The 221,072-nt window shown below is 30.8% G+C and overlaps 31 protein-coding genes, 3 long non-coding RNA genes and 2 other non-coding genes across 55 annotated transcripts; 17 read left to right on the top strand and 19 right to left on the bottom strand.

Moving 5' to 3' along the window:
* The first annotated feature begins 2,228 nt into the window (after positions 1-2,228).
* Positions 2,229-23,581, top strand: Hus1-like (Hus1-like checkpoint clamp component). Of its 2 annotated transcripts, XM_035084845.1 has the most exons (4): positions 2,229-2,365; positions 2,456-2,868; positions 3,028-3,211; positions 23,563-23,581. In XM_035084845.1, exons 1-4 carry the CDS (start codon positions 2,314-2,316, stop codon positions 23,565-23,567), a joined length of 654 nt encoding a protein of 217 aa, XP_034940736.1. In that variant the 5' UTR covers positions 2,229-2,313; the 3' UTR covers positions 23,568-23,581. The 2 variants fall into 2 exon arrangements, with proteins under 2 accessions (XP_034940736.1, XP_034940735.1); XM_035084844.1 differs by lacking the exon at positions 23,563-23,581 and having other exon boundaries at positions 3,028-3,436.
* Nup62 (Nucleoporin 62kD) lies at positions 3,435-5,188 on the bottom strand. Its single transcript, XM_035084842.1, has 3 exons — positions 5,000-5,188; positions 4,555-4,926; positions 3,435-4,485 (listed from the first exon to the last, which is right to left on the bottom strand). The coding sequence occupies exons 1-3, from the start codon at positions 5,064-5,066 to the stop codon at positions 3,518-3,520; spliced, it is 1,407 nt and encodes a 468-aa protein (XP_034940733.1). The 5' UTR covers positions 5,067-5,188; the 3' UTR covers positions 3,435-3,517.
* On the top strand, positions 5,228-7,290 carry LOC118067858 (2-hydroxyacylsphingosine 1-beta-galactosyltransferase-like). The gene is made up of 4 exons (XM_035084841.1): positions 5,228-5,847; positions 5,960-6,308; positions 6,373-6,622; positions 6,703-7,290. The coding sequence occupies exons 1-4, from the start codon at positions 5,477-5,479 to the stop codon at positions 7,218-7,220; spliced, it is 1,488 nt and encodes a 495-aa protein (XP_034940732.1). The 5' UTR covers positions 5,228-5,476; the 3' UTR covers positions 7,221-7,290.
* On the bottom strand, positions 7,302-31,899 carry LOC118067860 (protein Wnt-1-like). The gene is made up of 7 exons (XM_035084843.1): positions 31,256-31,899; positions 10,996-11,170; positions 10,425-10,548; positions 9,605-9,762; positions 8,805-8,982; positions 8,468-8,699; positions 7,302-8,397 (listed from the first exon to the last, which is right to left on the bottom strand). The coding sequence occupies exons 1-7, from the start codon at positions 31,342-31,344 to the stop codon at positions 8,196-8,198; spliced, it is 1,158 nt and encodes a 385-aa protein (XP_034940734.1). The 5' UTR covers positions 31,345-31,899; the 3' UTR covers positions 7,302-8,195.
* On the top strand, positions 29,016-29,907 carry LOC118067862 (uncharacterized). The gene is made up of 3 exons (XR_004690440.1): positions 29,016-29,112; positions 29,185-29,746; positions 29,830-29,907. It is a non-coding gene; the product is annotated as an uncharacterized lncRNA (long non-coding RNA).
* A 1,693-nt stretch (positions 31,900-33,592) lies between the features above and the next one.
* Mat1 (CDK-activating kinase assembly factor) lies at positions 33,593-35,243 on the bottom strand. Of its 3 annotated transcripts, none has more exons than XM_035084775.1 (3): positions 35,140-35,243; positions 34,750-34,943; positions 33,593-34,523 (listed from the first exon to the last, which is right to left on the bottom strand). In XM_035084775.1, exons 2-3 carry the CDS (start codon positions 34,871-34,873, stop codon positions 33,697-33,699), a joined length of 951 nt encoding a protein of 316 aa, XP_034940666.1. In that variant the 5' UTR covers positions 34,874-34,943; positions 35,140-35,243; the 3' UTR covers positions 33,593-33,696. The 3 variants fall into 3 exon arrangements, with proteins under 3 accessions (XP_034940666.1, XP_034940668.1, XP_034940669.1); XM_035084777.1 differs by having other exon boundaries at positions 35,034-35,145; XM_035084778.1 differs by lacking the exon at positions 35,140-35,243 and adding an exon at positions 35,018-35,035.
* Positions 35,244-35,394: 151 nt separating this feature from the next.
* Positions 35,395-37,235, top strand: LOC118067703 (craniofacial development protein 1). 4 transcript variants are annotated; one of them, XM_035084591.1, is made up of 4 exons: positions 35,395-35,653; positions 35,728-35,785; positions 35,875-36,227; positions 36,290-37,235. In XM_035084591.1, exons 3-4 carry the CDS (start codon positions 35,888-35,890, stop codon positions 36,799-36,801), a joined length of 852 nt encoding a protein of 283 aa, XP_034940482.1. In that variant the 5' UTR covers positions 35,395-35,653; positions 35,728-35,785; positions 35,875-35,887; the 3' UTR covers positions 36,802-37,235. The 4 variants fall into 4 exon arrangements, with proteins under 4 accessions (XP_034940482.1, XP_034940480.1, XP_034940483.1 ...); XM_035084589.1 differs by having other exon boundaries at positions 35,879-36,227; XM_035084592.1 differs by having other exon boundaries at positions 35,395-35,785.
* Positions 37,236-39,322: 2,087 nt separating this feature from the next.
* p130CAS (Serine_rich_CAS and FAT-like_CAS_C domain-containing protein p130CAS) lies at positions 39,323-54,608 on the top strand. The gene is made up of 7 exons (XM_035084588.1): positions 39,323-39,883; positions 45,355-45,504; positions 45,798-45,944; positions 50,874-50,994; positions 51,727-52,679; positions 52,775-53,125; positions 53,207-54,608. Exons 1-7 carry the CDS (start codon positions 39,824-39,826, stop codon positions 53,492-53,494), a joined length of 2,070 nt encoding a protein of 689 aa, XP_034940479.1. The 5' UTR covers positions 39,323-39,823; the 3' UTR covers positions 53,495-54,608.
* Positions 54,609-54,644: 36 nt separating this feature from the next.
* On the bottom strand, positions 54,645-56,308 carry vnc (GNAT family N-acetyltransferase vnc). Of its 3 annotated transcripts, none has more exons than XM_035084594.1 (2): positions 56,207-56,308; positions 54,645-55,634 (listed from the first exon to the last, which is right to left on the bottom strand). In XM_035084594.1, the coding sequence occupies exon 2, from the start codon at positions 55,421-55,423 to the stop codon at positions 54,860-54,862; it is 564 nt and encodes a 187-aa protein (XP_034940485.1). In that variant the 5' UTR covers positions 55,424-55,634; positions 56,207-56,308; the 3' UTR covers positions 54,645-54,859. The 3 variants fall into 3 exon arrangements, with proteins under 3 accessions (XP_034940485.1, XP_034940486.1, XP_034940484.1); XM_035084595.1 differs by lacking the exon at positions 56,207-56,308 and adding an exon at positions 55,924-56,069; XM_035084593.1 differs by lacking the exon at positions 56,207-56,308 and adding an exon at positions 55,797-56,067.
* A 66-nt stretch (positions 56,309-56,374) lies between these two features.
* SA (stromal antigen) lies at positions 56,375-62,191 on the top strand. Of its 2 annotated transcripts, XM_035084839.1 has the most exons (9): positions 56,375-56,501; positions 56,627-56,855; positions 57,021-60,143; positions 60,222-60,388; positions 60,476-60,527; positions 61,381-61,416; positions 61,495-61,659; positions 61,719-61,803; positions 61,968-62,191. In XM_035084839.1, the coding sequence occupies exons 2-9, from the start codon at positions 56,689-56,691 to the stop codon at positions 61,983-61,985; spliced, it is 3,813 nt and encodes a 1,270-aa protein (XP_034940730.1). In that variant the 5' UTR covers positions 56,375-56,501; positions 56,627-56,688; the 3' UTR covers positions 61,986-62,191. The 2 variants fall into 2 exon arrangements, with proteins under 2 accessions (XP_034940730.1, XP_034940731.1); XM_035084840.1 differs by lacking the exons at positions 61,381-61,416; positions 61,495-61,659; positions 61,719-61,803; positions 61,968-62,191 and adding an exon at positions 60,907-61,171.
* A 61-nt stretch (positions 62,192-62,252) lies between these two features.
* On the bottom strand, positions 62,253-69,027 carry mud (mushroom body defect). 2 transcript variants are annotated; one of them, XM_035084836.1, is made up of 7 exons: positions 68,847-69,027; positions 68,652-68,743; positions 63,237-68,574; positions 63,048-63,137; positions 62,886-62,948; positions 62,655-62,780; positions 62,253-62,431 (listed from the first exon to the last, which is right to left on the bottom strand). In XM_035084836.1, the coding sequence occupies exons 1-7, from the start codon at positions 68,877-68,879 to the stop codon at positions 62,360-62,362; spliced, it is 5,814 nt and encodes a 1,937-aa protein (XP_034940727.1). In that variant the 5' UTR covers positions 68,880-69,027; the 3' UTR covers positions 62,253-62,359. The 2 variants fall into 2 exon arrangements, with proteins under 2 accessions (XP_034940727.1, XP_034940728.1); XM_035084837.1 differs by lacking the exon at positions 62,886-62,948.
* Positions 69,028-71,031: 2,004 nt separating this feature from the next.
* On the top strand, positions 71,032-74,048 carry LOC118067796 (GTP-binding protein Rhes). Its single transcript, XM_035084749.1, has 6 exons — positions 71,032-71,135; positions 71,503-71,810; positions 71,897-72,054; positions 72,188-72,374; positions 72,457-72,670; positions 72,760-74,048. Exons 1-6 carry the CDS (start codon positions 71,052-71,054, stop codon positions 72,973-72,975), a joined length of 1,167 nt encoding a protein of 388 aa, XP_034940640.1. The 5' UTR covers positions 71,032-71,051; the 3' UTR covers positions 72,976-74,048.
* Positions 74,049-74,216: 168 nt separating this feature from the next.
* On the top strand, positions 74,217-76,340 carry PMP34 (Peroxisomal Membrane Protein 34). The gene is made up of 8 exons (XM_035084750.1): positions 74,217-74,734; positions 74,822-74,882; positions 74,957-75,023; positions 75,102-75,250; positions 75,327-75,464; positions 75,532-75,782; positions 75,869-75,936; positions 76,010-76,340. The coding sequence occupies exons 1-8, from the start codon at positions 74,663-74,665 to the stop codon at positions 76,152-76,154; spliced, it is 951 nt and encodes a 316-aa protein (XP_034940641.1). The 5' UTR covers positions 74,217-74,662; the 3' UTR covers positions 76,155-76,340.
* A 17-nt stretch (positions 76,341-76,357) lies between these two features.
* LOC118067795 (uncharacterized) lies at positions 76,358-79,277 on the bottom strand. Of its 2 annotated transcripts, none has more exons than XM_035084746.1 (7): positions 79,231-79,277; positions 78,828-79,155; positions 77,649-78,751; positions 77,394-77,586; positions 76,907-77,319; positions 76,624-76,833; positions 76,358-76,536 (listed from the first exon to the last, which is right to left on the bottom strand). In XM_035084746.1, the coding sequence occupies exons 1-7, from the start codon at positions 79,254-79,256 to the stop codon at positions 76,521-76,523; spliced, it is 2,289 nt and encodes a 762-aa protein (XP_034940637.1). In that variant the 5' UTR covers positions 79,257-79,277; the 3' UTR covers positions 76,358-76,520. The 2 variants fall into 2 exon arrangements, with proteins under 2 accessions (XP_034940637.1, XP_034940638.1); XM_035084747.1 differs by having other exon boundaries at positions 78,828-79,133; positions 79,231-79,271.
* A 1,615-nt stretch (positions 79,278-80,892) lies between these two features.
* LOC118067677 (putative mediator of RNA polymerase II transcription subunit 26) lies at positions 80,893-91,391 on the bottom strand. Of its 2 annotated transcripts, none has more exons than XM_035084544.1 (9): positions 91,149-91,391; positions 87,564-90,394; positions 87,384-87,488; positions 87,199-87,303; positions 86,913-87,102; positions 86,016-86,828; positions 82,614-85,933; positions 82,435-82,537; positions 80,893-82,333 (listed from the first exon to the last, which is right to left on the bottom strand). In XM_035084544.1, the coding sequence occupies exons 2-9, from the start codon at positions 89,637-89,639 to the stop codon at positions 81,297-81,299; spliced, it is 7,749 nt and encodes a 2,582-aa protein (XP_034940435.1). In that variant the 5' UTR covers positions 89,640-90,394; positions 91,149-91,391; the 3' UTR covers positions 80,893-81,296. The 2 variants fall into 2 exon arrangements, with proteins under 2 accessions (XP_034940435.1, XP_034940436.1); XM_035084545.1 differs by lacking the exon at positions 91,149-91,391 and adding an exon at positions 90,718-90,847.
* Positions 91,392-91,754: 363 nt separating this feature from the next.
* zda (peptidyl-prolyl cis-trans isomerase zonda) lies at positions 91,755-93,824 on the bottom strand. Its single transcript, XM_035084772.1, has 5 exons — positions 93,542-93,824; positions 93,087-93,450; positions 92,811-93,010; positions 92,414-92,730; positions 91,755-92,351 (listed from the first exon to the last, which is right to left on the bottom strand). Exons 2-5 carry the CDS (start codon positions 93,438-93,440, stop codon positions 91,993-91,995), a joined length of 1,230 nt encoding a protein of 409 aa, XP_034940663.1. The 5' UTR covers positions 93,441-93,450; positions 93,542-93,824; the 3' UTR covers positions 91,755-91,992.
* Positions 93,825-94,366: 542 nt separating this feature from the next.
* Positions 94,367-95,875, top strand: asf1 (histone chaperone asf1). Its single transcript, XM_035084745.1, has 3 exons — positions 94,367-94,815; positions 94,982-95,097; positions 95,185-95,875. Exons 1-3 carry the CDS (start codon positions 94,707-94,709, stop codon positions 95,560-95,562), a joined length of 603 nt encoding a protein of 200 aa, XP_034940636.1. The 5' UTR covers positions 94,367-94,706; the 3' UTR covers positions 95,563-95,875.
* Positions 95,876-96,080: 205 nt separating this feature from the next.
* On the bottom strand, positions 96,081-98,001 carry CDC50 (cell cycle control protein 50A). Its single transcript, XM_035084744.1, has 5 exons — positions 97,813-98,001; positions 97,392-97,646; positions 96,498-97,307; positions 96,251-96,416; positions 96,081-96,168 (listed from the first exon to the last, which is right to left on the bottom strand). The coding sequence occupies exons 2-5, from the start codon at positions 97,444-97,446 to the stop codon at positions 96,123-96,125; spliced, it is 1,077 nt and encodes a 358-aa protein (XP_034940635.1). The 5' UTR covers positions 97,447-97,646; positions 97,813-98,001; the 3' UTR covers positions 96,081-96,122.
* A 564-nt stretch (positions 98,002-98,565) lies between these two features.
* Positions 98,566-108,806, bottom strand: LOC118067817 (bromodomain-containing protein DDB_G0280777-like). The gene is made up of 3 exons (XM_035084779.1): positions 108,599-108,806; positions 108,365-108,490; positions 98,566-101,762 (listed from the first exon to the last, which is right to left on the bottom strand). The coding sequence occupies exons 2-3, from the start codon at positions 108,371-108,373 to the stop codon at positions 99,840-99,842; spliced, it is 1,932 nt and encodes a 643-aa protein (XP_034940670.1). The 5' UTR covers positions 108,374-108,490; positions 108,599-108,806; the 3' UTR covers positions 98,566-99,839.
* Positions 102,989-105,896, top strand: LOC118067818 (uncharacterized). The gene is made up of 3 exons (XR_004690437.1): positions 102,989-103,192; positions 103,416-103,523; positions 105,468-105,896. It is a non-coding gene; the product is annotated as an uncharacterized lncRNA (long non-coding RNA).
* Positions 108,807-110,678: 1,872 nt separating the features above from the next.
* Positions 110,679-113,116, bottom strand: LOC118067844 (solute carrier family 49 member 4 homolog). The gene is made up of 8 exons (XM_035084824.1): positions 113,005-113,116; positions 112,646-112,951; positions 112,466-112,556; positions 111,985-112,325; positions 111,798-111,924; positions 111,364-111,469; positions 110,905-111,274; positions 110,679-110,830 (listed from the first exon to the last, which is right to left on the bottom strand). Exons 1-8 carry the CDS (start codon positions 113,114-113,116, stop codon positions 110,679-110,681), a joined length of 1,605 nt encoding a protein of 534 aa, XP_034940715.1.
* TRNAR-UCU (transfer RNA arginine (anticodon UCU)) lies at positions 111,587-111,659 on the bottom strand. Its single transcript has one exon. It is a non-coding gene; the product is annotated as a tRNA-Arg (tRNA).
* Positions 113,117-114,660: 1,544 nt separating the features above from the next.
* LOC118067680 (transcription factor rough) lies at positions 114,661-120,848 on the top strand. 2 transcript variants are annotated; one of them, XM_035084550.1, is made up of 4 exons: positions 114,661-114,871; positions 114,962-115,657; positions 118,986-119,220; positions 120,482-120,848. In XM_035084550.1, exons 2-4 carry the CDS (start codon positions 115,168-115,170, stop codon positions 120,702-120,704), a joined length of 948 nt encoding a protein of 315 aa, XP_034940441.1. In that variant the 5' UTR covers positions 114,661-114,871; positions 114,962-115,167; the 3' UTR covers positions 120,705-120,848. The 2 variants fall into 2 exon arrangements, with proteins under 2 accessions (XP_034940441.1, XP_034940440.1); XM_035084549.1 differs by having other exon boundaries at positions 114,661-115,657.
* LOC118067681 (uncharacterized) lies at positions 116,741-119,125 on the bottom strand. 2 transcript variants are annotated; one of them, XR_004690411.1, is made up of 5 exons: positions 118,959-119,125; positions 118,592-118,791; positions 118,131-118,378; positions 117,388-118,046; positions 116,741-117,120 (listed from the first exon to the last, which is right to left on the bottom strand). It is a non-coding gene; the product is annotated as an uncharacterized lncRNA (long non-coding RNA). The 2 variants fall into 2 exon arrangements; XR_004690412.1 differs by having other exon boundaries at positions 118,476-118,791.
* A 1,424-nt stretch (positions 120,849-122,272) lies between the features above and the next one.
* On the bottom strand, positions 122,273-127,312 carry LOC118067679 (heterogeneous nuclear ribonucleoprotein A1, A2/B1 homolog). Of its 3 annotated transcripts, none has more exons than XM_035084547.1 (6): positions 127,151-127,312; positions 125,680-126,204; positions 125,378-125,600; positions 125,055-125,273; positions 124,298-124,458; positions 122,273-123,972 (listed from the first exon to the last, which is right to left on the bottom strand). In XM_035084547.1, exons 1-5 carry the CDS (start codon positions 127,169-127,171, stop codon positions 124,331-124,333), a joined length of 1,116 nt encoding a protein of 371 aa, XP_034940438.1. In that variant the 5' UTR covers positions 127,172-127,312; the 3' UTR covers positions 122,273-123,972; positions 124,298-124,330. The 3 variants fall into 3 exon arrangements, with proteins under 3 accessions (XP_034940438.1, XP_034940437.1, XP_034940439.1); XM_035084546.1 differs by having other exon boundaries at positions 125,348-125,600; positions 127,151-127,310; XM_035084548.1 differs by having other exon boundaries at positions 125,124-125,273; positions 125,348-125,600; positions 127,151-127,309.
* A 173-nt stretch (positions 127,313-127,485) lies between these two features.
* Positions 127,486-130,382, top strand: emei (transmembrane protein 161-like emei). The gene is made up of 11 exons (XM_035084773.1): positions 127,486-127,879; positions 128,037-128,140; positions 128,237-128,492; positions 128,556-128,635; positions 128,719-128,934; positions 129,018-129,134; positions 129,214-129,351; positions 129,427-129,601; positions 129,705-129,801; positions 129,870-130,042; positions 130,123-130,382. The coding sequence occupies exons 1-11, from the start codon at positions 127,877-127,879 to the stop codon at positions 130,240-130,242; spliced, it is 1,479 nt and encodes a 492-aa protein (XP_034940664.1). The 5' UTR covers positions 127,486-127,876; the 3' UTR covers positions 130,243-130,382.
* LOC118067845 (putative gustatory receptor 28b) lies at positions 130,369-131,795 on the bottom strand. Its single transcript, XM_035084825.1, has 4 exons — positions 131,465-131,795; positions 130,823-131,084; positions 130,575-130,755; positions 130,369-130,493 (listed from the first exon to the last, which is right to left on the bottom strand). The coding sequence occupies exons 1-4, from the start codon at positions 131,793-131,795 to the stop codon at positions 130,377-130,379; spliced, it is 891 nt and encodes a 296-aa protein (XP_034940716.1). The 3' UTR covers positions 130,369-130,376.
* A 1,076-nt stretch (positions 131,796-132,871) lies between these two features.
* LOC118067759 (uncharacterized) lies at positions 132,872-140,678 on the bottom strand. Of its 3 annotated transcripts, none has more exons than XM_035084683.1 (7): positions 139,761-140,678; positions 138,412-138,555; positions 138,120-138,281; positions 137,215-137,391; positions 136,420-136,671; positions 134,185-134,447; positions 132,872-133,912 (listed from the first exon to the last, which is right to left on the bottom strand). In XM_035084683.1, exons 1-7 carry the CDS (start codon positions 140,041-140,043, stop codon positions 133,676-133,678), a joined length of 1,518 nt encoding a protein of 505 aa, XP_034940574.1. In that variant the 5' UTR covers positions 140,044-140,678; the 3' UTR covers positions 132,872-133,675. The 3 variants fall into 3 exon arrangements, with proteins under 3 accessions (XP_034940574.1, XP_034940575.1, XP_034940576.1); XM_035084684.1 differs by having other exon boundaries at positions 132,873-133,912; positions 136,531-136,671; XM_035084685.1 differs by lacking the exon at positions 136,420-136,671 and having other exon boundaries at positions 132,873-133,912.
* Positions 140,679-140,793: 115 nt separating this feature from the next.
* Positions 140,794-143,199, bottom strand: LOC118067761 (von Willebrand factor D and EGF domain-containing protein-like). The gene is made up of 4 exons (XM_035084687.1): positions 142,683-143,199; positions 142,182-142,251; positions 141,640-142,097; positions 140,794-141,540 (listed from the first exon to the last, which is right to left on the bottom strand). Exons 1-4 carry the CDS (start codon positions 142,838-142,840, stop codon positions 141,123-141,125), a joined length of 1,104 nt encoding a protein of 367 aa, XP_034940578.1. The 5' UTR covers positions 142,841-143,199; the 3' UTR covers positions 140,794-141,122.
* A 169-nt stretch (positions 143,200-143,368) lies between these two features.
* On the bottom strand, positions 143,369-151,655 carry LOC118067760 (uncharacterized). Its single transcript, XM_035084686.1, has 9 exons — positions 150,477-151,655; positions 149,667-149,793; positions 148,500-148,647; positions 147,045-147,162; positions 146,563-146,819; positions 146,315-146,431; positions 145,356-145,637; positions 144,583-144,705; positions 143,369-143,666 (listed from the first exon to the last, which is right to left on the bottom strand). The coding sequence occupies exons 1-9, from the start codon at positions 150,608-150,610 to the stop codon at positions 143,509-143,511; spliced, it is 1,464 nt and encodes a 487-aa protein (XP_034940577.1). The 5' UTR covers positions 150,611-151,655; the 3' UTR covers positions 143,369-143,508.
* Positions 151,656-155,248: 3,593 nt separating this feature from the next.
* Positions 155,249-189,754, bottom strand: Ance-3 (angiotensin-converting enzyme Ance-3). 2 transcript variants are annotated; one of them, XM_035084540.1, is made up of 16 exons: positions 189,626-189,754; positions 186,505-186,810; positions 185,684-186,043; positions 181,755-181,901; positions 179,123-179,449; positions 177,928-178,086; positions 177,176-177,272; positions 176,306-176,449; positions 175,982-176,173; positions 175,815-175,912; positions 175,461-175,630; positions 175,234-175,358; positions 174,134-174,476; positions 160,357-160,497; positions 156,687-156,853; positions 155,249-155,921 (listed from the first exon to the last, which is right to left on the bottom strand). In XM_035084540.1, the coding sequence occupies exons 5-16, from the start codon at positions 179,447-179,449 to the stop codon at positions 155,776-155,778; spliced, it is 2,109 nt and encodes a 702-aa protein (XP_034940431.1). In that variant the 5' UTR covers positions 181,755-181,901; positions 185,684-186,043; positions 186,505-186,810; positions 189,626-189,754; the 3' UTR covers positions 155,249-155,775. The 2 variants fall into 2 exon arrangements, with proteins under 2 accessions (XP_034940431.1, XP_034940430.1); XM_035084539.1 differs by lacking the exons at positions 181,755-181,901; positions 185,684-186,043; positions 186,505-186,810; positions 189,626-189,754 and adding an exon at positions 179,781-180,050.
* On the top strand, positions 161,259-163,067 carry LOC118067675 (proline-rich protein 4-like). The gene is made up of 2 exons (XM_035084542.1): positions 161,259-161,376; positions 161,485-163,067. Exons 1-2 carry the CDS (start codon positions 161,365-161,367, stop codon positions 162,577-162,579), a joined length of 1,107 nt encoding a protein of 368 aa, XP_034940433.1. The 5' UTR covers positions 161,259-161,364; the 3' UTR covers positions 162,580-163,067.
* On the top strand, positions 172,407-174,011 carry LOC118067674 (proline-rich protein 4-like). The gene is made up of 2 exons (XM_035084541.1): positions 172,407-172,444; positions 172,508-174,011. The coding sequence occupies exons 1-2, from the start codon at positions 172,433-172,435 to the stop codon at positions 173,744-173,746; spliced, it is 1,251 nt and encodes a 416-aa protein (XP_034940432.1). The 5' UTR covers positions 172,407-172,432; the 3' UTR covers positions 173,747-174,011.
* Positions 178,113-178,183, top strand: TRNAG-GCC (transfer RNA glycine (anticodon GCC)). The gene has a single exon. It is a non-coding gene; the product is annotated as a tRNA-Gly (tRNA).
* LOC118067676 (uncharacterized) lies at positions 189,698-199,522 on the top strand. Its single transcript, XM_035084543.1, has 4 exons — positions 189,698-189,830; positions 196,556-196,682; positions 197,604-197,702; positions 198,883-199,522. Exons 1-4 carry the CDS (start codon positions 189,822-189,824, stop codon positions 198,906-198,908), a joined length of 261 nt encoding a protein of 86 aa, XP_034940434.1. The 5' UTR covers positions 189,698-189,821; the 3' UTR covers positions 198,909-199,522.
* A 3,579-nt stretch (positions 199,523-203,101) lies between these two features.
* Positions 203,102-204,670, top strand: LOC118067736 (trypsin-like). The gene is made up of 6 exons (XM_035084654.1): positions 203,102-203,265; positions 203,354-203,585; positions 203,665-203,821; positions 203,893-204,003; positions 204,081-204,227; positions 204,355-204,670. Exons 1-6 carry the CDS (start codon positions 203,199-203,201, stop codon positions 204,646-204,648), a joined length of 1,008 nt encoding a protein of 335 aa, XP_034940545.1. The 5' UTR covers positions 203,102-203,198; the 3' UTR covers positions 204,649-204,670.
* The last annotated feature ends 16,402 nt before the right edge of the window (positions 204,671-221,072 follow it).

The following is a 221,072-nucleotide window of genomic DNA, read 5'->3' on the forward strand; positions in this document are numbered from 1 at the left end:
CTTTATTTTCTGTGTAGAGACGTTATTATTTTTATATTCTTTTTTTAATCTCAGTTCTGTTATGATGGTGCAGTCGTTATGAGAGCTGAAACAAGTCATTAATTATTTAATCAAGCATATCACTTGTGGAGAATGCACTAAGATATTGTTTTAGAAAATAAACGAAATTTGATAGTACAATGATAAAATAATCACTGTTAATATGGATTTAATTTCTATTCTATGGTATACTATATTCGTGAGATTTTAGAGAGGGTTAGTCTTGTTTTTTTCTCCAGGACGAAAGTTGAACCACCTTTGGGTTATTCTATACATTTCTCGCTCGCTTTCGTGTTTTCGGCAGGACACCGGATACTTAGTCAAAAAATAAGCCAAGTTACGAAAAAATTGAAATATTTACACTTTTCTAACTAAAAATTGAAGGTCTTACCTCTTATGAATAATTATTTTTAACTCCTAAGCATTTCTATTGATTCAACATCGTTCTAAAAATTTTTTTCTCCACCTAAAACAAATAATTTCATTCGAGTAATTACTTAAAATGCTGTAACACACCAAATTTATTTACCCAGAAAATAAATCTATTAACCAAAAATTAAAAAATTTACCACACTCACTTTCAAACTAATGTTTTTTCTAGACTTCCTAACGAGTTTTTTCCATCAGATGATTTCACGGAAATCATCAAGAAAAACAAGCTCATAAACTCCGGAAAACTCTTAACACAACATCATGATATTTTCCGCTGCTCTGGATCTCTTAGTCATCATGAAGATTGTTTCTTATACCAAAACATGACTGAAACATTTCAAATTTCAATTCAATATTCAATGAATGTGAATTCCACAGGATGAAGGATGGGTGTAGTAATAGAGAAAAAAAATTATGTACGGATTTTTAGGGGCATAATCAAGCAGCTGCTCACACATGCACGCGTTACCATTGCACAATTTTCCAAGGATCTGTCCTTCTGTGTAAACCACTCCCTCCTCTTTATAGAATAAGTATTTTATAAAGCTATTCGTGATATCACCAGATGGAAACGAAGTGACGATCAGGATGATAGACCTAAACAATAAGATGAAAAAAAGCAAGATAAAGTATACATAAACGAAGAACAAAGTAACACCGGTGTGCATTTGCTCGCGTGCCACGTGTTTTACCACCTGTCTCATCTAAGCATTCGATATTGCAGTCCACAAAAAAAGGAAAATGATTAAGTAGTAAAAAGGGAGAATATTTTAAACTGACAGCCAACATACTGGTGTTATAATACAATTAAATGCTGTCATGATGCAATTAAATTATCTTCTATTATATACTGTTATTTTTCAGCCAGTTATGCTAACAATGATTAAAATATGCTTTAGAAAAAAATTTAATTAAGTCATAAGAATGGTTTAACCATAGCATAACCATCAATTGATGGCCAAACATTGGCAAGAAGCTGAAAACAAACAGATCCAATAGAATTAAATTACAGTAATTTTGAAGAATAGTGAAATTTTTATGAATACTCCAAAAGTCTCTAGAATTGAATTATGTCGTTGTTTCCATAACCAATTATTTACTCGAATTTTTTTATTTTCCATTCATGATTCCTACCAATTGTTGGTATTGTATATTTCATGATCACATAATACATCGATCAATGCATTTTTCATTTACATATTTGTTATAAGAAATAAAATATTCCTATTCGCACCCTGATCACGTTCCCAAGTATAACCTGTAATACACAAGTTTTATTATTATAATTATAATCACATATACAATTGACAGATGTTATGATTATTCGTGCACGCGATGAAATTTAATTGAGCGTACCATAATTAGATCATTTATTACCTCTAATGACTTTAAAGTATCAAGTATGATCGATTAAAAATTTTCTACTTGTTTCATAAATACTTCTTTCAATTATATTTTGTAAACAATTAGAACATAGAATTAAAAGAACCCTTGGCTTCCTTTGATGAATAAAAGAATTTCAATTCATATAATCTTTTCAACATATAAAATATTTCATTAAATTACTTTTTTATTAACAAATTGATGTACATTACAATGTTGTTTATAGTTGACAGTCACTTAGGTCTGTTTATTTGCAAAAATTCAAACCGGAACTTTTCCGTCGATAAGATTGATTTTTTTATATTGACGGTTGGTACAATAATTAAATCTAATCTTTATTTTACCATCGGCAGGAAAGCACTTCAAAGTGACGCCAAATTTGCCGCCGAATCACTGATTGTTTTCGTCAAGCATTGCTACATTCGTCTGCCAATAATTAATGATTAAAAACCCATAAAAATGAGGTTTCGTTGTAAAATGATAAATGCATTTGCTATGCGGGATTTCACAAGTAATTATAAATCATTGTCCATATCATTTTAAACATGTATTTTTCCTCAATGCTTATGTTTGTTTACTAACCTATGTTATGATTCTCTAGATACTGTTACAGCTATATCAAAAATGTCAAAATCCTGTGTATTACAAATTACACCTGATGAATTATATTTTATTGTTCTTGATGACGCGTGTCGATCGCCAGTCGTTTGGGCTGAATTAAATCGTGATCATTTTTTTGAGGAGTACTCGATGGTAGGAGCTAGTGAACAACAGAATAAAATATATTGTGAATTTGATACTCTTATGCTAACAAAGAGCTTGACATCTCTTAAAGCAACGGCCAGGAGTGTTAAAATAAAGCTCACTAATAAACAACAACCTTGTCTGACTCTGGAGATTGAACTACCTTCTCTCACAACTGATTCTTGGCAGTGCGTCCATGATGTACCAATCAAAGTAGTTCAGAGAAAGGATTGGCAAGCTTATCAAGTTCCAGATATACCTAATTTTAATGTAGGTTTTTTTTTTGATCTGTAAGACTATTCAAAAGTAAATTATTTTCTAAACTTCTAGAAACAAAGGAAGAAAAAAACCACTTCTCTGAGTAGAGTTATATTTTACTTTTTCAGTCTCATACTCTTGTTAATAAAAAAAAAACCTTATTTGTTACAGATATCAATAGAATTACCGTCTCTGAAGCACATTCGAAACGTTGTGGAAAAAATGAAAAATATGTCTCCTTACCTTACCATTATAGCAAATAATAATGGACTTCTCATTCTAAGAATAAATACAGATGTAGCAAGCGTTGCAACACATTTCCAAGACCTTAACGTTCCTCGACCAGATGAATCAGGTAAAGATGAAATATCAGTAACTGTCGATATCAGACGTTTTTTTATAATACATACATGGGATTCAGTTCATCCTGATACTGTAACATGCAGCTTACGTAACGAAAGGGTAGTTTATTTACACCTTAATTTAACAGATAGCATAAAATTTCATTACTTTATACCTGCCGTAGCTATATCTTAATAAGGATTAGAGTAAAATAAGAATAAATTATTTTTATTAGAAACATTAATTTTATTATTGAAAACATGACTTAGCGTAATATCTCAGTAAATTACGTTACAAAAAAAAAATAGAAAATTTTTAATTAATTGTAAGCTAAATTGAAACTTCGTTCATTTTCTTGTCTATAATTTTGATGCATTTGATCGATTTGCTGGATTTTTTGTGCGAGAATTGATGTCCTCTGGTCTATCCACTGAAGACTGTTCATGTGTGCATTTAGAATCTTCCCAATCTGTACAATTGGATCACTAGAGTCTTGTGCCCGATTAGCTTCGTTAAGATGTTCAATTATCTCTTTAAGATCTTCAGACATCTGTTTCAATTGCGTATCCAATTTTTCTGCTAGCCTATAAGTATATTCTCGTTCTGGATCTGATACAGAAACAGATGCCAGTTCCTTTTCTAATGGTACCAAACAATCTTGCAATTCTTTCTGCTGACTAACGACATAATCTAGCTCTTGCTCCAGCTGCTCTTGCTCTAACTTAACTTTTTCGACTTGTTGATTGAGAGTAACAATTTTTTCTCCATTAGTAATCAGCAATTTGTCCCATGCATTTATTTGTGCTGCTTGATTCATGAATGCTTTCTCCTGTTCTTCCAATTCCAGGGTCCATTTATTTATAGCCTCTTCCAATTGACAGAAGTTCATTGCACCGGTTTGTCCACTACTTGATGAAGAACTTACTGTGGTTGTTGATCCTAAAGTAGTTTGTGCTGCATTGGTGGTTGGTACTGCCGCCGTAGTAGCAATTGTACTATTAGTTGTCGTAGTAGTCGGAGCTGCGGTCGATTTATTTAAAGAAAACCCTAATGATGTTGAAGTATTACCGAGGCTGAATCCTGTACTTTGCGTTGTAGCTGCTGTTGTTGTTCCAGCAGGAAGTGAAAAGGCACTCAACATCGTTGAAGCTGGTTGATTAGTCGTTGAGCCAAGTGAAAAAGCTGATGTTATAGCGGGAGCGCTAGTTGTTACAGCTAAATTAAATCCTGTTGTAGCACTTGCAGTTGTAGTACTTTGAGTCAATCCTGCTAAAGTCGAAGTAGTAGCTGTCGAAAGTTATTTCTTGAGTTCAAATATCATTTCGATTATTTTTATCATCTGTATGAAATACTTACCACCAAGAGAGAAACCAGTAGCTGGAGTAGACATTACTGCAGTACCAAAAGTTGTTGATGTTGCACTTGTAGTCGTGCCAGTTGTGTTAGGTGTACCAAAACCAATAGATTGAGTGCCTGTTCCAAATGTCAAACCACTAGTTGGTGCGGCTGTTGTACCCGTACTAAGGGTTGTACCTGCTGATGGAGCCGATGTAGGCTGATTAGTTCCCATTCCCGTATTAGAACCAAATGATAGAGTTGATGATGAATTCAAAGGAAAATTAAACATTTGTCCAGGTTTTGCCTGGCTTTGCATAGCTGTCAGAGTTGGTAAGGTTTTCCCAGCATCTCCTGCACCAACATTGCTCAAAGAAAATTTTGGTGTTGATGCTATAAACAAATATTAATTATTCGTCTCATTCATAACCTTACTTTAACGAGAATTAATCAATATAATACATACTTGCTGGAAGAGCAGATGTTGCCGTTGTTGATTCTTGAGGTTTGCCAGGATTATTTGCAAAATTCATTGTGAAAATAAAATTTTTATAACGTGTTTATTCTTAAAATTTCGCAACAAATTTTTAAAAGATTATCACTTTTTACGTAGTTAAAAAAAACGATAGCACTGACACGTGATGAGCGAATTATGAACTAAATTTCTGCAACGCGGGCTTTTTAGTTGCTATATTAGTCGTTAAGTGTCGTTAGTGTTGCAATATTTTGCCAGCTGATCTTTTTGGAGTAGATTTCTATTTTTAAATCATCAAAATACACAACACAAAAGTAAAACCGGAGTCAGTGTGCCGGCAGTTCTTCGTCCTCAAGTATTAATACGCCTTGAATTAAGTACACCATGATAGTTTGCACATAAGAAAGTTCTAGAACAATTTATAGTTTAGAAAAAGACTTTACATACACATTTTTAATACGAAACATTATGGTAAAAATGATTGTTTACACATTACTTTTTACAAGTATCCTTTGTTTTGCACATGCATCAACACTCTTGAAACCCCCTCAAACTGCATTGGTAATAGGATTTGAGAAAGTTTATGATTTATCTTTACTTGCAAATACTCTTTCTGACCAAGGAATTGATGCAACTTTAATTGTGCCATCAATTTATTCCAACGATGTTTATGAAAATCTTATAAATGTTGAGGTTATAAAATTAAACTTTACAATAGAAAAAAATTTAAAAAACGAAGATAAAGCGTTGAAAGCTTGTGAAGTTTTTTTAAGTGATAAGAAAATTCATCAGACAGTAATAGAAATCGCACCTACTTTTACAATATTTCCAGCAGTTAGGTAAGTATTATTGATTATCTGTAATAATTAAGTGAAACTACGTGTTAACTTTATTTCTAAACAATACACTTGGACATATTGATTATTCTAATATCCTTTTATATTTATTCAGACACGATGCTTGCCTCATTCCTTGGACTCTAAACATTGATTCAATACCTGTCATATGGGCAGATGGATATGAAGAAGAGCTCTATGTAATCCACAACTCTAAGATGGCCATTCCAATTTACACTAGTGGTGTTATAGAAAGATTTTGGTCACACTTGAACATGAAAACCGAAATTGCAAATATTGAAGGCAATTACGTATTTCCTGCAATTAAAATAACTCAACGATATTTAAGCCATGCCAGTAGAAATTTATTAGATGAATGGTATTCTGATGTCAAGCTTTTCTTATGGGGAAGTGATCCAGTCGTAAGATTAAATTTTGCACCATTGACTCATCGATTAGTGGAGGTAAATAAATAATTAAAAAAAAATTTAATCAATCATTAATCGGTTTGTTTTTTTTTCTTTTTAGATTGGTTGTCATCATTGTAGAGGTGTTCAACCACTACCACCGGCTCTTCAAAAAGATCTGGTAGAATTTAGGCTTGGTACAATAGTAGTGACATTAGAAGATAATCATTTTGAGCTAATTACAAAGATTGCTGAACGACTCCCTCAAGGTAGACAAGGTCAAGCAGTTGCTTGGAAAACTAGAGCCTCTGCTAAGAAAAAGCCTGAAAATTTATTCCTTCATCAGAATGTTGATCGTCAAGATCTCATAGGTAATTTATTGACTATTCTTTGTTAATTTTTTTGTCAATAATTTGATCAAATCACAACCGAAAAAAAATTATTTTCCTAGGCTATGTTCGTGCAAGAGCTTTCCTAAGTCACTGCAGTGACATTGAACTCTTGGAAGCTGCATTTCATGGTACTCCTATTCTATGTTTCCCGAGAAATACTCAAGAGACGAAAAATGCTTTACGAGCAGTAGAACTAGGATTTAGTGTGCTTTTAAATGATGATTATTCTATCGATAATGTTTATAAAGCCATAGAAGAATTAAGTCAAGTATCAAGTTATCGTGAATTCGCTAAAAAAATATCTTTGGCGTTAAGAGATCGAATCGTTCCAGCATCTGATAAGATAAACTTTTGGTTAAGCTATACTGCTAGAAATAAAGAAACCGCTGTAAATTATTGGCCAGTAGGAAAAGGGATTACGATAAGAACTTTTGATGAAGATGTAAAATTCTTTTATGGTTTATTAATTGGAATAATATTTGGTGCTTTGTTTACAATAACAACTGTACTTACGTGGTATTATCAGAGAAAAGAGAGCAAAATGAATAAGATGAAAGGAAAAAAACATACTCGTTAATTTAAAAATAAAATAAAATTATTTTCAATTCAAATAAATAATATACCAATAAATTGATAAAATACATGGACAATTTTTAAATATATTTATAAATACTTTTAAGAATACAGGTCATACATATACATACAAATATTATAAGCTAAAAATAAGATAGTCTAGAGCTTTGTCGAAAAATTTCTTAAGAAATATAAGATATTCGAAAAGCTATACTATTTATATATTTATATTTCATATATATATATATTTATATATATATATATATATATATAAATACCAATTATTTTCAATACTGTGCTTTGTATATCGTCACTGCCGCGAGTTAATCCCCCATGGCCTATATTGTTTCCTCATCATCTGTCTTAGCATAAGTATTTAATAATTATTATTATTTAATATTATTTTTATAAAGATCTTGATCGTCTATGTAAAAAAAAGTACTAAAAAATCTATAAAATATGGACATGCGGTTTGTCTACTCAATTAGTAAACAAATCCATACTGTTCTCCTGGATAAAACAATACACCCAATAAACAGCATTGGAAATCCAAATAATTCAGTACAATATCCCTCACTTGCTATAAATATATATACAACAATAACCGATTAAATGTAAAAAAAGGATTATATGTACAATCATTGGCAGATTATTATTAATTATTAATTAATTAATTAGTTAATAGCTATTAATCGTTGATATCATAGTAGTATATTATAACTTATCTATTTTTTTCTCTTTATCTTGGACGAAGAGCCTGATACGGCCCATGTTTTTTGGTTGAATTAGGATACTATCTCGACATTATAGATGTAACATATTAAAAAGAGATGATTGACATACATACAAAAAAAAAACAGACAAATGATTGATGTTCAGTTATAAAGCTAGTGAAGTGAAAACTCTCTATTTCTCTGTCACTTTTATAGCTAGATCATCATTTGATATTGGATTAATAATCATTTAAATAGTGGAATGCTTAATTACAAACGTGTTCTTCACGCGTATGTCGACAAAGCTCACACTGCACTCGACAACACCATACAAATCTACATTTACATTTTTCTGTGACATCACGGACTCGAGTTTGATAGCCTCGTCCACAGCAGAGAAGTCGACAGCCGTCAAGGCCAAGAGACGTGCGATTGCATATTCGACCTCGGGTTCCAGGAATCCCCAAGCTACAAAAAGAAATGATGATTAAACATTTTAATTACTCATAGGGTTTTAAATTTTTTATGCTGCACTTACGTGAGATTGCGCTCACAATAATCAGGACTGTCTTCAAGATAGACCAAGTCTGTTTTATTTGGTCTCTTGAGGTCTGGTCTAGCGGGTTTAAGTCTCGCAGGTCGTCTATCACCCCTCTGCACTAGACGAACTAATGCAGCACCTTCATGAAGAGCTGCCAAAGCAGATCCTGCACCTCTGAAAGCAGGAAGTCTTCGCCAGCATACTCGAACGCTACAGGAACCCGACATACCTAAAAAAGGTGACGAAGGTGATGATAATAAAAATGAGGAAATGATAAATTTTATGAGAATAATACGTGGGATTTGACATTGTCTGTATTTAATGAGCATTTTACCGTGACATTTGCAAACACGTTGCATCCTTGAACGTACAGCACGCCTTCCAGCTTCACTGTCGTGTTTCCTCATTAGCTGGCCTGCCAATCCTTTGGGTCCATGTAAATCGCCTTCCTTTATCGGCATCTCGGCGCCATCAGACCACTCCCTTGATAATTTTTCACCGAAATGTATATCCTACAATAAATACAAGTAATTTGTAAGCAAATATCATCAGTGAAGAATGTTGAAGAAAAAGAAAAATGATGGCAAGGTATATCCTTACTAAAATATATGTGTATATAAAAGAAAACAAATCGAAAACGTGAGCTGTTAAGTCGCTTGCAAGTGATCATGGTGGACGCAAACATTGTTATCCTCACCCGGATTCTCAAGTGACGACAGTCTCATACAATGAGAGCTCACGTCAACAAATACTCCGTTAGCGGACAAACATAACCGAAGACAACTAATACGTTAGCACACTTCACCCCAAGAAAATATATACGCCGTTTGAATAAAGAAAAAACTATCATCGTGTGAGTTTGGACATATAAATATGTATACACATTTCTCTGTCGTGGTAACCCGTGGTTGCTCCAGGGGGTTGTTGCAACTTAACAAGCTTAGTCCTCTTAATCCCCTTGTAAGCTCACAATGTCTACAAGGGGTCACCTGCTCACGCGAAATGCATCCATTCACATGACGGCTTTATGTCTTGCAAGAAAAGAACAAATACGCGACAGAGAAGAATACAAATGTTAGAGAAAACAATGAGCATAATTAGCCAATGAAAATGGAAGGTTATAAATGGTTATACCTCACTGCATCCACCCCATTGCCAATGACTGGGATGACGGGCCCTTACTCGCATGTCACAAGAGCAGTCAGTGAGTTCACCTCTGGAACACGCTCTGGTTACGCTATAGGCAACAGCCGCTGCTGAGATTGCGTACACGAACGCTGCCTCACGACTGTCTGCAAGTAGATTAACTCGTTACTATTTCAGTTATATACTGCTGAGACGAGAATTGGCATATAGACAGCAAATATGTTAGTTGGAGATTTTCTTATTGATTTATAAATGAGTTTATAAATAACTTGGGGAATAGTACAATTGAAAAAATGCTAATGCTATTGCAGTGAATGGCTTGTATTACAATATATATTCAAATGATAGCAAATATCTGTTTGATTGCATAGATTGCTGATAATTCTAAATTATATTTCATTTAATACATTGAAAATAGCTTCTAATCATGATTGAAAATATTATTTATGACCTATCAACAATATTTTATAATTGCTAGAAAAATTTATGAAATAAATTAAAACTTTTTAGAATGTTTACTGAGTTGATTGCTTTGTTGAACATAGCTGAAATATTTGATAATTATTCTTGATAAATTAATAGTAATATTTAGTAACTGATAAAAAAGTTTGACAAGCATCATTTTTATGCTAAATGGAAGCTCTTTTTTAGAGTTAGGTGTTATTTAAAGAGATTGATCAAGCTATCAAATTGATAAATCGTAAAAAAAAAACAATATTGTATATTACGTAAAGTCTTTCTGTCAGTGCATTTGAAATAAATCACTTTTACTTGAGTCTATCAGCAACAGAAGCTCTCTTGTACTTACTGACTAGCATCACTCCACCGAATATGTTTTCAGGATTATCCGGGCTGACTGAACAATTCCATCGAGCTGAACGGAACTGGTACTGGCACTCCTCGATGGCTAGCCTAGCCCCAGCACTTATAGCCTGTAAACGACACACACCGGTTATAGACTAATGACGACAGCAGAAAAAAAAAATAGGTATGTCTCTAAGAACAATAATTTTCGTCTTGAATTCCTTTCATCTTCTAAATCAAAGGCACATTTATTATCGTGTGAACCTTTTATTTGCTGAGATATATCTCAATAGTTTTTAGCCTTATTATCTATTATAAAGTTAAAAACATTAACGTTAATGAATATTTATATTCACTACTATAAGTAGTAGCAACGTTCTCTTATACCTCTAAAGCTTCCTTTCGTAGATGCCGCAACCCAAGTCCCACACTCAGGAACACATATATATCGTCTTTGGTTCTTTTTATTTTTATCAAATATGTTAACTCAAGCAGTCGAAAGCCTTCAGGCTCCTCACGAGAAAGCAAGAGAAAAAGAAATAGACAGACAATAAAAATGAGTCTTCTATACTTGCCTGGAGAATTGGAGGCGAGCGTGAACATATTCCCTGCTGTTTGATCGTCAAGTGCGAGCTTTTGCAATTCCTTTCGGCACTCGCTGGTCCGATAACACCCGCTCCAATCTGCGGAGCTCCGTCGGCTCCTGTAGCACTCTCTGAACCACTCAGCCTTGATTCAAGGCCTAAGTACCTGTGACAGATACAACAACAAAAAAACCTCATTAAATGGGTGCACATTTTATCGGGTTTATTAAAGAAAACTAATTAAGGAGAAAATGAAAAAGAAGAAGATAAAATTTTCTAGTATACTGAAGAGTAACTATATATAATTAGAGCAGGCGCATTTTGGGGAGAAGATTACAGGTCGCAGGATCGAGAGGTCGGCTGGTAAGAAGTCGTTGGACCGGAGGCGTAACCACGCGCGCGGTACCTTTACAAAAATCAGTGGAAGGAGTGAGAAATGCTACAGTGGTAGAGATAAAGAAAAAAGAGTAAGAGCAGTTGAATGAAGAAAAAAAATAAAGAAGATAAAAGAGAAAGATTCCAAACTGCAGATATAATATGCAACGAAATTTTTTTCAAGTATTTTTATCGTCTTCTTATAACGAGTCTGGATAGATTTATTGGTCCAGCTGTTGTATGCAAAGTTGTGACCAGCTTATATGAGAATGCTGATGATCCACATTGGAATAAACTATTTGTTTATATTCATAAAAAAAATTTTATATAATTAACAAAAGAATTTCAAAAGACAACTATATTTTTATTTTATTTCTTGAACAGACATTCAAGCAATAAGAGATAGAGAAAGTATAAAACGTCGTTTCAAGCTTTCTCTTTGGTTTTTAATATTTATATGAATAAATTTTTAATATAGTTGTACTTGAATTTAAATCCTAGGCTAATCGGTAAGTAACTCTTGCATTTGAATTAATTGTTGAGTTGGACAAAGCATTATTGACATTCTGGCTTTGGACCCTTGGTCTGGGAGAGACTAAATGCTATATTACAATAAATACTGCCAAGATATCAGAAGGAGTGATTTATCAATAATTGCAGAGCTGGCAAATAATCGATCACAGATCCAAATAAAAAAAAAAAGTAAAAGTAGACATAAATGACAAGCTGTATATGATGGAGAAAGAAATAATGAATATAGCGAGTACCTAAATGGAGCTAGATAAAAAATGAATGAAAGAATGAGCAAGTACACGGCGTAAAAACAAAAAAGACGAGAGGTGAAAGAGAAGAAACGAGGGAGGACTTGCCGTCCCAGGAGTAATAAGGAGTAATATGACAGTGGGTGGAGACAGCTCGACAAAGAGCCAAGTGAAAGAAAAAATCCATATTCAGATTCGATGATGCATTCGAGCGAGAAACCAGGAGAGAGGATTTCTATTCAGTAGAAAAATCTCGGCCGCGGGTTTATATATGTATAAGGCATAAGCCCCCTTCCATTATCATCATTATTGCACATGAATGATGATTATTATTTCAAGAGCATTCCCTTCTGGCCCAGCGAGGTATCCTGTTGCCGTCATAACCACGTCAGTGGTGGGCTTTGTTAATGCGACAGTGATAGGGCCCATTTATGTATTTTACTAACCACCTAACAAATTCCCTAACCCTCATACATAATAGAATAAATTTCCTAGGCCCACAATGCTTCTTGATCATTGGTAAAAAAATCTGCTCAGATATTATTACCTGTTTCCACATCATTTAGGGTAAACTCAGTACACTCATGGACCATCCAAGCTGGTGGAATCACTGATCAACATCTTGAAATTCATTTCACCAAATTTTACTAATTTTTCATGAACACTCTGGACTTGGGATGGAATACAAATCATCTGCTGAGCTTAGTGATGTGTAATTATTGAGTTTGGTCTACAGACAAATCAGAAACTGGTCAGATTTTCTCGATGAACCTTGAAGCAAGCAAGCATCATTATTATTTAGTATAGATATAGGTACTTGGCCCTTTCCATACTCTTGTATACCCTACTTATACATCCCTTGTTGATTTAGCCATTCATGTAAACATCAGAGTTAAGTATCGTTTGCGCGTGAAAACGTTGGGGAATCGCTAGAGCTGGCGTAATATATACTTAGCCGTTATATCCTACTCGTCTTACCCTGTCGATACGAGTGACTCAAGCATTTGCATACATCACCATCAGCTGGATTATTTGCATTTCAAGTACTTGCTGTGATCGTCAAATATGAAATACACCACAATAATACACGTATACAAGGCATCAGAGAACATGTCAAATAAATTAATAAGCCATGATGATGATGGCTGAAGTCAACTGTCTAGTAACATGCCAGTAGATCGATCATCATTATCACCATGTACCATCACTCTACTTTGACGACTCACTGGTCCGGTGCGATTCTGGGAAATAATCCAAAGATCTACTGGGCGGACACGTTGGAGAAACCGGACGCTGAAGAATCCATGAAAAACTTGGGTTCTGAGTTAAGGCCAATTTAAGATAATTACCAATTTTGTGAGTCGCTGTTGCTCTCACTCTCTAGTGATTTTCAATGATTATCGTGAACTAGCCAAAGTGGCATCCTGTAATAGGTCTTAAAGTGAACCGCTACCATACTACATAGTTATAGATCTGGACTCTATTTCTGTCCACTTTATATCTTACCAAGATGCTACGAAATAACGATTCAAATTATTTATGTACTTTCTTTAATATACACTGGAACACCACCTGCACATCGTGGCTTCTGATGAATTCTACAAATTTCAAATTATTACTGGGTATATAGAAAGTACTCAGGTTGACACCCACATTTAGGAAAGAAATAATATTTAATGGAAAAAAAATTGCTTTCCTTTCAAACTCTTTCATAAAATATCTTTTATGAGTCATTTGGCTTTTTTTCAGTTTAGTAAACGGTTAATAAAAATAATTTTTTAAATATTTTATTACTACTCTGATAGTCTATTACCCAACAAAAATATCTATTATTTTTTACCTTTTTCATCAAGTCATTTCTTCTGATGGGTAAACGTTTTTTGTTTTAAACTTCTATATAAACAATAATGTTTCAAATTTAATTCAAACAGTCATAAAAAAATTTATATCATCAGCAAAGCTTTCCTGGCATTTATTAGTAATTATAGAAATAGCAGAGTAGATATAAAAACATAAAAAATCTTTATACCTCGTCGTTTATTTAACTTTTTTTGCAGGCAATTATTTTAAAATAACACTGGGAATAGGCGAAGTAGGACTCTGTTGCTTTAATAGAGAATATATTCTACACAGTTTATTTGATTTTGTTATTGTTATTATTATTATTCCAGTCATTGCATTGGACGTATTTACATTCGTCCACCCTCCGGCGTATTGCAAACGCATATGTCTGTTGCCAATATCGCTTTTTCATGGCTCTGTTTATATAATTAATTTGTTAATTAATTCAGGTTTTCTGGTATAATGAACCCGGGCGCAAGTTAACGGTCCGTACTCCGTGCCTTCAGGGTGGCCCGAGCAGAAATACAAATAGCTAGTGACTCGATCAACCAAAACACTCAATATCTATAATCTTTAACATGACCCATACTATATGGAGTGATCATTTGAAATATTTTACCATTCAGTTAAATAATTGGTGAATATCATTTTTACCATTTAACCGTATGGGAATCATTCCAATTCCACGGTTGAATAAAGTGCAAATGCGACGACTCATGTGCGGCAAAGTCGTTTCTTTTGGAATTTTATTAATAGCACAACTAATGTACAAGCACTCGGTGCGTGGCGTACTGGCAATTAATATACTTATACTTGTGCGATCAAAGTAATTAAGACGCCTGCGTATACAGATGCAATAAATTGCCAGGTTGAATCTAGTAAATGCAATTTATCTATTTTTATCAATTTATAGGGTGGTCTGATCACTGAATGAACATTCAGTTAATCATCATAGTTTTTTTTTTGTATTTTTCAAGTAATCCCATGGAGAAATATTTTAATAGAAAGTAATAAGCAATTATTCAACTTGAAGATAGAGATTAATTTCATTAATTAATGAGGATATTAAAAATATTTGCAATTAACCGAATAGATAAGTATGATAATTTACAATAATCTTTGATCATAATCATGATGATTTTTTAATCAATTTTAGCAAATGAGATTGAATTTTGTATGAATTTATTTAGCTGATAATAATGAAAATATTGAATGAATAAAGTGAATAATCTAAAGTAGCATCCTACATGTTTCTATTTCCGTGAAACGTCTAGTAAACACATATTTTCTAAATCCAATCATCATTCTGGAATATTATATCTCAGTACAGTTCTTGTACATAATAAGGAAAAATACCTTGGATATAAGAACAAGATAAGAAGGAGTCGTTGAATATATATACATAAGCGCAAAATGGGAGAATATTACTCGAGCTCGCAGGTAGACATAGCATGGATTATTGAGTATTTCCAACAAATTCTTGTATAGTCTCTGAAAAAGTCTGATTAGCTTTTTTTTTTATCTTCCCAGTTTCCCGGAGGAAAAGTTTGGTCATGACAAAGGCTAAAGCAGTAGCAGCAGCCACCAGGGTGATTTCATCTCGACGGAAACAGCTCAATTTAGCGGAAAAGATTCTCTACTTGGCTCCTTGGCAATTACTTGGTCGGTCTACGTTCACCCTTGGTCCTAATGTATACATTTAATGTATATAACGTGTATGTAACTCTCAACTCTTGCAGTTATTATGGTCCAACGTGATTTTAGCCATTCCTTTTTTCTCCGAGTGTTTATAGTTTCCGGTGATGGAGGCGCGGAAAGCTGGACGGTGAAGTAGTTGGGCCAAACGCTTGGTCTTTGATCTCGTCCATCATACGTACGACATCCGGTTTCATGCTGAAGGAGAGATGCTTGGCTAAGGAAATTCCGGTGCGGCAAACATCAAAGAGAACACTTTTTAAGAATTGCCATACGACTTATATGCCTCAGATCATGCCAACTTTCACGACGTGCAAACATTTGATACAACTCGCTGAATATGATACGTGCGTACGTAATACTTTGAAAGCCCATCAACCAAGATAACAGTCGTAACGAAAGAACGTCTGACAAATTCATATGAGAAGTATTTAAGCGTGGATAACTTACAAATGACAGCATATGGCCGTGCTGATGGACAAGCCAAAGGTGATGCTTTTAGCGTCAACCATCCTCCATGCGTACCAACGTCGTACATACGTCGTTTTACTGGTGACGCGTTGTGTTTTATGGTGAACAAGTTTTATTGGACGGTGATGGTGACCACGGCCTCGTCGTCGGCAATTCTCAAAGACTACGGTAAAAGCTATAGTTTAACCGTGCTAACAGCGACCGTAACACTAAATGTATTACTATTACTTCTTGTTATTCCTGTCAATACCATAATAATTTACATTGCCATATAACGTGGTCAGATGAATGAAATTTTATTCATTTCAATACCCAATGTGTAAAATTAACAGGTCGATGGGTGGATGTACAATTCTGTTGATGAGAGAATCATGTAAATTTTCAAAAGAAACTGAAGATAGGGTTTCAGATGAAGTGTCGATTTGAGTCAACCAAATAATAGGTAACATTTTTTTTTAATAATACATTCTCAACAACATTTTATATTCATTCTTCGAAGTTGGATTTAATCATTTCTTACTCTGCTAAAGAAGTAAAATGTATGAATTTATTTTTGAAAAAGGTTCAACTTGAAAGTTTGGATACTTTTTTTTGTTGTTTATTTTAAACAATCTGATCAATTTATGTCCCATTACTGTTTATCTCTATAACAGTTAAGGAAAACTGAACTTAGAATAACTTGAATGATTTTTTTCTCTTGATAATTCAAGCTTGAAAATAGTTTGACAGCCTTTAAGCTGTCAAATATATCCAATCCATTATGATAAAACGATGAAATGACTTTTAAGTTCTTGTGTTTTAAATAAAACACTAATTATTTTTATCACAAATGAATGAAAACCACCTTAAAAAATATCTCGTATAACTGGATCACATAACATTAGCCTTTTAAAGCATAAACAATTTTATTTTATCTGTCAATTCAATATAATTGTTATTGAAAAAACTGATAAAAGCTTTTTTATATTTATTATCCGAATTTAACTGTTCATTAATTATCCGTTTACGTTAACTTATAATATCCAGTTTTCTTGGAGGATCAAAAATTGCTTACGTTTATGTATAATATTTAAAACATATCATCTTAGGCATAATGGATATTACAAGTCTCATTATAATTATTCGTGGAATATCATCATCAACTGTCGCTTGTCATCATCACTCGCACGGCAAATCTTGTACCGTTGCTCTTCTCATGCTTCATTTATGCTTCTCATCTCATTTCTTTTGGCAGTAAGCAGGATAGACTATATACGTATATCTATCCTCCAAAAATACTGCTGATTTAGCGCTCGTACGTTTACATTAAGACGCGTACACCCGCTCAACTTTGTCGGCAAATGACATTAAAATCTTTACAAATTGCCTGGAATTTTATACAATCCAAAGCCGAATATCATCTTCCCATAACTTCCTTTCTTTTTTATTTATTATTTTTTTTTTTAAGTATCAACTTATTTGAAAGCTAAGCCTAATGTATTGTAAAATGTCTTAAGTCACTAACTGATATCTCTTTTACTCAGAAAATATTTACATTCTAATTTATAATAATCTTTTTCTTTTAAATATTCTATCAATAAAGCAGCATAAAGATTAATAATATTATTATTAACTATTTTTTTTTTAACAACTCATTTAATTATTTTTTATTTCAATTATTAATTATGAATCAATGAATTATTTGCTCTAATAAATTTAATGTGATTAGAAAAAAATATTATTCATGTAATTACAGTTAATGTTGGAAATTCATTTCAATTATTTGTTATCAATTGACAAGATTGACTTGACAGATTGAAATTTATAATTGATTTAAATTTTTTATCTAAACAGATTAATCTTGTATCATTATTATACCAATCTGACATCGATCTAATCATTTGGTAAACTATTTAATCCATAATTCAATTGATAAGTGTTCTAAAACCACAAAGTTCATTTTCAATGCATTCAAATTGACTGAATATATTAATAAATTAACTTCATCGACTTTGTATAAGCTTAATTACACTCATTAATATCTTTAGAAAGTCATTAAAATTTATTTTTTTTAAACAATTATTTTTTGCTAATCATTAGAGAATTATGACTTAACTTGCTTGTATCAGGTAACTTATTAGCAAAAATATCAGCTACCAATTTCTCTTCAAGTTTGTTTTTTTTTTCTGAGATGTCAGTAAATTTTTTAGCTCAAAAATAATTGATTGGGAAGTTAAGTATCGAATGTGCAGTGAAACATAAGCTTATTAATTATCAGCAGTAAGGTTGAATAGATTAGAGTTGATGGTGTATCGCTATTTGAGAAAAGAAAATGCAACAATCCATGCATGATTGACAGTGTTGTCCGATGGATGCTTGTCGAGATGTGAAACGGGGCAGAACGCAACTCTTGGAGCTTATGGGAATTTAAAATCCCTACGTGTGGAGTGGCGTCGACATGGGTGTCTGAAATAAATGTTTTCGGCAGGTAACACAAGAGCAAACTTATCGGAGACAAATTTAACATTTTAGGAAAAATTCTTTTGGGTTAAAAGGAAAGTGAAGATAAGCTATGGATTGGAGCTTTTTCGTTTGAATTTTTTGTGAATGAATCAATAAAATGCTCTCTATTATTTCGATTTATTAAAATCATCAATCAGAAGCATTGAAGATAAATGATTTTTAATTTAATTTTAATCATTCGAACTCTCTGGAATAAAATTTACTCCAATTTAATTTCACTGGGGAAGAATTAATTTTTTAATTTATTACTCAGTTATTTTTAAACTCACTGTTTTATCGAATTCTAACGACTCCAAGCGTTAAATTATTTTTCATGCATAAATAATTAACTGCATGATAATTTAACAAAAAATTAAATTCTGTTTTTCAACTGCTTTCGGTTGCTCCAATTCCGAGTAATCAATTATTAATTCTGAGGCCGTTCAACTTTTTTAAGTGTTGAAATATAAATGAATATTTGTATTTTAAATTATAACCCATTTTTAATTAACAAATGAATTTATTAATTTTTTTGCATTCATAAATTCATCTCCGTCTTCCAATTATTCTTATCCTTCTTAAAGCTTTTAATTACTATAAATTTTCTGGTCATTCATAATTAGAAAAAGGTCAATTAAAATTTTTTAATAAAGAAACTCAACGCATAAAAGCTCTCTAGAAATATTTAATGAATGATTAGAATCAATGCATTGAAAACCTCCGAGATATTTCAATAAAAAGGTAGACGTATCGTTGTCTTGTCCATATAATTCCCACCGCCAACAGCCTTAATCCACTCTCAGGGCAATGCAATTCCACGGAATCCACTCAGCGTAATCTGCGACACTACGAGTTTGAATCCAGCTCGTTTTCAAAAGCGAACCAAACGTCGTCGTACCAGAAATCTTCTTCTTATCTCTCTTGTCAGTTGTACACCAGTTGTATATACATGAATATATATTTTATACATATATAAATATATCTATATGTAACGCAAATGTATGCGAAAAATTATCAAGCTCTCGATTGGGGCATTTTTGTTCTTAATCTAACGAACCTGGTAATCGAACTGATTAATCATTTAAATAACCATTTCTGATTGGATATATGCGCTCCAATATGTATTGGATTATCAATTACAACGTATGTATGGAGACATTACGTTTAATTTTATTTTAAGGTAGTATAGACGAAATATAAAAATAAACTCAGAACAGTAAGTTTATTTTTATATTAAAGATGAACATCTATATTTATTAAAAAACTCAAAATTTAAAGAATTTATTAATTTGAAAAAAAAACAAAAATAATTACAAAACATTAATTATGATATTCATAATTTTCGGTGATAACATAAATTTTTTTCCTTCAATTTTTAGTAATATTTGGATAATCTTTTGTACGCTATTTAATGTTGAAAAAAAAATTGTTCTTCTCTTAAATGAATTTATGATAAATTAACAGTTTGTGTTAATATTGGAAAAATGATAGAATTGGGGAAATTGGATAAGAATAATGGAATTTGATGATGAATTTCGGGGTTTGTGATAAAAATATTTTTTGTTCAGTCTAATTTTAGCAATTAAATTTAATAATTATGTGAATAACTATTTCTGATTAGATATAATCATAGCAATGTGTGTAGGATAAATTTGAATATCAATAACGACATATTTATGTCGACATTACCAATCAAAGAGATTTTTCTTTGAATGAAAAATTTCATATTTTCTACATTTTACATACAAATGACTTTACGTATTACTTTGTAAGAAAAACTGAATGAAATTGGGCATCATTCGTATTTAAATGAAAATAAAATGCTAATTATTAAAATGTTTCAATAGAAAAAAAAATTATTTAATGTAAATTTCTATTCAAAAAATCTTTTATAGGAAGTTTTTATTTAATTTATTAGTATTTATGTAATCAATGAATTTTTATTGTTAATTAAATTTAATTGAATATTTTGTATTTAGATATCATTTCAGTTTATAAAGAAATGTAATCGAGCTTTTGATTAAAGTCCAGACAATCATATAAATAATTTTCTTTGATTAGATACACAATATTTATTGGCCACATATCTCTATATTAAATGCAACAAACAGTTGTTTATAATTTTATTTTGCAATGCAAAAATTTTTTATTTTCAAGATTAAAATAAATTACATCAAATCCGTGATGAAGAAATATCTCATTTAATGTATACCAACGTTAATTTTTAAAATAAATTACTTTTTACTGAGGAATTTTTTTAAAACTTATAATTCTCATCCAACTCCGTCTTAATTTGATCCAATTAGAATCCACAAGCATGTCTCTAATTTTTTCATTTATTATTTTTTTTTTCATCTTTCTGCCAATTTTATCTTGTACATGCATACAAATAGTTTTCAAACTGAGTGTGTAATTAAAGAAAAAAAATTCAGCATTATCAATATACCTTGAGATTAACACAGAATAAAATTAGCAATATTACTGAACAAGATATTAATAAGTATTTTATGAAAGAAAAATGATAATATTGGAAGCACAAGTAGAATGGACCTTAAGCCATCATAATAATGGTTAATGGATACAGATTGTGACGTGAATGAGTCCAATATAATAGGACATATCGTCGATAATTGGTTAATTAAAGCATGTACAATTAAATAGAGTAGGAAAGGTTGAGGAGAGTGTACGTGTGAGAGAAAGAGCAAAAGAGTCTACGCATTCCTGTTGTGGTTATCTCCCTCGGGCACATATAATATGGCCGGTAGCAAACAAGCTCCATCGCTCGACGTTACGTCCTGGATGATGGGAGCGAAATAATAATACAATGGAAGCCCTAGCCCACTCTATATAACCCTTGCGCGTGTACCTCTCGCTCTCTCCTTCCTGCTGTGTATACTTTATACGCCGCGTGCTTGCCGCGTAATGCCCAAGTACATATGCAGTAATTAGCAAAGAGGGTTAGTTAGCTAAGGGCGGAGCTTGCATGAACCAATGCGAATTGAGAGTTTTCGCAATTATGATGAATATTTCTTGATACTAAAATAGAAATGACTTTTGCTTGGGTTTTAAGATGTTATTAGGATGATGTTGAAGATGTTGATCATTTTTTTCAGGTGGAAAAAAATTTATTGGTCCAATTTATGAGCCATGATGAAGCATTGCTAAAAAGAGTTTTATGATGGAATTATTTTTTTTAATTTTATTCTGATAGTTGGGAAGATTTGCTAGATACATTGAATCACATAGCTCATTTTAGCTGAATAAATATTGACTCTTAAAGAAATATTTAAAATAAACCAATATCCAGGTTAATATGCTACTTTTATCAATTCACACTCTAGATCATCAAGAATAAACTTCTTAAAAAGAGTAAATTTTTTTTTAATATTAAAAAAAAAAATAGTATTTTTTAAAATATATTCTAACAATTTATTCAAAGATCTTTTCTACAGCTCTTCTCTAAGTGTAATAGATTGTTCAATAATTTACTTATATTAAACATATCTTCTTTTAATAAAATATCTAAACTGTTAGTACAACAGTAAAGAGCATTGTTGAAAGGAAGAATTGAAAAAAAAAATATACATATATATTCCTTATAAGAAACATCATTTTTACTTTGTCAAGATAATTTTACTATACTCACAATTGCAGTAATTGTAAGAATTTTATGTGGCAGCAGGATCATCGTAGTCTGGAAAATGTGTATACAGATATAAGCACGCATGCAAGAAAGAGAGTTGAAATATGAGGGAATGTATTCATACGAATGTGCACCACGAGATAGGCAATTTCAAAATGAATATCAAGTGTTGTAAAATTCACGACACAATTCGTGGGGTGGTGTGAAGGGTAGGTCTTGTTTACTTGCAGTTTGTTTCTTACTTGAATGTACATTTCATCTGTACACACATACACACATATGTACATACGTAAAGTTTTCAACTCAACTTGCAAAATATATGTAAATAAATGACAATCTTGTGTACTGTAAGGATAGTAAATACATATTTACAAGAGGTTCTATGACTTGGTGCCCTTAACTCATCACAAGATTTCGGTGATTACACATCCCCTTGTGGCCTCTCATCTAGATTTCATAAAACCCTCGGGTGAAAAAGCCAGGCAACTTCGTAGTTAATGAGCACCCACCCTATCCAACATTGTTACCACTGAAATTCGATCGCCATCCATTAAACTCACGGTAACTTGGTTAAAAAAAAATACACCCCCGGATATGCCACATATATATATACACCCCTTCATGGTTATATTATTTTGTATTAAATATATTGATCAAAATAAAATATTGGACTTTGAAAATATAGCCCTGGTCAAGCTTTTTAACTGTGAAAGCTACTCTAATTGGTAACAAACAAAACAATACCCCATTATATTTATTACAAAAGCATTCAAATGAATGGAAACAATATTTTTTATTCTATCAAAATAGAATGTTGATTAATTTTATTAAAAATAAGAATGGAAAATTTTATTACAGTAAAGTAGGTCCTGAATAAAATAAAATGATATCATGGAATCTAAAAAAATAGCATAAAACCAACCCAACAGAAAAATAGTCAAGTTTTTTGGAAGTGAAGTGTATTAAGTTGATATAACATAAGAAGCAATGGAGAAGAAAAATAGGGCGAGCATTGAGGGAAATTGAATTAGTCATACAGACTATATACTTTATTGATAACGATCTCTATCAATTAAATTATTCGTTTCTTATATGAGGATTTATGGCAGCTGAATAAAAAAAATTCTATCAGGGTACATATTGCTTCAAACAACTCCAGACAAATGAACTGTTATGTCATATTAAAATAGTATTATAAAAATGTAATTTTCTCTTCACCAAATTGATCATAAATAGCAACTTTATTTTGTAAGAAATGCTGATAATTAATATTATTTCTCTGTGTTTCAGGTTGATGAAGAACGCCCTAATCCATGGACTAAAAAGCAGAAATGAAAAAATTATATGACGATTATAAAAGTTTTTCTAGTCAAGTGGTAAGGGAAAAGAATGGAATAAAAAATATGGAGTTCACCTATCTAGAGAAGTAGAAAAGTCTTTTTGAAAAGAGAAGAGGGATATTGAGCAAGTGTAGGACGCAATGGAGGAGAGAAAAGAGAGAAGCAAGTAGTGCACTACATTGAGAAGAGAACATACGTGGTTTAATTGGGATACAGCACGCCAATTGGCCGGCCCTCCCACAAAGAGGGTTGGATTTTGAAGAGAGTATCGTTGGCAGTAGGGTGGAGCGGTCGAGAGGGTACTCAACAACGAGGTATACGAGTTGGAGTATTAAGAGATGGAGGCTGGCTTGCTCTGCTGTTGATATGGCAATCTTGGTGCTTCACTATATGTTGTCATGATCCGAAGAAACGTATAATCTATCCCAGTGGCGTTTCGTGGCGTGCGAGCCATCGTCAACGATTGCATTTGAGTAGCGCTTGGCTCCTGCTCGAGAGCTCTTCGACTTCATCAACCTTACTTATGCAGAGATGGCAAAAAAGGGGGAAGAAGAAACAAGTAGAAGGTGATCCCAAGTGAAAAGGACCTCAAAAGCTCGTTAGTGAGTTTTTCTATTTTTTTTTTAGACATACTTATTCTCCTATTTTTGAACTTGTCCACTACCTGTTCACAAAGTCGCGACAAAAACTCCAGAAGTACGACCAAGTCTTGAAAAATGTGCCCTACTTACTGAGAGTAGTACAGTAGGACTTGTAGCTTTTCAAGTGATTGGGTCTCAACGTTCATCATTTCTACTCTCTTTTTTGCCATTTCCCCATACTTCTTCAACAACTTCTTTGTTTTTTGCTCCATACAATGGTTTATCTTAATGGCTAATATACATATACATATGGCACACACTTGAGTCAGCATTGTAATTTGCAGGTTTTCTAAATAAGTTTTATGGATTTTTCATGATATTGTTGAAGTGTGATAAGGTAAGCGTACACTAATTAATGACCTTGTTCTGATTAAAAGAAAATGCAAGACAGGTTATTATGTATGTATACGTATGTGAAATTTCAATCAGGATTTTTCTTAAATAATGAACTAAATGATTTTTTGTGATAATACCATTTTTTCAACATTACCGTGCTGCTTATTAAGTGCTTAATTAAAACTTTATGAGAAAATCTTGAGTTTTATTGAGTTAAAATGGGGATTTAAATTTTAAATAATTATATGGCTTTCATTTCCTCAAGGAAACTATTCAAGAGTAGAAGAAATTTCTTGATAGTGATCATGATTTGATTAGAGATTATGGGATTGGGTTCAGAATTTATGCAATAGACTTAGATTACAATCTTTATTGCTTTTTTGATGCTAAAAAATTTATAATCTTGTAATTTAATTTTTTTTACAGTAGACAATGGTTGGCTGGACAGAAGTCATTTGATGAAAGTTGATGTTGATGCAATCATGATTTTAAGAAAGTTGAAATACTAGGAAAAAAAAATTCAATAATTGAATAAAATGTGAAGAATACAAAAAGCTAAAATACACATCAGAGTTACTCAACTACCAAAACATTGGTTTAAAAAGTTGATTTGAATAATAATAAATTGGAATGGAATATACCACAAATAATATAGACCTCAAATTTCAAGAATACAGGAAGAGGAAGCCCAAAAAAATAGGATATCAATTTAGAATAAGTCGGTCAAAATGCCTGATGATGTAGAATAGTTTGTGAAGAATAGTGTTTGGTATCCAACATTGATAGTTACAATACCACGTATTTCACCTTTAAATATTGAAAGAGTGTATAATAAAGTAGACGAAAAGCCATGAAACTCTACAATGAGTATCTCGTAGAGATGTCATTATTTATTACACATATATCATGAGGGGAAACAGTTTATGAGCTTGAGAGGAGCAAAGGGACGTAAATTGAACAAAAGGAAAGAAAATTTGTAAAAGTTTATAATAAAAATAGTGCAGTGGACGTGATGTACCATATATATCTACGTCGTGGTGAGCTACGAGTCACGCCTTTATTCTAAAGCGGCGTGAAAAATTCTGGCGATTCGTTTCAGAATCCCCGAGCTAAGTAAATTGGAAAGTTTATAAGAAGAAAAACCATCAAGTGAACACCCGCACCCTCTTCGTCACTTTTCACTCTGGCAAATGGATTGACCGGCTTATGTACCACCACCGCCACCACTGCTGCATACTATTTTTCACGAGGAAAAGAAATGCGCTGATCAAGTCTGCTGCATATAATGCTGTAATATACGGCAAATCATTTTGAAACAGAAGGAGATTGGTAGCAGTAAGGTAGCTGCAACCAGAAGGCATCATTTCGCATATTATTATCCCTACTCTCTGCTGCACATTATCGTGAATAAAATGGAACATCGGCATATAATAAGCCACCCGCACCGCCCGCAGCAGCTGCTCAGCGTTATTCGTATACCTACATTCTGTATAAAAATACTGCAGTTTTTATATTACAAAAAAAAATAAGTTTTCAGGAAGAATACATTTCTGCTGAAGATGGTTATTATTTTGTTGATTATGTCATGAATATTATTTTTATTCAGTTGAGGAAATATTTAACTTTTTAGTTAGAAGTTTAAATAAAATAAAAATGAATATTATACCAAGAAGAACAAGTAATGATACACTTTTATACCGTGAGAAATAATCCTATGGTAAAGATATTGTTTTACTGATTATAATGAAGTACATTTCTTATTTTATGAAATGAAATTTTAATCCTTTTAACTTGGAACAAAATTTGTTAGTGAAGATTTAATTTCACTTAATAGATGGAATAGTGTCTTTACTTTTATTTAATCATTTTTATTCATCATAAGTTTATTAAGAAAGGTCTGGTGATGATAAGAATTCATAAAATAATGGTGCATTGATAAAAAAAACAATTACGCCATAGGTAAAAAAATCTCCTTCAATTTATATCATTCCAGGGAGATAAAACATTTCCACAATTCTAGAAGAATGCATTCTGACTTTTAGCTGTTATTTATAAAAAGGATGACGTTGATGAAAAATGGAAATGCTCAGGTTCAAATCTCCATGCTTAAAAGGATTTGAGTCAGGTTGTTAGAGTCATGGTTGTTAAAAGGTATAGAAATGGACGTGAAATTAATGTGTAGACATTTTTCTAAGCATTTAGTAAAAAAAGAAAATTATACATTTCACCTTTTTACTTGCTGTATAATCTGAGAAACGTATAAAATCGACAACAAAAGAATATAACTCCTCTAAACTTTCTTTTCATGATGCACTAAAATAGTTCCAACAATCTTATAAGGATTTGCAGTCGAATGAAAATAAACATACATCATTCTAAAAATACTTTCATCATAAATTTGATTCTTCATGAGGATCGGAAATTTTTTAAATTTTTTTCAAAGAATCAAATAATTATTGATAATGTTCTCATGAAAAGTCAGTATTTTAAAGAAATGTCAACATAAGATTTTTTTTACTTCATTGGATCTACTTATGTTTATTTATTTTATCATGATAACAGAAAAAACAGGTACTAAAAAATTATCTTTATGTCAACGATTGCTCCAAAAACCTCACCAAGAACTCCAAAAAGATACGAGTCAAGATAAACAAAAAAAAAAGCTAATTGCTCTAATGCACCGTGAAAAATCCTTAAATCCAATGAAAACTAATTAAAAAAATTAAAATACCACCAGTATTCTGTCAACCATTAATTTTAAAAAATTCTAATCCAATTTATTACTCCAAAAATACCATTCTCATTAACTGATGTAATCACAGTAATATTTTACCATCAACATTCATTCTTAATTCATTAGATTATTTTTTTTTTCAGACTCATCTAATTTCCTTGATTCCAACAATACACACATGGAATAGGACAATTGCAGAATAGTTGTTGGTTAAACTAGACGTGTACACATATACGTAGAGACTGAAGGGGAGTGACGAGAGACATAATGTGTGGATACACGTTGCTGGGGGGCTGCGACCGCACTGAGAGTTACTACAATCGTTTCGAAATAATTTAGGGGAGCCAATATCCCGGGTATATATACTGCACGCATCTGCACCGCGAGTTATTTATGATGGATTAGGCCGTAGGAGATTTAACCGACGGTTAATTTATGCTCAACCATGGGCTTGACAACAACTCTTATTCTCTTCTATCATGTTCATACGTAAGTATGCACTATTTCAAATATGTGCTCAACAAATTATATCTCCACATGTTGAAAAATATCAAGAAAATTAAAATAAGTCATTCACCTTTCATTATTTATTCATTTTATATATTTATTTAGAGTCCACTAGCTAGAACTAATTTACCCTTGTTCATCAACCAGCAGTAAATGGAAGTGAATGTGCAATTGCCAGCTGGTTTTATCTGTAATCCTCAACCACTTCCAGGGATATTGTTCCAGTTGTATGTTATTAGACCTCTATTAAATTTATAACACGGAAAATGATGCACACTTGGCAAAAATATCATTGAAAAGAGATGAAATAAAAGTAAGTAAAATGAAGATAAAAATATTTCATTAAATAAATGACATTTTTTAATCTTCTTCATTAATTTTTCATCATTTCAGGTTATATTTGAATGGTGACGCGTGCTTCAAACAAAGTCTGACTAATGTATATAATACATACTGGGGTATACTCACACCCCGGATGATGATCTATGACGGAAGATAAACCACGCGCGTTCAACAAGTGTGTGCTTATTGTTGGAGATAGTCCATCAATGTAACAAATTTTTCTTGCAAAGGTAGCGAAAAAAAATTTAGTACCATTCAGAAATATTTTAAAATGTGAACAACTTAAAGTTGCTAATTTATTATCAAATGTTGAGTTTTTAATACATCTGCAGAAATTAAATTTTAATTCACTTTTAAATGACTTCAAACAGGTTTTCCTTATCTTGAATATATCAAAACAATTTTATCATCCTTTCATCTAGTTAAGAAGGTTTTTTTTTTCCTCATTTTAGAATGCAAGGCTGGTTGGAAAATATAACTACTACAATTCTCCATGTAGAATCAAGTAGTATACATTGCGAAAAGATCTTTTCTACTCTTATATACAAGAAGCTCAGTGGAAACCATTGGAGAGACACAGAACAAGGCGAGACAAGACAAAACGAGGCGCAAGGCTCGCACGGTAAACTCGGCCGGATTCTTCTTGTGGTCGTTTATATTTTGAGCCTAGTGGAAACACTGGCCGAGACAAGTCCCGTGGGCTCCCAAAGACTGCCGCCCCCTTTGTCGGAGATTTTTCAAGCGCACGAGCAACTGCAGAAGTAGAAGATGAAATGCCAGCCGAGATATAGAGAGAAGTTGAGGTGAAGAGAAGATGTAAAAGATGCGTGATGATGGTAAAGCATCGTTTTAAATAATACCAAAGTATCTAATGAAACCGAGAGACACCTGCTACATTACATATCTTCTGTGTTTCTTGGGCAACCTTTTCTCACTCCAGGTAATTACTTTAACACCAACATACATAATTAATAGGTTCCGTTTGAATGCATTCAAATAAATTATGTTTCAGAAAAGGAAGAGATTATTGGTAAGTAAGGAAAGACGGTAAAAAGGAGAGGAATGCTTATATTAGGATATGTACACTGAGCGAATATTTCACGTCAAGGAAACAGCGTTTAGGGTGAACGAAAACATAGTGTAAGGCAAAATCAAGTATCGAGGAGGACTCGGAGAATCCCCTTTGTCGATTTCCTTTTTTTTTCTTTTTTACGACACAGTACAAGGCGGCGTGACTACACATACATCCTTGGGTTACTTTTTATAGGCCTAATATATTATGTATATACATAGATATTATGTTATACACATAGATGACGACTATACAAATGTATACTTTGGATTCATATAACATATAACTACGTAACGGGGCGAGGAGAAGGTATCTCGTGACTGAGAAGAGTATTGGATATTATATTGGACGCAGGCAATGTCCCCATAAACGAGCCCATGCGGAAAGGGAGTCCAAATTTTTATTTGAGCCCTCCTTGTACACCCTAACTGCTCATCTTCAGGTCTATACTGTACCGCATAAAACTTATATTCCTCCTCATCGTACGGAGAGGAATTAAAAGGTATATATGGCTATATGTTTGTGACTCATCGTACAAACGTCAAAACGCTTACACTCCAGTTTCACTTAGAGTTTCTCTTTCAGGAGAAAAGCGGACAAGGGGAACAAAGAGAGCAGTGGAAGAGATAATACACTGGAACGACTTTGTCGCTACTATAAAGTACGGATCTACCAATGCAGAGGGGTTTTGTGAGCTTTACGAGCGAACGTTAAAAATGCCTCCCTTATAGCGACATAGACGATAGTAAAAGATTTGTCGAATAACAACCACGTGAGACATAATCGTATAAGGTAAACGCTGTAGGCTTACAATTTTCATCAACGCACGTTACTATTCTCTTCGAGGTATAAAAATCTCTATACATTTCAAATGACATCCTAAAATGTGTTCCTGTGAAGAATCCACGTTATATAGCGACCCTTCACCTTTATATATTCGTTTTCTCTGAATACATCGTACATTCACACACCAACACTCGTAAGCATTAATGCAATTTTTAATTGCCGTCATAAATGCAAGCTTAGTCAACGAGCAAATCTCATAATACACTACGTCCATTCTTTTACGCTTGTTTTACTCACACGTACTACACTTGATAAGGAAATATACCTTTATTAAAGCTGTACAGCGATTTATCTTTTTACGACATGTCTCGTTTCTATTTTCAAGCCAATCCTTCATACTATCGGCTCTTTGTCTTGGATAACTACACACTACTTAATGCAAAAAGATATATATTTCCCGGCGCTCATGCTTGATGTTATTATCACCTACTATCAGTTCTAAATTTCGTGCTTCAAATAATACAACATCTGTAATCTTAATTAATGTTTGTTCTAATACGATTATATTTCAATAGATGTAATACTTTATTGGTATACAATCACGATTATGTAGAAATGATAGGTGTATTGTATTTTGTACGTGAATGATTTTTTGATGATGGTGATGATGATGATGATGGTACTCTACCTCAATAGATAACTTTTGGGAATAGATAATCGTTTGTATTAATTATCAATTAACTATTATCCGGTACCATGAGGTGAATCAAAATAAGGTGAAAGAGAAGAATAATAAGCACACATAGACACACTAACGAGAGTGGTGAAAAAAGACAGAGCCAGACTGATCCCCTCCTGCTGTCTTCGATTTGCACAGTGTGTGTCTGTTAAGTGTATTACACACGTTTATCTTATATATTCAGTATCTATATGGATATACACACGTGCATTCGTTGATGTAACTGTGTAGAAGCGATTAATCGGTTGGGGAACCAGTTTGTCAGAAATAAAATCTTCTCAAACGATCGTTTGACCGTTCGCGTTGCATCAAAGTTCATATCTCGTTTCTTGTCTCTATCTTAATAAGTGTTTTGCACTCTTACAGCACATTACCAAGTGTTTTTTTTTTTACAATTAACAGGAAAAAAATTGAAATAACCAAGTGTATCTTTTTCTTTCTCGATAATTGTATAAATTAAATGCACAAATGGTTCGAATAACTTACCACCAGTTAGCTTCAGCACATTGGTAACGTGTAAACATCAACAAAATGATGGCCAAAAGATTAGAAGTCTGCGTTTTAAATCGTTGCATTTTTTTAAATTGATGAAACTACTGATGATGATCACTAGCGAATCCTTGGAAGCGCGCGTTCACACCTTAAGAATGTCACCTTGGTGATCAGTGTATTAATTGAAGCACCCTTCAACTTATCGTGAGCATTTTTTTATAGCTGATAATCACACGCGATATTTCCGGTTCTTTATCCTCAATTACTGTTATTATTATCTTTATACGTGAGTGAAATTTTCAAAAAAACAGACAAATAGCTCGTAAGAGTTTGCAGTTAGTTCACTTGTGTTTTACATTTTCAACATGTTATAAATTCAGCTTGATCCAATTACATAAGACCAATCAAGTATACCTTGACAAATTGATTGATTGATTTAGTTGTTGTTACTCGAAATTTAAATGAATTGTTAATTTAAAAATGGCAAATGATTATGATGAAAAAATAACAGTGATTCAGAAATAGTTTAACTATGATGTGAGTTTAAACAAATGGTTTTTAAAAATCATTTATGTGTAAAAAACTGATACAAGTAAGTTGGAGACGTTTAAAACATGCGAGATACCATCCGGTGGACGTTCGCATACGTACTGTGGTTTACTGTGGCTGGTTGACACGAGGAAAAGGGCAACGAGACCTCTCTTCTGGTGAAAAGGCGGAGCTTGTCCGTTGATCGTTGTACTCTGATTGGCTGTATGAGGGAGGTTGGTCTGGCATATGTACTGTATGCTCTTTCGCGCTCTTTCCTGCTCTCGTTGATCCTTTAGTTTTCACGGTCTCTACACCCGCGGTTATATATTCTACATATATATGTATGCACTCATCTGACTTTCAACCCCCGACTCATCATCATCTACCTTGTAAGTTACTGATAATCAGTATACTTGAGCGTATTACAGTAGAGTCTGCTCTAAGTTGAAACCACTAGAAAAATTTGAAACTTGATAAGAATTGGAGATACATTTTTATCACATTTCTGCATGTTAATTAAGTGTTTCTTGATTATTAAAACACATCACTGAAACTGATATGATAATTTCATCATCATCATCATCTTTTAGATATTAAACATTCCTCTTAATCATAATGACATTATTTTGAAATTTTAATAGAAATAAAATAGAGTAAAGACCCTTGCTTTATTTTATTTTGAGAAATAACTTTTTGAAAGTAATGATTTTTTTAATGCTAAATTTATACATGAGTAATATCCATAAGTGCACTTGTTGTTGGGTCAATTACCCTAGAAAAAGGAATGAAATGTCATCAACTCGAGATAATGAACCCTTATTATGAGATATAGTTATTTTACTCACCCCATTTTCTGTAATTCTACATATAAAAATTCTTCAAGTCACGTGGGGATCTTTATTTATCTCTTTTTGCAGGGTAAACTCGATCGGGTACTTTTAGAAGAGCAAGAGAGGATGTTGAGAGTATACCCCTACCACTCAACTGCAGGTACATCCAAGAATCATCACCCCATTCAAGTGTGCATAAGTTCCACGAAAGAAAGGAAAGAAATACCATGAGGAGAAACGATGAGAAACGAGTCTCTACAAATAGCAGAATATATACAAGAAGACTACTTGGTACCTCGGTATTGTTACATGCCCTCTGCTCTCGACTTATTGTCCACGGCTAATCAGGCATGCCAGTTCTTGTCAACGACTAACACGGTAAGTACACAGTAAAGAATTATATACATGAATATCCACGCTTTTAGCATCGTTATGAATGCTTTTTATAGCATTTAAAAATCAAAAGTTGTCTGATATACCATTCAAGCAATTAGATAAATAAATAGCCATATAATTTGGTGATACTAATTTTGAACGATTACGTATCTGTTCATAAATCTGATAAATATTCAAAAGTTTCAGCACTTGTACACTCTTATTCTTACTTAATTCTTATTTCTGCTAAAGCAAAAGATTGAGGGTCTTGTCAAACTTGTTGAAACTTTAGGGACTCTATTTGTCAAGCAAATATAAGCACATGATGGGGGCGAGGCAATGGTTGAAGAGCCATCTAACTTTATCTATATTACAAAAATGAGAATACAACGACAGACAGATATGTATTTGGAAGTAGATGGGCTCTGTTGATTTTGCCCTTTCGTTTGATGATTCCTAAATCAACTGTTTAATCTACCGGCTTTAAGCGTGTAAATGTCTACAATACTTTGATAAACAATCAGTGAGATAATTTTCTACTCTATATCAGTAATATATACTGTTTCTCCGTAATAAATCACCATAACAACACTTGTGATAGAAAAATCATATTCTTTTATTTTTGTTTCAAACATTATATGTTCCTTTTGACGATTTACTAAAATACTCATTTGATACAAGATGACAAGGTCAACAGTTTTAATTGAATTGTTGAGATGGAGTATGATAGAGACCGGCCATGGCCTCTTGTAAGGCTCGGAGACATGCAATCGTTGCTTTGAAACCACCGGCTTTTTCCACTTTGGTCTCAGCACGAACATGATTAATGTATCCATGTGAGATAATCTGCTGCCACGTCGGTGCAGGAGGTCCTTCTGTTTTTTGCTCAATGGGTACATAAGTGTACGTTGGTCCTTCATCTTTTGGAATCGGTAGGAATCCTTGGGATCCTTGTTTGCCGAATTTAATTCCTGTGCTAAACTGTGTCGCTCTTGGCGTTGGAGATACTTTTGAAGTATTATCTACAGATGATTGCATTGATGTGGCAAATGTCTGAACAATTAAATGTGCATTTCCTTCAGAAAACATTAGTTCATCAATGAGAGCTTCTTTTTCACGAATTTTTTTCTTTTTACATTCTATTTCTTCTCGAGCCAATTCCAATCTCCTTTCATCATCCCTTTGTTTTTCTAATTCTAACAACTCTTGTAATTCACGTTCACTTCTACCTAGTTTAGACTTATTTTTTAATATCTGTTCTTTATTGTCTCTTCTATATTGTTCTATCTTTTTATTCGTTTCAACTTCATCAATATTATTGGATAAATTATAAATAATTGTTTCTACCTCTTCAAGGTAATCATTGTATTCCCTGAGAGTAGCAAAATCTTCTTCTTTTTTATTATAATCACGAAGTACTCGTTTTCTTATGTCCACTTCTTTTTCTACCATTGAATCTTCGAACATCTGAAGACGAAAGTTTACTTTTCTCAAAGGTGTTTGACATTCTGGACATACTCCGGATCCTTCAAAAATAATAAAAATATTTAAAGTTGTTTCGTATTCATTTAATTCTGTATAAAAATAAGCACAAAGCATTTGCTAAAGATCAAAAGATTGTGGGAAAATCCAGCATGTTTCTTCAATTATTTTGTAATAATAAGCAATGATATTTAACATGACTGTGAATCCTGAGTTTTAATTATTTCCTTGACATGTTTACGATTCATGAAAATGAAATATTGCACATACCTTTCAAAAATAATAAATCCACACAGTTTTCACATAATGTGTGGCCACATATATTTACCATCAATTTAAGAGATGGATTTCTGTATTTTGTTGTTTTACAACGAGGACAAGCTTGGTCTTCCATTTTTATTGTTATAAAAAATTAAATATTCAAATTAATAACTTTTCATACTATTCTTATATACAAAATAGACCTGTAAACAATAAATACCATTATTCATCACATTTGTTATACAGTAATTAATTTGATTTAATTATGTTTACAAACGTTAATAAATGACAACCTTTACGATGATTCAGTCAGCATGCATTATTATAAAATTAGCTAATTAAAAATTGATTTTTGACACATGATTTTTTTCATATTATTAAATTATTTAATTCACTCACTTTTTTAATATTTGTGTAGTATATTTATTGTAATATCGAAATAATCTTTTTTCAAATAAAATTATTCACATTCTTGGTTAGGTTGTCTGAGGACACACTGAAATACAAACTAACGACTTTATCGATACAAGATAATTGAGATTAATATTTATTTGAATACGTAGTTCTGGAAATAGTTTAATACTGTGAGGGCGCTACTGTTAGTAATCTATAGTTTCAGATGATGCCAAAGAACAATAGTATGAATATTTTTTATTAGAGCTAAAGTGTTCATGCAAATTTTCAGAATTTGCAAGAATTTTACGACATCTACTTTTGTAAAGATTACTAGTTCATTGATACGAAATGACTTTTTGTGAATAATATTATTTATTTGTTTAATAAGTTGATAATATTCTACTCTGAGCTCAGTTCCGTTTGCCTTCCCGTCAAGTCATGACTCAATCGTTTGAATAACATTTTTTCAACGTTTTTCTATTGACATCAAAAAAGGAATAAAACTTTGAAAAACAGCGTAAGATAAGAAGTAGTATTGATATTTCTGTAAAGGATATTTAATAAGGCAATAATTAATTTGTAAAATTGTAGATAAAATCATCTATTTTTACTAAATTACAAACATTGAAGGAGGAAACCTTACAGAAAGGTATGTTTAAGATGTATTATTTTATAAAGTACGCTTTTATCTGAACCACTGACTAGTCTTATGTAATTAAAATGTTATTTTTTATTGAGACAGTTGAAGATAATGTCTGAAGAGCATCAATTACCATCAGATTCTGATCAAGATGATGAAGATTATATACCCGATGGAGTCGAGCAAGACGTATCAGAAGCCGAGTCTGACGAAGCCGTCGAAAGTGAATCTGGACAGGAAGATGAAAATAATGAGAACGAAAAAAAGTCGAAGAAGAAAAAAGGGAAACGTGGTAAACAAGGCAGAAAAAGGACTAGCAAGAAAGCAAAGGTAGACACTGAAACACATGACAGTGAAAAGGAAGAAGAAGAGGAAGAAAAAAAACTTTTAACAGAAGAGGAAGAAAAAAAGAGAGCAGACTCTCTTTGGGCAGATTTTATGAAGGATACAGGTAAGAATTTATTTTTGTTAATTTCATTCAAATTATTATATACTTTTTTTTATTTATTTTAGGCTCGACATTCAAACCGAAACCACAAAATTCTACCAACATATCATCCGGCCAACAAGAAAACAGCTCTCTGAAGAGGTCTAAGACTGAAGAAAAAGTAAAAATAACAAAGGTATTTGAATTTGCTGGAGAAGAAGTTAGGATTGAGAAGCAAGTGGCTGCTGATTCTGCTGAGGCTCGTTTAGTTCTTAATTCTTCAGGAGACAAATCGGCAGATCGATCAGCACCACTTGATGATAAGAAGAATAAACCAGCTCGACGAGGTGGAGGACTTGGTGGAATTTCATCAGTTCTTGGACAAATTGGCAAAAAAACCAAAATAAGTACTTTAGAAAAATCCAAACTTGATTGGGATAATTTTAAAAAAGAAGAAAACATCGATGAAGAAATAAATACATATAATAGAGGAAAAGATGGATATCTTGAACGTCAAGATTTTCTTCAACGAGCAGATCTCAGACAATTTGAAATTGAAAAGAACCTCAGGACAATTGCCAGGAGGAATAATCGATAAATAAATTATGATTTGTTTGACTTAACTATTTTCATCAATATTGTGTGACAGTATCGTGAATGAAAAACTAAAAGCTGCTTTTCCAGCTAGCAAAAGTATTAATCATTCCAATACGTTGATAGTACGTAGTTAATTATTTCAAACAATAATGTGATTTACCACTACTATACATATTTAACTGTTAAATCGATTAATTTTGTGCTAATTTAAATGATAATGTGGTTGAAGAAATCATTTAATGATTCTTGTCATACTTTTCTAAAACATCTGACTATTCAAGCTATCGTGCAGTCTATTATTAAATAGAAAGATGTTCAAGAAAATTTACAGTTAAGACTTTCAAGTCTTATGTTTTACCTTAATGATGCTCAGGTGATACTTTTCACATTTGTAATCTTGCTAAAACATACACAATAAATATGCGATGCTGCCGAGAAGATCCTCATTTTCTTTTCCCGAATAGTTATTTTATGTTGTCATCATTAACTTTACATGTAAGTAAGGTTTTAAGAATTTACTATAAAAAGTTTTAATGGAAGATTGGATTGAAAAGTAATTTATTTGCTAGACGATTAAAAAATTTGTCTATCAATAATTTTAATTAAGACTCTAGATCTTAAATTACTTCGATAAAATTTTTATCCAAGTTTTCGACATTAGCTAATATAAATTTCTTTTCAACCCATCAAGCAAAAAGTACTTTGAAAGAATATCCGATATATTCCGCATAACTTTACGGTTTTAAGTTAACTTTGGCATTTATGACATTTTATTTTATTTAATAAAAATGTACTTAACAGAATTTTAGGTATTGATAGTATGAAATATGTAATAGTATCTACAAAAATGTATTAATAAATTTATTTCATGTCATGCGAAAGTTGGTTTAATGGACAAAGTTACACGGAACGATGGTATATAAATAAAAACAGGAAGAAAAAAATTTTAATTGATTTTTATTCGATGGTTTCAGATTATTTTTATGTTGATGATGACTTGTAAGAAGTATGTAAGGAAAATTTATGTTGGATTATGGCAATTACATCGGGATTATAAAAAGACGTTAACCAAAATGGCATTAGTTATAGTAAAAGCTCAGATAGATAATTGATGCGTCGACCGAAATATCTTTAAGGCATTGACCTGCTACCGGTTTTATTCAAATCGTTCAATGGTTAACAAAAGAATGCAAAGAAGAGGGTAGAAGCAGAAGATTGGCGCCACCGAATGCTCATGGATTCATATTGAAGATGCAATACTGCAAGCGTGACTTGCATTCCAAATTGGGTCCAATTGACGTCATTCAACTCTAGTCGGTGAGTTCCGTTTTTACGTTGATATCAGTATGTTTCCAGAAAGCCTGGAATATTTGGGCGAACGATTTTAAGATTTCTCAAACGATTATTCAATCATGCGTCAACAACCGGCTCCGATAGTGCTTGGGATGACGAAAATGTCAAAAGATGATACATCACTTAAAAATGGAATGTCCGAATTCGTAATAGGGAGAGTCAACCAAAATGTTAGACGAGTTAATGAGTCGTAAAACACTTGGTTTCTTGGAATACTTATGTGTTGCTTCCTTTCACAATGTTCCGTGGAAGGTTCAATTCTTCATAGCGACATAACTTTACAAGCTCTTTGATCGTAAAACAATTACTCTTTAAACACGTGGATTGAATTAATGAGAGTGAAGAAAACGCGATGAGAATATCAGGGAAAGTGGCTACATATAAAGTAGATAGATACTCAGAAAACATGAATAATAAACACTTAATTAAAAAAAAAGACAAGTATAATGAGATTGACTTATATGCACAAATTCCTCCAAGTGCTTACTTGATTACTAACATTTATATGCTAAACAAGCTAATAATTATAATATTTCAGTTTACTATGAGTTATTAAAAATATTTAATGGCAAATTAAATTTATAGTTATTGTGTAGTATAAAAATAAATAAAAGCCGTAAAGAGCTGGTAAAATTTTTTGCTGTTTGGTGGTCAAATTCCAACACGAAAAATTCAGCGAATTATGATCTATGACGTTGAATGCAGACTTAGCATCATTTAGCCTTGAGTCATTCCCATGATGTAATCATTTTCTCTGTTTATTATCATCACTTCAAACAGGTGAGAAAATCTTTTAGATGATTTATGTAACGTAATCGTGATAATCACAGTTAGTATATGAGAATTATAAAAATTTCCTAGAAAAGTCAACAACATCATACTTATCCTTTAGAGAAATCGAAGCACTTTTTTATCTCTTATTTGCCTTGATATTTAATATAAGTTTCCATATCCTTTCTCACAGAGATGGTATTGGATGGAGCTTATCATATCTCTTGTGCTTTGACTCTTCATCTGCACTTGACTCTGTTGAATTAATGTCTAGAAGAAAAAGTAAGTGGATGAAGGTAATGAAGCTGACGAAGTTAATGGCGACACGGTGAATTGGAATTGGTAACGCCGGTAACGGCATTGATGATGGTGATACAGGACGAAAATACATTTCACAGGGAACACAAAGTTCGGTTATTTCCGTCATTACTCGTAGCTCTCCGGTAGAGGGATTCAACACCGCCCGGAGTCCAGCAGCAGAGCCAGCAGTACCGAGTGGTGCTGACTGTTGAGTGCCTGCCGAGCGGTGTGGAGTGTCGTTAAGTTGTTGTGCAGTAGTAAAGTTTATACAGATTCTTTCGTCTAATTTCAACTAAATTAAAATTATTCATTCACGCACTAACATTGAGTAATGACTTTCGGTGAAATTAATAATCCAGACTTACGTCTGATGATGTTCATACTACCGTGAAAATTCAGTGTATGAGTCAATGATCCTTTTGAATTAACTCCACCCACTCAAACACCATAAATAATATTTATCAGTGATAAAGCATTTTTAAATCCCAACACGTGAATTATTTATCTGGAGTTATTATTTGTTGGATATTTCTTTTAGTTTATTGTGATTCAGGCTATGTGTTATAGTAAAAACTATTAAATCCTGGATTCTGGAGAAAATGATGGGTGTTAAGATGCTGCCGCAAACGCCTGAGATTATAACTACTTCTCTTAATCAGGTATAATATTAATTGCCAGTTAGAGATAATTTCTAAAAGCATTGACTTTTTGAATAATATGGAATTTACAATATTGTGAAATTCGAAGAGTTGCTCGCCAGTGTTTTATGTCAATATTTGATTGTGCTTTCCTGCTATTATCAATATTTTAACTTCGAATGAATTTTACAACAATACCATCAGTGAATTTTCTCTATTGAAAGGATTCATACAATCCCACTTTTATTCATTTAAATTCTGTGATGGAACGATAGATCAATTACACATTTTATCTTGATTTTTTTTTATCACAGCTTTTAATCAATTACTCAACATAAAATGATCGAGTGAATGATGTAGGGTTTTTTTACAGCTTTGACGAAATTTTTTTCAAGGTTGGAGGTATTTTTATAAATCTATTACAAAAGCTATGTTTCTAATTTGAATTTTAGGGGAGTGAATAATATACTTGAGAAAAATATCAACTATAATCATTGCTGCATCAGACATTGATCCAGAAGAACTGAAGAGTCTCACGCCATCATCCCTGCTGGGTTTTCAATATAATCCTCATTCACTTTGAAATTCTAATCCATAAACCATACCAATCATCACGGAATGAATAATTGTAGGATGCAATAAATTTATTAATGATAAAAAAAGACAATAACTTTTTATAGAAATGATAAAAATAGCAAAACTACAAACCGATCAAAAGATCATGCATTGTATTGATGATCAAGAAGATTATTGCATTGACGTTAGATAGGAAAAACTTTGAATCATTTGCTAAGAATTTTAACGATGAACACATGATAAAATAAACGTAAAAGTTTACATTATCTGTCATAAAGTGAATCATGAAGACTTTTCAGAATCAAACGACAGAATAGTGAATGAATAAATGTGTGTTTATTACATTTGTCGAAATGCATCTGACAGCTATGAGATTATCCAGCAGTTTAATACATTTCAAATTTACCGTTAACTGCAGACCATCAGGTCACTCAGGATCCTGTAATATGGACTCGATTTCTTGTCTTATAATATATTCATTCATCTCAGTAAATTACAAATTACTACAAGATGGAATTTTCTACAAATAAAAATCTTGGAGATGGAAGATTGAAGATATCTGCATCTTGAATGAATATCTGATGATTAATTGTGATTTATTATATTATAATATTTTTATATATATAGAAATGTTTGATAACCACTGTTGAGAAAAGCAGCTCAGGCACATGAAGCTGGGCGATACATTGCCATTTTTGGAGATCCGATTTCGCCTGTGTCCTGCATGATGAAAAGGACCGACATGTCCGCATGTTTTCATGCCAACGTCTTTTATTATTTTAAAATTTTTTTCTCTTCTGACTAATTACAACGAAATTTTTGGTGATTATATTTTATGTCAGTCTTTGTGTGGCCTTGCTAGAAAGCTTGGAAGCGATCAATTTTGATGTAAATGAAAGGACGAAGTTGAAGCAAATAAGAAACACGAAGGGGAAAAAAAAGAAAGGCTGTAATCTGAAAAGTCTGACTACCACCTTTACTTATAACTTCAAACTTATACACAAGTATATATACTACTTATATTACTCTACTCGTCCTTTTAAAGTTTCTTTCCAAATCTTTTACAGATGAAAGATCTTTTATTTTAGCATAAAGTGATGGACTTGTGGAGTATAAAAAGACTTTGTTATTTCACTTGCATTTCAACTTCTGGGTAATGTTTTCTTGTGAAACTCAATAGACTTGGTGCTATATACTGCGGCATGTGACACGCATTGTTGTCACTCATCAGGGTTATTTCACTTGCGAAATCGTCGTAAAAGAGTCTCAGCTTAGTTAAATTGTCGTCATATTCAATAATAAGTTCTTTTAAAAACTCACATTATCAATACAATTCCATTGTTTTATTTCTATCTTCTTTTTTTTTTTAACAAACTTGAACTAATTTTTTTTTTAAAAAAACCTTCTTGTGGTTAGATTATTGTTTTTTCTTTGATAAAAATTCCTTTGACTAAAGCTTTTTTTTTCTTTTGCAGGCAAAAATCCATATAAAATCCTGCGGAGCATTTATTTCAATGTAATTCTATCCAGTTAAATTATATTTCAATTCAATTGAATTCCTTTTTTTAATATTTTCTCTGGGAATGACATTTTAACGATTTTGATAGAAACAACTCCACTCATATTAAATTGGAAAAGAAGGAAATACTTCATTTTACTCTTTTTGATTTCATTTAATTCAATAGTAATTCAATTACACATCAACGAAAAATATCAAAAAAATCATTTCTCATCGAGGATATTGATTTAATCTTAATTCATAAAGTTAAAATAACGTGATCAAGAGATATCCTCGATTTTATCCAACTAAAAGTATGTCATCTTCATAATACTTGACTGGATAGACATAAAATTAATTTGCTATTTTTTTAACCTCTATAAGTCACTTGAGTTCTTTCAAAGTAAAATAAAATACTTTATTGTTATGCAAATAATGATAATGAAGCTATTTATTAGGTTCATACATTTGCGACAGCTTATCATCAATGATAGGATCTCTGGATCTAAATTGTTTAGTTCCCACTACGACGTGGTTTAAATTTTTTCTTTGCGACAGCATAAAATGAGTTAATAGGCTGAAATTGATAATAACATTAATGACAAGAAACACGCACATTTCTCAGCATCAGGAACACAACCCCTTACATTAATTATTTTTTCCTTCTTCTAAAGCACCGATTATCTGAAACTTTAACTGTTTTCTCTCTTTCATCATCTTCCTCTTATTATAAATTATTATGGCAAAACTGCAGTTTAAATAGCCGGCTTGGAATTCTTAGCTACTTGTATAATAGCTTTCAGTATGATCTAAAGTTTAATATACCTTCAAGTTTATACATATGTGCCACATGTGTATTTACTTGGAGCTATTATCATGACAGACGTGATAAGATTAGATTAAAAATTCTTTATCATAAATCGATACATTGAAAACTGCAACGATTGTGTCTCTTATGTTCAATTTTTATATCATATTTCGTCTGCAAAAAGAAAACTTTGAAAAAGGAAGGATTTGGAAAGCTGAAACGTCAACTTTATCGTATAAATTCGCTATAAAAATGATATCATACTTGATTCTAGTAAACTTATTCTTGATATGTGACTAGAAGAATTTTATTTTAGATAGAAGAACTCGATTCCAAATATTTTACAGTTTAGGAAATATGATAAAAGTATTTGGTGCATAACAATTACTTGATATCTTACGGAAATCATTAAAACAATTCAAAGAAATGTGACACCGAATGCAAATGGAACTGGAAAAGAGAATTGTTCATCTTGATGATGATTTGGAAGAAGTAAAAACAGTATGCTGCTATCAAAAAACAAACTGGTTAATCAATATTAATAAAATAAATATGATAACTAAGTGATAAATGATAAGAAATGGTTTTAAATGATAAAATTTATTAGAATATTAGAAACAATTACTGAAAATCACATTTACTACAAAAATAAGTCTACATAAGATGTCAATTGCACTAATTATTTGAAACTATTAAAGATTGACGATTATTCAACAAGGCTCGTTAAACAAATAAATAAAAATGTAATCTACTTTCTCAAAAAAAGTTAATTATTGCAGTTAAAGTCATATTAAATATTTTTCAATGATAAGCAGTCAATAAATTAAGTTTATCATTAAAAAAGAAAGAGAAAATTAGTTTCACTTGTAACGTACTCAATACGTAATAGCTAATAGACGATTCTTCTAGCTCTTTTTGCTACATTCTTTCTTTGTAGTGAAACAATAAAAAAAATCAGTAGTTCTCTTGACGTAGATTTTTCAAGAGGAAAGTTTATCCGGTTAAATCGACGATTAAAGTATCATGTGACGAGTTAAGTGTCATTCATTCAACTAGAAAACGGTAGCAAAGAGCTTCATCAACTCTCGCATGTGTAGCATGACTACAAGAGATTTGCGTAGAATATCGTGCTAACAGCGGCGACACATTGCTAGCAGGCGAGGTTTGCAAAGAGAAAGAGAGAGCACTTGGCGAGAAACATGTTGCCTATGTTACTTATGTTTCAAGACCTCCTACCACTATCAAGTGCGGTCGAGCCTAACTCTGTCGTTTAGTTCTCCTGAAACGTAAATGTATGTACACTTGAGAAGATGCTGACAAGAGCTAGTTGATGGTGAATAAAGGCGAATTATACTGTGGAAATAAATTATTCAACTATCATCGTATCAAGTTTATGATTAATTTCGTAGTGAAATATATAAATCTTTGTAACTTTCTAAAGTTCAAGTCTATTATGATACGAATAGCTACAGTTTGTGATGTAGTACCTCAGCATCATGAAGTTCTCTGTGATGAAGAACTGAACAAAAAAAAATTCAATCCGTTTTTAAAAGGAAAGTGTGTGTGTCTGGCCACCACGTGGTTTAACAATAGTTTATTGAGGTCAGCATCTTGGTCATAATTCTTATAACAATTGAACAACACATGTTTAAAGCTATTAAATAGTCCTTAAGAATCAGATGTTAAGCTTATGACGAAGGTCGAAGAAAAAACCATTATGTATATTGCATGGATACAACATTATATGTTGAGGCGTTGAGATAATGTTGAAAACAAGGTGTTGAAGCCCTTAATGCAATATCACCATTAAAATCAGGGGGAATATACATTGTTGTTATGTTTAGCGGCGTAGGGTCACTGCGGTATCTATGGTGCACACAAGTATGTAATCCACGTTTATACATAATCCGATATCTGAGTAGATCAATCACGCGTGGATTACACTGCGTGAGAGGAATTAACTGGCAGAAGTAGTCATTTTAAGCATGACAAAAATTTCTAAAGACCTTTATTCCTTTATTTTCTGCAATGGATAATAAATAAATCATAAACTTCAGTAGTAAAAATAAAATAAAATAAAATAAAAAAAAAATTTTACTAAACCTTGGATGTTTAATACAATCAGTATGTATTTTATGTACCTCGAGATTCGAATTATAATTTTAAAACTCCTTTCGTCGTTGACTCATCAGAATTTACCTCAATTAAAAATGAACATTTGTATCTGTTTACTGTAAACTTTGGGTATCAAGATTTTAATTTTTTATATTTATCAAAGTTATTACAATTATTAAATACTCTCGTTTATTTTTATTATCTTTAACTGCTCCATTTATTCATTTAATTATTGCATGTCATTTAAAATGATTGATTCATGTAATTTAATATATCCAAGATAATCTCTACTATTAATTTTCCATTTTAAAACTAAACCTAATGAAATTTATTCATTTTTTATCCCTTAAATATTTATTTTATTAATTAATGCACACAGAGAAGAAAATGAGAGGTCTATTTTTAAATAGTAATTACCATCATTCATCAGAAGAATGAATTTTTGTTAGAAAAATTAGAACATAACTGTACGGTTTCAATTTGTTTTTGTTGCAGCAAAAGTGTGTTAAAGCTCGTGCTCTTTATGATAACATCGCTGAGGCCCCTGACGAATTGGCTTTTCGTAAAGGAGATGTTCTTACCGTTTTAGAACAGAATACTTCAGGTTTGGAAGGATGGTGGCTTTGTGCTCTTAGGGGAAGGCAGGTAATTAGTAAACAACAATCAAACTTGATTGAATTCTCTTTTATTATGACTTTCTTTGTTGTGTGTATCACTGTTTGCTTTCCTTTGCAATCTGCTTTTTCTACTTCGTCGTAGACAGCTGTAGATTTGAAGAGGCAATTTACACGTTGAATATCGAGCGTTTTCAAGTCTACAACAGCTGCTCAAAGAATAAATATAAACTTGTGATTATCATCATTCATTACTAGTTTTAATTAACTTTATTATCGTATGTTTGAAAATAAGCCTTGACAATATATATTTTATCACCGCAGGGAATATGTCCAGGAAACAGATTGAGGCTGCTAGTGGGTCAGTACGATACTGGATGCCTTGGGGGCAGCAGAGCAGACCTCACCCTCAATGAAGATGGATTACAACGCCATGGAAAACGACGTAGTTGGCACGTGCAGCCAAATAGAGTTAGTATTTTTTAATCGATAAACTTTCCTATGTACTATCATCACCACTGGTTGACAGTTTTTTTCTACATTTTATCTCTGGATTATCATTCAGAAGCTTTGTATCCATTGTTCTAAAAATTTTACGCTTTTCATGAGCACAGAGTAATCACCGTAGAGGTTGTTTTTTTTTGTCAGAAGTGTTATTCGCTTTTTTACTTCAAAGTTATATGACTTATGATACAAGTTAATTTTTGGAGTTACTAATTGCTGTTTTTTTCAATTATTTTCATTTCTTTGTGATGGAAAAAATAATTTTATTTGTGCAAGTAAAAACACTTCTGACATACCTCTGAAATATTATCAAGAAATGTTGGAAAAAGTTTAATATATTCCACAGCGATTTTCCAATCTCATGAATAGTACATAATTTTCTGAGAAAATTTGAAGTCTTTCAAGGAAATAACTCTGCAGAATTTTTCCTGACACTTGGAGAAAAATTTAATAATCTAAAATAGTTTATCTATGGAAAAAGTAGAGCTTATAAAAAGATTTTTAATTTAAAATATTTCAATTGAATTTCATCACGAACATTTAAATAGGCTATTAATTTTTCAATCATTTTTTTGACGTTTCATAATGTAACAAATTTATTCAACTTCAAACAAACATGATATAATCAACAACAAAGCTAAACAAACTTATAGGTCAATAAAAAGTTAATTTCTTTTATCAACTTCCTTACTTTACTTCATTCATGTTATTATAGAAAAGTCTGTCTAAATGATAATTTAATATTTATTATACTTAAGTATAACATTATATTATTTTTATAGAGTTTTATTAATCTTTAATAAAGTTTAAAATCAACATCCGTTGAGCCCGTATTTTTTCTCGGATGTTCAATTGAAGACAATTTTTCCTAACGGGAAATATTATAATACATATTATTCAAGCATCAGATTATGATAAATGAAATATTTAAATTTCTATTTCGAGATATTCCAACATTACATTACTAGATATTAAATTTTTCTCCATGACAAGAAAAAAATATTTTAATATTTGGCAAGGTTGACGAGCAAATTTAAGTTCATCGACCCAAACTGTTATGAATATTAAGTTCCTCTAAAACTATGCGTAACATAGAGAAATTAATTTCCAATTATCTTCCAGTGGTTGACTCTTTTAATAACTCCATTAACAAAGTAAACTAATTATACTTAAAGCCTTGTGAAAATATAATAATATTTTTTGAAATAATATTTTCTAGACAAAAAATAGTTGTGATAAAAAAAAAAGGTTGGCAAGAGTCCAAACGAGTGGCAATTATTCGTCTTTTCGCTTTTTACAAAGGTGACTTTTTTTCAAGGTGTGCATACATGAGTCATTGACACGTCAGGGGTAACATTTAATGTAATAAAAAACTCGTTGAACCTAAAGGACAATTATAATTGACAAATTAAAAGGAGTGTCAATGATATGCTGGAGAAAAAGCGGAAACAGCTGATTGGATATTTGATTTCATACAAACACTTTTTACCATTTTTTTCTCAAGGTATTCATCAGTGACTTGAGCCACGTGCTCGCATTGGGCATGCCACGCCCTGAATGAGGGATTGTCAAATCCTTTTATTACTTGATCTGGGCGTCTCGTCCGGTTTTGTGTGGTTGACAGAAAGACCTCACCATTGTCTGCTTTATATAAACGTTCTTCCATTTATTATGACTTTTACAAAACGATCAAATTTCTTATACGAAGGTTTTGGGTTTTAAATTTGAGGTAAAAATACTTATACAATAATAACTATGTTACACCATCGAAGAAATTGTGTTGTGTGTAGCAGCGAACAAAACATATCGGATGATTATCAAGTTTCTTTAGAGGAAAACTAACAGTTGGCTGGTATTTATTTAGCCATAATTTTTATTGGCTCCAATTCAATTGGGTTTAATCGAACCAGAAGTATACAGCTGATACTCATTTTATACTGGCTAGTTTGTATGCATATACATCAACTAATTCAACGTGCCAGCCCGCAGTACCCCATCGGTTTTATAGTCATTCTGCGTCCCATATGCCATCATACAACCAACAAATCGCCATGTATACATCACTAAATCGAGTCTTCATATTGACCCCTACTAGTCAAAGTCAGCTGATACTTTCTTTATTCTTTGCTCCCCTTTTGGGTTCGCTAAAACTCGATCTAAGGGTCGATAGAATGCGTCTCATCATGCTTTCATTTAGCAGCCGACGTCAACTCATTCTCCATCACTCCAAGATATTTTAGGCTGTTAATCTGTCAAGACTGTCTCGCGTATGTTGCTGTAATTTATTTTATTTGATCCTTTTTCAGTGCTTTTGCATTTTTGTTGGGCGAGATGTAGCAATCGTCTGGGTATATTTTAACAACTCATTGGACTTAACATATCAAGTGGTAGATGCTGTTAGTTAACTTGTATCTCTCTCCTTCATCGACTATCAACCATGCCAGAAGAAGAAGAAACTGTTACAGTTTCTCAAGATTGAAAACCGGATGACTGGAGCCGTTGGCATTTTACAAGTTTACCTGGGACGTATTTCCCTCACTCTGGCTTCTTCAAGACACTTCTTAAACATGTTTTGGTGTCCTTATATGTCCTCAACTTGCTGCAGAGCTACGGAATAATGTCGTGGTAGTATGGTCCAGGGACGTGCAAGAATCCTTTGGCTCCCCTTGGTTATATAAAACTGCAGTTTCATGCAAGCTGCTGCTGCTAAAGCACCCAAGATTTTGCTGCAAGAGACAACTACACGTTCATATTCCATGGAATCATCATGATGGAATGCAGAGACAGCTAATTTTAAAACAGAATTCATCTTTAAGGCCTTACAGCATTCGTCTTCCTTTCTCCTTTTTTTTTCTGCATTTTCTCTTAACTAAATCCCTCGCTAATTATTTCTCAATTTATGTCCCCATTTGCAAGGTGGATGGACTTCAACAATCCTATTCAACGTTTCTCGAGAGGAATAATTTCTTACAACTCTTCCGCATGTGATAAAATATCTTTTGTTGCTTATTATTAGCTTTCAGGTTTAGAAATTTATAAAGAGATTCTTTAATTGAAGAGAGAATTAACTTGAGTTATTGATGATTCAATTCAATGTTATTTTATAATTTTAAAATAGATTTCAGATAATTTGAAAATTGAAAGCAAATAGAAAGAAAAAAGTGCACTTGAAGCAAAAGAACAGCAAGTTTTACAGAAGCAGAATGTGAAACGTTTATTGAATTCGATCATGCGACCCAGAGAGATAGTCACCAGCACTTGATTGGACACTTAAGTGGGAGAAAGAAATACACGAGGTCATTCTGCGTAGGATAAAATCTTTTTGTGCAGCTCTATCAATCAACTAACAATTCGCTTGCGTGGGATTACTTGCTGGAAACTGGTCCTATTACTACTCGACGAACTATTTTATTAAGAAAGTGTGAAATCCAATTTATATCATTTAATTAATTCATATTTTAAGACACTAGAATTTTTCATGGTAAATTTATGCTTCCGCACAATTGAAAAAATATTTTATCATTTAAATAATTTGTTGATTTTCTTGATTCTCAATCGTGGAACAAATTAATTATCAACGAAAGTGTTTATTTATTGAAAAAAATTGGAGAAACCTCTTTTTCATGTTAGAATTAATAAATTAATCTTTTTTATCTAGGAATCCGGAAGTGGTTGAATAATATTTTGGTGCTAAAATCCTAGAAACAAAAACATAACATGAAGAGAAAAATAAACTCCAAAAGAGAATGAATGATATATATATTAGAAGGGACTTTGAAAATTATTTTTATTCAACTTTGTACTTTACTTCATAGCTATAATTATCAATAGCCTCATATTGAAGTACAGTTCCATTATATAAGGAAAGAAATATCGACTGAATTTTTTTTCTACATTTCAGTTTAAATGTCACTCCTAATGATTTTCATTGAAACATGGCTTATTGACTTATCTTGAATGCAAGCAGGAAAGAGAAGACAGAATATATATACCACATTTATGTATTTATACCCCGGTCATTCACATAAATATAACTTCACAAGAAAACTATGAAAAGACGTAAGCAAAAAAATGTATTTTTGCTGAGATAACAGAATTCCGAAGTCGACGATAGGAAAAAAAAATACGAGAGAATATTTTATTTGTGAAAATAATTTTCAGTCTCAACATACTTGATTGCATATTCATTTTTTATCGTCTTCCACGACTTGCATACGCATCTTTAAGGCTATCTATTCATGTCTATGTTCCTGCGTCTTTCCTACATGCATTCACAGGTCATACGCCTTTTACAAGGGCGCCGCGACGCCTGATATCGACCGACCGTCCTTTCCCATACCCTCTCTCTGCTTCTCATCACAGTACGCCGGCTCCTCTTGAAGCGGGATTCTCTTTCTCTTTTCCTATTCTGCTTTACTACCACCACTGGTACTCTACTATGTACCATGACGTCTAGTCGAGGGTTTTACTACATTACTACTACGGAAAGTAAAATATTAAAATAGCGCACGTTTAATTCACGGTCGCGTGCTCTTTTTACTTTTTTGTTGCTCCCTGTTTGTCTTTCTTTTCCAGCAGGTTATTGTACAGAGAATTAGTACATGGGCTCTTGAATAAGGACCGAATAGGCTCTTCAATGGTCTCAGGGCTAAGAAAAAGCAATAATTAATGGAATTACTCCACCTAAGAGTTTAATTAATGGATAAATCTTATTTCATGTTCATGCACTTCTTACCTTTTGTTCCCTTGAATATTAAGAGAACGTAATTGAGCTAATATTGTAATCAATATGTCAAGGCGTGGCAAGAAATAATTGTATAATTATATTACATTAATATCATTTTTATTCTTTGGTTTATGTATCTAATTTTAGAATTGGTTTATTCTATTTTGCAGGTGGTAACTCCTCAAAAATGTGGAGACGTATACCTATATGATTTACCAGTCAATCGAGCAAGTCCTGCACCACCCTCAAGACGAGATTCGCCACTTAACTCCACTGATCATCTTCATACAGGTGAGATTAGCATGAAAAAGATGTTATTTACGTTTGAATAAGTACACTCTATAGGTTGAGATATTCTCTATGTGCTGTACTTTATTTTCAAGAGTGTTTTGAAAGGTAGAATGATATTTTATTGATTTACGGTCACTTCAGTTTTATCGAGTTTTTATTGTTTATTTAAGTCGAAGGAGAAAAATTTACTGTCAACGAAATGACTCTGATTTAATTAAGTTTCACTTGAAGCGTACATCTTATATATACTAAAGTGAATAAAAGGATTTTTGTTGGAGTTTTATTTTAAAATGATTTATATGTAATAAATTCATAAATATTTTTTTTGTTTAAATTAGCAAGTTGAATTATTGGACACCAAAACAATTGATGAATCCTTAAGAATTATACTCGTTGATTTATTCAAATGCTCAAACGATTTGAATCTTCTTCATTTAAATATTTTTTCTGTTCTTAATTTACATTATTCGGTAGAGGCGTTACTCATTTGATTGATTATCTGTATCAATATCAAGTCTGTCAAACGATTGAATCACTCAAGTAATAAATATCTTTTCGGAGGAAATCAAACCAGTTTATTTGACAAAAAATCAATAATAAAATTATTCCTGGCTGATTAATGCTGGTAATATTTATTTTAGCCTTTATTTCAATATACATAGGTATATTTTTTATTTAAACGTTGAATTTTGTTTAATGCATTTATTTATGTGTATGTTAATTATTTTATAGCACGATTGTCATCTGGACAGCAGAGTTCAATAGACAGTGGTGGAGATGTGAGTGATTGCTATGATGTTCCACCAAGAGCAACTCCAGTTATACCATCACCAGCAAGCAGTCCGAGTCCGGCGCCGTCTTGTTACGACACTCCGCGACCACCGACATCATGCACACCAAATTCTAATTGCTCTGGTTCTGGTATTACACCTCTCGACTGCTACGATATTCCTCGACCACTTCAACCACTTACGCCAAGTAGTTCTGCATCGAGTCTCACCAATGATGGTTCTCTCAGCAGCTCTAATAGATCCAGTTTGACAGCACCAGACTACGACATTCCTCGACCACGTCTTTCATCAACCTCCAAGTATAACACAACGATTCAAAAAACCCCCACAACTCCACCACCATCATCTCAAATAGTTCAACAACATCAGCAACAGATTTATGATGTACCTGTTAATAAAGAGCTTCCTTTAGAGCTGGACTCTGCATTGGAAGGCCTTGAAAAATTACAGAGTGAAGCATCTGCTGCTGTAGCAAGATTGCTAGGCTTTGTTAGCCCAGGATGGAGGACTCCTCAACGTCTAGATGTAACACTGATGGATTTAAGACTTGCAGCTTTGAGGCTTAGAACATCACTTCATGATCTAGCAGAATTTGCCGAAGGTACTTTGGGTAATGCCAGTAAAGCTCCAGACAAAGGCTTGGTAGCTAAATTTAGACCACTGGTCAAAGCACTCCGAGACTCAGATAAGCTAGTTAAAGAAGCGGCTACTAAGTTGGACGTTATGGAATGGGACGCTAGTAAATTGTGCCGAGGTGACAGTGATACACAGATTTCTACAAATGGCCTATCACCTTCCCTCATTCCTACAATTCAACCTGACCCCCTTGATCAATTGATTGCGTGTGCAAAAGCTCTTACTGAAGACGTTCGACAAATCGCTAGTTTCATTCAGGTTTGTTATTTATCGATTTAATAAATGCATTCATGTGAAAAACCATTTAAAGAGTAAGTAGCTAATGAGTTGATCTTTTTCAATATTATTTTCAGGGTAACTCGACACTATTATTCAAAAGATCGTCCATCATATCGACCAGTACTACAGGGAATAACACTGAAGACGACGACTATGTAAATCTCGACTCTCGTGAGACTGTAGTAAAGCAAAGAGAAGAGTTACGAGCAACATTGCCTCCAGAACTTCGCAGTAGTTACGACCTATTGGTTTCCGAAGCTGATAACGCGGCTATTCAAACCCCATTATCTACACCTACACCTATGGACCCCAATGATAAACAACTGCTTGCATTCTATGTCGCACAAGTGATAACACACGGTGCTCATTTAACTCATGCCATTGACGCCTTTCTCCAGACTGTTGAACACAATCAACCGCCAAAAGTATTTATTTTATTCTACGATATCATTGTTTTACTTGCTTCATTTTTATTCCAATAATTTCATTGTGATTTTTTTAAACAGGTTTTTCTAGCCCACGGCAAATTCGTTGTACTCAGTGCACACAGACTAGTACACATTGGCGACACAGTACATAGAAATGTAACACGGAATGACGTCAAAACAAAGGTACTCGAATGTGCAAATGCTCTGAGTGAAGCGCTCGCACAAACTGTATTGAAGACAAAACAGGCAGCACAATTTTTTCCAAGCGTAACAGCGGTTCAAGAGATGGTCGATAGTGTTGTTGACGTATCTCATTTAGCTAAGGACCTTAAAGTGGCCATGATCCATGCTGCCCAACAACCTTAAAACACTTAATCAGATAAATATGACTTCAATCTAAGATTAAGTCATTTGGGCATACAAATTTATTATTAAAAAGCCACGCTGTACCTCATCCTGTTCTTATATTTATGATAGCTTTTCAGTGGCCTAAGGATTTGTGTATTAAATATATTACACAAGACCCATTACTGCCAAAGTATATGTAATAATGATGAACAATTATAAAAGCCTTGTTGATAGGTAGAATGTAGTTGACTCATGATAACTATTGGAAATGTACGATAAAATTTATGAAAAGTACCCTTCCTTGTGTCGCAATATTGAACATTGATGTATTGAAATAGTGACATGGCAAAGCTTTAAAAAAGTTTTTTTAAACAAAGTACTAAACAAAAAAAATGAGAGCCAAAAAATTCTACCATCGATATTTTTCATTAATAAATGTTAAAATTTTTTTATACAAGTTTTAAGCCGAACTTTTGTTGTTGAGTACGGCAGTTTTATGAAATATAAATTCTTATAGGTCTTTTTTAGCAGCAAATAACAACGATAAACACTTAAAAAAAAACATGCAGCTGCAAGACTTTTAAAAAATGCAGTTTTGACTGATTTTATAAAACTTTATATCAAAATCACATTATCCTTCCATGAAATCTAATTATCAGATTTTTTAACAAAGCTTGCAATAATAATGGTAATAATAATTGATTATTATTAATGAGTTATTTGCAGTCAATTTTGTAAGATATTCAATAAAACTGAATTTTTATAGGTATATATTTAGGAAGCTAAATGTATGGAAAGTGCTAAGCACTATAATTCATATCGAATAATTATATGCGTGTTATGTACACTTAATGTCTAGTACTTTTAGTGATTGTAGTATAAAAAAATTATTTATTTAGAAAATTATTAAAATGTTTTATTTAAAACATGTCTTTCTTATAGCAAATTACTTAATTTTACTTATATCATTTCTTTGTAAATAATCTTAGTTATTAATATTCTTGATAAAAATAGCAACATCAAGGTAACAAAGTTACAGTATATTGAAATAATGTGCAATCAAAAGACTATGCTTATAGTAAACAGGATAGATTTGGGAAATGAAAAATAAATAAAAACTTACTACGACGGACACCTTTCTTGTATATTTAATAATAAAATTTGTCTGATTTAATAAATATAATATGATGATGAGAATGTAATTGAAGAAAAAGAATTTTTTTTAATCATTTACAAAAATCAATATTTCCTTAAAAGTATTTTATTATCGATGAAATATATTTACCTATCCCATCAACAACATTGGCAATAATTTTATCGTCTTTCTCTTCTCATTCTCAATTAGTATTACAGAAGAATTCGTTGACATTTAACGAAGAATGATCACATATTTTTATACGAACATTTACATGGATTCGTAGCTGCAGCATTTGGTACTTTTATCATACTAGTTTCTTTAGCTGCATTCTTTTCTTGATGAAAGCTGCTAAGATCTCGTTTCATTGCATAAGCATCTTCACCATCGGCATAATATTTGGGCTCGACTTCTGACACTTCAAATTGTAAACTGCTCGTATATAAATTCAATGCAGCTCTATTGCTACGTCTAACATGTAACGATACATAATTAGCTTCAAAACATTCAACCATTGCACGTGATGCTTGATTCATCAATTTTTGAGCTATTCCAAGTCTTCGATGTGATCGTTTAACAGCTAAACTTGTGATATGACCATGAGGATTAACTTCTGAATCCTCTTCCATTTTAGCTAAAACATAACCGACTATTCGACCTTTCTCATCTTCAGCAACGTAGCTCAGCTGTGGCCAGGATAGTGCGTGATACAAATAATATTTCATTTGATAATTCTCTGGTAGACACTGAAGGTTACAGTGTTGTATATTAAGAAGATCGTTGGTATTTGCGCAGCGTATATTGATCGCCATGATAAGATAACTAAGTAGCTTAGACTATACCCTGAGTAAAAAATTAAATTATTTAAGCTTAATTTGTAGCCTATTTAGTCTCGTCGAAGCTTCTTGATGCGTGATCGACCGTTTTTTAAATCATGAACAGAAGATGATTCACTCATGCCACCGAGAAGCTCCCGGACAAATCGAAATCTTGACAGAAAAAATTTCCAAACAAGATACCATCCTGTAAAAATAAATAGAAAGAAAAATTAATCAAAAATGTAGAAGATTTAGGTTAAAATCCGACAGATATTTCATGTAAATACTATATGGTAAATCGATTGGATTTTCGAAGAGACAAATTGACCTAAAATTATTTAGAATAGATGCATCTACTGATTCTCACCCAACAATACGAGGACAAAAACAATTATTAAACTGGAGATTACAGAAAAAACAGCCAGCACAATTTCATGCATTATGACAGCAAACAGCACACGTTAATCTGCCAGTAATTCTAGATGACACACGACCTGCGGCATAATCCTGACTGCCAAATACGCAGTTTCAACTAAAAATCAAGCTCTGCAAAGTTTACTTAATTATAAACTAGTTTTTTGTCTCCGTGACTTGCCTATTGAGCTTATTATACGCCATTTTGAAATTTCACAATCTCATATTGATATCGATTGATATTCATCTAAGAGGTTATGTTTATATTCAATCAAAATCAGGTTGTTTTCATTCATTTAATGAGAGAATAATGAAAAAAATCATGTTTCTGAAAATAGGAAATAAATAAAATTTTGGACTCACCAAAATTTTTATTCAGTAAATTGTTCAATTCTTGATCAATTAAGAAAAAAAGTATTAGACAATTTAAATAACAAAAACTTCTAAGTACAATAGGAAGTGTGGGTGTTGACTAGCGTAGGAATGCGGAAGTTTAAAAACTCAAAAATTAGACTCTCATTTGGATCAAGTAGTAAATCCAAACATGTATAAAAAATGGCTGCTTGAGAGAAATTGGCGGTATTATTTTCTTACAACTTAGAGTATTTTATCACTGGAATTTTATTATATGACTCATAATTATTATTTATTAAGCCTAGTAAGTACTTCATATTTAATATATATTTATTTTCACTAAGTAATTATTTAGTTATAGGTTAGTCGATTAAGATTAAACTCCCGCTTGTTGTAACGATTAAATATTTATTGCAATAAATTGTTTAGATGTTTTAGAGATTTTTTTACACAAAAAAAAGTAACGAGAAGTATCAATCACAATTTAAAAGATGATGCCTCGACGTGGTGGTAAGCGGATCCGCATGGATGATCCACCTCCTGAGTATCAAGAGCCTATGACGCCAATGAATGAAAACAATGGTACAGACGGTCAGGAAACTTACGCTGGTTACACTCCTTACAATCAATCATCGCAAACACCTGCACATACACCTAGGTATGAAACTATATTATTTTTAATTATTTAATTCAGTTAATAAATAACGTTGGTACTTTATTGAAAAAATTTTTAGTTCAAATCTAGCTTTATGCAAGGTTAAGTATTCTAACCATTTTATAATTTTTTTTATTCAAGTTTCAATAATAGATATTTTAATTTCAGGTCAGAAAATTATTCTTCAGAGAGTTACAGTTCTCCGAGCACTTCTCAAGTCAATTATCAAGATCAATCGGCAAATGATTCATCTCAGTTTGAACAACCAATGACACCTGCTACATCGAACAGAAGAATTACGAGAAATACTCGTGCAAGGATGACTGGAGGACCTGTAAGTCAACCAAAGTATAGAGAAGTAGATACTGATTTTATTCCTGCGCAACCTCCAGCTACAAGAGGTCGAGGAGGTGGTACAAGAGGTCGTGGAAAACGCACTGTACACCCAAGCAATTCAGAAGATGAAACTAGTCTTTATTATGTGATTAAAAATAATCGATCTCCGCTTACTACTGTCGTTGATGAATGGATAGAAAAGTATAAAATGAATAGAGATAATGCTCTTCTGATGTTGATGCAATTTTTTATCAATGCTAGTGGATGTAAAGGACGGATCACCCCTGAAATGCAAGCTAGTATGGAACACGTAGCTATTATTCGAAAAATGACAGAAGAGTTCGATGAAGAAAGTGGGGAATATCCATTAATAATGACTGGTCAACCGTGGAAAAAGTTCAAAACAAACTTTTGTGAATTTGTGCAAATTCTAGTGCGTCAGTGTCAGTACTCAATAATTTATGATCAATTTCTTATGGATAACGTAATATCACTATTAACTGGATTATCTGATTCTCAAGTTCGTGCTTTTCGTCATACTGCCACGCTTGCAGCAATGAAATTAATGACTGCACTCGTAGATGTTGCTTTGACGGTTTCGGTTAATCTTGATAATACACAACGTCAATATGAAGCTGAAAGACAGAAAGCTAGAGAAAAAAGAGCTAATGATAGATTAGAATCTTTAATGTCCAAGAGAAAAGAACTTGAAGAAAATATGGATGAAATAAAAAATATGCTTACTTATATGTTCAAATCTGTTTTTGTGCATAGGTACAGAGATACGCTACCAGAAATACGCGCTATATGTATGGCAGAAATCGGTGTATGGATGAAAAAATTTCATCAGAACTTTCTTGATGATTCATATCTCAAATACATCGGTTGGACCCTTCACGATAAAGTTGGTGAAGTGCGATTGAAATGCTTGCAAGCTTTACAGCCGCTCTACGCATCAGAAGAATTAAAAGCTAAACTGGAACTTTTTACAAGTAAATTCAAAGATAGAATTGTTGCCATGACACTGGATAAAGAATACGATGTAGCTGTACAAGCTGTAAAGCTTGTTATATCAATTCTCAAACATCACAGAGAAATTCTCACTGACAAAGACTGCGAACATGTATATGAATTAGTGTATTCATCACATCGTGCAGTCGCTCAAGCTGCTGGTGAATTTCTCAATGAGCGTCTATTTACACCTGACGAAGAAGCGGTGGCAGGTGTAAAAACTAAAAGAGGGAAAAAGAGACTTCCAAATACACCATTAATTCGCGATTTAGTTCTGTTTTTCATTGAATCTGAATTACATGAACACGGAGCTTATTTAGTGGATTCATTGATAGAGACAAATCCAATGATGAAAGATTGGGAATGCATGACAGATTTATTGTTAGAAGATCCAGGTCCAGAAGAAGAGGCATTGGATAATCAAAAAGAAACTTCATTAATTGAGTTAATGGTTTGTTGCATAAGACAAGCAGCAACGGGTGAAGCTCCTGTTGGACGGGGGCCTACACGTAAAATGTTATCGACAAAGGAACAAAAACAAGTTCAAGATGATAAGCAAAGACTGACGGAACACTTTATTCAGAAGCTTCCAAGTTTACTGGAAAAATACAGTGCAGATCCTGATAAATTAACAAATTTATTATCAATTCCTCAGTATTTCGAATTAGACATTTACACTAAATCTAGACAAGAGAAATACCTCGAGGCGTTGTTGGAAAAAATACATAACATAGTCGAGAAATCTCATGATAATGATGTCTTAGAAACTGCAGCCAAGACTTTGGAACATATGTGTGCAGAGAGTATTTCTATTTTTACCAAATGTGATATATCACGTTCAACATTAATCGATTCTATTGTGAATAAATACAAAGAATCAATAGATGATTATAGAAATGTAGTCGAAGAAGGAGAACAACCCGATGAGGATGAGATTTTCAATGTAAATATTTCTCTTAAGAAAGTGTCAATATTTTATAGCTGCCACAATTTGAATAGTTGGAACATTTGGGATTCTCTCTATAGTGATATTGAAGATGCAAAAAATCCCAACAAGCAATTCCCAGAAGAAGCTGGAAAGTATGCTATAAGTGCATGCTTCTTTTCTTTACTCTGGGGTCAGAATCAACTGATAGAAGCTACAGATACGAGTTCACGAGCTGAAGAAGAGGCGCAACAATTACAGTACAGGCTGTATAATTTTATGGACTCTATGAGGTACTTTGTTGCTGGTGAAGGAAATAATATCACTATTTTAAGAGAAGAAGCTTACAATAGAATATGTGATGCACTTGTTATATTCTGTCATCAATTAGGAACGCAAACAAACGTTTTATTACATAAACTTATTTATGGAGCTGATTCCGTCATGCAGAGCATGTTAAATCAGTTTATTCAAGAATATGTCTTTGTTGAAGAAGAAGATGATGAACATGATGAGCATTCACGTATTGAGGAACTGCATAAGAGACGTAATTTCCTTGCTGGATATTGTAAGTTAATCGTTTATAATATAATTCCAACAAAAGCTGCGGCAGATGTCTTCAAACATTATGTTAAATACTACAATGATTATGGTGATATAATAAAAACAACGTTAGGTAAAGCAAGAGATATTAATAAAGTCAATTGTGCACTAACAATGCAATTGAGTTTGAATACTCTTTACAATGAAATTTTAAAAGAACATGGACAAGTCAATAGAACCAGTGAGGAATTTATGGCAATAAAAGAACTCGCTAAACGATTTGCTTTGTCATTTGGATTGGATGCTGTGAAAAATCGTGAAGCCATCACAGCTTTGCATAGAGAAGGTATTTTATTTGCTATTACTCCACCTCAAGGTGTTGAACCAGATCCAACGGGACCACCACCAAATCTACTGTACCTGGAAATTCTTTCTGAATTCACAAATAAATTGTTAAAGCAAGACAAACGACTTGTGTAAGTTTAGTTTATTCTGTTGCTTTCTATTAATTAAATATAAACTTTGTTGATTAAAATGTTATTTTCTTTTTACAGATTAAACTTCTTAGATAAGAGATTACCTGCTGGAATGCCATCATCACGAGGAGAAGACTGGCAGCCTCTTCTATTTTATAAAAATAGTTTATTACATGGAGAGACTGATCAAGTTCTTGTACCAAGTAAACGAGCTTACACTAGACGTAAAAAGGATCAGTTAGCAGGTTAATTTAATTATATATTAACAATTTACAAAAATATTATGTGAAATGTTACATCAAATAGTTTAATAATATTATTTCCAATTACAGAAGAAGAGGAAGCGGAAGAAGCAGATGAAGGTTCTGACCATGAGATCATGGGGTGAGTTAATCCTTTCAATTAGACGTTCATTGCTGTATCAACTACCTTATCCCATTCATTTGCTTTAAACTAAAAAAATTAGCTGCAATAATTATGATTTTATTTATTGATTTAATCAATTATTATCTGCTTTTGTAATGAATTCTACAATATTTTTATCTTTATGTTGCTTTTTTAAATAAATTTGATTGTAAAACATTGTTTACTTCGAAAGTGTTATCGAAGTAATCATTGTATTAAAAATTGTGTGAATAATAAATCGCCACTTGCTTCTTTATAACCTGAATCGATAGCTCAGTGCAAGAGGGATCAACGCTAAGCAATCACAATTTTTGCATTTTTTTTTTATTGTCAAAGAAACATGGATATAATTTTTCAGGAATTGATGTCTTAAATCCTGGCCCTCCTGCACCAGCTCATCGTTAACAATCTGATCTTTTAGTCAGTCCTGAGAAAAATACCTATAATTGAATAGTTATGGAGCATTAGGGATACTGTGGGAAAACATAGCAATTCTCATCAACTACAGACTTTAATTGTCCAGTACATGAGTATTTATATTTTCCCCCTTCGGTTGATTTCCAAAATTTTTATTTTTCTAATCATGTTTGAATACAAAGATCAATAAAAATGTATAATTTATATTTTAAAAAAAATTTATAGATAAATAAAAAATATTTTGCATACAAAGTAATTAAATTAAAAGAAATTGTATTTTGGTTTATCGATAATACAAATTTTTATTCATTGAGTAAACAAAGATGTTAAATTCATTAATGTAATACCCATTTAATTCCCTAAATGCTCCTTGATCCTTACAAACATTAATAGTTATTGTGAAAATTTCTTTTAGCAAACAAAAAAAGAAACGACCGCCGAAGAAAACGCCGTAAGTAGAAAATAATTTATTTCTTAGATAATTTTAAATCGAATAAAAAAAATTTCTTAAATCTTTATTTATTTTCAGACCTAGTGCGAGTAAAACACCAAATGCACGATCTAAAATTTCCGGATTTTTTGATACAAATGAGCCAAATACTCCATCGTCACCTCTACAATCAGAAGAACCTCCAAGTCCTTCTCAAGAAGTTGATGATAGACTTAAAACACTACAAATCCAAGGAAACAGAGGGTAGGTTCATTTTTTTCTAATGTAAAAAACTTTATCTTTATGAATTTTTTTTTAACAAGGCGTCGAAGCCAAGAACAGGCTGGGACTCGAGAGCTGCGAAGGACGTCAAGAAACTCTGGAAGATATGTTGAAGGACAGTACATGGTAAGTAGTTATTTTATTTTAATTGAATTAAAAACTTTTATTATAAGATACCAATGCGCTCAAGTATTAAATTATTTTTATCTATTAAAAAATACACATAATTAAATTCAAAAAATTCAAAAAAGTACTTAAAAATAATTAATAAGATTTCTAATTCTTTTCAGGAATCTGATTCGGATTAAATTTGGGAAGAAGTTAATTTCACAACAAAGTCATTACTTCAAGAACTATCACTTTATGCAAATACTTAAATTGTTATACTTCGTTTTTTTTTTAATATATATGTTCTTTTAAATTTATTGATTGTTACATGTGGTAAAGTCGTTACCACTAGAAACACTTCTACGAACTGACAAAATTGGAAGAGATATGAATATTAAGTAATAATTATATACATAAAGATATATATATATATATATAATAATTTTAATATTATTAACACTGTAATATTAAGTAGTTTTATTAGTTTTTTATTAAAAGTACTATTTTTTTTATAATAAACATAAAAAAAAGTTAAATACAATATAATATTTTATGCAATAACTTATAATATTATTTAACTCTTCTCTGTGGGTCTTGATTTACGAAACATGCTACTAAGCCTACGTTTTGGAGTTGCTGGAGTATTCTGAAAAATTATTGATAAACATATTTATTAGAAACAAAATTATGAACAAATGATTAAAAGCGGTGTAAAATTAATTACCTATAATAGTTAAGGATAAAGAGAAGGATAATTATAACAGATAGTTTGAAATTTCCAAAATAACTCAATATTTTTAATTATGATAGATTAAAAAAATGAAGAGGAGCAGAAACAATAGAATCGTATCCGTAATTGATCTTCTCACCTCATCTTGACGTCTTGATAAAGTATTTCCAAAGAAATTTTTTATACGCTTAGGCGTTGCTGTTGTCCGTCTTTCACTATTTCGATCTCGTAATATCCTTGAATTCGGACTTCTTAATTCATTTCCCTATAATAAATAAAAATAAATCAAATCAATTAAATAATAAAAAATATTAGAGTTTAGTGAGTGTTATTGAACTTGACAAATACACTCTTATTATCAACGACTTACTTGAAGTGATAATCTACCACCATTTTTACTAGGAGTAGGAGGTCCAGGTCTTTTATATGAGGTCTACCACAAATAAAAAAAAATACACATATACATCAACAATAAAACATTGAATATTTAGCTATTAATGACAATTACGCTGTTGCTGACTTAATATTTTACCTGTGTTCGGTCTTTTTTCTTGGCTTTTTGACCTGGGAGTAAACTTTGGCTAAGACTGTCATTGAATACGTCCTCACTTGTTGCACCACTCTACAATACAAATAATATTTTTCTATCTACTCAAACACCTACGCGATATTTAAACAACTTAATGATAATCAAATACAAATATTTAAATTTGAAATTTACCTTAATATCTTCTTCTGTCATTGCGACTGGATGTAAATGAGTTTCTACTGCATAAGCAGATCTCAGATGAGGAAGACACAGAGAATTACGCATACGTAATTCTGACAACCGATCGAAATCACTTGCTGGCTCAATAGCACGGAATTTACCTTCTTTTAGATCTGTCAAGTATATATTGTCAAACACTTCACCTTCTTCATCTTCAACGTTAAAAGCATTTCCCATAGCTTGAATACTCTTGACACTGTGACGTCTGGTCGTTGTAGTTTCTTCTTCTATTAACTGAACTGCTCGAAAGTTTGATCTTGTTGATGCATCCGATCGGTCGTGGCTAAAAGTGTTCTCGATAGCCTTAACATTAGCTTGATGACGATTAAGAGAAAATGAATGATTGATTTCATTAATAGTTGTATTATATCTATGTTGCAGATCACGTAAACGTTGTAATAGTGATTCTTTTTCTTGTTGCTCTGTTAAGAGTTTCTCACCAACATTCCACATTTGTGATGATAACTCACCAACATGAGCTTTATACCTCGCTAAGTCTTCAGCACATTTCTTACACTGTTGATCCATTTTGGCTTGCATTTCATTTACTTTCTCTTCCATTTTTTTTTCTTGTTCACTTTTTATTTTTTCGACCTGCTCATTATATGCTTTTTTCATTTTTTGTTTTATTTTCTCGAGTTTTTGTTCATATTCGTTGTGAACCTCTTTCATTCGAGTATCAAGATCATTCTCTTTTGCTTCTTTATCTTTATCTGATTCTTCACTTTTTTGTTGAAGTTGCTCTACTTGGCTCTGCAACTCTTCTTTTAAGGCCGTCAATCGTTCTATTTCATTTTTATGCTCTGAAGACATTGCAGACATCTCGGCTTTAATTTTTTTATTTTCATTTCTAAGATCATCAAAGGTTTTCTCCATCTTTGCATTCCTTACTCTTGCAGCATCTAATTTATCTTTCAAGTCTTTCTTTTCTTTTGATAGTTGATCTAATTGATTTTGTAATTTTTCTTCAGGTCTTGGTTCGCGTTTTATGGTGCCAGATTTTATATTTGTCTCGTAAGAATTAAAGGCATTAGAAAACTCATCAATTTTAGATCTTATAACTTCGAAGTCTTGATTCATTGATTTATTCTCTTCTAGTTCAGTGTTAAGAAGAGACAATTCATCTTCTAAATTGATATCAGTCTCATTCAATTCTAGTTTTTCTAATGGAATTACATAAACATGTTCGGTATTTTTTTGTAAGCATGAAAAAATTTTCTGAAGAACTTGGACTAAAGATTTGGAACTTTTCAATTGCTTATTATCAAATTCACTCATTAATGTTTCAATTTCCGTCTTTTTAGCTTCCAATTGTTGCAGTTCGTTACAAGAACTCTTCTCTACGAAAATACGCTTAAAACTATTTAAATGATTCTTCCAGGATTGACGAATATTTGCAAAGTTGTCCTTCAATTCATAATGATCCATGATTATTTCCTCAAATAAATCTTGCAATGATTTTTTTTCTCGAACCAGTCGAGACAAATATTCATTTCTTCTTTCCCATGTACTTTTCATTTCATCAATCTTCTCTAAAAGCTCTTCGTTGCATCGGTTTTTTTCATTCAAATTTTTCTTTTCTTCTTCCAAATTAGTAGATAAACTATCGCACTTTACTTGTAATTTACTTAAATTATCTGTCTTAGTCTTCAGGTCCATTTTAAGCTCTTCAATCATCTTCAAATAATTGTCATTAAATGTTTTAAGAGCATCAATATCACTGATTAATAAATCACATTTTTCTTTCACTATTTTTAATTCTTTCCTTTCTGTATTTAAATCCGTTTCAAGATCATTGATTTTTTTCAAATGATCCTCATTTGTTTGTTTTAATGATTCACATTCACAGTTTTTTTCTTCAATTTGTGTTTTATACTGTTGAATATTAGCTTCAAATATTTTCTTCATTTCCACGTGTTTTTTCTCAAGAGATTCGAACTCTAAATTTTTATCAGCAAAAGCCTTAGACTGTGCCTGCATTACACTTTCATGACTTGTTCTTACTTCTTGCAAATTCACAATTACTTCTTTCATCTTCAGCTCTGATTCAATTTTTTCTTTAGTCAACTGCTCTAGTTTCGTACTTATAACTCCAAGTGATTCTTCCTGCAATTTTTTCTCTAACTTTAATGTTTCACAAATGCTTTGTGCAGCTAACAATTTTTTTTCTAGAGAATTGATGATTTCATTGGAAGAATTCTCACGTTCTTGATAACTACTCATAGTTCGTTCTTGAATTCTTTTCAGTTCTTCAATTTGTAGTTCCATTTCTTTACATTCCATATTTTTGCCTTCCAATTCACGACATACATCATTCAATTTATTCTGTAGTAAATCGCGATCGCTCATTAATTCTTGAGCTTTAGAATTTCGTTTAGCAAGTTCGATTTTGGCAGTAGAAAGATCAGAATTTAATAGTTCACAAAGTGAATTTAATTCATCAATTTTTCTTTTATCAGCTATTTCTCTTTTCTCATTATTTTGTAACATTTCATTTATTTTCGACTCTAATTCACGTTTATTATCCATCAAAATCGCAGCTCTTTCACGTTCATTGGCAAGCTGACTTTGAAGCTCTTCACGGAGCTCCCTTAATTCACAAAGTTCCATTTCCAAAGTTGATAGAGACTTTTCACTGGAAGTTATTTTATCTTCCAACAGGGATATGTTTTGTTTTAATTTATCAATTTCATTATTTTTTGCACCAAACTCATTTAATAAACCTTCATATTCTTCCGTTTTTTGTTTAATAATACCTTCATAACGCTGTTCGTTTTCTAAGTGCCTTAAAATGGTATTTTCCAAATTATTTATTTTTTCATGATCATTTTTCGCTATCTCTTCCGACTTTAACAATTTAGATGACAATGAATTTACTTCAGAATTCATATAATTAAGCTCATCACATGATTTCTGGATAGCGTGATTTTTTTCTTCAATAATTTTTTCGAACTGTTCTTTTTCTTGCAAAAGTTCAGTAACATTTTTTTCTAAATTAAGGATTTTACTTTCAGTATTCTGTTTTAATTCTTCCAATCGAGAGATATTATCTTGCAATGAGTTATTTTCTAAACTTTTGTTGTCAAGCTCTTGAGTCAATTTATTGAAAGCTTCATTTTTTTGTTCGATAAATACTTCCAATCGTTCCTTGTCTTCTGATAATGCAACAACATTATTTTCTAAATTATGAATTTTATCATGTGCAATTTGCTTTTCTTTCTCTATTTCTGATATTTGATGTTTCAATGAAATATTCTCAGAATTTTTGTTCTCTATTTCATTGCTTAATTGTGTAAATTCTTGATCCTTTTGTTCAATAGTTCTTTCAAATTGTTTCTTTTCTTCCAGATATTCAGAAATATTATTTTCTAAATAGAGTATTTTTGTTTGTAAATCATTTATTATCTGCCCTAATTCCATTATTTTAGTATTTAATGAGTTAATTTCTGAATTTTTATCATCAAGGTCTGTAGATAATTTGTTCAAGTCTATACTTTGATGCTCGATGGTTTCTTGTAATTTTTTATTTTCTTGTAAATTCATAGAAATATCATTTTCTAAGTTAATAATTTTTTCTCTTGAAGTTTCGACTGTTTTTTCGAGCTCTACTATTTTATCATTCAATAAATGAATCTCTGAATTTCTAGATTCAAGATCTTTAGCAAAATTCTCTAATTCTTCGCTTTTCTGTTGAATAGTTTGTTCAAATCTTTGTTTTTCTTCTAAATGTATAGAGATATTTTGTTCCAAATAATTAATTTTTTCTTCTAGACTCTCTTTCATTAATTTATGCTGATCTGCTTGTGTATTTAATAGTTCTTCTAAAGAATTTATTTTAGTCTCTGCTACTGAAAGTTTCATTACCAATACTTCTTTGGTTGCAACAGTTTGAGCTAGAGTATCTTCCGTAGTATCGAATAAAATTTTCAAATTATTCAATTCTTCTTTGACAGATGACAATTGTAACTCTACTTTAGTTTTATTTTCCTCTGTTTCTTTTAAAACTGTTTGTTTAGCAGCAATAGCTTCTTTTAATTTTTCTAAATCATCTGTCAAAGATTTTTTTTCCATTTCTAAAATATTTATTTGACATTGTCTTTTTTCTAATTTATCCTCAGTTATTTCCAGTGCCATTTTGAATTCATCCAAAGTTGATACTTTTTCGTTAAGTAAATCATTCAAATTCTTAAATTCTTGACATTCCTGAATAGCTTCGTTCAACTTTTGATTAACATTATCAAGTTCATGTTTAAGTTTTTCTGATTCTTCATGAGCTTCTTTCAATTGTATATCAATAATAGAACTAGCAGCTTCACTAACATTTAGTCCGGGTGTTGATGGTCTACGCAAATGTACTTGCGGCGTGTTTTCGATTTCAAAACTTTGTTCTGTATCTGGTGGATGTTTTTGTATTTTTTTAATATGAGCTCTTAGTTCTTCATTTTGCATTCTTAAATCCAACAATTCATGCGTTTTTATTTCTAGTTGATTGATCAAAGACTCCATTTTATCTTCACACTCACTGACTCTTGCATTCAGCGTTGTACTGCATCGTTCTTTTGAGGCTAAACGACGTGTTAAGTTCTCTTGCTGTTCTTCAAACTGGTTAATTACTGATTGAAGTTTCGCATTATGTGTTTCTAGGTCTTTAATCTCTCTTTTTAAATATTCTTCTAAATTATCATCTTTGTCTTTGCGGCAAGACTTGGGCGTTTTTGTATTTGTGTTCTCTATTCTAAGTGCTCTCAATTCTTCATTTTTTTTATTTAACTGTTTCTGTAAATGTTGTACTCTGTCTTCTAACTTTTTTACATCTTCTTTTAAATCTATTGTTTCAAATTTCGCTGTCTCTAATTCTGCTTTGCACTGTCGTAGTTCGCGATTGCACTGATTTATTATTTTATATCTGTAAGCAGAATTAGCTGCTGGTGAAGTGAGAAAAGTTCTAAGTGGGCGTTCTTTTGGCGTCATCGGAGGTGTTTTAGGAGCACTATCAGCAAGTTCTATGATGCTTTCACGTAATATGTCAAATGTTAGGTCTTTGCCATAAGGTAAAACTAGTTCTAGAAACTGTTTGATAATAATTTGAGTATCATTCTTCAAAGAATACATCGGTTTGTGGAATTTGACTCTCTGTGAAGCACTTATGAGTAATACTGATACATAATAAACATGCTCTGATGTATTATCAACATCATTCTTGTCGATTTCTAAACCTGGATATTCTTCTTTGATGAATTTTGATATTTCCAAAGACTGATCAAGATTTTCTGCAGGAGCTGGACTTTTTCTTCAAATAAAAAAAAAATGAATATAAACAAAAACCTCTAATAAATACATACAAACGACATTAAATGAAATACTTACAGTTCTTCAATAAATTTCGAATAAATTTTGGAATCATTTTGTAATTCATCAATATTAGATATTGGCTTATCACAGACATCCAAACAATTTATCTGAAAAATAAATAATAACAGAAAAATATTTTTGTAGCTAAAAAATAAGAGGCGTCAGTAATAAAAACAATGTTAATATTAAAGATCTTGGAAAAATTCTTACCCATTCAACAATTACTTGACTCCAATATTCCATGATTTACTGTACACTTTTATTTCAAGTATTTTTAAGTCATAAATGTTATCTGGTTTTACGTAAATAAACAACAAACAAATTTTGTGAAAAATGCAGTTGAGCGTACCAAGCCAATGCTCCGTTTTTTCGGTTACACTACCTATTTCAAACCGTCAGATCCCAAAAGAGACTCTAACCTAAACTGATCTGACGCTTCATCAAGCTCCATCTACAACTCAAAGAGCGGGAAATTGGAATAGCGTTGTCTCGAATATGAATTCAGATATAACAACTAATATCTGAATTGATCAATAGCAATTAAATAATTAATTATTTCGTTAATATATTCTAACTTTAGATAATTGTATATTTCCACGTCTTTTCCAATTCATTTTTGCGGTCGGAAATTATTCAACCAATAACCAATAACCAATAACCGGGTGTATGAACCAGGCATTGATAAAGCAGAGTGTATTCTTTGCAATTATTGATAGAGAAAATGCTTGAAACATTTCATAAAAACTACAGAGGGCACATGTCTCTAATTTAAATCGTCGATTTTCATCATTTAAAAATTAATTAAGATAATTATAAAATAATTAAATTTTAATTAAAGTGGACAACTTTATTGTTTTAATGCAATTGTATTATTAATGCCCTCATTTCTTAATTAACTTGACATAATTTTTAATTCAAAGAGTACTTGGCATTTTAGCAAGCAAAAATCTTGAACTTTAATAATAAATAATAAGGATAATAATCACAGTTAATTTAACATAATAATTATATGACTATTTTTATAAAAAATAAAATGCTTTAATAAGCTAATTTCCTGGAGTAAACCAATTTATCCACCAAAAATGAATTATTCAAAAATATAATAAATTACCATGATAAAAAATTAAAAACCTGCTGACATCAATTATGGCATAATTGTTGAATGTTTTAAATAATTATTAGTGTTGTATATCGATTATATATTGTGAAGAATAAAATATCTATAAAAAATAAAGAGTACAGGTGAAGGGGCAAGCAAATGAAAAGTTGCGCAGAATCGTAGAACGTACACATTATCACTAGTTTACGGAGAGACATACTGCAAAAGAGTTTATACAGAAATGTGTACATGTAGACGTGTATATGCGTACGCATACATGTATTAGATATCTATACCTTGTGTCTTTAGCAGTGGTTCAGTCAACGGTTCGCACCGCCGGCTCGATCTTCTCTTTTGTATCTCTTCTTTGTTCATCAACCGTCTAAATCTTTCCAGGTTGATCAATGAAAATATAAAGGTAATCTAGTTTATATAAAATAATTGCATTTTTATTTGAAAATTAACCACATCTATCAATCGTATACATAAAAGTAATTTTTTTCCTTTAGGTTGAAATAGAAAAAGAAAATTTTCATCACATTATTTTGAAACCTCAATGCCATTTAATTTATTTTGCTAAGTCTCTACTATTACTGCCAATTTACTTGACAGCATAAAACCATTCTCTGAACAAAACAATCCTTTGAAGGACCCACCAGGTCCATCATATACATGTCGCAACCCTTAAACAACAGACTATCAACCTGTATTGCATCTCCAATATTCTTGAGGTAATTTACTACATATTTTTGGTGTTATTGTCATTGTACCAAGTTTATAGATCAACAATTAATCACTACTTTTTGATTTTTATTGTGTAAAATTATAATTATTACCTCAGGTTTGTTTATAACGTAGTCAACGTACAATTTTTTTAATTAATTAAAAATCTTATTGAGAAATAGTAAAAACCATAATCATGAATAAAATTTATTCACCGAATAATATGACAATTAAATAAAGATAAAAACATGATTTGTTTTTGGTTAAAATGATTGAGGCTATAGTAGAGTACAGTCTGATTGAGATTTTCGATTTGATAACATGATTTTTTGTTCATCAATGTATATATTTAACTATCTGTATAGTGGAAACAGCTGTTCTCCGACTTGTTGCATTATCAAACAAAAGAAATATCTATATGTATACATATATAATCGATCTCGTCATCTTGTTGCAGATTCGTGTATGAACGCGTATTTATGTATGTGTACGTAACTTAAACTGTTCTATTATATTTATTATCGCTAATATAATACAGTTTTAGCACTCAATACGCTACTATTTATACAATAATGCTTGTTGCATCAATCACAATGCAAACAACAAAGTTATCGCTTTATTATCCAGCGAAAATTCACACACTTAAAGAGGGATTTTATGTCAAAAAAAATTCTCAAGTATAATAATCAATAAGTACTTTAATAGAAATAGTGTTTTAGGTATTTTATATAATATATATTATATCTGGCTTATATCGCGTGGCATTCAATTACTTTGTGATTAAATACATCACAGTAATTGATTATTAGAGAATATTGTCAGTCAATATCCTTCCTTTCTGTTATTTAGTATGTCATTATGCATGGAAATAATAGTTTCAATACGTTATTTAATATTTACTTTTATGTTAAGATTAGTAATATTGCGCTGATTAATGCTAACAATTATTTGCGTCAATTTTTTCTAATCAATTTATCATTAATAAGAACAAATAAATATCAAACTTAGAAATTTAATATAAATCTTTGATGATTACATTTTTAGCTGGAGACGTGTAGACGATTGTTTTCTTGTGCACAACGACTTTGTGGAAATAGAAGTAGTATTGAAACAATTGGTTCTGAAATTCGACAACAAATACCCCGAGGGCGGAGGGGTGCTCAAGATCTTGAGGGACCAAACTCGTCTTCTGGAACAGAAGATGCTGGAAATTTATCAGCTATTCTTGCAGTTAGCCCCAGTCCTGCATCAACTTCCTCTCAAGAAGACTCATGTAAACCACCACCACGTAATTGTTATCGTCTTATTGTTCTTGGGAGTGCACGTGTTGGTAAAACTGCTATTGTTTCACGGTACGTCAATACTCTGAGATTAATACAGTTGATTAATCATACAGTTGACTTCATCATAATTCATTATTTATCATCAATTTTGACAGATTTCTATCGAATAAATTTGAAGAGAGTTATACACCAACAATCGAGGACTTCCATCGTAAACTTTACCGGATTCGTGGAGAAGTACACCAGCTTGATCTTTTAGACACTAGTGGCAATCATCCTTTTCCGGCCATGAGAAGACTTTCTTTTTTGACGGGTAAACTAATTGATAGTTTTATAAATTCTCTTTTGAGTTTGGTTATTTATAAAATAAGAATAAAATGTCACATTGCACATCACATTTATATGAAATATAGATGTACTTAGCATTTACTGTCTGTTATTTTTAGGAGATTTATTTGTCATTGTATTCAGTATGGATAGCCGAGAGTCTTTTGAAGAAGCCATCAGATTAAGAGAAGCAATAATTGAAACAAAGAAAACTGCCACTCAAAATATAAAAGGAAGAAATAAAAGTAGTCATAATTTGAAAATACCTATGGTGATTGTAGGAAATAAGTGTGACATTGATAATAAGTAAGTTATAAATAAATATTAAAAAAAATATTCATAATTATTGATATTCATTGTATATTTAAAAATTATTTGATAAATTTAGAGCAGTTTCAGTAGAAGAAGCAGAGCAATACTGTGTAAGCCAAGATGAATGTTGTGTATTCGTGGAAGTGTCAGCAAAACGTAATTATCACGTTGATGAGCTTTTTTATCAGCTCTTTGTAGTTGCAGGATTACCTTTGGAAATGGCGCCTAATCATCACAGAAAAGTACCTCTTAGTTTTGGCTCTCCTACTATGCTTCCACCCTCATCACAAGTAAATATTTCATTCATTTTTATTCAATCGTATTATCACAATTGATTGAAAGGTATAAATATATATGTATACATGGTTTATTTTTAAAGCAAAAATATAAAGCAACACTGAGCATCAAACGTCGATTGAGCGACGCTTGTGGTGTTGTTGCACCGAATGTACGGCGTCCTAGTATTAGAACAGACTTGATGATAATGAGGACCAAAACTTGTTCTCTGGCTGCTGGAAATGAAAATATTACCTCTGGATCAAGAATTAATACAATTCGTTCTTCAGAACCGAGGAAAACCTGCGTTATTCAGTGATATTTCTTATGTGTAAATATATTTGAACAAGTAATAATAATATTGAAATAACGATATGCACACATACAGTTCTAAAAATAATTGATGCGAAAACAATCTTACATTAATGTCTTTCCATTTTTCGATGATAATAAATAATCGATATTTTTTAGTTAGAGTGTACGCCACTATACAAATAATTCTGTTTATAGATACATATATACACATATTTTTCTCTTTTTTTCAATTTTCATAACTTGAGTAATGTAAGATACAAATACAAACAATAGCCAACTAGTCAAATGATGAATAAATACTATTATATAGATAAATCATGTAAAGGTAAGGGAAAATTGTAAATTATAATATTATTAGCATTTAAAATAACATTTGACTGCCTTAATTAAATAATACGTGTAGTAGTGAATACGTGAATTAATTGTTGATAATAATAATACAATAACAATACAATTATCGAATTATCATGGGAAACTTATTTATACGGACGAAAAAACATGCACAAAATTTTAAAAGAATATGGATAAATTTTATAATATAAGCAAATTATTTGTTCATGTATTTTGAAGTTGTAGTTACAAAAAAAAAAATCATTTTTGAAGTTATAATATTTTTAATATATTAATAGTATAGTGAGAATAATTGATTGATTACCAAATAATGAAATTGACTTGAATAATTAATAACAATCATTATTCACTTCTTATTAGAAGCATTTATCATAATAATTACTAATCAATAATCAATACTAATGATATGTAATCTTGCACAAATTTACTAGAAAAAATTGATAAGAAACTTACAATTTATATACAAATTTAATTCTCTTATTGTAAAAGTTTACTGTCTTTTGTGGTTTATGACCTTTAAATCATGTAGAGATAAATGTTATATTGATTTTTTGAGAGTTAATATATTAAGTAGGTGAATGCTAGACATTGTGAAAACTTCTAGTATGTATAAGACGCATAAGTTTGCAAATTTTCAAATCAATAATAAAATTATTTAGAAGTTGAATTTAAATAACATAAATTATTAGATATTTCTTTGAAGATTCTTAAAGTAAATATAATTCTAGTTGAACACAATTTTGTAAAACTCATTTACCTTCCTTATAAATGCAATAAAAATTCCTTTCATCATATTTAAAATTCCCGGTTGACATTTTAGCTGTATCATACATGTATTATACATCCATTACATGATAGGCTTTGAGACCTATTACATAATAGAAAGATATATGTATACTCTATTGACACGCGTGATCGTAGATAACCAATTGCAGTATCATCTTATTTTGCTAAAGTTCTTCTGTACGTAATGAGTTTTTAATTGAATTTCAGTTTATTGATATTTATTCAGCTATGTAGTGTACCAAAAAATTCATAAGTATTCCATTTTTAATGTACAAATATTAAATAATCATTTTAATTTAATTAATTATAATCGATAAATTTACATGCATAAATTTGCCAACTAGTTTTCCTTGATTATTAATAATTATAAATATAATTTTGCATAGTGATTTCACAATTACAACTCATGCGCAATGTGAAAATATAATTGTTAAATACTTTTTTTTTACCCCACCACTGATATTTTAGAAAGAATAAAATTGTAAGTTTTGAAGAGTGGTTTATCATTGTCACATTACTCTATCATTAGTTATTGTTCTTGATATTTGTCAAAAATGACAGAAAGTAAAAAGCAAAATAATATATTTACATATGAAACGCTCGTTCATGCAATATCTGGTGCTGCGGTAAGTAAATATGATTATAGATGAACGATACTCCGTTAATAACAATTATTTTGTTAAAATAATTAATTGTAATTTATATTTTTATAGGGCAGTGTGGTTGCTATGGCAACACTTTTTCCTCTTGACACTGTTCGTAGTAGATTACAGTGTAAGTATATAATTTAATATGAGCATCATTTAATAAAATGTAAGAGTTAATTAAATTAATTGTTTAATAAATAGTAGAAGAAGGTAGACAATCAAAAAATACATTGGCCATTATTTATGAATTAGTGTCGAAAGAAGGACCGTAAGTATAACTGTTTATTAATAATAAAATAATTGTAAAATCAATCATTTTAACTAATCAGAATATTTATATTTGTAGATGTACATTGTATAGAGGAATAATTCCAGTATTACAAAGTTTATGTGCCAGTAATTTCGTTTATTTTTATACTTTTCATGGATTAAAACGTTTAAGAAGCTCAAAAAATCAAACTGCTAAAAATGATTTACTGGTCGCTTCAGTTGCCGGTTGGTATAGAAACAATTATTTAATTCACGAACACCAGTTATTTGATCATTAATCTTATTATTTTTCCAATTCAAGGGATAATAAATGTTTTTGCAACAACCCCTTTATGGGTAGTAAATACAAGACTGAAAATGAAAGGCATACCAAATAAAGAGAAGCAAAATGGGGCAATTTCCGAGAGCAAAAGTACAGAAGCATACGATAATTTAATCGGTAGGATGATATTATATTTATTCATTCGAATACACACAATATTTATTATTAATGTTATATATTTTAGATGGATTAATTTACATTTGGAAAACTGAAGGTATTTCAAAATTATGGGCTGGTACAATAGCAAGCTTACTGCTTGTCATTAATCCTGCAATCCAATTTATGACATATGAAAGCATTAAAAGAAAAATGAATGCTTCATATAGTAGCCAAGCAGACGTACCGGCTTGGGTATTTTTTTCTATTGGGGCAATCGCTAAAACTGTGGCTGCTGTTCTAACTTATCCCATACAATTAGTTCAATCAAAACTTAGGGCAAGTAAACTCATAACAAATGTTTTAATAATAAATTTAATTTATCATGAAATGAATTCGAAATTTATTGTTACGTCTTATTTCAGCATGGACATAATTATACCAACCTTTCTTCGGATGCTGGAACTTTACAAATTTTGCTTTACATATTCAGGTACTATTTTATTTTCAGTCTTACAAATATTCCAAGTCAATAATTATATTTCATTAATTTTTTTTATTCGTAGGAAACAAGGTTTTCGTGGTCTTTACAAAGGAATGGAAGCCAAACTTTTACAGACTGTTTTAACAGCTGCTCTCATGTTTGTAGCTTATGAAAAAATTTCTAAATTTGTGTTCAAAATCCTTCTTCATCGTCCACACATTAGATAATATGTATGGTACAAATAATTTTGTAGGTCATCTCGATACCCTTACAATACATTATGTATAAGATAATCAGTATTGAATAATAGAACAATAGACAAGTTAAAATGTTCCTTAAAAATTATATTACAGACAGTTTTTTTTTTAAATTTTTCAGTAAATTCATTATTGTAGTAAAATAAGTACAACCATTATAGTTTGTGCTTAAACAATTTATTTATAAAAAATAATTCTGAGTAATCAAATATTGTATACGGTAATTATATAACTTTTTCTGTAAAAAACTTGAAAGCAATAAAAAAAGTTAAAGTAATTTGAAACATACCGTAGTTATGTAAATTTTCGATCACGTTTTGCGTGTTAATATTAATTTTATTGCACACCAAATCTTGATAAGAAAAAATTATTAATGTTATTAGGCAGAATTTTAACACAAAATTTTAATTATGAATAGCAAAATGTAATAAATACAAACCTTTTCATGTGTGTTTTAGAATTTAATTTAAAATTTTTCAGTAGATAAGCACGTTGAATATTTTCATGCATTTTTTTAATTTCATTGACTGTTCCTTTGACTATTTCATCAAGGCAAATTTCATTATTTATTACAGATTTATCTGCTAATATTGATAAATTTACACTACCGTTATAACTTAGAAAAGCACAGCCTATTCCTGTAGTCCCTCTAAAAATAAAATTATTTATTATCACAAAGAAATTTTTGTTCTCACTCTAATATAAATAATATCCCATGATACCTGTTAGGAATCCAAAACACAACTCTTTTTAAAGTATTTCCTAAAATTTTAATAGCTTGTGGGCCGGGTAAATTACTAAAAACCATGGTACTACGACTATGGAGCAGAGGTCTAAGGAAAAATTCTGGTAAAGCAGCAGATAGCCAGTCCATCACCCAATAATTAATAAGATAGTCGTAATTATTTCTTAATTTTGCAGAAGATTGAGAAATATCATAGAGACGATCGAATGATCGCCAGGGATCATTACTGTCAACAGTTGATGAAAAATCAAATATTTTTCCATTAATACTAGATACACACAATGGTAATAATCCAACTGAAAATCCATTATTAAGAGTTAATTTTTGATTTGGCACTGACATTCTCATTGGAACAACTACTGTTATTTTTTTTGGAGCTGATTTTCCAATCTGTAATCATTCTATAATTATTCAGTATTTATTACTTATTAGCATTTAGATGATTATTGATAAAAATAATTTACTTGATGAAAGTATTTGTGAATATTAGTGGAAAGGGCTGCAAGAATGACATCTCCAAATCTTACTCCAGTTATATTCTTGATATCTCGAATTTTTTCCAGAAGACTAGACTCATTGTTATCGTCTACTCTCTGGAGATCCTCCAACCAACATGAAATAATTTTATTACCCGTCAATAATGGACCATGAATAGCACTAAAATAGTAATATTTGAAAAAATTAAATGTTTATGGTAAATAGATATGAATATTTATTACCTATTATCCATACACCGTAAAGCTTGATGAAATAAAAAGCTTGGTAACAATATCAAGGCTGTAATGTATCTTAAAAATTCATTTACAGTTTTAATAATTTTTTTATAAATTTTTGAAGTCAATACTATTATCAGTTGATAGCAGCTCTTAATTCGAATATTAATTTTCCTCCATGTAAAATTTTTTAATGCTAACTCATTCGTAATAAAAGGCATTGAAGCACTAAGTAAATCAGCTGAGTAATAAATAATTTTTTGTGATTCTATTAATTTGCCACAGAATGATGATCGTTGACGTAGTAGTGGTATATGTCGTTGTTCGTCATCTATCGTATCATTAACATTTTTGTAACTAATGTTTTTTTCTTGATTCAATGGAAGAGAACAGTTAAAATTTTCATTATCAGCTATAACTTCAAGAAGTAATCTCAATAATGCTACACCATCTCCAAGAGAATGATGAATTCTAAAGAGCACTGGTATATTTTGTTTTAATGATGGAGATTGATTATTTCCGTCATTTATAACTTGACATTTTTTACAAAAATTTCCTATCAAAATTTCCCAACAAATGGAATGCTGCTGGGGAAGTGGCTGATTACAAACCTTCGTGATCAATCGTTTCAACAATCCTTTATGAATATCATTACAGTTTCCATCACATTCTTCTCTTTCATCACTATTCAGCCAACGTACACGTTGTTTTAGATTAATCTCATTTGTTTTTTGCCAATAATAATATCCATACTTCTTATTCCGAGTCCACCATAGTTTTTCAAAGTTCGGTGATATTAATCGATCTTTAACTAGATTTCTTAGATCACTCAAAACATCAATGTTGTCTTTTTTCATTTCCAATACTCCAAGAGCATTGATAATTGACAAACCTGATGTATCTTCCACAGCCCATATAGAGTCAGTACCTTCTAGTAATCCACCATAAATATCTCCCATTGACACTTTTAGCACTACATCAATAATTTTTCGATATATAAAAAAAAATATGAGTAATACAGCTATAAATGGAGCAATTAGTATGAAAAATAAAATATTTAAAACTGTAAATGCTATATTTTTTATTGTAGATTCTAGACAATTGTCGATCTGTAATGAAAATAGATAAATCAAATAAAATATTTTGAGAAAAAGTTTAGACACTGAAGAATAGATAAATATGTACCTTAGCTGGAATAATTTGAGATTCCGTAAACAAAATGAGGATGAAAAGTCCAGTGATGAATCCCCATTTAAGGGAATAATCAAATATATTTTCAGATTCGCTATTATTATTATTATTATGAAATTCAATACCATTCCACCACCAATAAAATGGAAACAAGAATGATGTTGAAAGAAATTGAGATGAAGATGATGATGAAGAAATTAAATCGTATGTCATTGATGCATTACCAAATGTTTCCCATAAAATGCACCAAACATCATCAGAATGATTGCAGATTTTCAATTCTCCTGGTGTTTCATTCATCTGTGTTAAAAAAATTCTAATGCTAATTTTTATCAATTAGATTAATTGAATTATTAATAAATAAACGATTTATGTAAAAATTATTGAAACTACTTACAATAAAATTTTGAAATAAATTAGCATAAAAGCTAAAAGCTATCATAGTGCAAAGCACTAACAAAAATTTGCATCTTTCGTTTTTCGATTTATATACTGAAGCTCTTCAATTTTCAAGATTCTTAAATCTAATTATGATAAATATAAATCCTATCAATGTATTTAAAATTTTACTTTGAGTATTAAATAATATTATTATGTGTTTCAGTCAACTAAAGTAACTTCAATGTTAATAAAAAAATTTTTTCATAATTATTTAATTTATCTTTATGAATTTATTATTTTATTTTTTTAATAAATTTATTACTTGATAGTAACATATGTTTATCCATCAATTACCGATAATTACTATTAAAATAGTGCACTCATACGTACCACATTCTTTAACAAATTAACGTATACTTATTATTTACATTATTTTAAAAATTTAATTAATGCATTGTCCACATCTTTATTGGTTTTTTTTTATTTTTGAATTTTAATTGATCGTTTTCTACACATTATATTTGTTAATTATAAATGAATTTAATAAATTTTGACTCTTGATCCAGTCTCAATGTAAATTTTGTAGCCATTGTAAAAATTTTAAGATTAAAATTATGGTGAACTTTATGATCAGTTAAGTATTGAAGATAAAATCAATTTATAAAATTTAATTCCACAACTGAAAATATTATGCATAGCTTGAGATCATAAAAAAGAACAAAATTATTATTTTGTAGATGTCAATAAAAAAATATTTTATATTTACATGTATGGATATGTATAAATAATTAGGCAGAAAATAGTGGGTATTGGAGAAGGCTGTAAGTGTTTTGAAGGCAATAAAGTGGTACATTAAATTCAAATATTTAATTATAATTTATCCACAACAAAATGTATTTGTTACTTTACTATTTTTTATCAAAGAGCAAAATTTAAACAAATTAATAATGAGTGGGTATTAAAAATTACATACACTGACACATGGGCATAGAAAAACAGCACACAATTTTTTTTAATGTCATTGTATTTTTGTACTAATATTAATTACCTTAAAAGATTGTAAAAAAGACTGTAATGTATCTGCATTTATTATTATTGAATTATAATTGGAAAAGTAGACAGTTTTTTTTCTGTTGTGTTCCTTGCACACCTTACCTTTCTCACTCTCTTTCGTTATCATTCTCACTTTAAATCTTCTCTTTTCACTCGACATCGGTAATTACTATCTACAAACACTTAATGTTAATTATATGATGTGCCAAAAGTATGTAAAATATTAAAAGCTACATAAAAAATTCATATACTTTGATTTTTAATTAAAATTCAGACTGCTATCCCTGTATTAAATAATGTACAAATTAAATTAAGTTTTTAAAAATATTTATAAGATTTTTAATATTTAGCTGCTTTGAGTTAAATTTTACCTCATATTGAGATTTTTTGAATTTTTTTTTTTCCTGACAAATGTGTTTATTTATTTCTACAATAGAATACTTTACATTCCAATCGAATATTTTTTTTTAATCATAAATTTGTAAATTACAAATAATAATAATAGAAAATAATAATAATGGTAATAATAATGAAACGCTTTTAAAATTATATATACAATTTCATAAATCTATATTATGGAATACTTGTACAATCCATTATTCCAATAAAAAGAGATTTTTAAATAGTTTCTTTTTACAAAATTACATTACAATCTGGTAGAATACATTTTGAATGTGAATACATTTTATATCTACCCTTCAATCACATGTACATCATTTCTTAGAAATTAACTTATACAATAGCGTTATTATTATTTTATTTTTAATAAATCTTCATTGTTTTCATGATCTGTGTTGTATTTAACAACAATCATACATTTACATAAAACTGCAAAAAAAATTTTTAAAATTGATTTATGTGATGATAAGTAATGATCGTGTTAAAGTTTTGTGAAAGACATTGGTGTTGTTATGGTATAGCAATTGCCATGATTGTATACGTTAGTCATTAACATAATACATTTATGAAAACAACGTGAATTTATTTGATTAACTTAACATTCAAATTGTATTTCTTTTGATAAGTTGGTCACGAGCCCAAAATGCTTTGGACTGCTTGATCAAGTACTGAGTCTTTGGAATCACCACTTTGTAAAGATTGACCATTATTATTATTACTATTATTATTACTGTTACTACTACTACTGCTACTACTATTACTATTAGTACTACTATTACTAATATTATTACTAGCAACTGAACTTGACGGTCGTTTTTTGAGATTCAAAATACTATCAATCGCTGATTGAACTTGTGCAGTGATATCATCGTGTTCACAAAAAGATTGTTGACTCTGTTGTTGTTGCTGTTGTTGATGTTGTTGTTGGATTTGAGCTGATTGAAGTGCAGTTAAACCTTCAAGGCTATCCGTATCTTCCAATAAATCTCGCTCAAGATCTGTAGCTTCACTGCACCAATAATTTTCAAACGTTGTCTCCGATTTTATAGAGTCCGATTCATAAACATTTTTTACAGAACTGGTCATATTGTGAGCACTCGTCATCGCACTGTTACTAATATTTTTATTACTGATACTATTACTATTATTACTACTACTATTACAGTTATTAATAGAATTGGCACCACTACGACATTCACCATTAATTCGAGTCCTTTCCGGTATTTTAGCTGCTTTAGGTATCGTACCAATAACACCTGTATTGTTATTACCACTATTATTTTTATCACCAACACTAACATCACTAGTAATATCAGTAGTATAATTAAAGCTTTTTGTTTTTGAGGAAGAATCTCGACACGTTGGATAAACACCAAGTTCTTTTTGGATTTCCAACCATTCATCATAATCACCACTTGTGCAATTAGAAGGTTTGATATTTAATTTTGAGTCAGCAGCATCGATACTTGTGAAGTCATCTTCAAGTTCTTTTTTCACAATAATATTTGATAATAATGATGATGACGATGATGATGAAGATGAAGATGATGACGATAGTAATAGAGATGGTGGAACTGCTGGATCTACTGGCGCTAAAATTTTCATATCATTCATCATTTCTGCTTCTACTTTTGGAAACAGTGGCTTTTCTTCCTTTTTTAATTCTTCTATACATAAAATTATTAATCAAAATTAAAAAAATTAGATCAATTTTTAATAATAATAAATCTTTAAATATATATATGGAAATTAGTGAGAAAATATTTACCGTTTGCTTTTGCTTCTTGTTCACGTAATCGATTTAACATGTTTTGTTCTTCTGCTACAAATGTTCGATCTATCATCATTAATTCAGACGTACGAACTTCTCGCTGAAAGTAATTAATAAAATGAAAAATAATGACGTTATTAATCAAACTACAATCAATTTTATAACACTAAACTTACCATGCTTTCCATTAAAAGTAGATATGTATATTTATTCATCATTGAATGGAATTTTCCTAAAAGATGCTTTGCAGTCTCTTCAAATATTTCATCAGCTTTAGCAAGATCTTTAATACTAAGTACTTGTTCATTGAAACAATGATATTTAAGTAACCGTTTACACGCATTTCGTTTATTAGTGAATGGAGTATTTACATCTGGTTTAGTTGCATCATTCTGATCTATTTTCAATTGTTTCTCAAACAAATCAATTTTATTAACTTGACGAAATATAGGACTAGTAGCTGGCCGTTTGACACCTTGTTTTGGACTTGTTGTTACTGCTATTGTCGCTGTTGTACTAGTACTCGTTGTTGCTGTACTCGTAATTATTGTTGATGTGGTTGTCGTTGTTGATGCGGTCGAACATACCGTACTGGTAATTAAATTTTCAAATTGTCTATTATTTTTAGAATTATTGGTATTACTGAGACTAATTGAACCTTCAGCTTCAATTGGAGATATAATTTGATGATTCATAGGACTAGTTGTTTGAAGTTGGATAGGTGATAATAATTCCTGCTTGACCGTACTGATTAATTCAATATTCGGTTTTACATCTACTATTTCATCAGTTTGGCATTGAATAGATTGCTGAGTACATGCAACACTTGTGCTATGTTGCTGTTGATCTGATTTTATAACATTCATTGAAGAATGCATTGAAGTCAAAGAATGAACATTTGGTGAAGAAAAATTATGTACATTCAATGCGGACAGACGGTTACTTAGAACTTGACTAAGTATCTGTTGTTTATTATGATTTATTGTATATGATAAGTTAGAATTAGAATTATTCTGACTGGTAGTAGTAATAATAGATGTTATACTATTATTATCCCCATCATTACCAATACTCTTCTCATTATTGACACATTCTCCAGCTGTATTATTCATTGATGTATTTATCATGTGCATCTGTGATACAGGTATTTGAGTTTTATTGGTAGTTAACATCAATGTATTGCATTGACTTGCTGTGATAGCTGTTGTCGTAGCTGCAACAGCTAGTGTTGCAGTGCTTATTGCTGTTTTGGTCGTCGTAGTTAATGCTGTTGTTGCTGGTGTTGATGTTAAAGTTGTTATTGTTGTTGTGGTAGATGAAAGTGGAGGTGCACTAATTACTTTACCACTCGCAACAATTTTATGATGCTCTTGACAAAGAACAGTCAAAGCTGATTGTTCGCTCTGATTATTTAGTGTTTTGCGTTCCAAAATGGCATGAATTCGTGATTGTATATTTTTCAACATTTGTTGTTTTTCTAGTGGTAGTTGGATATATTTACGTGGCTTCTGAACTGCTTGAGGGCTAGTAGATTTTAGTAATGGTAACGACGTTGATAAAGGTGGTGACAAAGATGATGAAGATGGTACTACTGATGTAGAAATAATGTGTGATTGTTGAGAAGTAATATTTTTCATGTTATTTTCAACTATTTGAATGCTATCATTTTTATCAGTAATATTTGGATTTGATGATGAATGATGATTATCTGATTTAAGACTGGTAGATGTTATCGGTGTCATTAAAGTCGTGGTAGTTGCTGTGGTTGTTATCGTTGCCGTTGTTACTGCAGTTGATTTTGATATTAATTCTGTTGACGGATGACTTACAACTATTTCATTAGATTTTGTACCATGCACAAATCCAATATTTTTGTCAACAGTTAAAACAACTTTAGTTCGTTTAACAACTTTTGTTTTCTTTGTGCTCGGCACTTGTTGTTGATTATTATTGTTATTATTATTTGTAGTATTGGTAGAAAGATTTTTTAGTTGCTGCTGATTAAAATTATCAATAAATTGACCAGGATATGAAGAATTATGAATTGGGAATGAATGATGCAATTGAGATGGTGGTGCTGCTTGTACAACAATATTTTGAATATTATTTTGTATTGTAGGAGCACCTCCAGAACTATTAACAATTATCTGACCAGTTGGTGCATTTATTTGTATACCATGAAGCCCTTGAGAATTAGCATGTGATGTTGTATCTCCACTATTATTATTGTAACTTCCATCACTACCACCAATTACAATTTTTTGAGTCTGATTTTGTCGAGGTGAAGAATTTATTTGACCTGTTAACAATTGTTGAAGAAATTGTTGACTGATAACTTGCATTTGTCCATTAGCATTCGCAATTAATAATTGATCATTTGGATTTAAATTACTCAGAGCACTAAGAATTTCCGGTGTTATTTTTGGAACATTATTTATCGTATTAGTATTAGCTGGTGTTGGTGCCGAATTTAAAATATCTGTACGTTGATGAACGTCTTGCTTATGTGGAGTCTCATTCGTCATTGTAGTTATATTTTTAATACATGGTTCATTTGAAAAAATAATATTTTGTGACTGTTGTTGTTGGGGTAATTGTAATTGTAACTGTTGAACATTAGGCTGAGAACTAATAACAACTGAAGTTTTTTGTGCATCATATTGAAGTGAATTTGTAGAGGAAGGAACATTACTGAGAGTAGCTTTTTGTAGCGAGTAAAACTGGTGTTGACTTGGTAAATTAATTGTTGCTACAGATTGCTGTTGTGTTTGCTGTTGTTGCATTACTTCTTTCTTTATAAAATCTTGTTGCTGTTGTTGTTGTTGTTGCTGCTGCTGCTGTTGTTGTTGCTGAGAAGCTTCAACAATTACACTTTGCTCAGGAGCTAAAATATTTATGGCTTGTTGTTGATGAATTTGATTATCATTTGATTGAACTATTTGAAGTTGAGAAGTGTTTGGTGTATTATGTTGCAATGTATTGAAAGAATTATGTTGCATATTTGGCAATGTAATCTTGTGAAAATGTTCTAATAATCGCTGATCATTTGATTGCGGCTGTACATTAAGAGATTGAATTGATTGTGGAATCTGTTGAATATTCTGTTGGTTGATTTGTTCATTAGTTTGTTGTAGTACGTTACTCTCTTGTTGATTTTTTTGTTGTTGAATAGATCGACTATTTTGAGTTTGACGATTAATTGCAGTGTTCGTTGTTGTTTGTCCTGATGTTTGTTGTTGGAAATTTTGCTGTCGTTGTTGCTGCGGTTGGGATTGTTGAGATTGTGGTGTAGTCGATTTAATTGGATTAGATCGAATATTCAAATTCGGCAAGGAATTCTGTAAAACAAATTGAGTTGGTTTTTTCACAGCCATATTTAGAGTCTGTTGTTGACTTATAACATTAGATTGATTCACAGTTTTTCCAACTTGATCATTTTGCACAGTAGTACTTTGTCCAGGTTTTGGTGAAGTGGATCCAACAGCAATTTGAATTCCTAAAACAAAATTCATATTTTCATTCAATCTTCAATATATAATATTAATAAAAGTATTTTTATTTTAATTATTTTAATTTACCTTGAGTGAGAGATCGGATTAATGCTTGAGTAGTAGCTTGATCCATTTCTGGTTGATTAGGTTCTGGTGTATGATGAAGAATAACTTTTCCATCTTCACTAACAGTTAAACGAAGATGACCGGAAATAGTATTTTGCACTGGCACTTGTAATTGTGCTACGAGCTGATTTCCAATATTATCCATTCCAACTGAATTTTGAGAAATATTAGGGGTACTCGGTGTCAACGAGGATAATGATGGAGATGATGTTGTTGATGAAGAAACAGCCGAAACAGATTGTTGTGGGATACCTATTAAATGAGTTGGTAATTGATTAATAGTTTGGGATTGTGGTTGGTCAGCAATCGTTTGAATTTGTCGAGATGATGTTGTTTCCGGTACTTCTTGAGGAACAATATCAGTATCATACATGTCATCGTCATCACCGATTCCAGAAATTTTCATGATACTTGCTAAATCAAGCTTTGGAGGATCCTCGTCTTTTTTCTTTACTTTTTTTCGTTTTTTCGCTTTTTTCTTTGGTGGAGGTAAAAGATTCTGATCAATAACGGTAAGTTGTTGTTTTTGTTGTTGTTGCTGTTGTTGAATTTGATGTTGAGGTGATGATGGTGGTAATGGCTGTGATGTTGATATTATATGATTCACTAAATTGTTAGACGATGGTAATGATGTCGTAGATACTGATATTGACGAACACGACGGCGAAGATGATGAAGGAGTTGAAGAATTTATCTGAGAGTTCATCTGTGACTGTGGATTTTGTATTACTGTATTTTGCATAAGAATTTGATTATTACTATTATTTGAATTAGCTGAAATAAAATAAAAATGTTGATTAATATGTATTTAAAGTAAGAGATATTAATTTGCTGAATAATAATAAATCTTCTTATTACCAGGTACACCAGGACTAATCGTTGTGGTTGTCGTTGTCGTTGTTGGAGTGTGGCGAGTGACAGTTATAGGTGATGGAACGGGTGAAGGAAAATTACTATTATTTGGTACTGCAAAAAATGTCGGAGTAATTCCCTGTAGTTGCATACCTTGTGCCGTTACAACTCTTATTAATTGTTGTTGTGTAGTTAACTAAAATAAAGTGAAAACAAAATTTAAATAATTAAACAGAATATTTTTATTTATTACATTCAGTGAAAAATCTAAATAATTGAATCATTATCACACCTGTGCAGTATGAGTTTGCTGTTGGGCGTTCGTTGGAGTCCGAAGTATTAATTGAAGGCCACCTGGTTGTGGCTGCACAATGACAGGTCCAGTTGATGGTAGAACCTAAATATTTAATATTTAATAGCAATCGAATATCGAACATTTTTTTTCTTCGATCTTGAAAAAATGTGAATCATATTTACTTGATTCAAGAAAAGTCCTTGTGCAGTTGGTATCACAGTTGCTGTAGCGGTGGGATGATTTTGTTGAGGACTAGCAGTGGCAAGTACAAATTGTGGTTGTGTAGGCTAGATCATTAAAGAATTATATATTAATATTTGAATTAAAAAAATTTATTCAGAGAAATAATGACAAATAAATACCTGATTAGTAGTAATAGTTGTGGTAACTCGTTGTTTTTGTGTTGGAGCAATACCTTGTTGGTTTGCGGGAGGTTTAGGTAATATTTGTGGTGGTTGTTTGGCCGGTGGTTTGGTAGTTGTTATTTGAATCGGCTGATTACCAAACAGATGATTATTATGATGAGTCCTTGTGGTTACTAATTGAGATGAAGTCTGTTGGTGATAAGCTTGAGGTGTGCCAATTATTTGAAGAACTTGCATCCCTTGTTGTATCGGTATTGTAGGAGTGTTAGGCCTAACCGTTACTGATGGTGGTGCTGGACTTCTATTGCTGTTATTATTACTATTATTTAAATTAATATTTGTAGTACTTGTACTGAAATGATGCGGACTTTTTGCTGGCGCATATGGACTTGTTACTGGACTATTTTGTATTTGTCCAATATTCATCGGAGAATTGCTTTGATAAATAGGACTTTGTTGAAGTTGCATGTTGAAATTAGTGTTGCTCAAAGATGTTATAGGACTTGGACTGTGCCTAGTATTATTATTATTATTATTATTACCACTATTATTACTATTATTATTACTGTTGTTATTACTAGTATTATGCGACTGGATGGAATTTGTAACCGGACTTTGTAACAAAAGCCTATTCGGACTTGGACTTGGAGTTGGTGGAGCCGTCATATTTGAAACTGGGCTTTTGAGTGGAATAGAGAATGGACTTGTTGGTGAACAAACATTTTGTGTTTGTAAGTTTGATTGTACGGTAGATACATTACAAACAGATGGTGAATTACTAACTTGTTGATGTGTTGTACTACTAACAATATTAGATGTAATATGGCTCAATGTATTTGCGATTGATCCTGAATCATTATTTGTAGAAAATTTTGTAACTGTGGTAGATATAGTTGGAGTAGTTGTTGAAATTGTGGGCATTCCTTCGTTATTGTCATTGCCATTATTTCCTGGATTATGGTGAAAATTAGTATTATGAGCACTAGTAACAACAGTAGTGGTAGAAGTGGTGTTATTTAAATTTGCAGTGCTCGCCATCACTGAAGAATTTGTTGGATTGCATGTAAATCCAGATGTCAATACACTGACTGCTGCAGGCCGATGTAAAGTTTGATTAACTTGTTGATGTTGATTTGACAAAGATGATTGTGAAGATGCTGATGTAATATGTTGATTTAAATTACTTACAGTATTACAACCAGACGTACTGGAATGATTATTTTCAGAAACACTAACATTAATAGTTGCAAAATTTTGATTTAAATTGGAGTTAAAATGGGTAAACGTTGGACTGCAAACATTTGAATCAATTGCAGATAAACAACCAGTAGCAGCAGAATTAATATTAGGTGTATGATTGAGACTATGATTCAGTCTATTAATTCCAGAATTAATAATATTAATATCTTGAACAACTCCTGTAACACAGGTAGTTGCAGAACCATTGTTGTTATTATTACTGCAACCACTAATACTGTTTGAAGATAAATTTGTATTCAATGTTGAATTGAGCGCATTTAATGTATTAAAGTCCGCTGGGGTTGTAAGATTATTTCCACTAATAACACTACCACCACCAGCAGTAGGAGCTGCTGGATTAGGTAATCCAATGTTGAGCAAAGGATTTGATGTCGTAATAACATTTGATGTAAAAGATGTTAACCGTGAAGTATTCAAAAGTGACAATGGCAATCCCATATTAATTCCCACCCCAAAGGTGGGTGCTGCTGGTGGTGGTAGACCCATTCCAGCACCTGATGAATTTATGGTGTTTTGATGATTTAAATAGACTATATGATTTCCAGCCGTTGAATTGTTACTTGGTTCATGTTTATTATTACTGGATGGTGGTTGTGGTGATGGTAATGCAAACGTTAGTGATTGATTACCACAGGTGTTGTTTTGAACAGCAGCTTGTTGAAGTTGTTGTTGTAAATGTTGCAACTGCACTTGGTGAGCAGTAAGAACAGTAACAGGATTATGAATATTACTATTTCGTCGTACGGTCGGGGAAGTCGTGGAGGATACCGCCGAGGAGTCCCCGAGGAGAGGGCGTGTCTGAGGTTGCTGCATACCCACGTTGCAGCACCTCGTAATCCTCGGCAGCCAAAAGCCACCTTTTTATACTTCCTACTTTATGTTATATACTTATTTCTTCAAAATGTATTACACTACTATGTTAACAATGTATTGATATTTCACATATTTAATAACTATAAAAATAATACTGCATTAATAAATATATTTTACACATTTCAAATGCTCTTGAAATTTTAAAATTATTTACTTTATTTTTAGTTAAAACAAAAACACTGGTTATTTTTTGTAGATTTGCGCTACGGCGCCACTCAACGCGTCTGCGGCCCACGTTGCCAATTCCTGACATTCATACAATTTCGTATTTATCCAATTAAAGTTCAATTGAAATAAATAAAATTTTATAAATAATATTATAATAAGATAGAAATTTAATAATTAAGTTGCCCGTAGTTACTGGCCATAAGTACGTATTGCTAATCATGGTATTTTCAGCATTAATAAATGTGTACGAATTGATGTAATGTTTACTGTGCAGTAGCTTTGTAATTCTATAAACTTTTTTTTATGTTATGAATATTTGAGATATTGTTTTATACAACTCTCAACCAATCACTTTCATAATCAAATTGAATTGGTTCATCCCAAATCCAAAACTGAAAAATAATTCGCTGACATTGTCTGAGTTCTTTAAACAGCAATGTTATTCTTAAACTATTCTTATTCGATTTAATAACGGAAAGATTTTTACTTATGCAAAATAAATCCTCCGTTTTCATTACACTCCATATCTGTAACAAAAAAAGTAAAATGAAATTTTTTAATTTTCAATAATAATCGAGACAAAATAAAAATAATGATACACAAATTTTTAGAAATAATAATTTTCACTTAAATTTGCAATTAGCATAAGCAAAGTACGAAATAATCTCATAAAGGTTTAAAAAATCTATGTTGAATGAAAAATTTGTAAAAAAAATTTGAGGTTAGAAAGAAATTCGAAATGATAGTATAGAAATATCATGTAAACATAGTAAAATCATGTAAATGTACTTATATTTATAAGCAATAATGTAATATTTATTCAATCACATGCATTGATACATTAACATACTTGTAAGTACACTCGTAGTACCAGTAAGAATAATATTATAGATACAATCAGTTAGATAAGTAATAACTAGTAGCATTTTTAAGCAGTAATTTGCTTCTGTAAACAAACAAAGTGTATACCAAAGTTTCTTATAAATTTGGCAATTAATGAATTTATTATTTAACAAACTAGCATCAGTGGAGTATTTACTGAAGCACAAAAAAGTGTATCTGAGAAAGAGAGAGAGAGAGAGAGAGCGGTCGCGCGCGATTATACACAACAAAAGCAGGACAAGTGACAAGGCGTAAACAAAAGAAAAACTCGCTTCACTCCAGTATTTCATGCGTATTATTAAAATGAGAATTGTTTAAGTACAATTAGAGATTGAATTATAACATAGAGTAAACTGTAAAAATACGCAAAGTGGCGTAATGAAAAAGCATCAATATTACCTTGACGAACGCGCGTTTAGTCACCCGTGTTTTTACCCCACTTATCTTCAATATATTTTATTGTAGATTAGATTCACGTAATAATTATATTGTGCTGTAATTCATTGACAGTTTATTTTATCAAGCACTATGTACACAATAACATATTGCAAATATTGCTTGACACACAGTATAATTTTTGTATCACGACAGTACACGACAATGTTGTACGCGTATCACTGTGAGGTGGTGCAAGGTGGTGGCAACGGCCATAATGGGTTTAGCAGTTTTACCAATTTTGCTGAAGTAAAATTTTTTTCTCATTTTTGAAACTCCCTAGAATAATCAGAGATCGTATCGAAAATCCCCAATGTGAGTATAATATGTTTATGTGCGAAATGCGCATTGTCAATATGTGTATAGGTACAGATATTATCTAATATAGTTTAAAAGGCTTTCATTGAGACGACATCGAGTTAAATCGAAAGGTTTGTTTTATGAAAACTGCTGAATGACCGAAAAAAAAAATACTAAACATTTTTTTTCTGAGAAAAATAATTCTTATTTTCTTAATTATATTTTTTGTATTGTCTACATAAAAATTATTATCAGAAAATAAATTATATATTTTTTTTTTGTATAATATTTTTATTTTTTGTTTAAATGTGACAAATATATACAGTTATCATTCATCAATTTACGAACACATCAATAGTAACATTCTGGATCAATAAATTTAATAAACACGACAATAAAAGGAATGTATCGAATTTTCAGTGAAATTAAAACACAAATTATAATAAAGTTGACCAATTAGCACAATACAATAATTTTTCAATCAACTGAAAGTTTTATGTTAAAATTGTCAATTTTCAATAAGTTTATATATCACCACGCCCATTACAGTAACAAATGTTCCCCCTATTAAACTCCAAATAAGGAGCTTATTGGTCTTTCTACTACTGATAACAAATGGAAGTTTAAGATATTTTTCTAAAAAGCTAGTAGAATTTTTATTTTTGTTGTTAGTTGAAGTTTTGGAGTTTGCTGTCGTTCCAAACATTTTCCTGTATAAGTCCCTTTGAGAAGCTGTGCTCTGAGCATTTTTGACCTTAAGAAGTTTTATTTGATGACTTATTGCTGTTGATTCTGGATCAATTCTAGCCGCTTCATTAAAATTGTTCATTGCTTCTGTATATTCGCCCTTTTTTTGAAGTATACATCCTAGAAAAATCGAAAATTTATTTAACTTATATGAAAATATTGTTTTTATTTCAAAGCTATACCTTTTCTATACAACGCTTTGACATTCTCTGGTTCAACTCTCAAAACGTTTTCAACACTTTCTAAAGCAGCTTCATATGCTTCAGTTTTTAATTGTGCAGCGGCTAAGTTATTGTATATTTTTGTTCTATTTTGTAAAAAATCTTCGAGAATGGAGTCCATTGTGTTTTCAGATAAATTATTTTGCTGTTCATTCTTTTCATCATGATTCATTTTTGTCAGTGGTTGGAAATATTCAAGTGCTCGTCGATAACATTGAATAGCTATGGTTGGCTCATTCCGTGAAAACCACCAATTTCCACGTTCACGCTTTTTAATTCTGTTTATTAAATAAGGAAAAAATATTAAGTATTAATAAATAAATCTTCATATCAGTTGAAGATAGAGAATTAAATTTACCCAATATTAAGTCTCTGTGTAACATCTATATTATCAATTTCTGGTTCTATTTCTACTTTTTTTAATTCTACCTCATAAATTACTTTCGCTCCCGGAGGAATATCAGGTTCTTTGCCAAGGTCTCCATATGCAAATCTTGCAGCTACTTCTATTTCTGCAGTTTCTCCTATATTCATTAATGCTATTGCTAAATCCAAACCCTTGAAATAAAAATTCATCAGTAAAAAATTTATCATAAAAAAAAAAGATGAGTAATTATTCGAACAATATTGATACCTGCACCACTTCATGATCTCCAAGTTGTATGATAGTATCGTCTAAATTTTCAACCAATTTTCCATCTTCAAGTCTACCAATAAGTCTTAATGTACAAATATCTCCTTGATTGGGCCGATTTTGTTTTTTATCAGAGCCTTTAACAAGTATTTTTTTCCGTAATTGCCCATTGCCCAAAATATCCATCCATTCTGGATCTTCGTCATTGCTTTGAGAAGCTTGTTCGTGAACGGTATCATCGATTACACTAGCGTCAACATCGAAATTTAATTCATTTTTTATAAAGTCTTCTTGTGAATTATAATGAATTTCGTTCTCATTAATATTCATGGAAGCTGCACTTTTGACTTCCATTCTAAAGTAGCTGGCATTAAAAATTAAAAATAAGTAAACTATTAAAAAAAAATTCGTACAGATTTATATAAATTCTATATTTAAAAAAAAAAAAAACTTACCACTTTTTGTATATATAAATTTAATTAGGATTGTAAAATAAACAATTTTTTAGAAATTTTGTACTTTATTTTATGTGTAGAAATATTATTTCTTAATGCGTTATCTATCTCAGATGTATGTTGAATAAAGATAATTGTATTTAAAAAGAATTAAAAAAAATTAATTAATCGAATTTTTATACATAAATAGGTTACTAACAGATATATTATTATTTTAGTCAAGTAATTTTTTTTTAATTCGAAATAGTATAATACATATATGTGTATATTATGCACTGTGGACTGTACTTCCACTACAACCTCATGAGATTAAATCCCTCTATATCATGGACAGAGAAGAGAGAACTAGTGATAAAAAACGGTAAAGTAACCTATTGATTGACCGGCTCGCGGTATAAAATGATTCAGAGCAGACCTTTTTACCGTTGAAATATGAGGGAAACAAATGTTCTATTTATTTAACAAACCGCCGTTTTTTCTTTAATTAATAACTTACTAATTTAATCATCACTTTTTTGTTTTTAATTAATATTTTTTTTCATTTAAGTATTTTATTATTTCACTTCCTGTTGTCGCTAAACTTGATTTTTAAATTTTCGCGCCTGCTGATTTAACGGTTAAGTAGCTAGTTAATTGACTGGTAAATTAACTGGTAAAATGGTGGTACAAACAATGTTGGTAATTTTCCATCGCTGCTCTTGTAAAGAGCTTACTAAAAAAAGTTATTTGTGGCTATGATCATTCATTGGCTACAATATTCATAGATAAGAAAGCCCCAAATATGATTGGATGATTTGGTATAAAATGTTTCAGTGGAAACGGAACCATCGTAGTCATGTCGAAAATTTTTGCCGCCAGCCTATTATCCCGCCAAACACAACTCATAATTAGTTGAGAGAGGTTAAAAGTTATTAATTTTCTAGATATAATCCAATCCGTTAAGCTATTTCACCGTGCCTCACAATAATAGCAATCATTTTGGTGCTACTGTGCTGTTGCATTAATCAATTAACTTCCTATCTTACAATTGAAATAGGTGTTATATTTTTATTATCGGTTTTATTGTATTTCTGAATTATCTAAATTTTTGTAATACTTTTGTGGTGTCATTATTTATTCAGTGCTTCCTTAACGATATCAAGTTTAAAAAAAAGACTTTAACAGTATGGCAAAAGTACAATTAGCAAATGTTGCTGTACTTGATAACCCTTCACCATTCTTAAATCCATTTCAATTTGAAGTTACTTTCGAATGTATTGAAGAATTGAAAGAAGGTAATTAAAAATATATAGCTTTATAAATGAAGTTCATGTAGACATATTTGTACAATATTTATATTTTAAATAATTATTATTTATAAAAGTATAAGTGCAATGTGTAATGAATGTTTCTGTACAAAGAATGAATAAAAATCTATTTCTATTGTTTGTATCTTCACAGATTTAGAATGGAAGATGATCTACGTTGGTAGTGCAGAATCAGAAGAATTTGATCAAGTATTAGATACCATTTACGTTGGTCCTATTCCAGAGGGACGACATATGTTTGTATTTCAGGTAGGTTGTGAATCATCAAAAAAATGATCATACAAAAGAACTTCCTACCCAAATATTTAAAAATGTTTAACTAAATTATTTTTTAAGGCTGATCCACCTGATGTTAGTAGAATTCCAGTCAATGATGCTTTAGGAGTCACAGTTGTCCTTCTTACCTGTTCATATAGAGGTCATGAATTTGTACGAGTTGGATATTTCATAAATAATGAGTACACAGATCCAGAATTACGTGAAAATCCACCAGCACAACCACAATTTGATAAGGTTCAACGTAATATTCTTAGTGACAAACCACGAGTAACGAGATTTAAAATAAATTGGGATGATGGAGTAGAATTAACAAATAACGATACCTCAGATAGTATGAATGCTCACACCATGGAGGATGATAATTCACAAGAACAACCTTCGACATCATCTTTAAGTTTTGCAGAAAATACGCAAAATAGTATGGAAGTTATGTGAAAGCTCTTAAGTGTAAAAATAACTCGATTTCAAAGACGTATCTTTACTATTTATTATTTGTGGTTACGAAAACATATTTTCTATTTTTCATAAATTTTTTCGCCAAACAAATGTTTACATTTTTCCATTTTTTTTCTTTATTTATCCGACAAATACAGTGCAAATGTAAAATCACTCTAAACTGAATGTTTATCATTAATCATTTATTAAATTTAATGTTCAAAAATTGTACAAGAAAATGCTGCTACTGTTGTTATGCCATCAAAAGTGTGTACATTATTAAATTTAAAAAAAATTATAGATAATTTTCTACAACAAAATTGCACATTTTTTTCTTCTTCTTTCATTAAATAATATTCTTTTAAAAATTATTTCAGATATTGATAATAGTACATAGTGATTTATTACTAACAACAATGGGGTGATATTGGTAATCAAAATAAATAAAATTATTTATAAATAAACTTTTTGCTAATAAAATTATTAACAATTCTATTATCAAATATTAAAACTTCTTGTAGTGAACTAGTGAAGAGCGAACTCTTTATTCATATAATACATTACTGGTAAGGAGTATTTTGATTAACATTAATAATTTCGTTTGTGCTAAAATAAAAATATTAATATTAGTCAAATTCAAGAAAATAATAAATTGAAAGAAAATAATTTTACCGTCTTGTTTGCTCACCTTTTAGAACATTTTATATGTATAATTAATAACGCTATGCCTAAAACTAAGCATACACAGCCAACTACAATATATGCAATTCCTAAAAATGGATTTTTACCACCTAAAAGTGATGTCGTACTGAGAATCATTTTTTTGCTTCCGTCAAATGCTGATACATAGTAGGCTGAAAAATTTTTTTATTTTTTAGTAATAAATTAATTTGCATTAATTTTAGATGCTTTCTTAGAGTTAAAAATTAACTTACAATAATCAACATCAAGTCTATACTTTCCACTTTTTAAACCACTAGCAAATAAGTGTGAAGAATGATCTATACGACGATAAAGCTTTCGGAAAGTTGGTAATGCCGCCGTTCTCATCCACACAATCAGATCTTCATTTTGAAAGCCATTATTATCTGGATGTTCAGGATCTAATTCCCATATATTTTTGGACCAATTACGTGGTTTTGCAAAATTTTCAAATGCTTTCGTTAGATTTCCAGGTGGATTTTGGAATTTAATATTCTTGTCTGATGGCCAAGCAATACCAGTTTTAAGAAGAGGTACTGTAGTATTTAAGTCTAAGAAAAATAAAGTTAAACGATCGCTAAATAGCGAGTTTGCAATAGCACCACATGGAGCTATTGGATGTTTGGATTCATTATAAGCAAAAGGTTCACAATCAGTCGATAACACATCACTCAATTTTCCTAGTAGTTGATTGTCGTCTCTTGATTTAACGTATCGACGATGATTCTGATAAAAATTGCTAAGGCCATAATACATATAAACATTACCAGCAAAGTCTTCAGGTAATGTAAAGGTTATTTGGCATTTACACACTGCTTTTGGATTGTTAGCTATGATTTCTGAACAGTGAGTACGATTTGTTGAATTTATTGATTCACAATGTGTATAATCAATAGTGTATTCTTTAACTTCATTAGAAAAATGTAAAAGACCAATGCCAACAGGAATAAATGCTATTCCTATCACAAAAAAAGTCGGGAGAACTGTTCCAGCAGTGAGAATAGGCTGCCAAGCTGGAAGACGTTGCTGTTTGAAGGCACTGTCTATAAAATGATTATTGATATTATTGAATTATCACTTATTTTATTATTGTAAACATTGATTGTTGTGTTATTGAATAAACTTACCTGACGGCTTTTTTGTTTTTGCGATTGGAGTACTGTCAGACGTAGTACTTGTCATTTTTTCGTCTAATTATATTTTTCAATTGTTTTTAGCATTACATCAATTTAATAAAATGTTATAATATATTAAAGATTAATGTGACAAACGTTTTTGATAAGAATAAGTGCTCAACTACTAATTATCAGTCAATTTTAGTCTGGTGCTGCCTCTTGTGACAGATTTTAACAATAAAATAAGGAAACACGTAATGTTTCTATCTGAAAATAAATAAAATATAAGTGGTTTGAATAAAATAATATCTTTAATAATTATAAATCACATTGAATAATACAATGATACATATACATATGTATAATTTAACAGATAAAAAAAACTGTTAATCTGTTGTTTTTTTTTTACTGTTACGTCATTATGATTTCTAACCTTGAAATGATGAAAAGTCTTAAATGTTTCAATCGTCAATAAATTCCTCTCTAATCTATCAATTATTATATTTATAAATAACGAATAAATTTTATAAATTGGCTGATTCAAATGCAATTATATTTCATAATAATAAACTCAATAGTGTACATCTATTTTTATCACTATCAGTAAACTACATGTATAGATGTCAATATGTTACTGAACTAAACAATAACAAATGCATTTACGAAAATATAAAAAGTTGTTGCAACTAAAATTAGGACTAAATATGCATTATATTTTTGAAAGGTATCGATAACAATTATTTTATTACTCTTATTAAAATTAATTTTATTTTTTAGTTTCTCATTTGAATTATTTAAAAAATTTTGGCGGTAAAAATAATAAATTCAAAAAATCTTTCAAGCGTTTCTCCCTTCAATTTATTTTTCATTTGTCACATTTACATAATTTAATTATTATATTTGTTATAAATAACTTCATTAAATTTTTAATATATTCTTTATAATATAGAGTTAATTAATGATATTCTAAATTATAATAATTAGCTTTTTCATTTATATATGGTACAATTAATTCAAAACAACTTGGTATATTTTTTACAGTTATATTTATTGTTATAAATTAATATATATATAATTAAATTTATTATTTGTTAGATTACAATACACAAGTCGATTAAAATAGAATAGTTATTCACATTTTTGTTAAATATCATCGTTGATTCGATTAAGTCTATTACATGATCTCATTAACTTCTTTCCCAAAGGAAAAAGATGTGAATTCTTTTACATATAACGATTGCGTAAGCTAAAAAGAATTTTTAATATTTTGGTATAAGAAAAAATAAAATAATCGGTATATAAAATGAAGAAAGAAAAGTAAAATAAAGTGATTACTTTATGTCACTGAATGAGAGAAATTTAAAATTTATGCCAAAGGTGTTTTCAAAATTGAGGACGTTTCACTTATTAGTATCCGTTTAGTTTACTATAGTTAGCGGTGAATCTTCTTGAAACAGCAGCTCAATTCTCGTGTAAGATCGTACACTCCCGCAATCCTAACGGCAAGTGCAGAGAAAGTTTTAGTTTCAATTTCAAATCGTCGCATGTTTCACATCAAATCACCTTTAACCTTGGCGTCTAAAGATCATTTAACAACTGTACAATAGACGACTATTAATAATCATAAATAAAGATACATTTTTGAATTAAAATTATATAAGATTTACAAAGATAGATTTTTTTTGAGCACGTTACCACGCATTGCGTATTCTTTTGTATTTAATCGCAAGTTAGTTGATTAAATCAGTTGACTAATTGTTTGTAGGAATCACCACCATCATCAACATTATTACAATCATTTCGCTACATCTTTCAGCCTACTTAAAAAGTAATTAATTTTATTCCAATTTCTCATTAACCGTTTCATCGTCCACAGTACAAAACATTATCATCTTGATAAAAGGAACAAATAATAAGAAAATAAGAATTGAAAAAGAATGAAAAAAAAAAAAAAATCATGGTGAGAAAAGTAATTACGTCGTTGTACAAAGCAACCTAATTGTTTATGTAACTGCTTTTATCCTAAAGTAGTCTATTAAAAGTACGGTAATCCTAGAGGTTTACATTATATATAAACAGAAGGATTCCCGTGTTTTGCTCTCAGAAAGAATGTACGCTTCCCGAGTGACTTTTTCTAATTAATATCATTAATGTTGACGATGGCAGCTTCCTTGTTATCATTATTACAATAACGACGATGTAAAAGGTATTATTTCTCTATCACACACAGACATACACATACACATACTTACATGTTATATTAATGAAATTTAAAAATATATTAAAAAAAAAATATAAATAAAAGACATTGTGACGAAAAAAAAAAAAAAATAAGAGAGAAACTATATGAGTTGGCAAACATGAGTTTTGCTTTCACGGATTCTTTTAACTTTTTCCTTGATAAAATAAATACGATGAATCAATTGCAATGTTACGGCGGTAGCAGTGGCAATGGCGTCTTCACGCTCTTCCAAAGAAATCTTTGTTAATACTTTTTGCAGGAACTGCGCCAACATTAAGTGCCAATACTTTAGAAACAATGTTTAAGTCTTCTGGATTACTATTTCCTTGGTATTTCCCAAAATCACCAGCTACTCCAGATTGATATAAAAGTTGCTGAATCTGATTAGCAGCTGATGGTGAAGGTCGATGTCTATACTGATTGAATGGTGTGACAAATTGTGCAGGTACTCGGCTTGGTAATTCTAAAAAGGCATTATTTCTTGATGGTAGTTGTCTGTTGTCATTTATTCCAAAATTTCCCACGGACTCATGTCCTTCTTGGCGATTAAATCTTGTAGCTACTGATGGTTGAAATTCAAAAGTTTGTTGAAACTTTTGCTCTTGCGGTATTGTTTGCAATCTTGGCAATGTCTGTTGATTTTGGAGTAAAAGTGATTGATGTGAAGCCGCCTGAGGTAATTTATACCTGTCTAAATGGATTTGTTGATTAAAATTTGGAGGTGTTATAGTATTTGGTAGTTGAAATGCTAAACTAGGTTGAAACTGAACATTCGATGTCTTTGCTGGAAGTTGAAACGACAAAGGATTGTGATGAGAAAAAGCGCCGAGGGGCTGTTGTACTGATAACTGTTGTTTTTGTTGTTGTTGTTGCAAAGGTAATATTTGCTGCGATAATGTCTGAGCCTGTAAAGCCAATGGCTGAGGTAACGATTGAGCTTGCAGAGGCAGCTGTTGTTGAGATAATGCTTGAGCTTGTAAGGATAATTGTTGTTGTTGGAGTTTTTGTTGTTGTTGTTGTTGTTGAAGGGGTGATACCTGTGATTGTAAGGATTGTTGTTTTAATTGATGATACTTTTGTTCTTCAAGTAACTTCAATCTTGCTTGCTCTTGATAATAGAGTTGTTGCTTTTGTCTTTGTTGCTCTTGATAAAGTTGTTGTTGTCTCAATAAAAATTGTGTTTGGTGATACTGTTGTTCTTGAAGTTCTGCTAATTGTTTTTCTAATAATTTCTGTTTGAATTCCAACTGTTCTTGAAGTGTTAGTGCATCAAGACCATTAGGTTTATAAATAGGAACAACACTCTTAGCAATACCTCGCTCATCTTGTTGAACTGTAAATGCTGCAACCAAAGGCACTGGGTAAATGTTCACTTCAGAACTATCTTTCTTCTCTGACTCCGTTGAAGAAAGCCGTTCTGTTGTTGATTGTAACACTTGGGTGCTAGTATTTTTCGCAACTAAACTTGCAGCTGTTGGGCTTGGTGATATTAAAACATTTACTGATGCTATTCCATTACTTGAACTTGTAGCTAATCCATCTTTTTCGTGACTTAAAGATTTATGTTTTGGTGTATCATCAATTATATTAGATAAAATACCATTTTTAAAACTTTTAGATTCAATTTTTTCTATTTCAACAGATTCAGACTCAGAAATTTTTTTTTGAATCGTTGATGATGGTTGATTATTATTTAATTGATTATTATCATACTTTTGAAATACAACTTTTTCGAGTTTTGGAGCTTGGTCTTTCGATATTGTAAAATCATTTACAATTACTCTTTCCGTCTCAAATGATGAATTTTGTAGTTTATCTTCTTCGTCTTTTGAATCATTTTCAGTACAATCTCCGGGATATTTTTCAAATGTTATAAAAGCATCATCAGCATGACGATCCTCTATGTTCGGAACAGTTGTAGAATCCTCAGGTTCAATTGGTTGCTCTTGCAATTTCTTTAACAAATCTTCTGGTGTTAGTGAATCTTTTTGCTCAGCTGATTCGGTTTCTAAATCTTCAAGAGCTTTTAATAAAGCTTGACGTAAATTTTTGTCAATTTTCAATGGTGGAAGGTCACTGTTTGAAGTTGCAGTAGCTTCCGTTAAGACAATCAAGGCATTTACCAAAATAATCGCAATTACCTGAAAGAAAAAAAAATTTATTAAGAATGAATGGTATACAATTATTTTCATTGATATTGGTGGTATTAATGAATTATTTGTAGAATGTTAGTGAAAATAAATTTGAAGGTCGGTGCCGCATAGTAATTAACAAAGTTTAATAATATTAATTATGAAGAACCAGTTAAGGTTTATGTAAGAGTGTCAGGTTTCATTTAAAGCTCCTATGATGTGATTAACTGTCACTTTTTCCCTGCTACGATTGAGCACACTTTAACAACCTGTATTCTTGTGTGTCTTTCACTTCATATTCTCACGCGAACTCATCAAAAAATAAAAACGCTTCTCTTTAACATTGATTGGATCTCTAACACATCTCGATTTGATAAGTTAACATTTAGAAGATGTAAAAAATTGAAAGATCATTGAAACCTTTTATGAGGTTACACGAAAGGAAATTTTTTGTAACACCAACATATCTCAATCGGTTGGTGTTACAGATTTTTTTCAGTAACCTTACGAGAAAAAATCTGTCGGTACAATCCTAGTCTGTAACTGTAAAAATAATTTAATTATTACACCTCAGGTTGAATACGTATAAATATATTTTTGATATCGACTTTTGAATATAACTCGCGTCTTGTTCAATATATAAAAGGAAACTTTCTTTTTTACCATTTTCCCATGGATGAAGATCGTAATTTAAAAATAAATCATTCGAGTATTAACATAAAATTTATGAATAAATGATAAATATTATTTTAAAAATATCGCAACTTTTTATTTGCAATACGACATACCGATTAATACCAAATAATTAAAATCTCATTACATGAATATAACCTAAACAAACTTTCAACGATTTCAAGTGTGTAAAGATTATCTCTATGATATTAAGTTTTCTTTTTCTGTATCAAGACAGATGTGCAAATAATAGTGTTATAAACAATTCATTTGAATAGTCATTTTATAAAGAAATAATCAGAGACTTGAGCATAAATTGGACAAACAACTTGTCGTCTCTGAATGTTATATGTCTATCTAACATTTACAATACAAATTATCTATATGTACGTCTTTAAATAATACTGTTTTACTGGCATCTTATTACAATCCTCATTTCTTATCTCATTTTCCTTCCGATGGACCTATCTATCTAGTACATGTGTTGAAGATGACTCTTAGCAGATTTCTATTTTCAGAGTCTTCGTCTTTCCTGTTATGTGGACAAAGAATACATAGCCGCCACCCATTTTATACTTCTTCATGAGAATACTCCACGGTGAAAATGAAACATCGTGACCTCACAGAGAGAAAAATAAACTTCAAGCCTCGGGGTGAAATCGTCAAGTAATAAGCAGCCGATTAATCCTACTACTTCGGAATGTCTATTTGTTTTTATCTAAATACATTTTTATGATTGTTAACGAATCAACAAATTACTCTTTAAGGTATGTTTCAAAAATTAAATAAAAAAATAATTCAAGTAAAAAATGTGACAAACTTTCTCATTAAATTATTACTTAGTATTTAATAGTGAGTAGTACTTGGCGAATAAAATTGCATATCAAGTAAATGATAATATCTACTTATGAATAATTAATTTAATTGTAAGATTTATTTTATTATAAATAATTGTTACGTGACTGAAATTCAGAAAATTTTTTTTTGTAGGAATATGCATAGGATTCATTTGTTGATAAGGAAAACTGCCAATTTTTATTCACTTGAGCTGTCCAAGTCTCTAATAATGCCGGCTATAGAATATAAATAACCACAAAGGTAATTTTCCATATAAGAGAAAATAAGCTTGACATTTACAACGAAAGCTAATCGTGAATAAGCCGCACCCGAATACTTTTGTTTCTTATTTAGCAATGATCAATACTTGATATGTTGAAGAATACAAAAAGATTCATCAGTAATGAAGTCATGATAAAAATTTAATTTCTTATTGATGAGGAATTTTTTCTGTCATAAAATGATTGACTCTTTACCTACATATCTGAGGACAGGAAAAAAAGAAAAGAATTAGATAAAAGGGTTCTTTTTAACGGATTATTGTTAGAATAGTCGAAAAAAAAGTTTCTATTTGATGAGAGTATTCTTCAAATTGTCACATGGAATCATCACTTGCGCATCTTTCTGTCCTTATTTTGTCTGTCTCCAGAAACACGCCTGAGGCAATAATGAGCCTCTTTCGAAACTTTCTAAACTACCAAATAACCCAATGACTCCATGGAGTCTTCCTCTTTTTCTCTTTTTATTTCTTCTCCAGCAACTGTTGCATGTCGTTTTATTAATTTTTCCGGGCACTCAAAAATTGTCAAGTCATTTTGTAAGTGAACAGAGCACCTGTTTATTTCACTTTTTTGCTCCATTATTATTATTTCTTAAATTTTATTTTTAATTTCTATAGATTTTGCAAAAATTTCAGCAGATATTACCTTAGTTGGTTTTCTAAAATCATAATTTTATCTATTTTTCGTCACTTCCTGTTAAACTTTAACATTCATAAAATATCATCGACCCATGACACATTACAAATTCATTGTCTTTCAGAACCTAGACACAATAATATTACCATGATATTTTCATTTGTTAGATTATAGTTACTTAATCTTTCATTCAATCCACTTTACAATTACACATATTCACCTACCTCAACATTATTTTTATTTGAGTGATTCTGTAGTGACCCTCAGGAAATGAGTTATTAAATATAATAAATATAAGAATTAAAACTTAACTTCTTTGATATTGCGATTAATTTAATGATAAAATTCTATGAACATCAAAACCACATTTCGTGTTCATCTATTATTTTTATGTACACGAAACATGAAAATTATTATATTACTTTATCCGGCTTTTTATCATTCAATTGACTTAAAATTTAATCGACTAGATTAGTATTTACAACTTCCTAGAATTTTATTTTTAATTGCATATTCATAACGGAAAATCGAATGATGTATTTTAAAAAAAACTAGAGAGCTGTTTTTTTTTGTCTTCCGATTAATTGAAATTTCTCCTATTTGTTAAAAAGTGTAACCAAGTTAATGTAGCTTATCTTTTTTTTAAGCAAGTATAACTGTTTAAAAATTCTTTAAACATCTTCAATTTATTCTGCTCTTTTATTTATTGAATGTATATTAGTTGTCAAATTACCTGGTAACTTTCTTTGATGAAAATAAATGTGTAATCTCATTTAATGATATCTTTTAATCAAATAATTTCACTATTTACAACTTTTTCTTAACGTACACGACAATCAATTTCTAGTTACTTTTACTGTATATTTTTTACGTTACATTTTACCATTGTACAACAAAATTATTGAAAAAAATTATTTTTTGGTGAAAGTACATACTTGCCATTTATTGTTATTAAAGATGCACATAAATTATGTTGGCTTCATATTTTATATTGTATAATACAAGTGACAGTAATGACGTGGTTCCAGTTATTACAGTAATTAAAAATTCCCATTTCTTTAAAAAAATATTGTTACAATCTAATAATCATAAGGGTCTACAAAAAAAATTATACTCATAATTAATTGCAGGTAATGACTCTAATTATCACATAATCATATTTAACTATAAATAAAATGAGCAAAAGTATAGAGGAAAAAAAATGTAGTTGATTTTAAAATTTATTTGAAGATTTTCAATGAGGAAATCACGCTGGGAATTTAATTTAATGTATCTTGATGTTTTTCAGATAAAAAAGTGATATTTGAAAGAAAAAAATGTACCGTAAGAGTGTATTAGTTGAAGCAGTAACGTGTAGATAAAATGTGTAGAAGCCAAACAGAAGAAGCATCAAGCTGTCGTTTAAAGAGGAAGAGCAAGAGAAAGATAAATAGAGAGATCAGGGATACTTTCACTCGATGAGTATGTCATCGACGATGTACACGCGCTCATGAACTTGCCGCCTTGTGCGATGTGGAGGTATAGCCCTACTACTTATCTACACGGATATGTACAATGAAACTTATCCCAATGCACAGTGCATTCCATTCAAGTGGTTTAATATTTAATACATACTTTAAACTAGCAAGACAATTGCTATTTATTATCAACAAACATTAGATCATTATCTGGTGACTAAATATCAATATTCACATCATCAATAAACTATTTAGTAGCACCAGTCAATAAGTCATTTTATAAATTGGTTAATTTCTTTCAAATGACCATCTTTATTTTTATTGAACTAAACAAAGAAACGATTGATGGTCTTGGCGAAAGTGTCAATTTGTGTCACTTTCAACATACTCATTGTAAAAAATAGAAATACTTGAAAGATATATCAGTACAACCTGAATGGTTGAAAATGATGAGGGGAGCAATCAGGTGAAAAGTAATCATCGACACACGTATGCAGCAAAAAGGAGGAGTCAAGATGATTATTTCTAGACAAATTATTCAGAGAGGGAGGTAGCAGCTATAACGAGAAATTTGCTTGCGGGTGAAAGCCCTGGTGTGGTTTATCAGGAAGAAAAGTCAACGTATCTTCGACTGTTGGATGGCGCAATTCATGCATATTACATATACTTGATATTTATGTTGACACGAGTTTTGATCCTAAAAAAATTTGCCACGATGATCACGATCAATGCTGTTTTCACAAATAATCTCTATCATGGTATCTATTTTTGTTTACAACTGAAATTGTTTCAACAAGAAACATAACCATCATCAAGTTTCCATAATTATTCAATCAAAGCTATCTATCCTAGTGAACTAAATTCCTGGGAGTTATTACAGCAACTTCCGGGTGAGTAAAGTATTTTGTTTTCCATCGAAAATGAATTAAAGATATTCAACGTGACTGCATTTAGATAAGAAGGCCAAGTAATCTACTATGTAATAGAGAAAGAGACAGTAATTAGTTTAATTTTATTCATTAATTAGATTGAATTTCTAATATTTTCACTGAAACTTGTGTTATGTACCATTTATCTACTGAAAAATTTCAAAAATTTATCTTGAATAATGAATATTAATTAACATTCGGTAATACGACACGTGTATCACTTTTTTTAATGTATTCAGTTATTACATTGTCATGAATCAGTGGTGTTAATTGTGAAAATAAAAATCTTAAATATATTTGAAATGGATACAGTTCGGAATCTGCACGATCGGTGTTGATATTTATCCATTTGACATACATTTAATGTTTTCTATTTTATAATCAACATTGTATACAAATTTTTATTTTAATTTGTATAATTATACATAATTTTCTCAAAAATAAAAAACAATATATTTCGAAAAATTAAAATTCATTATTAATTAACTAATTGTTTTTTAGATGCCAAGATGAATAGATTAGCTTTATAATTAGTTCATTACATAGACGATCAATAAAATTAAGGAAAAAAATTTTTTAATTATTTATGAATACTACCAAAATAAAAAAAAGTCATAAATTTCCTATAAAAAAAGGCAAAACTCAGGAATGCCTGTGCAGATAATAAAAGATTGTTAATTAAAACAGTTTCTTCTCAATAATGAAATTCATAAAATAGCATGAAATTAATAAAAGAAATCGCAAAAAGTTTTTATTTTTACTTCTAATTAAATCAACTAAGTTTCCATTATTTTCCCAACATTTTTACGATTTGTGTGGTTACTATCTAATTTTCGAATTATCATCGCAATTTGAATTACCACGCCCCTAATTGCTTTCACTCAACAGGTCAAAATCTTGAGGTCAGAAATTACCCTCAGGCTCATAAGAGGACTTGTGTGTCATACTCTTGCGAGTCACGCCCAATAAAAAACTTTCTTTGATGTATCGGCGAGTAACCACTTTTAATCTTAATTACGATAATGATTACAATAATAGCAATGACTCTTTAAAATTAATCAATATCATTTTTAATAATATTAGTAATATCCTTGGGCAACTTTCGATACAGCAATTCAAGTTAATTGTCTTGAAATCTTCGTGAAATTTTTAACTATAAAACGAAATGCACGCATGCACTACATCGTAATTAGGTCGAAAAAAAATTGGAGATTTATCGGCACTAATAAAATAAGTGAACAAATTGATCGAAAATTTTTAGTCTTAAATATATCAACATGAAGACATGATTTATTGAATATTTTCACTTATGAAGAGATGAACAGGTGATGATTAATGAATCGATTAATTGTTTTTCTTTCTTTTTTTTTTAAATAATAATAAAAATGCACATGAAGAATAGAGGGAAAGTAAAACTTTACACATTTGGAATACCATTAAAATAAAACGTCCCACGTGTGCGAATACAATGGCAAATGCTCAATCACTTTCTCCAGATTATTGTACGAATTCTTCTTCATCAAGATTAAGATATAAACAATTGATAATTTTTTAAAATCAATAAGTTAAACACTCGTATGACTTGAAATGCGCTTGCATTACCCGCGAAACTCTCTAGCATTTAAACTAGCCGGCTATCGATTCAATATTCATCATCATCGTTATCACTGTCACTATTAAATAAGAAGAAACACAATTTGATAATTAAATTTAAAATGAAACTTTTTAACCAGCACAATGATATTAAATGGTTAATATTATTGATGAATTAAATGATAATATTGGATAAATGTACTCACCAAACGCATTTTGACTGAATATAATTCGTTGATTCACGAACGGATCTCGCGCGGTTTTTACTCCTCAAAGATGATCAAACGATTGGTATGGCTCTCCTAATCTCGTTGCCGAACAACATCGTTGAGCTGGAATCGTCGTGGTAAGGTAAAAGTAGAGGTGGAAATATTCTCTCTCTCCGTTATACTCTGCTAACAAGATAAAGAGAAGGAGAAATAAGAAAAGGGTGGGCATACCTGTAGTTTATTTGCCTCGAGAAATGCCTTTGCACTCTCACCACTTTCGTCCAAGCTCCTGTCTGACAACAATATTCTTATGAACGATGAGAATGACCCACTTTTTCGTTAACCATTTAAAAATTGTGTGACAATTTATTTTTTTATGACCAATACAATCAATGCAAATCAATATTTATGACCAATATTCCTGGAGATCCATAGCTAATGAAAGGTTTTTAAATTATAATTAACAATCGATTTCGCTCACTAAAGAATAAAAGAATTTTATAAAAAGACTATTTATCATAAAAACAAATGAGTTAAATATATAAAATAAATGCTATGGAAAAGATGCTAATTATTTTTAATAATTATTCGAAGCTTGAGACATAAATGTTCAATGACGATTAGAAAACACGTATTTTATTATTAATTTCATGGTGGTGAAAACTTTAAATAATAGTGTAACATTTAATAAAAATATAATGCTAATAAACAAATATATATCTTCAATGGTTATGCATTAAAGAAGAGTACTTATGAAATGATACTTTTTTGTTTTAGTGCTAGACTTGATGTACTCATTCTAACTCATTCCGATGATGCAATAGCATTTGATACTCTGGAAAAAAAAAATTTTAGTAAGATCTAAGAAAATAAGATATCATAGAAAATTCATTATTTGATTAAATTTTACAGTTAACTAAAAAATTCGGGTCTCAAGTAAAAGAAAAACTGGTAAAAAATTGGAATTCAATGCTTCTGAATAATGTTATGTCATGGGATTTTAATTACAATTAGATTATGTTTTTATTTCTTAACTACAATCACGTAATATCAAATATATTCTTTTGTGTCGTTACGGTAACGGTTTACTGAACTGATGATATAGAAAACTGATGAGAAAAATGCTATCGAAGTTTGAAGAGAAAATATGTGAAAAAAATATTTGGATAAAGCTTATATGAATTGTAGAAACAAATCATGCTTTACAATTATGTGTTTTATTAATTGATGAATAAATTTATATGATTTATTCATTCTTTTTATTGAAAATTCAATTTTCATTCTAAAAAAATTTTTAAAATTACACTTGAATGGAATTATGGTAATTTAATACCATGATTCTTTTTTGGTAAGAAAATTATTGTCATTTGAAAATTCGTATGAAAGTTTCAAATAATTCTAGTCCTAATCATTTTTATTAATGATGTAGATTAACTAAATATGAAGATAATCGTACCATTTATTAAATTAGACAGATTATAATAGAAAATCTAATTGGTCAGCTTTTATAAAGAAATAAAAAATTAACCGTCATTACATGACTAAAAATTCTGTAAATAAGTATGAATAAACACTTGATTATCTTGACAAATGTATTATCAATTTTGCTGAAGATTCTTTTATTAATATTATGTACGATATTGATAAATTGATATCCAAAATGCAAAGATTAAAAGGTATTTCAGGAGTAATGCTTTTTTTTATTGAAAAAATATGAGATATAAAAGTGTTGGAGCCAAGGACCCTTTTTTTAGGTTAAGGAAGCTAAATATGCTAGTAGCGACATCTTCCAGAATTTTTGAGAACTTTTTAGTCAAAAAAAATTCCCACTAACGCCACCTTTGAAAGAAATATTGAACTATTAACTCAACAATTTTTTAATTTATTACCGATATAAATATTTTTAATAAAATATTAATTTTTGCAAATTTTTTCTGCTCAAAGTTACTAATATATTCACTAGAATATGCGTGCAAAATTTTATTTAAATCGAACGTCTGGAAGTATGTTTTTTGAGACGTCGGTAATTTTCCTGTAATTTTGTCCCTAGAATTGCGTTATTCTTAATTCACTAGGGACCCCAAAAAATTTTTTTTTACTAATAATAATCTTTTTCTCTATATAATTCGTTTATTGACTTCTCCAACACTACAAATCAATTATTATATATAAACATGAATACAAATAAACGGGAATTTTGTGAAAATATATATTTGTAATCTACTCAATGTTATACAGATACAATTTGACTTCGCAAACCAATAACTCATTTTCTAATTATTATCTTCATAATTTTTGATAAATATATGTATTATTCATTTATACTATTGGGCTGTCTTTCATTTATTAAAGGTATCATTTTATTTTCTTCTTGCGTACGATTGTATTGCTCTTCTACGTAGAATATAAAAATTGCTCCTACTACAATGTTACTGAAGACTAGACACGTAGACCAACGTCCTTCTGCAATAAACAAAAAAAGTACAAATTACTTCACGCAATTTATGATTTTAAACATCTATTATAACGTTACTTGCCCATTCCAGGTATGCAGTACGATAAATAAAAAATAGTTCCAACAATATTTGACAAAAAGATCATGTATCCACCGACAATTGCTTCTGATATAGGAAATGCAATTTCTGAAGCAAGTTCAAGGAATAAGGCAGGAGTAGACCAATTGGTAGCAATACCAAGGATAACAGCTGCGTACAGTTCATCTTTATGAAATACTAAAACCTTTGAATCGAGGAGAATTATCCAGAGAAACATCATTGCAGAAGTAATCAATAAGGAACCAATGGCAATTTTTAAATGACCCTGAAACATATCAGTAACTCGAGAAGCTAGTAAGCTCAGAATGCTACTGACAATGACAGTCCAAAAAGCTAATTTATCTGCTTCATCCTGTGATAATAAATTAAATGAAACCATTAGCTACATTTGTTCTGGTGTTTAAGACTAATATTGTGAAATAATTTTTGTTTATAAATTACCTGAGTTATAGCATTTCCAAAAGCCATTGTAATCATTCCAAGCCAAGGACCAGTCATTCCTTGAGTCAAAGCTGCAGAAAGACATAAGCACCACATAGATTTATGTCTGTTGAACAAAAAAATATGATACAGTTTAAATGAAGCAATCTTTAACTCTTAGTACCTAATCACAGTTCTACAACGATTTTTATAAATATTTATGATGTCTCCAGCAAAAATTAAACATCCCTTGTGGGGATCGAACCCACGACCTTTGGATTAGAAGTCCAACGCGCTATCCTCTGCGCCAAAGGGACTTCTGGTGCAGCCTCGAAAATTCTCAATATGAACTCAAGTACCCATATTTTACATAAAAAATATTTCTACCTTGATTCCCAATTATGTAACAAGCTAAGGAGCATTCATACTAAGAAGCTCAATAATTTTTTTCATACTTGATCAGTTTCGTTAGCGATTCCCAAAGTCCGAGCGTTGAGACTTGAATGTTTGAGCTAGATATCTGAGACTGTTTAGGGAAACAAAATAGAACTCCTATCAGAACCATAGCTTGAATAACAAATTCTGTAATTATATTATTTCTTAGAATAAAAAATTATAATGAATGAATATTTTTTGACTTACCAATTCTCATCAAAGACATAATTTGAATTCGTAATAAAGTTTGATAGATGGTGATATTCTGAAAACTCAGAGCTTTCTCTGAAGACAATAATGCTGGTTCATCAACTACTTCTACCAAATGAAAATTATATTTATTTCTTTTATGATGATGAGGAGGATCTCCTACTAAAGCTGGTCCTAGCACATATGATATTGCCATTCCAAGCTGACTAAAAGCTGAAGAAATCCCTGTAGCAGTGGTACGTTCACCAGCAGAAAACCAAACTGCAGAAACGAGTGCAGTTGCCGGTCCAATAATGACACCAGCAAGGCCATTAAAAATAGCAGCAAGGTGGGCCATTCTGTGGTGATTATAAAAATCAATAAGATTCGTACTTACTTCAGGAAAATAATTTTTTATTAACTGATTATAATTTTACTCTAGATGAATAATATTTTTTAAATTTTTTCTACTTTTAAATTATTATAATTTCGCACCTACGTCGTGAAGATTACATCTCGTGCAGAAATACATCTAATAAATGTAGCTATCGTTGATAAAATTGCTGCTAGTTTTAAAGGAATCGCTAGATCTAAAAAATGAAAATAATTATTTACTTCTGTGTAACTTTAAATATTATCGACATTTAAAAAATTTAGCTTTTATTTCACTCAGATTTACCTGTTTCATTGAGAAACCAACAACAAGGTAGACAACAAGTTAAATATGTGATACAACCCCAGTTGCATAACAATGCTACTGAGGTCTTGTTCCAAGTTGGAAAAGCTTCCATCACCGATTTTGCTATTGGTCCCCAAGTATTCCAAACACAACATTGGGTGCAGCTTAATGCACAAAAAAGGCCTAGAGCTGCCCATCGCTTTCTCCATGATTCACCCTCATCGTGAATTAAAAGGGTCTTCCCTTCTCCTAGATCACTTAGGATAATATCTGTATATTGTCGACTATGTCTTGCGCTAGATATTCCTAAAAAAATTAGAATCATTATAATATATTCAATGAATAACTAAAGTACTTACGAGGACGAAGTTTTCTCTCTTTTTTCTCTTTTCTTTGCTTCAATTTTTGCTTTAATTTTTTAAGTTTTCTGCTTGCTTGTGAATTTTTGAAAGATTGATTCGATTTAACCATTTTAAATTAAAAATGACGAGCAAATTAATTTTCTTCGGATTTAATCAAATTCATTTGATTAATAATTTCAAAAATCTGTTATTATTGCTCATAAATTCAGAGAAGATCGTCAACTGTTTTCTGTTCTTCTAGATATTATATAGTATTGTAAAAGTTTTCCTTATAATAAAAAATAATTTATGATCTAATTAACATTCATCTCCAAAACCACGACAATGACATAATTATTTAATTAAAAACTTAACACAAATTCCAAAAATCAAACTAAGCTGAATGCTTTTGTAAATAGTGGCTCTTTTTCTGGTACCGGTCTTGTTGTTAGTAATTATTACCGACATATGGTAGAATTTACTACTAAAAACACTAGTTTACACTGACTCCACAGATAAGAGTTGCTTTCAAATTCTACTGTTCTACCCTAACAATAATTTTACAAATAAGGTTTTAGCATCTTGTGATCTTAAAAAAGCAAATAAATTATTGAAAGCTTCATTGCTGCAAACAATTAAATTTAAATATCCATGAACAGTTAATAGAGCATAACAGGCGTAATCATTTGATCATAGTAATCTTTCTCGTTGTTTTATAAAAAATAAAATATTAGGATGATATTTATTTTATTAATAAAAGATTATTTCATTAAGTTTATATTTAAAATATGAAAATAATTGAAAACAAAAAGCATAAGTATTGTTAAATATAAAAAAAACCATATTGATTGTTACAGTTTTATAATCCCAATTTTTTGTATCTATTTTAAACAATAAAAGTTTAATTTTATTTTTATCAAAAAGAGTAGTTAAGGGTGGGAGTTTATCTAATAAGCCGGCCAATCAAAAGTCAGTGACAAATCAATATAATTAGGGGTAGCCAATCACAAATGCTAGGAAAACTAGACATGCGCTTCTAGAATGTTTCTTTGTCCTTTACTCTGTGTCCTCTTATACACCCCTTTGTCGTCGTATCAATGGCGCTATTTCTCTGTTTAATTTCCCTCATTTTTTTCTGCTTAATTTCCAGCTTAACTTTTTGCAAGATCATTTATGTACTCCTCTAATTTTCCTTCTCCCCGGAAAATACCTTCAAGATGAACTTCTCAATAATAACAAAAAAACTTATTTATCGAAATATCACTCTGATTTTCTAGAATACATTATTTCATTTGGATCTAAAAAAAAAGATATTTTGAAGGAGAAGAAGATTGCCTGGAGAGCAGTTGACCGTATCAAATTCCAGAGATATTAAAAAGACTGATGTTTCTTTTACTTTTCTTATTTCCATTACTGAGGAGTTCTCTTAAAATCTCTCTATTGTTCATTGAGATGATTGATAGGGAATAGTTTAATTTTTTTGCTGATTCTTCTTGTCTTGATAAACATACTGGATCAGACTTGTATTTATGTGGTAATAAGAGACATAATTGTTATGAAGAAACAAATAAAATAAGAATGAAATCCACAGGGTAAAAGTAAGCAACATTTCCCCCTCCTGCAGCCCTTGATTTTCGTAGCAGTTATGAGGTGAGCGAACGAGCTAGCCAACAGGCCGATTCATATACACGTTGAACTTCCCATCCGTACGGATCTCTGCTCATTTAATTTATCTGTAAAACATAATATTTATTTATATACTTTGATAAATAAAAAATAAACAACACAAGAAATTGGATACCAGTACATAAAATACCTTTGTTTTTTTTTTAATTTACTCCAATTTTGCTTGTGATGGATAAAATGGTCATTATCATTTTATATTGTGAGTGATATGGATATTTAAGAATACATTGTGTTACAAAAAATGATAGACAGTTAAAATTTTAATAAATGTTACTTGATATTACCATAGAATTAGATGAGTGCGAATCACGGAATTTGATGACAAGCTGAACGACGATACTTGAGAATGCAAGACGAGTGAGTAGAAAAGTAATTCAGTCGTGGAAAGAAAGTCTTCTGGAACGTTTGATATACTTATTCTCCATTCATTCATTCATTCATTCATTTCTTTAATTTATATTATTCGTTGGGGATAATTATTTTCAAAAAGTAAAAATGTCAGCTAAAAAGTCCAATCCACGACCCTCATCTCCCCGAAGATTTTTCGCACGTATTTATGGTCATTTGGAGTCATCTGAAAGTAGTGAAAAAATAAGTAAATCATCAGATCTCCAGTGTCCTGAGGATCTTTCAGTGTTGGAAGATAAATCGAAACAATCAGATGAAGAAAAAGTGCAAGAATCAAGATTGCGATTGTTAAGATTAATGGAGTTGAAAGATGATCGTGAAAAAGATGCTGAAGAACAAGTTGATAGTGTAAAAAGAGTGAAAGAAGATGATGAATCAGAGCCGAATCAAAGAAAAGAGAAAGGACAAGTAACTGAGAATGTTTCGCGACCTTTTTTACCTCATGGACTTTTTACCGGAAATCCAACACATCCTCTTCACCTGGCACACGTTGGACATCCGGTTCCAATGCCGTCGCATCTTCATAGTCTTGGGGGACATCCGGCTGAAGCTCACTTTAATGGTTTCTCGGCGTATTGTAAGTTCAACCCTTATTTCTACGTAACTGAAAATCAAATATTTCATTATAGGACATACAAAGTAAGATGATTGATTATTGATATTTGAAGCGCTGAGAATATTTAAATCATCATATCTACTGTAAAGTATATTTTTGTAAAAAAAATTTAATCCCAAGTTTTTGGCTATACAATAAGATATATCGTCACGACGAAAATCGTCTTATCGTATCAAGTATCATACTAGCATATACACGTTCCCTAAGATGGTCAGCATAGATTCATATATTCCGGATTTACTTTGAACATATTTCAAAGAATTTTTTTTAAAACTTATCCTGGACATTTTTTTCATGCATTTGTCTTTTGACAATGTTACAATTTATAATATAATTTCAATTGTATTTATAATTTATTGGTAATTTAATACCTTTAATAATAATTAAATATAAATAAATCATTAAACTGTTAAGTAGGATTTCAATTAATAATAAATTTTCAATAAAAGAAGCAATAAAATTAAAATTGCGAATAAAATCAGTATAATTTATAATATGTAGGATAATCCGATACGTGAAACAGAAACTTTCAAAATTTTTCTAGTATTTAATAAATTCTTCACTTAAAGATATCTAACTGAATGTATATTTGTAAATAAATATTAAGTGATTCACTTAATGAAAATAATTTATATCTCATTGATGATTAAATTCACTCATTATATATATCATATTACACTACATTAAATTACAATTAATAATAATCTTGAACAAATAAATAGATTCTTTTCAACAAGATTCTTCTATAACAGAATAAAATAAAATCTCCATCAGTACATAAAGAGAAATCGTTTATATTAAGAGAAATTATTTGTTTCTTTGATAATAAAAAAATTAAATTCATACCCAATTAAGAAATTTAGTTGCTAGAAGTGTTTGCTAGCTAATCTTTACTGTTATTTAATAAAAATTGTTCTTCAGATGAGAAATCTTCTTGCATTAAAAAATAAAAAATTGATAAAACTTCAACAATACTTCTGAATATACATTACATAACAGAGTAAATTTTTTTAAAACCCTAGAAAAAAATTTTGTTGTAAAAATTCCTGCAATAATAGTTAATTTCGACATAAAACCCATTTTTGTTATATTACCTTAATTTATGATCAATTAATTAAATAATTCAACGAGTTTTAGTTGGATGATTTCTGAGCTGGATTTTCTCAATTTTGATAGCTTAGTTTATTCTCTATTGGCATAGTAGCTCATTGTTATACAAAATAAACGTTACACACGCTCGCTTAGAGACGCGAGTCGCGGTAGTTGTGGGGTTTATCCCGCCTCGCCACCTCGCAGCGATATTGTGATGAGATTACTGAACGCAGTTGGCCGCATCTCAATGTTGAGTATAACACCACTTCCTCTTCTTCTTCCTCCTCTTTCTCTTCGGTTTCTGCTGTTATCACTCGACCATTCATCCCCTTCTGTAACACATTCAACAGTCATTCTCCATTAGTAGTTCTCTCTTGAAATCCGCGTAACGAAATTGGATGCTTCAAATGTCAAAATGAGATTTTAAGTACTTTCTCGAGGCGATTAAATGAAAAATTAACTACTTTGAGGTTTAAAAAAAAAAGTCTTTTTTTCACTAAAAACCGGATTTAATTCAAAATGATTTTTTAATTAAAAATAAATCTGTTCATAAAGGTGGGTAATATGAGACAAAGTAATCTTCATACATTACAGCGCACCTGATAATTAGGATGCGGGGCAAAACGATACCGGAAGTTAGTAAGCACGAGGCTTCGCGTAATCTCGTCAAGTGAAAATGGAAACCGGATCCTAATTGTCCCTCCTCGAACTAAGTAACCACAACAAAATGATATCAACTTGTGACACAGGATGTAATCAAAACGTTCTTCTTTATCACTTTCATCAAATTCATGTTACAATCCTTTTGTTTATAAAATAAAAATTATCACTTTTGTGTTCCATTCCTTCAGATTAGCTTCATTTAAAAATAACTAGAATTCTTATTGATAATTTCATCAAAAATATCATGAATGATGATCAACTTCTTGATTAATATTACCAAAAGCTTCTTCTGCAAAGTCATTTGATTTGTTTCAATCATCGAGTTGGTAAAACTCTTAGTAATTACTATTCGTAAATGGAGTAATTAAATTAAATAAATTAATGCTTTCAGCCTTGGTGAGCATATTTATATGCACATATGTATAAGGACGATACTTGAAGCAAATAGAGCCTTAGGTTAATAAGCTTTACTTTTGTCAAGTAGTTATTTAATACTTAACTGCAGATAATAAATTTGATTCCATGTTTAATTTATTCTAATTGAAACATTCATCCATCAATAATTTTTCAATACACTTTTGTATTTTAATTAAACCTGTAATAATAAAAATCAATTATTTATTACTATTTTAATAGACACAATTATGAAGAATTTATTATTAAATGATACGGTTGTCACCTTGTGAAACGATTTTCTGTTTAAATAGATAAATGCTTAAGAACATCTATCCCTAAATTAAACATCTCACTTATCCATCTTTATTTGGTTTAATTTTTCGTTTAAATATTTTTTTTAATAGACTCGTCAGATGTTTTCTTAATGATTATTTCCCATCCAATCCAATTATCCTCAGGCGATCACTTAATCATTGAAGTTTGTTTAGATCCACCCTCATACCCCTTGAAAACTCATCCAGGTGTTAGATGCTGGTGAGAACAAAAAGTAGATCATGCATGTGTTGTCTATAACTTCAATATTTTTCTGATACCAAAATATCAATTTTGTTCAATAGGAAATACTTACCAAAAAAGAGATTTTAAAAAAATGTAAATATTACAAAGTAAAAAATATTACAATAGAAGAAATAATGTTACAAGTTATTGAACAGCATAAAAATAAAAATAAAAATGAAAATTTACGGATGAAATAGTTGGATTTATTTTTTCCACTCTCTTTCTCTTTGAAATTCGCTGGACAGTCCTTCTGTTCGTTGGGTCGGTCGACTGTCCGTCGAATTTGATCGGATTACAGTTGGCGCAACAATAAACGTGATACACATATTCCAAACGCTTACTCGTTTTTACGCACCAATCAACAAAGTTTTCATAGAATTTGCAAACTAAACAATACAATAATACGGTGTAATATTTTAATATGAATTAATAATCTCATAATAAGCAATTTAAACTCTACAATTAATTTTGAATCATTTATCGTCATCATTATTATGTAGTCATGTAGCAATTATATCATAACAAAATATTATTCAATAATTATAATACTCACGTATTGACGTTGATTACATTGTTGTAGATGCCAGGAGAAGGAGAAAAGAAGGTAGACCAAGACGACAGCGAACAACTTTCAGTGGAGAACAGACTGCAAGACTTGAGTTTGAATACCACAGAGGAGAGTACATCTCCAGGAGTAGAAGATTTGAATTAGCATTATCATTAAAACTCACTGAAACTCAGATTAAAATTTGGTTCCAAAATCGTCGAGCCAAAGACAAGAGAATTGAGAAAGCACAATTGGATCAACAGTACCGGTATTTTTATTCTCCAATATAATAGTGCTTGCATTTATTTACTTTCTAAATCGCTTCTTTTAAATTACTTACACATGAACAATTCGACACGTAGAACATCAAATTTCGATACTTATGATTGTAATTAAACTGTTATTAATATCAAATCTCAACTTGGCAAACTGATTTTACTTTTAACATTGACATAACTTCATTTCTATCCATGTCTTACTCACACTCGTGAGAATATGCCTGCTGTAAATCAACTAGCAGGGTCTTCATATCAACTCAATCGAGTGCAACAATGTGGAATGTATTTATCGAAGGTTTATCCATCGTTTATTCGCATAACAAGTGTTTCTAAACTCTTGAAGTTAGTGAATCAGGTGCTTTGGGTGCTATTTGTCGAGCATTCTCAGGATTGTAATTTCTAAAGGCACGAATGACAAACAAAATGAATTGATTCTTGAGTGCGATACACCACTAAATAGCTTTAAGTGGGATTATACGCGTGAACAAAACTATTGTTACGATTTTTAGACCCCTCTTTTACGCATTTTTTTCATCAATGTTGCCAAGCTGAGATTACATTGAATTTCTTGTTAAATAAGTTAAAATATGTTCAGTCATTCATTTAAATTTTATTCACGCTTTTATTATCGAATTAATTTATGATGTCAAATAAATTCCTTTCATATTAGAATATATTTCTAATCCAATCTTGTTATTATAATTGTATGAAAGAAAAAAGAATCATTTTTTATATTAAAAAAAATTAATTAAATCATCGAGCAGTTGGAGACTTTGATCGATAATTCTAAATTAACAGAAATTATTAGTGAATATTACAAAAATAATTGAGTGTAAAAAGCATTAATAGATCAAATATGACAAGATAATAAGTAAAATACTTGTTAGGGGTCCGCGAGAATCAACATATGTTCTTGCATGAGTCTTTAATAGCTCTAATGTTTTCTATCTCTTTTCATTTTCATTCTTGCCGTGATAAACTGATTGAGGGTTCTAATAGACTCATCATTCTTTTATTTTCATGCTTGCATCGTATCTCTAATTTCCAACTAACAATTACAATAGAATAGATTATTCTTTAAAAAACGTCTAATGAGATCAGTTTCACGCAATTTAGTCATCCATTGAATACCCTCATTTTTTTGTAATCTATTAATAAATAAACATCATTTATAAAATTAAATTAGTAATTTTTTGTTCTGTTACAATAATTATTTATTATTTATTAATGATTAAAATTAAATTCTTACAGGAACTTTGCAGTTTCAAATGCTCTGACAAACTTTCGAATGTACACAAATAATTTTTGTGGTCTATGTCTATACAATGATGCCAATCGCGACTTACCCCACGCTTGTATTCCATATCGCCCTGATGTTATGACAACATCTTTGGAGCAAACACAACGAAGTAGTAGCAGTAGTTCTAGCAGTGAAACCTCAGAAAATCCACCAATTGCCGTGTCTCCAATGTAGTAGGACTAAGTTTATAGTCTTTTCTTAATTAATCTTACACTTAGCCAAAGATATTACATAATTTATTATTTGAAGAGTCAGGAGTTTATTTTTAATGTATTAATGTAATTAAGAATTGAATAAATGTGTTAAGGATAAGTTGATATGGTGTGGAATTGATTTGGTTAATCCAATAATAATAAGACAAGATTTTTATACTGAAAAAAAATCTTTATTAATTCTTTTTTACAAAATTAATTAATGACTTAAAGTTAATTTGTTAGTAACTTAACTAATAGTATAAAATTATTAATAGTTTAAAAATATTTTAGCAAGTATTATTATTAATTAGTATCCCTGTATAAATTCAGACTTTTTCAATCATATTTGAGTATTGTTGATTAATCGTAATTGTAACCAAAACACAAAGTTTTAGATAAAGGCATTAAATTTGAGTTCAATTTCACCAATGACTGTAATTTAATTTAATGTCAGGAACAAACTACACTTTCCAAAAGTCAATAAATAATTTAATATCAACAATAAATATATTAACTTCATACTGAATGTTTATTTCAATATTTATGATCTTTTGTTCATCATGAAAACATCAACCATTCAGTTAATTTGTTCCATACATTAATTTATGTACAAGTCATTGTTTATTGATAAAATATTTATAAGACTTTGTGAATTAGGTTATTAGAAAACTAATAAAATTATGCCTAAACCCTTGATAAACACTTACCTCTTTACATTAGGATGGCCAACCACCAAGAACAGCCATGTAGACTTTCTCTCTCGTGAGTACCAGGCCAAACGGTAAACCAGAAATTAATGAAAACGAAAGACAACAATTAATACAAGGAGAAAACGTAAAACTAAAAAAAAATAATTAAATAAATAATAAAAATTGTTTAAAAATAGCGTGTATGAGATATAAAATATTTGACTGACTTCTGCATATTCTATTCCCCCTCTTTGGCTCAATAATGTTTTGATTTGATAAATATTTATACATTTTTTACTGGAATTAATAAATAAAGGAATAAATAAATAAATTCTCTTGCTATCCTCAAATCCCTAATTAGTATAAACTCGATTGCATCTGCTCTTTGTCTAAAAAAAAATATCTATCAAGTCAATCAATTTCTCAACACTTGGAGTCATTGTCAAATCACGGTGAAGATAAAAAAATAAATACTAAAGCATTCATGCATTATTTCCATATAAATTCACGCAGTAAAGATTTGGTTTTTTTTTCGTATAACTAAAAATATTAGAATCAATCTAATTACTTCCTACCTGTATTTATTATGCTATAGAAGTTATCAAGAAGCCTAGCAAGACCTAGTCTTTGCTAGATTTCCTTTCTTTTCCTGCCTGCTTTCAGTTTCTTCCTTATGTCATATCCTAAAATCTCTTCCTATTTATTCTTCTACTGCATTGAAGAAAATAACTGTAGAATTTCGCGCTTTCTTTTTCTATTCTTCACTATTTTAATTAATAAATAACGAATTTAAAAACAATTCATATTCAAATAAAGAAAAAAAAAAATTGAAAAAAAAAATGACTAAAAGGATATCTTATTTCAAAGTAACAGATTCTTTTATTTATTTTATTGATGAGTCAATTCGACTGTAAATGAGAATTTATTCTCACAACCTCAAAATCCTGATGGACCTCACTTACATAAATTAATTGACAGTAATTATTCATATAAATTTCGAGTGATAAAATTCAATATAAAAATGAAAGAAGACACCCCTTGGTAGGAGGAATTTCTACACAAAATAGTGTAGATTCTAGATAAGCCTAAGCTCATTTTTTATTCTTCTCATCACAAAAACTGCACATCCCTTATCTACAAGACTGACAATGAAGGTACAAATAAAATCCAATGAAGAAATCAGGAATAAACTACAAAATAGTAATGATTGGTCGTTATACCAATGATTTAATACTGTGCTTACAAATAAATTACTGAGCTCTAGATTAATTGAGCGACACATTTTTTCCTTTTGATATACAAAAATCCGTATTTCATAATTTTGTCATTTATACATAATAAACAAATTTTTTTTTTTATTAATAAACTAAAGTTCACTTTAATCAGCTACGTTTTTCAACCATTTTTTGATTAAAACATGTATTCTACTCTGATGTTTGTCCTATAATAAACTACATGTTATTATCTCATTCAAAGAAAAAAACTTATAGCCTAATCTTTATGACAATAATTTTATTTTTGTTTTTTTTTTTTTTTTTAAATTAAAAATTGTCGTGGAAAAAGGTTCTGGTCATATTTATTATCTAGCTTAAGATATTACAACTTAAAAATTACGTGGTGTATCCTACATTAACACCTGAAAAATGCTGATACGTATTGTATTTTTTTCGCATTTTAAATTAACTCTTATCAATAATTTTTTTGGATTTTCTGTATTTGAAAAAGTTTCATTTTTATTTTCGCGCGCGTCTATTTCATATCTCTCCCTCGAATGGTCTTTATAATTTATTCTGTTTTTGATTTCTTTGGTCTACATAAGAATCATATGTATCTAATGATTAACTTCCACAATAATAAATAAATCTTTTTTTTTTTGTTAAAACCTAGATTCTTACATTGACCCGTTCGCTCATCACTCTCATACATATATATATATATTTAGTGCATTGACCATTAAAATCTGACATATAAACATTTTAATATCTCCCTTGTATTACTGAATTGTGATATTCACGCAGAAACACAGGATTATTTAGAGAAATAGGTAAAAATACGCGTAAGAATTAAGTTGTTCTATTTTTCTTTAAGTGACGCGATATTTTTTTGTTGTAAAATATGTATGTAAGAAGTTTTTTATGATACTGACAAAGGATATGATAGTGTAATAATAAGAAGAAATGAATGAAATAGAATAATAAATAGTTTCTGTCAAAATACGTCATGAATCGATAACTGTAAGACTGAATTGCAGACACGGCCTAACAAATTGCTCAGTTACAGAAATAATGAATTAACTGATCTATTTTTTCAAACTCGTATCTTTTCTGATGTGGCACTAGTGCTAATAAATAAAATACAGCGAAGAGGTTTACGCTAACAAATTAATTAGTATTCCCTCACTGCAAGCTATACAACTGGGTGTCGCTTCTTTCACACTGTTCTCCTGTATCTCCTGATTGTCCTGCCATGTCCTGTCTCTCTAGCCTTTTAGCCCTGCCTGCTCCACAACTAAACAGTACAGAAGTACTGGCGACTAGAAGACAAGTAGTAGGGGGTCACCTGAGGTTCAAAATTGACAAAATCTCGTTAGTTTTCGTTGGTACGCTACGATTACCTTTTGGTGGAGAATGATTAATCACTGTGTAAGACATATTTCTTTTAGTAACTAACTTAGTCTCTAAAACAAATGCAATCTACTTTTTTTAATGATAAATACAGTGGTCTACTCGCTTGTTTGCTTTCAACTTTAATTAAATAATGTTTAAAAGAAGTCAAAAATAAAACTTCTGCCCTGGTTTTACTATAAAGTAGTAGTCAGTGGCTGTTTAAATATATTAATAAAATAAAATAAAATTTATGTCCATATGGTTGATTAAGTACTCACCGATCGAGGGAGAGTTCTCTGGTTAACATCTTCTTAATATCTACGTCCGCCTCCACCACCCATATTTCCTCCTCCCATACCACCGCCACCACCTCCGTAACCTCCTTGGTTACCTCCGTAGCCGCCGCCACCACCACCGCCGGAGTTACCACCCATTGGTCCTAAAATAAAATATTTAGATTATCTTCTCTGAATGTTGAAAATAAGCTTACAATTAAGTTTAATTAATTACGATTTCTAGTTAGGTCATTCTTTTCAAATTCTGTTAGTAATTCATGGATTGAAAACGAAAATTTGCCAAAAGTATTTTAATAGTAATGATAACAAAAGAATTTCAATGAAAATGAAAGAATTTTGAATCAATCCATTGAAATGATCCATTGAAATAATAGAAGGTAGACAAAAGATCTCCTTCTGGTATTATTTCGAATGACAAATTAAGTTATTAATACTTGTTGAAATATTTAAAATAATTTCGTAGTTAGTAAAAAATTAAACGAAAAATTCTGATTAAAAAATCTACATTTTTCCAGCCTTTAAATAAAATTCTTCTGTTCAAAAATAACTTGTGCTGATAAAATTATACTACTTTTTAATAAGCTACTACTTTTGAGTATTACGCTTTTGTTAATAAAAAAAAAATGAAAAAAAATTGTGACTTAAAAAAATGGAGATGTTTTTTTTGTTAGAATGAAAAAAATGTAATAATTAATTTGTCAAACGCAATGTTTCATTTTTTTATGGTGAAAAGAGCAACCTTGCCCACCGAAGGGTGGCATCCATCTCGCGTCTCCAGATTGCCGGCCACTAGGACCCATACTAGTACCGTAGGGTGCTGGCCGTCCGCCTGAGTTGAAGTTATTTCTGACTGGACCACCGCCATAGCCTTGCTGGTAACCGCTTCCGAAGTTATCATTACTCCAATTACCGCCACTGTTATATCCTCCCTGACCACCTTGGCCTCCCCAACTTCCACCTGATTAAAAAACCGACAATGTAAGAAAAAAAAAAGCATATTAACATTTTTCCATGTTCCGTCATGAATTATACTTTGATTCTGATTTTCCCAAGGGCCATTACCACCCCATCCTCCTTGATTTCCGCCGTATCCTTGGTTGCCTCCGTTATTCCAATCACCACCGCCACCACCGCCGCCGCCACTACCACCACGGCCTCCCCAGTTTCCACCTCCTTGATTACCTCCTCTAGGACCACGTCCACCACCTTGGCTTCCACGGCCACCGCCGCCACCACCACCACTGGATCCTCCAGTTCCGGATGCCATTTCTGCTCTACTCAAAGCCTAAAATAAAATTTTAAATTAGTAAAATTCTCCATAATGATATTATTGACCTTGATAAATAGAGTAAAATAATTATTACTTTTTTGACATCAACATGTTTTCCACGGATTTGATGATTGCGTTGGAGGCAAATTTTGTCAACAGGGTCATAGTCATTAAATTCAACAAATCCAAATCCACGCTTTTTACCAGTCTCTTTATCAGTAACAATACTAATTGAATTGATACTGCCATAGCTCTGAAAGTATTGTCTTAAATCTTCTTCTTCATGATCATCTTTTAATCCTCCAACAAATAATTTTTTAACAGTAGCTCCAGCTTCAGGCCTTCCAATTTCTTGCCTTGGAACAGCTCTTTTAGGCTCAACAACTCGGCCATCAACGCGGTGAGGTCTAGCACTTTGTGCATCATCTACCATATGGGCTCGAGAATACGTAATAAATCCAAACCCTCGTGACCTTTTGGTTTTAGGGTCTTTCATTACTACGACATCTACGATTTCACCCCATTGCTCAAAATGTTTTTTCAATGAGTCGTCAGTTGTTCGGTAGTCTAAACCTCCAATGAAAAGCTTTCGAACATGTTCTGGCTCATTCTTGCCATCCTGAAAAAGAATGAATCATTGGTTATTGATTTTTGATGGCGACTATTCTACAAATAGTAATAGAAATATACAATTTTCTACATTATTTGAAAGAAAATTATATTAAAATGATATTAAATACAAATACATTAATTATTTAAATTATTTAAGGTATTTAGCTTATCAGAAAACTTATTTTGAATATGATTATGAGTATTATCATGGCTAAGTAAACAAGTATGCCGAAAAAAGAATTCTTATTCAAAATGGCCCGGCTCACAAATCGAGTGAATTGAAATGGAACAAAAAGAATTCCAAGTTAATTCGTATAGATTGGGAGTGTATAGCTTGATGCATATTGTAGTAATTGTAAAGTCAAATGTTCGTTCATAAACAGTTCAATAACAAATGAATGATTAAATAACACGTAAATATAGAATGGTATATTAACATGGCACTAAATACAATGACGCTATCGAAAGAGAATGAACGACGCCATTTTTGCCGCATCTCGAAATTACTTTTGTGACTTAAAATAGATCCATTGACTAGATTTTTCTTCTTAAAAGCGTTACATTATAAAATCTCTGTTAATATATTTCAAGATAATTTTAAACGTAATAAGCCAATAAAAATTGCCATTACTTAAATTTTTCAGTACAAAATATGTACATGCAGCAACCTTGAAAAAGTTTATTGCTCCAACTGGTAATAATCACACTTAATGCGAATATCTTTTAAGAATATTTGAAAAATTATTAATATTTCATCGATGAATGTATGGAAATATGCTTAAAAAAACTTTTTGAACAATAATTTAATTACTTTTAATACAAATGGAATATAGCTTGGTGCAGTTTGCCTGTATCGATGTGTTGAAAAATGTTGTATTAATATTATTGAAACATTTTAAAAAGTACAAATGAAAATATACTATAATAGATGTTTGAAATAAATGTTCACTCACCTCATGATCCATTTTAACCATTTTGGAGAAGTAAAAAAGCCGGCGTTTTCTAGATAACTAAACAAACACACGCTTCAAGACGCGACGCACTTCTAACAGAATGGCGATTGAGAGATGGCTGCTAATCGATTCACACGATTCACACTCCGTTGGTTTACTCAAGTGAACCCCGAAGACGAAGAGAAAGACAGAGAGTGACGCTGCGCATGCGCAGTTCACACAGACCATTGGAATGTTCGAATTGACATGCAGAGTCACCTAACAAAAAATATGAACTAAATTTGTGAATCTCTATCGATAAAGTCGGTACAACTTCACCAGCAGTCGTCGACCGATTGTCATCTATTGCATTTCGAGGTTTGGAATTTATTGAATGTGTATCAATAATGACATTCTTATTAAACCTTTTTATTTGTTTAAATAATTCATTTTATTTAAAATAACATGTTTTTATAAAATTCTAAGAATTTAAATGTAGAATTGTAAAAGGGCGTGCTGCATTGAAAATCATGTGTTATCTTTATCTTTGGTTGAATGGAGTTTGAGGTTAGAAGATATGACAAAACAGACGTGAATTTTCGTGAACTGTTTGTAGTCTATTCATATCCACGAGACGTTGTAATTTTAAAAATCATTATCCCCTCTTCGAATCCATTTAAAAGCCTACTTTCAAAATAAGCTCTTGTCCTATTTCAACAATTTTCTGTAAAACATTATTTTTTTACAATGGTAAGTGTTTCTCCATTTAATACAAAATTATTCAATCAATTTATAAATAAAAAATTCATCAGATATTTATTTAATATTTATTATTAAATAAAGCATTTTTTAGTAATATTAACCGTTTTTTTTTTACGGTTTATAAACTTTTCATCAATTTTTTCAGGCCCTCCTAGGGGCTCAGCTAGTCATTACGCTTGTAATGGTCAGCTTGATACAGAAACTGAGTCCATATTTTTCATTTGGTCGATGGATTTTATGCTCTACAGGGTAAGTTTCATAAAATAAAAATATAATATTATATTATCTTCGCTCAACCTATTTAATGATAGAAAAAAATTTCTGTTGAATTTCTATGTTCTTCAGTCTGACGAGGTATTTATATCCAACGGACCAGCAATTAAAATTATTAGCTGGGATACCAAAAGAAAAACCTAAAAAAGGAAAACATCAAGAAAATGGAAGAACTCCACAAACTTTTCATGTTCCTCGAAATTTAGATATTACATTAGAAAATGCTCAAGTTACTCATCTAGATGTGGTACATTTAAAATATTATTCAGAATTTCAGTGGTTGGTAGACTTTTCTGTCTACGCTGCATTAACATACGTTCTAACAGAGGTATGATAATTGATTGATATGTTAAAAAATTTCATTAAATATTTTTACATAAAATTATTTTAGGTTTACAACTATTTTTATCCTATCAAGGATGAAATCAACCTCAGTATGCTATGGTGCACTCTAGTCATAGGATTTGCATTGTATCCTTTTATACTAAATTTTAAAAATAATTTAAAAACAAAAAAAATAATAATCAATAGTTTATTCCTTAATATAATTCTAGTAAGATGTTAGTCGTGCTTTGGATTCAGTACTTTAAAGGTGAAGAAAGTGTTGGAGAAAGATCTACATGTATAGTAACAGGATTCATGTACTTGCTAATTGCAATGATGATTCTTATTGTCGATGAAAATACGTTAGAACTTGGGTTAGATAAAGCATACTCTAGTTTTAATGTCAGTGCAACTAAATTTCTTGGAGAACAAGGACTTTCATCTACGTGAGTGTTAATTTTATTTATAAATATAAATTAATGTTATTAATAAAATGTAATCACCAACATAAGAATTTATATTTTTTTAGTGGTCCAGCTTCAAAAATTGTTCTAAAATTTTTCTTAGCCGTTTGGTGTGGATGGCTAGGATCTCTATTCACATTTCCAGGGCTTAGAATGTCTAGAATGCACTGGGATGCATTAAGGTTGGTCATGATGATTAAAAATACAATAATGTTAATAAGAAAAAAAATACATTTACTAACATGTAATTTCTTATCACAGGTATTACAAAAGCAAAATATTTTTGGTTCTCGCAAATATAAGCTTTGTTTCTCCACTCTTTTTGGTATGTTTATGGATCAAACCAATCAGCAGAGATTATTTAACTGCAAGAGTATTCACAGGAATGACTGGACCAATGTATGTTGTTATTCATTATTTATTCGATTGAAAAAAAATTTCTTTCATTACACCAAGTTTATTTTCTGATTTCAGAATGTCAGTTGATGCATTTGAAAGTATGAGGCTGATTGCAGTTGTAGGAGTTGTAGTATTAAAGTTAGCTCTCATGCCTATGTATTTACAAGCTTATCTAAATCTTGCAGAACAAAGAATCGAAAATCAAAAGAAGGAAGCTGGCAGAATAACAAATCTTGATTTGCAAAAAAAAGTAAGCCATGAATACAATCAAGTAAAATGAATAATTGAACTATACAATTCTTTTAATTTAAACTAGTTTTAAATTATGGATTTATTTATTTTTTTCCTTTTAGATTGCTGCAGTTTTTTATTATCTTTGCGTCGTCACATTACAATTCGTGGCACCGTTATTAATGTGTTTATTTTTTACCTTCATGTACAAAAATTTAGGTAGGTATCATAGTTGGCTTTTACTAATTTCATAATTAATTAATAAATCATTCTTTTTTTTCATAAAGGAGGTTATTCATGGAATGGAGATGCTATGTTTCTACCATCAGATGAATGTTCTGTTAATGAAGAGTCTCAAATAAATTTGAATGTTAATACTGATGAAGTAATAGAAGCAACAGAAAAAACATTTACAGAGACTGCTGAAGACTTGCATCTAGCATTAGGCTCTTTGAAACAAGTAGGTTTTTCATCATGTTTCTTATAAATCGTTAAAATAATAATTTCCACTATTTTCTCTATTGTTTTATTTATTATTAGATTTTTACTACGGAAGTATTTAGAGGAGTATTCGGTCTAGCAACTTGGTGGAGTTGTTTCGCATTATTTGCAACAAATGCAATGGGAATGTTATGTCAATCCTACTTCTCGACTTCGTAGCCAACGATTGAAACTTCATAAGTGAAACAGACGCACATTAATTAATATATAGAATGATTTTAATTGTACATACTTTGAGTAAGCGACTGATAGAATGAATAATTTATCTGGAATAAATCTCTTTGAAAAATTGTTTATAAGATTGAAGCTTCCAAAGATTCAGTTGTTGTGTTCATTTTAAGTTCATTATTTCCTTCTGGTACATAAAATTGTACAAGAATTATCAAATAAGTGGTAATAACTCCAATGAACTGAAATAAAATTATATTTATCTGTATTTTGTAAATAAGTAAATACAAATGAAATACATAATTGTAAGAAAAGTCACTTACGCTTCGTAATAATTTATTGTTTATGACAAAAAATTCACAAGCACTAAAAGTGACATCGCAGTGATAAAGTTGTAATGAAAAATCAGAAATTTCACGTCTTAGAGAGATTTCAGTTGCATCAGCAGCTTGTGGGTTTCCAATGGAATAAAAATCATAAGAACGTGGACATCTTGAAATTCGTCTGTAAATTTAATTATAGTAAGAAATATTAAATAAATTTATAGTTAATATTTTATTGCAAAAATTACCTAGATACAATTCTACTCATTATTATTATTGTTTCGAATGATTCTTTACATGCTAAAGTACTTATAAAGCAAGTTACAGCAAGCTCAGCTGTATAAGTAAGCCATATAATATTATTTATCATTATAAACATATTTTTTCCTTCGACTACACCCATGTAGATTCTAAAAAGCGTGGCAACGACCATGGTGAATGCATTTAAAGAACTCAAAAGTAGGTGGACTCCATGAATATTATTAACAAACCTCACAACATCGCAAATATCTGCAATTATTATGACAAAAACCGTCAATTATTACTCTTTTTATTGAACAATCTAATCATCATATTATTTCTTTAAAACGAATATTTATAACTCCAAGCTTGAATTCTTTTATTCATGTACAAAGTTCAGTAAGGATATGTAAGTCTATTACATAAGAGACTTTATTAAAAAAAGAAAGTTTTTAATTAAAAAAAGCAATTTAATAAAAATGTTTAATAAATATTTTTTCAGCTCTAATTATTTTACTTTATTGTACATTTCATGACTTGTCGGCAATTAACGACATTAAATGATAAGAATAATAAGGATAATAATTTTAAGAATAATGATATTGAATTACAAATTAAATTAATGAATAATAATTATTCAATTAAAATACCATGATGAACTTCACGAACTCGGCGAATTTCTGTAACTATCAATGCAGCAGTATATTGATCATTGATTTGATTAATTCTCTTATTCACCGCCTTGAATTTGCAGTAGATTACCAAAACAATCAGATCGAAACTAAAGTTCATTGCAAGTGATTGAGCAATGGTATGATATAACAATAGATCCGATGCAAAGAGATCTTCTGGGCGGATGTAATAGTAATAAACTGCATGACAAACCAGAGAAAAAGGTCCTAAGACAATAGTAACAATAAGTGAGAATATTTGAAATTTTTTTACTAATCCATTGTCATTTTCCATTCCATACTGTTGCATCTTTCTGTCAATTATTCTAATTTTTTCAATGAATATAGACCATTTTGAATATTGCACAAGACCGTGGAATACATACCAATAAGATGATATGTAACAAACAACTTTGTTACAATAATACATTATTTTAAATGTATCACTTTTAAAAACACTTTCGAAAAAAAAGAAATCTATCGCACCGTAAACTACGATTGTTGTGCAAAGACAAAAATTTATAAACCGTAAAAAATATGTTATTATTTTAGAAAATCCTGGAGGCCGTGTAATACCAACCCCCAGTAGTGATGAAAGCACATTCCAAGGTTTTAAAATATTTTCAATAGACTTTGAGTAAGTATTTCTTGGGATTTTTATATTTAATAAGTCTTCACTCGAACCCATTTTTCACACTAACGTTTTTGGAGTTTGTGAATTTTTTGTCGCATTACATTCTTCAGAGTATGAATATTTCTAACTTATGACTCGTAGTTAGAGTGTGTGAAATGTGTTCACATTTCTTTTATTATTAACAGATAGCTTCATTCTTCCTAATGTAAATGATTATCATATGAGTTTCTTTAATAATATATAACCTCACGTGTAATAAAAAAAAGTACTCAAAAAAGTCAGAACTTTCTTTTTGATGTTATCTTCTTTAGATTAATATTTAAATAAATTTCTGTTTAAATGCAAAAAATTCATTAAACTGCTCTGTTTATATTTATTTTTAAATTTCTCAACATTATTCTTTCCACATTAGCAATGATTCATAATAAATTGACAAAAAGATTATTTAATATATATTTAAAATTAGTAAATAAATATTATGTACATATGTTGAAGGTAAAAATTATAATTACGACATTGCCAGGGAAATTTTTTTGAAATATTCTTATTTTTTCAATGTCATTTACAACAATAAAAATCAATAGCTTAACAATAATTTAAAAATTTCATGCAAATAAATTTTTCATTCTTATATGAATTCATTACATAGCTATCATATCTAACATAAGGCGGAAGCCTTTATTAAATATTTTTTATTTTAGAAACAATCATCATATGATTTTAGATGATGATGATAATCATACATATATAGCAATACATAAATTATTTCTTATTTTCAAACATGTAAACGTTAAAAAGGATTTTTCGAGTGATGTATGAACTATAGTGATTCTTTTTATTAATAAATTATCATTTATTATTCATATGTTATTTATTTAAATTGTTTCTTAACAGGCAATATCTTAACGTTCCCAATTCTTCTAGCCTATACTCCTCTTATATACTTTATTAATATTTTTTTTTTATGGAAACAGCTTCAAATCTGATAATATAAATAATCTTTGCTTAAAAATCAGTGTGTGCGGAGAAAAATGGATATAAGTTTTATTTATGAGACACGATTACGTAGTTGATATGTTATAAATGAATATCGAAAGTTTTGATGATTCCGTTAATGAAAGTTAATCATTCATTTCTGTTATTAATATTATTTAGTAATTATCATTTGAGTTGACATTGAATTCACGCAGTCAAGAACTATTTAATTTGTTTTTATAAACATTCTTTTTATATAAATCGGCTCGTATCGTGCCTCTATAAAATAGCTCTTATATAATTAATTTAAACATTAAAAGAAAGGCTAGATTCCATAATAATTTCACTAAAATTAACATCCACATCGCCTTGACATACTTACACATTTTGGTAACTTACATCAGTTTATTAACTTTTTTTTTTGCTCATGGAAGTTCCGACGACTCAATTAAAAGTTGATTAAACTCATTAGGTAATTCGAAGTGATGATTTTTTCATGAAGTTGAGCGAAGATGACAGACTTGAGTCTTAATTTATTGGAATTTAGCGAATTAATACGAACTGAAGATGATGGGCTAGGGCTATGATTCAAAAATGTCAACTACATTGGAACATTTCTCGGCGTCATCTTTTTTAAAGGCTGATGTATTCATGGTAGAAGCAGTAAAGGCCGTTTCACTTGAATTAGGCGTTTGTTTTACTGATACTCCAGGCATTAAAGCACTCGTTGACATCATCGTTAATGATGTTTTTTGAGGTAAAATTTTCAATTTTGATGTACTAGGCATTCCTGAGGTTGGAGATGTTGTTGAAGTTTGCTGTTGAATAACAAAAATAAATTATTATTAATCTTCACATTTATAATAATTTAGGAAAAAAATTTATTTTCAAATATAAAGCAAAGCTTTGAAGCTTTATATATTAAGAAAATGAATTGTAGTAAATGATTCCAAACAAAGCTAAAAAATGTGCAAATCAAAAAAAGCTTATCGTAATTAGAAGAATTTAGCCGCTTATACAAATTTGTACGTATGCTTTCGTGTTTAAAATATATTTCTTTTAACGGGGTGAAATAAGATTGTAAAAGTACCTCATTATAAAATGCCTCTTTGCCTTCTTCAACTGAAGGCAAAAGTTCATCCGTTGAATGTGGCGTTCGTGGACTCGGAGTTGGCGCACTTTGCTGCTGAGATTGCTGTTGCAATTCCTGTTCTCGCTGTTTAGCAAGCCTCAATTCCTGAAGAGCCTGCCTCTGCTCTTTTTCATTCCTCTCTCGCTCTAGTCTTCGTGCACTGTAACTCCTTGCTGATGAGACCGAGCTATGAATTGATGCCAGGCTTGGTCGTCGAGAACCTGTCGAGAGAAAGTGATCTAATATAATACCATAAAACTCCAATTGTACATCATAAATTATAATTAATCAATTCATGCACAGTAAAAAAATTTTGTGCATACATTTTTTTTTTTAATTATTTACATTTCATTATTTTATTTATTGAATAATATGCTAGTGTAAGCTGACTCTTGATAAACTATCTTCTTTTAGCTGTGATTTTTTAATGCGCCTTCACTCTAATATTGAATATTAAAAAAAAAATATTCTATAAATAGCTAGTAAAATATTATTCAGATTTACTAAATTTACACAATATCAATCACTTTGTAGTATCATCATTACCACTATCAAGATTGTTTCATTATCATAGTTATCAGCAAAATAGCCTGATGTATCTACTTGATCCATCTTTTGAAAAGATTTAATTATACTTTTTTAGCAGAATAAAGTCTATTATATAATACACAATTCATTGTCATCATAAATTTTTTTACTGTGTATCGTAAATATAATAATTATTTTTTAATTAAGAAGCTCAATAGTCTAGAAGCTTCTATAAAGCTTGAATTGATGAAATACAGTTGAAAACGAAAGGATTAGGTTCCATGCTAGGTATGTATACTTTCATTTGAGTAGTCTACATCTTTTATGTACTTTTTAATAGGTATTAATTTGAATGCAAACATGCAGTAGTCTTGAGTGCAGCGAGTTAGCTATAGTGCACGATTGATCGGTGTTTCTTACCAACATGTTATCACTTTAGCGATATTTATTGTATGAAGTAACCGGCCGCTGCCATCTTGCTGACTCGTAAACACATTTACTTGGTATAAATTCATGACAATGTGCGTATGAAATTTATTTATGATGTGATTCACTATGAAAATGACTCAGTAAACAGATCTGAGTAGATGAAAGTTTGCTCTCATTTTTCTTGAGAGTTAGCATTCAGGTCTCTTAAGAAGGAAATTGAAGTAGATAAGATGGATCGATTTCAAAGTGTCAATAACTTGTGTATGGAGCTTCATACATAAAAAAAGTTATTGAAGAAATAGAAATATTACAGTGTATTCTCTTACGATATGTTACATAAACGTGGCCAGAAGCCAAGATATCTTAGAAGTCAGATATTCTATCGTTGTTTCCGGCGAAATGTCGGAAGGAAGTTGAGTATTGTGTTTTCAAGTAATGTAGTCATGTGTTTATCGTTTGGAAAATTGAAAATAAAAATGAGAACAGAATGTTAATAAATTATTGTTATTATTTATATTCATTTATCGGTATAAATGATATCATCTAGTGAAGTCGATAGAAAATATCAGTTGTTTCATTTGTAAATGAGTTATATATTTTAATAAAAAAAATTAACAATCTCATCAATAGTTATTTCCCATTATCCAGATAACTTCATTTTCAAATTTTCAAAGCTCAAAGTTTTATTGATTATCCAATCTTTTGATATTCATACTGACGATTTTCTAAATCGAGCTTTGAACGATAAGTCTATAAAATTAACGACTTTAATGCTGATATGATGGATTTTTTATGTATTCTTAAATGATCTTCTACTCTAATATCGTCAAGGTCAAATTTAATATCAGATGATGTGTTTAGTTTTATGCAAAATCAATACATCTTAGTTACTTGGATAATAGAAAAGACTGATAATTTTTTTTTTTATTGAAAATATATAATCTCTTTTTCCAACCACAGTCATCAGTGAAAAATTTTGAATAAGATAATAAAACAAAAGGAAAACATCAAAAACACAACGGCACAGATAGCACGATCAGACGACGAGTAAACTTGTGCGAACACAGAAAAGGAGGATTGGCGAACACAAGCTTCAGTCGACGTAAAAAGCCCTCAAACGATTTATCAGATAAATCAATAGTGCAAAAGAAGGAAAGCGAGACTTTCCCGAAAGCGCGCACAAGGAGAGGACAGGATAAACGAACGTCTGGATGTGAGAGTAACTTTATCATCTACCAAGGCCATGAGAGGATCCCTCAGCAACGTCACTGAGAGTACGTCGATGCTTCTTTCCTGCTGCTTGAAGATGACACGAAATAAGCAAGATGGCGGCGGCACGAGCCGCACCTGCTCGAGATGCTGGAACAAGAGGTCCACGACTTCCACCACTGCTCGGTCTCCTACTGAAGGACCCACAGCTCAAAGGATTCCCATCACTTCTCTGGCTCGAACGTGATGAAGGTCTTCCCGAAAGTGTCAAAGGAATGCCTGAAACGCAGTTCCAGGTCTCAAAGGATAACAATAAGTCATATCTCTCCTTGAATGTTTCTGAATCTTAGTATTCCTTATATGGTTTAAATTTTCATGACGCAACCCAACAACGTGAACCTGAAGATCGTTCTGTTTTGAATGTATTCATGTATGGTAGCAAAATCAAGAGAACTTGTAGTTCAAGCTCACTCGGTCATAGAAAATGTATCAAGTCATGCAATAGAAACAGGTTTCTTTAAACAGTGTCAGAATGGTAGTCAAGAGCCTCATTGAACAATCCTGAGGCTGCATGTTTCATTAATAGGACTTGAAGTTCAAGTAATTGGGTTACAGAGATACTTTAATGTTTAAGAGATTCTTTCAGAAAAGGTATTATTGTGCAGAAATGTCTTGTCCATTCGAGCACGTCCTTCGCACTAAGCGAAGACTATTACTCGTGCAATAATGTTAATGTAGGATACAAAGACATTAACTATACATTTTATGCTAGTATTATTGTTATTAGGATTATCCGACAATTATTATTAGCAATACACTCACCTGTATCGCTGGAGAATAGCATTGGAGGTGCATGATTGGCGTTGGCGTAATGTCGAGGTCTTGTATATCTTGCTCGACTGAATAATTTCAACACAAAGCATAACAATCCTGATAATACCGCTATCCCAGATGCTATGCCCAAAAGCGTTGGTAAATCAGTGGATATCAGCACCAAATCTGCCATTTGCAAAATAAAATCATTTTATTGACTGCTAAATTAGTTTATATGCATTTTACGATCTTGATAAGTTAGAAAATTATCAGAATAAATACTTTCAAATCTGATATCAATTATTTTTTATATTGTACACTGATGAGGTTCATTTTAGAAATTTTAGTCAATGAAATATTTAATTTGGTAATTTGTAGTTAAATTGAGCATAAAATTGCTTTATCTGATGTTATTAATATTAAGAATAAATTTTTTCAAGCATTAATAATACGCTTGGGAATAATCTTAAGAAGGTTATTTCACGGATAAAAATATAAGAAAATTAAAAAAATATATTCAACTGCTGAAGTTTATATAATTATTATACAATTAGCCAAATTTTTGCTGACTTAATTAAATGTTTTTATTGTGTTCAAATAATGAGTTTAAATGTGAATGGTTGTGAGAGAAATAATTACAGACTACTTGAGAATTCATTGATTCATAGGTCTTAAAGTTTTTTACCACCAGATGAATAGTATCCTCTTATACTCATTATTTTGATAAATTTATTCTATTAGCTTGATTTATTATTGAATTACTCATCAATGTACAATTGTCATTGCTTCAATCATCTCAAGTATACTCGAAAGTTAAATCTTGTGTCAATGTGGTACCAAAGAAGTAAAAGGTTAGCTGAATAAATTAATGAAGTAACTAATGCAAACAAAAGTTGAGCTGAATTTTCAACAACCTTCTGCACAAAAGACTCTTTTGTTCGGTCTAGCAATTGCAACTTTGTGGTAACCCTCATCGCAATCACAGACGGCATTATGTTGGACTTGAGTACATGTCGCGTGCTGATCTGCGAATGTGCATGTTGCTCGGTAGAAACATTGTTCTCCAAGTTTTTTCGCTAAACAGATTAAATTTTTTTTATAAATAAAATAACCAGATATTTATAGTAGTTCTATAATTACTGTTATATCGTTTTTTTTTAGAATATTAAATATATAAAATGATAAAAATAATGATAAGATACATACGCTTTGCACAACCTTTCGTTGGTCCAAGTCTAACTGGATAGAATTTTTCACATTCACATAAACCGGTGACTGTGTCGCAAAACACATGTTGTAGATCCGGACTGCACGTGTTGTCGCATGGTGCACCGAGGTACCGTCCCTTCTCTGTAATTGAAATCGGTCGATAGAAGTTTATTTAGTTTTACGTGACTTACATCTAACAAAGCTCGTCAGAAAACATATCCGACGTTGTATGACTTTATAGGCTGCAACCTAATTTACCCTGGCATTTAAAATCAATAAAATCCAGTGTTTAATTCTTGAGTTCATTTACACGGTTTACAAAGCATCTCTATTTATTATTCCAACTACATTCGTCCCAATTATTATTCTTACCAAAGAACTTCTAAGATTCTTATTAATGGTATTCCAAATTCCAGTTTATGTTTATTGTGTAGGCTTGATAATTCATTGCACTACTACTAGAGCAACTTCAATATTTATCAAACAATTAAAAACAATTTTATCGATCTGATGTAATGTTGAATAAATGTTCAACGACAATAGTGAAATATTTTCAGAATAATTTTAGTGTAATGATATTTATTTAAACGACAGAGTGAATTACAAGGAATAATAATTTAATGAAAATCGTAATTTAAATTTGAATTTCTGCTTATAAAGCGAAAATGAGTTAAGTTTGTACTGAAAAATCAAGTACATTGTTTAAAATAGGATATGTTATTAAATGAGTTTCTTGTTTTAGTTGGATGCAAAATAAATTTGATAAATTTAATACATAAAAACAGTAAGAGAAAGCTTAGAATATTGATTGAATTTATATTGATGACTGGACTTTACAAGCAAACTGATGGTTAATAAGAACATTAATCTTACAGAAACTTTAGTGATAAATCCAGTTGGAAACTCTACTGTACACCAGTATCGTAGAGTTGATATTCGTCTTCCGTGAAATCAGAGAGAAATTCTTGATTATGTAACTCAAGTTGTTGATGGTCATGAAGGTCTGCTTGAACGCAGGTTATTGAATATACCTCCAATGCCATATTACGGTCATTCACATCCGGTATAAAACATTCAGAGTATCCCACGTGAGATAGATTACTCAAAGGTGACAAAAGATATAGAGTCACGCGAGAATTGATTTAGAATTTATCTATACTATATCACTTTTGCGCATTTCCTAGCTCTTTAAAGTTCTAATCAACTCGACCCAGTTTTTTCATGATTTATTATACACATTTCCTTTTCCTACATCATCACAATTATTTAGCACTTGTGCATTTATAATGAACAGAAATAAAGCAAAATCCAAATCAACACTTCACAGTGCAGCAATGAAATATTACCTGTCGTATTCGTCTCGAAGTAATCCTCATCGCCGTTCTCGTCATACGACATATCCGTGTCTTCGTCATAGACATTCTCTTCTTCAAGGGTGGTAACCAAATTTCGCTGGTGATCAACTCCAGGAGCTAACACTTCCCGGCGTTGTCTTGGCTCAAACTCAAAGTTCAGGTTGTCCAGGAGTTCCTGGGCAGCGTTACAACTTGGTCGAATTAACAGAATGATGCACGTAAACCAGCAACAACAACAGTAAATTAATTTCAGGGCGAACGGAAGTGCGCTCATCGCCCCCGCGGCGTGAGTCTATCCCCGAAACCAACCATCGGCGATGCATCCACATCTTTTACCCTCTCCGCCGTTTTGGCTTGCCATTGCTTACACCCTATATAAGATCAACTCACGGTGCGCACACGTTCGCCGTCAGTAAAATCCCAAGAGAGCATTCCCACAGCGCTTGCCCGGTTCTCAGGATTCTTCTCATCCAGCGCCACCGAGTGACTCGACCTACAACTCCATCGAGAAGGTACAACCACCTCTGTGTGCTCGAAACTGTAACCCTTCAGCTCGACCAAATCGATTTGGTCGCGCAAAAGAACGGGATCAGCCAGTCAGGGACATGATAGTTTATCAGTATTCATTTACTCTGGATCAATAACATAATGTTCCACCATCGATTTTTAATAAATTTTGTTTAGAAGCTTGTTATCTGACTTGACTTTAAATTTACAGCTAGCTTTAATGATTATTTACATCACATGCTGGAAGACAATTATGGTTAACAGAGATGCATTTTTGGGAATTACTTTCCTGGTTAGAAAATATTCAACCAAAGGTAATAAGGAAGACAATATTTTCCTTATTATTAAGGATGCTGTTTAGATAAAACAGTGTGGTTTAGATCACTATAATTACTTTTATGAGTCGTATTCTTACCTATCTATGGCGGGTAGTATATTATATTAGCTTAATCTGGTTACCAAGACACGACCAAAAATTATGTAAGATGGACAAGTACTAAAATTTAGATCAATTTAAATTATTAATGAAATTTTATTAAAATAATAAAGCATAAAATATTTATATAGATAATTATTTATAACTTAATGACGTATTGATTTTTATTCTATTCATCCGTAATTTGTAATTTGTAAATCCAATTTAAAACCACTCTTAATTAGATGAGAGCTAATAATATCACTTGATTAAAATTATCATCTCATCTATTTTTTAAATTTCACTTTGTTGTATATATAAATTGATCATGCAGAATAAATATCTCTTTCAGATAATCCTGATTCTTTTTACAATAATAATTAATTTTAATATCAATCCTATTAATTAACTACTAATATTAATTCTCCGCATCAGTAATTATTTTTTGGAACGCACCGTTGGCTACCTTTGACACTGCGATCTTTGACATATCCCGGTTTACATAAACACAAATTAGGACCTGAACAAACTCCATTAGGACAACCACCAGGACATCCGGATATACATCGGGTTCTTGTGGGATCATTTGGATCTGGTAAATAACCATCGTTACAGCTACATACGTTATATCCCATACAAACGCCGTTGATACAAGGACGATCACAACCAGGGTTTGGTGACTGGTTGATTCCTGGTTCTGGTGCTTCGCAAACATCTGAGTAAGAATTCATATAGTAGCCTGGTCGACATCTGCAAACTCCTGGTGATTCACATTCTCCATGATTACCACAATTCTTTGGACCACAGTAGGGCAGACATCTTTTAGATGAACCATCAGGATCATAATATCTGAAAAAATCAATTATTTATTCATTAAATTGTTGAATGACAAGTTTTAGTTGGAGTTTTTTTTTTTTAAATAGATTGATTTATATGAACGACACTGACCCTGAATTACATCGACAAACGCCAGGGGCAATACAGTGTCCATTGCGACATTCTTCTTCACAATCAGGAACGCATTTCTGAGAGACTTCATTCAATGTATACCCAGGTTTACACACACATGTTTGTGGTGCAATACAATCACCATTGATACAACCACCTGGACAATTAGGTCGGCAATCACCCATTGGTGATCTTTCCCATCCTCGATTGCATTCACACACATCAGGTGTGAAACAGTAGCCATTTGGACCGCATGGTTGACGACATATGGGTCTGCAAACTCCTTCTATTAGCATCCAACCTGAATCACAGGTACACATTCCTCCAATACATCTTCCACCGAAGCAGTTCCCGTCACAATTAGCTATTTCACAGCTATTAGTCCTTTGATTTTTAATGTAGCCATCACAACAGTCAAGAATTGTTATCCATTCACTAGAGTAAGTATTATTCCAAGACTAGAAATAGAAATTGGCTAATTTATATTGAAATGATTGAAAAAAATATGTTAAGTGAAATAGAGGATTTATGTGAAAACTTACTTGTTTGACACCTTGATTATATCCGCCTCCAACGTGACTTCCATTAAATTGAGATCCGGCATGGTGATATCTATTATTCAATATAGATTACGGAATATTATTGTATTATCTTCCTTCATTGAATTATCTAAAATCTAACTGCACGAGTTGATGTATTTTTTACTACCGATACTGGTTATTTATTTTAGATACCCACGAAAGGTCGAGGTCACTCAAACTCTGCTTCAATTATCTTCAAGTTATTCTCGATCAAAGCGTAGTTAAATTGAACTTTATATAAAGGATTGAGCGAGGATATTGAATGATAAAAAATGTATTAAAATTTCTTTTTAAAAATTTTATCCTTAGAATTATTTAAATCTTGACATCATTTATAATATTGTTTATTTATAAAAGAAATTAATATTAACAATTTTAAAATGAAAAAAAAAAATTAATTATAAAATATTTATTGAACATAAATCAATTGCTTAGAGAACCTTCGGGTAAACAATTACTCACGGAACCCTTTTATAGCAGTAGCCAGTTCTATTGGCAGGTTGAGAATAAGGCGATTGTTGATATGACTGATAATGACCTCCTTTGATGCCGACTTGAGCATTGGATATAAAAATTCCAATAGAAAAGTATATAACACTTAATGCTACTAATCTAAACATCTTTGTTCTTAGCTTGCTATAAATGTACTGATTGTCGTATGCAATAAATTAGATTTCTTAATTACGTCAAGATTACATTAAAAAAAAAATGTTAATGATAACACCCAACTGATTAACATTTTTTGATCTACTGAGTATGACAGAAAATTATAATAAATAAATATATAAATTCATCATTGCATAGATTTTCACATATTGAATCATAGAAGTGTACGCTTGACCTACATTCTTTCTATTCAATGTTGATATTAGATACAGACATTTTAATTAAGATGAATACTTCGATTAGTATTTGATCCAATTAAATGAAATGGCTTTAAGAAAAGAGAGTATTGTTTTGTTTATAAATCTTGGTACTGGTCACTTTTAGAATTACAAAAATAGAAACTAGTAAAAAATACTATTATATAAAAACCTGTTGAAGTTAATCTAACGAACTTACTAAAATAGCAATATCCTTCATAATATTTATAGTCATTAAAGTTTATCATGTTACCTATTTGTAAAATATAAAGAAGCTATTGAATATAATGTAATAAATACAGAAATTACAATCTAATTTGTGTAGACATATACAAAAATCTTAAACTTATAATCCTGAATGATGATAAATATTGATTATGATATCCTAACTAGTTGTAATGGCTTAACATGTTGTTTTCATGATATTAAGATTTTTCAACGTTAGATTTATGATCGCTTTTATCGTCAGGTGTTGACTGAAGTGGAATTTCATCGTAAAGATGTTCACCTTCAAAGAATTCCAGTCTGAGCTGAGAAAATGCATTGATTGATAGTGGCTTGTCATATTGAGCTTCCAACAGTTCTGTAATAATCAGATTATATGTATCGATATAATTGAAATTACATGCTACAGACGTGTCGAGTAAAGAGTTTCCGTTCTCGTAATACGATAAGTGGAAAACGATATACATTAAAGAAATGGCGTAGTTGTTCCAAGAATTTCGCGAGGTTGGCACTTTCCTCATTTCAACTTTCCAATCGATAAGATCAGAATGATCATTTCATTTTCATCAAATTTTTCTTTTATTATTCAGTTCAGATAAAATATCTAACTTACATATTTATTTCCTGATTTAAAGCTCTTTTATTCAATTTCACTTTCTATACTTTTCCTCTCTAAAAATTATTTTATTACGTATCTTTCCAGTAGTTTTAACAAAAAATAAACATTATAAATTAATAATCAATTAATCCATGTAACGTTACACTCTAATGGAGCTAATCTTCATGACAATAATTACATTATCACGTAAACACCTGAGTGATATATGAGAGAGAAGCACAGAAATGGAGAAAATTAGATTATAGCTAACAGGTCAATGACCTACGTTTATAAGTAGGTCAAGTTCAGAAATCCGAATGGAGTCGGAAAAGTGCGAGGATGACTCAAGCATGCTAAACCACACCCTAGAAAAAAAACTATACAGAGTAGCTCTTATTTACATAATGCTATTGACAATTTTTTATTTACTTTACTCCATTATAAATTTTATTATAAATATTAAAATTTTTGTTGCAAAAAAATGATTAAATAAATAATAAGTTATAATAACATATAATTAAAAGATTATCATCATTGGTTGTATATCGAATTGATTTGTACATCTAATATTTCATTATTATATTTATCTTTTTTCAATCATAATTATACCTATGATTTAATCTTAACATCCTTTGAAAGAACTTCTTCGTAAGTAGATAAAATCAAATATCCTTACCTTGAGGAGTATTGAAGAAATGAATGTTGGGATATTGATTGTAATAAGTAGACTCTCTTATTATTACATCATTTATTCTTGGCGATGTAAAAGAAGGTTGTAGAGGAATACTCTTTGGTGTCTCTGTAACATTATGATATGTGAATAATTCATTCGTTAATTCTTTCATTTATTTTGTGACAGTTCAATGAGTCAAATAACAATTCAAATGAGGGGGCTTTTACGAACGGAAGTTTATAATTTACTAATCAATTTTTTTTTCCTCTATCTTTAATAGAAGCTACCCAATTAGTGTAAATGAAAGCGAACGGTACCAAATTTCTTTCATTGAAATATATATTTTTATTTGTGTTAATGACATTCAATATTATAATTTTTTTAAACTTGATTTCTTATGAAAATTTAACTAATTTTTGAAGAACATTTAAGATTATTAGTTAAAGAGAAACATCAAAACATATTTTATCTGATGGAAAAAAAGTTATTTGATATTTATGTTCTTATTTACAATTTAACTTTATCAAGTAATTTACGAATATTTTTAGGTGTTTACTCTTTACTCTAAGTATTAATCAACGTGATACAAGGACATATTACGATAGTAATATAAACTCATACCAGAAACTCGAATTACCTATAAATATTATTACAATGTTGAAACCACTCTCGTCAATCTACATTACAACAACATTTTCATGTTTAATACACTGTGAAAAAGATAGTTGTAAAAAATAATATAGAAAATTCTGCACAATAAATGTAGATAAACATACCATAATCTCTAAGAGGTGTGGGTATTTCACTGGTACGGCATATAGGATTGATTTTTCCTTCATTTCCCTTTTCATTTGGCAATGTGGTAGGACGTGTATCCGGTCCCTCAAGGTCGTAAATCGACAGTCTTATAGTTTTACACAGTTTAGTTCGTATGTGGCGAATAGAAAAGAGTGCTATGATTGCTGACACGAAGGATATTATTGATCCAATAATGATAAAGATGACCATGTTTGCTGGCGCAGGGATCTGGACCTTTTCAGCAATATTACCCAATGGACCTACACATTCAGAAAATTGGTTGTATTGATAAATTTGGTTGAGTTGAAAAGATATTTTCCGATGATTAAACATACATTTAAAAGACTTTCATGATTGATAAGAGGAATATCGAGTTTAATAAAATTGTTGAAAAATTCTATTACTTTTGTTATTGGAAAGTCCGAATGTAATAATCAATATATCAGTAAAAGTTTATTTAATGTACTTTTTGAGTAAATACTAATTTACTTTTATAATAAATATATGCTCTCTCAATGTTCAGTTTAATTGAAAATATCGGTGTTATCATGAGTTTTAAATAATTTATATTGTAAAAATGTTTACATTTGAATATTCATTCGTTGATATAATAGATAAATAAAGAATTAATATGTATTTGTATTTTATTTTCCACCTTTTTTTTTTATTTTTAACTCTTCTACATATTTTGGTATGCGTATTTGGTAATGTAGGTCAATAAAACTGGTACTAGCTAAGAGTAAATATTTACTAGTTGTTAAATTACATCAAAATGAAAATATTTCAATTTTTCTGAATTTTAAAGCCATATTAAAAATCAAGCTTTCTTAGTTTTAATGTAAAATTTTACAACATTTATTACTTTCCAATAATTCTAAGGAATAGTTTTAATAATATTTTATGCTGTTTATTATTCAAAAATATATTCATTAAGTACCTGTTGTTACATTCAACACACTTGTGTTATCATTCTCCGTATTTAATTCATTAGCTACCACCGTTTCCATCGTCGACAGTATAATTTCATCATTCACTTGGGTGTTATTTACTGCTTCTTTATTTGTAACAGAAAAAAATATTAAATTGATTTAAATCAAAGGTCATAAATATTTCTACTTTGTAACTAATTTTTTTTGTTCTCAAGAGAAAGTGAAAAAAATTAGCATTAAACCTGTGCTTACTCACCCAGCAGAACTTCTGCAGTGTCCGTAGGTTCCAGAAAATTAGCATTGATTACATCATTATTACTCAAATTATCATAATTATCCAAAGGAAGGACAGTAAAGGGAAATAGGAAGGAATTTTCAGTTAAATCTTCGTGTGATTCATCAATTGATTCGACACAAGCTCCTGTTTCATGATGACAGCGAGATCCATTGGTACAATCGCATAAAGTTGAACAATTTACACCCCACTTCCCTTCTTCACATTTGTTATCACATCTAGTAAAAATAATTCAATACATTTTAATTCTCTATTTATTCCATCAGCATCGTAAAAGGTGTTCTAAATTATTAAAACTTTCCAAGCAGTTGAATTTTCTAAATAAATAAGTTAATAGATAAAAGCAAACGAATTAAATAAGTCTTCCTTGTTCTTATATAGAATAATGATAAGTATCTGGAGGTGTACAGTCAAGACTTAATAGAAAATTGATATCATCTTACGCTAATCCTTTCCATCCAGCTGGACAATAGCAAGAACCATTGGTTGGACTGCAAATCTCCAGAGGATTACAGTTGCATGTGTTCTTACATAAGACACCCCATGTTCCTACTGGACATTCTGTGAACAAAACATTAAATCAATACTTCTTATGTAGGTGAACGTATTTATATGAAGATTCAATTATTTTGTAACTCAATGTTTTCATTAACAAAGTACTTGTACATTAACACTCCGTGTGAGTCGAAAGCATAAATGATTCCTACGTTACGAGCTGATTGGGAACTCTTGAGTTTGATTTAACGGTCGAAGGGAGAGGCCAATTGCCAATTTCACTTGACTCATTGTACTCACCGATCGTGCATTACATGGTCAATAATACTCTTTTATTCATCTGTTTCCCAATATCAATTGTGTGAGTGTGAAACGTCGTCAAAGTCCAGTTACATTTTGAGTTACGTTCAATTTTATGTACTTTCACATATTCACTGCTTTTCTAATTAATTATTTTTTTTATCAGCGTAAATGATCGCACGTGTTATAAGTCTACTTTATAATTTATACTTCAATCGAGTGGACTTTTTTATTGGACATAAATTCCCAAAAAGATCTTCCTAAATTCAACGTCAGATTTTTTAATACCTCCCCACTTGATGTTGATTTAAATTACTACCTTTTATAGACTTACATGAGCGCGAGTTAACTCTTTACGAAATTACTACCTTTATAGCTTCCGGATTTGAGAAACTTTGTATCCCATGACAAACGTAATATACATATGACATTCAAAAGATTTGTCGGGATTTTCCACGTGGACGACATTTGAAGTAAAGAAAGTATAGGAAATGAATTTAAATAAAGTCATATTAATTAATATTTTAATTATTTAAAACGTATCATTAGCTTATCTAGTAAAAAATAATAATAAAGTAAATATAAAGATAATAATTAACATGAATAAGATATTAGAGTTTAATATTTTTAATTAACTCAACTATTGGTGAACAAAAATATAATGTATAAATTTTAATTAATCACTCTTATGAAATGCAAATTGTAATTGATTTTCTTCGGTATTCTTTTTTGCAACAAATTAAATTTTACTGCATTGCATAATTTCTAAATATCTTATTTAATATAATAATAATAATAATAATAATAATAATAATAATAATATTCATTATTTCCTTGTATATATTATAAAATAATTCAGTCATTATCTATCAAAGTAGATAGACAAAATTCATTAGATATAGATATTTATTAAGAACAGAAAAAAAAAGTTTAATAAATTTCAACTTTGTAGTATGAAGTATTACTTCCTACATTCAAAAAAGGAATGTATGAAAAATGCTGGGAAAGTGAATTTGATTAATATAATTAGTTCAATAAATTTTCTTTCAAATTTCAAACAAAGGAAAAGTAATAATATGAATGAGAGAATAATAAATAATCACCGGTTGTGCAATTTTTGCCAATGTATCCGGGTTTACAGTCCGAATGTGCGACGCACGATTCAATATAATTCTCAGAATTTTCATCCCAAAGTTTTAGCATTGTATATCCTGGACAACATTCACTGACATTTCTCTGCTTCTCTTCACTCTGCAATATACAAGAAAATACTTCAATTATTTTCATAATTAGGAATATTGACAAATATAGGCACAAATATTATACTATTAACCACAAATTTTAATGCATATGTAGGATTACAAAGAAATAAAATAACACTGGAGATTTATTTATGTATTCGCCTACGTAATAACTTTATTCGCAATCTATCTTTTTGATTACAGTCTGCTGCGTTATATGAAAGTCTACCGCGCCTTTCGCTGCTTTTTCTCTTTACAATCTTTATTCGTACTGAAAAAAAATGTCACGAATATGTGAAAGAAGAAATTGCACCCAAGATGCTTTCAATTACTTCTTGATACTTGTAGTAATTAAAATTAAATTCTGTATGCTGGTAATTGGATAATTGCTTGCGTTCTTACTTGTTCATTATTCCATAATAAGTAAACAAAAACTCCTGGGTATTTACACAAGTTTTTTTTTTATGTGAATGCACCTACTTCATCTCATTTTCTACTTGTTTCATTAACCTGCCAGTATTTATCGTTTACTGTTGCTTTTCTTAATGTGATAAAGTCCTAAAGTACTCAAGCGAGTAGAAGAGAGCAAAAAAAATAGTCAGAAGGACATATGAATGTCTTCGAATTAATTCTTTGCATTCACTGTTTTATATTTTAATATTTAAAATATGCTGATGGAAAATACCAATTTAATGCATGAGAAACTATGTTATTTATCCATTTATTTCTTGAGATCAACTCCATGTTTATATTTTTATCAAAAAATGAATAAAAAATATTTTTTGTAGATAAAATAATAAGATTATAGCATCTTAGTAATCATATTCTTGCTATTTTCTTGACGAAGACCAAGAATATTTCATTTAAAATCAAAAACTTTGCTTTTTTAAAGTTACTGCATTCTTTCTAACTTATTATCCTATGCTAAATAGCGTTGAAAGAGTTCAAAATGGTTCGGTGAGAGCTAAATTGTTTAACGGTTATAGAACCGTTTACATTTTTCATGTAAATGAACTCAAATATAATCACCTGTATTTTCCAATACGTTTGTTGAATAGTTTTAGATCTCGTGCATCTTGGAGGTAATGAAAAGCACCATGAGGTCGTTAATACTTCTAGTGTTTTTTGGTAAGGTTCCCGTCGTGTTTCTGTATAACTGTAAAAACATTGTATTATTACCAAGGAATTCACTTAAATATCATTAATAAGTGTGAAAAGAAAAACAAATTAATTTAATAGCTTTAGTCAAAGTGAACTAGTTCATACATTCATTTGATACTCTTGTCTAGTAGGCTTAATAAAAATTGAATTATAAGAATGACACGTGTCTATCAATTGTATACTTCATTACTTTGATGAGTTTGAAAGTCTTTTTTGATGTCGGATGGTGTCGTAAAGTATCCTGTTTAGAAACTTCAATATTCACGGTTTGAAAGCCACGGGAATGTAGTCAACGCAATTACTAACTATTAAATGATGGTGAAAAAAAAATATTAAAATTAACTAATGAATTAAAAAAATTTTTTATTAATTGAATTCTTATAAGATAATGACGACTCCCATTATATATACTATTGTCTAGACGAATTTAAAGCAACTTAGGAACAATTACTCCGTTCAAGTGTATCCGGGGTGAAGAAACCGGAGGATAGAAAGAGAAAGAAAACTCTTTTAATCTTTAACTACTGTACTTTTCATTTATCTGTCATTTATTTATGTCTAAGAGTATTTTACTTCTTTCAAACAAACAGTTTGTTAAAACTTTAATCAAAAAAAGTTGTCCAGAAATGGAGTGAAGGTAGAAAAAAAGTTGATGAAAATACAAAAAAACCAACTTACTTTTCAATTCTGGTACATACGTTTCCAGTCAAAGATTCCACAGAAGTTACTACGAGAACAAGGACGAGGACGAGGCCGTATTTCAACAGCCAGGATACCCTCATGTCGTTACTGCACACCGGAAATAATATCATGCCAACCAAAGAAAATCAACCTTTAGACTTTATTTACTTTTTTTTGACAGCTAGTTTTTTCAATTTTTGCTTTCTTCATGAAAACTCCAAGACGATGTTGACCATCCTAGTAGAATAAAAAGACTGATCTTCGTTAATTATTGCGTCTGATGTATTGAAGCTTCTATTCAGTTGGAAATTATAGTATATGATAAGAAGACTATCGCTATGGAGTATCATATTCTGTCACATTAGCTTTAAATAAAGATCATGTGATAATCATGCAGACATAAACACTTTCATCAATATTTGAATTTAGATGACTCGGAATTCGAGTGAAATAAAATATTATAAAGAACTGATTTCACTGATTTTTAGCCATCACTCAAGTCTTGTTAACTTTCCTCTTGTACGAAGTCATTGAAGAAACAACCGATCGTTTATTTTCTTCTATCATTAAATCGACACATAAGGAAATTAAACAATAAAGACAGTTTTTTTTTCGATCTAATTAAAAAAGAATGCGACACTCAAATTAAAGCAAAAAAGAGCTAATTTATTAAAAGTCAATGACTGTAAGGCTTACAAGGCAAATAAAAGAATTCAATTAGTATATTAAGCAAGCATTTCTTCGCAAGTAAAAAGAATGTGACACTTTTATCACGGAAAAAGTTTAATTCTCAAATTGTCCTATGATTGACCTCAACTAGTTCCTGTTCGCAATAGAATATCTCTCCACTTTCTCCATCACTTCACGTTATATCCTATTATTCTCAACATCATGTTTTACTGTTTATCAGCTCACATGACTTTGACAATAAATCAAAGAAAATTCTTGATTAGCATACAAATGTGTGACTCACTACACAACTTGAAGTCTTTTTTTCTACCACCACACTCAGTTCAACAAATTTTCATGTTTTTGTTTAAATAGAGACTTCAATTCAGTGTAAATCACATCAATGGTTTCCTAAGTAATCATTTTGAAGTATACTCTAGAATGTTCTTTTTTCAAGTACTTGCTAGAAAGATGATGATGATAACCATAGAAGATGTAGAAGATCAAAACTAACTCAGATACAGACAATTGGGCGAGTCAAAGCTACTCGGAATGCACTTGTGGCACAATGAACTGCGACCCTTTTGACAGAATTCCCCTTCTCTATGTCGTTCATTCATTTGATTCGTTGACAAATTAAAGGGTGTAGTTTATTATGAGAATCAAGTCGGCATGAGACATCAGTTAAAAGCAGAATCTAGATATTATTTAACTCTACAAAATAAAAATAAATAAATAAAACTCTTTTACTTTTTCTTATTTTTATAATTTGTTGATGTAAATTTAGCTGGAAAATACTTTCAGTTAATAGTTCAGGTATTCGTAATTATGCTAAAAGTAACGCAAATGTCAACTTTAAAATCTTGATAATTTCTTATGCAACTCAATATCCTAAGTATCATGAGAAAACATGTTATTATTTCGAAGCTGATCAGTTTTCAACTCATCTTTGTATTCAAGCTAAACAATGTTTCAAGTGAAATAATAGCCCACGTATTTTCAACCTATTACCCGTAATTTAATAATCTATGGCGATTATCATTAGCCTAAGAATGTATAGTTGATGTTTCTATGATCGATTTCAATTTCAATCTTAGAACTCTTGTATACGTTGAAAGCAATATGTATTATGTATCAATTTATTTTTCAGTTATTACCAACAACCTTCACCTACTAAACAAGCCATAAACTAAATGCTTTCGCTGATGTTATGAAGCTGCAATTTTTCATGCAGATTTTTTTGCTTATCTAATGGAACATATCCTATGTGTCACTTTTCCCAAAATAGCAACAATTTTTTTCCAACTGAGTCGCTTTCTCTATGATGTAATTCAAAGTGTAAAGAATTATTCTGTGAATTTTTATAAAAAAAATCATCAAGTATTTCATTTATTTCTGTGATATCTATTACTCACATGCCAACATGTGTGGTCGTTGAATATTAAAAATAATTGGTAGTTCAATCAGTTAAAGTAATGTATTTTTTATATTTTATGCCTCAATAGAAGCCTTGACTTATTCATTTTTTAGAATACTCTCCAGCTAATCGTTTCAACAATCCTCTACTTCTTTTACAACTTCAAGATCTTTGAAGCTATAGACCGAGTTGATTCAAATTTACTTATCTTTCGTGTCATTAGCTATATTTTAATTTGAGATTTATTCAAAAAATCTACCATTCAAATGAGCCCCAATCATTCTAGACTACATAACAAACACTTGATTATTTATAATCTTGATCTAGAAAAAGGATGTGTTTTTATATTACAAGTTAGTAAAATATGTTGATCCTGTTCGATCTATTTATACGAAATTTAAAAGTTAAGGTCATGTATCTTTAAAGACTCGAGAATGCTAGATATTATAAAATAGATCCGGCAGTTAGTGATAATGAGTATCAATAAATTAATTTTTATTGATACTTTGTAGTTTATTTTTGGTTCAATTTTCGAAAGAAGAATTTTTAGTAAAACAAAAAAATTAATTTAAAATTCAACAATTCAGACTAATTAATTTTCTTAGATTCTTATTCATCATCATTTTTACAACAATCATTTCATTTCAATTTTTTATAAAGGTATTCTCATGAAGCCAATCAAAAAGCGAGCCATTTTATGAGCTTTTTTATTCATAGAACAACTGAAGACATTGTAATTTTTTTAAACGTCATTTATAAACGTTGGAGGATATTAAATATAGAACTTTATTTTTAAAAAAAATCCAAATTGACAGTGGAATTTTTCTTATTGCTATAATACTTATGAAACCAACATAACAATTATGGTTCTACTTTTTTCTTATGAAAAAAAATTTTTGAAATGACTTGTTCTTTAACTAGTCTCATAAGATTACCTTCTTTGTAGAATATCTATAATTATTTGAATATGTCATTAAGAACAAATTCTTAGCTTATAATTTATAAATAAATCGGAAACGCAATTTATTGAACTGTTTCTTTAACTTGTTTTATTACGACATTTGTTAATCCTATAATTTTTTAATAACTAAAGTAAATATTTCTGTGAATAGAAAACTTATGGACGGCACAGAATGACAAGGTCATTTAGAATATTTTTCTTTATTAAAAATATATATAATTTGGCTTTAGAAAGGAGAATAGTGATGAAATGTAACATTTTTTAGAGTGGAATAAGCAATAGACAGTCTTAATAATTTTAGTTACATACATAAGTTGATTACATCGAATTAAAACGCAAGAGCAGAAGCTACATTCAACGGTTTGGCTAATAGGTAGATTCATTGTTATGTATAATCCAATGTAATCATTATATGTAAACAACCGGTAGTTGTATGTGGACTTTCTTTATTACAAACCACACGTGGTTTGTAAGGTGTAATCAACTGAAAAGATTCATTTCACGTCTTAAGATAATTGAAGAAAATTAACGTCAAATTAATCAAAATTTATGATATTTACTCATACTCTCAGCATTTTAATTATTTATTATCGATATAAATGAATCATACTCTATTGCTACTTCGATTTAACCTTATAAAGAGTGTAAAAAAAATTAATTAATAATGAATAACTTAAAAATTAATTCATTGAAAGATTCCCCATATTTACAAGTTCTACACATAATATGATTGATCTTGATTGAAGACTGGATTGGTTTTAGAGAAAAACTTGAATAAATAGATTTTTTTAAGTTAGGTAAATTGTGTTTAAAGGAATATTTTGCTTGACCATAATAGAGAAGGGAAGAAGCTTTCAATAAAATAATTTTCTTTAGACTAAGTAATTGTTTGTATCTTATAATAGAATTATTAATTAAATTCTAATGATGTTTCAACAGTATTTCCTCTTAATGTAAAGGTCTTTATCAAAGATCCTGAAGCAATTACATCTTGACTTTCAATAATAGCATGAAATCAATGACGCAATGGAATTTCATCCATGCAAATGGCGACAAAATACTCATTTCTCTGCAGCTTTAATCAATTAAAATTAATTGCAATCAAATATTACTGCTTTCATATTCACAGCATGTACCAATGGCCATAAACGTAAGACAATCATCAGAGAATAAACATTTATTGAGTGAATGGCTCTTCTTACGCCACGTGAAAGGTTTTTCTCTCATAATAATTATATTTTTCGTAGAAGGTGTCTCCACAAATGGGGTGGTTGATCATTAGTGTCTTATCATTTTCTTTTCTCTTTTCTTCAAAGATTTTCAGTATCCTCATCAACGCATTCCTTCTTCCATGTTGTTCATAAATGGTGAAAGCGTAAAAGACTGGGATATAAGTCGCTTCATTGTTCGTCACGTTTCGCGGAAAGTCTTCAGAAGACTTCCCTAACTCTTCCCTATTGCGCAAGTTGACGGACCAGTTTTGGGAGGCATGTTATGCGTTACGCATCGTTTGCTACTGTTCTGTGTGCTATTTGCTGACTTCAATGCTACCGGGTCTTATTGTGGCCATTCTCTTTCCACTTAAGAACGGGTGCGTCTCGTGAAAGAGAACGTCCCTCGTAACCATAAGATATCGGATCTCTTGAGCTCTTTAACATGAGTGGCATGCATTTCGATGGACATTGCACTACATATGTATTTACCTCTTTTTTCTTTTTCTTCCGCATTCTAGAAGTGAATTTTTCGATTCTCTGATGATAGGCAAAAATTATTCTAACCAAGTACTACAATGATCTAGAACGGATTTTAATATTAAGAAGACTGAATAAATGATTGACGCCAACACTTAAGAAATATTTGTAATAAATGGATGACTCATATATCAATTTCATGATTTACAAAAAATTTATCTCACATTTCTTTAATGATTAACTATTTTTCTTTTAACCTTTTAGAATGTTTTCAATGCAAAATATCAATAATTTTCCAAAGGTTGTGAATCTTAAGCTTGTTGAAATCTTTAACCCTTAAATGTTCAACGATGATAAATGTTCAACAATAAAAAATACTTATAATTTACAACATATAAAATTTTTTTTTTAATTTTAACATATAAAATTATTCATTTAAGAGTTAAGTTTATGAATTAACTCTAAAAATGATTAAATGTGTCTTTCATCAATTGAAAGTTTGAATTTTTCTTTTAAATTGTTACTTGCAACAATTAATTCTTGGTATTTAAAATTCTCCTAATAAATAAATATAGTAGAAATAATTAACAAGATAGTAATGAGTGGAGCTTGGAGATGTGAAGAGAATGCTGAGCTAAAGTAAAATCCAGCTCCATAAACCTGCAGACCTGCGGTTTCAATGCTACGCTTACAGTAGTCACCATCTGTAAGGAAAATGGCTGTTTAGTATCTTCATCTGTATCATGTATTTAACAAAAATACATGCATAATTAATTAAATGACTTAATGTTGCAGCACGAAACCCGAACGTGGTGTAGAGTCTAGTGTTATAAATCAAAGCGTGGAGCAAAGATGCATGTAATGAGCGGCGGGAAAATTAGTTGGCTATTACTCGAGCTCTGTGTAGTCTATAGAATTGTTACGGAAAACGAGGAGTGTAAATAGCAATGTGGGTGTCCCGGAGACTTGGTACAAGTTAGTAGTATAGGCGTAGAGTAAGCTAAGTGTGTCGTGAGACCAAAACAAAGAGCAACGAGCCATGGAAACAAGAGCGCCCGTAGACGTCGAACGTGTCTCACGTTTGCACGTAGACACCGCCGGATCTATGTCTTTTTCTGCTTCGCCCTCTCTTTACCAACTTCATCGCGAGGCCTCTGCATGTAGAACACCCGGCCCCTTTCGCTCTCGTTACACCCATTTCGTAATCTTCAGTCCCACGAACACCCGAGTAGAGGACTTCACATAATCAAATGCACTCATAGTGACAGCTTAGCATTTATTCATGCGCGTCAGCAAAAGTATATAGAAATAGTCAAGAGAATACATTAAGTGTTGGTATAGGTACCAGTTAGCTCGATCATTTCCGCCATTTATTTTCATTTTTATTTTTATCATTCTACGGAAGTTGTTTGCAAGATCGATAATGATCGATAATCAATGAAATTCTGCTTGAGAAATTAATTACTTACCATAAGACCAGCCAACAACTTCACCGGATCTTAGATTTTCCGTTCTCAGCCAATCCTCCAATGGTCTAAAGAACTCCCTGAGTGCGTCACCATCCAATCTGAATTCACCAGTCGCCTCTTGGAGTATGTCCTGCCATGGTCGCGAAGATCCTTTCTCCATCAATCTTCTGCAAGTGAAAATCGGTCTATCTTATCACGTGGTTAAAAATAAAACTACTTTCTACAAAATGTGGATTCCAAAAATAACATTAAAAAAATAAATATATAGTAAATATGCAGAAATGGTTCGCAAGAAACTATTAAGAGAAGACTGTGTCAGACGTTACTGGTTTACTTAATATGCTAAAGTATTTTACTTTTATTCATAGACATTCTTTTTCTTTTGTGTTCATTAGCTGATTCTTCTAAAATATGATTTTATTTAGTATATTAGTATTACTTTACTTATGCCAATTATTTATTAATGATGCAATTACTATTTTCTGTAGTTCATCAACACTACATATATTGCATATTATTATTTTTTAAATTTATTTCAGTTATGTTCATTTTTCAGAAAGTATTGACAGGTGATATTTAAACATAATGAATGTTAATGATTACTTTTTTTACAATAGAAATTATAAAATGGAGTGTCTTTAGAAATATTTTATGCAAAAAATATGAAAGAAGAGGAAGAGTTTTTTTATAAAAAATTTTTTTGCCAAGGTTTAATTTCTAAAACAAATTTACTAAGGCTGATCATGGCATGAATCATTACCTCACAAGTGTTTTATTAACTCCCGGAGAAATTTTTCGAGCTCATAAATCAAAACTGACAAAATATAACGTAATTTATTCATCGATGATTATGATAATATCAAAGCTCCAATTTTTTGATCATCAGTTATATTATTACATGAGTATTTAGCTTATTCCTTTTCACTTTCTACTAGTCTACAGAGCAATAATCTGTAGCCCACGGCATTATTTACAAGCAACGTGACCCAACGTGCACTTGACCTTTGTGATGTCTTCTAGGCTGTATATCTCCAACTGCTGCAGTTTCTACTGTACTGTTTAAATTTACATAATTACACCATTTTATTCAATCTACCAGATAACACCTCTTCGTATGAAATATTTTCACTTAGACACGTAATACATATATGCATGTATCGCAATGTTATTAAACTGTACTCTCGAACGATCTATTTGTCGAGAGTCGCATGCAACTTAGGCCTGAATTTCTTAGTGCCATTTCTCTTGGCAGAAATCTCTAAGGTATCTGGTTACATCACGTGATAATTAGGTAGTATTTACACAAACCGGATGCATAATAATCCGTACCAGATATATTTTTTTTTATCAAAACATATTAATCTTTTTTTTTTAATACTTTTATTCTCTAAGAGTCATTCAACTTATCTTGAGAAAAATATCAATGGATTTAAATGAAAGTGAATTTATTTGATATTCGTGAAACAGGAAAATCATGATCGAGATTGATAATATTTATTTGTGATTGTTTCAGAGAAGGCTTTAAATTTTATTGAACTGAAGCAGAACATTTGAGCTGATGTTGATGATAGTTTGTTGATCGGGATGACGAACGATATTACTAAAACTAATCGAAGCCGTGAGAACTTGAGTGAATGGGCAAGAACTTTTGGAATGTTTTGCAAAGTTGCTGTAATTCATCGATCTTATAATTTCCGGTATGGAGAGCGAAATCGGGACTTTCCTGTCTACAGATTTCGCAACTGCGCAGGACTCTGAACCATAGATTGCGTTAACCCAGTGAGTTACACATGCATATGTACGTAAAAGCACATATGATGGTCTGAAGTAATATCGAGACGGTTTTCTGATGGGAAAATTTGTTAATTTAAATGAAAAATATGGGAAAATAATCCCATTTAACATTTTAATTAGTTTGTGAAGATACTCTGGATGGCAATATAAAATGTAATAGATGGTTAATTAAAATGTTGGTATAAAAATCATTAAAAAAAAAGAAATCGTAAGACTTGGAGATCGATAGTCCGAGACATTGATACGTGTTTTATTTGTACACACTCAAATGTACTAGACTTTCGCAATCGAAATAGTGTTTGTAACCGTAACTGGCGAGAGTTTACGATCGGTCTCTCTTCTACTTAACTACACTACAGGAAGAGTATACGTAGGTATTTATGAGCTAGTAAGTTTGCGACTAAAGTATAGAATTTTTGTGATAGCATGAATTTTCTTTTGCTTTATACTTTGACGAGTAATCGTTCGGTTATGTATAAATGTTATGTTTGTTTTTTATTTTTTTGCAATAATTGGCGAGAGCTGTTACGTCGATTGGCTTATAGGGAAACACGAAAAATTAATGAGTCATTACTGAATTATATGAAAGAATGTCACCAAATTCTCACTTCTTCTTGTAAGAAATAAAAGATTATTTATGAATTGACTTCTAGGAACTCTGGAGATTTGTTTTTTTCATATAATTGATTTATTAGAAAAAAACTGGTATTGATAAAAATTTCTGGAAAAAGATAAAATAAAAATTAACTTCATTATAAATGATAATATATGATGATTAATCAAGCAGAGATTGAACTTAGATAAAAATAAGTAGATCAATAGAGTTACTTTAAAAAACATTTCGATCTTAGAAACATGCACACGGTTACATTAGATTCAACTTGTTCTTTAACGAATAAGCGCAATAGTTTACACTACACATGTTGCATCATGACCATCTTAAGACGAATGTGAGCACATTATTTTGATGAAAGAAGTACTGGTATTTTGTTCTTAAAATTTCACAATGACCTATCTTCAATTCTTTAAATATATTTAAACATAGGGCATTTTAATTGAATGTCTACTATAATCGACATGGAATTATATGAAATAGCTAGACAGATGAAGTTGAAGATGAAGTAAAGCCCAAATGAATAGATGGGAAAAGCTAGACATGTGTTATAAAAAAAAATGCCAAGTCGCTCAGTTCACTAGCCCATGGGAAATGATTTACATAAGAGCTAAGATTACATCTTTGTACATCTTACATATCAGGAATAAAAATGAAAGCTATTAAAAATGATATGCAATGAGAAAATAGGAAGAATAATAAATTACTTAATAAATATACTTTTTTGAATCATCGTTGCGAATTATATTCCTAGATGAAGCAATCTATTTATCAATGATAAATAAATGTACCTTATTTAATATTCATTTATTTATCAATCACTGACTCATGAGCATTAATAATTGGTTCGTTTTAGGGAAAGTGATTTAATCAATATATATATTGGCAGCTGACGAAAGTCGAAAGGTTGAATTCACCAATTCAAGGGTGCTGGTGAGTAAAATAAATTATTTATTGTATAATTTCATCAGTTTTTAATAAATTAAATTCACTTAATTTTCTTGCATATGCTAATTAATCAGCAGATTTGTCGTGAAATCTTTTTATGCATTTCGTTACCAAAGTTAAAACGTTTTGATGTCGAGGACTAGTTCTAGTTTCCTCTCACTTGCATTCTGCTATTACGTGATACGTTTCTCATTTATTTTACACCCGGTTTTTAAACTTTTTATTTTATTGTCTTCTTTTTAGTGATTTATTATTTATTTATGTTGCTGTTGGTATCATAAAAATAATGATTAATGTCTCTGTTATTTAACTTACCCTAAAACACGTCCAGCATCAGGATTTCTGTAAAAGTCACATCGATGTAATGGTCTTCTAGGATCATTGGCAAAACGTTGTCCTGCGGCTTGGCATAGACCTCGGTATAGCTGGAATTGGAGAACACCGGCCACAAAGTTTCTGTGAACATGTAAAGACAAAAAAGACCATGACTTTCAATTCCGTGGTGACTGAAAGTCAATATTGATTTCAAGGAGAGTTTAGGTTTTAAATATAAAAAATCAAATGGTAAAAAATAGCGGATTAGAGAGTGCAAAATATCAATACCAAATTACGTATTATTATTGAACAACCATTCACTGAAACTTATTCGATTATTAGCTTATTTAATTGGGTCTAAAGTGAAAGCAATTATTCTGAAATATGTAAACTTTTTTAAGCTTGTTGACACGTCTTTATAGTATTATAATACTGTTATGGACATGTTATCGAAAAAATGACGTCTGTCTTTGCTGAAATGTAAGTTGAAAATTTCTCCAATATTGAGAGTAAGTTTTACATAATAGACTTCTCTTCAACGTTTTGATGTAAATTAAAATGCATTTTAGTTGAAGAGCTCTTAAATTCGATAAACTGTCGACCAAGTACTTAAAGAGTTAATCATCATATAATTACAAGGTATCAACAGAAAGATAATAAGTAGTATTTAAACGTGTGAGATAGACAGCTGGGTGATGTGAGAGTTTGGAACCAAAAGAAACAGTGTACGAAATCAAGGCGGAGAATCATGACGAGTAGTCGCGTGTCCCAAGGGGGAGTGGTGGTTTGTTAGCTGAATACGTTGGTTGGTTGGTTGACCACCGTGGATTGGATTGTGTCGGGTACAAACAACTATCTTATACATTGAACAAAGAAACGTGGGGGTACACCGGGCACCTGGGCCTATGTAAGAAGGCGAAAGTGTGCCGCGTATATAAAGCCCTGAACGACCAGCAATCAGCATCCAGTTCACTCCTGGACGCACCCGGAACATTCATAAAAGATAAAATGAAGAGTTTGGTATGTTCCTAAGGGTTTACCTATCAGTCTATTTCATTTTATAGAATATTCGCGAAGTGATTTTTCATTTGTGAAGACTTTTATTTAATACTCCATTCGTGTTTTCAGTTTGTGTTGGCCCTCCTGGCCACGGCGGCATTCGCCGAAGAGGAGAAGAAGGTTGAGGACAAAGTAGAAGGAACAAAGAAAAACGAAAAACGTGGAATCCTTGGTCTCGGCTATGGATACGGCTATGACGGTGGCTACGATCTTGGCTCTGAGCTTTCTCACAGCTATGCATCACACGGTGATTTTGGCGGTTTGGAAGGATATGGCGGTGGTTATCATGGAGAACATCACGTGAAAACCTTGACAGTGGTCAAGAACGTTCCTGTGCCTTATCCAGTTGAGAAACACGTGCCTTACCCAGTGGAGAAGCACGTGCCTTATCCAGTTAAGGTACCAGTCCCACAACCTTATCCAGTGGAGAAACACGTGCCTTACCCAGTCAAGGTCTACGTCAAAGTACCAGTTCATGTACCACAACCATACCCAGTTGAGAAGAAGGTGCATGTGCCAGTTCATGTTCCAGTAGACCGTCCATACCCTGTCAAGGTTTTGGTTCCTCAACCTTACCCAGTCGAGAAACACGTGCCTTATCCAGTTAAGGTACCAGTTCCTCAACCTTATCCAGTTGAAAAACACGTGCCTTATCCAGTTAAAGTACCTGTCCATGTGCCGGCACCATACCCTGTTGAAAAACTCGTCCATGTTCCAGTTAAAGTGCACGTAGACAGACCCTACCCAGTTCCAGTGCCTAAACCATATCCAGTCCATGTCGAGAAAAAAGTCCCTTATCCCGTTGACCGACCAGTTCCTTACCCCGTCAAAGTTCCAGTTGACAGACCAGTACCTTACCCAGTTGAAAAACACGTACCTTACCCCGTTAAAGTACCAGTTCCTGCTCCCTACCCCGTTGAAAAACCAGTCCCATATCCTGTTGAAAAACCTGTACCTTACGCGGTCAAGGTTCCAGTTGACCGACCATACCCAGTTCATGTTGAAAAACATGTTCCTTACCCAGTAGAAAAACCTGTACCTTATCCCGTTAAAGTACCAGTCGCCGTCCCAGTTCATGTCGAACATCACCAGGAACATCAAGGTGGCTACGAATACTCTGAACCACACTTTGGAGGATACGAATCTCACGGCTACCACCATTAAAAGTGGACGACGCGTTCTTAAAAGAACCTTTAATAACAAAAATAGGTTCGTGTACGCGCATTTACATTGGTGACCTGAGAAATTAATTTTTAATTTATCCGTTTTATTTAGTATCTAATCTAATTACCAGTCAGTAAGCAACATTTTTTCCACAATTCTGCATAGAAGTAGCATCGAGTAGATTGAGTAATCAAGTTTTCTTTCACTTATCGACACAGTCGATGTAGTATGAAAATGAATATTCCGCAAAGTGTATAGATAATCTTTCTGTTAATTTTTTTTTTGTCTCTAGTGTCATAATGCGTGACGCATGGGTGAAAACCAATAGGTCGTAACGCTTGTGAGCACTGTTTGCAAATTAATTCTACTCGACGCTGAACCTATCAATGATGCTAAATTGTTAAATTTTTTTATACTGATAGACTCAAGGTTTATATATGTATTTTTGTACTATACAGATTAAAAACAATTAAATGTATTAAATTAAATTGCTCATTACTTTATTACCTCATCCTGACAACATTACTTTTAAGTAGTCATAAAAACTATAAAAATATATAATAATGTAGGTGATTAATTCATTCATGATTCAATAAAAAAAATTCAACTTTCAAAAAAATACCTCTAACTGGTTTGCTTTATGTAAACAGTCGTTGAGGATATAAATTTTGTAGATACATTTCCAAAAATTTAATCATTATCACAAACTCTCGGGAGAATCTTGGAGAAATTTTGCTCGACTTGAAAGAGAACTTGGATTATATAACTGGTCATTCGCGTAAATGATAATAAAATAAAAAGGAGATGCGAAAGTAAGAGTCGTTTGCCTAGTCTTCTAGCGAAAAATCGGTCAAAACAACACCTTGGTTACATAGTTAACCGCATGTATTTTCTGCCTATGCACACACTAATCGTTGCTTCTTCCTCTAGAGTTTTTTTTTTAGCAAACAAAAAGTTAGATATGAAAACATGAAAAAAGTAAATAATTTAGTAGAAAATATTGTCAAGCATGAATGCTTTTATGTGGATTTAATAAGTTAGCTATAAGTGGAATATTATACAAGTCATGAAACATAATTCTTTATTTATGCTTGGATGTACATTGTCCAACATGGTACAATTGTTATTCAAAAACATTTCTTACAATAGTAGGTTATTAATAAAAATTATAACGACCTACTGATACACCTCTATTGAAAAAAGAGAAAAAATAGACTGACATACTTTCACATGACATAAATTTAGCAAATATAGGAATGATTTCACAATTTTTTTCTATCTCCTTAGAAATTTGTTTGAACTTAAAAATGGGGAAAAAATTATAATCAAATTAGATAATGTGGTATTAATCCTCAGCTGTAACGAATTTGAAAGGTGTTAAAATGAGAGTGTAAATCTTACAGAGCCATAGATATAAGTGATGGAAGTTTGTAGAACTTCTTGGTGTTACCACTGTCGACAAGCAAGAAAATTTTCTGCGTGAAGTTGAAGTTAATTCTAACAAGCAATTTCTGTATTTACCCAACATTAAATTAAAAAAAGAAAGCAGTTCTTTTGATCAATTAAAAAATTTTTTATATTGAAACATTCTTATAATTCAATAAAATTGACGTAGAAAGATTTCTTTTTCCAACAGAATATTTTCTGAATGAATAATTATTTTTTAAAAATCACTATCCAAGTATTTAGGATTCAATTAGAGTATCAACTTTCATGATAAGAGTAGTAGAAAAACTGGTTAATCATTGGGAAACATAATCATGAACTTGAGAATTGGAATTAACACTTTCACTGAATATTTTTGAATAAAATTAAATAAATCATCTAATCTATTGTGAAATATTTATTCTGACAAATAAAACAATGATCATTTTTCACAAAACTCTTCTGAATGCTCCATTTCTCTGTGGGAGCAAGTGAGCCAGATAAAATACTGCTTTAAATTTCCAGATGATACTATTTTCCACCTTCATAGCAATTTATCTTTGTTGAAAAAAAAATATAAAATGAGTTGGAAACTATTTCTAAACCTTCAAACTCATAACATTCATGACAGCTATTGAAGTTGTTGAATTGGATTTATAAAAATCTTATTAACTCCTTCATAAAAGAGCGAAAAATCAATTTAGTTTCAATGTAGAAATTCATTAATTTTAAACAAAAAGAATTGACCTTATGTACTTCAAGTATCAAAGTCAATAATTCTCGATCAAATCATGTTTCTCTATGCTGACAAATTGGAACATATCAGCATCTAGATCTTAAGTGTATGTTGTCTAAATACATGAAAATCCAATCAAAGTTATAACCACTCCTGCTGAATTAAATGTCCAAATTCATCTACGTGAGATGCGATCATTTATTGTTACAAATGACATGACTGTAATCACGCAAGCGTAGTTAAAGTAGATGTATTATATCCACATACAGGCAGGTGTAATTGTAGCTATTTACTCTCATTTAACATGCAATGAGAAGCTAATTAATAGCACGTAAAATGCAGCCAATATATAAAGAATTCACATGTACAACTTAAATGCTGATTGCCCAGCATTGAATAGTTAGCGTGACATAAACTAACTGTGAGGATATGCAGACGAGAGATATTTACTTTCGATTTTTGAAATGAAAAACCGAAGAAAAACCGTATCATGAACAAGTAAATTGTTCACGCATTCTTATATCTCGAAAGAGTATTTATGACTTTATTTATATAGGTAACTGGTATTGCAGGTTTTTTTGTTCTTTAATAGATCAACTGAAACTTCAATTTGGTGTAACTCAATTAAATTTGTTATATCAATTAATTCTAATTTTCCTATTTAAATTATTTATTAATGAAATGAAATACCACAGATTTTCTTCATTTAAAAAAAAAGTTGTAACGGAAAAGAAATTGGAATTTAATTGTTCTTAGATTTTTAATATCGTTATCATTAGTATGAGTTAATGATACTTCTCATATTACAAAGTAAAGATACAAATAGAAACAAAATCCACCCAAACGTGACTCATCATTTAGCTTATTCAACCAAACTCTCACTAAATGATCTTGTTAAATTATAAAAAACATCATCTCTACTCTATTTTTGTCTATAAAATCTAAGATAAAATGTTAAAATTGAATTAAGTAAGCAAACAATTTAATTAAATATCTCTAAATGCTTTATCTGTTTTTTATCAAAGCAGAAAAAAACGTGTTATTGTAATATCATTAATAATAATAACAGCAATTCTTTAACTTTCATGATGTTCATTGATCGCAATCTCGTGTCTAAATAAAATAAAGATTCGCTTGTTCACTTTCAACTGATGCATTCCTTATACATCACGAGAAAGAGGTCGTGGACCCTAAGTGTTGTGTTTACTACAAGCGAAATCAAGAAAGCGATTTACCCCACCTACTGGTTAAGAAAAACATTGAGTAGCGTGTTACAGAAAAAAAAAGCCTGTGCATTCATTCTTGTGGGAGATGACACACTTATACAGGTAAGTGTATTATATAGGAGAAAACCTCAGCTATCAAGTGCATCAGTCGTTGATAGATTTCGAAGCAACAAGTTGTTTCCCTAAGAGTTTGAAATAGATCTACGACGTCATGGGACACGTGGTGAGAATTGAATATCAGTGAAATATATCTATTACGATGATTTTATTTTAACTGAATTATTCATTTTATATATTCTAAAAGTTCACTCGGTGCATTTCTTCAACAGAAAAACGTGGCCTTGACATTGGTTTGTTGCATCGTCATTGTGTCGACGAGAGCGATGCAATCCAATTACACGAGAGTAAAGCTCGACTGTGGAAACCAACCAAAACCAGAGGAAAAGTACTCTTGGGAGAGACCGTATTTTGTGAATTACCACACTATCGATGTTAGAGATCGCAATGATTTATCCGTTGGTAATGTAATCTTTATATTTTATATTAGTTCAATTTCATTGCTTTTTTTAAACAGTAATAAAAACTAGATTAGAGTTTTTAATTTGCACTTTGCCAAAATTTATGGATTCTTCTTTGTCAATATTTTGTTTTGCATGTTTTGTTGAACATGAACTCTATGAGGAGAATTACTATTGGTTCTCATCAGAGTTTGAATATATTATTTTATTTGTTAAATGATTTTTATTCAAATTGCAACAATGAATAAAATTTGATAGGAGAAATCCAATGGAGTACCTTCTTATTAAAAGAATTAAATGGTGTGAAATTAAATGTACTATATTAATTGTAATGGAAAGATCATCAGAGATTAAGATAATCACACTTGATTTAAACATGAATGTTACATGTGAATTTTAATACTTATAATTGCATGTTTGGTGGAAATATAATAGCACATCATTTCTATAACAACAAAATTTCACTTTAGAGAAATATAATGCTTTGTTTCAATCAATCTAATAAGAGTAAATTATTATCGTATGCAAAAAATGAAAGTTTTTCTCATATTTTATAAATAATATCAGTCTTTGAATAAATAATTAATGATCGACATATTTTTAGGTGTATTGAAACCAGAAGACTATGCTGAATATTCTGCAAGAATTCCCAAGATGGATATAAGCATTCTAAAAAAACGTCACAATGCTGAGAACTCGGACATCCAAAGTGATCAACCATTTGAAAACAGTATTCAATCTCATTATTCAAGATCAAGAATGTATCACGAACCTCAACACGAAGCACCACCACCACTGCCAGAAATAGAAGAAGAAAAAACTGTAACAATAGTGAAAAATGTCGAAGTTCCATATCCAGTGGAAAAAACAATACGCTATCCAGTAGTTAAAAAAGTTCCATACCCAGTTCAGATTCCAGTACCAGAGCCTTATCCTGTTGAAAAACCGATTCCATATCCCGTTAAAGTGATGGTAAAGATACCACAACGAATTCCATTGCCAATTCCCGTGTACAAAGAAGTTCCTTACGCAGTTCAAATACCGATTGAAAGAAGAGTACCTTATCGAGTATATATCCCCAATCCTTATCCAGTTGAAAGGAAGATCCATTATGAGGTGAAAGTACCCGTTCCCGAGCCTTTTCCAATAGAACGTAATATTCCCATTCCAATAAAGATTCCAATCGCAGTACCGCAACCAATTCCAGTTGAAAAACCAGTGCATTACCCAGTAGAGGTCAAGGTCGACCGACCAGTACCAGTACCAGTGCCCAAGCCTTATCCAGTACAAGTTATCAAACACGTGCCTTATCGAGTCATCAAACCAAGGCCAGTACCCGTAGAGGTAAAGGTGGATAAGCCTGTTCCTTACCCTGTTGTTAAGCATGTTCCGTATCCTGTTGAAGTCCCAGTTCCACAGCCTGTCCCAGTTGAAAAAGAAGTACCTTACCCTGTTATCAAACATGTTCCTAAACCAGTGGAGGTTCCTATCGATAGACCAGTACCAGTTCATGTGGAGAAACATGTACCAATTTCCGTTGAAAACGATGTATCTTATTATGTCTCAGACTACAAGTATCAAGAAGAAATAGCACAGGGGGATGAGAGTAAAGATATCGTTCAGCGCAAAAATGATCAAAATCATCAAAATGAGGATATTAAAGGAAAAAGAGTTGGAGAAGAAACGATACCAATAAAATTTGTAGATAATGAAAAAAAAGAACAGCAAAAACAGAAGCCAAAGAATGTTTCATACTTTGATAAAAGTATGGTTAAAAGTCGTGGTTCTGCTAGATATGCACAACGACATGCTTCAGTTTCTACCAAAGAAAAATCTTCAGAACGTCTCTCTGAATATAAATTCGATGAAAAAGATGCTGCCAAAGAGAGTAAAATAACAGATATTGTAACTGACAAGAAGGAAACTAAAAAAGAGGAAAAGAATGTTGTTGGCCAATCCAAAGAAAATAATGAAGTGAAAAAAAAAGAAAATGAAGACAAAGAAAATGAAAGTCCTAGATATCGTAGGAAAAGCACAATCAAAAGACTTGTCAAAATTCGAGTAAATAAAAATCCGTCCAGTACTACAGAGAAAAGTGATGATTCAGTTGTTTCTGGAAACAAAGATGATATGAAAAAAGCTATTGAGGCAATTGAAGCCAATAATATTAAAAAAAATGAGGAGAAAGAGAGAAAAATTGATAAATTTCGTAGAAATTATAGAAAAAGAAATAACAAAAGAGAAAGTAAAAGAAACGGTGCGAAAGAAAAAGAAAGTAAAGAGAAAGAAAAGAAGACAGATAAATAGAGTATGTAAAATTAGAAAGAAATAAATTATTAGTCTTTCTTGTAAATTGTGAATGAGACCAATGTTTAGTATTGTAAGCTCATTATCTGGTATTGTTATTAGTAGAATCAGTGTACCAGTTATTTATTCAGTTATTTTAAGTTATAATTTAAGCAAAGAAAGGTTATAAGTTCTAAGTCTAGTCAGTGTAATGATTTTATCTACTGCCAGACTATGTCCATGTTCATATAGTTCATTTTTTTTTGTTTTTTGATTACTTCTGTAATTAGGGTTTTATTGTCGTCAATTATATTCTAACGATGCAGTAGAATAAAATTTTACGACTGCTGAGAAAGTTTTGGTACATTAATAAATTAGACAGAAAAAAATTAAGGCGATAGAAAATTGTTTACGAATTGCCTGTAATTGTTAAACAAGAGAGAGTAAGTCAGGCTATATATGTTATTTTTTATATTTTTCAGTCAGTGGTTTTATTAAATAAAATAGTAATTCTTAGAGCTTATTGATTCTGAGCTATGCATTAGGTTAGCTGGTTTAATATTTAACAAATTAGTTGAATGATAATGAAAAATTGGTAATAAAAATAGATTATTCTGGTAAATGTTATTATATTTTATAATAATAAAAAAATATTGTGTACAAGCGAAAGTTGAGTACTATAAATATCACTAGAGATTTTATCTTCGATGTTTAGTTCACAGTCAGTCGTTGTTTGCAAAACTACATCAGTTATTTTTAATCATGAAACACACGAATTTAGTAAGTATTTGGATAATTAAAAAATAATAATAATAATTGGCGTAATTAAGTAGAATTGTGTCAAGCATTGTTGTGACTGAAATTATTTAATAATGTTATGATCAATGATTTTGGTGCGTTACATACTTTTTTTTTTAAATTAGTATTTTTTTCAAGGAATTCAAACAATTTATTGTAATAAATTAAATTCCTTTTCTAAACAAACACAATATAAATTTTAATTTTTATAATATCATTCAATAATATCTATTAATTAATAAGATTATTTTATTTATCACGATTGTTAAATTAAAATCAAAATTCTAAATAAAATGAGTTTATATTTTTTGATCGATTCATTAAATTTAATAATAAAATTTTTTTACTTCAAAAAATTTGATAAAATAATCATTTTCCTTATTTTCAAGGAAATACTTTGTTTTTAATTAAGTATTAATTTCAAGATCAGTGATTGAAATAAATAATTAAGAAATAATAATACATTTCTTGTAATTAGTTAGAATAACATTTTATTAATGCAATGATTAATATTAATTAAAAAATTAATACGTAAAAGATTTGTTTCCTGCTAGAGAATTTATTCAACGTTAAATTAAACAAATCCCAGACAAAAAACTGAAATTGAATTCTTACATTGCTAATAATAAATAAATTTCTTAGTAAAGTAATTAAATAATATGTTTAGAAAAGAAAATCCTTAATATTCTGATTAAATAACTGAATTCGCGAATGTTCCATATTAATTAGGTAGTGCAACTGGTCAGCGTAGCATTTTTTTGTCTGTGCATGGCCACAACTGGTTCCGCTACTCGTAAAGAGGAACTTGAACGAGCAGCAGAGTTAGCAGTCGAACGTGCGGCTGAGATAGTTGCAGAGAGGGCTGTAGAGAAGGCACTTGAAAGTGGTAATTCTTCGACCGAGACCGAGACAATTCGTATGTCTCACTCCAGCGTAAGGAAGCAGGATTTAAGTTGGCAACTTCCGGGTTTCGCTACACCACGCCAATATAAGAATTATGAACGCATTATCGAAGAACAAGAAGCAGGAGAACGAGCAGTAGCACAGATTAAAGGACGTCATAGATGGAACAGGCAAACATATGATAGAAAACATTATCCAAATCCACCAGCTAAACCAATAGATATCAGCACTTTCCCATACAGATCAACACCACTAAGATTCTTTAGTGATCAATATCAATATCAAGGCTCACAGCCAGAAGAAAAAGACAAACCAAGACAGGAAGAAAATGAAAAAGAAAATTCTTATGAAAATTCTGGAAGATCGCTTCAACAACCTTTGGAAGTTTTTCAAGTGACTCCAAAAACTTTTCCTGTTTTTTATTACTTCCCTAAGCCGACAACTTATCCACCTCACTTACAATATTTTTTACCACAATCTCAAGAATTTATAAAGGATGATAATAAAAGCGAAAAATTTTAGCATAAATTACTTTGAATAAGATTTATAGCATGATTAAAATATTTTTTTTATAAAGAAATATTATTTATAATTTAATACTTCTAGTTTAATTCTTAACTATTTATTATACAAGCTAAACATTGAATATAAACACTCAAACTATTTCTCGTACAGAAGTATGTGTCATAAAACGCTATTTTATAACTGATTTCTAGCAACTTCGTAAAAATAATTTTGCATATAAAACCAATTTTTTATACTGACGTTATTATTTTTCAATAAATTTCTTACACTGACATGTGTTTTGACAAATGAAAAATAGCTCTACGGAAATTCTCGTTTATTATCCAGTTGAACAGGTCTTCCCTCTTTTCTGACACTCTCCCTTTCACCCGTTAATTAAATAATGTTAAAATTAAACGAATGTTATACTACACTTGGTATTCATAATCATAACATCTATTGTCCATTAAGGTGATTAGATATTCAAAAATAAAAGCTAAGTAATCAAAAAAAAAAATCCTCGAAAGAGAAAAAAAAATATAATCATTCAAGAACTTCTAATATTTCATGTAATGAGTCTTTTGTTACTCAATAGATAGACGGAAGTCGACAAAGAACGCTTTATCATTCAATCTAATCGAAAGTAACAACTGCGAAGTGCCCAAGGAATATCACGTCATCCGTTCATTTCGAATTGCACTTTCACCAAACCCATCTGCACGTGAAAGAGACATAATGCTTTTATAATAAACTTGGAGATTCACCGAAAGAAAAAATCATACACTTCATTATTTTTTGCCAAATTATTTCTCATCACTCTCGCATCATTGCTCTTTATAGTCAACCATTATTGCATTCTCCTTATGTTTGATTTCCTTTCGTGTACTAACAACCAAGACCAGGTTGTAGATTGAAGCATAAAGATTTAAGGATATGATGAAAAATCATTTCTTCCTCATAGATCTCCAAGTCTAGAATATTCAATTCACAAGATCTTGAAGTTATTTATTTTCCATTGTTTCCTTATCTAGAAGCAATATGACATATTCTTGAGGGTAAGCCAGGGTGAATTATTATTACAATTCCAATAACAATGATAAAAGTGTGGTGATAAATCTTCGAGAAATGTCTAGGTGAATAAAAAAGATGATTTAACAACGATAAGGAAGCATTTGAAATTATTAAGTAATGATTTAGTAAAATGAGGATGAGGAAGATTTGAAGGGGATTAATATGTCGATGTAAATGAATTTTCTATGAAGGGTGATGTGCTTGAAGAACTACCACGTGTTGTAGATGCACGCATAAGAGCAAGTATTTCACTTTCAACTGTGCGCGGAGGGATTTTGCTAGGCGGGGAAAGCAGCTCTACTTAGTATATATAAAGACGGTGGCATCAAGAGGGGATCTATTCAGTAAATTCTTCACTACGACAACATTGCGCTAAACACGGGGCCATGAAAATTTCGGTAAGACATATCACAATATCATCGCTAATTGTTTTTTTTTTCTTATCATTGGATTATTTATAGTTTGCAAAGCTGTTTGTGCTTGCATTGCTGGTTGGTTGTGCTGCCAGCAAAGAAGAAGAGTCAAAGAAGATTGAAAAAGATTCTGAAGCTGCAGAAAGTAAAGTTGAAGGAGAAAAGAAACACGAGAAAAGAGGATTATATAGCTCCGAAGGACATTATGGAGGCGATTATGGAGGCGGTTACGGAGGTGGTTACGAAGGACTTTTTGAAAGTCATGAGATCTCCAGTTTCGGTGATCATGGAAGTTATGGAGGCCATGAGGAATCGGGAGGATCCCTCGGAGGATCTCATGAATCTTACGGTCATGAAGAAAAAATAAAAGAAATAACGATAGTGAAAAATGTCAAGGTGCCTTATCCAGTCGAAAAGAAAGTTCATTATCCAGTGGAAAAAGAAGTTCCGTATCCAGTCAAGGTCCCCGTGCCTGAACCATACCCCGTCGAGAAAAAAATTCCGGTTCCCTACAAAGTCTACGTAAAGGTGCCAGTACATATTCCAGCACCATATCCAGTGGAGAAAAAAGTTCATTACCCGGTGCATGTACCTGTGGAGCGACCTGTACCTTACAAAGTTTACGTACCACAACCATATCCAGTTGAAAAGAAGGTTCACTACGCAGTTAAAGTGCCTGTGCCTCAGCCATACCCTATCGAGAAACATGTGCCTGTACCTGTTAAAGTTCCAGTTCATGTTCCTCAACCTTATCCAGTGGAAAAAACTATTCCCTACCCCGTCAAAGTTCATGTTGACAGACCCTACCCTGTTCATATTATCAAGCCTTATCCTGTACCAGTTGAAAAACATGTACCCTATCCAGTTGACAAGCCTGTCCCTTACCCAGTTAAAGTACATGTAGAGAAACCAGTACCTGTCCCTGTAGAGAAGCCAGTCCCTGTACCTGTAAAGGTTCCAGTTCCAGCTCCTTACCCAGTTGAGAAAAAAGTACCATATCCTGTAGAAAAACCAGTACCTTATCCAGTTAAAGTGCATGTAGACAGGCCAGTCCCTGTTCATGTTACAAAGCATGTACCAGTTCATGTACCTAAACCTGTACCTTATCCCGTAAAAGTACCAGTTCCTTACAAGGTTGAACACAAACATGAATATGAACATCATGAACATCATGAACATCATGAGCACCATGAACCTGCACATTACGATATCTCAAGTAGTGGTGGAGACTTTGGAGGACATGGAGGACATGAGTCTCATGGAAGTTATGAATCTCATAGTTTTTAATGATCATCTTCGTAAATAATCGACGGTAGTTAGGTAAAATAATCAAGGCTACTGAGGATTGCTTGATAGCTTACGAAATAAGCGAGGGTGTGGTTGTCATTTGATGACACATAGGAAAATTATTTTATAGTTGAAGAAGCTATTGATTATAAAGAATTTTGACACACCCAAGTGATATGATCAATTAAATTTCTAATTAATGTAGAATCTATTTTTTGACTGAGAAAACCTGTTGTTAACTATCGTTGTTATAAAAACGATGTATATTTTTATGTACTACGATTTTTTTTTATCAATAAAAACCAAAGAGAAAAATCTCAAAACTTTTTGTGCTTGTCACCTTGACCCTTTCTTTGAATAAGAAAAAAAAATTTTAATAATACTCACCGAATGTATGGAATATTTGCTGGAATGTGGTACTTGGAGCCAGGATCAAAGTCCTCTTCGGATCTTAAAACAGGTGGTTTAATTCCAGCATAAAGTTCCATCATTCTATGCCAATGACAATTATATTCTTGACGAGTAACAACTTTCTTAAATACATCCCATCTCCATCGATCCATGGCAATACTGATTGGTAACATCGGAAGTTTTTCCATTGCTAATGAGAATAAGTAGTTGATATCTGATTGTGGTTCATCAACGTATTTATTAGCCAGGCCCAAAGTTTGAAGATGCTTCGGTGTGCCAACACTTAGAGCAACTGCTTCACCAACGGCTTCATGAAATGCTGAAAAAAATTATTTTTTTACAATAAGAAAAAATTGTATAAAATGTTTTTATAATTAAACGAAGTACAGGTTTGCCGGAAGGCTTCCTATAAGACCCCCTAGAATGCCGTGCAAGGCAGTTCCGGTGTATGGAAAACATCCGTATCGCTACGTCGGTGAAAGTGCGATAATTATAGGTGAACCAACGTAATCAGAAAAAATTATTTCTATGTCTATATAGTTGTTTGCAAGATCTTGCGTGGATTAAACAAAGTTGAAAACCACAAATTTTAGTTAATTAATAATAGAAAAGCCATTAGATAAAATAGTTGTTTACTCAGAAAATTGTCAGCATGAAAGCAAAAATTTAAAAAAATTCATCAGAAAAAATTACGAAGTTATGCTCTGTATTGTATTATTTAAATTGTATAACAGTTTAAACTTTGTAGTATAAGTATAGTCTTTCGTGCTCTTTACTCTACTTGATTCATACCAACCATGTCTATTGACTGGCGCTCGCTTTCAACCCATTAACTATAAAAGCCTCGACTTATCTTCCGCTTTAACTTTAAAAGTGCATATCTAGTGTTTGAAAACAACTAATCATATTGAAGGAAAAAAATTCTTTGTGGTAAAAATAATAGTCTATTACAATTGTTTTTAAGTAGTCTAGTTACTACAAATTTGTTTTGAAAAGTGAAATTAAAAAATTAAAGATTAAATGCAATAATTAAAGTAATTATACTGAATAATGTAAATAATTAATGGTAAATTTACCTGGATTGGCTCCATCTCTAAATTCTCTTGGGAGATTTCTGTATCGTAAGAAGTACTGAATATGAGCCATTTCGTGATGAACAGTAATTAAGTCTTTCATAGTCACTTTCGTACACATTTTGATTCTAAAATAAATAGAGAGTTACGCCCCAATGATCACTTACATGATAATCATGCAGATTATATTGTTAAACGTTTGAAAAGTTCAAAGTGAGAAAGAGGTATACCTGTAATCAATACCATTACAAAAATCCCACGCGGAAGCTTGACAGATTAATGGGCGGTCACCCCGGTTAGCTATAATACTTCCGGCCCAGAACTCTGGAGGTAATGCGCTCAAATTGAGTGAGAGGTAAAATTCCTCGCCTCTCTGGAATATATCTAGAGGTGTATATCCCTAAATCAAAAAAATAGATGGTAAAAAAATTGATCTGTGATGATAAATAAAGGAAATGTATATGAAATAAAATATTAAAAAGCATATTTTTTGATGTCAGAGTTGAATAAGAGCAAAATATAAAAATAAAATTAGAAATACGAATACATAATATCATTTTCTGCTTTCTAAAAATTTAATTTACCTGAGCCTGCATTTCTTCCGTAACATCCATGTAATATTTTCCAGGATATGGCGTTGTAATATCAAGCAAATTGGTCCACGATTGACCCCACAAATTTCCTAACATCAATTCAGTTAAGTGTGAATACTTCAATACATTAGATAAAAGGATAAATTATAAAAATTTACCAAGAATATGAGCTGGAAGTGGTGTATGGGTTCCTATTTTTTCTGGTCCATATAAGTCTCTAAGCCGTTTTCTAATGTATGCATGAAGTTCCTCATAAAGTGGGCGGATAGTTTCCCAGACCTCATCGATTTCTCGTTGAAAGTCTGGAGATTCATAAGGAAACATCCAATATTCTGCAGCATCTGTGAAATCTAGAGAACGAAATAGAATACATTCATTATTAATCACAGTTCAGGTTGTTCACCGTTGATGCATTCATTTATTTATTTCCGGTTACATTAAATTATATCTGACAGTAAGTGGTCATGTGTCAACTGACTTACTATTGAGTCTTGCTATTTCGTTATTTAACGTGACTAATTGAGTGTAAAGGTCACGCATTTGGGCACCGCTCCGTCGCCTCCATTCAGTCCAAACCCACTGTAATTCATCCCAGTCTCTACTTTTAGCCATGATCTGTGTAATTTCTAATCGACAAAAAACAATCACAGATTAATTTATCATTCAAAATAAACTATTGTGTAACAGTTTTTAAAAGTATAATTCACTAAATAATTGCTTTTCTATTTTTTCGATCATGTAACAATAATCCCAATCCATTCACTGGCAATTTTTTTCAAGCCATAAAAACAAGTCGTGGTTCATGTGATACTCCATCCAAGTGGTACAATACACATGTATATGAAAAAACTGATTATAATAATAATTATACAGGATGATGTATTTCGTTTGTGTTAAACACCTTTTAAAACATCATTTTAAGAATCTCAAGTCTTGTCAATAAAAACAATAGACTGCCATATTAGGAAATTCACTTAGATAATATTTCTAGAAGGATCATAATTAGAAACCTTCATCATAAATCTATCCTTTTCATTCATATTTTATAGCATTAAATTTATGTTTATACAATATTTCTTTCATTTTATTAACGTTACTCTCTCAGCTCATTTTCACTTTATGGACATCGAATATTGAGTATGTTGTTGCCATTAAGGGGTCCCCAACAGCTTTCACAGTATCTGAACTGGTCAATTACAGACACATGTACAGAAACTACTATATTGAAATGGAATAATGAAAAAATCAATGAGAAATATACTGATCGAAATAGTAGAAAACACCAATTTATTAGATGATTGACACTTTTGATTTGAAAATAATGAATAAATTATCTTTATGATGTAAAATACCTGGATAAAGGCGTAGTCCACACCGGAAAGGATCATTGTGGGCGCATATTGTAGCAGAGTTATAAATTGCAAGCATATCATTTATGATACGATTGTACTGAAAAAACGATCAAGAGAAAGCTCAAATTAATCTATTATGATAATCTTTATAAGACATTCGTATATATAACTAGTTTCGCTTGAGTGCATCATAAATAAATAAGACGTAACTATTTTACGAGAAAAAAATATTTTACTATGAGCTTATATACTCTTAAGAATTCTCTCATCGATTGCGTACCAAGCAATTGTTATTCGCAAACTACTTTCAGCTCTTTTACATGATAAATATTTTTTTATTGTCTACAGTCAATCATAGAAGTCTAAAGGAACACCGTTACTTTTAAATTATTTTTTTAATGGAATATATTCAACAGAAACTACTCTGCATAGCTGGTGTAACGAGTAGCGATGTTCGCAATCAATTACGTAAGTATGAGTGCATTTATACTGGAGGTTAGGTGGTAAATCAGACAGAAACTTCGTCTCCAATGAGGTAAGCAACCTTGAAGACTATGGAAAATACTTTTATTCATGCTCTTAATTCTCACAAGTCTTCAAGACATATTCAAGTCAAGAGAGTCACCAGTGTTGATCATTTACAATTGTTCGTTGCTTTCTGATCTGATTTACTGATCACCCAGGCCTTGATTTATTACTTTGGAGTACGATCCATTGGGAATAATAAATTTCATTCAAAGTAAAATACTTACTCTGTCTAATTGATCAGGTGGTAATGCAGCTGGGCCAACCACCGATAAATATCTCAGTCTTCTACGTAGTAGAGGATCCCGTTGATTGAGTACATCTAATCGATTTATTATTCGCCAAGCATAGTTCTGAAATTCCGCGTATTCTCTCTGCGCTTCCAGCTGTAACAGAAATTTGCAACTTATCAGCATCGATGGTCCAATGGTAGAATGCTCGCCTGCCACGCGGGCGATCCGGGTTCGATTCCCGGTCGATGCAAACTTATCTTTTGGAATTGTTTCCAAAGTTATCTTTTAAAAACTCATTTAATCAATCAGAAAATGATTGAAATTTTCTTTTTTTAATCAATTGACATCTTGGAATGACAAAAACTTGTAAAAAGTAAATGAATTTTCATCCTAAATATTAAAACATATTTATGTAATTGATTCTCAAGTGGCAGGTACTTAGGGAAATGCATTATTTCATTTTTTCTGAATTCCATAATTTGGAAATTACTACGTAATCATAATTAGTAATAATGACAATTGTTATTAGAATGAAAGTCACGCGATTTGCACGGACTGGGCTTGTTCTGAGGGGGATAAGTCATGTTAGTGTACAAAGTGCTTGTCTATTACTCAATTCTTAAGCGCAACGGCTTCAAATACACAATGGCATCACCTGAGAACATTTCCCGTATGAAGACGTACATTAACGTGTTGTCATTGTCTGCACGCCCTTTCTCGTGCATTAGACATCAAGTCTGATTGTAAGTACAGTAACCTGTGGTTATGTTTTTATGAAGGGAAATTTGCGTGGCACGAGACAGACATCAGCCAATCAATCTCACGAATCAAAGCTAGATGAGGTCGAGGACTTGTTTTGTTATTGTTTAAAAAAGCATTCAAGATTATAGTTGAAATTCCTCTCCTTCTTTCACTTAATTAAAATATTAGACGCATGTTACTTTACAATTCGGGTCACTTAATTGTAATTTAAGCAGAAAGTAGCACAAATTTTGTGTAAATTTATCAATGATTTTGTGATGTTGAAACTGGTGGTCTTATCTTAACGAGTTGTATGTCTTCATTTCTATTATAAATAAATCCTAGCAATCAGTTCTACATAAATCTATAAATGATGCTTGAAAGGTAAAAAATTTTGAAAGATTAAATGAAATTATTAAAAAAAAAATGGCAAGATAAGATGACTTACTGCTTGAAATTGACTATATTCGTTCACATCAGTTTCGTAATTCCACTGTGCTGCAACATTATTAGTGCATTTTTTTGTTCCCTCAGCATCAAGTTCCAATAAAACATTTCTGATATCCCGATCATTTATATTGGGTCCTCGGTTGAAGGAGTCTGGTTGGTTAAAAGTATCTGGTCGATCTCGATTGTAAGGATCTACTTGATCCCGGTTGTAAGGCTCCACTCGATCGCGATTGTAAGGATCCACTCTATCATCTCTCAGGGGTGGAAGATCCAACTGACATGAGGCCGAAGAGAAGAAAAACAATAACAGCAAACATGCAGACATCTGAAAGATAATAAAAAAAAAGCTATTATTTATTTACAAAATTTTTTCCTTATTGTAGTACAGTATAATTATCTTTAATGATTATAACTAAATAGTTTTTTAAACATATAATATTGAAAAATTTTCACCAGAACATAACATTATTCCACTCATGTAATTTTAATTATACTGAACTTTTAATTCATTTTAATTTGCATAATAAAAGTTCAAAACAAAAAAATTATGTAAATGGAGTAAATATTAATTGATGAAGATAATTGGAGTAGTAGAACAAAATATCCAGTCAATCACTAAAGTATAACTGCACTAATGAATCTCCCACGCAACTTACGCATCTCCATGCACTGTGGCCAACAACAACCACGAGTACAGGCCGATGAAGAACCTCCATCGCGGATTTTAATTTCCAGAAATTAGAGTAAAAATGAATATCAATAAATCAATTCTTCTTTATTATATTTTATCCGATTATTCAAATATCTGAAAATCAATTCGCTGATTTAAATTTAGGAAAATTATCAATTTCCATACAACTTGTCTCTTCTTCGTACTTTACGTTACTAAAAGTGACATAGAATCGTACGTATACATTTATCTCTGCGTGCGAGCAGTTCGAGCGACACGAGAGGTCATCATTTTTGATGTAAGTGGGGGAGTAGTATAAGTCATTTGTTCTGAAGCTCATTCTTGTAGAAGAAAGAGGTGGAGTAGGCAAATGACGAAGAAACAAAGTGGAAGTGGTACAAGTTGAGGATGGTAAACAAGTAATCGAGGAAAAACTAAAAAGAGGGAGGTGCAGGACGTGATTACAGTACGACCTAAAGTTTAAAAGGTAGGGAGGAGGTCACTTGCATCATATCGTGAACAGTTTTCCCACGTTTGGTCGTTGCTTTAAGGCAACATGTCAGTCTTCTTCTTTCCCTTTTTGTCTTGTCCCTCTATTAGCAGTCATTTGCATTTCGTATTCATCTTTTTTTTACACGTTAGACAGAATCTTATCACCTTCCAACAAGTCTTGTAAGACATCTTATATGATGATAATAATTTTTCGCGCAAGATTAAGATTGCGTGTTTAATAATAGACCGGAAATGATGCATTGCTTCTACCGTTGGAGACTTTGAGATTATAAATTGATATGAATCATGAAGATTGAATAACCATAAATTATTCTTTCTCGATGAATCAATTTGTTTTAAACTTCAATTTATGAATCAAAAATAGGAAATTTATCTATACTTACAAATAACTAAATGTAAACAGTGTTAAGTAATTATTACCCTTGATCATACAATGCTTGATGAATCATATAATCCAGTATTATAATCTTATTATTATTTAAAGATCGCAATAATCTAGCATAGAGAGAATACTGACTAACTCTCAATTAGCATAGCCATCCAGTTATTACGTTATTGCGGTATTTCGTCGAGTAACTATCATTCAAGTCTTTGATATAGAAATGTGGTTAAATGAATAAAAACCGCACCCAACAAATTACGATCAAGTAGAACACTTGTCTTCACAGTCTAGGCCAAACAAGGAGTAACCTTGAATTTCAATGTACGTAGGACTTGTGGTTTAATGACTATAATTACGTAATTTAGTGTTACATACACGAAATTATTCACAATTAACGCCTTCAACCTGGAACGATTTAATTTTTCGGATGAAAGCAAATAGTTGAGAAAATCATGGAAGGTCATGACCATGGTATCAGGTCATCACAGCGTAAAATAGAAATTATTGATTGATCAGCTTTCATGTAATGCTCAGTTGATTCGAGCAATGAAATAGAGGACAATGATGATGTGTGATAATAATCATAAATACAGAAGCATGTACTTCACAGTAATTTCTTGGTATAAACAATACTAATATTTCTTGAAGATAAAAAATGCCGGTCCCACGGCTAACTCGGCCTCAAATCTTGAGTTCAAGTACGTTGAGAGGGAAATTTACCGGTCTTTATGGCATACAATGTCCTGTTGAAATTGATTCTCAATAATAAAAGAATTGTATACATAATTAAAATTGCTAAGTAGATATTGCACGGTATTTATATATTAACACAACCAAAGTAAATAAAAAAATATTTCTTAATTTTCTATTTCAATATTTCCTATTTTTTATGCTGAGAATATAATTCAAATAGTCTTTTTAAAAATAAAAAATAATCAAAGGCGAAAGATCTGTCAATTTTTTGCTAGGAATTTTTTTTATCAGTATTATGAAATGTTGTCGGTGTAATTGAAAGGGATTAAAAGATTAATTTTTAATTTTAAAATAAAAAAATGGTTTACGTACTCATGTTTCATATTCTTCAAAAAAATCCATATACTCCATTATTTTTTTCAGTAAAAGGAATGGCGATTATTCATTTTCAATGTGTTCTTCTAATCCGTCTATCATTCATGTTGATGCATCATCTATGTACCGGTGGACAAGAGTAATCTGTAACATTAGATAAGCATTAATGAAGACAACAGGGCTGCATAGTTGGTGGATTAAGATAACCGTTGTTGCTTTTGACAAATGATTTCAATAGATCTGTACACAAATCACACTGTATAATTGGATCAATAATGTCTCTTCAATATTAAAAATGAACGATTAATTCTTTCTTTCAGAGCGTGAGAAAAGCTCTGACCTCGTGTGTGTCATTTATAAATTATAATTAAATCTGTTGTATAATGAATCATAATGATGTAGACTAGATGAATATTATTCTAGTGAATCGTTAAGAATGTTGACAAAAAAGACATAATTATTTTATGAACATGTTAAATAGTAGAAAATTTCTTTTGTTAATGATTCTAATTATTATAAATATAATCAATTTTCCGGTATGAAACGTTTTCACTCTTGTGCTTGCAGAATAAAATACACTTTAAACAACAGATTGTTTACTTTTATGAGGAATTTTTCAAGGCTTCAATAATTATAAATTGTAAACATGAGTATTGAAACAATCTTTCTCGATGTAGAACTCATTGTAAAGTATGCATTCAACATAATTGACCAATTAATTAAATATTAATAATTATTTTATTTAGTTAAAAACTTCCTTAATTATTGAAAATTAAGATTTATTGATCTCATGTCTATAAAAAATCAGCTTTCATTTTTAAATAACAATTTATTTTATCTCTAAGAAATGATGACTGCATTGATTTATTAAGCTGTATGACATTTAAAATTGGCAGTTTATTTCCTGTTCTCTAATTGGAATTTTATAATAATTTCTCGTGAAATGTATTACTCAACTAATCAACATTTACAGGTGCCTTTTCCACTTCATTGTTCCATAAAAGGTTGCTAAAAACTTTTCTAGCCTGCAATTTAAGAGATAATATGTTGGAAAAGAAGCTATCACACCTTATAGATTGTCACATTATATCATAACTTGTAGTTTAACAATGAGATGAAATCTCAATTAATGAATAAAAAGACATAAAAGCAATGAATAGAAGTCGCTAGAGTTAATGTTGTTAATGAAAGTATATTCAAAGGAGTAATGAGTCTTTCAACAAGGATGCAAAACACTAGTAAATCTCGTCGACTCACGTCCTCAATCTGCGCGCTCGCTGAATCATTGGAAACAAGTATCAACATATGTAAAACTAAACATTACACCTGAGGCACGTACTTTAGAAAACCTAGAATGGAAGTGTATATTTTACAAGTATACAAAAAAGATGATAAATAGAGTAGAATCAATATTAAACGATGCCAAGTAGCTTTGTTCTTTGTGAAATTGATGAAAAACTGGTTCACACACCAGTGATTTCGTCCAACAACACTTGTCAGCACTTTTTGACGTTACTATGGTTCCTTCAAGGAATCACCTTCACTTCAAGGTTATTGAGTTAATGGATGTGTTAAATTTGAGTCGACACTCTCAGGGAATTTAATTGACATGATGTAGTCATTATTTTTTTCGAAATGATGGGACACATATAGAATTCGTAATTATAATTATTTAAACTATAATGCAAGAAAACAATTTTTTTATTTAACATTAAATGTGTTCAAGATTAATAAACATAAGTTCAATCTGATCAAGAATGCTAAGCACGACTAAAGTTAACAATACAAATGATTAATAAATTTATTCTTTCACATAAATAATGATCATAATGATGATAAATATTTTTAAATATTCTTTTTAATCATGAAATAATTTTAGTCATCGTTATGAAGAAAAAAATTATCTTAGAGTAGATGTATCTATTTTGTACTGTTAAAAAATTCTGTTCACGTCGCAAGCACTTTTGAAACGAATTTTCCATTTTTAAGACAATAAAGAATTACGAAATATTCCAACGAGAACATCATGCATTTACGTCGCATGTCAGAGGAGAAAACACCCGCATTAGTTTGCATTTTTTTATGAAAGTCTTTGGAGACTTGTGAAAAAACTATTTGCCTTTTATAAAAATTAACGCACCGACGTGAACATTTTTTATAATGAAATTGAAAGACGTTTGTTGAAGAATTGAAGGCTCTCCGTCATCTAGACTGGAACATTGTTGGCAAATTTTTAGTTCAAGTACAATCCAGAGCAAATACCTATCGACATTAATACAATTATATGAATGATATCTTGATTCAAATGAATCAACTATTCAGTCTAATTTTAATTCATAAAATTGGTAAGATACGTAATTGTAAAAGCGTAACATTTTTTTACCTAATGTACGTTACGTTGACATATTGCGCAGATTAAAAAAGAATTCCGACCACCAACTAGCTTTAATTATAGAATAATTAACCATTTCTCGTTAAAGTCAATTTGGTAATCAACTGTTCCTGAAATTATATAACAATACACAGACTCGAGTATCATAAACACGCGATAAACTAAACTAAATTTACGTAGATGAGTGAATAGAATGAAGCATTAAGTGTAAAATAGAATAATTGGATGAAACTAGAAAGTATTCAGAGATAGCATAATTTCAATAAAACAGACATCTTCATTCGATTGATATTCTGAAAGAAGTAGAAGTTATGAAGAAAGTTAATGTGTTTTTAAAGAAAGTGAAGCATGTTTTGAAACAACTGTAAAAAATATAAAATATGCATATTAAATAAAAAGTTGGAGCGGTCTACCCCTGGATATTCAGAGAAATTTAAAATATACTTTAGTAGCTACTTCGAAAAAATTGACGTCTAATTGACTTCTTTGACATTCGAATGACAAGTGGGATTTTTCAGAAAGATTATTAAAACTGAAAGTTTTCAGGTGATATTCCAGAGAAGATACAAATGCAGATGAAATGATTACATCCGAGTAAATACATTGACTGACTCAAGGAGATTATTCCATTAAGTGGTCAGACATGCAGCATCTCGTGGTTGTTTTGTTGAGTGAAAGTGTCTACTAAAATAAATATTTAAGTATTTAATATCATGACTTAATACTTTCAACATATGTCAGATTATTTTTTAATAAGAAAATTGTATTTTTCATGTAAACAATAGTTTTACCACGCTTCTTTTCATTCATATTTGTGGGTTTTACCCATAAATAAGACATCATACATCATGACATCAATTTCCTGTTTATTATCGTCTCTAGGTAATTTTATAATTGTTTACTTCTAATATTTAGGCGTGACAAGATTTATTTGAAGCTCTGGTACGAAATTTAATAACAATAGATTTGTGAGAAAATTGAGAAGTGTTTTTTTATCATTTTTTCATAAAATTGGAATTTAATTATGATGGATTGTTTTAATAATAAAATTATTCTATCAATGAAGTTTTGAAAAAATATGAATATCCTTTAAATCACAATCATATATTTTTTGATCAATATTAATTAGACCGTAGCAGTGAATACCACATCAATGGTTTTTCAATGAACTAATAACTTTATCATCTAACTTTTCTTTTTTATATCAAATAAAAAAATCTAAATCCAATCAAGGGAAAATTCCATTTTCAAATTATCTACTCCAATATCACCACAAGCCAATATGTTTAAAATAAATAGGAAGTACAATTTTATCGAAGGGAACAGCTGTGCGAGACAATTTCTGGCAAGTGGCCATGAACATGTTCAGAAGATCTAGAGTAAAGTACGTGCCAAAAAATAAAAAATTGGTAAATCCTCTGTTCCTTATGTATCAGACAGAATTCCAGCATTAAATTTAAATACAGTGAGCTACCTACGATTATTATCCTTACCATCATTTATGTCTGGTAATGTTAGTAAATATATTGTTTACCTTTAAATGAGAATATTACAGCAACATCACCTGTTACTAAACCTAGTAAACCTCGAACATGAACACCTGCTAGAAACCTAACTTGTCTGATGGTAGTTTAGGTAGAAATCTACGATCTTCTGTACTTGCCAGCAGTTGGAGTCAGTCCAGCAGATAATAAACATTGTAATTATTATCTAAATGGTCTTGAACATTAAGTAGAAGAATAATAGCCTTGATAACTAGAAGACAATTCAGAAAATTGTTCCAAAAGACTTTAAGGTTTATTATATTCTCTTGGTCCAGGTGCTGCTATTAAATGGTCTCCTTTCATTTCCATGTTAGATAATATCACCCAGACTTTAATCTCCAGCAGAACTTCTGTAAAAAAAAAGTTTGCAAATGTATTTGCCAATCTCAAGTTGCTAAGAAGTGTATTAATCTATTTTGTAATCGTGTCATCGTATTGCATAGATCTATAGAACTACTTAGTTGCATTCTATAATAGTACGCATTCCATAACAAAATGCTCTCTATTCGAACATATTGACTTTCACACGTATCGTCAAGAATCGAAGACGCGTACGATTTTCCAGTTTTCAATTGAGAAAAGTTCTAATCACGTACTCATGCTAATTTCTAATCTTTTAAAGCCGATGAAGTTTGCATAAATTAAATATGAAACCTAGAGCTACATGCAAGAAGTTGTCAAATAAATAATAAATAGACTGTTATTTGAGTGAATTAACAAATACATTTGAACGTTGAATTTAATTATTGTAAAACGGTAACTTTTATTTTTTAAATGTTATCTGTATCAATAAATAATGTAGTCCAATTACCTCTGTTTTCTGTTGTAATCCATAACTCCTTAAGGTCACATTGCGAAGTGATTCAGTGACTGATAATGTCACAGGCAAATTTAATAACCCCATAACAATATTATCTGTTAGGGTGAAAAGATCCTTGTAGGCGTTCAAATTCTTTTCAGGTACGTTTGCGTACCTTTCTTTGAGTTCTTGCGTTTTTTATGCGATATATGTTCGATCAAACGTGTCGAAACTAGTAGATAGATCACGAGATCATGACGTAGGGTTGCTATCAGACATTCGCCAGAATTTCGAAACCTCCACACGGACGTTGGTGTCCTGTTAAGAAATAATTAGTTTAAGTTTTTGAAATTGATATCTGAATTCGGATAAATAGAAATTGTGTCTGATTAAATTAAGAAAGGAACGCAGTCATGTGAATTTGCGAAGGCGAGTATTGACAATGTAACCTTGTCTAAATGAGTGCATTTGTATTTTTAATTAATTCTTCAGATGATTTAACATTGGCTTTCTTAATAAAATGAATAATTTACTGAAAATGACGTACGTCGTACTGGGCTTAACCGTGAACTGAATTAATCCATGGATGCAATACGGAAGTGAAAATTTAAATTTTTTTGTGATTTTTATGTTTAGTCATAAAATATGCTACTGTTTTTATCACCAAACTAATGAAAAGTAATAAATCATTTTCATTAACATATCTCTATAAGCAATTATATCTGACATTTCTGATTTTTCTCATCCAAGGGCGGGGAATCTATATTACTTGATGGAATGAAATCTAGGTTATGCCCATTGAGTTAGCGTTAATACCAATTAGACGCTCGCCTTGGCTTCCTTATCATGTGGGTACAATTGTAGGGAAAAAATATTATAATTCGATGGTCAGAATTCATTCAGACTCAATACCATGATAATTGTGTATTGTTAAATTTTAATGCAACATTATAAGAAGTATTGAGTAACACTCATTCTAATTCTAAAAGCGAGGCTATAAATTTTTCAAAATACTTCAAAAAACAAACATGACCATCAAGAAAATTTCTCTAAATGGCCTTAAAAATATTAGTTACGATATTTTCAAAATAAGCTAAAAGAATCAGTATCCTTGGTCATTTCATCAAGGTTTAGTAATATTCAAAATAAAAATTTACAAGGAGACAATATCAGAGAATGAAAAAATATAAAATAATTTGAAGCTATCCAATGTCATATTTCTGGCAGAGAACAAAACATGAGATTACGGTAATGGTGTTGAAGCCTAGTATAATAGACGAAACATTGACCAGAGGCCGAATGTTGAGACACTGGATTTACAAATGATTGTGTAGAAAATCTAGTGAACAAATACACAGTAGCATGCCAAATTGATTATGTTGAAGATCACGGAAGCCGTGGAATAATTACTTTCACTACACTGAAAGACATAATCGTGCTTTTGCATTCACCATTAGGTTACTCTGTCCCTCTGTCGATTGTAATCGTATTAAATGCAACAGCTGTTGTAATTATGCAATTAACTGAATCAGAAAAAAGATATTATAAACAATTGCATCGACAAATTATAAAAACAACCGATAGTTTAATAATGTGAGGCAACTAATAGAAATTATAGGGAAAAACTTAAAGACTGATAAGTACCTCAAGTATTAATTGTAATCTGCAATGGTAATCAATTTATTGAGCTACAGAAACTTCATGTTTTTTTCAATGATTTATCAGCAGCAAACTACATATGGATTAATACTTGTAATTGTTATAGACATAAGTATCATCACTTAATTCGTCTAATTTTTAATGCATCAAATGAATTATTTATATTAACGTCATATATATCTAATTTAGTTGTAAATGTTCAGCATCCGGATTCCAATCCGGAGTGACTGTCGCAGGATACAAATGGCATTGAAAGACAACGAATTGCACGTGGAGAATATCTATTAAACTCACGCATTTTGCGTGATACAATAGACAGAAACAGTCGTTAGAATGGATTAATTTTTAATGAACAATTATTATGTAAGCTTTTGTTGATGATAAATGCATCAATTGTAAAGTGTAATAAGCATTTCTTTTTATGTTTTATCATCACTTAAGGAAAATTCGAATCTCTTTAAAACATTTTTATTTATTATTAATTAATATTTATTTGATTTTTTTAACTATCAAGAAATAATTATTGAATATAATCATATTTCTTTGAAAGCAAGTAATAATTCATTTTTTTTAGTTATTAAAATATTTTTTACACTATTGAAAAAATTAAAACCGTCTCGACACACAGTTAATATGCACAAATTTCGCAAGATGCAAAATTTTAATCCGTTTAAATCAACGCATAGTCATAAGAGAATTTCAATTATATCTGGTATTACAACTATTCAAATGAAAAATGATTCGCTTGATTGAATCTTTAATTTATTGATATCAATATGTATTTTCCTATAGCAGAAATCAATCTTCAACTGACAAAATTGTTCCTTTATTCTGTAAAATTATTTTTTTCTTGAATACATAACTCTTATCTTCAATTTTGAATAATAATCAAACTTTTTATTCAGTGAGGATTAATTAAAAGAATACAGCCAGCAATTCTTCACATCAATTAAATAACTAATTTTTTCAAATCATAATAACGATCGTCATTGACACAGTTCTTGTCATCAAATTGTACTCTTATCAAATCTCTATCAGACCTTCATCATCCCTATTGTCTTAACGTGTAACGTTAAAAAGCAAGCATCAATTACTCATTAATAAGAAAATGAGTCCTGAAGTAGCCTTCAAAGTATGTTTCTTCCGGTGAACGACAGATCAATTGAGATAAAACCATTTTCGCCCAGTGGTGGACGTTTCTCTCATGATCACGCGGTTTCGTCTCAAGGCTCGAGGGCAAGGGTCACCTTGACCGTCATCTTAGATAGAAGAACCGAGTATCTTGTAAAAGAGGAGGGTCCGTGACCTCCAACACGATATATAAATCCTAGCACAAATCCCCTCTTTACATCAATCGGAATAAATCCGTGCGGGAGTACTGATAATAACAGAACGAGGGAAATAGTCAGACAAGATCGACTGCAACTACTTGTTCTACAGAATAAAGAATTATCTACTACCTACGTATACTTACTCTAGAACAACAGACCTCCCACCCTCGTTCTCTTTCTCCAACCCTGAGTCTACATCACTCAACTCTTTCTCTCTTTTACTGTTCCGCACGCCCCGCGTGGTAATACAACCAACAGTTAACGAGAGTCTAACGCGGGAGGTAGCAGTTGGAATAGTCCTGTGTTCATCACAAGTTTCAACTAGATTTCAAGAGCACCATGAGACTCGTAAGTATTTGACAGAAAAATTGTGATTTCAATTGCACTGAAACAAAAAAAAAAAAAATTGTGATTAATCTTCTAAATGTTGAAGTGATTCTGTGAGAGTTTCCAGTGGTTTGGCGTGCAAAAATATTCAAACAGTGAAAAATAAAAATAAGCATTTTTATGTGAGATATTTTTCTCAGTAAAATCTTGGCGTTTCGCTCTGAATGAATGCACTAACGATTTTGCAGTTTCGCTTTACGAAAACGCGTGTCGCATACTCAGTGAAAACGAATCGAAAGTACATAGATCTATAAACACATATATATAATAATGAGATAAAAACATTGTTTCATAGTTTTTTGTTTATAAAGTGATTACGTCGGAAGTTGATTATTATATTATACAATATTACGATTAAATTATATGCTTAAATTTGCTTCACATCAATCTCCAGGGCAATACAAGTCTCTGGCCTTGCCTGCGGCTTATTGAACACTTGTTGTTGGGTACAAATGAGTCTGGAATCTATCTACGTGGTCAAGTAATCTAAGAATATCACACCTGGCATCTTGCTTGATTTTAACAGATTAATGGTGCTTTAGTATGCCTTTAAGGATTATGTCTCAATTATTAAAAGTCTATAAAAAATTCATCAATGCAATAACTTTTTTGATCAATTAAAAATACGAATATTTACACTTTCATTAACTTAATTACAGCTTTATCTTAATTATTTAACAATTAACTAACAATTAAAACTCATTTATTAATTTGATTGAATAATTATTCAATTAATTCATCAAGATAATTTATTATTCCGAAATAAAAAAGGATTAAATTTAAATGATAAATAAATAAGTAAAATGAATCGTCTAAACAAAATGGCAACTGGTTTATGGTGAATGGTGTTGAAAGATAAAAGAGAAGGACTTCAAGATTGCAACAGGGTGAGCTTACATATTTAAAATGAGGTCAGGGGTAGTAGCCTAATTAACGTAACCGATTAATTGGTCTTTAAATTGCTAAGAAAATGAGCATATGATTAAATAGTAATAAGCTAGTGGTGCTAAACAAGTTTAAAAAAGTAACCATTAAGATGAGGAAGTTGAACAAAAAGTGCTAATCATATATGCTTGATGGCTTTCTAACGATTGTCGTGTTTTTATACAATGTTTGACCGACAGCAATTCATATAATTTTTTTAACTACACTTCTGTCTTCTATAATTTTGCAATATTATTTGCATATTAGCTTTTATCAAACTAATCACATGTTCACGACTTGGGTACCTGCAAAACATTCTTGTTTGTTATTCGTATAATTTTTCTACATTTCTGTGTCAGACTCTTGACACTTCTTGGGAATGGTATTCAAGTATTTCAGTACTTAAATTCCTTTCATTCTCTAATGTTGTTTTATTCGCACAACTTATAATTTCGATCAATTAATCGAAAGTATGAAAATTCTAATTAATATTCAAAACATAACAACTGCAATTAAATAGGATTATATTATCAAATAAAATATTATTGAGTTGTTTAATATTAGTAATAAATTTACCTGGATTGCATGATATTTTTCCAATCAATGAACGACTTAGTAATGAATTTTCTGAATATCACGTGAATCCTGTAATTGATTTCAGTCCTTGAGTCAGTTTCAGAGGTAAAAAAATGCTTGGTAAATGGGCCGTTATGGAAAGAAAAATTCGCTACAAAACTTTACTACTTCCTTGAACCTCACGCAAACTCATTCAAATTACTGTGATTAACGTACTCACCAACCGCATCCACAATTAAACACACTAATCTACGCATTAAAAAAGATACCTTGAAAACACATAAGTACCTCCCCTTATTTTGCTTGCTTCTGACTGTTAATCATTGCATAAAATATACAATGTGTTTTCCAAAACAGTTTTCTGAAAGAAAACATGTTAAAATTAAACTTGATCATCAGCTAGAGGTACATAAATTCAAATTTCTATACTCTCTGAAGCATAACCTATGGAATAAGATTAAGGTGTAAAAATAATTATATAAAAATTAATTAGTAAATACTTTTTCGCAAATAATAATAATAATCATCATCACCATCATCATCGATAACCTAGTTTTTATGTTAATAAAGTTTTTGTAGGAGAAACGACAAAAATCCAATTCATCCATTCACCCTCTTCTTTGAAGAAAGTACTTTCTCCAGTTTCGTAAGCTTATCATGATATTCACCATAAAATGTTTATATTCCAATTCACACATTAAAATAAAATACGCATTTTTAATGACTTCTACTATAATTTTAATTGCCTGTCATATATCGTTAGCTATGTTAGTAAGTCATTCGAATGAATCTTTAATAAATAATTATTGCGTTAAAGATTGCACCATCATAACAGTTAATAAATTTGTGTGAATTTTAAATCATAAATAAATTTATAAAATTTATAACTAATTATACGCTATCTTTAATTAATCAATTCATGTAAGTTACTTTCGCAATTAAATTTGACAGCGGGCTATCTGAAAGTTTATTCCGGAATAAACGAAACAAGTGTTAGAAGCACTGGGGCTTAGCGGTCGCGAGCACAAGACCACTCTCTTCCGGCAAGTGTAACAACGTGTTAGTTGTGTGTATTATATCTTTTCTATCTCGAAAATTCATCTACCGTCACGAGAGAGTATCGATAATTGATCAAATGCAGGATGGTGCATTAGATGAAAACGGCCATGAGTGAAGTCGCATAATAGCTCGTGACTAAGAGATTCGTTACAGGTTATATGACCGACGTCATTAGTCTCTATAGACATTTATTTGTGCATTTATTTTACTCGAATAGCTATCTTAGGACGCAATGTAGGTACACATATGTGCCATTGGTACTGAACTAAACTTACGTTATGTCTTGATCATTTATTATACATACAATTTATAAGACCGTTTATGTGAACGATTCTCTATTTTGCATGAGATTTTCTCCATATACTCAATGATAATAACAATAAAACAAGTAGATCGAGAACAATTCTATGGCTTGAATGGGGAAACTTGATACCCAGGTTGCTCTTTATATTAGTAAATAGTCTGCAGACCACAAAGGTTTGGTCTGTAAACTGGATTGTATTAAGCAGACTTACAGCAGACATGGAATAAAAAGGGATATTATCCTCGTGACGCTAAGATATACATTTATTATGATGTTGAAATATTATTTTTATCATTTAAAAAAAAAAGAGAAAATTATTTTTAGTTGCATAAAAAAAATAGGTTTAGTAAATAATCATTTGTATGATAATTTTTTTACATCGTTACAACGATTTCATAATAAATATTTATATTAATTTTTTATTTATAAATTCTCAACTCTTAATGATATAATATCAGGTTGATAATGAGCACGAGAATTGCATAAAAGCATTTGTTTGAATGAAGAAAAAAAATGTTTAACATTTCCATTTGTTTTTTTAACTTTTAATTGAGTTGTCTTTGGTAATGATATTGCAGACAGTTTGATCGTTCAACAATGAAATTAAAAGTGAAAAAAAAATATCTATATTATTACAGTAAAAACTGTTGATAATTATTTGTAATTCGAGAGAGAAAGTAAATCCCAATGAATCAGCAATTTTGTTATTAAAAATTATTTTAAAATGACATTTCACCAAAATAACTTGATTACTTTGACAAAGGTCTTGAGTATTCCGTGACTGTTTCACACTCGTGAATCCGCGCCCATCACTAGGTAATTCCTTTCAAGGAAAGTAACATTAGTAATATATCACGTAGGAAGAATCTCATGGGTCACGGTATCGCACATGTGTGCCGTACATTTTATCTTGACCTCGCTAATTCAACTAATTCTTTTTTTTTTAAAAAAGCGACTAAGAAACCCATTAAATAAACCTGCTATTTTTTTCATTAATTGAAAAAAAATGTTATCACTTTCAACTTGTGAAAATGAATTTTCTAAAAATTTCGTCTTTGGCCTTTCGAATGAATCATATACTTGCAAGATACGTGAAAGTAGTTTTAACAGTGGAAAAATTCAAACCCGGATAATATTCCTTATCGAGTAATGATCATACACTTTAAAGTAATAAATGCTTATAGAATGTAAAAACAATTTCACTTCAATTCGAACAATAGGTTTCGTGTGATAAAATTAATTAGTATCAATTTCATAGGTGTATCTTCTTGTATAATTGTATATTTATATATTATTTTCTGTATCAATAAAGCATGTTTTCACCTAGTGTTTAAATAATTGGACTAAAAAATATATCATGACACTTCAAATCATTACGCCCGCATATAACCGAGTATAATAATAAAATAATTACTGTTACTTGTCATGAGGGCGTTTCTTTCATAAATTGTATCTATCGTAATGCATAAAGGACGCGCAAACACGCGGAGACACTAACGATACACGCAGGATACTTATAACGGTTTCATCATCACACACTTTACGTAACGGTTACAGAAACGAAGAGAAAAAATAGTACGCAATCATCCATATTTTAGACTCCTCCTTGTGTCTTTAACTGCTCATCTAATAGTCCGCAGGACGCTTGGTAGAATAGATTTACGATCGAAATCATAGCCTGCAAGCATAAATAAATAAATAAAAAAAAAAAAAAAGGAAATAGTATGAATCCGGAACTCATCAAATATTCCTTCGAGCCATAAAATTGATTTGGCGAACTACAGCAATAATCATTTGGTACGCATTCTTTGTTTTATATGTTTGAATGAGAGTTCTAAAATATTTGTTTTGTTGTAATTATAGCCCATTGATTGCCTTCCGACTGATTCCGTTCAATTTATTGCTCTTTTAAGTACGCCATATATTATGTTGTAATTAAACTTCAAATGTTACCTTATTGAAAGATATTCAATTATTAAAATTATTGTTATATCAAATATTTTACTTGAAGAGCCTAAAGATAATAATTCTTTTTTATTACATCATTAAATTCAATTCAACTCTACACGAGAGAAAAGAATCGTTATTATAATAATAACATTGTAGTAGACAAATTAAAATAATAAATGCCATTGACTCTATAATTTCACTTATATTCTTTTATTTTAATGGTTGAGGTACTAGTAGTTACTTCGTGTGCCATTGAGACTTAGTTGTGGGTAATAATTATCTAATTTAAAATGACATTTATTTTATAATATTTTCCAGTGATTGCATTCTGATAGTTTTCTACATAATCTATTTTTTTTTTGTATTTATGTATATCAGGATTTTATCTGTCTTGTCAACAACCCTGTTTACGAATATATTATCAGAAATGTCGGATCAAATAGGATGTGAAACCCTTCATTAAATGATCGTTATGCTGTCGATAAATTGGCAATTCTTGGATTATATTGTAGTTACGCATATATACCTCGGATCGTGTGAACATTCTTAACCTATTAACCGCGTTTCTATGCATGTTTTGTTACACTGGGAATTACAATATTTATCATGTATCCTCTCACGTAACTACTAGGCTATTAGGCTAATCAATAAGCTCAAAAAATGCAGGATAATTATAAAAATAGGTAAACTTACCATGCAAATGCTAATCGTCGTTTGACATTTTTTTAATAAGTGTTATTACAAAATATCCACTGGAGAAGGTTTCACTATGATTTTTGTTGAAGCGAATACACATAGATAAGCGATAAAGATCGCGTTAGACTGGGTAGAAAATTTTCTCCGCATAATGCCTGATAAAAAAAATTATCAATTATATAACTACTAAGGATATTCACATTTTAGAAGACATTAATTATTCAACAGTGAAATAGGCGCATTAAGTCGGAGATTAAATGTATGACTCACCTTAACTGCAACGATACTCTTAGCGTTCTTGAAACTGTCAATTAAAGCAGCTTCACCGTGCCCCAGATAATGTCTTACAAAGTAAAGGTTTACAACCTCATTTAGATATCGAATAATTATTTCATTTTATTTTTTTTACCGTTAATCAATCATTAAAACTTTTTTATTCATCTCAAAGTTGCGAATAGCGTTACGTGACGCCATAATTTTGTTACTTTTTTGCGTCTCAAAAAAGCTTCTAGAATTATGATCATTTTTTGGAGAGTATATTTGCTTTAAATCAATTATTTTATAAGAGACTTAAAGATTTTGTTTTAGTTAACAATAATTTAAATCAATAAGAATTTTTCCTTCAATATTTTTTACCTTTTTTATGATTAAATACAACAAACGCTTAGACACGCTTCGATGCTTACATGACGCCATAATGTGTTCTGAAGTACAATGAGACATCTTTATGGCGCCACTTCACACTATAAACTTTCAACGGCTTCAATTTTGAACAACGTAGTTAACCGTTCCTCCACCGGCTCATTCCATTATTTCCGGGAAGATAGATCAGTGATAAATGTTATCTCGGTCTTTATTTTTTAATTAATAGATAAAATCAGTTGTTACAAATAATAAAATGTAACCTATATGACATAACAAAAAAAGTGTGATTTATAATAAAATTAACCTGATTGCTTTAAATTTAAATCGTAAATTTTCATTCGGGAAAAACTTAATGTTTTCCTCAATTTCAAATTGATTATTAGAGAAATTTATAGCATTTGTAATAAATTGACTACAGACAGTTTAATTAAGGAAATACAGCTGTAAAAAATGAAAGGAATATTTAAAGTTATTTAACATAATCTATCATAGTCAGAGATAATTAAACTACATTGAGAAAATTTTTTTCCAGATTGCCATAATATTTTGCTGTACAATATTATCGAGTACGATGGCTCAGGACTACAGTCAGCTTTTTGCTGGCTTTGGACCCTACTTCCGTGCTGTAACACCAATGAGAGATCCACGATCCAACACCGGTAGGTTGCTTGCACTCATCCGTTAAATGTGATGATGTGAAGGATAATTTGTATTCTGCTAAACTTCCGGAGTGAATGTCTTCATCCATTAGAAAAAGCACTTTCTCTGATATATTGTTACCACTAGTGTTTGCTAAAACCACGTGAGTGATCTCAATTGTATGGTCTATTGATCTATGCAAAGAGGCTTGATATTAATGCAGATTATATGTATACTGACATATCTACACATCATGTGTGTTTTGTTTTTATCTAAGAGCAATCTATGACCTTCATTTCACGTTTGATTACATAAGATGATAGTTTTATTATCTTCAAGATTTAGTTACTACATATTGTAAGCGTATATGCAGTAATGACAAATTAATTTGATAAAGTAATAAGAATAAATTAGGCTAATTAACTAGTTTATATGATACGCGTTCGAAAAACTAGTTTTTAAACGTTTCAGTAACTACTATTTGTTTATATGGATATATATTTCATACAATTAAGTAATTCAGTGCAACTGACTTTTTCTCTTTATTTCTCCAACTTTCTGTTCGTTGAAAAACTCATTTTTAGCAAAAAAAATTTGCCAATGCAAAGTTATTCAGTTTTTTGTAATATTTTATAACTCTTTCCTATTGATTTAATTCAACAAGTAGTCTGTTAAGTGTTTAGAACATGGAGTGCAAAAATAGTTTGAATACCTAAAATTGGAAGCTAATATATCAAATCGTTGAAGTGTAAAAAAAGTAATTTTTCAACGCGATCGACAGAAACGAATAACTTTATTATTCTGATTTCAAGTAATTTGACATGAACCATTACCCATACTTTTGATAAAAATCGCATGTCGTTTACTCAACACATTTTTTTGCAATTAGATTAAGATCTTATTGTAATAACAGAATGATTGTTTTGTGTCTTTTATTACAGGACCAGTTTTATTCCCACCTGGACCACAATCGAATAATGCTGAAACTAGTGGAGTAATCGTTGGAGCAAGTGGATTTGGATTTGTGCCACCAAACTCAGGTAAAGGAATCCGTGGTCGATGAGAGTTAAGGAAAAATATTAGACACATTTAATTGGACTACGGATAAAGTTGCAGAAGAGCATCGAGGAAAGGATGATTGCTTTTCATATCTCTGATAAATTAAAAAAATTCTTTTCAACTCATTTACCATTTTATTCCTTAATGATCATCTTCATCATTATCTGTGTTATTTTAAATTCCTCATTAGTAATATCTATTAGCTAATTGAAGTAATATAGAACTAGTTAAATTAATATTAAATTACTTTTTCAAGGCTAGCAATAAAATGAAACCCTGATCCACTTCCTGATTTCCTTTTCTATATAGATAGAATAATAGTCTCCTTGTATCTAAAAATGGTTGTAGATTAAGAAAAAAACACTTGGGCTAAAATAACTTGGGAGGTCAATAGTTTGTAGTTAGTAACTTCCTGAACTTTATATTCCTAATAACTTGTAAATAATGTAATGTAACTTCCTTCAATTATTTATAAATGTCTAAAACAAGTAATATTTCTTTATTGCACAAAATCCTTATCTTCTGTATTATGAAAAATTAGATTAGTATCCTTAATAAGTGTAATAAATAATAACTTTCATGTATGTGTTTATTATCCTGATAATGCTTATTTAAAATAATTATATAAATCGATTGAAGAGTTTCTCACAAGTTTACATTCAGTAAAGTTGTAATTTAAATCTTCTGCAAATATCCTCTCACTCTTCCTGGTGTTGAAGAAGCGAAAGCGATACTTATGGCTTGAAGCATCACAAACTTGTTTGCTTCTTGGCCTTACTAACTCCTAGATGTGAATGTGCAAGTGTAACGGGTTACACGAGGTCGTGGAGCAAGGTCGGAATCTCTTCTTTGGTGACCTCGGATGAATGCCTTAGGCGATTCGGAGCAATGATCTATGAAGCCTGGCCAGGGTCAAGATCGAATGTTGACGAGTTAATCACTTCCGACAACTTTGCTAACTTTACATCCACCATTATCATTACCTCATACTGTAAATAGTAATCATTGCAGTTGACTTTCATATTGAGTAATTTGTTTTTCCTTTCTCCCGTAACGTTTATATTTCTGTAAAAAAATTTTTTTTACGATTTAAGATAAAATATCAAGGTAAAACAATGTGCATACGTGACCTCAAATACTATTTTCTCTCATTTGTTTCAGGCTTTTTTTCGTACTACTATGTTTAAAGAAACCTTGAGTGCTGCAATCATCGGAAGCTATCGTCTCATCCTACCAAAAAAATAAAAGGACTTTAAAAATCAATCGTGGCCTTGAAATGAAGAGATACATGACCTTGTATTATCTTTTTATGAAATTAAGAAGAGGGAAAAAAAATTTCATTTATATTTCATTAGTATCGATGACATTTTGGTTTATTTTTATTTTGTCATTCTTATCCCAGATGAAGGAACCAATTGTGCAATTTCCACGTACAGTTATAAAGTCTAATGATGCAATTCTTTGATGTGAATTTATTTCAAGAGCCACTGGATTGAATTATCGAAGGCAAACAACGACGAGGGGTTTCCAAGTGAGTAAAAGGTGACGTACGACCTTCGTTAGTAGAATAAGAGAAATCAGTACTGGATGCTGACTGTCCCAGTGAACCTTCTTGCTTAGGACTTTTATCATACCATAGAAAATATTCATTGTCGACTGGCAATGAGGTCAGTTAATGATCTCATTACCTTTACAATACAGGTGTTTGGAATATAGATCGTCGAAAGAAAAAGTTTATTAATAATAAAAATTTTATTTGTAAAAATTATTCGTAAAAAATTATTGCATTGCATGGAAAAAATTTAATAATTTAAATGCATTAATTTTTTATGAGTTATAATTTATAATATAATTTAATATAAATGTTATTTATTTTTATCACAAAATATAGCTAAATAACAATTTTAAAATAACTATTCTCTAATATGTGAATTTAAATAATAATAATAGCAACACATTAACTATTGGTGTATTCATTACGTTATGTTTTGAATAATTATCAGCAAAGTTATTTTCATGTAGAAAGTCTATTCGACATCTTTTGAGTATAAAATACTTATGAAGATGTTAGAAAAGAAATTAAAAGAGAAAGAATAAAAAAAATTTAGTAGCAGTAAATATATACTATGTAAAAATTTCAGTGACTTCACTCGGTTGTAAATCTTTCTTGGTTACAATTATATTCCATTATTTGTGACCAGATGTTTAAACGTATGTGGCAAAATGTGCGAAAGTTTTTGTGCTCATTGGTGACTCGAGTATTCAAACTCATTTCATCGTTTAACTTCCAAGACTCTCACTTTTTATTTAAGGTTTAAATTGCTAGCTTATGTTCATTTTTATTAAATTGACAAAAATTAATAGAGCAGAATAAATGTCATAAAACATAAAAGGTATCTAGAATATGTAAAACACTTTATGTAAAGCGGCACATATGACTACATATTTAAATCAGGAAAAAAGGAAAACTGATTGAAAGATAACATGAAAACTGTATTGAAATAAAATTGAGTAAGAAATGAACAACGTTTTGAAAACTCTGAATGGATTCTGGTTTTTCCGGTTTGGAAATTAGCCAAACTATTTTGACGAGCTCGTGGGTACAATTTTTTTTTTGACTGTCAAGATGAATTGCATTAGAAAGGAAAGTGCACCCAGAATATAATATTTCAGTGAAATTGATATGAACATGATCAAGAACCAATGAAACATAAAATTGAAATGGCACATGAAAAAATATTAATATGCAAGAAATGGTACTCGATATAAAATAATATTGAGCGTTGAAGCAACACAATAAAATTTTCATGATTCTAATACACTTTATAAGCGCCTTATAAATTATAATAAAATTTCACGACCAAGATATAAATCAGTCTTGTTTCGTACATACATAAACATCGACTAAAGTTGCACGAACGACCAACTTAGTGCCGTTCTCGCGATAATGCTGATAAATTGGAGTCATTACGTGGTTAACCATATTACACAATAATTCTATAAACGTAAAGTAGTCAAAAAAATATTATTCCATTGTCTTGAAAATTGAAAAGTTATGGCCAAACCATCTATCACAGTATGTGAAAAGATTTCTTGATAATATTGACTATGAATGTAATAGAGAAATATGAACTTGAAGCATTAATATTTTATTTAATTACTATTATATTATCTGCCATTATATTATCAACTATTAATAAAAAATCAAGGTGCTTTGGTTATATTTTTGTTAATCAATCATCAGCTAATTAATCCGTTGACATAATAAAAATCATTCTGAATAAAATAATTTATTATTAAAATTGGAATGATGGTGATTAAAGATAATGTGTTTAAAGTTCATGATAAACAACAACGTGGTGCAGATTTAATAAGAGACCAATATCTATTAACCGTCACTTAGCTTGGTAAGAAAATCAATGTGATACATTTATAATACTTGGCATTCTTGTTGCACTATCTCCAGCAAAAAATCGCACGTGCCAAGATCTTATCAGCATATAATTTTGTGACATTATTTTAATAAAAAATCGTTTTTTTCTCACCTTTAATTTCATCTGTAATTTATTCTGGTATTTATATTAAGCTATAAAATTGTGATTTCATGCTGCGTTTAGATATTAAATATATCCATTAAAATTTATCTTGTATATACGCTAACATATTTTGACCTATAAACACACTCCTACGCAAATTATGTAACACCAAAACAGTACCAGCTGGCGAATTTAATTCATACAAAACAAACCCTGGCAAATCTTATATTTCTTTTCTATTAATTTTTTTCCATTATTTCGTTGGCTGAATTATATCTGTTTTTTACTTTTTTTTGCTTCATGTCAATCAACAAAGAGAAGTCTTTTCTAAAATCAGCACGCAACATTCGTGCGTGACGTATGTACAGCTAGCAATGTAACTGAAGGAACTCGAGAGTGTTGTACTGAGGTCCAGGGCACGTGATTATGTGATTACATAATACGATCTTAATCGTGAAGGAGCTCAGGCTCACTGGAAACCTACATGTCTAGTAGACCATGAAGCTCACGATGTTAAAGGAAATATCAATGTGAATAACTGAGAAATGAGCTGGGACATTTGTATGCGTATGAATTGCGTGGATGTCCCAATAAATTTAAGAGTTCTCGGTCACGAAAAAAGGAAGAAAGGTCATTTTGAAAAGTCAATAAAGGCAGGAATGATCTCTTGCTATACTTATGTAGAACTTGATTATTGATGCCAGCATTTAATTACGTGATTCATTCTGTCGAGATCATTTTAATATTGCTCTTTAGTAGAGTAAATGAGAGTCATGGGAAAAATATGTAGGCGCGTGAAAATTATTGACCACGATCTATATAATAGAGCAACTATTAAGAATAATGAAGGTATCAATAATATTATCCCTATGTGATTGTTTGATTGTGAAGTATAGTAATTGTATCGTCAATTTAATTTTTATTCTGAATATAAAGCTATAGTTAATTAATAGATATCAGAATGTTACATAGAATTGATTGATTAATGACAGAAAAATTTATTTTATGATAAATTGTTTTTTATTTGATTTAAAACATGTCCAGATTTTTTTTTTATTGGAAACAATAATTATATCCTGGTGTTCTAAGATAAAAATGCTTCAAGCCAATTTATTTCAATCACTTATTGATTTAATCTTATAATAAAATATAATAAATGTGTTTATAAAATTAATCAATGGCTTTTATTATTGATAAATAGTAATTCCAAGATAATTTTGAACCTGCTCATATCTTGATCTTGTATTGATAAGAGGGGAAGTCCATCGATAATTGTGTGACTAACTGATTATATTAATATTTTAGTGTTAAATGATAGTAAACTATAATTTATCAAAACTTGTTTCACTGGAAATAATTTGACTGCATTTTTATGTGCAATTATTAGAAATTTCAGTTTTGCAAAATGATTGCTGATCATGTCGTGATCGATTTTATCATAAGTAAATGTCATACCAACTGGAGCTAAATAAAAAATAACAGAACACTTCTTTACCTTCAGCAGTAAATGTCAAAATGAAATATTCAAAATGATAATATTCTTGAAAAACTAACTATCAATAAAATATTTTTTTTTCAAAATAATATAAATAAAGTTATTGTTACTGTATTCATCATCAACTTTATTGTACAATATTCTAAAGCGTAAAATTGCATTAATTTTAAACAATAATTATTTGAGGATTATAATAGCATTTTAATCTAAGGTGCAATGAAGCTAAAACATTGCAACTAAAATAATATTAATAAGTAAAATAAATGAAAACAATGAATGTCCAATTCTTAGTAATATAGCCAATGTCAAATCATTGATAACAGATCTAGATAAATTGTCTCTTCAGTATTGATAATAAAGTTAACATACTGAGTATCATTTCCACTAAGTAGACCTAGTGATTTGCCCAAAGATAGTGAACGTTTCAAAAATAACGATATTCCACGATGATTTTTAAATTAAGTGTATTCAAAATTGTAATATTATTCATTTTCTCAACTTATGAGGTTAATGGTAATTTTGATTCTGTCTATATTTTGTTTTATGACTGCCATAAATGTGGATTTGAATCAGTGAAAAATAATTAATATACGTATTCAAGGTGAAAATGATACAATAATATCAAAATCCACCCCAAAAATGACTACATCAGTATCAGCAACAGAAAACATATTAGCGAGAATGGAAGGTCGGATAGTCAATGGAGAAGCAGCAGAACTTGGACAATTTCCTTATATGGTTTCAATTCAAAATCTTATTGGCAAGGGACATTTTTGTGGTGGTACTCTACTGACTGACAAATGGGTTATTACTGCAGCTCATTGCTTACACAGGTGATTAAATTGTATCATTCACCATTTTTAATAGTAAATTATGATTATATAAAAAATATATAGTCTGAATAATTTATAGGCAAGGTGCTGTAAATATACCACTTCAAGTCGTTGCTGGAGAAGTTAATCTCAAGCTCTCATATTCTCGTCACAGACAGACACGTGAAGTTAAGAAAAAAATTGTTAATCCCATGTATGATTACAATATGCTTGCTAATGATATTGGATTATTATTGGTAATTTAAAAATAATTAAAATATATATTTATTAAAGGTGATTGAAAAATTTATTAAATCAATATTTACAGTTAAAAATACCATTTATGCAAACAAGCTACGTTTCACCAATATCTCTGCTCAGAACTGTTCCACAACCAGGATCTCTATGCACTACATCTGGCTGGGGATATACTTCTGAAGTAAAGAACAAAAAAACAATTTTTAATTTTTTTCTATGATCATATGTGATCTATAATATTGATTGAATCTGCTCCAGAATGGCTCCATTTCTGATGTCTTGATGTATGTCAAGTTACCTATAGTCGCACCTCGTGAGTGTCAAAAATTGTTAGCAGGAATTATTTATGTTTCTCCTGCTTTAATATGTGCTGGATTTTTTCATGGAGGCAAAGATGCATGTCAGGTAATTTATTAATTAAATTATACGTAAAAAAAAGTTTTGTTAAATGCAATTATATATTAATAGATATTAAGACACATTAAGATGTTGTTTGCATAGGGAATGATAAATTTATTCAATTTAATTACAGGGTGACTCAGGTGGACCTCTAGTATGTGATAATTCACTAGCTGGAATAGTTTCGGGTGGTCGGGGATGTGCTCGCCCAAGACTTCCAGGATTTTACACAAGTATTCCTGAGTATAGAACTTGGGTAGAACAAGTAATGGATTCTGGAGGTGATAATGTAACATATCATGGGGTAAATAAGCATCCTTCATTATCAATAAATTCCTTAATGCCTGATAGTTCAAGTTCACTTCAAGCAAGTATTTATTTTATCTTTACTTATTCGACACTTGTAATTCTATTTATAATTACGTGAAATTTGTAATGACAAATAAACATTATTTAGATTGAAAAATGGTATGTTTGAATAATACATTTCAGTAAATATCAATTTGAATTTTTCCACTGAAAACAGTCTCTTCATAAAACCCTGCTAATAGCTTAACGAGAAATAGGATTAGGTACTCAGTGAAAAGCTTCTGTTACTCCATCTAATATTGTAGGGATAAATGCTTAAGCTTTTCCCCGATTGTATGGAATAAAAGTTAATGTATTAAATCCCTCTGGCAATGTATTTCAACTGAAATATCTTATGAGCAAGAATAGCTACTGAATGGGATTGTAACATTTGATAGATACAGAAAATGAAGTCTGAAATATATACAAAAGACTGAGTATTTGGTGGTAATAGAAGTCAGGTTGATATTTGATGTAGGACCAGACCAGCGGTTTGAAGCAAGACAAAAGTTGTACTGAGAGAGCTGGGTTCCCAGACTTTACGGGCAGTCCGCCAATGAAGATTATGTTGCAGGCTTTTATTGCAACTTTTATTGAGGAAGGAGCCCTTAGAAGTTTTTTTTTGGATCCATGAACATGCATGTTTTTACTTTCAGCGACTTTTTATACACATTCTCTGGCTTAAAAAATGCTTCAACAATGAAGTGAATTTATGATGGTATTTTGCATGAGTAAGTCAGAGGTCCATGAATATTGTTTGGCACAAGAGTTTGAATGTTTAAGGAGGTCTAGAATAAACTAACTAGTCCTAGTGCTTCAATCAAATGCTTCCGTCGTCTCGGGATTTCCTAACAAATTACCCTAACACATTATCCTTCTATCGACCTTAATCAAACAAATTCCAAGTCCAGCTACCCTCGACATATTGGCCCGGAATTGACCAACCAAAATGATCTTATTGGTTCAGTTCAGTTCAAGTCACTCGAGAGAATGAGTACGTGGGTGTACATCCCCACTTCTCTTCAAATACTGGTGGTCTAACCCTTCTCAGGGAACCCTCGTAGAACGAATGTTGGATTAGATTTCATCTGCTTCCTAGGTAGTACCATGTCCACTTCATAATGACCAGGGTCTCCCCTCCGTTCTAATATATACGAGGGGTCATGCCAAACTTTAGCCTAAAGGTATTTCTGCAAAGGACCAACGAACGTTGGCCCCTTGTCAGATTTCATCTACGTTTGCAATTGCGTCTAGATACACAATTCGATATCCTGAAGCATGTTTTGAACATTACAATGTCAGGGGGGGGGCATGTAAGAAGAATTCTCCAGAGAAAATTTATCTCCCTTGTGACCGGAACCTTTCAAAAAGTTGAAAATACATTTCTATTAGCTAGCAGGAGGGTGAGTAAATGAACTTGTAATCCTTAGTTATTTATTAGCCGTCAATCACTTGATGTTTGGTATAATTCAGACATGTTAACATGTAATTACGTGGAGTAAATAACAATAGAGTAGATATATCCTCTGAAAATCATTAGACATAATGACGTGATGATGTGGCTACCCTTTGTTAAGACCGGAAGTGTCCCCTTGAATGTTACACGATTAATAATACTCATACTACCTTAAAAATACAACACTCTTATCTGCATGATGCCACTTGGTACGGTGGTTGCGTCGATTTCAAAATTGGAGTCGGAAACCAGTGGGTATGACAATCGCATTCCACCTCGAGATCTCATTCGGATCCTATTCCGTACAGCAGTACTGCTTAATATTCATAGAAGTGACTGCATTTCTCTCGTATCGACCGTCACGTATAGCTAGCTTAGAGGCTATATCCAGATATCATTTTACACTCAGTCGAATTTGGAAGGAATATTGTCGAGTTTATTTCATAATTTTAGGTATTTCTATTTTGAATAAAGTTATTACGATTCTAAAGATAGTATATTTTATAAAATATATTGCTTTATGATTCATAAAGGTGGAATATTATCATAGAGAAATAAATCATAATTTGATTGAAATTCTTGATATTATTGATAGAGTCATGAGCAGTTGGAAAAGAAAGTATCTACTCTATCTGTTGAATTAGATATAAATCTCTCTCGCATGTGGTTCTTTTTATTCGTAGACAAATATATAGATGAAATTTTGGTCTTAGAATCACGTGGGATTCGTCAGGTAGTAGAAAATACAATTCTGCTTTAAAGAGACTAGAGACTAGTTCTAAGTGTTTTCGGTATCTACCGTTTCACAGCCAAAAAACTTGAGTAGATCATGGCGAATCCCCTTTTTTTCCAATTCATTCATTCTCATTACCAATTATTCTATTCATATTATCAAAGTAAAAATTAATCCAATAACAATTAAGTTTGAATTTAAAAAAAAAAAAAATAAAATGCAGTTTGAAATCGCTTTAAATTTCCTGTCGACTTTCGTGATCTTCCGGTTTAAAAATTAAAGACCATAATTATGTTCACGTTCTTAATAGAGTGTAATAGTGTACATTTACTTTATGTCATATAATTCGTCTGTTATCCCTATCATTATATATTGTAGATAGTTTAAAGTTGGTTATAAAATAATTGAAATGAAAAGTTTCTTTAGTATCTTTGATATTGGTACTAACAATCTTCTCATACTTACCTCTTCGTCTTGAAATACCCATCCAAAGAGAGAATAACTTTATTCATTATGTTCCATCCATTACTTTCACTTGGAAAACGTAAAATATTTCGATCTAAAGATAGGTATGAGCAAATGTAAATTTTCACTCTAACAAAGAGTTTAATATTCAATAATAAAAGTAATGGTCGATTATATTTGCCATAAAATATAACTACTTATTAAAACACATTTTGAAAGGGTCTTTCTAATAAAATATTTTATTATTATAATTCTGCAAGAATAATAAAATGTTGCTAAATTTTCCTTAAATTTACCAAATTCATTATCGCATTTTTATTGATATTTGAAGGTATCTCAAAAATATGCAATAATTACTAATGACTTGACTTTTCAGATCCATCCCTAACACTCTAGAAAGATACAAGAAATAGCCTTATTCTCCCTACTGGAAAGTTCTCGTATTTTTCCATATAATTCGTCGGGAATTGGATTGATTCCAAAGGTTGTCAGGGGTGTAGTAAAGGACGTAAAGATAGAGAGACTTTTTCGACTTTTCGATACACTTTCAATGGTCAAAGACAGAGTCTCTTTTATTATTAAACACTAAACTATCTCAAGTTCTTTTCTCTTGGCTGTCGAAATGTGAATGGAATAAATATCGAAGTACTGAATCATTTAAATCAAAGATGAATTTTCAGTTGAGCTTGGTGACATCAAAGGAGGAACGAAAGCGGAACTTTTTCTTGATTCCATCACCACCAATATACATATGACAGGGAAAATAGTATCCTTGAAAAGTCAGCATTTATTGATTCATTCATGCTATTCCTCTTGAAAATATGAAATACAGTCGGCTGATTTATATCCGGAGGGGTGTGGTATTGGGTTTCTCATTCAGCGATTGAAGAAATAAGTTTGAAAGAGATACAAAAAGTATTGTCCTCATGTCCATTTCCGAAACGCTGTCACTTTGTGAGTGCACACGTCAGCAAAGCAATCGAGTGTGAGTTGTTTCGTAAAAAGGAAGGGGGTTGACCTAAGGGTGGTTCTTTTTGCACAACGCAAAACCCTTATTAGTCGTCCAAGCGATACGCTCAATCGACAACACCAAGCACATCGACACGCTCTTCTGGTCTTTCTCGTATCAAAGACTAAAGTAAAAACGTATATCTGAGGGGTCCGCCCTTTTCCTTTCTGTGTCCACCATTTGATCTTTCCTCCCTTTACTCTCTCCCTCCTCCTTTCCTTCATCTTTTAAGTGGATTCAGAGATGCTTTTGCGATTGAAAAGCAACTCACTGATACATGTAAATACAACTTGAGATCTTTTCGTTTTTATGTACAGTAAAAACATTAAATTTTACGCTGTTCTCTGCACGTGTATTCCATCCCCTTATATACCGGACACACCCTTTTTTATGTGTGTATGGCTTTAAAAAATTCTCATTACTATTTTTATTACTCTCGTGAAGCCATTTTGTTACTTTTTGCGCTGTAAAGTATTCGAGAAAAATTTATTGAGCCATTTTAAGATAAATCCGAATTAAAGTCTGTCGAGAAATGTCATAAAAATATTCGAAAAAATATCACAAATATTTCACTTATTTTAAAATTATTTACTCAAAGTGGAGTTGGTGAGGAGGAGGAGGGAACTTATGGATAAATAAAAAGGTGAAATTTGAACTGGTGAAGGAAGTCATTTGATATCATGGATCATGAGAAGAGTGATCCCTTATGGATATGTTGCTGGAATGCTTGAGGGCCAAACTGTGAGGGATATTTTTTGTATTTGATTCTTCTTCCTTCTGCTAAGAACCAACAAGATATCGGACTCGAGTGTCAAAGCTTCATGCCAAAGGGAATGTTGGTGATGTTGATGGAAAAAGAAGACCCCAATCGATAATGTACGCAAACGATACGTTTTACGTGTAGCCTTGTGGTTGAATGAATATTTTCGAAAGATAAACGTTTAGATGTTATTGACGGGGAAGAACTTTGCTCTCATTTTGCAGATGTAGGGTGAAACATAAAAAACATTTTGAATAAAATCCACTGGTCAAAAACTTTCGATTGTTTTTCATCTATAGTATATTGTCTTTTTGTACAATAAAATGCAAAAGGACCTTTCGTTCTCGTATTTTATTACTCCAATAACTCTGTCTCCAATAAATCAAATACTACTCTATATATACTGGGATTTAAAAAAGTTTATAATTTGAAAGAGTCTATAGGGCGGTGATTTTTATTCAGTGAATTCTGTTTTTTGAATAAAAAAATTTTTTTTTTTTTGTTTTTACTATAAATGAAGTACAACGTCAATATAAATAGAAAATATTATTTATTAAATTTATTCTTAACAATAAGATTATTCAAACATTTTGGATATTTTATTTTGGAGCTCTACTTCTAGATAAGTAATAAATTAGAATATTGGCTTTATATGATCCAACTCATCCAAGACATGCACAAGATCATTTACATGATGTAATAAATATATAACCTGTATAAAAAATTTTTTCTCTCTATCATATCAGTAGATTCGTGAGATCTTTTTATTGGACTAGTTAAAATTATGATATTAATGATAATTTATGCAAAAATTGAAGAAAGTTCCCGTTTTACCCCATTTTAGGGGTGAAAAAATTAATTTTTTGTATTTTTGACCTGATTCCGCATTTCTACGCATTGAGACGAAGAGAATGAGTGGTCGAACTTGAAAATCGGACAACTTTGATTTTTCACCCTCAAAAAATGGCAAGTGGTACCCCTTTCCATTTTTTTTGGCCAAAAAATAAAGGTACTCCGATTTTGATGATTGAGGGCTCATTCTCTTCGTCTTGATGCGTAGAAATGCGGAATCGGGGCACCGGTCAAGAAAATTCACTTTAACACCCTTAAAAACGGGTTACACTAAATACAAATTATGGATTATCATCCCCTTGACTTTAAATCCTTATAACTCATGAACGGACCGTCCAATCACTGATTTTAGGGACGTTTTGAAAACCTGAAAGTCTAAGCTAAACATCCATATCCATAAAAAATGTTAAAAAAATTTCTTTCACCCTTAAAATTGCTAAAATATAAAAAAAAATCACATTTTTTTAGGAAGTTGCCAACTATTTTGGCAATTTTGAGGGTGAAAGAAATTTTTTAAACGCTTTTCATGGATATGAATCTTTAGCTTAGATTCTGAAGTTTCTAAATAGCCCTTAAAAATTATTTTTCGATGAATTGTTCGAGAGTTATGAAGGTCCAAAGTCGAAAAAAGGTCAAAAAATCATCTACTCTTTAACTTTGGACCTCCATAACTCTCGAACAATTCATCGAAAAATAATTTTTAAGGGCTGTTTAGAAACTTCAGAATCTAAGCTAAAGATTCATATCCATGAAAAGCGTTTAAAAAATTTCTTTCACCCTCAAAATTGCCAAAATAGTTGGCAACTTCCTAAAAAAATGTGATTTTTTTTTATATTTTAGCAATTTTAAGGGTGAAAGAAATTTTTTTAACATTTTTTATGGATATGGATGTTTAGCTTAGACTTTCAGGTTTTCAAAACGTCCCTAAAATCAGTGATTGGACGGTCCGTTCATGAGTTATAAGGATTTAAAGTCAAGGGGATGATAATCCATAATTTGTATTTAGTGTAACCCGTTTTTAAGGGTGTTAAAGTGAATTTTCTTGACCGGTGCCCCGATTCCGCATTTCTACGCATCAAGACGAAGAGAATGAGCCCTCAATCATCAAAATCGGAGTACCTTTATTTTTTGGCCAAAAAAAATGGAAAGGGGTACCACTTGCCATTTTTTGGGGTCGAAAAATCGAAGTTGTCCGATTTTCAAGTTCGACCACTCATTCTCTTCGTCTCAATGCGTAGAAATGCGGAATCAGGTCAAAAATACAAAAAATTAATTTTTTCACCCCTAAAATGGGGTAAAACGGGAACTTTCTTCAATTTTTGCATAAATTATCATTAATATCATAATTTTAACTAGTCCAATAAAAAGATCTCATTCTCACGAATCTATCGATATGCGCATTTTCTACATAGGCCTTATACATCTCGAGTTATTAGCAAAAAACTAAGTAATGCTGCAGCAAAGGAAAAAAACATTTTTCGCTCCCCAAACGTTCCCTATATTCCCACGAGGAGAACGTCGGGGAACGAATTTTTTTCCATACGAGAACTTAAAAGATATTTCAATGTTATTCCTGGTCTTTTTTTCTTGCTTCATTTAAAAATGAATTCTCACAGACTAAATGAAAGGAGATATTGAGGATAAGGTGATAATAAATGAAACAAAGACAATAAGAGTATTTTTGTTTTCACCAATATCGTTGGAATACTGGTGTTAAAAAGTTTATTAATATGTATACTTTCCTTAAAATCATCGTCATACTCGTATTCTCGTAGCGTTATAATCGTAATCATAATATTACCGTCACAATATATTCACGTATACATATATATTATATTGTACGTGATAGATATATATAATATATATCTATAACTATGTATATTATGCTCGCGTTGGTTTGCATACAGAGAGTAATTATAATTACATAGTAGTTGCGTAGATTTATCTTTACGTGGTATCCACACTAAACATATAAAAGCAGTATAAAGCTCGTTCCTCACACACTGATTTTTCAAATATTTTCATTTGAATTTTGTCTATACATCATAAGGAAATCATACATGACTCGTTCCATTGCAGTTACGATTAACACAAATAGACATAAAATAAAACAAAAAGCCTAGATTAATTGTGTAATGCGATCCGGCGCGGTTTCAATGTGATATTAACTAATAATTATTATCATTATGTATTTAATTACTGTTTTTTCATTTTCATTCTTTTCTAAATAAATTCTGTTGTGCTAGCTTGTTCTCATTGTCGTTGGTTGCTGGTCGGTGGGATTATCTTCAAACTAAATACAAAAAATGCAAGCATTTCCAACATAAAATTAACAAAAAGTTCCATTGACATCATTACAATCTCACATACACGCTGATATATATCCATTATTTGTTTTTTTTTTCTTTTTTTCTTTCATCTAATACAAGCATTTTTGCAATCATCGACGTCGAGGTGCGTAAAGAAGATCGTACAACAACCACTACTTTACGCTCATGCGTATGTCTCATCCCTCGTTCCCTCTCAGATGCAAGCCAGCAGGAATTATTGACCTTTTGGTGGTTGTGCTTCTTTTTATGACCAACAAAATTGACTGTATTTACATTTGAAATAATAGAAAGGAAGAATAGAGAGTAAGTTAATTGAAAAATTTCATTTTTAATCCAATATATATTTGTCGATTGAAATGTCTTATCAGCAAATGTAACGCCCAGCATCTCATTTACCTTCAACATTTCAATAAATGCTTCTCTCCTTCCTTTATATCATGAAAAAACTTACGTAATTTTCTACATCTTCCAAGAATGCGTTCTACTGGCGTGTGAGTTTAACTGTATTTTCTTGTATCAAGAAAGAGGGCCGCACCTTGTGCTTTTACGACACTCACAGCTCGTATACGACTTGTGATAATTTACAACTTCAGCCATTTACGCACTCTTGGGTTATTTTCTTTCTTTCATTATTTATTTTTATTATTATTTTTTGCACAACAACACAAGATTTTATTCCTGCTAGCGAAAGGTACAGCGTAGTAGGTATCTAATAACCCGAGTTTATATTAGACTCTCGCCCTCACAAGCCAACCAAACAAATATAGTGCCTACAATTACAGTACCAATTCATTAAATATCAACTTTTATACTCTAACGATTGTAATAATAATAATAATCATAATAATTATAATAATAATCATAATAATAATTATAATAATAATAATTACAATATTCATTACAATAATAAAGTCAATAATTATTAATAATATATTGATGAAATATAACATTCATACATCCCACATAATTGTTGTACCACAATTTATTGTATTTAGTTATGTGTTCGGCTACATTTATTAATCAAGTGTTATATTTATTAGTCATTTTATTGGCAATTTATTTTATAGAAAACGCTTTTTCTTTTTTATTATTATTTACTTTGGGCAGTCTCGGCCACTCGATGTCAGTTTATATATAAATATGCAACTGTGACTCCATTTTATTGTATTACAAATATTAGTAAATAATAATATTATTTTTATTCTTTAGATATTTCTTGGTTTAGATGTATTTATTTTACTTGTATTGCTATGAATTGCTATTTTAGTTGATTGAATGAACGCCGGGTGAATGATTTAAACCCAAAAGAGCTTTTTATCAAAAAATTATCCTTTTAAATAAAAAGCAGGACGAAGTTCGTGAAAATTTGAACAACCAATATTTCATTATTAACGTGTATTTTCAATTAGGACGTTAATTATTGGTTGAATATTTTAATTACTCATTCATCCTTTTTCCATTTTGTATTTCATGCCTTCGCCGTGCTTCGATTATTTATTGATAATAAGCTCTGTGAATTTTTTAATCAACATTAGTTAATAGTAATTAATTTTTTTTTCCAAGAATTTGCTTCGTTATAACATTTTTTTTTTTTGCTCTACATGATTATTAATAATTTAATTGTTTATTTTTACACCCAATGTTCGCAGTTTTAGATAGATTTTTATCAAAAATATACACACACCCTTACTTTACGTTTCCAGTTATTCCTTCTCACCAGACTAATTATCTTTCCATTATACTTCTTATTTATGTACATTGTTATTAAATTTAATTACAATAATTTATTTCATTAATTACTATAAATATTTATGAATAATTTTTTTGGGGATTTTTTTTACGTCAAGTCAAGCTCGTCCGAAGCTCGATTCTCAACCCGGATACTCGAATGTTCAAGCAACTCTTGAATATTCGAATATGGAGCATCGAATGTGCCAACTCTTCGTGTCAGCTATTTTAGAAAATTATATCTACTAAGTATTATTTGTTAGACATGTCACAACGAAGCAATGACATTTAAAAATTGCTTCTCTTTAATCACCCACGTTCATTCGTATTATTTTCTTTGATGATAACTTTAGAAATGGCGAACAATTAGTGATTTGAAAAATTGTATATGAGCATTAGTCCAAGTTATTTACAAGAGCCTGGTAGAAAAAATATTTCCATAGAAAGAACCCGTTGTTACAGAGAGTCACAGGCGTGAATTATGTTTCTCAAGTCTTAATTTGCGTTATTTTGCAGGCAGTTATGTTAACTTGGCCATTCGGTCACTGAAAAATCAGTGTTTGTCTATTTATTCAGTCTGTGTTCTAAGACTTTGGTCATTAAAAAATATTCAACTTGTCATAAAAGGTCTTTAGAATATTAAACAGCAGATAAGTAAATAATTTTATCTGCCGAGACGTAAATCCCAAATGTAATGAAAGAAATTGATTATTTTTTTGCTACCCAACAAAGTATTTATTCACCAAGAAATTAATTTTTCACTGAACAAACATCAAAAGCTTTTCCGAGCCTATTAAATTGACATGTCATTGAAAAATTGATTGCAAATGTAATAAATGGATGAGGAGTCTATAACTAACATGAATCTATGCAGCACAACTTGCGAAAACCAACTACCAATGGATCCAAAGTATTCACGACAAACGTGAGTCCAAATGCAGATGTTTAAATATAACTACGCCTGCATTTATGTACCATTTATGCTCGTGAGACCGTCGCGACCGCTTATGAACTACAAAAGTGATTCGCGAATGTAAAGTAAAACGAATAAAAAATTATTATTGCGCTTGGTCGAGATCCTCAGTCAGAATAAAGGACAAAGCCGAGTAGGATGACAAAGACGTGGGAAAAAGAAGGAACTTGATGAAAAATAACCGAAAATGGCTTGTTTTTTGGTTACTTTTGGCACCTGCCGATCTAACCGTGGCAGATGCACGAGTTAACACCTGTCTGATGATAATAATGGTAGATATTGCGGCCTGAAGCGCCTAATGGCAGTCTCTATTATATTATTATTATGTAATATGATCAATACGGTTAGATAATTGTTATTGTTATTTCTTTAATTAATTCCATTTAATTTTCGTACTAAGCAAGTGTACGGCTAAGTCCTAAATTAGGTATTTAGGTAATTCGTACCTTATAAATAATTTATTATTCAATATAATTATCATAATAATTCCTACACCAGAGAAAACATTGTTTAAACCTTATTTTTATCTCATATTACTCTTTTTTCTTTCAATAATAATAATTAATAATAATTAATAATGATTGTAATAATAATCATAATAATGATAATAATAAGTATTTTATTTTTTTTTATTTTAAATCGTGTTTAATTCAATCAAACGATTAATTCATTTTGCTCTTTTCCACTCTCTCTCTCATTCTCTCTCTCTCTTATTTCTTTATATTATTTGTTCTTCGATATATTATTTTTATTAGAAAAATTTGTACTCTTATGGGGGAGGTATTGTAAGGGACACACAGCTGCCTTGCTGCTTATTTTTCTTTTGTTCTCGGACCATCTTTTTTACTCTAGGTAATTGCTTTTTGCTCTTCCAATGTCAATTCCAGACGCGACGATATTAGATTGGATATTATCGCATACTATACTCTCTCATTCTTGCACTCTCTTTCATTCTCTCTCTCTCTCTCTCTCGTTATCGCGTCTATCTTTCTCAAGACTTTTTCTTCTCTTTTTCGTGCACGTCTCTCTACGAGATCTCGACCGTCCCACACAGCAAAAAGTCTTGCAAACCGGCAGCCTGCAGCCAGGTCTCTCTATAATAAAACGTGTAGAAGCGACCAACCACAAGGTTTAAGCCAATTTCTCCCTTTTTTCTTTCCAACCTTACTACTTGCTTTCTCACTCTATTTATGTGATGTCTTGTAATTTTCCTAGACGCTCCTGTTATTACCAACCATTTTCCTTATCATCGAGGAGCTTTTTGAATTTCATTCACGATTAAAATATCCAAGTTAATGAAAAGCTTCTACAGATTGACCTGCTGGTTGATATAAGAATGAAATAACTAATTGTATTTAAATATTTCATTAATTGTCATTGGAAATTGGAGAGTTCGAAAAAAAAGTATAATAATGGAAAGGAAGAAATAAAATAATATAATGAAAATTTTTTATAGCAAACAATAAAATGAAAGATTTTTTTTTTTTTTCAAAGTTTAATTTAGCCTGGTAAGGTTTACGTAAAAACTTTTATCGGTTTATTTATTTGGTTCTTTTTCATTTTAAAATGCAAAGCGAACGAAACACTCATTGTTTGCTGAGGTGCTCGAGACGTCTGCCAATTAAACTGAAACGAGAGAGCGGTATCGCATCGATAAAAGGAGGGTGAATGAAAAGGGATCGGCGAGGTCATCTCGTATCTTAAATCGCAATCACAACCGCGCGAAATAACGCTCGCAAAACCGATTCCATGAAGTCAAAGTACCGCAAATCTCTACCTGCAAGTATCGTAACAAGGCAATAAAATTATCCACTATCTTTAGGTAATCTTTAAGAGTGAATGATATTATCTGATGATATAGCCTATATACTTGTATTAATATTATAAATAAACCATGTAGTTGGTTGGTTAACATGATCTCACATCTTCTACACGTCTCTTTTTATAAGCGTCAATTGAAGCAACTTGAAAACAAATAGGTTTTATGTCTATTGAACGACCGCAAAAAGAAAACGATTGGATCATTAGATAATTACTAATTCATTAAGGAGTAATTAATTGAATTAATTAATTAACAATCAAATAATTAACACTCACACGACACACACGCGGGCCACTACATCTTGAGCCAACGTCAATGGATCCTATTAGAACCTTTTTTATACAACATATCGAACAAGGTCTCTTCAAGTCACTGATAAAAATATTTACTCATTGATATCTTTCCATTAATCAATCACTTTAGGCTTATTCTCATGATAGGCTATAACATATTTATTATTGCTTCTTTTTGTAATTATTTTTATTTGTTTAAGAATTTAAAAAATTTCTTGATGATAACTTGATCGTTATTTTGTATAAAAGAGATTTTAATAAATTTTAATAATAATAGTATTCCAATTTATTGTGTTAAATATTTTGAATTTTTGGAAAAATTTCCTTATGTGGCTCATTGACTAAGCTAGTGGGATGTGACGGTAATCGATTTACGTTTAGTATTATAGACCTTATCAATATAATAGTAATTACGAGCAATCGCGATTAATACAGAGAAAATGAATCGATATAAATTACGAGTTAATTTTATTCGATTAGAATTGATTTATTTTATTGCGAATTAAATTATTTTCCAAAATGTTTCTTTTCTTTATTTTTATGTGATCATTATTTTAATCCATCGATCGAACGATACGTCATGATTGATAGTTAACGGGATACGAAAGAACCATTTGAAAATCATAAACATGATGGAGATAAATTTGATCGCATTATAAAAATGCTTAAGAGAGCATATTTACTATCCCGTTAATGCATCACACATGCGTGGTTTGTGAAAAAAATCTATCAAATCGGTTTATGAGACTTTTTTCTTTTAGTACGAATTTTTTTCAGTCTATTTAATTATTTTTTTTATTTTTCAGAATAAATTTTGCCAAGAAAAGCTCGTTCAGTTTCGTTTAGTATGTGTATTGTGATCAGACAATTTGTCATGGAAGAATGAGCTTAAATCCTTGACGGAATTTACGCTAAATAGCAAAAAGTTATCTGAAAAAGGACAACAAGATGTAGACTAATTATCACAATAATTCCTTTTGTTTCAATTTTAAAAATTATTTTTTTTTTTTTCTAATTCAAAAATATATTAATAAATATGAAATAATTTATGTATTTAATTTAAATGAATCATCTGGAATATATTAAAAATATAAAAAATATTTAAATCAGTTGAAATCTAAACTTTAAAAAGTAAAATACATCCTTTGTCCCATTTTCATTCAGAAAAGAATAATTTTGAAGACAAATGGGTGCGTAAAAAATTTAGTATCAAAATTTTGGAAATTTCTTTTTTCAGCTTCCATTAAGTTAAATACCAATCTTACTTAATGAACATTTATTTACTTAAAGATAAACGTATCGCTTTTGAATACCACGTAGCCAATGAATAGGTGCAATTTGGCGTAGACTTAAACTGATGTAAAACGAGTGATAAATCGAACTTTACTAATCTCTTTTTTTCGCGACAAGATACATAAGAGAGATTAAATGTTACCCACGCATAAGTTGTATAATATATTGTACTAAATTATACAATCTTTCACAAGCTGTGGTGGTTAATGACTCTTACGAAACTGACTGGCAAAGTTCGGGCCAATCGTTTTTCATCAAGCACCTAAATGGTCTTAAGACTTAATGACTATCTCATGAACGACTTGCATTCCCGATGGAGCGGCTCTTCCATAAACATCCTTTCTTCACATTCTATTCAGTTGTTCTCATTTGGTCCACACTACCAGCATGATTTGCTTTTTTCAGTGCAAAGTACTTTTGGGTGATTACTTGGATCGTTTCCATGCCTGCCGTCCGATCGGATTTCACTGATTTTTTATTTTAATTTTTATTTTCAAATTTTTCAACTTTTTTTTATCTTTTTGTTTATCATCGTTCATTACGACTTAATGATTAGTACGTTTAGATAGGTATAGTTTTTATAACTAGAATGTGAATTTTACGAGGTTATTTTCTTATACGTACACAAGTCAATTTCAACGACATTGCAAACAGTAGAAATAGAACCGGTTCGGAGGATTAATTTCACGAAATTTTGTCAATTTTTATTTACATTTACTCATACACAACAGAAAACAGAAAGTCTTTATAATTATTTGTGCGTTTCAATTTTCGAGGAAAATAGGATTATTTTATCCATTTTTCCAACTATTTATTGCCAACAAATTTTGCGATATAAATTGGTTTTTTGATGTATATGAGGAAATTTAAATATTTTATTCCTATTGACATAATCAAATTATATATTAATGATTTTTTTTTTGAAGTCTGGTATTAGACTTGGACTCGAATCAATTTTAATTACAATCCAATGCAAATCGTCCCTTACTTAATAAATAATTTTCACATTCTTAATTTCGAATTTTATTTTTTTTTTCCACACTACGAATGCCAATTCATTAAAAAAATAGGGTACAAAATTATTTTACTAATTTAAAGTCTTACCGAATCTACAATCTTGCTTTTCAAAATTTCATTTCATTCTTTTTTTAACACAGCCGAATTAAAATGCCCCGAATTACATTTCTAATTAAATACAAAAATTCTTAATTTAGCTTCCTTAAATTTTGTCTCTCTCAATTTTTTTTGTTTTCTCCTTAAAACCTACCAATAAATTCTTATTCTTAATCCATTAAATTATTTTTCTTTTAAATAAATAATTGCTCGCAAAAGTTCTCGAACCGCCTTATCATTACTTTGCATTGTCGCGCGAGTATTCAAGAGATTACCAATTGATTACCAATCAATGATTCTTAACTTTTAGAATTTTAATAAATAAATCTTATCTCAAATTGAATACTCGATCGAATACCCCGTGATTGCCGTCTTTTTCCACTAGAGCACTACGGACGCTCATAACAATACTACTTTCTACTGGACACTATTGATAGACACATGATTATCTGGAATATAATTGATTTGAAGGGAAATAACACATCCACACGTCATTCAGACATTTATTAATTCTATGGAGATTGGTTTGATAAAACCCAGGGGATAATTTTTTTTTAACGGTACAACATACAAGTATATACCTAATTGAGTAATAATTATATTTTTCTAACGCCTAAAAAATTCAATTCAAAGTCTCCCTCGAACCGTATACACGACAATAAAATCTAAATGCTGGACTTGGAACGTATGTCGGGTTTTTTTATTCTTCTCTACTCGACAAAAACAACATCCTCACAGAAAAAGTCTCTTGTTCAAATAAAAAAATAATATTATATATTTTTAAAAAATATTCTATTCTTTCCTTTTCAGAAAAATCAATCAATTAAATATCCTTTTTTTCTATTTCTTCAAAAATTGAGAAATCAATCACTGTTGCGAAAAAAAAAATTAATGTTAAATAAATATGTCAATATTATTTTTGTATTCAAAGTAAATGAATGTTTTTTTCTGCGAGGATAATAAATATAGGAACAACAAAAAAATCTGATTAAAATTTAGACGATGAAAAAGTGAATAATATTTGCGTATAATCTATTTTTTAACCGTAGACTACTGTCTTTTCTATCCTTAACCGTGGGCGTCTTTACGCCGATATCTCGATATTTTTCATCATCGTTTATCATTCAACTCCTATCATGTTTTTTTTATTTAAACTTTGTCCGCCTCGCGTCATCCAATCCAAGGATCTGAGATAATTGCACACTTGTTAAGGATGAAGAAAAAATATTGAAGATGATTCAAACACTAGTATATAGTTCTTCAAAAATAATTCTCATCCTCAGACAACTGTGTAGTTTCACTCATTTACCCTCTTTTGCCTCTTACAATCTTCAGGAAGATAAAGAGGCTACGATATACGTCATTATAACAACTCTATGTTCCTATGTACATTTGTACCTTTGCCAACGTTTCAAGACGATTCGATTCAAAAGTCGAGTTCTCAAGAATTATCGATAAAATATTTCAGAGTTAGATATAAATTTATAACGTTTTCTTTTCATATTATTTATCCAAACATTTATTTTTATTTATGATATAAATAAATTATTTTTCTTTCTTTTTTTCACTGAGATTATTTGTTGATTCTAGAACTCGACATCTCCAACCGTAAAGTGTGAAAGACAGCTGGTTTTTTTTTTTTTTACTAGGTTGCGTCTTGACTATTTAATTTTGTT

Source organism: Chelonus insularis, unplaced genomic scaffold (genome assembly GCF_013357705.1).
Source record: "Chelonus insularis isolate UGA/USDA-ARS -01 unplaced genomic scaffold, ASM1335770v1 contig_397_pilon, whole genome shotgun sequence".
NCBI classification, from domain to species: domain Eukaryota; kingdom Metazoa; phylum Arthropoda; class Insecta; order Hymenoptera; family Braconidae; genus Chelonus; species Chelonus insularis.

Bases quoted from the DNA above. Each gene is read 5' to 3' on its own strand.
- Hus1-like (XM_035084844.1), top strand. From the start codon at position 2,314: ATGAGGTTTCGTTGTAAAATGATAAATGCATTTGCTATGCGGGATTTC. The intron at 2,366-2,455 runs GTAATTATAAAT...ATGATTCTCTAG, and splicing joins TGCTATGCGGGATTTCACAA to ATACTGTTACAGCTATATCA. The intron at 2,869-3,027 runs GTAGGTTTTTTT...TATTTGTTACAG, and splicing joins CAGATATACCTAATTTTAAT to ATATCAATAGAATTACCGTC.
- Nup62 (XM_035084842.1), bottom strand. From the start codon at position 5,066: ATGAATTTTGCAAATAATCCTGGCAAACCTCAAGAATCAACAACGGCA. The intron at 4,927-4,999 runs GTATGTATTATA...ATTTGTTTATAG, and splicing joins AACATCTGCTCTTCCAGCAA to CATCAACACCAAAATTTTCT. The intron at 4,486-4,554 runs GTAAGTATTTCA...AACTTTCGACAG, and splicing joins TACTGGTTTCTCTCTTGGTG to CTACTACTTCGACTTTAGCA.
- LOC118067858 (XM_035084841.1), top strand. From the start codon at position 5,477: ATGGTAAAAATGATTGTTTACACATTACTTTTTACAAGTATCCTTTGT. The intron at 6,309-6,372 runs GTAAATAAATAA...TTTTCTTTTTAG, and splicing joins TGACTCATCGATTAGTGGAG to ATTGGTTGTCATCATTGTAG. The intron at 6,623-6,702 runs GTAATTTATTGA...TTATTTTCCTAG, and splicing joins TGATCGTCAAGATCTCATAG to GCTATGTTCGTGCAAGAGCT.
- LOC118067860 (XM_035084843.1), bottom strand. From the start codon at position 31,344: ATGCAACGATTTAAAACGCAGACTTCTAATCTTTTGGCCATCATTTTG. The intron at 11,171-31,255 runs GTAAGTTATTCG...TATCTGTCACAG, and splicing joins TGTGCTGAAGCTAACTGGTG to GTACTTAGGCCTTGAATCAA. The intron at 8,983-9,604 runs GTATAACCATTT...TATTTATTGTAG, and splicing joins AATGGGGTGGATGCAGTGAG to GATATACATTTCGGTGAAAA.
- Mat1 (XM_035084775.1), bottom strand. From the start codon at position 34,873: ATGGAAGACCAAGCTTGTCCTCGTTGTAAAACAACAAAATACAGAAAT. The intron at 34,524-34,749 runs GTATGTGCAATA...TTATTTTTGAAG, and splicing joins GGATTTATTATTTTTGAAAG to GATCCGGAGTATGTCCAGAA.
- LOC118067703 (XM_035084592.1), top strand. From the start codon at position 35,888: ATGTCTGAAGAGCATCAATTACCATCAGATTCTGATCAAGATGATGAA. The intron at 36,228-36,289 runs GTAAGAATTTAT...TATTTATTTTAG, and splicing joins AGATTTTATGAAGGATACAG to GCTCGACATTCAAACCGAAA.
- p130CAS (XM_035084588.1), top strand. From the start codon at position 39,824: ATGATGGGTGTTAAGATGCTGCCGCAAACGCCTGAGATTATAACTACT. The intron at 45,505-45,797 runs GTAATTAGTAAA...TTATCACCGCAG, and splicing joins GTGCTCTTAGGGGAAGGCAG to GGAATATGTCCAGGAAACAG. The intron at 45,945-50,873 runs GTTAGTATTTTT...TCTATTTTGCAG, and splicing joins GGCACGTGCAGCCAAATAGA to GTGGTAACTCCTCAAAAATG.
- vnc (XM_035084594.1), bottom strand. From the start codon at position 55,423: ATGGCGATCAATATACGCTGCGCAAATACCAACGATCTTCTTAATATA.
- SA (XM_035084839.1), top strand. From the start codon at position 56,689: ATGATGCCTCGACGTGGTGGTAAGCGGATCCGCATGGATGATCCACCT. The intron at 60,389-60,475 runs GTTAATTTAATT...TTCCAATTACAG, and splicing joins TAAAAAGGATCAGTTAGCAG to AAGAAGAGGAAGCGGAAGAA. The intron at 60,528-61,380 runs GTGAGTTAATCC...AATTTCTTTTAG, and splicing joins TCTGACCATGAGATCATGGG to CAAACAAAAAAAGAAACGAC.
- mud (XM_035084836.1), bottom strand. From the start codon at position 68,879: ATGGAATATTGGAGTCAAGTAATTGTTGAATGG. The intron at 68,575-68,651 runs GTAAGTATTTCA...TTTTATTTGAAG, and splicing joins TCGAAATTTATTGAAGAACT to AAAAAGTCCAGCTCCTGCAG. The intron at 63,138-63,236 runs GTAAATTTCAAA...TTTGTATTGTAG, and splicing joins TGACAGAAGAAGATATTAAG to AGTGGTGCAACAAGTGAGGA.
- LOC118067796 (XM_035084749.1), top strand. From the start codon at position 71,052: ATGCAAACAACAAAGTTATCGCTTTATTATCCAGCGAAAATTCACACA. The intron at 71,811-71,896 runs GTACGTCAATAC...CAATTTTGACAG, and splicing joins AAAACTGCTATTGTTTCACG to ATTTCTATCGAATAAATTTG. The intron at 72,671-72,759 runs GTAAATATTTCA...TTATTTTTAAAG, and splicing joins TGCTTCCACCCTCATCACAA to CAAAAATATAAAGCAACACT.
- PMP34 (XM_035084750.1), top strand. From the start codon at position 74,663: ATGACAGAAAGTAAAAAGCAAAATAATATATTTACATATGAAACGCTC. The intron at 75,251-75,326 runs GTTGGTATAGAA...TTCCAATTCAAG, and splicing joins ACTGGTCGCTTCAGTTGCCG to GGATAATAAATGTTTTTGCA. The intron at 75,783-75,868 runs GCAAGTAAACTC...GTCTTATTTCAG, and splicing joins TAGTTCAATCAAAACTTAGG to CATGGACATAATTATACCAA.
- LOC118067795 (XM_035084746.1), bottom strand. From the start codon at position 79,256: ATGCTAATTTATTTCAAAATTTTATT. The intron at 79,156-79,230 runs GTAAGTAGTTTC...GATAAAAATTAG, and splicing joins ATTTATTTCAAAATTTTATT to CATTAGAATTTTTTTAACAC. The intron at 77,320-77,393 runs GTAAATTATTTT...GAATGATTACAG, and splicing joins TTCACAAATACTTTCATCAA to ATTGGAAAATCAGCTCCAAA.
- LOC118067677 (XM_035084544.1), bottom strand. From the start codon at position 89,639: ATGCAGCAACCTCAGACACGCCCTCTCCTCGGGGACTCCTCGGCGGTA. The intron at 87,304-87,383 runs GTAAATATGATT...TTAAATATTTAG, and splicing joins AAGGACTTTTCTTGAATCAA to GTTCTACCATCAACTGGACC. The intron at 86,829-86,912 runs GTAATAAGAAGA...ATTTTATTTCAG, and splicing joins GATTAGTCCTGGTGTACCTG to CTAATTCAAATAATAGTAAT.
- zda (XM_035084772.1), bottom strand. From the start codon at position 93,440: ATGGAAGTCAAAAGTGCAGCTTCCATGAATATTAATGAGAACGAAATT. The intron at 93,011-93,086 runs GTATCAATATTG...TTTTATTTCAAG, and splicing joins GAGATCATGAAGTGGTGCAG to GGTTTGGATTTAGCAATAGC. The intron at 92,731-92,810 runs GTAAATTTAATT...TTTAATAAACAG, and splicing joins ACACAGAGACTTAATATTGG to AATTAAAAAGCGTGAACGTG.
- asf1 (XM_035084745.1), top strand. From the start codon at position 94,707: ATGGCAAAAGTACAATTAGCAAATGTTGCTGTACTTGATAACCCTTCA. The intron at 94,816-94,981 runs GTAATTAAAAAT...GTATCTTCACAG, and splicing joins TATTGAAGAATTGAAAGAAG to ATTTAGAATGGAAGATGATC. The intron at 95,098-95,184 runs GTAGGTTGTGAA...TTATTTTTTAAG, and splicing joins GACATATGTTTGTATTTCAG to GCTGATCCACCTGATGTTAG.
- CDC50 (XM_035084744.1), bottom strand. From the start codon at position 97,446: ATGACAAGTACTACGTCTGACAGTACTCCAATCGCAAAAACAAAAAAG. The intron at 96,417-96,497 runs GTAAGTTAATTT...AAAATTTTTCAG, and splicing joins TAGACTTGATGTTGATTATT to CCTACTATGTATCAGCATTT. The intron at 96,169-96,250 runs GTGAGCAAACAA...TTTTTATTTTAG, and splicing joins CATATAAAATGTTCTAAAAG to CACAAACGAAATTATTAATG.
- LOC118067844 (XM_035084824.1), bottom strand. From the start codon at position 113,116: ATGGTTAAATCGAATCAATCTTTCAAAAATTCACAAGCAAGCAGAAAA. The intron at 111,925-111,984 runs GTAAGTCAAAAA...ATATAATTACAG, and splicing joins TATGTCTTTGATGAGAATTG to AATTTGTTATTCAAGCTATG. The intron at 111,470-111,797 runs GTATGAAAAAAA...TTTGTTCAACAG, and splicing joins TCGCTAACGAAACTGATCAA to ACATAAATCTATGTGGTGCT.
- LOC118067680 (XM_035084549.1), top strand. From the start codon at position 115,168: ATGTCAGCTAAAAAGTCCAATCCACGACCCTCATCTCCCCGAAGATTT. The intron at 115,658-118,985 runs GTAAGTTCAACC...ACATTGTTGTAG, and splicing joins TAATGGTTTCTCGGCGTATT to ATGCCAGGAGAAGGAGAAAA. The intron at 119,221-120,481 runs GTATTTTTATTC...AAATTCTTACAG, and splicing joins CAATTGGATCAACAGTACCG to GAACTTTGCAGTTTCAAATG.
- LOC118067679 (XM_035084546.1), bottom strand. From the start codon at position 127,171: ATGGTTAAAATGGATCATGAG. The intron at 125,274-125,347 runs GTATAATTCATG...TTTTTTAATCAG, and splicing joins TTGGGAAAATCAGAATCAAA to GTGGAAGTTGGGGAGGCCAA. The intron at 124,459-125,054 runs GTTGCTCTTTTC...ATTTTATTTTAG, and splicing joins GCCACCCTTCGGTGGGCAAG to GACCAATGGGTGGTAACTCC.
- emei (XM_035084773.1), top strand. The intron at 129,602-129,704 runs GTAAGCCATGAA...TTTTCCTTTTAG, and splicing joins ATCTTGATTTGCAAAAAAAA to ATTGCTGCAGTTTTTTATTA. The intron at 130,043-130,122 runs GTAGGTTTTTCA...ATTTATTATTAG, and splicing joins CATTAGGCTCTTTGAAACAA to ATTTTTACTACGGAAGTATT.
- LOC118067845 (XM_035084825.1), bottom strand. From the start codon at position 131,795: ATGCAACAGTATGGAATGGAAAATGACAATGGATTAGTAAAAAAATTT. The intron at 131,085-131,464 runs GTATTTTAATTG...TAATAATTGCAG, and splicing joins AGTTCGTGAAGTTCATCATG to ATATTTGCGATGTTGTGAGG. The intron at 130,494-130,574 runs GTAAGTGACTTT...ATTTTATTTCAG, and splicing joins ACAATAAATTATTACGAAGC to TTCATTGGAGTTATTACCAC.
- LOC118067759 (XM_035084683.1), bottom strand. From the start codon at position 140,043: ATGAGCGCACTTCCGTTCGCCCTGAAATTAATTTACTGTTGTTGTTGC. The intron at 137,392-138,119 runs GTTGTTGAAAAT...TGCAAATGGCAG, and splicing joins AAGAGTCTTTTGTGCAGAAG to ATTTGGTGCTGATATCCACT. The intron at 133,913-134,184 runs GTACTTTTACAA...GTTATTCAACAG, and splicing joins AAGAGGCATTTTATAATGAG to CAAACTTCAACAACATCTCC.
- LOC118067761 (XM_035084687.1), bottom strand. From the start codon at position 142,840: ATGTTTAGATTAGTAGCATTAAGTGTTATATACTTTTCTATTGGAATT. The intron at 142,098-142,181 runs GTAAGTTTTCAC...TTCTATTTCTAG, and splicing joins ATAATCAAGGTGTCAAACAA to TCTTGGAATAATACTTACTC. The intron at 141,541-141,639 runs GTCAGTGTCGTT...TGATTTTTTCAG, and splicing joins GTTTGTCGATGTAATTCAGG to ATATTATGATCCTGATGGTT.
- LOC118067760 (XM_035084686.1), bottom strand. From the start codon at position 150,610: ATGATATTATTTCCGGTGTGCAGTAACGACATGAGGGTATCCTGGCTG. The intron at 149,794-150,476 runs GTAAGTTGGTTT...ATGTTTTTACAG, and splicing joins GTATGTACCAGAATTGAAAA to TTATACAGAAACACGACGGG. The intron at 146,820-147,044 runs GTAAGATGATAT...TATTTTTACTAG, and splicing joins GCTGGATGGAAAGGATTAGC to ATGTGATAACAAATGTGAAG.
- Ance-3 (XM_035084539.1), bottom strand. From the start codon at position 179,840: ATGGAGGTTCTTCATCGGCCTGTACTCGTGGTTGTTGTTGGCCACAGT. The intron at 160,498-174,133 runs GTGAGTATTATT...ACATGTTCACAG, and splicing joins GCAAATATTCCATACATTCG to AAACTTTGTGGCCGGTGTTC. The intron at 156,854-160,356 runs GTAAGTTAAATA...TTTCACTTGCAG, and splicing joins GATGCTGGACGTGTTTTAGG to AAGATTGATGGAGAAAGGAT.
- LOC118067676 (XM_035084543.1), top strand. The intron at 196,683-197,603 runs GTAGGTTGCTTG...CTTTTATTACAG, and splicing joins AGATCCACGATCCAACACCG to GACCAGTTTTATTCCCACCT. The intron at 197,703-198,882 runs GTAAAGGAATCC...CATTTGTTTCAG, and splicing joins ATTTGTGCCACCAAACTCAG to GCTTTTTTTCGTACTACTAT.
- LOC118067736 (XM_035084654.1), top strand. From the start codon at position 203,199: ATGATTTTTAAATTAAGTGTATTCAAAATTGTAATATTATTCATTTTC. The intron at 203,586-203,664 runs GTGATTAAATTG...AATAATTTATAG, and splicing joins GCAGCTCATTGCTTACACAG to GCAAGGTGCTGTAAATATAC. The intron at 203,822-203,892 runs GTAATTTAAAAA...CAATATTTACAG, and splicing joins ATGATATTGGATTATTATTG to TTAAAAATACCATTTATGCA.